This window comes from Hyperolius riggenbachi, chromosome 8 (genome assembly GCF_040937935.1).
Source record: "Hyperolius riggenbachi isolate aHypRig1 chromosome 8, aHypRig1.pri, whole genome shotgun sequence".
In the NCBI taxonomy this organism is placed as follows: Eukaryota; Metazoa; Chordata; class Amphibia; order Anura; family Hyperoliidae; genus Hyperolius; species Hyperolius riggenbachi.
This window is the reverse complement of record NC_090653.1, coordinates 157,512,610-157,800,967: the sequence shown is the minus strand read 5'-3', so window position 1 is coordinate 157,800,967 and position 288,358 is coordinate 157,512,610. Positions and strand designations below refer to the sequence as shown.

The 288,358-nt window shown below is 42.7% G+C and overlaps 2 protein-coding genes and 1 long non-coding RNA gene across 4 annotated transcripts in view; 2 read left to right on the top strand and 1 right to left on the bottom strand.

Moving 5' to 3' along the window:
• The window catches only part of MAGT1 (magnesium transporter 1), a 44,824-nt gene extending 32,543 nt beyond the window's left edge, over positions 1-12,281 (top strand). The window contains exons 6-10 of the mRNA XM_068247595.1: positions 2,084-2,173; positions 2,315-2,378; positions 2,925-2,999; positions 6,424-6,514; positions 9,631-12,281. Coding sequence (XP_068103696.1) covers positions 2,084-2,173; positions 2,315-2,378; positions 2,925-2,999; positions 6,424-6,514; positions 9,631-9,646 — 336 coding nt within the window. The 3' untranslated portion in view covers positions 9,647-12,281. The remainder of the gene's footprint in view (positions 1-2,083; positions 2,174-2,314; positions 2,379-2,924; positions 3,000-6,423; positions 6,515-9,630) is intronic.
• Positions 12,282-78,600: 66,319 nt separating this feature from the next.
• ATRX (ATRX chromatin remodeler) lies at positions 78,601-279,946 on the top strand. Of its 2 annotated transcripts, XM_068247594.1 has the most exons (36): positions 78,601-78,685; positions 78,922-79,009; positions 114,170-114,282; positions 119,280-119,332; positions 124,208-124,257; positions 125,761-125,873; positions 128,605-128,724; positions 131,763-131,872; positions 135,228-135,295; positions 135,394-137,753; positions 140,954-141,029; positions 168,146-168,282; positions 170,052-170,258; positions 170,606-170,699; positions 171,821-171,917; positions 174,086-174,274; positions 176,704-176,845; positions 183,221-183,330; positions 190,850-190,996; positions 191,819-191,996; positions 209,032-209,169; positions 210,996-211,171; positions 220,695-220,812; positions 225,354-225,493; positions 225,840-225,928; positions 226,522-226,697; positions 233,545-233,692; positions 237,362-237,507; positions 247,180-247,288; positions 247,378-247,555; positions 249,880-250,074; positions 262,692-262,841; positions 264,524-264,658; positions 265,971-266,066; positions 267,968-268,096; positions 274,987-279,946. In XM_068247594.1, the coding sequence occupies exons 2-36, from the start codon at positions 78,990-78,992 to the stop codon at positions 275,272-275,274; spliced, it is 6,795 nt and encodes a 2,264-aa protein (XP_068103695.1). In that variant the 5' UTR covers positions 78,601-78,685; positions 78,922-78,989; the 3' UTR covers positions 275,275-279,946. The 2 variants fall into 2 exon arrangements, with proteins under 2 accessions (XP_068103695.1, XP_068103694.1); XM_068247593.1 differs by lacking the exon at positions 78,601-78,685 and having other exon boundaries at positions 78,741-79,009.
• LOC137527149 (uncharacterized) lies at positions 114,137-115,668 on the bottom strand. The gene is made up of 2 exons (XR_011023142.1): positions 115,624-115,668; positions 114,137-114,408 (listed from the first exon to the last, which is right to left on the bottom strand). It is a non-coding gene; the product is annotated as an uncharacterized lncRNA (long non-coding RNA).
• Positions 279,947-288,358: the final 8,412 nt, after the last annotated feature.

The following is a 288,358-nucleotide window of genomic DNA, read 5'->3' as shown; positions in this document are numbered from 1 at the left end:
ACAATAGGCTTCTGCCTCCTGGAACGCAGTTGGCATCCAGGAAGTGCAGGTGCAGCATTTTGATGGTGTGCTGGGTCTGGCGTCCTCCCGCATCGATTTGCAAATAAGTGAGTACACGATTTAAGGGGTGACTACGGGGGGGCTCTTTTGTCCTGAGGAAGCACTCTACAGTTGAGTGCGAAACAGCTGTTGACATCTTCACATGTTTGTCCCTCTTTCTCCTGGTAGACTGGTGCCGTCACTTTGAAATTGATTTTAATCTGTTCTAATAAAGGCGTGTTTTTACTGGATGTGCCCAGCTGCTCTCATCTCTTCAAGTAACTCATCTGTTTTTGGACTCTTGTCCTTTAAATAACAAGCGACACCCATGCTAACCTAGAAATAAAAAACACATATATAAGTAGATAAATACTAGTTCTACTTGCATAACAGATGTATTGTGCTATCCATGTAATGATTCCTGTGAATTTTATAAAGGAAAAGCAGAAAATCCTACTCTGCCAAGCTAATGCTGACATCCTATCCTCCCTCACTCTTGTTTTCCTCCCTTCTCTTGCTTATTGTGTATTCATTAGCTGCCCTCCCAGAGTCTTCAGACACACCCACTAAGGTGTATACTAGGCACTGCAGTAACTTTTTTTTTTTTTATTTACACATCACCTCAGCCTCGCTTGTAAACACGAGTAATCAGAGGATGTTTCTCATAAGCAGCTACGCAAGGAAATAAATGGAAGAGGAGGAATATATAATAGATAAAAAGAACTCCCAGCATTAGGGCCAGTGCTCCTAAAGTATGTGAAAACTACAAACCATAACCGCAGAAAGTTTTTTTTTGAATGCAGGATTAGGATCTTTATCACTTAATACACTCAGACCAGTTGCTGTTGAAATTTGATTTTTATGGTGACATTACCGCTTTAAAGCAGACTTGCCTCGCCATCAGTACCTCTCAGAAGCTTACCATTTTTTTCTAACAGTTCCTTCCAGTTCTGACAAGATCTTGTCAGACTTGTCACTCCAGAAGCTGAAAACTTCAGGGCCCTTTTCCATTGTATCAGTTGCTGTCAGTTATAACTGAAAGGACAACTGATGTGCAGGGTAATGCCCATGTTTCCCTGTGGCCCAAGCAATATTACTGGTTAATGGTGTGCTGACCCAGAAGCTGTTATAACCGTATGGCATATAAATATGATAACCGTATGGCATATAAAAAGTAGGAAAACATGGTTTTTATTGAATATTATATCAGGGTTTTATACGGATAACATTATCTCTAGTTCAGATTTGTCCAGCTTTCTCCCTGCAGGGAACTTGTAAGCCCTGTGTTTAACCCTTTGAATGCTGTTCTAGTAAAAAAAAAAAAAAAACCCGGTGGTAGTATATAATATGCTGTAAATAATCTTTTTTAGCAAAGAAGAAATGCTGGGTTTCATTCTGCTTTAAAGTGCCCATACAATCTCTTTTCCTTGGCATCTTTTTACTGCGAATCTGTCAGCGATCAATGCCCCCACATTGTCACCCGACTGTAATTTTGATAAATTTCCATCTGAAATCGATTGTACCAGACAGACATTCTAGCTTGAATGAGGGCCAGCACCTCAGAGATTGTAAGTGGCCCCCTAGGTCTCCCCTCAATCTAATAGTGCTTCCCCGGGGCCTCTACAGGGTACTCACTGCAGCAGAGCAAACTTGCTTGTCTGGCCAGCATGCTTCCTCCAGTTTGTCGTTTTCGTCGTCATGCTCGCCAGCACACGTTCTCTGTGACCTGGCACCATGTAACTTAAGTACATACATGTTGCCAGCTCACGGAGAATGGGCGCCAGCGGCGATGACGGAACCGTGCACGATCGGGGTCAGCATTGTTTTGGAAATACAAAAGTGTTTCTTACTATAAAAGAGGGTGAAGTAGAAATGTTGAGTGTCCACATATACTGTATGTTCAGTGCTCTATCCAAAATGATGTTTAAATGACAGGAATTCTGTAGCTTCGGGATTGCTTTAATACATTTAGCAGCTTCTGCTTGACTTTTATTCAACAAAGCATTATCTGACTTTTCTACTCCTGTTGTGTTTTTCATGTCAGTGTTTTGTTTTGGCAATGACTTCTGGGCAAATGTGGAATCACATTCGGGGACCTCCGTATGCTCACAAGAACCCACATACAGGCCAAGTGGTAAATATGTACAGTTACTACCATTACTAATGGGTGGGCTCTATGCATTTATATTTACTAGGTGTGTTGTAGCATGCTTTCAACAGATGAATTACTATAATTTTGTGTTCTCACTTTTTTTCTTGTATGTGTTTACTGCAGAATTACATACATGGAAGCAGCCAAGCACAGTTTGTGGCAGAAACGCACATTGTACTCTTGTTCAGTATCCTTTTTTCTTTGGTTTAAACTTAAGCGTGTATGCATTTGTGTCAGGTAAGGCACCAAGTTTGCATTCCTGACAACTACCAAAAGCTCCTTGAAGGTTCATGTTCTATGGCCCTTCTACTCAGGTTTTGGATCACTGCACATTCAAGTGATGATCCAGTTTGTGTTCATGAGCACAATCGAGCTGGCTTCTTATTTATTCTGCCCTAGGAAAAATCCTCTCTCGCTCCTCATCTACGGGCTGATTCAGATGACTGCTGGCGTCCATCCTCGTCGTTTACCGCCGAGATCCACCATGTCCCACGTTGAGATGAATAGAAGTCTTCATCTCTATGCATTTAAAGTTGGCTGTGCAAGTGCCAGGGTCAATCAAACCTTCTGAGATGCATGTATCTTCTAGTGTCCCCTAGGGGCTTGAGCCCTTTTTACACAGTAGCTGGAAGTACCTTTCAGACTTTGCTGATCAGAACTTGCAACAGTGCCACTCTATCACTTGTATACATTTTCAGTAAAGCTTGTTTATGCCTTAAATGTTTGCATTTAGATGGTGGTGTAACTTTAGGTATGGTCCTTTTACATGAAGCTGCCACATCTGACATGGATATTGGAAAACGAAAAAGTAAGTGTTTAATCTTGAGGTAATTGGATTTTTTTTACAGAACTGCAGAAAATGTCCTTAAAGCAAACCTATCACCTCTTAAAATATGCATTTCATACAACCATGCATACTTATAATATTCTTTTGTCAAAGCCATCCAATTTCAGGAAATAAATTCATTTTAGTTTGATTCAGTTTTCAGATCTTCTGTGTCTGAAATCCATGAGGTTTTCCATCACTTCAATTTGATTTGACAATTTTTCAAGTTGCATAATTATGCATAAACTTGGAATACTTTGTATCTCATTTACCATCTTTATCTGCCTTTCCTCCTGTTGTTGTTATAACAACTTTTCATGGTCAACACCTATTCAATAGGGGCATGTGATCCCCCAACAATCCACTGGCCCACACATGCAACAATACGTGAGGTATGTATTGAAATGTCCCTGTGGTCTGTTTGATATGGGAACAAAGGAATCTAAGGATAAAGCAACTCTTGGTGTGATGCACTGGTACAGTGTGGCTTCATTGGTTAGAGGTGGTGATCATGAAACATCCATTTTACACTTGTATTTCCTCCAGGAGGGTCTTAGTCCCCTCAGTGCTACAGAGAACCCTTGCTACCAGTAATTGCCACAGGAAGTGCAAATACAAAATGCTGTTAACAGAAAGTGGATGTTTCTCCACTTGTCCTCCAGGATGGCCACAGGAGAGATTACTGAGAAACGCATACCTGCTTAGGTAGGACGATAGTCTGCAGGACCTTTGCTTATAATGGCCAAGTCCTGTCTCAAAAGGACTACCACTCTTTTGAGACAGGACAAGATAGCAGTTTGCCCATGTAGCAGCCCAACATTTTTGTTCCACAGAGGCTCTAGCTCTCTCCCTTGGCCCAGGATACAGACAATTAAAGTGTATTGTAGAATCGCAATAATTCAGTTTTAAGTGAACATTTGTGGTTACCCACAATGCATTGCTACTGAATATGCAAATTATCTCTTTATACCCCTGTAAGCCAGGCTAGCATCCAGAACCACTGGTGTATAGCAAGCCTATAGCTTTAAATTTTACACAGCCACATCAACCCCACGTGTAGCCAGCCTGTTTCTGAATTTTGGTCCTCCGTACATGGCAGGGTTTGATATGGCTGTATGGGATAGGGCTGGGAGCAGTAAAACAGAGTAACCAAGCAGCTCGGGGTGACCCAAACCACTAGGAATGTATAGGGGGATAACAGAGACCGAAAAGCCCTCCTACTAAAAAGCAATGCTTGGTGTGATTTACCTTCTGAAAATCCCACCAAGCTTTGCTTTTTTTTCTTAAGCAGGAGGGCCCCAGCGTCAACTGATTGTTTCCGTATTGTCATGATGTGGGTACGAGTGCGCGATTAGGTGAATGACTGTCACGATGTATTGGATCTTAAAGATCCATGAAGACTCCCACTCAGTGCTGCTATCATTTGAACTCTGGTTCACACTGGTCATGTAACGTCGCGTGTTCTTGTGGGCAGTAAGATGTATTAGGGAACACTTGTTGTTGGGTGATGTCCCTGTGATCCATCTTTCTGGTTTTTCAGGTAAGTATTCGGCTTAAGATCCTGTGCCTGCTGAGAAGGTTTGCCCTGGAGTTCAGGAAACCCTTTGTGACGTCTTCAGGGATTCTAAATCCAACTCTGTAGGAAAAAAAAAAAGCGTTGCAGGGCCAGCATTACTGCCATTAACTACCTGAAACTTGAGGTCTGCTGAGCTGAAAGAGGACCCCACTGATTTATGTCTTTGAATGGACAATACATTTGAGCCTCGGCAGCATGGTGGCGTAGTGGTTAGCACTCTCGTCTTGCAGCGCTGGGTCCCCGGTTCGAATCCCAGCCAGGGCACTATCTGCACAGAGTTTATATGTTCTTACCATGTCTGACTTGGTTTCCTCCAGGCACTCCGGTTTAAAATACTTATAGATAAGCTTGCCCCTAAAAAATTGGCCCTTGACTACATACATACATACATACATACATACATACATACATACATACATACATACATACATACATACATACATACATACATACATACACTATACGATACATAGACATATAACTATGGTAGGGATTAGATTGTGAGCCCCTCTGAGGGACAGTTAAGTGACCACAATATACTCTGTACATCACTGTGGATGATTCCTGTGCTACATAAATACATAATCATAATATAATGATAATAAAAGCCTCCTCATCCCCAAATGTTGGTGTCTTTGGTGTTGAGAGCGAGCTTTCTCTGAGACCAAAATGGATCTGGTTGAGTTGGAATGTGAGGTCCACCAAACATTGCACATGATTCACAAAGCTTTTTCACCTGTTTTCACCTTATTTATGTTACATTTTTAAGCTCTCAAGGAGCAAAAATCTAATATAATTAAGCAAAGAAAAGTAATATTGAAATGAATTTAATCAGCAAAACTAACTGAGTGATTGTTTATTTTTAGCAATTAGGTGATAAGTATTTTATGATGAGTGTCTCTGGGGCCATTGTACTGCTGAGGTGATAGAGGTAATCAGCACCTGGCAGGAAGAAATCTCTTAGAGGGCCACCGGATCAGAGGAAAGAATGTGAAACACCTGGTTCCTGAGTTTGGAAATCCTTCCCCAGGAAAAAAATATATTGACATGGTGGAGTCTATCTGGTAATCCAGGAAAGTGCTATTTCCGCAGGTACCAGATTAGACTTCATTTCACCAGCCACTCTAGGAGCGATGGTTAACAAAGACAATAGTCTGTCAGATAAGAGTTTAACTTTTTTTGAGGTTCAGGATCCTGCTGGATGCACCTGAAGTACAAAAAAGTGAGCATAAAATCCCAGGTTTCTGTGATCTGGAGGAACTTCATTTTGCTATTGTGGCTTGGGTCAACACCAACTTTCTGGTAAGATTAATTATGCAGTTGCCTTTGTCCCATTTGTGTACACGATTTGTTATAGTTGAACTTATTATTCTGTGGTGCTAAGCATAGTTGCCTGATGCAATCTTCAGGGTTGTTTTATACATGTGGAACGTGCTGTTTTTTGGCAAAAGAAAGTTACTAGTATACATGTGAAAGCAATGACAGTGGGTAGAGGTGTACAAATGATTAATTTGTGTTCCTGCAGTAACCGTGCATTCGATTCCCTAGTTTATATCATTAGATACATTTTCCAGCTTATGTGGATATGGAACTTATTTCGTCATAGAACCCGGTGCAAGGAAAAGGGATGTTCAATCAGTAAGATTTACCATACTTTAGGGCTTTACCTTTTATCCATTTCCCTTTATTTATTCTTTTCTCACCTTCTCTTCTACTAGGCTCCACATTAAAATGCCATTATGTGATCTAAATGTTAACTATTTTTTTCTTCAGCAAATGTTTATTACTTTCTTATCTCAAAACTTGTTTTTTTTTTTTGTTTTTTACTAGTAATGTGTATGGCTGGAATGGGACTGGTGGTGCTATTCTTCAGCTGGCTGCTGTCTGTGTTCAGATCCAAATACCATGGCTACCCATACAGGTAAAGATGTAGTTGTTGGCCTAGAACATTTAGAAACTCTGCAGTCAAATACCTTTGCTGTATTTTCTTTTGTATTATATGTATTTATTTTCTTTCGGAGTCCTGAAATATTTTTTTTATGTTCATACACCGGGACCGTCTGTGTCAGTAATCCCCAACCTCTGCCTATGGTTAAAAACCCCATTAGAATAAAAAAGTGTAATTTGGCTGTAAATTCACTGTCACATGATTGCTGCAGACAGCTATTTCCTGACCACTATCTCTGTGTATGGAGTGGTTTGGTGTCATAGGATGCTATGTCACTAGCTTGGGATGCAGCCCTAATTCTGCAGCGCTGGAAGACAACCAAGAGAATAGCAGGCAATACATTTCAAAAATGCATTTAGCAATGGTACTATCAAAATAAACTAGGTGCACTTTTTATTTCAGTAAGATGATAAATCTTATAAAAAAGCAGACACAAGAAACCTTCATTTACACATAGCTTAATCCTTTTTCTACCACTTATCTCAGATGGGATGAAGGTATGGGATTTTTGATTCCAACTCCTTGTCTAGCTTAAAGGATCCTCATTGTAATTACTACCTACTTTAATTGATTGTCTTCTAATATAAAGATATAACAACCTGTCAGGTCTCTTTCTTCCAAAACCTCCTAGAGCCCTGTGTCTGCTGGTGCTTAGCCCACACTCCCTTGTAGAAAAGGGCTGTAGCGCTATCTCAAGAAGAGGAAACACAAAGAACCTTTTCTGCAAGGGCGGCGCTAGTTGCCAGCAGACACGGGGCTCCGGGAGGGATTTGGAAGAAAATCAGTCGCATTCTTGATCGGAAGCCTTTTGGAGGTCTACACTTGATGCAACTTTCTATCAGATTACCCATCAATCTGGAAAATTGCATTGTGTGTACATCGCATAAAAAGTATGTCCTTTCCTGGGAACAAAAAATTAATTTCCTATAATTTTTTGAACATTTTGTTATATACCTAGTTTTTGTTGTGTGAAATCATGAAGAAATTGTTGTCCTGGTAGTTTGGTTGGGACTGTGCAGGAATTAATTGACTTATAAACGCTAAACTTACGAATTACCCGCCCATATGAATGGCCCCAAATGCTAGATTTTGATTCTGTGGTAACAAATCGAAAAAAATATTTACAAAAAGACCTTGCTGTTTTTGAGAAAATAGATTTTTAAAACAAAATTTAAAATGACATTTTGCTGTTGTACACTTATACTATATAGAGAGTTCTGTGTTCTGCATGCACACTTTAAAATGCACCTGTTATCCAGTGCTGGGACCCTTCTGGAATTTAGCGGACGCACTGCATAAGCGAAATTGGCACATTGTGATCATCACTAGGACAGGAGGGGGAGGTGGCACATAAGGGGATACTGAAGGAACAGAGGTGATACAGAGGGGGACACTGTAGGCACAGGGGTCAGAAATAGTGTTTCAACTTATGGACAGATTCAGGTTAAAAACGAGTCTACAGTCCCTATCTCATTCGTTAACCAGGGACTACCTGTATATCCTACTGGTGCTGCTGCTGTAGTATTCTGGTGTGATGTGGACAGTCTTAGGGCTGGTAGCCGCCTGCAGCAGCGTCTTGTTTCAAATGCTTTTTTCTGCTAGCGTGCAGAAAAGCATGTTTGCTTTCGGCGGCAATTTCCGGAAGGGTGGCGGTAAATGATCCTGAAAGCAAATTGCTTCCAGGATCTGCTAAGCACTCGGCAGACTATCTCAAAAATTGAGATCAAAGCACGGCGTTTGCACACATGCCGGTTAGCAATCGTACTGAAGACTGTCCCATCATCTGAAAGGACAGTGTTAAACGATGAGCACTGAGGCCGCCATTTTTACCTCCCTAGCGGTATGACTATTTCCGGATTTTAGGGTCTTTATAAAACTTTTCAGACTCTAAAATTGGGTAAAAAAAAAAAAATCATGGCGCCAGAGCCTCTGCAGCAGCCCCTGCTCTGACTCCCCTCCCTGAATTCTAGCGCTGCAATTTTACCTCTGTCCTCTTGGTGGCGCTGTAATTCTCTGGTGAGATCGTTGTCATGGAAAAGTTATTCAGAGCCTTCGTGGACAGGAAGGAGAACGGCTATAGACGTCTGTAGCCCAGGGGGGGAGGTGAGTAAAAGCTCCCGCTGCGAGCTATACTCTGCATAGAGCTCCCAGCAGCTAGCCTGAGTATAGCTCGGGATTACCGCCAGGGAAGTTAAGTGTACCAGAGACGTTATAAAAAGACTTGAGTTCCTTGCTGTCTCGGCATGCCTCCATTCAGCTGCAATCAGCCCCGGTAACTGGCTAAGTCGTGTCAGTCAGGGTCTTCTGTACATGACGCGACTTTGCCAGTTACCGGTGCTGATTGCGACTGAATGGAGGCATGCTGGAGGACAGCGAGGGTCTCAGTGGTGCTTATAGCGCTGGAGGAAGGCCCGGATAACTATCAAATCCTTTTTTTTTTTTTTTTTTTTTTTTTTTAGTCTCTGGTTTCCTTTAGGGCTCTTTCACTCTAAGACGTTGTGTTTGATGCGATGTTAAGGTCGCATAACGTGCCCCTAATGCAACGCATGTTAGCTTTGAAGTTGGACTTTACATTGCACTGCGTTATGCGTCTCTTGATGCGTATGATGCATACTTTTTGACGCATAGGGGTCGAACGAAAACGGCGCATGCGGCACATTTAAAAAAAACAAAACATTACTGAGCATGTGCAAACAGTCTAACGCAGCCAAGTACGAGTATAACACACAGCATGCTGCACTTTCATTTAACGTGCTGTGTTATACTCAAACGCAACGTGTGCACTGTGAACTAGTCCATTGATTTTTCATTGCAGTGAGCTGGGCTGCGTTACAGGCTGCTGTAACGTGGGACTTTAACGTCCTACTGTGAAAGCAGCCTTAACGTTGCAGAACCGTCTGTGTGAACAGCCCTTATTCCTACTGCTTATAACATGTCCCTGTGGGAGTAAGTTCAGCTTCCAATATAACCCTTTTACTTCACTAAGCAGTGTCTCTGGTTACTGTTGGTAAAAGCACGCATTACCTTGTGACCACATGTAATCTGTTCAACAGGAAACTTAAACCGTCTCTATTTTTTTTTCTCCTTAGTTTCCTCATGTCCTAGAAGAAACGGCAATCAATGCTGAATGGGTGACAGTGAAGACATTGGAGTGGTCCAGGCTACTTCTCTTAAATGCTTGCTGATAGAGATTTATGGTAGATGGTGCCATTGAGGACACTCTCTCCTACAAGATTTATTTTGAATGAGATTTTATTTTGTTGGTAACTGTGTACCAAAGACTTGATGCAGTGCCTTAGTCTAATGCAGTGAGGTCTACCTACTCTTTATTTCAGGCTACAGGTAAAGAAAACCTCTTCATACTTCCAACACCTTTCCAGTTATTGCCAAGACTGAAACACAACCAGTCAACTGCTTCAGGGTTGTGTTGTACACCGCTCCTCTGCCGAGTGCCAAAACACATACAGCACAGTTATCCTCACCAAACACTTGGTGTAGAATGTTTCATCTTTATATTCCTTGTATAATGGATTTGAAATGCTTGGGGAATTTTATTGTTCATATAGATGTGTTTTTGTAAAGAATAGAAATTTTACATTTGTCGAGTGATTTCTATCTCTGCATTTCCTCTTCAGCTACAGAACATTGTGCAGTGCTAGCTTTCGCTGAAAACAGTAACTGTTAGGCAAAAAATTGTATTAACTTTGTTGCCTTTCACTGAAAGATATAGCTTTTGAAGGCTTGCATTTTATAACTGTTAAGATTAAACCATTCCATCGTTTTCATTCATCTGGTTACATAAAGAACTATCCTTAAAAGTGAAATTTAGGCCTAATAAAGAGAATTCATAAGTCGGGGAGTGCTTTTTATGGGGCAAAATTCATTTTTAACCAGTGTTCCACATAATTAAAAGCACAAAACATGAAATGTTTGGATACATCTGTCGTTTGAACATATTATGTATGTAGAAAGACTACAAGCAGTTTATGATAAACCTCTTTTTGTATAAGTATGGCACAGTCATGAAAGGTACACTTCAGGGTTTGTTAAGTAGATATGTATCATTTCAGCATAGTTGCTTAGGGTGCTAGGTTTTGTCTATGTGGTTCACTTTTATTTAATCTCATGGCTATGTGGTGCTGATTTCTTCAGCGTGTTTGGTGTTCGTTCTGCCTTCCTTTTGCCTCTCTTTTACTGTTGCAGTCTTTCGACTCCTAACTCTCCTTCCTTTTTCCTAATGCCTAAAAGTACCTCTTATCGATGCCTAATACTTCTCATTATCTTTGTTTTGGCTTCAGCACTGGCACCGAATAAATTATCACTCTGATCAATGATCTGGCCTCAAGGAAGCCCAGTGCCAGTACCCAGTTCACTTTTGCTTACGTTCTGTGGCCTAGTACACATCACACTGTGATGGTCAGGCAGCAGAAGGTTAAAGGTGCTCCAACACTGGCAGGTGGCCAGCATTATTCGACCATCAGGTAGGTCCCTCTGTGATTGAACCTGATCAAAAAGGGATCTGTTGCTCCTAGTGTATTGCATACAGATTTCCAATAAATCTAGAGGTGCCTGCTGGCTCACAGGTCTCCCCCATGTATTGTTTGACACTCAGCCTCATGGTGAGTGTGGAAGCTTGGCCCTTCTCTCTGCTGGTGTACCTCCTCCTATCACTGCTGGGGTGCGCATGTATGGGTCCCTGCACATGCCATCAGGTAATGTGGTACAGGTGCCCAGCTGTGATGTACAGAAGATGCGGGACACTGCAGAAGTCACCAGTGGAGAGGTGAGCTAAGCACCACTTCCATTCTCGCCATGGCCTGGGGTGTTGCACATGGGAGGAGACCAGTCAGTCATTGGGAAATTGAATGCTGCTGCCAACTTTCCATTATGCCAGATTGATTTTATGCTGCAAATCGATTGAAATTACAACTGGTTGGCCACCTTACAGCATCAATCTCTAGCAGATTTGATGGAATCTGCTGGACATTGCTGTCACAAATAAAGTAATTTATGGTTCTCTTTTTTTAGTTTTCCTCATTCTGTGAATACCTGGGGAATGCCATCTGTGTCTGAACCATCTTCAGAAGCCTTTTGCCTTAAAGCTATTTATGTATTAGTAACAGTTCAGCACGACCTTCTTTGGATACCTCATCCAAGATAATGGCACCCAGTGCACTGGTCTTTCATGAGTGATGAGACATATAATGGTATGACAAGACCTTGCGTGGGAAGCTAGAAGCTCCACTCGTATATTTGTCAATATGAGCCGTGTCAACCCCCTCCCCCTTAGACTTTTGTGTGAGTTCAGTGCATTCTCTGTATGTTTCCAAGCTATGCAACATTTTAAATTATGTGCTTTCCAGAAAGTGATATGGCTCATTTTTTTTCACAATCTTTGTCATTGAATGTTTTCGGTTATGCAATTGACAACTTACACAAAGTGCCTGATGCGTGTATGGCTTCAAAGGTTGTACTTGTGCAACTGCCCTATTTTGGTACTGTTTTTAGATCTTCTTTAAACTCAAATTTAAAAACCAAACAAATGGTGGTATTTTGCAATCGTGCAAAGTGTAAGCGTGGCTGTCTAGTTATGCTGTGCTTTGAGTTTTGGTCCCATTTGGATTTAGTGTAAAATGTCATGTTTGAGTATAACTACTGTATTTTCACGTTTATCTCCTAAGCTTTTTGTACTTCATTTCAACCCTATAAATTAAAGTTCACGTAATATGAATGACTAACACTACAGTTGTACTTGGGCTTATTTTTTAAATCGATGCAAATTGAAAATGGTGATCTCACCAACAGCAATGTCTCATTTTGCAGTGAATGAAGTCAGAATATTACTTTATTAAGATGATATAAATATTTTGCAGGAGTAAATGAAAATGATTTACCTACAGGAATTAAAGAGGAACTTAAACAAAGGATTGAACTTTATTCAATTTCTGGAATAGATCAGGGGAGTCTGTATGGCTGATATTGTGGTGAAACCCCTCCCACAGTGTGATGTCATGACAAAGGTCCTGAGGCAGGGGTCACATTTGTCTTTCAGTTTCTACACTTTTCAGAAAACTGAAAGACAAGTGTGACCTCTACCTTACAACCGCTAATGTTATTTATAGAGAAAACTGACAAATTGCGCAAGATGTTAGTTTTTTTTTTTCTGCGTGCGAAATCTGCATTCAAGTGTGATCATTGATTAACATGAGTTCTCAGTTGAAAACCGTTTTTCTGTGCAGAAAACGCGCACGAAAGCTGACAAGTGTGACCGCTGCCTTAAAGTTTGCTTTCTGTGAACCTTATTGCGTTGTGGGAAATAACTGCTTTTTCCAACTGCTAAGCAAGCAATATCTCCCTCTGCATAGAACGCTCTGTAAATGACCCTTCCGTACAGATCACTGGGCAGAACTAAAGGTGTTGCTACTTGTGATAAATTTCAGAATGTAAATCAGGGAGAGGAGAGACTTTACAATGGGCAAACACTGACTAAATAATCTGTAAATGTATATTGTAAAAAAAAAAAAAGCAATTTTATTCATTGTTGTTTTAACTACAGTTCCTCTTTAAAGTGAAATTTTATTTTTGAAGGGAAATTTCACCAGTTTTCCATTGCACCTGAAAAACCTACTTGCCAGATTTCAGGATGTGCAGCTTCCGATGTGGACATCTAGCCGCTGTGCTCTTCCGGAAACAGTATCTGTACTGGATGTACTGCAGTACGTTGCCACTTCACTACAACTGTGCAGACAGATCCTGCCCCAAGAAGTGTGAACATATGTGCCACCCACTCTACTGCTGGAAGATTAATGTGGATGGATGCTTATTTGAGGGCATTGCCCATTACCAATGGGCTGTCCCTTTTTAATATTTCCCAATCTTGCGTTAGCCTAATCATATGGTACTTATCTAGCAAGTGGAAATCTTGCACCAAATGGCGATTTATAAGAAATAAATGAAAAATCATTATCTCTTAAGTGAAGCCAATAACTCATCCAAGTACCCAAGTGCAGCAATTATTCACTCCCCTTCCTGCAGCCCAGTATTCCCCCTCCCCCACCAATTTCCTTGTTAATTGTTGTGACCAGGGCTTTCAGACCTGTATTTTCTTGGCATTTCCTTTATCAAGAAAGTGACACTACTGGGTTAATTGCTGCAAATGTCAATGCCACTAATAGTACACACATTTCTCAATGTCCTCAGTGCTGCCCATGACTGGTTAATAAGTCGACCCCTATACTTTTTAGTGAGTTCTATGTAGAAGTGAGGAGGCAGCACACCACTGGCTTTGCTAATTAACCGTTTATGCCGCCCGGACGTGACGCTCACAGCTGGGCGGCTGCTCTGCTGCGGTGCCGCGCTTCGGCGCGCTCCCGTGCCCCCGTGGTATCCCCCGGTAGCCCTGGGATCAGTGAACGGGGCTTCAGTCTTTCTGCATGTAAAAATTTCTGCATCCCCCCTTGTGCTCCCACTTAGCGAGAAGCACAAGGAGGGAAAAACAATTCAAGGTGGCCAAATAGTAAATCTACATATTTTTTACATTACAATTTACACATAATCTAAAAATTAACTTTATTTCCCACACCAAAATATTACCCAAATAAAAAATTTTAATGGAAAAAAAAAATTACAACAAAAAAAAGACATAAATAGTTACCTAAGGGTCTGAACTTTTTAAATATGCATTTGAAGCGGGTATGTAACGGTCAGTCGACCGCACGTCACCGATGGCACCAACTCCTGCCCTGCTAGGCTGCGGAAGGGCAGGTGGTAGTCTAATACAAGCCGGGTCAGTGTAGGTCTCAGTAAGGTACAACAGGGCGAGACAGAGAATGGTCTAAAACAAGCCGGGTCAAACACTGGTATCAGATGGCTGCGGTACAAGGGACAAGACAGAGAGTGGTCTTTATACAAGCCGGGTCAAACACTGGTATCAGATGGCTGCGGTACAAGGGACAAGACAGAGAGTGGTCTTTATACAAGCCGGGTCAAACACTGGTATCAGATAAGTGGATCAGGCCTGGGACTGAGTCACAGCAGCCAGAGCCCAGGCTGAACTAGCCAAGAGTCACGCTGGGACTCAGCAACCAGAAGCTAGCTGGGTACACTAGTAACACTGGAGCAAGCTAAACACTAACCTACAAGCGGCAAAATACACGCTATAACAGGTGTGCAGCCGCGTTCCGGAAATCCTTATAAAGCCTCCGCAAGCGTCATTTCCGCTGCGTCAGACGCGTACGTTCCGTTGCGTCATTTCCGGAAGACCTGCCGCCTCCTCCCATAGGTCGGACGCGTACGTCCTGCGCGTCCTCCGGAACGCACGCCTCTGCCTGCAGCCGCAGGCTGAGACGGCGTGGAACGCAAGCCGGAAGAGCCCGGCTCGTCGCAGGCACGAAGGGCAGGTTGTATTGTTACACTACCCCCCCTCCGAGGAGTGCCCTCCGGGCACTCTACCCCTGGTTTGTTAGGGAAATTCGTATGAAATTCCCGAACCAAATCTTGGGCATGTACCTGCCTCGCCGGAATCCAGCACCTCTCTTCCGGCCCGTACCCCTTCCAGTCGATCAGGTACTGCAACGAGTTTCTAACCCTTCTTGAGTCCAGAATTCTCTCCACCTCGTACTCTGTCTCCCCTAACACTGACACGGGAGGTGGCGGGGACGTGGTGGTCTGAGACCCTTTAGCTGGCTTCAGTAAGGACACATGAAAAGAATTCCCGATTCTGAGGGAGTCAGGTAATTTAACCTTATATGCCACTTCATTCAATTTCCTGATGATAGGGAACGGTCCGATAAACCGTGGACCTAACTTGGGCGTAGGTTGCCGTAACGGGATGTACTTGGTGGACACCCAGACTAGATCTCCTGGAGACAAATCCGGTTCCCGTGACCGACGCTTGTCAAAGGCGCGCTTCTGTTTGTCTACCGCCTTGCCCAAGCTCACCCGAACCTGTTTCCATATTTTCGCCATATGGGTGACCCAATTCTCAACGGTGGGGAGATTCGAAGGAATCCCTGAAAGTGGAGAAAACTTGGGGCTCAGCCCGGTAACCACCTGAAATGGGGACATGCCTGTTGAAGAACCCACTTGGTTGTTCAGGGCAAACTCTGCGAACGGGAGGTACGCTGCCCATTCCTCCTGGTTGCTGGCTACATAGCACCGAAGGTACTGTTCTACCGACTGATTTATTCTCTCGGTCTGGCCATTGGTTTCGGGGTGGAATCCTGAAGAAAAGGACAAGGTAACCCCCAGCCGAGAGCAGAAGGCTCGCCAGAACCGAGAGACAAATTGGACTCCCCAGTCGGAGACAATTCTTTCAGGCACCCCATGAAGCCTGAACACATGAGAAATAAAAAGCTCAGCCAACTCTTTTGCTGAAGGTAATTTAATCAAAGGAACAAGATGGGTCATCTTGCTAAAACGGTCTACAATGACCCAAACAACGGTATACCCATTGGAGGCAGGAAGGTCCACAATAAAATCCATGGATATTTCAGACCAGGGTCGAGATGGAATAGGTAGAGGCTGTAAAAGCCCACTGGGCGCAGTCCGGGAGACTTTACTGCGGGCACAAGTGGCACACTCCCTCACATATGCCTTAGAATCCCGAGTCAGCGATGGCCATCAAACCCAACGTGACAGCAGCTCCCTGGTCTTGCTTTCTCCCGGGTGGCCTGCTGCTTTATCTTCATGGAACTGCTGTAGGACCTTGAGCCTCCACTGGGGTGGAACGTACATCCGCCCGGCAGGTTTTCCCAACGGAGCCTCACCTTGACAGGAAGAAAGAATGTTCATTAAGTCTGTGTCTGGCACTGAGGTGGACAAAGTAGCAACAACACATTGCGGGGGCACTATCGGTTCGGGAGCCCGGATTTCGGCTGAACCGGGCCTAAATGCTCGTGACAAGGTGTCTGCCTTCACATTCTTTGGGCCTGGCTTGTAAGTGATGGTGAAACGAAACCGGGAGAAAAACAGTGCCCACCTAGCCTGTCTGGGGGTCAACCTCTTGGCGGACTCGATGTACTCCAGATTCTTATGATCTGTGTACACGGTGACTGGGTGGGTAGCCCCCTCTAGCCATTGCCTCCACTCCTCGAATGCCCACTTAATTCCTAATAGCTCCCTGTTCCCGATATCGTAGTTCCGCTCCGCCGGGGAAAATCTCTTGGACAGATAGGCACAGGGATGTAATTTTTCAGGGTTCCCTGAGTACTGGGAGAGGACCGCTCCCACTCCAACCTCAGAGGCATCCACCTCCACAATGAAGGGATGAGTGACGTCTGGATGCGTGAGAATGGGTGCGGAGCAAAAGGCTTCCTTTAGGTTCTTGAAGGCCAACTGAGCTTGGAGTGACCACTGACTGGGATCGGCTCCCTTCTTAGTCAGATCGGTCAAAGGTGCTACCTTCAACGAGTATCCCTGGATAAACCTCCTATAGTAGTTGGCAAATCCCAAGAACCTCTGGAGGGCCTTGAGATTGCCGGGTTGTGGCCAGTTGAGGACCGCGGACACCTTTGCTGCATCCATGGTCAGCCCAGTGTCCGATACCACATACCCTAGGAATGGTACCTGGTTGGTCTCAAAAATACATTTCTCAAGCTTGGCGTACAAGCGATTTTCCCTCAGTTTCTGTAGGACCCTGCGGACATGGTGTCGATGTTCCGCGACGGTCGGGGAATAGATGAGAATATCATCTAAATAGACGATGACGAACTTCCCGAGGAAGTCTCGAAAAACGTCGTTCACAAACTCCTGGAAGACTGCGGGGGCGTTACAGAGCCCGAACGGCATCACCAAATACTCATAATGCCCGTCGTGAGTATTAAACGCAGTCTTCCATTCGTCCCCCTGCCGCATCCGAATGAGGTTGTACGCCCCTCTCAGATCTAATTTGGTGAACACCCGGGCCCCGGCCACCTGTCCAAAGAGATCCTCTATCAGCGGGAGTGGATAGCTGTTTTTTATGGTGATAGTGTTCAACCCCCTATAATCGATACAGGGTCTGAGCCTGCCATCTTTCTTCTCTACGAAGAAGAATCCCGCCCCTGCCGGAGAACTAGAGGGCCGGATGAACCCTTTCTCCAGGTTCTCCTGGATATACTCCCGCATCGCGGAGCGCTCAGGACCCGATAGACTGTACAAATGACCCCGAGGAGGCATGGTACCCGGCAAGAGATCTATCGGGCAGTCGTAGGGGCGGTGTGGTGGTAGCTTCTCCGCTGCCTGCGGTGAGAATACATCGGCAAATTCCCTGTAGGGCCCGGGCACCTGCGACGAAGTCACCCGGGTGCTGAGGACAGGCAGTGTTGCTAGGCAATTCTGGTGACAGAACCCCGACCAATTAGTGAGTTGCCCTGTACGCCAATCCAACACCGGATTGTGTTGTCTCAGCCACGGTAATCCGAGTACTAACGGCGTGGATGGCATGTTCAACAGGAAGAAAGTTATTTTCTCTACATGCAGAGCCCCGATTTGTAGGTGCAACTCTGGGGTCCTCGCCACGGGAGTAGTTAATTCTAGCGGTGAGTCATCGATGGCTGTGATTCGCAAGGGACTTTGGAGAGGCAGCGAGGGAATATTTAGCTGGGCGGCTACCGATATATCAAGGAAGTTCCCTGCGGCCCCGCTGTCAATGAAAGCCTGCCCGGTTATCCCTTTTCCCTTCCAGTCTAAACTAAAAGGTACAAGAAAACGCTGCTCTTTAAGAGGAATTACCTGCCCGCCTGGATGAACTTCCTCCAACTCATCTAGGCGCTGGCGTTTCCCGACTTCTTCTCGGGGCAGGCGCGAACCATGTGACCGGCACCCCCACAGTAAAGGCATAGTCCTTGGGCTCGCCTGCGTGTCTTCTCGGCAGTTGATAGCTTAGATGCCCCGATCTGCATGGGTTCCTCGGTAGGCATAGGTGGGCTGAGCAAGCCCGCCACCATGGGTGCAACACCTCCCGCGCCTGACCGCTCTGCGCGTCTCTGCCGTATCCGGCGATCTACCCTGATGGCAAGGGTGATTGCCTCATCCAGTGTCTCGGCCGGAGGATAGTTGACCAGGTGGTCTTTAACTGTCTCGGACAACCCAAAGTTAAACTGATCCACCAGTGCGGGATCGTTCCATTTAGAAGCAACCGACCACCTCCTGAACTCAGACGCGTACACTTCCGCTGAGTTTTTCCCTTGTTTGAGGGCCCTGATCTTGTGGGAAGCGGTGGTGGTAATATCTGGGTCAGAGTACAGCACACCCATGGCCTGGAAGAATTCCTCCACTGAAGAGAGGGCAGGATGCCCCTGAGGAAGGCTATAGGCCCACGCCTGTGGATCCCCTTGTAGCAATGAGATCACCAGGGCTACTCTCTGTGTTTCCGTCCCCGTGGCATGTGGCCTTACAGAAAAGTACATCATGCAAGAATTCATAAAGTTGCTAAATGTGCCCCGGTCCCCTGAAAACTTCTCTGGGAGTGGAAGTTTAGGTTCTGCAACAGGTGCAACTGGTACAATCGGTACGACAGGTAGGACGGGTGGTGGAGCCGGCGGGGCCACCGGGGGGGCAGCAACGTCCTCTGGTTCATCTCCCAGAGGGATGGCCGCGGCCTGTGCTAATGGGGCCACCATGTCAGCGAGGCCCTTGACCATTGCAGACAGCTGGTCTATCTGCCTTTGCAAATCCTCCATAGAGGTGTGTATGATATCCCCTAAGGGTATGGCCTGTTATAATGTAACGGTCAGTCGACCGCACGTCACCGATGGCACCAACTCCTGCCCTGCTAGGCTGCGGAAGGGCAGGTGGTAGTCTAATACAAGCCGGGTCAGTGTAGGTCTCAGTAGGCTAAGGTACAACAGGGCGAGACAGAGAATGGTCTAAAACAAGCCGGGTCAAACACTGGTATCAGATGGCTGCGGTACAAGGGACAAGACAGAGAGTGGTCTTTATACAAGCCGGGTCAAACACTGGTATCAGATGGCTGCGGTACAAGGGACAAGACAGAGAGTGGTCTTTATACAAGCCGGGTCAAACACTGGTATCAGATAAGTGGATCAGGCCTGGGACTGAGTCACAGCAGCCAGAGCCCAGGCTGAACTAGCCAAGAGTCACGCTGGGACTCAGCAACCAGAAGCTAGCTGGGTACACTAGTAACACTGGAGCAAGCTAAACACTAACCTACAAGCGGCAAAATACACGCTATAACAGGCGTGCAGCCACGTTCCGGAAATCCTTATAAAGCCTCCGCAAGCGTCATTTCCGCCGCGTCAGACGCGTACGTTCCGTTGCGTCATTTCCGGAAGACCTGCCGCCTCCTCCCATAGGTCGGATGCGTACGTCCTGCGCGTCCTCCGGAACGCACGCCTCTGCCTGCAGCCGCAGGCTGAGACGGCGTGGAACGCAAGCCGGAAGAGCCCGGCTCGTCGCAGGCACGAAGGGCAGGTTGTATTGTTACAGGGTATACTACGAACATTTTTAACTTATAAGCTTGTAAATAGTGATGGACACAAAACGGAAAAAATGCACCTTTATTTCCAAATAAAATATTGGCGCCATACATTGTGATAGGGACAACATTTAAATGGTGTCATAACCGAGACAAACGGGCAAATAAAATACATAGGTTTTAATTATGTTAGCGTGGATTATTTTAAAGCTATAATGGCCGAAAACTGAGAATTTTTTCTCAGTTTTCCATTTTTTTTTCTCATTAATCCTGTTAAAATACATTTATAAAAAAGTAATTTTAAGCAAAATGTACCACCCAAAGAAAGCTTAATTAGTGGCGGAAAAAACAAGATATAGATCAATAAATTGTGATAAGTAGTGATAAAGTTATTAGCGATTGAATGGGAGGTGAAAATTGCTCTGATGCATAAGATGAAAAATCCCAGTGGGCTGAAATATTGTAGCAGAACAGCACACTACATGTTACGAACCATCACGGTCCTTCATCAGGTGTACATATTTAGTGAGTTCTACCTACGTTTCTACACTTTTATAGCCGAGTATAACTGGTACCTCAAAAGCTCCAGCTGGTGAGACATAAGCTGTGTAAGCTGCTGCCTGATTACAGAGTGAATTGTCTGTCATCTGTAACTTGCTATACAATAGTATCATCCAGGCTGCACAGAAATGTGGGTGGGGAGAACACTAAGTACTTTACCTGAATTAACTGGTGAGAACTATGCAGGGGAGTAACTAGACATCACTGGGCCCCTCTGTGAAACTTTGGATGGGGCCCCTCCATCCCACCTTCCTCACTTTCTGCAGAGGAAAACTGAGGACCAATGTGTTTTCCCCCTGCAGATAAAAACACTTAGACGTAAAGGAAATGTCAGGCAATCTATGCTACCCCCAGATCTACTTACCCGGGGCTTCCTCCAGCCCCTTGCAGCCAACAAGTCCCTTGTCGCAGCTCTGCTCCCAGTACAATACATACACACACAGCCGTATTATTTTACTACATGAGAGCACATGCTACATGGAGGAACAATAATGACATGCTGAGCATAAAGAAAAAAGCGCTCTCAGCTATTATGTAAATATGGCGTAGGGCACTATCCAGGACAGGTCTCCCCTCCTTAAGATGTGGCTGTGCTTGGATAACAGCCTGTAGTAGCGTTTGTCCCACTTGGTAGCCGGGGACCAGGCTCTCAGGCTGCAGCGGTGGTGGTGGACGTCCTTCCCTCTGGTAGCAGTGGTGATGGTATCCCCAGCATGTATTCCAGGCTTGCAAGGAGGCCCCAATGGGGAGCAGTACTCAGTGGTCACAAGCACACAGAGTGTAGAAGTTGTAAAACCTCAGGGAGCGATAGATGCTGAATAAGAACGCTGCACAGCCGCTAGGTTGCTGGCAGCATACAGCATATGCTATGGACAACGCAGAATCATAGGTAAAGTAAATCGCTTTTATTCACAGACAACGTTTCACAGAGGTCCTCCCTCCATTTCATCAGGTCTTACAGAGAATTCCTGTGAATGCTCTGTGTCGGAGGCTTAAAACTGGGTGAGTAACAGCTGAACTGTTACCATGGTGATGTTGTGGAAGACAGTTTCATGTTATGGCAAGTCTGAGCACAGCAGGTAGTTACAGTATACTGCATCAGCAAGGTCTCTCCCTTACAAAGATTTCAAAGCTGGCTGGGGTTTCAAGATGTGCTTGCTGTTCAAGCTCTTTTGAAGAAACACAAATAAATGGGCAACGTTGAGAATCGTAGACGCAGCAGTCAGCCAAGGAAACTTAGTGCAGTAGATGAAAGACACATCAAGCTTATTACCCTTCAAAATCAGAAGATGTCCAGCAGTGCAGTGCCATCAGCTCCAAAGTATCAGAAACTAGTGGGACCCAGAACCACCCATCTACTGTCTGGAAAAGTCTGGCCAGAAGTGGTCAACATGGAAACAAGGCCAAGCGACTCAAGTATGCAGGAAAACATAGGAACTGGGGTGCAGAAAAATGGCAGCCGGTGCTCTGGACTGATGAGTCAAAATTTGAAATATTTGGCTGTAGCAGAAGGCAGTTTGTGCATCAAAGGTCTGCTGTCAACAGTGAAGCATGGTGGAGGTTCCTTGAACATTTGGGGCTGCATTTCTGTAAATTGAGTTTGAGATTTGATCAGGATTAATTGTGTTCTCAATGCTGAGAAATACAGGCAGATCATTTTCCATCAGGGAGGCGTACGATTGGCCCCAAATGTATTCTGCACCAGGAAAACGACCCCAAACATACATTGATCTCCCAAACAAACACTTGTTCAGATACTTACAGCTTCACCATGCTTATAGGTCACAGTTTGGCTCCCAACCACCCGACTTGCAAACGGATAAGTTGGAAGCACTTTTATTGACTAAAAATCTCTCTAAAACCCTCTCTGCCATCTATTCTGTATTGCTAAATTCCATTAACCCTAGATTAGAAAAATGCTATCGTAAATGGAAGGCAGATATCCCCTCCCTTAGTGATAAGGAATGGGATTCAATACTAGAAGAGTTCCCTTCAACAGTGATATCAGCAAATCATCACCTTATCCAAACAAAATTCCTCCACAGGATATATATCACCCCTACACGACTGAATAGAATGAATTCCACCCACTCGGATAGATGCTGGAGATGTGTTGTACACAGAGGGGACTTTATATACATATTCTGGTCCTGTCCGACAATTATTCCTTTCTGGGAAAACATACTCTCAATTATTAACACTCTATTAGAGACAGCCTTCCCCTTGGATATAGGCCTATTGCTCCTTGGCAAACTGGAAACGGTTAACATCTCGAAACACAAACAACTATTGCTCAAAATACTGTGCTTTCAAGCAAGGAAAGAGATTTTGAAATTCTGGAAAAAGGCCTCTGTCCCAACTGTAGAATAGGATCCAGTCAGCTGACTACTGTTTACCCTTGCAGAGGGCGTACTGAGAATGCGCCCTCCGCCTATCAGGAAGTGCGGCCTGCATTCCAGCCTTGAAGTTGAAGCTCGTGAGAGGCGAGCACAACGCGTAGGTGGGTGGGGCCTGACACCCGCATTGGCTTGTGGAGCGCTCCTGACGTCCTGGCTACTCGGGAGGTACTTTGTAAAAGCGTGCACGCTGGGAGTCTACCTGGAACCCTGACAGATCTCAAGACCGGATACACTGGGATGAGATAAGGGAGATCGGTGTGACATACCGGCAGAAAGCAACATTACGAAAGAAGGCGGTAAGATTCTGACTGGGTAAGTCATTGTGAAGACAGGTGAAGATTGCCTATGTTTTTCTGCTGCCCGAAGTTTGTTTTGATGTGGATTGTACCCTAAAATATGATATAGCCTTACAGGACGTACCAAGACCGCTGCGGATTACACAATTAACCCACTGACACCCATAGGAGTTGTATTGAGACTCTTGGTACCGGTACCTGTTATGAGTGGTGAAGAGGCTGTGTGGTGCTGCAGTGAGCTTGGGTGTGTGGGAGCGCTCCATTTCTAAGTGGTTTTAGATTGTTCCCCCAGCACTTTTTGTACCAATAAAGGATTTTTTCACTTTAGACCAGATGAGTGGGTGCACCTTCCTAATTTTTTTAGTTTCACGCTTTACGTGACGCCATTCCTGCCATCAGCAGTATTTTGGTCACACGATGAGGTTGAGTTAGTGCATATACAGATTGATTTACATAGTCATTGACCAGGCAAGCCTGACAAAGGGACTTTCAGCCACATGCAGAGGATGGGATGCACATTGAGTTGTATCAGCTTGTCATGATGGATGTTGGGGCTGATAGTATTAAAGGCGGAGCTGAAGTTGAGGAAAAGAATCCTAGCATAGGTATCCGGTTTGTCTAGGTTGGACAGGATGTACTCCTACTGATCTGTTTGTTCTGTAGGTGAACTGGAGAGGGTCAGTTCGGTCATCGGTGGAGTTTTTTGACATTTGAGGTGAGGGCGATTGGTCGGTAGTCATTGAACAAGGGACAACTGGGGAGCACAGGTCTTTAGGCATTGTGTTAACACACCATCTGGGTCTGGAGTTTTCCTTGGGCACATCGACTAATGTATGGACAAAGTAAATCCTAAATCTTTGTCAAACATGACTATTAAAAGAAAAAAAAAAATTTAGTTGACAATTTGTTGGCCCCTTAACAAAACTTTTTATAGTAGTTTCTATATGTGCAAACTGTAAGAGGGTTATGAGTTTACTGTACATGCACCTCAACAGTTAAAGGAACTCCAAGCACCTCTCATGGGCATGCCTTTAAGACTTCGACCAGTCCTGAAAAGTACTTAAAGATTCTTACCTTTCTGTAGCTTGTGCTCTCCTCTTTCATTTGATGTCTGAAATGAATCACCGTTCTACACCAATAAGTTTTCGTTCGATTTCAATTTAAAAATTGCGGTTGCCATCTTGGCTATGTTATAACTTACGGGTCATATACCTATCTAACCTATACTGGGGACATATACCTATCTAATCTATACTGGGGCATATACCTATCTAACCTATACTGGGGACATATACCTATCGAATCTATACTGGGGACATATACCTATCGAATCTATACTGGGGCATATACCTATCTAACCTATACTGGGGACATATACCTATCTAACCTATACTGGGGACATATACCTATCGAATCTATACTGGGGACATATACCTATCGAATCTATACTGGGGCATATACCTATCTAACCTATACTGGGGACATATACCTATCTAATCTATACTGGGGGCATATACCTATCTAATTTATACTGGGGGCATATACCTATCTAACCTATACTGGGGCATATACCTATCTAACCTATACTGGGGCATATACCTATCTAACCTATACTCTGGGCATACACCTATCTAATATATACTGGGGCATATACCTATCTAATCTATACTGGGGCATATACCCATCTAACCTATACTGGGGACATATACCTATATAACCTATGTTATAATTTAAGTAGGCCTCAGTTATTTGGACTGAATTTTAGGTAAAAGGCTTGTTCGCAGAGTATACCTTTTAAGAAGAGGTTTTCTCTAGAAGAAATGATTGCAGGCAATTACCAGGAATATGTTTCTGGTGTTCCTGGTGCAAGGTCTTAGGCCTAGGCCGCCCCAGACTGGGAGGCGGCAGAAAGGTAAACATAGGCCATATTTACCAAACATAACATTCTTTGTATGTAGGTTATAGACCGAGCGGAATATTAAGTAGGTGTGGGTCATGACATCACAAGAGATCTGAGCCAATCGTAGGCTTAGGGGGGTGGCTCAGATGTCACAAGTTAACTCTTTCTTGGTCAGTATTAAGGTCCCTGATGGTCCAACGGAGGGCACTCTTACTTCCATGCTCTCTATCTACTGACTGGAACCCTAATTACTTTCCTTTATTTATGTAAGCTGATATAATGTATGCTGTACATAGGTAGTCTAGATGTAACGTAGTATAGACAGAAGATAACCTGATTACCCTTCAACAGGAAGGTAATCAAGAAGCTGTAACGCAACGGACTTACTACAGAAGAATCTGCTTTGCTAAGATGTAATGAACTGTATCTGTATATCTGTTTACTGAATAAACACCTTGAAACTTGGAAGACGCCTAAAGAAGTTCTATCTCCTATGGTGTTTGCTGTGATGAGAGTCGTGTTTGCAACTCTAGCTAATGAGTTGCTGGTGCCGGAATAAAGGTGTAGTGTTGTTGCAAATAGCAACCAATGTATAGTTTCCAACGTATAGTTGGTATAGTTTCTTACAGTTGGTGCAGTTAAACCCAGCGCTGTCTAGCAGAGAAGGCAGAGAAAGGCCGGGCCATAGATAGTATTCAGTCTATCGAGAAATTCCACAGCGAAACAAGCGGTGAAGACGCGGACAGGCTTATCGAGAAGATAAGTGGTGTGCGGGAGGCTGCATGAGCCAGCACACGGGCTGCAGTTCGAGGTAATCAGCGGCGTATCTCTTGGACTTTGAATTTCAACTGCGCTGTACACGCAATTGGATGCCTAAACAGGATCCAAGTTTCGGAAGCTATACCAGGCACAGCCTAGCAAATGCCGCAGGGGAGTCGGTCCGCTGAGTGAGGATACTCAGCAGCTTCGAGGAGTGGGTCCAGAGGTCCGTGGGGAAATTTGCTACAGCTGATCGAACTGGCAGTTGACTGTAGGACGTCCGCTGACCAGGCGAGTATGATTTTTGTTTATTTGGTGTTATAATGTGTGGTGTTGTTGTGGGCTGCGAGTGCCAGTTTGCAGTTTCGGCGGGTGATGTTTCTTTCCCCGAAGGGGGAGAATGACATTTTTCATATGCTGTAAATTTTCTGTCTGTTCCCTCGCTGTCGTTTTTTTTGTTTTTTCTCTGGGCAGTACTGTGCTGGGATGGATGCCAGCTGTGTTTTGGTCCCCCGTCAGCGGAGACAGGGGGGTCTGCGGGCTACAGGTAGTAGATGGTGGGAGAGTTTGCCTAGAGAAAAGAAAGTTGGTTCCAGGTTAGTGCTATATGTTATTTTTCTGTAATCTCTGCATAGTTCAGTGCTATTTGTTATGTTATGTTTATGCTGTCCGAAGAGCTTAAGTTTCATCTGGCTGTATTATTAGTTGTATGGAGCAGTACAGCGCCCCCCTCTTTTCTAGTATTTTACAGAGTAGCATGTTGAGACAGGTTGGGCCAGCTGCGACTGATGTTAGTTTCTGCTATATTTGTGGAGAGATTCGCACGTCACTGGGTGATTCTAATGTATGAAGCAGTTAGGATTACAGCTGGGATGGGGTCTTTCTATGTTTTTCACGCAGGTATCCAAGAATGTATGTAGCGGAATGCTGATTTTCTGCAATGGGTAATTATGCTATGTGTAGGCATAAACTGTTTGTTCTGATTGATTTTTTTCTTTCCTAATGTGTATAGGATTGAGAGGTTGCTATGGGAGATTGCATAGCAGCCATCTTGGCTGGCATTCCAGGGCTCAATATGGAGGAATGGGGAAGGGGGAGGGCACCCCCACCTGTCATGGCAGGGGGGAGGAGGGTCTGGGAGATCCACGTCACGTCAGGCTGTGCTCACGGCACTGGGCATAGCAGCTGAGAGGAAGGGATGGTAGAGATAATGAGGCACTCTACTGAGTATCTCGGATCCCGGAGTATTTCCCCAGAGTCTAGGCCCAGGGAAAGGAATGTCAGAATACGAGAACCAAGCAGTTGCTATGTGAATAGCATGGTTACCGATAGGAAGTGGTTTTCCAGCAAGGGGCATGGAAACACATCGCAGTCAGAGATTTCCCAGGGAGTGATTTGCAAGAGACTAAAAAAACTAACTGAGCAAAGCATAATATTGCTATATTGCTAATGTTTTTCTTTCCCAAGGAGGTGATTTTATAATGAAGAGTACCGTGCTGATGGTGATCCTAGGCTGCCATTCCGTCCTAGGAGACCGAAGAGAGGACATTCTCATGAACAACAAGGGATTAATGAGAACCCCAGGCCCAAGCATGTTAATGTTTGGAAAAAAAGAGGCTGATCCTCTTCTACTTCCCTATGATTGGCACGTGGGGTCCAAGCAGGGAAGGAGGAATAGATCACTAGTGCCAGGTGCAAACAAATTTCATGGCACAATGTTGGTGAAAGGTCTGAAGGGTCAGGTGTGCTGGAAGTTTGAATTGAACGGCAGTGTAAGGCCCGGTTCACATTAGCGGTGGCTATCCGGAATCGCCGTGCCGGAGCCGCACCGCATGCGGAACGGACGAAACGGACGCACGGCATAGCAATGTAAGTCTATGCCACCGTTCACATGCGTCCGTTTCGTCCGGACCGGAGCCGGACCAGGTCCGGACTCCGGCGTCCGTTCCAACATGCGCTATTTTTTGGTCCGGCTCCTCCGGCAGCCGTATCCGGGGCGGAGCCGGACTGCACCATCCGGCCAATACAAATCAATGAGAACCGGATAGCGCACAACACACTGGCTAAAAATCCGGATGTTCTACCCCACTTCCTATGAGGATTGTTGCGGCGATATTGGATCGGGGACACATGGGCAAGCATTTTGGAGTGGAGCAGCACTAGCTGGAGATGTTGGCAGCATGTTGGAGGTGGAGGTGAGTGCTAAACAGCGGAGGGCCTGATTCCACAGGTCCCCCTTCTGCTGACCTCCCAGACCCCAACATTTTTTTTGTTTTTTACGTAACTTTTGCCAAACGGATCCGGATCGCATCCTGATGAACACCTGATGCAACCTGACCGGATCCGGATCGGATCCGGATCAGAACCGTACGGATCCGATCCGGATCCGGTCCGGATCCGGTCAGGTCATCCGGTCCGTTTGGCAGACAACCGCAAGTGTGAACGGGGCCTTAATCTGCTCTTGAATGTCACACTCCCAGAACCTACACACCGATCCAAAGTTTTGTTAAAAGGTACATTGCAGTACAATGGGTACATGCAAAAAGTGGAGTGTGTTGTTCAAGATTCCCGTGTCTTGGTTATCCAGAGTGAGATGGTTCTAGATTGGAGAGGAACGAGCAGTAAGCATCACTTCTCCTACAGGAGAGACGCAGGGGACAACATCACACTCTGGAGCTACCAACAGAGAGTGTCTCTGAGACAACTATACACACGTAAAGGCTGGAAAGCCAAGGGTTTGTGGTTCTCGAAACAAGAAGTAAAAATCGAGATCCAGTCACAGTTTCAGGTGACCAAGAGGGTGGGGAGAACAATCCCGAGCAAGGGAGTGTCCACACAGGTAACATCCCCACTACATGGGTCACAACACGAGACAATACCACACAGTCCATATTCAAGCACTTATCCTCATGCTAGATGGGTAAGTGAGGAGGTACTCTTAATTGAAAGATTGCAGAGAGTCTATTCTTCCCGACCTAAGGTACGCATTTTGCCCCAGGATATAAGGGGGGAAAAGGTCCAATCAGGACAGTTGGGAACATCTTTTGTCATTGATATGCTAATCAATTTCCCAGAAGAAAGAGTACCTACCGTATTCTTCTGGGGAGGGCCACAAGGGTTAGCATGGGACGTGAGTTTAATGGATCAGGGGACGTTTTAGCGTAGAGAGGTAGAATCCTGGGATACATCAGGTAGCACCCCAGGACTCTCTATGATGGAAGGGTGATGGGACTAAAACGGGGGAGTTTAAAAATAGCGCCCTTAGTCCGGGAGGATGAAGGACCATGGACATACGTTTTTTTTATCCCACAGTCCCTAGAGTTTAAAGGTCCAAATAGATCTTGCATGATGAGAAGGGGAACCGTGACAGTAAAAGTGGGGGTTCCCACAACTCCTAAAGCTCAGGTAGTCACCTTGCCAGTGACTACCCAGGAACCCCACCTACCGTCATGTTATACACATCAAGTTGTAAAAAGTGGCCCTTTTCAGTTAAATCAACTGAGGGCGACTCTAGTTATCATGGAGGCCCAGCTTCAATTGATCACTTGGCAGATTAACTTAGAAGAGTGGGTAATATCTACCCTAACTACAGCACTGTCACTGCCACCCTGGTACATGCTTCTATGTCATGGGCACATTCCACAGGGAATAGTGTAGCCAGAAGGAGGTCCCGGGACGTAGCAGATACCATCTTGGGAGGCATGAGTGATGTATAAAGCTGAAGGATTGGACACGCACCATCAACAGTGCTAACCAGCACTACATAACACAAGGCTAGTGAGTATATAAATCAATACATGTGTGCAGAAAGGCCAAACAGAAGAATCACATGACCAACCAGACAAGTGAGTGGCCCTACAGAAACCGCACCACAGGCAGTAAATCGTACAAATATAGCCTTTATTGAACCATACAAATAACAATAAAACCATAAAAACAGGCACAATGATAAATAATGCCCTCACATAAGCACTGAATTGCTAATGTTAACCACGAGGATACATGTGTAAGATGTAGCCTGAATCCAGCTGCATGCACCGGGAGCAGGACAGGGGGGGGGGAAGTGAATTGGCTCCCTGCACGCCCGCCCTCTGGTCCAGCTCCACACCGGTAAGCCTTCCACCCAGCACACACGGTTCCAGTTATCTGGACTTACTTTTTCACCAGGGCGCACACTACCCCTTTTGTACACATTAGTCGCCACCCTCCATTCAGCGGCCCCTTCACAAGGAATCATCCCCGGCTATCCCTCCACATATATACCTTGCTGCAGGCTACTCACTTGCACGCTCAGGCCTGGTTTCCCATTCCTCTTCCTTTTTCCCCCCTTCACTCCCCCCCCCCCCCTGTCCTGCTCCCGGTGCATGCAGCTGGATTTAGGCTACATCTTACACATGTATCCTCGTGGTTAATATTAGCAATTCAGTGCTCATGTGAGGGCATTATTTATCATTGTGCCTGTTTTTATGGTTTTATTGTTATTTGTATGGTTCAATAAAGGCTATATTTGTACGATTTACTGCCTGTGGTGCGGTTTCTGTAGGGCCACTCGCTTGTCTGGTTGGTCACACCATCTTGGGAGGCATGGGCGCTGGAATGGGGGTAGCAAACAGTGTAGACATAGAAGGGATGACAGAGGTCATTCAACAATTAGGCACATTGGGACAACAGAATGTGGGTACCCAACATCATCTGAACTTGGTTTTGGAACAGTTAACGCACAACACATATAGAGTTCAGGGGTACACTCAAATGCACATTCAAATGATTCTTTAGAAGATGATTGCACGTGCTAAGGGTACTGCATGGGAGACAGCATGCCTGTCAATGCAGACCGAGTTAACAGCAAATTTTAAGATAATGGCTCAAGCCTTTTCAGAAGGTAAAACTCCTTTACAGCTGAGAAAAGGAGCGATTTGTCGATTTTCCGGGGGAAGGATCTTTTGCATGGAGGCACCGAGAGGTGTGGATAAACAAATGGATAGGGTGCAACAATTTTTTATGCACTGCTACTTCCTTAGTTCCTACCGGTGGAGAAACCCAGGTAGTTTTTCCAGTAGTATCCCTGGGTACACCTGTTTCCTCAACACATGTCTTACACCATGACCTGAGATGTCAACGTTTTTTGGTGCTAGACGGGGAGGTGAAACAAGTAGATTTGTCATTATGCTGGCAATTCTCAGAGAGGTACCTGTGTTTGCCGGGGCAAGTCCGATTTAGTGAGGAAGCCTGCTGGCTCAATAACACAGAATGCGCAGCCGCCATCCAAAAGATCCCTCCTAAAGCCAAACCAATATCTCCAGTGGCGGAAGGAAAAGTTTGTTTTTTAAACATGAGGTCTAATGACACATTCATGGTACATTTTCATAATTGTTCCGATAAGGTTGATCTTTCAAGGGGAACATATTGTGTGAGCAGAGACCCCATATGGATCAAGTCATCAAGGTTTGACTACGTTATTCCTCAAATTGTTAGGAGAACTCAAAAGTTCAAAGCTCCACAGGAAGTGCCCATCCTGAGGGATAACACGCCATGGGACCAATGGGTACAGGTTTTGACACAAGATCACACTTTGTTAAAACGGTTAAACAAACAGAACACTAAACTAGAGATGATATTTCATCATGATCAAGGTGATCTTAAAGAGGTTGAACACAAATATAATCAGGTGAGTTCCAGTCTGACCTAGTGGAAAAGGTTTCCAGGGACCCTCGGACTGGGCCTCTACAATTAAAAATTTCTCCCTACATCCACTGGTCGTAGTGATGGGGGTGGCAATCTTGGGAATCATTATACAGGGAGTTTGTGTGTGAAATTACGCAAACAAATTAACACGGTTAAGAAATTGGTGCCTCATAAACAATCTCATGAACCAATATTTCCAAATTAAGGGATATACAGGGCTACGGGTATAAGTTTTAGCAGTACCTATGATGGAGCTGATTGTTTAAAGGCGCTCTTTTAGAAGGCACCTGGCACTGCTCTGTTAAACAGACAAACCACATTTCACTTTTCTGTGATCATGCAAGTTTGTAAGTGATACGCAAGTGACACAAAAGCTGAGAATGTGGTATAGAGGGACTTAGAAGTAGGGCATCCCCAGAAAGCCTGGTTACAAGAAGACCAAGAGGTCTTGCCCTCACTCCCAGGGATAACCTCCTAGAGCAGAGAAGGTGTGTGAGCACAAGCATCGAAAAGTGAAACATAAAGAAAATAAACCAGGTACTGCTGGGTTCAGAAGCAGGGATCTGCGGATCAAGCCATTTTAGGGGGGGTTGTTATAATTTAAAGCAGACCCAAACCAAACTTTTTTTTAATTAAAAATATTTAGTTGCACCACTCTGACACATATAAAGATAAATAAACACTCCTTCAAACCTATGAGCATTTCAGTGCATGCTTTTCACCCTTCTCTTTTCATAACTAGGGTTATACTGGGGGCAGCCATGAGCAATTCCTCCATTGCCGGGCACCATCTACTGCACCAGTTTGCCGGATTTTGTCCCGGCAATTTGAAAGGAAGGGAGGGGTTCCTCCAATAAATGTAAAATATTTTATATTTGTCATCATGCAGCTGAACAAAGACTGCTATTTATTATTATAACTTAGAAACTAGATTTTATTTCTGAAATCTTGTATTTTTAATTTGGGTCCACTTTAAGTAGGCCTCAGTTATTTGGACTGAGTTTTAGGTAAAAGGCTTGTTCGCAGAGTATACCTTTAAAGGGAACCTGTACTGAGTAAAATTATTTTAAATAAACACATGAGGTAACTTCAAATGAACATTACATAGTTACCTTGCCATCAGTTCCTCTCAGAAGCGCTCCATTTTCTTCTGACAATGATCCCTTCCAGTTCTGACAACATTTTGTCAGAACTGAAATATATCAGCTGCTGTCAGTTATTTATCAGTTGCTGTCAGCTATAGCTGAGAGGACAACTGATGTGCCAAGTAATGGCTATGTTTTCCTATGGCTCAAGTGGGCGATGTTACAGTTTAACAGTGTGCTGACCAGAAAGCTGTTATGGGGTAATGGCCATTTTCAAAATGGAGGACGGAGAATTCCCTTGATCACAGTGGACAAACAGGACGCGGGGCATGAGAAAGAGATTGAGGAGTAGGTAAGTATGCCTTGTGTATGTTTATTTTTACTTTTAATTTTCAGTTCAGGTTTTCTTTAACCCTCCTGGCGGTCTATTAAAAACCGCCAGGGGGCAGCACTGCCGTTTTTTGATTTTTTTTTTAAAATCATGTAGCGAGCCTCTCCGATCGCCTCCAGCGATAGGCGATCAGGAAATCCCGAGATTTCCTGGAGGGCTTCCACTGTCGCCATGGCGACGGGGCAGGATGACGTCACCGACGTCATGACGTCTAAGGGAGACCCGATCCACCCCTTAGCGCTGCCTGGCGCTGATAGGCCAGGCAGTGCAGGGGTCTAAGGGGAGGGGTTTTGCGGCGGCGCGGGGCGGCGGCGATCGGTGTACTGACGCAGCTAGCAAAGTGCTAGCTGCGTTCAGCAAAAAAAAAATTACGCAGATCGGCCCAGCAGGGCCTGAGAAAACCTCCTGCGCGGCTTACCCCGCCAGGAAGGTTAAGAAGAGGTTTTCTCTAGAAGAAATGATTGCAGGCAATTACCAGGAATATGTTTCTGGTGTTCCTGGTGCAAGGTCTTAGGCCTAGGCCGCCCCAGACTGGGAGGCGGCAGAAAGGTAAACATAGGCCATATTTAGCAAACATAACATTCTTTGTATGTAGGTTATAGACTGAGCGAAATATTAATTAAGTAGGTGTGGGTCATGACATCACAAAGGATCTGAGCCAATCGTAGGCTTAGGGGGGTGGCTCAGATGATGTCACAAGTTAACTCTTTCCTGGTCAGTATTAAGGTCCCTGATGGGCCAACGGAGGGCACTCTTACTTTCATGCTCTCTATCTACTGACTGGAACCCTAATTGCTTTCCTTTATTTATGTAAGCTGATATAATGTATGCTGTACATAGGTAGTCTAGATGTAACGTAGTATAGACAGAAGACAACCTGATTACCCTTCAACAGGAAGGTAATCAAGAAGCTGTAACGCAATGGACTTACTACAGAAGAATCTGCTTTGCTAAGATGTAACGAACTGTATTTGTATATCTGTTTACTGAATAAACACCTTTAAACTTGGAAGACGCCTAAAGAAGTTCTATCTCCTATGCTGTTTGCTGCAACTCTAGCTAATGCGTTGCTGGTGCCGGAATAAAGGTGTAGTGTTGTTGCAAATAGCAACCAATGTATAGTTTCCAACGTATAGTTGGTATAGTTTCTTACAACCTATACTGGGAAATATACCTATCTAACCTATACTGGGGGCATATACCTATCTAACCTATACTGGGGGAATATACCTTTCTAATCTATACTAGGACATATACCTATCTAACCTATAATGGGGGCATCTACCTATCTAACCTATACTGGGGGCAACTATACTAGCTAACCTATACTGGGGGGAACCTACCTATCTAACCTATACTGGGGGCAACTATACTGGCTTCCTATGTTGGAGGCACCTACCTATCTAACCTATACTGGAGGCACCTACCTATCTAACCTATATGGGGGCACCTACCTATCTAACCTATACTGGGGGCAACTATATGGGCTACCTATACTTGGGAGGGACCTATAGCTGGCTACCTATACTGCGGGCACCTATACCTGTCTCCACGTTCGGGGTGCATTTTACGCACTCGTCCTGGGTGCAATTTAGCCTAGAAACTGCTAGTATTTGGCTCCATCTACATCATGTTTTCACCACGACCATACTTCGCTGCGGCATGCTTTGCGCGCCACTTTGTTTTGAGGTGTGGCTATCCATTTTTTGCCTCGTCTTTCATTGATGGGGACACAACTAACATGTTAATACATGCTCTTATACGATCTCGTCTGGACTATTGCAACATACTTCTTTGTGGACTACCAACTGAAAACGGCTGCTCATCTCATTCTTCTTTCTTCCTGCTCTTCCTTTGCTGCTCCTCTCTGTCAAGCTCTTCATTGGCTACCAATTAACCAGAAGATCCAGTTCAAACTCTTAACTCTAACTTACAAAGCTCTCCAAAATCTCTCTCCTGAGTACATCTCCTCACTAGTTTCAAGATACCAACCCAACCGCAATCTCAGATCTGCATATGACCTTCTATTGCCCTCCTCTAGAATCACCTCCTCGCATTCACGTATACAAGATTTCGCACGTGCTTCATGTCACAGGGCCCCTAGTGGCCGGAACGCAAATTGCTTTTCAATTAGTTTCAGCACACAGACCATGCAAGCTGTGGTCGCGATCAGTGCGCAGAAACCGCTGGAATTTTGGCAGCAGACCGACTAGAAGGGAGCCTGTGAGTTACAGTAATTACAAATTACACACTATTTCAGGGTATAACTGACACCACCTCTGTTATCATGGGACAGAGGCACCCACTGACTGGCTGAGCCTAGACCTGTAAATAAAAACGGTTAAACACACTCTATTCTGTCTAGCTAGCGACAATAGTAGCATCTCTTCAGGGACCCAGGTTCAGTTTCTGTGTGTGGCTGAATAATTGGGTAGCTGGACAAACAACTGACGATAGCGTCGGTTTATTGAAATGCTATATAAATAATTAATATATACAGAAAATTATTAAAATCAACAATTATGGAAACATTAATAGCCAGTATGAAAAAATAAAAAGGGAGAAAATACTTTGTTCGTGGAAATATGTCCTTTCTGGGAAAATCTGAGCACATGGAAAATGTCCTTTGTTTCAGTCCAGGAAAATGGCCGCCAGCCACATGGTCCTCTGGCTGGCTTGATCAGGTGATGGTACACAGGGGAGGACTAATTCGCCCAGGCAGCTCATTTACTTTTAATGGAGCTGCGTTTAGAGGCAGGCTTCCAGAGTCGGCCCCCGGGCCGGACTATGGTAATCACATCTGGGCAGGGCCTTTTCACAGTCCCCATAACCCTGACATTTTCTCTAGGCCGACCTACGCGGCCGGCACACAAATAATAAATACATATTATTGATTCCCAGAACCTACCGATTAATATGATACCTTGGATGCGGGTGTTAGGGCGTATGGTTACCGAGGGGTCCATACTCCTTAACCGAACGAGCTATGATTATGATTTGTATACCGAGACGTTGGTCCAATTTTAACGAATCCGAATACACTACTCCCACCTCTGGGTGATACTCGGTTTTCCTTTAATAAGCAGAAATCATAAATCACATGCATCCTAACTTTAAACCATGGAGACACTTTGGCTGGGTAGTCTGATCTCCTGCTGTGATTAGCTTCCTTGGCTCTGAAAAGACTCCTGGTTTGTTAATTAACATCTGAGTGTGAGATCAGCTTGAACAAACTCTGAGTTTTACACCTCTGGCTTAATTAGCAAGTCACAGGGCCAGGTTTCCTGCCAGCTGGTAAAAGAGGGAAAAAAACCCGTCTTTTAAAAAACCAGGAATGTCAGTCTCTGATCGCTGCAATGACTGGCAAATCTAACCAAGAAAGCTATCAGGGAACTGACTTTCGAACTTCCGATTCGCCTGCGTTTCTCACGGCTGTTCCGTGACACTTCACACCTCCTCTGGAATCCCTTGCCACAACACATCCGTTACTCTCCAACCTTTGATATCTTTAAATGTGCCCTCAAAACTCACTTTTTCTGTCAAGCATATGCTTTGCCCAGGGCCGGTTCAAGGTCCAATGGGGCCCTGGGGCAAAGGTAACCTGGTGGCCCCCCTGAACTAGCTGCCGCCTCCCCGATCCCCCCCCCCCCCTTAACTCCTACGAGCACCCCAGGGTCCCTGCACAACCCCAGTATTGTAACTTAACTGTCCAGGTAGCCTGCGCGCTGCTCCCGTCTTCTTCCTGCTATCTGCCTCTTGTGACCAGCGCATGTTATGCGTAAGCGTAATGACATGCTCTGGTCACAAGAGGCAGGCAGCAGCAGGAAGAAGACCAGGCGCACAAAGGAACGGAACAGCGTGCTGGCCGCCAGGAAAGGTGAGATACCAATGCTGTTATTGTGCAGTGCCCTGGGGAGCACGATACAGTTAAAGTGGACCCAAATTAAAAATACAAGATTTCAGAAATAAAATCTAGTTTCTAAGTTATAATAATAAATAGCAGTCTTTGTTCAGCTGCATGATGACAAATATAAAATATTTTACATCTATTGGAGGAAACCCTCCCTTCCTTTCAAATTGCCGGGACAAAATCCGGCAAACTTGTGCAGTAGGTGGTGCCCGGCAATGGAGGAATTGCTAATGGCTGCCCCCAGTATAACCCTAGTTATGAAAAGAGAAGGGTGAAAAGCATGCACTGAAATGCTCATAGGTTTGAAGGAGTGTTTATTTATCTTTGTATGTGTCAGAGTGGTGCAACTAAATATTAATATTTTTAATTAAAAAAAAGTTTGGTTTGGGTCCGCTTTAAGGGGGAGGTCGGGAGCCCAGCAGCCCTTGTACGCAATTGCCTTCCTTTTTTTTAATGGAAGCACCATCACTGGGGCCTGGGGATATGCATGCAAGATTAACTTGAATCCTGTTATCTAAACCCTAAATTAAAGTGACCCTGTCGTTGGGGTGGTTATGCATGCAAAATGAGCTTGAGCTCTAAACCAAAGTTCATCTTACATGCATATCCCTTCCCCCCCCCCCACCTACAGGATCACTTTAATTTAGGATTAGATAGCATATTACAAGTTCACCTTTGTATGTGTATCCCCAGCACCCTGCCCCCCCCCCCTTTGCCCTGCAGCCTGCTTGACTCACCAACATAGCTGTCAGTTGAGGCAGGCACATCCGACGCGGCTAGGCAGCTGCAGCCACTCCCCAGTTCACCCCAACCAAACGGCATCAGGGCATGTCCATCCAAGCAGTGGCGGATCTAGGTAAGACAGCGTCCATGGCAAATACCAAAATTGCGCCTCCCCCCCCCCCCCCACGCACAGACACAGACACATACACACACCTACAATCAACAGCATCCTGTCTAACCTTTTTGGACAGGCTAACCTTTCAGATTTCTGTTATAACCACACTGAAACCCTGTCTTCTATATTATTTTTTTTGTTAACTATGATGATTCAAATAAGCCTGATATGTATGCATTTCAAGAATTATTGTCAGTTATATGCTAGATAGAGTTAATCCTTAAACAAGTGCAAATAGTAAAATCTTCAGAATATATTTGAAACCAGACTAAGGGAAATTGCTTTTACTTCTATGGAGGCTTAGATAGCAGTTCCAGACCGACCAAGGTTGCCATGTTTTTCTTTGTTTTGGGAACAATATCTTATGTTGAAATTAGTGACGACAGCAAACATCATGTTATGGTTATGGTAGTTCATTGTGACTTTTCTAAATTGTCAGATAGATAAAACATTTTTAATTATAAGCTTAATACATAATATCACACTGCCATCTGGTGTTTTTTTGTAATCTTTTATAAGTTTATAAAATGAATGATTTCTTCATAAAAAAATTATAGAATTAAATTATTTAGATAGCTGATCAGTATATACAATATTTGATTACTCTTTAAGGATAGTATAGTGTTTAAATAAGTATTAATGTACTGTAAGTCTGAATACTGTTGGTTACAGGCCTATGTATTTTGGTGGGTCAAGATGGCCGACAGCATTTCAGAAAGAAATGGGCATACCTCAGGCCAATTAAGACACAGATGTCATAATAAGCAAATACAGCATGGAACATAGATATGGGAGATGTTTTTAATTCTGGAGACCCAGTGTCTCATGACATTTCTCTTATCGGGAGGTCATAACGTAGTCAAGATGTCTACCTGCGTGTGTACCCAAATAATTACGATATCGCTCTCATTAGTTAAATGTCAGACTTTGTAAATAAGATACGTTGATAGACGCACAAAACATTTCAAGATATGGAAAATACGTCAGTGGGAAATTCCGATTCTTCAGCCATTTTTGAAAATTGGGTATAAAAAGGGAGGTAGGATGGGCAGGTTTTATACATCTCTACAACAGCTACCTTGGGGTGAGACCTTCTACATAATTGAGGAGAGGTATGCCTTATTGATATTATATTCTGGTGATTCTTAGCATTCTTAGCATTGAATATTTAGCTAAGCCTATTAAGCATTTAAAGTTAGCATTTTTTATTAGCATTATTTTTGAATATTTTTTCTGTCAGCAACTACTAGAGATACTCAGAAATAGGCAACATTAACCAACCTTAGAGCTAAAAATTCAATATCTGCAAGATAAAGTTTATTTCATGGAACTGTGAACTTTGAACATCTTGAAGATTCATATTTTTCTGCTGTAAATATATTGCTTTTGAAAAATATAAATTTATATAAAAATCCAAACTAAGTGCTTTGAGATTATTCCAAGAGAAACCATCATCTATAACTTTTACTGTTGTAGAGGGAAGGAACTCCACTATACCCAATATTTTTTATCGCAACGCTGTAAAAGTTATACCTTTTACTGAGTTAGTGATCTTACAGAGGTAGATACCGTAAGGTTTTCCAACAGTTGGTGCCCAACGTTAGATGGTTATCTTTTGAAATTGAAAAAAATATACTTTCTGTAAGTGGAATCATAGACTACAGTTTACTTGTCGATAAGGGGATAAAAAAGTATACAGCCATACAAAATGGGGATATTGCTCCTCGAATACATTAAACAAAGTACAGAAGTAACAGTTCCTTATGAATTAAAAGCTGAAGCAACAGAGCTATTAAGGAAAGCACTCAAGCTACAATCTATACACGACTTAGAGGGAAAAAATGGATATATTAAAGTACGCTACCCAGATGAAGATAGCTATATATATATATATATATATATATATATATATATATATATATATATACCGCTGACAATAATAAAAAATGAGGACACTATGCTGATCATGCCACTGCCACCGAAAGATCCAGGTTTTGCATTAGACATGGAAATGTCAGAAGTTGATAAACTTTTTGATGAAGATATTTTTGAGAAATTGCCAATGCCTTTTTTTTACTAGACCTTTGCTATATGCAACTGCACCTTTTACTCCACAAGAGATCCCTCTAATAAGAGAATTATTTCTTCTGGAGCAGGAACACCTGAATGACCTTATTTATGATGTTAGAAATGCTTACATAGAACTCATAAATTTGTGTTTGAAGATGTATAACCTCTTAGATGTAAAGGGAATAAGAAGCCAAGGAAAGTAGAGAAGAAACTGATAGTCAGGAAAACAACTCTTTACGGTGCTCCACCGAAAAAAATCTCCAAAGAAAAAGTTACAGTTTTTATCACCATCAGACAGTGATCATGAAGCTCTGACTCATAACTTGGAGTGGAACTTGCTACTGTATGGAACGCGAACAGCTGGGAGCGTGAGTATACTACAAACTACACGCACAGCGTAACATCATACCACGGAGGTAATTAACCACCGCAAGTGAACTGCAATTGACTATCATAAAGGAACTGTATACAACTATCAGTGATACTTACATGAGGAGCTGTGAACTTGAATATACCATAAATCCTACACTGATCATACAGTATATAGGGTCCATAACCACTAAGGGATTCTTGATCTCTATTCAGTCAATATAACCAAACCGGAACTGCATCCAATTAGGAGGTTATTGCAGGGTATTACCTATAACCTATCGTTTTTATTGACTTTTTATTTTTTCATTTTTTATTGACATTTTTTACCCCTATATATATATATTTATTTTTTTTTTAAGGCACACATTGGGTAGTCTATGTATGTCTGAGGGTCATGCATGAGTGATTTTTTACTGTGAAATATTTATATGAATTTGGAAGCGATATCAAGTTGGTGCCGATTGTTTCAGTAATATATTAATTGATTTTACATTAGAAACTTTCTCATTCAATCATTCAATTGTTGATGTTTATGTATATAAAAAATAAAACTTTACTTGATTCTATGCACATTTGGCATTCATCAAAATATTATTGCTATATATGAATATATTTGCCCAGCGCAACCTGGTTTTGCCTTTTAAGATTTAATCTCTATGTGTGGGTGAGTGGGTCACAGGTTAGCTGCGGGTTAAATAAATACAACAAGGGATTCCCATAATAAGCGCCCTCCACCCGTCTGAGCGATGAAGACAGAATCGTCAACTGACAGTGATAACGGTAAAGAACTGTGAGAGAACGCGGAAAAGCCGCCGCGTGTGCTGCTAAGGAGGCGGCTGATTCTGCGTCCAATGAGGCGCTTTGCATGCGGAAGCGTGCGTCTGGTAACAGGGCAGAACGTGGAAAAATCCGCCGCATGTAACAACAGTAAGGCTGCTGGTTCCACGTCCAGCGCGGCGGTTTGCACGCGGCAGCGTGTGTCTGGTGTGGCTGAGTCAGTTAGTGCACACAGGCTTAGGAATATGCGCGCGCGCGCTGAGAGGCAGAACTCTTATACTGGGCAAGGAGAGATCAGCTGATCACGCCGATCAGCTGACTCCAGAGCAGCTTACTATTGGTTGATCAATTAGGGGTGGTGCCGGAGAGCACTACTCCATATATAGTTACTGCTGGCCAGTCTCAAGTTGTCTGCCATTGCGAACACTACGTGGAAGCACTCAGACCTTAGTCAGATCCAACAGTGTGTTTGAACCAGGTGGACCTGGGAATTCACACTGAGCCAGATTACTTGTACTGTTATTCTGTTTATGCTTAGACTAGTTCCAGGGTGTAGAGACCACGGACCTCACACCCAGACTAGGGAACTTGTGTTATCCATCTGTTATACTCCAGACTAGTTCCAGGGTGTAAAGACCACGGACCTCACACCCAGACTAGGGAACTTGCGTTATCTATCTGTTATTCATCAGACTAGTTCCAGGGTGTAGAGACCAAGGACCTCACACCCAGACTAGGCATTGTTGATATCTGTTATGACTTACTGCTTTCCTGACTATCCCTTTGATCTCTGATTCGGTACCTTGCATATCTGATATTCCGTTGCCAGACCCTGCTTGCCTTGGATACCGAATCAGCCTTCTGTCTTTGTACTTTATCTGTCTGTGTGTTGCCGACCAGGCGTGCCCGATCTCGAGAGCTATCTCTCCTCTTAAGAGATAGTCTCCAGATCAGATAGTGACATCCACCTTCAGGTGTCACTCACTCTCTGGTCCTTCCTATCTCCAGCCTGACTCCACCCCTTGGAGAGTCTCAGGCTGCTGGAAGGTTCCTGTGCCCTCAAGAGCAGTATTCCTTTACTGCCTATGATCACCTGCATTACTCAAAGTACTACTGTTACACCAAACACTCACATACCCATAGGTGTCCAGAGGTTAGCAATATATCTGTATTATCGGTAATTCTGCAGATCATCAATAATCAGGTATATATCTGCATTCTTGGTGATACTGCAGATCACCAATAATCAGATTCTCTCTGCGTGCTGACACCAATCGTTACAGAACGGCAGACCAAACCCAAATGGACGCACTGTATAGTCATGTTGTAGTCCTGACCGCCGCAGTAAACAATCTTTCCGGGGCAGTTTTGAACCAACAGACTCAGATCAACCAGCTATTTGGGGCTATTCAGGAACTTCAATCAGCTATAAACTCAGTGCGATCTCCTCCTAGCACAGATATACGTATGCCTGTACCTGAAAAGTTTTCTGGCCATAGATCTGACTTTCAGAATTTTAGAAATAGAGTGTTATCATACTTTGAGTTAAGGCCTAATTCGTCAGGAACCATGGCCCAGAGAGTAACCTTTATTAAGACTTTGCTCCAGGGCCCCATAGCATTTGCTATGGCTATTGCTATGCCTCTGCCACTTTTGACACCCCAGTCATTAGAGTGCTGCTCCACTCTGTTTGATAGCTTTACCACAGAGATCGTATAAAGTTTCCAGAATCCTCAAACTAGAGTTATGATTTTCTTTAAACTTCCAAGTGAGAGGCATCAGGCATAGTGCTGATATTCAGGTCGAATGGATCTGTTGACAAAAAAAATCATGCAATCTGTGGATTCCATAATTTTAACTTTAAAGAGAACCTGAACTGAAAATAAAAAGTCAAAATAACCATACACAGGACATACTTACCTCCCGTGTTGGCCACTCCTCAATCGCTTTCTCCTCTCCTGCGTTCCATTTGTCCAATGTGATCAATGGAATTCTCCATGGGTAACTAGCCAAGAGGCTAGTTACCCATAAGGGGGAGGCGTTTGTGTCAGTGTTGTTTCCTCTTGTCTGTTGTGAGTGACATGCAAAATAAGACACAGAGCAGTCATCACATTCCGTTATTCAGGTGCAATCAGAGTCAACTTGGTTAATATTGTGAGGCAGGACATGGGCAGATACTGTCTAAGCACACCGCAAAAAGAAATGCATTATTTTGCATAGTCACATACGCCATGTAAAGGCTCCCCTGAATTGGTATGTGCCGCAACTGTGGCCCTAATAAATGCATAATGCCACATGCAAGCATATGATACACTGTATGCTTGCATGTTGCATTATGCATGTTATAGGTCAGAGTAGGGTACATACAAATACAGGGGAGCCCGTGCTGTTTTTGACCGAAGTCTGACTGGATTTGCTTCATGCATGTTTCAGGTGTGTGAATCAGACACTACCACAGCCAGAAAGATCAGCAGGATTGCCAGGCAACTAGTAATGCTTAAAAGGAAATAAAAATGGCTACCTCCATATTTTTCTCACTTCAAGTGTCCTTTAATAGTATAATATATAATCATGTTTATCTTATCACACTAGAGTAAATGTCCCGTCACAAACTTTTTTTTTATTATAATATTTTTTTTTCAACAATAACATTTTATTGGGAAAATAATAGCATAAAAAATTAACAAATACATACAATACTGTCCAAGCTAAGGCCCGGTTCACATTAGCGGTGGCCGTCCGGAATCGCCGTGCCGGAGCCGCACCGCTTGCAGAACGGACGGAACGGACACACGGCATAGCAATGAAAGCCTATGCGTCCGTTCACATGCGTCCGTTCTGCCGGACCGGAGCCGGACCGGATCCGGGCCGGATCCGGACTCCGGCCTCCGTTCCAACATGCGCTATTTTTTGATCCGGCTCCTCCGGCAGCCGTATCCGGGGCGGAGCCGGACTGCACCATCCGGCCAATACAAACCAATGGGAACCGGAGAGCGCACAACACACTGGCTGAGAAATCCGGATGTTCTACCCCACTTCCTATGCGGATTGTTGCGGCGATATTGGATGGGGACACGTGGGCAAGCATTTTGGAGTGGAGCAGCACAGCTGGATCCGGATCCGGAGATGTTGGCAGCATGTCGCAGGTGGAGGTGAGTGCTAAACAGCAGAGGGCCTGATTCCACAGGTCCCCCTTCTGCTGACCTCCCAGACCCCAACATTTTTTTTGTTTTTTACGTTACTTTTGCCAAACGGATCCGGATCGCATCCTGATGAACACCTGATGCAACCTGACCGGATCCGGATCGGATCCGGATCAGAACCGTACGGTTCCGATCCGGATCCGGTCCGGATCCGGTCAGGTCATCCGGTCCGTTTGGCAAACAACCGCAAGTGTGAACGGGGCCTAAGGGACAAGCATGTCATAACGGTGCAATGCTAATAAAAAGTGCTTCAGCAGAGAAAAAATACCAGTGCATACAACGCCTACGGTAGAAGGCACATTAACAAGAAAGATCATCACAGGATTCAAGCCAGTCAGACCAATAGGACCAAATTTTATCAAACTAGGCTATTCTATTAGATAAAGAAAATGTAAGTCTTTCTAAAGCTGGCCACTAACGGTCCAATTCACTAACGCTCCAATTTCTAGTGAAAAATCATTTGAGCGATCAGAAATTCTGATCGGATTGGATGTAAATAATCTCCATTGGTGGACACAATCGATTATGCACGAGTGAAAAAAATGTCGCCCGAATGAATTTTCGTCGAACGAAAATTTGGATTTTCTTAGTGGTCGTGATAGATAGGAAGCAATGATTGGTTAGTTGATGGTGTAGTGAACGATTTTTCGTCCGATCATAATTTCTGATCGCTCAAACGATTTTTCGCTAGAAATTGGACCGCTTGTGGCCAGCCTAACGGGTACATTTCTTGGATCTTGTGGGATAATGCTTGAGGGGAGAAAGGGAGATTTCCACTCCTTAGCTATGAAGGCTTGAGCAGCATTACATATCTGGATTAGGAGGGCATTTTGGTGTTTGGTAAGAGAGGGAGATTTGGGATGAAATAAAGCTACCCAAAGGCAAAGGGAGACCTCGAATTTCAGGACAGAGGAGGCCAAACGAAAACAGAAATCCCAAAAATGTGCCACTACTGGGCATGGCTACCAGCAGTGAAATTGGTCAGCGGGCTGGCCACATCCTCTAAAACAGGTATCTGAAGGTAACATGCCACGTGAGTGGAGCAAGGAGGGAGTTCTATACCAATCGTAGAGGATTCTATAACCTCGCTCCTTGATATTGCAATTAATAGAGAACTTAGCTAAGCTTTAAAAAAATCATCCCAATCTTCACTAGAAAGGACCGTAACCACCCTATCCTCCCCTTTTGGCCATAGCTGGGGTATCTGGGCTTAGCTTATTGTACCACACCTCATAGTAAATGATGGAAATTAGTCCAGGTCTGTGAGTATAAGTGAAACTCTTTTATAACAGTGGATGGCTGCAGGTCTAGCCCTTGTTTGAGTCTGGTGGCTAGGAAATGCCTTATTTGACAGAAGCAGAATATTTGAGAGGTTGGCAGATGAAATTTATCCCTAGTCTCGTCCCAGGTCAGGGGAGCCGAGTTGTCAAGAAGGTTCCTGAGCCGGAGGGGGCCATGGACAAGCCAAGCACGCCAAAATTCAAGATCTACACCTGGAGGAAAATCCTCATTAAATAGGATTGATTAATTCATTGAACCAAGCTTCAATTATGATAAGCGTTTAGCCAGGCCGTTGCAGATATATAAAGATTCATGTATACTAGTTAGGGGAATTCTGAGCATAAAACAGGGTGTTTGGTCCACATAAGACTGCTAAGAGAAAAGGGGGCAACCAGCGCTGCCTCTAAGTCCACCCACCTTGTGATACCCGGCCGAGATGACCATTGGGTGTGCTGAGCTAATCTAGAAGCTTAATAGTAATGTAATAGTTTGGGGGCTCCCAGGCCCGCCCTGGCCCTGTCCAGAGCAAGATATTGGTAACCAATCCCTGGGTGCTTGCCAGCCCAAACAAACAAAACAAAATGAGACTGAAGTTTTTTTATGTCAGGAAGAGAAATTCTTATAGTCAACGAGCAAAACACATAACGGATTTTTGGGAGAGTGGTCATTTTGAGGGCATTAATTCTACCAAGCAGGGTGAGGTTATAGGATTGCCATTTTTTCGCAGAAGACTATGTAGCATGTTTATCATGGGGGTATACCGTAGTTCGCTGCATAAAGGCGATCCATTGAATGGGTGATTAAAAACGCCTAAGTATTTCATCCCATTCTATTGAAGTCTGAACCCGAAGGCAGCAGCCAAGGATTGTTGTTGAAGAGGGGACATGCAAAAGGTTATAGCCTCAGACTTATTTACTTTAAATCCAGATTTGGCACAAAAATTATCCATTATAAGGGAGGAAGACATGAGGAGCAGATAAGGTGAAAACCGTATCGTCGGGGAACATAGCCACCTTAAATACCTTCCTGCCCAATCTAATGCCCAAGACGTCTGGAGAGACCCACACCAACAGAGCCAATGGTTCTATGCACATAGCAAATAAAAGGGGGGAGAGGGGGCACCCCTGCTGAGTACCATTCTTTATTGAAAAAGGCTCAGAAGTTAGACCCATATTGCAAATGGAAGCGCAGGGTCCAGTTTACAGACTTCTCACACCATTCAAAAACTCAAAATGACTCCAAATTTTTCAAAACAAGCCTCAGGTACCTCCAGTCTACTCTATCGAAGACATTCTCTGCATCCAGTGAAAGGAGCAGAGAAGGCCCTCGGGAGGAGTGCATGATCTCTACCAAGCCAACCAGCCTCCGAACATTATCAGTGGTCTGTATGCCCATAATAAATCCCATTTGGTCTGGGTGAGTTACCCCCAGGAGAAGCGAGTTCAAACGATCAGCTAAACTTTTAGAAAATATTTTAATGTCTCAGTTGATAAGAGAGATGGGTCTGTAGTTAGGTACATGTGCCAGGTCGTGGCCCGGCTTAGGAGTGACTACAATAGAAGCTTGTAAGAGCTCAGGGAGGAAATCTTCCTTGCCGATAAACATTTTGTTAAAAAGAGCAGACAGTTCAGAGGCCAGCTGGTTGGCAAAGGTCATGTAGAATAAGGCCAACATCATGTCAGGCTTGTTTGCTTTCTCGTAGTATTTCTGATTAGTAAGCCTCAGGGATTGATCAGCCTGACCAAATAAAATCATTTTAAGTTCCTGTCTAAGAGTCTGGAGGTGTTTAAACAAAGCGGCACCACCCGTCTCCGCGTGGGAGAGTTTTTAGTCTCTTAATCATTGTCTGAAGTCAGTGGCGTACCTAAGGAGTTGTGGGTCCCAATGCAAGTTTTACAATGGGGCCCCTCAAGCACTCTATACGTAGCAATTGATAAGGCGCACCAAAACCTGCCAATGGCAACTACAGTGTCTGAGGTGCAAGAAGGGGATGAGGAATCAGAATCAGAATCAGTTTTATTTCGCCAAGTACAGCAAGAGCCATAATCGGAATTATTTGTGGTACACATGGCATAGACAGATACAACAACACATACAATTTGAAATGCAGTAATCAGATATACAGAGGAGGCAGCGACGGGGACCAGCTGTCGACCCGGCAACTATGAGTGCAGGCCGGACCGGGGAAAGTCAGAGTTCAGTGACCGAACGGCCTGGGGAAAGAAGGTGTTCTTCCGCCTGGTGGTTTTACATGGTATAGTCCTGAAGCGGTGGCCCAACGGCAGGAGGCTGAAGTAGTGGCTGCCAGGGTGAGAGGGGTCGCGGGAGATTATGGTGGCCCTCTTACTCAATCTAGCGGAGTGGAGGAGATCAAGAGGTGGAAGAGGAGACCCGATGATTCTCTCTGCATCAGCTATGACCCTCTGCAGTTTATGTTTATCACTGGCCGTTGCGCCCGCGTACCAAACAATGACTGAGGAGCAGAGGATGGATTCTATGGTGGCGGTATAGAAGCTGGCCAGCAGCTCCCGTGGCATGCCAAATCTCTTCAGTTGGCGCAGGAAGAACAGCCTCTGTTGGGATTTCTTTTGAATTTTAGTGGTGTTCTGCCCCCATTTCAGATTATTGGTGAGAGTCGTGCCGAGGAACCGAACCGATGACACCATAGAAACTTCTGTTCCTCCAATGAGGACAGGCGAGGGGGGGGGGGAGGGTTTCTCCTGAAGTCTACAACTAGTTCAACAGTCTTTGCTGTGTTGAGAACTAGGTTGTTCTCCCTGCACCAATTGCATATTCTCTCGACCTCGCTCCGGTATTCATGCTCTCCGTTGTTTCCAATTAGGCCAATAATGGTGGTGTCATCCGCAAATTTGATGACCTTCACAGAGTCAGCGGATGAGATACAGTCGTTGGTATAAAGGGAGAACAGTAGAGGTGACAGAACACAGCCTTGTGGAGCCCCAGTATTGATGGTTCGAATGCTGGAGTAATAGTTGCCGAGCTTCACCTGTTGTGTTCTATTTGTCAGGAAGTCCTTGATCCATGCTCGGAGAGTGGGATCAACTCCGAGCTGTGTCAGATTGGTGATCAGGATGTCAGGGCAGATCGTGTTGAACGCTGAGCTAAAGTCTAGGAACAGGATCCTGGCATAGGAGGCCGGCCTGTCTAAGTGCTCAGTGATGTGTGCCACGCTGACATTGATGGCATCCTCCACGGATCTGTTTGCCCTATATGCAAATTGGAGCGGGTCTAAAAGGGCGTCCGTGGACCTCTTCAGGTGGGCAAGGACCAGCCGCTCGAGGAGCTTCATGATGTTAGAGGTTAGGGCCACTGGGCGGAAGTTATTGTGCTCGGAACTGCCTGGTTTTTTTGGGACTGGTACAATTATGGACCTCTTGAAACAGGAGGGGACTGTACCATCAGATAATGACTGCTTAAACAAGGAGGTGAGCACAGGGGCTAGCTGATCGGCGCAGGTTCGCAGGCAGACAGACGACACTCCGTCCGGGCCGGAAGATTTCCTGGGATTCAGCTTCCGGAGGTGCCGGAGTACCTCGGATTCCCGAACAGCGCTAGGAGCCAGGGCGCCGAGTACGTCAGAGGTCGATGTGCATTTGCCTACAGGCTGGTTGGAATGTTGCTCGAACCTGCAGTAGAACTCATTGAGCTCCTCCGCCAGTCGAGGGCTCGGGGTCGCCGTTTGGGATGTTGGTTTGAAGTTTGTGGCTGCTCTCAGGCCCTTCCATACTTCCCGTGTGTTGGTGGACTGGAGGCAGAGCCCCAGCTTCTCAGCGTAGGCCCTCTTTGCCGATCGCAGTTCTCTTTTCAGGGCGAGCCTAGCTTCTCTGAATTCCTCTAAGGAGCCAGACCTGTGCGCCTCCTCTTTGCGTTTCCGAAGTCGGCGAAGCCTGTCGTTGAACCAGGGCTTGTTGTTGGGGTAGACCCTGAAGGACTTGGACGGGATACACGCTTCTTCGCAGAAGGTGATGTAGGAGGAGATGTTCTCGGCCCATTCATCAAGAGTAGGTGCCTCCAGAGCCGTCCAGTCGGTGGTTTCAAAGCAAGCTTGGAGCTGCAGTTTGGCGTCTGCAGTCCATTTTTTGACGGTTTTGGTGATGGGCTTTGAAGTCTCTAGGAGCCTCCTGTAGGAGGGGATCAGGTGTACTGTGTTGTGGTCAGAGTTTCCCAGGGGGGCTCCTTGGGTGGCTTTGTAGCTCCCGCTCCTGGTAGGGCAGGTGATGTGCTGCTTGTAGAGGAGCCTCACGTGCCGAAGGTTCGCCTTATTGAAGTCGCCCAAGATGATGAACAGGGCCTCTGGGAGGGCTGTTTCCCACCGCGAGATACAGTCACTGAGTACATGCAGGGCAGACTTGGAGCATGCATCGGGTGGAATCTAGACCCCAACGAGGACAAGGGAAGAGAATTCCCTCGGAGAGTACCGGGGCCTGCAGTTTATGGCAAGGAGCTCAACGTCTGGGGTGCAGGCCTTGTGGAGAGTGGTGGTGTTGGAACACCAGGAGGTGTTTATGTAAAAGCAGATTCCGCCGCCTCTCGTTTTCCCAGAGAGGGCTGCATCACGGTCTGCTCTTAGGAGGTTGTAGCCTGGTACCTGTAGGGAGTCATCGGGGATGCTTTCGCACAGCCAGGTCTCGGTAAAACAGAGAACAGGGGTGTTCTTGCTGATCTGGGGTTTGCTGTCGAGAAGGAGAAGCAGCTCGTCCAGTTTGTTGGGGAGCGAGCAGACGTTTGCTAGTAGGATGGCAGGGACAGGCGAGCGTAGGCCTTTCCTTTTCAGTCGGACCTGGGCCCCCGCCCTCCTTCCTCTGTGGCGGCGCTTGTTTGGTGCTCGCTTGGTGGAGAGGTATTCGATGTGTGCAGTGACAGCATCCCACAGGGGAGAGCCCGGTGTTGGGTTGGGGCTGTCCGGGGGTTCCCATTCAAGAAGGGCTTCTCTGGAGAGGGTGGCGGTCCGTTTCGCGCTCATGGTCTAATTTCCTCAGTAGGTGGCACAGTGTGTGGCCCCGGTAGGTGGGATAAGCAGGCAGCACAGTGAAGGGGCGACCAGAAGATGGAGGTAGGAAAGAGGCAGCGGCCTGGCACAGTGCGTGGCACGAGTCAGAGGGCGTGGGGTGGGCCGTACAGCGCAGACTATGGCACAGATATGGTGCAAGTGGTATGGAGCAGGCAGCGCAACAGTCTGTGGTATGGAGCAGGCAGCTCAACAGTCTGTGGTATGGAGCAGGCAGCACAACAGTCTGTGGTATGGAGCAGGCAGCACAACAGTCTGTCACAGTTGGATGGTATGGGGCGGGCAGCACGTCCCGGTGTGGGGCACAAATAGGTGGACTGGAGCAGACGGCACAGCCCGGTGCGTGGCACGGTAGATGGTCTGGTGCGCGTAGCCCGGTAAGTAAGTAGCCCAAGATGTCTAGAAGGTGTGGAGTGGGCAGTACGTGGTTTAGGCAGCGTAGCACAGGCACTGGCACAGTATCGATGGTGTGGGGCAGGGAGCAAAACACAGTCCAGGGCCCACTTAGATGGAGTGGAGCAGTCAGGCAGCACAGCGTAGACTGTGGCATGGATAGATAATATGGGGCCGAGGCACCTGTGTGACTGCACATTGTATTAGTCAAGTCAGCGCATACCTTTCACTTCATCCCCCCCAATATGGACAAAACAAAAGGCAGAGGCAGGACACCTGGCAGGTCTGTTCGAGGTCACGCTGTCGTGATTTCATGCGGCCCTCGACCAAAGTACAGTGTTCAGAAGAAGGCACGTGCCATCAACCCCCAATATTGTCAGGACGTAGTTGACTATTTAACACAGAACACCTCATCTTTCTCAGCTTCCGCACGGAAGCGTGACATATCTTCCTCCTCCTGCTCTGATTCTGGCACCCCACTTAACACTCAGTCGGCCGCCACCACCAAAGTGCCATCACCCCAGGGCTCAGCGATGTGCAAAACATTTGTGTGTGTCTGCCTCAGATGAGAGCAATGCCATCTGTACTCTCTGCCACCGAAAATTGAGCCGTGGAAAGACAAAGACACGCGTAGGGACAACTACCTTACGAAGGCACATGATTACAAAGCACAAACTGCAATGGGATGACCACCTGAGGAAAAGCAGCACACAAAAGCAAAGCCACATACCGCAGTGGAAGATACCAAGCCACAATTTTTTCTCAAAAAAGGCGATACCTTAACTGTACCATGATGTTGAAAGGCAAGTGGTGACATCTCTGGCACACAGTGTTGGGTCAAGGGTCCATCTGACCACGGATGCCTGGTCTGCAAAGCACGGTCAGGCCTGCCCGAAGACTAAGTCAGTCCCCACAAACATCATCTCTGCCTGCACGCCGTGTGACTGCCTGCTCCAAGACTAAGTCGGTCCTCACACAGCATCTCTGTCTGCAGGCCGCTTGACTGCCTTCTCCGCCACCACCAACAGGGTCAAGGACTCCAGGTGGATTCCTGAATTTTTAAGGCCACTGCTACCAGCGGCCGCTATTATAATTTTTCTGGTGCGTGTACATGCCTGCCTAATTTTTCTGGCTGCACTGCAGCTGCAACAACAAACCAAAAGTCTGATCAGAAGTTTTTTATTTTTACTTAAGGGCCATTCCTCTATCAGACCTAGTAAACACAATTTGTAGGAGGACACCACAGAAAGATCTAGATCAGAAATCATAAAAGCTAGGATTTTGTTCCAGAAAGATTGAATTAAGGAACAATCCCACGTCATATGCCGGAAGGTTCCTGGGCTAACACCACATCTCCAACAGACATCACTTACACCAGTAGAGAATTTAGATATTTTGACAGGGGTATAATAGACTTGGTGAAACCAACGTAATTGGATCAACTTATCTCTAGAACAGATTACTATCTTCATGTAGGTGTCCTAAAATTCAGAACACTCCTCCCGATTAGATGTCCTCTAACGATAAGTACTCTATAAAGTTCATGGTTGGGCTGCAATCGATAGCGTAGTTCGCCTAAACTTAGTGAAGAGAAGGCCAAGCCAAGCTTGCATGTACTGTAGAAAAGAGAGAAATCGAGAGCCCAATATGGTGTAGTATGTCAGAGTTACGAAAGGGAAATGAATAAGTGAGATGGTTATACTCACAAACATGGGTTACCGCTCAGGCAACCACTGTATAGGCAGGTGAGGAGATTAGACTTGTCCTCACTCAGGATTAAGAAGTCGCTCTCTGTAGATCAGAAAAAATGGGGTAGGGTCCAGGGGTGTTTCTAGGGTCCTTGGAGATCGGGGGCACTTGTGGGCACCAGGTGGGGAGGTATATGCGGGCACAAAATGGGCGTAGCCATGAGGTGAGTGGGCGTGGCCATGGGTGGGGCCAAATGTACATGAACTTAGCAGCGGTGTACGCTACAGATAACGGGCCTGCCCATCGAAATATTGGATGGAGCCCCGTGTCCTTTATTTAGATAATTTACAATCAGTATAGGCATAGATCAAAGATGTATACGCACATACAATTTTGATTGGTCAATCACTGACCCCCAATTTTACCACCCCCGTGCAGTAAGTAGGCCAACAGACAATAAATTTTATGAACAGAGCTAAAATTGGCTAATCAAAATTGTATGTGTGTACCAGGCTTTACAGCTAATACTGTACATACTGAAAGTAGCAGGGATCAGCATACAATACAGCTGGTTTACAATCAGTAAAGGCACAGAGTAACACCTTACACTGTACACACTGGAGGTAAATCAACACACAGTGCAGGCACTAGAGAACCGCGTATACTGTACATACTGTAGGCAGCAGAATTCAGCACACTGCAGCTAGCGTGCCAAAAATATGAGGATCACGTTGTGCGGCGTGCTTATCGCGCCGCACCGAAAAATGGGTGGGCCATGGACCAGAATATAGGTGTGGTAACGGGTGGAGACAAATTTACATGAACCTAGCAATGGTGGGATATTAGATTATGACAGTGGTGGCGAACCTTTTGGAGGCCGAGTGCCCAAACTGCAACCCAAAAGTCACTTATCTATCGCAAAGTGGCAACAGCAATTTAAACTAAATACTGTACAAACGTTTTAACTCATACATGAACATTATGGAAAATCCAAGTTGAAAATAAACTGTGAAGATAAACAATTTCATCTATCCTACTCCTGAAAAATGTATTCAATTTTTTAGAACCTCCCAGTTTTATTTTCTGTTTTAAAAAGCTAAAAAATTAGGTTTAATGCTATTGTCTCATATGATAATAATTCAGCTTTAGTCTCGCAGTTAGCAATCATGTGACCTCCAACAAGACAAATTCAGCAATCATGAGGCCCCCGACATGACAATTTCAGCAATCGTGAGGCCCCCGACATGACTAATTCAACAATCTTGAGGCCCCCAACATGACAAATTCAGCAATCGTGAGGCCCCCAACATGACAAATTCAGCAATCATGAGGCCCCCAACAAATCATGAGGCCCCCAACAAGACAAATTCAGCAATCATGAGGCCTCCAACAAATCATGAGGCCCCCAACAAGACAAATTCAGCAATCTTGAGGCCCCCAACAAATCATAAGGCTCCCAACAAGACAAATTCAGCAGTCATGAGGCACATAAATAGACAGCATTTCACATAAATAGGCAGAATGCCCCCTTAATATTGTAGCCCCCCAAGTTAGGTAGTGAGTGACAGGGACCCCCAGGTTAGCTAGTGAGTGACAGGCGCCTCCAGTTAGGTAGTGAGTGACAGGGACCCCGATAGTGAGTGACAGGGAGCCCCTTTAGGTAGTGAGTGAGTGCCAGGGAGCCCCTTTAGGTAGTGAGTGAGTGCCAGAGAGCCCCTTTAGGTAGTGAGCGAGTGCCAGGGAGCCCCTTTAGGTAGTGAGTGACAGGGAGCCCCTTTAGGTAGTGAGTGAGTGAGTGACAGGGAGCCCCTTTAGGTAGTGAGTGAGTGACAGGGAGCCCCTTTAGGCAGTGAGTGAGTGCCAGGGAGCCCCTTTAGGTAGTGAGTGAGTGCCAGGGAGCCCCTTTAGGCAGTGAGTGAGTGCCAGGAAGCCCCTTTAGGTAGTGAGTGAGTGCCAGGGAGCCCCTTTAGGCAGTGAGTGAGTGACAGGGAGGCCCTTTAGGTAGTGAGTGAGTGACAGGGAGGCCCTTTAGGTAGTGAGTGAGTGACAGGGAGGCCCTTTAGGTAGTGAGTGAGCGACAGGGAGCCCCTTTAGGCAGTGAGTGAGTGCCAGGGAGCCCCTTTAGGCAGTGAGTGAGTGCCAGGGAGCCCCTTTAGGTAGTGAGTGAGTGCCAGGGAGCCCCCGCCGCCGCCGCTCCCCCCTTACCTCGCACTCACAGACCTCTGGATCAGCGGCGACCCGACCAATACGAGCAGGCGCCGGACGCACCCGCTCTATATGCGGAAGTGATGTCACTTCCGCATATCAGTGCGGGCGCTGGGACAACAAACACAGCAATCTCTGTGAGGCGCTAAATTCACTGCACATTGATTGCTGTGTTTGTTATCCCCGTTTTATTGCCTGAAGAAGTGGGTCTGTTCCCACGAAACGCGTTGCAGATTTTGAGGTACTATTGAATAAATGTATTCGTTTGATTTGATTACAGACCTTGGTGTCTAATTATTGAGGGGAAGTCCACCACTTTCCCTCCCGGCAATTTTTAACAATTTTATATTAATTTTATTCTGCTGGCGCCTCTGATCACCTACCAGTCTAACGATAAGTACATTTATATGAAGAGAGATTGGAATAGAATTTAGAGATCAAGCTGTCCTCTTCCCTGTGTAATAACCAGCCTTCCACCTTACCCGGGACCAGTTCAACAGTAAGACTTTTAAACTGCCATGACTGCGTGCCTAATTTAGAAGTACAGAAATGTAGAACATCTAGGCAGGTGAAACTCCGCTACCATCTGGGACCATGTTTTAAATACATTGTTTTGGAATAGTTGGTAAAGATATTTTACCCCTCTTTGGGACCAGAACCTCACATCACTAATGGTAAGAAATTCTGGTAGATTAGGATTATACCATAAAGGGGAGCTTGGGGAACCCCGAGAACGGCTGTCCCCAACAATTTTCATAGACTTACAATAAATTTGCAGTATATGAAAATTTCAACTCTGCCCAGGAAAGCAGAGCCTCCTCTATAAATATTCTTACAGTGTTTCATAGGACGTGGCTTTATCAGCTTCGGTATCAAGGGAGGCATAATTTCTGATAGAATGCACCCATCTTCTAATGTATGTGAGCTGCGCAGCAAGATAGTATAGTTGAAAGCGTGGAAGGCATGCGTAAAACATCAAGTGCGAGCCTAGGAGCCCCACCTGCCCAGAGGAAGTTCTGTACCATAGAATTAATTTTGCAGAAATAAGAGTCAGTAATCCAACAGGGCGACATGAACAAAATATATAAAAGTTTGGGTGCTATAATCATTTTAATTATGTTCACTCTACCGAGTAGGTCAATAGGGAGTGTCAGCCACCGATTCAATCTATCTTGTACACTATGAATTACTGGTACTAGGTTAAAATCAATAAAGGATTTATTCTGTCTAGAGACAATATACTTTATACTGGTTGAACTCGATGGACGTATGTCTTTTTTTAACCAAAATAACTATGTGACTATGTAACAATTCCTAGGTATTTAAAGGTGGATGCAATCTGTAAAGGGAAATCCTCAGGTAACACATCAGGCGGCAATGGATCAACTGGAAACAGGACTGACTTGGACCAATTAACCTTTAGTCCGGACACTGCACCAAAGAGGTCATAAACCGCCGCAAAGATGTAATAGGGTTATCTATACAAAGTAGTACATCATCCACGTAAAGGGAAATTTTTTCATGAACTTTATTTATAATCCAGCCTCCTATAGTGGGGTCTTCTCGAATAAACGCTGCTAAGGGTTCCATCACAAGAGCAAATAAAAGAGGTGAAAGAGGACAGCCTTGGCATATACCGCTGTTTATCGGAAAGGAATCAAACAGATGGCCATTTACTCTAACTCGTGCTACAGGGTCGGTATATAGTCATTGAACCCATTTCTTGAAATTATCTCCAAATTTGAAAGCATCTAGTACAGCCCATAGGTATTGCCAGGAAACTCTATCAAACGCTTTGTTTGTATCGAGCACTAGAAGAATTCTAGAACCAGAATTGCAGTGTGAGTGCTGGAGGTTTACAAACAAACTGCAGAGATTAATCTTAGTTGAGCGAGAGGGGATAAAACCAGTCTGGTCCTGATAAACAATTTTCTCAATAATTAGTTTTAAACGGTTGGCCAAAACTTTTTCTAGGATTTTAACATCCGAGTTTAATAATAAAACAGGACGATAGGAGTCACAAAAGTCTGAGCTTCCTGGTTTCAGAAGAAGGGTGATATGTGCCTCTCTAATTGACATGGGTAAGGATCTAGAGTTAAATGCTTTATTGAAAGTCTGAAGCAGTATTGGAGCTGTAGTTTTCCTACTTTTTATATACCACTCAGAGGGGATTCCGTCTGGACCAGGAGATTTACCTGTTTTAAGACTTTTAATGGCCATCAGCATTAATCTATCTGTTTCCTCTAGAGACGGTAGTAGACAACTCTCAAGAAAATCAGAAGCACAGGTTTGGTTTGGCAGAGGGGTGATGCTGTATAATTTGCTATAGAAGATTCTGAATTCTGAAGTGAGAAGGATATGGAGACTGCCATATTTTTTTCTTTAGTCATAGACTAAAACTAGTCCTTGGTAAGAGTACTTGTAAAAGGTACAGACCGGAACAAAGAACATCTATCAGGCCCTAGGCAATGTAACTCTGGGGACATGTAAGAGCGATGTGCTGGTACTCTGCAGGGGAATAAGGAGATTCTTCCTCTATTACACATTCTTCATGCACAATCTGAACCAGGTTTATGGGTGATAGACAACACCTCTGTGTTCAATGTGCGCAAAATTCTCAGTGGATTCCCTGCAGCTCTGTGGAGAGTGCATATGTAGAGTATAGTACTACTGAGTAACAAAGTAAACCTGAGACAGATGAAATTAAAGTTTTATACATACCTGGTGCTTCCTCCAGCCCCCTTCAGGCTAATCAGTCCCTCGCTGTCCTCCTCCACCACCTGGATCTTCTGCTATGAGTCCAGGTACTTGAGCCAGTCTGGCGTAGTGCGCATGCACACACTCCGCCGCCGGGAGCGTACTACACCTGTTCAGCACTATTGCGCAGGTGCAGAACGCTCCTGGCTGTGGAAGCGGCATACGGCCGGACTGCGCTGACTGGCTGAATTACCAGGACTCATAGCAGAAGATCCAGGTGGTGGAGGGTGGAGGTGGACAGCGAGGGACTGATTAGCCTGAAGGGGGCTGGAAGAAGCACCAGGTATGAATAAAACTTTTCTTTTCATCCTTCTCAGGTACCATTTAATTCGTAGTCACCAAACCAAATTTTAACAACATATCAAATTATTTGATTTCATGAGCAAAGAGTTTGTACATTTGCATAAGTCAGAATCAACGCAGAATTATTTCCATCTCATTGACCATCTCTATTAGAGACACGGCTACACATCAGGCTTTATACTTACAGCATAGACGTTATTTAGTATATATAAGAGATTCCTGTGTACACATCATATATATGTGTACACAGGAATATGTGTATTATCTTTTGGGAGACATCTATGTCATTGCCCGTCACAAAATTACTTGCTGGTTGAATAAAAGTAACTTTTAGTCAAAATTTGCCAGGGTTATGAATAATTATTGGCAGCACTGTAGTTGTTGGTATTAATGTCATACCCAGAGTCCACTTGGAAACTTTTGGTCCCAGAGCTTTTTGTCATGCTGCTCATACATTTTGGAACTCCTTACCTCTACAGAGCAGGACAGCTCCATCCCTGGACGTGTTTAAATCGAGACTGAAAACCCACTTGTTCAGTTTGGCATTTGCAGAAATATAACTTTTGTTGTGTGAATACTTCATCCTACTACCAACTACTGAATCTGAGACAGCCTAAGCGCTTTGAGTCCTATGGGAGAAAAGCGCTATAGAAATGTTATTGTATTGTATTAATGTGTAATCGAACTCCTAACTTTCAACTCCATAACCGGATTCCTCCATACCATTGATAAAAGATGAGACACTGATAATCTAGCCGCTGACTTCCAATTTGTGGTAATCAGGGTTAGAGTGACTGATCAACGTATGGTACTCCCTAGGAGTATACTCAAATCCCACCAGTAATAAGGCCAAACTAGGAGATATCTGAAATTCTAAGCGTGGCCTATATGGACAAAGAAGGAGATGGTGGAAGTTTTGGTCCTAAAAAGATGCCTAGAAAAACATTTTTAAGATGATGACCCAATATATTCAGCTACATAAGATTCAATACTGGGAGGGCACATTCCTGTTTTGTTTTTTTTTGGCATCACCATAACATGAAAGGGCACTCTTGCTTTTTTCCATTCCAAATAAAATTATGAAGGCATTTCTTTATATCTAACAGATATGATTTAGAATAAGGAATTATCAAGGTTCTAAGCGTATGTAAAATTTTTAGAAGCAAAAACATCGGGAATGCCGTAATACAGCCAGACCATGAGAGCCAGAATTTAGCCATTTGACTACATTCCTTTGTAAGACAGTTGAGCAGAGGTATACTGTGACATACCATACTTTTTAAAGCCCACCTGTAACGATTGTGGAATTCTCTCCGTGATCAGCGCACAAGACGTGCGCTGACACTGCAGAAATCCTCCACAAGCGTGTAATTTGAGGGAACCCAGCAAAAGGTGCAATGCACCTGTAGAGGGAAATTCCTGTCGGCAGAGGGAGCTGTGGAGTGCAGAGGAACAGCTCCTCTACCCTGCCACACATGCCAGACAGGAATTGTACGAAAGGGAAGAAATGCAGGGGAAAATAGCCCTGAAAGAGAGAGATCAAAGCGACAGAGGGTATGTGTGTCCACCAAACTAGTCGCCACCCTGCGACGATGAACACACAACCATGAAGACAAAGTGAGAAGGCAATCGCCAGAGATGGCGATTGCTAACAGCGACACAAGACCGAATAAGCACAGATGAGGAATGCATGTATGTCCACCAATCTAGCCGCCAACCTGCGACGGTGGACACACAACAGAAGAAACCAAGTGAGAACGCAATCGCAAGAGAAGCGATTGCAGAAGGGAATGAGCACAGGGACAGATTGTATGTGTGTGCACCAAACTAGTCGCCAACCCGCGACGGTGCATACACAACAGCAGATATGAAGCAGGAACTCAATCGCGAGAGAGGCGATTGCCAGAGGTGACACAAGGCTACAGCAAGGCAGAGCACGAGAGTAGCAAAGGCACAGCAAATCATACAATGAGAAGATAAGGAAAATAACAAACGCCAGCTAAACGCGAACACCTCACTCATTCGCAACAGTGCACGCGTTTATGCGCGGTCTCCGCGTGATAAGCACAACAGAGACAAGCACGCCTAACTAACCACGGACAGACAAACATGAAACAGAGGACGCGAGCGCTTGCTTAACGGTTACCTCACCGAGCCTCCAGCAAGTGTTCGTAGCAGACAAGACAGATACACGAAAACAGGAATAAGCGAGAGATAGGATCCACAGCACTAGCGCAAGAGGCTAGTGCGATCCAGGAAGACAGAACAGAAGGATCCACAGCACTAGCGCAAGAGGCTAGTGCGATCCAAGTATAGAAAGAGGGATGGAGATCAGACGGATCCACAGCACTAGCGCAAGGCGAGTGCGATCCTGGCAAGACAGATCAGATGAGATAGCTGGTAGCAACCGCTGCTCCAGCTATACTCCAAGAACAAAGATCAGAACGACTTCCTGTCGACCACCGCTGGGACAGGACAATCGCAACAGACAAACAAAACAGATATGCAATCCTAACTGCACTAGGGAATCTGCCTAGTGCAGTTCCAGGAATTACTCTAAACTAATATTCAAACAGTGAGCAAGGCTGACACTCCAAGAGTGTTCCACAGGACTAACCCTTATGACCAGCAAAGGACTCTGGGAAACATAGCTCTTTATACTGCCAGTCATCAAAGGAGGCAGGTAGGGGATTTGCATAACGAGTGTATGCAAATTCCTCAGCAGCAGAACAGACCAGAAACTTGTAATGGAAAGACAGGTCTCTCTTGCAGAGACCTGCAGCCCACAGACTAGAGGAATGGTCAAACAGCTGTCTGCCAGTGCATCCAGCTGAGCGGATCATTACAGTACCCCCTCCTCTAGGGTCGGATTCCAGACGAGCCTCTAAACTAATATTTGCAAAAGACTCTAACTGAAGACTCATGAAGGTCGGGGCAGCCCCACAAGGCCCAATTCCAGAGTCAGCCCACCCGAAACCGACCTCATCGGAAGGAGAAGCCACCAAAACATGCCGATCAGTACCACAAGTCTCAGTGTAACACCCATCAGGACTGTGAATGCCAGAGAAGAAGCCATCGACACCCACCGAGCCATGCCCACCACCTTCCAGGGACCGTTCAAAAATACCAAACCTGCCACAATACCCATTCGAAGTGTCCCTTTCCACAAAGCACCCACTGCTGATCTCATCCAAGGTACCAGGAAATATTTCTCCTAGGATCTCCCAGAACACTTTGAAGCTCCGCAGAGATCCCAGGAGGGCAGAACGATCACCAGGCTCACACGGAGAACTATCAAGAACCCCTATGGAACCAATGACAATTCTGGATTCAGAATTACCAGGACAAGCATCAAGACCAGGGCCTTCAGGGACCACCCCTGGGCATGCAGGCAGGCAGGCAACATCAGAATAGGTTTCCACCGAGGAAGCATCTGAGCAGGCTGGCAACCGAGACACACTTGGGTCCTCTGGGTCACAGAACACATCAGGGTACACTAGCCCAAGGGGAACCTCAGGACACGTCGAGGAACTGCCAACCTCAGAGTCCGTTACGAAAAGACCAAAACCAGAACCGGGCAGAGAATAATCACGAGCAGTGGTCTCAAGCACTGGACTTTCAAAAGAAGGCTTGGACTCAAACCTAAAAATCTCTGTGACAATAATATCATCATTGACTACATATGAGTGAAGCTCCACCAGAGCTGCAAAGGTAGTCAGCACAACAGCAATGCCTACTGAAGTGGGCAACACCTCAGAAGGACTTGGGGGGCAGGAGACATCTCCTACAAGTTCTGCACCCTTTGGGAGGAACTCGGAGGTCTCCAGGACATCAGACAAGACCTCAGGAACATCATTTTCCAAGTTTTCTGAGAAGGATTCTGAACTATCCATGTTACAGGGCAAAACTGGAACTTTATTTTGTGGACAGGGCAGATGTCCCAGGGAAGGTTCCACCATAAACTGAGACTGAATTTCATCATCATGAGCTGAATGTACAGGAATATTTACTGGAACACACACTGACTCCCTAACTTTAATCTCACTGCACCCAGAATTCTGCGTAGCAGTCAAACTAGCTTGCAACTCCAAAACTGCAGAAAAACAGGTGAGTATAGTAGCAATACCTAGACGAGCCTCTAGGGACACTGCAGGAGACTCTAAACAAGGCCATATTAACTTATCCAGAGTACAGGGTGCAGAATCAGCATTTTCCTCAGAACAAGAAAGGGACTCACAAATGTCAGTGTGAGTGGAGATCATGTTTTCATTCATGGTACAGGGCAGATTCAGAGAAAGCTTCTCCGGGCAAAGCAAAGAGGCTTCAGCATCAGATTCGCAAAACCGAAGAGCTTTCTCACTCTTAGATAGTTAGATTCGGCTAACAATGTCAAATCCGAGGAGCCAGAAAGCAAAACTTGCGAATCAAAAATCGCTTTAGGTTGTGAAACTGACGCTTCCATAGCGCAAACCTCCGCGATCTGCGGGGCAGACTGTAAGGCGTTCAGGACAGAAACACTGGAGCAACTGTCACCAAGCAACGAGCCCTTACAGGTGTGAACAGGGTGAGACAAAGATGCATTTGCAGTAGAAATAGCGACAACATCAGGAAAAACTTTATTAGACATATTAATTTTACTTTTGATGCTGCATAATTTAGGAATTTTGCCCATAGCAGGATCACAGTTGGAAGATCTTAAAGATCTGTCTCTAAATGACAAGGGGTCCCACACATCCTTGAGAAAACTGGCACATTCATGCTGATCACAATCTGCAGGAACATCAGAGAAACAGGCATCAGATCGCACAGATTCAAACTGCACGCAGTCAGGAGAGAATCCTCCAGGATTCGCACAGGAATCAACCACAGTGGCACACCCACTCATTTCAGATCGCACAATGTCATGACTCACATGCTTTACCCCAGAAAGGCAGGAACAAACTCATAGAAATAACCTGGCAGGGGAATTCTAAGCTTACGAGAAAATACATGACTCAGAAATCTGCGAGGGTTATGGCTCAGATTCTCGTGTCTGACATATTCATCAGCCCACACAAACGGATCCCCTTGGAAAAGATTGTAAGCAATCTGACCACTCCAAGTGGAAATATTGGTGGCCTGAAATTCAGGATTTGCCAAGAATCTGGAACATTCTGATATAAACTCATCTCTGGTTTCAGAGTCCAGTATCTTAAACCTCTTAAAGATACAGGACCCATATTTGACCAAATCGTACAAATCGGAAATTCCCTCTACACTGGGAATTTCGGTTTGGCTGGTCATACTGTAACGATTGTGGAATTCTCTCCGTGATCAGCGCACAAGACGTGCGCTGACACTGCAGAAATCCTCCACAAGCGTGTAATTTGAGGGAACCCAGCAAAAGGTGCAAAGCACCTGTAGAGGGAAATTCCTGTCGGCAGAGGGAGCTGTGGAGTGCAGAGGAACAGCTCCTCTACCCTGCGACAAACGCCAGACAGGTATTGTACGAAGGGAAGAAACGCAGGGCAAGATAGCCCTAAAAGGGAGAGATCAAAGCGACAGAGGGTATGTGTGTCCACCAAACTAGTCGCCACCCTGCGACGATGAACACACAACCATGAAAACAAAGTGAGAAGGCAATCGCCAGAGATGGCGATTGCTAACAGCGACACAAGACAGAATAAAGATAATAGGATAACAGAGGCGCCAATAGGATAAAAAACACTAAAAGAACTTAAAAACCCATCTTGGTAATAGAGGAGGCAGTGGTGGACTCACCCCCTCCAAGCAGAACACACGACTGTGGATTTTCAGTCAAAACAATTTTATTGGATACTCCAAATAAAGCGCAACGCGTTTCACGGGATACAGAGGTGCTCAGTGTTGATGATACTGGCAGATGCTGTTTACTCCTATCTGTTATTGCCTGATGAAGCGGGTTTGTATCCCGTGAAACGCGTTGCGCTTTATTTGGAGTATCCAATAAAATTGTTTTGACTGAAAATCCACTTTCGTGTGTTCTGCTTGGAGGGGGTGAGTCCACCACTGCCTCCTCTATTACCAAGATGGGTTTTTAAGTTCTTTTAGTGTTTTTTATCCTATTGGCGCCTCTGTTATCCTATTATCTACATCGCGTCCACCCTTGGTGGAGGGTTGTACCCTTCCTTCTTCAACTACAGAGAGCGACTTTTTAATCCTGAGTGGGGTCAGGACAATCTCCCCACCTGCTTTGACAGTGGTTGCCTACTTGGTAACCCTGGTTTGTGAGTATTAAATTAATATTATTACTCTATCAATTATACCTTACCAGTACATACTACACTATATTGGGCTCTTGGTGTTCTCTCTTTTTCACAAGACAGAATAAGCACAGATGAGGAATGTATGTATGTCCACCAATCTAGCCGCCAACCTGCGACGGTGGACACACAACAGAAGAAACCAAGTGAGAATGCCATCGCAAGAGAAGCGATTGCGGAAGGGAATGAGCACAGGGACAGATTGTATGTGTGTGCACCAAACTAGTCGCCAACCCGCGATGGTGCATACACAACAGCAGATATGAAGCAGGAACGCAATCGCAAGAGAGGCGATTGCCAGAGGTGACACAAGGCTACAGCAAGGCAGAGCACGAGAGTAGCAAATGCACAGCAAATCATACAATGAGAAGATAAGGAAAATAACAAACGCTAGCTAAACGCGAACACCTCACTCATTCGCAACAGTGCACGCGTTTATGGCCGGTCTCCGCGTGATAAGCACAACAGAGACAAGCACGCCTAACTAACCACGGACAGACAAACATGAAACAGAGGACGCGAGCGCTTGCCTAACGGTTACCTCACCGAGCCTCCAGCAAGTGTTCGTAGCAGACAAGACAGATACACGAAAACAGGAATAAGCGAGAGATAGGATCCACAGCACTAGCGCAAGAGGCTAGTGCGATCCAGGAAGACAGAACAGAAGGATCCACAGCACTAGCGCAAGAGGCTAGTGCGATCCAAGTATAGAAAGAGAGATGGAGATCAGACGGATCCACAGCACTAGCGCAAGGCGAGTGCGATCCTGGCAAGACAGATCAGATGAGATAGCTGGTAGCAACCGCTGCTCCAGCTATACTCCAAGAACAAAGATCAGAACGACTTCCTGTCGACCACCGCTGGGACAGGACAATCGCAACAGACAAACAAAACAGATATGCAATCCTAACTGCACTAGGGAATCTGCCTAGTGCAGTTCCAGGAATTACTCTAAACTAATATTCAAACAGTGAGCAAGGCTGACACTCCAAGAGTGTTCCACAGGACTAACCCTTATGACCAGCAAAGGACACTGGGAAACATAGCTCTTTATACTGCCAGTCATCAAAGGAGGCAGGTAGGGGATTTGCATAACGAGTGTATGCAAATTCCTCAGCAGCAGAACAGACCAGAAACTTGTAATGGAAAGACAGGTCTCTCTTGCAGAGACCTGCAGCCCACAGACTAGAGGAATGGTCAAACAGCTGTCTGCCAGTGCATCCAGCTGAGCGGATCATTACACCACCTCTAGGAAAAAATATTTTTAGGTGGTGTGGAAAACAGGTGTAATATGTTTGGGTTTTTACTGTTGTCTACTCTGTGTTGTGTCTAGTAATTTCATGGCTGTAATATGAACCCATTGAGAAGAAACAAAGAACATGTTACCAGTTATTCCCTACTATACACAAATTTATTTGTCTGTATTGAAGCACTGAAGGATACTGACTTCCTGCATGGACAGGAAATGGGATTCCTCTAAAATGTGTAATTAAAAGGTATGTACTTTTTTGCAAAACTTGAAAGGAAATTACTTACGGTGCCTATTTATAGATCCTTACCTATTTGTCAGTGACCAACAGCTGCCTGCTCAGTTCCAGTCAATCTGAATCCCTCTTACATTACTAATATGGGTGTGCGAGGGATGGGAGAACCAGTGAAGTGATTGCTATTAGTGAAGTGATTGCTATTTTAGATTAAATAGTTATTCCCTGCTGACAGATTAGGCTGCGGCCTTGGGCAGCTGCTGCCTAAAGAGGCAGTTGGACTTGAAGTTGATGCATATGGAAGAGAAAGCTGCAAATAGGAATCAACGCATGGAAAAGGGAGTCATCACCTAAGGGAGAAGTACATGAGAGATCGGCTGCTGTGCAGGGATGTTACACATATAAGAAGGGGCTGCAAATGGAACGGCAACCGCACATGAATCAGTTACATTGGTATACTATGCATAATAGTCCTGCCAACTCCTTCATAGAAGGTAACAAATACCAACCTCAGAGATCAAATATACTGTCAGTACCTGCATTATTTTTACTATCTTTTTACTACTTTTTTACTCTTTTGACTAAATTTAAATGTACCACCCACCTTCCTTTGTCGATACACTGTAGACAAGGGAGTTGGGGAGTGACTGACGCATTGTCACTATCAGTACTTCTAGGGTCAGGTCCTAACGGACAAAGTGCTTGGTTATTTTTTACCCGTACTATACTCGGTTAGTGTGTATAACACTGGAACACCCCAGATGGATTGTTCTTGGAGATTTCAATACATGGGTGGATGACCCCTTTTCGCAATTAGGAATAGAGCTACCTTGTGCCATAAATGAAATGGGCTTCTCCCAAGCAATCAGCTCTGCCGCTCACAAGAAAGGTCACACTCTGGACCTTATATTCCATACTGGGCTTTCAATAGCCAGTGTGAAAATTAATCCTGTTGCCTGGTCAGACCATCACACTGTCCACTTCTCCCTCTCAATACCAGCTGTCAAACACCAGTTCAAGAATCAAATAAAATATTGCCGCTTAAAAGGGCTAACACCACAACATATCCGAGATTACTTCAGCTTTGATGAATTGACTGACTCCAGCTTGGACCCTGATACTCTGGTGTTTAAATACAACAAATGTGTGTCCTCCACCTTTGAGACCATTGCTCCTCTGTGTACCAAATATCTTACTCCACACCATCATACACAGTGGTTTGATAGCTCTATAAAAGAGCTGAATAGACAAGGCCGAAAACTTGAAAGACTGTGGCGTAAATCTCAGTCCCCAGAAGACAAACATGCCTTAATCCTCCACTCGAAGAACTACCAAAAGGTAATCACCAGGAAAAAGTCATCCTTTCTATCACATGAGATTGCAAATTCAGTTAACAAACCAGCCCAACTGTTCCGAACAGTGGAAAAACTCTGCAACCCAGCATGTCACAAACTTAATATCCATTCTTCAAAGGACCTCTGTGACCAATTTGCCCATTTCTTCTCAGACAAAGTCTCCGCTATAAGGTCCGCCATGCAACTTACAGCATCTGAGCCTAATATAGCCCCGAAGACCATTAACAAAGACAACGTAACACCTTGGTCAAACTTCAAAGAAATTGATAAAGAAGTCACATCAAGCATCCTCCTTCACCTCCACCAAACTACCTGTGACCTGGATCCTGGCCCAACACAGTTCATGTTGAACTGCCCGACCTGTTTGTACTGATATTCCTCAAAATTGTAAACTGTTCCTTACAATCAGGGATATTTCCTGCTTTACTGAAGGAAGCAATCATCAGGCCTCTCCTCAAAAAACCCTCCCTGGACCCAGATGCAATGACCAGCTTCAGACCTGTCACTAACCTTCCCTTTCTGGTTAAGCTAATTGAAAAAGCTGTATACCTCCAGCTAGAAGCCAAAATCCTACAAAACAACAGTTATGACCCATTCCAGTCTGGCTTCAGGAAACATCACAGCACTGAAACTGCCCTCATCCAAATATGCAACCACCTGCTCATGGCAAGAGACAGAGGAGAGTGCTCCATCCTCGTACTGCTAGACCGGGGGTCAGGAACCTTTTTGGCTGAGAGAGCCATAAACTCCACATATTTTAAAATGTAATTCTGTGAGAGCCATACAACTGGGGCAGTAGGGCTCACGTCCCTGTTGCCATGGTGATGTGTATACAGGTGATCCGCCGGGCAGTGGAAGTGTCAGACATGTCTTCAGCTTCGCTTGGGTTTTAGCAACATCAGCAATTTCCCCGAGAGCCAGACAGGAGAAATAATGACTAACAGCTTGTACAACTAGCTAGATGACTCAAGTGACAGGCAGCCTATTGGGCCAATCAATGTGCGGGGATCTCGTCCTACAAAGTCACTGGACTTGACAGGGTCCAGAGTGGGACAATTGGAGCAGCCATCCATTTTGGGGTAGCGTGAGTAAGTTAGTAGTGTGTGTTGGGGCGTGGCCGGCAATGTGAACAGACGTGTCTCGCACAGCTCCCGCTTTGATCCTGCACTATAGATCCTGTGTGACGGCTGATTTCCCTCGGTTCTGCTTTTGACTGCCCCCATCGTGGAGGAGACTATTTGGGGATCCTGTAGCCCTGTTTTGGAGTCTGTTATGGCCAGAGTTCGCAAAACTAGGCTCCGTGAGGAGAAAGGCCTACTCGACACGCCGAGAAAACAAGATGGCGCGGTCTCGCAACAGACCCACTCACAAAAGGCTGGAGTTAAGGCTGAGGAAGTGGCAGCACGCCTGGAAAAGTTCGCCCATAAAGAAAACAGGTCAGTGGAAGATTCTACGCAGTCTAACTTTACTCGTCAGAAAGAGGATTGGGGTGAGATAGACGGGAGTCAGCCGGAGGCAGAAGGCCCTATACAAGATGGCGCAGATCTGGAGAGGGAAATTGACATGGCGTCAGAAGTACCTGCTGCGGTCCAAACACAGGCAGACTCACCACATAATTCCGACCACACTGACCAGAAAGAGCCATCATTAAGTGACATCCTGGCGGCAGTGACTATGTGCAATGAAGCCATAACCTCACTTTCTCAGCAAACTGGGGGCATAAAGGAGGAACTAACTTTGATAAGACAGGATATGTCTAACTTACGTGGTAGAACATCAGCATTGGAAAGCCGTGTTAGTGATATTGAAGATGCTATGGCACCTGCTGTAAGGGATCTGCGCAGAGTTATTAGTCACGCAATCGCCAATACGGATAAATCCGATGACTTGGAGAATAGACTGCGCAGGAACAATGTTCGTATTGTAGGTTTTCCGTAAAAAGCAGCAGGATCTAACACTACGGACTTTATTGAAAATTGGTTACTAGATGTGTTTGGACAGGACTCCTTCTCCAAGCTGTATGCTATAGAACGGGCACACCGTGTCCCTACGCGCTCTCCTAAACCAGGCGCACCTTCCAGGTCGATCTTGGCAAAACTTCTTCATTTTCAAGACCGTGAGGCAATCCTTAGGCAAGCGTGCCTAAAAGGCAATGTAATGTATGGTGATCATAAGATATCTTTTTATCCCGACTTTTCTGCGGAGGTGCAAAAGCAGAGAGCCAAGTTCTTTGATGTCAAAGAAAGGCCGCAAAAATTAAAGTTAGAGTATGCCATGTTATATCCATCTAAGCTTAAAGTCATAGCACAAAATGAAGCTCATTTCTTCCTTTCGCCCTAAGAGGCTATGATCTGGCTGCACCAAAACGAGCAGCACTTGTCTTTCAAGCCACAAGAAGAGCAAGATGAACCTACATAAGTTATGAACCTATCTTCTATGATATGGAACATGCAGGGTGTATAATACACCACTATTATTGCTGACTCTTGCACTAAGGCCTTCTTAAATAGGCCTATATATATACATATATGCATAGTAAATCAGTCTGCTCTAACTCTCCTTCCTTTTTCAGTGATTATGGCTGTACATGCTTATTATGTTTCCTTTTCTTTTTTTTCTTCTCTCTTTTAAAAACGCAGCCAGTGAGTGTGGGTGGGCATTTAAATAATTAATACTAGGGGGGGGGGGGGTGGGGGGTAAAAGGTTGTTCACGCAGGTCTATAACTCGAGTTAATTACTTGTTTCTAAGGGAAGTGGGGATAGAAGCGTGTTTTCTCTCTCTTCCTCATCTGTTAAGTAAAGTTCTCATATTTTCTAAGAGGTATTATACACCTTGTGTACACTGGTCTGCGAAGCAACCAGGCGGCTAGTCTGGGCTTTGTATCTGATTAGTCAGTGTACTGCCTTTTAGTCTTGCCTACGCAATGACTGTATTGGCTTATTGGGGTAGGGGGGGGGGGGTAGTTTATTCTGTTTTAATTTTGTGTATTCTGCATTTAATCTTCTTCCACACAGCAACACAGGTTATCTTTCAGGGCTAGTTTGTCAGTTGGCTCATTCCTTTGTTTTTAACAGACAGGGTTATGGCTAATTTTGCTGTACTTCGCTGGAACGTGAGAGGTTTGGCGGATCCTATTAAAAGACAAGCAATTTGGTCTTTCTTACAAAAACAGGGGCCGGCGGCGTACTGCCTACAAGAGACGCACCTAACGTCACAGTCCTTGAAATGGCTTAACAAGAAATGGGCTCCAATAGCCTTCCATTCAATTCATACCTCTTATTCAAGAGGAGTCTCAATTCTAATCCACTCAAAAATTCAATTTAAGCAAATTGTATCTCATATAGATCCGGAGGGCCGGTTTGTGATAATTCATGGTACTTTTAACTCATTTGAATGTATTCTAGTGGCATTATACTGTCCGCCTCCCTTCTCACCTTCCAGTATTCAACCAATAGTGGAATTGCTACAAGACAAATTTTATCTGCCTATGCTATGGATAGGGGACTATAATATGTTTTTAGACTCAAAACTTAATAGACTTAGAACAAGGAATCAGGAAAGCCAGCCCTCGGTATTAGCCACAATGTTGTTAGAATTAAATATGTTAGATCTTTGAAGGAGCACCCATCCTCAGGAATTTAAATATTCATGTTTTAGTAGGACACATATGTCTCTCTCCAGAATAGACCTAGCAGTGGGCAATGTACCTATGGCCTCCATAATTGATACAGTAGCTTATTTACCTCGATCACTATCCGATCATTCTCCTCTATTACTTAAACTTAAAGCACCCCCAACGAATAATAAATTTAAAACCCCCTGGAAACTTAATCCATACTGGTTGACATTGATTGACTCACATGCTAATATAGAACAGGATATTAGAATGTTCTTTATGCACAATAAAAACCCTTTGAAATGTGGGCTAGTGTGGGAAGCTTTCAAGGCATATCTAAGGGGGATATTTATAAGGGAAATTAACAAAATTAGGTCTGGAACTAGAGAGAGACATGAGTCTTTATTACGTAAGGTGGAGGAATCCGAAGCTGCATATATATTGAATTCACAAGAGGATAAGTTGAAAGCGGTGTGGGTACAAGCACAAGACCTCTTAAATAAATTCTTGTTAACTAAAGCTAATCATAAGCGTTTTTTTCTCAAACAGGCCTTTTTTGAGCAAGGGGATCGAACAGGCCACTTGCTCTCAGTTATCACTAAGGCCCAGGATCCTACCAGTTATATTAGCTCCCTTCAAACTGTATCAGGGGATTTGGTTACTGACACGCCAAGTATCCTTGAGGAGTTAGTAGGGTTTTATATGGGAATCTATACCTCTAAGGTTCAGTATGGGGATGATGAGTTGGAGGCTTATTTGAATTCCATTCCACTGTTAAAGGTATCGGATGAGGATAGAGCCATGTTGGATGCTCCAATAGTGCTGGACGAATTGGAGATTGCAATAGCATCGTTTCCAGGTAATAAAGCCCCGGGATGTGATGGCTTGCCGATAGAGGTGTATAAAAGATATTCTGAAACACTCCTTCCTATATTATTAGATGTCTATAATGAGTCCTTTAAAACAGGGACATTGCCTCCGTCTATGACTGAAGCCACTATAATTCTTCTCCCAAAGCCAGGAAAAGACATCTTAAAACCCGAGTCTTATAGGCCCATCTCCCTCTTAACAGTCGATATTAAAATACTAGCGAAAATTCTCTCCAATCGTTTGGCTAAGATAATATCCTCTATAATTAAACCAGACCAGTCAGGATTTATACCCTCTAAATCTACTGCCATAAATATTAGACGTACCTTTTTAAACTTACAACTTACCCCAGATAATATAGGTGACAGAGCAATACTCTCACTAGATATAGCTAAAGCTTTTGACAGTGTAGAATGGAAATATCTGTATGCAGTTTTGCAGACAATGCAGTTTGGACCATCCTTTTGTAAATGGGGTCAGGTTCTTTATAAGGCCCCATTAGCACGTCTACGAGTCAATGGAACTGTTTCACAATCCTTCCATTTACAGAGAGGCACTAGGCAGGGGTGTCCCTTGTCACCCCTGCTCTTTGCTATAGCTATAGAGCCTTTGGCAGAATTAATTAGAGCTAACAAGTCAATTCAAGGGTTTAATTATGGGCCAATTCAAGAAAAGGTAGCATTATATGCCGACGATACCCTCCTTTTTATACAAGATACTAATATCTCATTAGTTAACGTTATGTCCACTTTAAAAATATTTGGGGAATATTCTGGGTTAGTGGTGAATTGGGACAAATCCTCTATTTTGTGTTTGGATAATCCAGACAGTCTCCTGCCTAGCGCCTGCTCCCAGTTGCAAAAAGTTTCCTCATTTAGATATTTGGGTATTATAATATCCCCAGACCTCACAGCATTTGAATCTCTTAATATTACTCCAATTATAACTAAAATTAGGCAAAAACTGAAAGTATGGTCCAAACTGCCTCTCTCACCAGTAGCACGAATAAACTTATTAAAAATGGTATCGATGCCTCAACTTCTTTACGTTTTGCATAACGCTCCAACATGGCTCCATCTAAAACTATTCAAACCAATAGACAGAATTTTTAGAGACTTCATTTGGGGCCAGGGAAGGGTTAAGATAAAGTTACAATTTCTTCAAAATTCCAAGGAGGAGGGTGGTCTGGCGGTCCCCAATCCGTGGGTTTATTTTCTAGCCTCTCAGGCACAGCACCTGTTAGGCTGGGAAAACAAGGAATTACTGGATCCTTGTAGATTGGTATTAAATCAACTTCTGGACTCTCAGTCAATATATCTTGCTTTGGAGGCTGGTGTATGTAGCAGTAAATGGATGGGGAAAGGTTGTCCTACACTCCAACTAATGCAAAAACTGTGGAATAGAGTACGGTATATGCAAGGTATTGAGGGAATTACTAGCTTCACCCCGCTCAATAGCATAATCCGTTTCCCCGAGCTGGCAAATTTGAATTTCCTTAATCATTGGCTGAGATTGGGAATTTCTTGATTTACACAAATATTGAAAGGCCAATCCCTGAAACCCCTGCCGGTGTTACTGAGCGATTTGCATAAACCCAAAACAGTATTATTGGAATATCAATATATGCAGCTCTCCCATGCTATTAATAAACAACGTTCTACCCACTCCTTAAATCACTTCCCTTCTCCAGTTTTTAACTTTATCAGTCAACAAAACACTCGAAGTGGGTTCATATCAATGTGTTATGCTTTACTACTTGGAATATATATGAAGAAATTTCCTCTCAAATGCTATGATAAATTAGATTAGTGAGAATGACGAGCAGGCCTACCGCCAGGAGGTTGACAGAGTCTGCAATTGGTGTAGAGAGAATAGGCTGGTTCTCAACACAGCCAAAACCGTGGAGATGGTCATTGATTTCAGGAAGTATGCCAGTAATCCCCCCCCCCCTATGTACATCGAGGGCACCGAAGTCGCTAGGGTTCCCAGCGTCCGCCTTCTGGGTACAACCATCTCTCACGATCTGACCTGGAGGGCAAATACCACCGCAACTCAGAAGAAGGCTCAGCAAAGACTCTTCTTCCTTCGCCAACTAAAGAAGTTTGGTATGGTCCAAGAACTTCTGAGGTCCTTCTACTCTGCGACGATCGAGTCAGTCCTCTGCTCATCTATCCTGGTCTGGTTCGCTGGCTGCACCACCAGTGACAGATACAAACTTCAGAGGGTCATCAGCTCAGCGGAGAGGATTATTGGGAAACCTCTTCCCCCTCTTGATCACATCTACAACACCAGACTGCGTAACAGAGCAATGAAAATTGTGGGTGACCACTCGCACCCTGGTCACGTTTTTTTCAGGCGACTCAAACTAGGCCGGAGGTTCCGGTCCATCCCTGCAAAAACCACTAGGCGTATGAACACTTTTTTCCCCACTGCCATCAGACTCTTGAACTCTGCCCGTTCTACTGACCCCCCCTGTAGCCGTCTCCAGTCCAACATCTGACCTTGACTGCGGCTGCGTTGTTATCTGCCTTGCTTAGGTCATGCTAGAGTTATCTGCTGCCACACACCGCTGCCCCTGCTAGACCCGAAATGCTCTACGTCAAACGATAATGTGTATAAAATGACAATGTGTATTCTCATGTCCTGTTGTGTTACTCTTGCTCTGTGTACTACTCTTTTCTGTTGTATAACTCTTTCTGCGCCTATCAATGTGCCAAATCCAATTCCGGGCACGGCCCAACCGTGCTTGGCGAAATAAACGAATTCTGATTCTGATTCTGAAATGGGCCCAAGACATAGATAATCTTTCTACTGAGGACTGGGTAGAGATTCTACATGCAGTACCACTGGTATCTACAAATGCAACACATAAATTGTCTCAATTAAATATCCTTTACATAAATTTACTTACTCCAAAAAAACCGCTTTGATATGCATCTTCGGGATGACCCAATATGCCCTAGATGCTCCAAGGATCATGGAGATCTTCTTCATATGATGTGGCGCTGCCCAAAACTTCATAGGTATTGGGCTGAAATTTTAGATATAATTGACTTGGTCTCAAAGCAGAAAGCTTCAAGGGACCCAAGGTATTGTATTTTGGGATTAATTTCCAATACTAAAGATCAGCTACGTACGCATATTATGGTTCAGCGATTATTGTTTCACGCAAGAAAGCTTATTCTAGTGAACTGAAAAGCTCAGATTCACCTACAGTCCCTCTTTGGATTAAGCAAGTGAATGCATATTTAAAGTTAGAAAAATTAATATATATGCATAGGGGGGCCCCAAATAAATTTGAAAAGATTTGGGGAGGTTGGCTAGATACTCCAGGGTTACCTGATTCGGCACTAATACAAGATAGGATACTTATGGGAAATCTTGGCACATAGGGTTACTTTTCTTTGTGATCTTGTTGTCTGTTATGTTTTTGTTGTTGATATTGATGCTAACTGGACTGCTTTGAGTAATCTTGATAGAAGAATTTCTGCTGCTGCTGCTTTGTGTGTTGATGTTAAAGATATTCAACTGAAATGTTTGTATTTTTTATACTGTATATAATCTTTTATGAAACGCTGATTTAAAAAAAAAAAAGTTAGTAGTGTGTGCTAAAGCAGTAGGGTGCCTATTTTGAAAATTTTTCTTGTGCTGTCACACTAAGGGCCATTTTACACTCAATGCATTGGTATGCTTTTTTTCCATAGCAGTGCTTTGTGAAAAAGCCTTCAGTTAAAACACGCATAGAGGGAACTGTGCCATAGGAAAACATGGGTATTACTTTGACAATCAGTTTTGTTTCAGTTTTAACTGAGAGCAACTGATTAAGTGTAAAAGAGGCCTAAGCTGCGCTGCTTGAGCAGTGTAGCTTAGTGAATCAACCCCTACTGATTTGTATGTGAGCCAGATGTAGCCATCAAAAGAGCCACATCTGGCTCCCGAGCCATAGGTTCCCTACCCCTGTGCTAGACCTTTCTGCAGCTTTTGATACAGTTGACCATGACATCTTGATAAACAGGCTACAGGAATACTGCAGCATTGATGGCATAGTTCTTCAGTGGTTCCAATCCTTCTTGTTGTTATCTCTATGCAAACAAGCCATTAAGCTCTCCGACTAAGTAAAGGTGCGTACACACGCCGGACTGGAGGCAACGACGGGTCCGTTGTTACCTCCCGCTGGGTGGGCGTGCCAACGACAGTCCGGCGTGTGTACGCACTGTCGGCGGACTGATACGGCTGTTTCTGAGCGATCCGCCGGGCGGATCGCTCAGAAACAGCCGTATCAGTCCGCCGACAGTGCGTACACACGCCGGACTGTCGTTGGCACGCCCACCCAGCGGGAGGTAACGACCGACCCGTCGTTGCTTCCAGTCCGGCGTGTGTACGCACCTTTAGTCGTGGAGAGGGCTGTTATCTGACTTTTATTATCTCAACTGTTCCTGGACTATTTACTTTTCCTCTGCTAGAGGAGAGGTCATTACTTCACAGACTGCTCTGAAAGACTCATTTTGAATGCTGAGTGTTGTGTAATGTGCACATATTATAGAATGATGCAATGTTAGAAAAAACACTATATACCTGAAAATAAAAGTATGAGAATATTTTCTTTGCTGCTAATCTTCTAGTAATTATTCATAGTACACAACCAATTCACTATATCATATTTTTTTTTCCGCTTCAGTGTCTCTTTAAGTATGGAGTACCCCAGGGCTCAATCCTTTCTCCCCTGCTTTTTACGATTTACATGTTACCGCTTAAAAAATGAATCCAAAAACATAGGCTGACATACCACTGCTATGCCAAATACACCTAACTATATCGTTCCTTCAAGCCTGGTGTGACAGGCCCAACTTCAACTATAAACGCCTGCTTACGCGCACTACAGCAATGGATGAGTGACAACTGGCTGAAACTAAATGCAGACAAAACTGAAGTCCTTCTGATTGATGACAACAAAACAACTTAACTTGCAGTCTTCACCACTGGGAATAGGAGGCACGGATCTACGCAGCTCTGATCATGTGCGTAGCCTCGGAGTTCTAATTGATGGGGATCTAAACTTCAGAACTCACATCTCTGCTGTGGTGAAATCATCCTATTTTCACCTGCAGAACATCGCAAAAATCAAGCACCTCATCTCCCCAGAAGATCTACCAACCTTAGTTCATGTCTTCATTACCTCCCGACTGGACTACTGCAATGCGCTCTACACTGGCCTTCCAAAAAAGGACTTGTACCGCCTACAGCCGATACAGAATACTGCTGCCAGACTGCTAACCAACCAACCCCGTCACTGCCACATAACGCCAGTCCTGCACTCCCTTTACTGGCTACCTATAGAATGGAGGGTCCTAGTCAAGATCGGCCTACTGACATTTAAATAACTAAATAAGCTGGGCCCTGGATACATGAAAAAAATGTTGAAGCTGCGTAGCAATACCCGCAATTTAAGATCCACAGGTTCTAATAATCTAGTCATACCCAGATAAAAACAAGGAACACCAAGAGCCCCAATAGTGTAATATGTACTGGTAAATGGTTACTAGATAGAGTAAATATTAATACTCACAAACCAGGGTTACTATTAGGCAACCACTGTAAAGGCAGGTGGGGAGATTTTCCTGACCCCACGCAGGAATAAGAAGTTGCTCTCTGTAGATGAGAAAAATGGGGTCCAACCCTCCACCCAGGGTGGACTCAATATTATGCAGAACAGAGGCGCCAAAAGGATAAAAGGAAGCTAAATGAGCTTAAAAACCAAATTCTTGGTAAATAGAGGAGGCAGTTGTGGACTTACCTCCTCCAAGTAGACACACAACAACTGTAGTAAAGACAGTCAATATATTTTATTTATGAACTCCAAATATGCAACGCGTTTCGCAGGTTTGATCCCGCTTCATCAGGCAATAACAACGGAGCAATAGCATATGTGGTCAGTAGAAGAGTCAGGCACCTCTGTGATCATACCCAAAGTTCACTTGGAAACTTTTGGTCCCAGAACCTTCTGTCATGCTGCTCCTACGTTTTGGAACTCTTTGCCTCAACAGATCAGGACAGCTGCATCCCTGGACGTGTTTAAATCCAGACTGAAAACCCACCTGTTAAGTTTGGCATTTGCAGAAATATAACTTTTGTTGTGTGAATACTTCACCCTACTACCAACTACTGAATCTGAGAGAGCCTAAGCTCTTTGAGTCCTATGGGAGAAAAGCGCTATAGAAATGTTATTGTATATTATTGTAATGCTGAGGCACACCCTGGGAGGTGCTGGATGCGACACCCAGTTTGAGAACCCCTGGGATAGAGGGTTAATGAAAGCGCATTCAGACCCATTCTCACAAATGTCTTGGCTGAAAACATCAAGGTCGGGACAGATCAGCAGAAGTCATGTGACATATAATCATAAGAAGACCAGGGTTCAAATCTTGGCTTTTCCTTTTCAGTGAGCCAGCACCTATTTATTAAGGAGACCTTGGGCAAGACTTCCTAACACTGCTACTGCCCTAGTGGCCACAGCTTTGCTGCTCTGAGTCCACCAGGAGAAAAGCATATGTGTTCAGTGTCTTGTCATTTCCACCCGCTTTTCATTAGCCCACAAGAAAACATGTTTAGCCTGTAGATAGTAAAATTCTATTTACATGAAATTAATCATCAGAAAAAGAAAAATCAACTTGAGTTTGTTATTCTTTTAAAAATGATGCCCCTCCTTATGCAATTTACAGAAGGAAATTTCCCCTCAACTCAGAGTTGGGTTTCAACCATGAAAACAAACTCTAAGCCCTGCAGCTGTGTCTGGAAACCCCTGTACAGTGTGTCTGATGTGAAGCAAAACAATGCAGAACAATGGCCAGTGCAATCTGGGGTGCTACAGCCAAACATACACCGCTCAGCCCACCACCACCAGGTACAGGTATATGGAAGTACAGTGCATCGTTCTTTGTGAAGCAGGGGAAGAAGGGGAAGGGCTTCCACAACACCAATCAGACCGTGAGCCGCTGGTGACGTTAATTAACCAGGCAACAGCATCCCTGTTCCGCACTACGAGCCATTCAGAAATTCTCTTCGGGTTCGTGAGCGGCCAATAGGGGAGCAGCAGTGCGGGTGGGGGACAAAGCGCCAATTCAATGCGTCTCTCTGCTCCCTCCCCCGACAAGATGGCGGTAACTGCTTTGTTTCTGGTTGTTCGCCGAGTAATGGATGTGTGACCCGGGGAGGCGGGGGAGGAGCGGGCAAGCCGGGCAAGGAGAGAAGCCGTGGGATAGGGTTGGGGGAGGGGTGTGCTGTAGCTGAGGCGTTACGCCGCTGCTAGCCGGCTCACACTATCCTTGCCTCGCAGGCCGCGCCGCTGTGTGGAGGAGTCTCACTTTTCTGTCTTCATCCTCCCTCCCTGCTGCAGGCTCCAAAGGGAATGGACGGACGCCGCTGAGAGAAGAACCGAGCAGCGAGCCGGGCTCCAGGAGCGACATGACGGCAGAGCCCATTAGGTAGGCCGCAAAGCCGGGTATTTCCACCTTCCCCTGAATGTCGTATTACGGCAGCAGACGTCACCGGGCCTGGCTAGCCGGGGCTGTGCGCGCGTGTGTACATACCGGCGTGTGCAGGAGCAGCATCCACACATGTGCCACTACATCTGTTCTCTAGGGCTTCCAGCACTCGCCAACAGCTGTGTAACGGCATAGTAGTACTTTTCTACTAACATCCGGGATGAGTACATCATTTGACACATCTGCAGACTTCTGAAATATAGAAACCGGAATTGGCAAGGTTTGAACCTGCCTCTAAGAGTACTTTTACATTGGCACTGTAGCGGTGCAATTGTGAACAATTGCCCCGCAGCTGAAGAGTTGCACCGCACGGTTTAGCCATGCTGCTACCTTAGAGAAAAAAAGAAACAATATGCGGCTCCTGGGAGTCGCAGGTTAACACACTGTGCGTTACTTCTGCGGTCGCCCAGAGCAATTGCGTCGCACCGCAGGCATTGTCATGTCTCAATCAAAATCGCCACTGCAACCAGCTGTGGTGAGGGAGAGCGATGTGGCGTAATAAGGCTACATACACATTTGAGATAAGTCTTTGGAAAAGGAAAGATCACAGACCAATTTTACCCGGTACTTATCCGTTAGCCGGGCGCATCCGGCAGGTGGCGACAAAACTCCACCAGAGTTACATCTTTCCCTACTATCCATGTCGGCCTGGAGAGGGAATAGTAATTAGCGCCACCTGCCGGATGCGCCCGGCTAACAGATAAGTACCTTTTACCCCATTCCATGTAGTATGAAAGCCATACTCTACACCAGGGGTCCCCAAACGGTTTAGGTTGAGGGCCGGGTCAACATACTTCAGACTGCTGGGGGGCCGGAGTATACATAAAATGATGTAGAAGTCTTTGCGGGCCAGACAGTGAAGCATACCCAGGTGGCTACCTGAAGTCCAATTGGACAGCAGGGTCACGTGATGTGGAGTTTTATTGGAAACCAGCAAATGACTGCTTTCTGGCTTCCATGTGGATGAGTGGTGCCAGCACTGATATTCTATATGCGGACCACCAATATTTAAAGATGTAGCTGACCGCATGTATAAGTAATACATTTTGTGTCTGGGGGCCCAGAAAGAAAGCCTCAGGGGGCCGCATTTGGCCTTTGGGCCTTAGTTTGAGGACCACTGCTCTACACAGTCTATTCTATTGAGCTAAACTCCCCATCAGATAAAGATCTTTGCAAGATGCTGGACACAGATGCTGTACACATGCAAAAGATCTGTTCCTGCAAAATGTATTCATAGTAGGCCTGAACGATTTTAGGAAAAAATTGAATTGAGCGATTTCTGTCCAAAATTACGATTTCGATTCACGATTTCCTTCAAATCAAGCTTTGTTCCCCCCCTATGTGCCTGTTTGTTCCCCCTCTGTCCCCCTGTCTCTCCTTGTGCCCCCTTTGCCTCTTCATGGCTCCTCTGGGTCTCTCTCTTGCCTCCTTTGTGTCTCTGTGCCCACTCTGTCTCTCTGTGCCCCCTCTGTGTCTCTCTTTGTGCCCACTCTGTGTCTCCTGTCTCTCTCTTTGTGCTCACACTGTCTCTCTCTGTGCCTCCTCTGTCCCCCAAGTTGCATCAGTTCTGGACATAGCTTCAAGCACGAGTCCAGCGATGCCAGTCTATTCACTTCCCCTCCTGCAGGCTCTAATGCACGGCATACTTCCTGTATATCATGTGACATACAGAAACCCGAAGTTTTGCCAAGCACAAGAGGCGGCAGAGCGCGATAGAGGATGGAAGGTATGTCCAACGCTGCGGGCCGCACGTACTGGGACTTTGGGAAAGTTTGAAGGCGCTTCTTCAACGTTCCACATGTCAAAATGACGTGATCGCGATATTCGCCGCTTTAACGATTCTGAAATTGTGATCTTGGTGATCACGATTTCGATTTAAATTCGATTTATCTTTCAGGCCTAATTCATAGTATATATCTGCAGAGCCTCATAAGGGTACAATGGTTAATTTGCATATATTCAGCAGTGATGCCCTGGGAGACATCTCACACTCACTCCAACCTGAATTATCGCAAATTCTTTCTGTTTTAAGAAAGCAAACTTTGGTTTTTCTTAACATCTTAGTAAGGGTTTTTTTTAGGACCATTGTAGTCCCTTACACACTCCAATGAGTTCTGGGTCACTATGAGCTTGCTGGTTAGTCTGTACCTCTCGGTGTTACAAGCCCTACTGCATAGAGCCAAATTAATCCATGCCATGCACTGATGAGGATCAAACAATCCAAAACAGTCTGTATGCATGTTGGATTATTATGGCTCTGTACAAATTAACAAGCTGACACATTGCATTCCAGCGGTTCTGGAGGTGTGTTTAGCTTCTAAGGGTACAATGGTTAATTTGCATATATTCAGCAGTGATGCCCTGGGAGACATCTCAAGCTCACTCCAACCTGAATTATCACAAATTCTTTCTGTTTTAAGAAAGCAAACTTTTGTTTTTCAGATCCTCATACACACCTTGTTTAAAGCCTCATCTACACGCGTAGATGAGGCGGCGATGTGGCTTATCAATCGAGCCGCTGATGCGGCTCGTTTGATAAGATCTAATAGGTCGGATCTTGCTACCGCCGATTCCCTGCTCGTTCCTCGCAAGGAGACAATGGCAGGGAATCGAGCGAAAGATAAGCGGAGACGAGCCGGTATCGAATCCGACGCGGAAAAGGCGGTCCGGCGGCTAATCGAGCCGCCGGATTGCCGCCTCATCTACGCGTGTAGATGAGGCTTAACAGACATTCATCTGCATATCTGACAATCATCTGCAGATCTGAAGATCCATCCTAGTGGATCTGATCTGCAGATCAATGTCTGTTAAACCAGGTGTGTATGAAGATCTGCAGATATCCTAGACTATGAATGCATTTTGCAGGAATGGATCTTTTTCAGGAACTGATCTTTTGCAGATACTAATCTGTTGAATGTGTACAGCATCTTTGTGTCCAGCATCTTGCAAAGATTATTATCTGATGGGGAGTTCAGCTCAATAGAATTGACTGTGTAGAGTATGGCTCTCATACTACATGGAATGGGGCAAAATTGGTCTGTAATTTTTGCCTTTTCCAAAGACTTTTATCTCAAGTGTGTATGTAGCCTAAATGTAAAAGGGGCCGCTAACAAAGTACCTTGTCAGATTTAGGGCCCATTTTTCCACTGAGTGCGAATTTGCGTGAATTGCCCTTAGGACTGGGACCCGCATACATTTGAAATTGGCGCCGGTAGACTTGGGCGCAGGATACAGCCGGTATATGGCTGATCCTGCTTCTGCACAAGTCTGGGCTGTGTTAATTACTATTTCCCCCTCCAAGCGCCATGGATAGCGGCGAATTATATAATTCGGCTTCCAGCGATTGCTGAAGGCCGAATTATTGTGTTTTAAAAGCAACTTCGGCTCCGTCTTCTGACAGCGCCGAGGTTACTCACTGAGCACCGCTATAGATGTTATTCCTATTACTGTCTATGGTGGCGCCGGCTGTGCCCAAATGTAGCAGCGCTGAAAAGCACTGCTCCGCTGGGAACCCACCCCCACCCCAGCAGTGCTTTCCATAAGCTTGTTGATTGGCATAGTGCTAGGACTATGGGACTCTTCTCTTTTTTTTTTTTTTTTTTTTTTTTCAATTTGCAAAGAAAAATTCCTTAAATGTTTAACAGCTCGCTTATTGGTTGGTGATTGTTAGTGGGTCACTTACAGTGGGTTAAAAGTATGCTTCATTGTCACTGTAAGTGCACACATTGTCCAGTAAATGAACCGCAAGCTGTAAGTTATTGGTGATTCAGGGCTTTAACCCACTAGCAGCCTTTTCTATGCGCTAGTGATTTGAAAAAGCTCTTGTTAATGCAGTGTTATGGGGGATTTTTATTAAAACACTGCTCTAGGGGGATCACACCCATAGCATTACATTAGCAAGAGCTTTTCAAATCCTAAAGCACTCCTAGTTGGTTCCAGGCCTCACACTACAAGAGCTTTTTAAGCCTTAGTGATTTGAAAAGCTCTTGCTAATGCAATGCTATGGGATCACTGTGCTCCAGTGAGAACACACACATAGGATTACATCAGCAAGAGCTTTTAAAATCACAAACGCTTAGAAAATGACTTGCAGTGTGAACCAGCCCTTAGGCGCCTCTGCCACCAGCACCACCACCTGTCAGCTGCTTCCATCCACAGTGGGCTTTACTGTATATCCAGTGCTCTCCCCAGAAATTTTTTTTCAACCGGGTGCCATGAAAAAGTAGCTGGGTGGCATGAAAAAGTAGCCAGGTGCCAGATGAGAGAATGCAGGGCCGGTGCTTTTCTGCACAACTCTGCTTACAGCAGAGGAGGAGGTGAGCCAATGACAGCCGGGTGCTCAACAAAACTTGCCGAGCGAAGCACCCGGCTGAAAGAGCCTGGGGAGAACAATTATCTATTAAAAAAGCAACCTTTTTGCCTATTGCATTGTTAGTGGGTGTGGTTATAGATAATGGCAGTTGGTGCTGTCTGTTATTTTTCATGTCTGCCAGTAGTAAAGATAATTACATGCAGGCTGATTCTGGATCAAACAATATGAACAAATTATATGGTGAATATCAATCATTTCCTGATCTCTCTTCTATTAACTTCTCACTTTGCAATGCATTATTTTTTCCCCCCTCCCATTTCACTATAGTCCCTCTTTAAAGTGAATCTGTAAGAAAAAGAAAGTGTAAACAATGGGGTACTTGCCTTGCTTGTGCAGTAGAGCGGACGCGATTGGGCTCAGCTATTTCCGCATGAGCCCAATCGGAAAGCTGATACTCCAGTTGCACAGGAGCGCAGATTGTAAATATTGCCACATGTGGTGTTTGTGAGCTGCCATCACTGGTTCCCGGTGGATGAGAGAATCCTCATTAGGATCTAGAAGCTTCCCCCTCCTGAGTTAAGTACCCCCCCAGGGGCTGTCTGCTGTTTCCATACATGCATTGCGACTCGCCACTGAATCGCAGTGCAATGGTGTCTGCATTTTGAGGTGATTGCGCCCACGCGTTCAGTATAATGAATCAGATGGCAATCGTTGCCTCCTGGGGAGTTGCATGTAACATTGCATATCGAAACGAGCCCGTATGCTGTTAGGCGATGCATTCAGGGCTCTTAAAGCGGGATTGCCACCAGGGCTGTGGAGTCGGAGTCGTGGAGTCGGGCAATTTTGGGTGCCTGGAGTCGGAGTCGAGAAAAAATGCACAGACTCCGACTCCTAATGAATTTGTAACTGTAATTAAAATAGAAAATATGATAAAATGTTCTATTTCTCAGATAGTCATTAAAAATAATGTATATATACAGTAATAGCTGTGCTTAGTCCACAAAAATGAAATAAACCAATCAAAATTAGTTACTTGTGCTGCTTCAATAAAGCAGTCCCCGTATTTTTAAGGTCAGATATACATATCTGATTGTGACTGTATATATGATGTGTACACAGGAATCTCTTATATATACTAAATAACATCTATGCTGTAAGAATAAAGCCTGATGTGTAGCTGTGTCACTAATAGAGATGGTCAATGAGATGGAAATAATTCTGCACTGATGCTGATTTATTCAAATGTATGCACTCCCTTTGCTGATGAAATCAAATAATTTGATATGTTGTTAAAATTTGGTTTGGCGACTACAAATTAAAGGGTACCTGAGACGGATGAAAAGTAAAGTTTTATACATACCTGGGGCTTCCTTCAGCCCCCTTCAGGTTAATCAGTCACTCGCTGTCCTCCACCACCCGGATCTTCTGCTATGAGTCCTGGTAATTCAGCCAGTCAGCGCTGTCTGGCCGCATGCCGCTCCCACAGCCAGGAACATTCTGCACCTGCGCAATAGTGCTGCACAGGTGTAGTATGCTCCTGGCGGCGGAGTGTGTGCATGCGCATTACGCCCGACTGGCTCAAGTACCTGGACTCATAGCAGAAGATCCAGGTGGTGGAGAAGGACAACGAGGGACTGATTATCCTGAAGGCGGCAGTAGGAATCCCCAGGTATGTATAAAACTTTAATTTCATCTGTCTCAGGTTTACTTTGTTACACAGTAGTACTATAATCTACATATGCACTCCCCACAGAGCTGCAGGGAATCCACTGAGAATGCTGTGCACATTGAACACAGAGGTGTTGTCTATCACCCATAAACCTTGTTCAGATTGTGCATGAAGAATGTGTAATAGAGGAAGAATCTCCTCATTCCCCTGCAGAGTACCTGCACATCATTCTTACATGTACCCACACTTACATTTCCTAGGGCCTGATAGATGTTCTTTGTTCCGGTTTGTACATTTTACAAGTACTCTTACCAAGGACTAGTTTTAGTCTAAAGGGAATAAATATAGTAGTCTACATATCCTTCTCACTTCAGTTGTCTTGTAAAATTCCTAAGCGTTGGCAGTTAAGAGACGAATTTCATGTTACATACTTTTAATCAACAAAATTGTAATATGCAAATTAGAGGAGTCGGAGTCGGTGGAATCCTAAACTGAGGAGTCGGAGTCGGTGGATTTTTGGACCGACTCCACAGCCCTGATTGCCACCATAAAAATCTGATTTCAACAGCAACTGGTCTGAGTGCATTAAGAGATAAAGATGCTAATCCTGCATTCAAAACTTTCAAAACTTTTTCTGCTGTTATGGGTTGGAGTTATCACATACCTTAGATCAGGATTCAATTTGATTCAATTCGATTTGCCATTGTTTTGCAATGGCGAATTGCATTGAATCGAATCGAATCCTGATCGGACGTGTCGGATTTAATCGGATCGTAACTAGAATCGTAATCGAATCGTATCGTGTAGATGGGGCTTTAGAGTTGAGGGCTATGCCTTGTGTATAATTTTTAGTCACAAACTGAATCAAAAGCAATACAAATTTGGTATATTCAGTACCAATACCAAGAATTGTAAAATGAAAACAAAGTGACAGAATATAAAAGAAAATAACTATATTGTAACCTTAGGAATTTGGCTTTTTAAATCTGTATGCCATGAGGGTATATTACTGTTATTTTTGCAAATAAGGTTTTGTAATCCTTGATGGCGTACAATGCGAAAACAAAAAACTTTTCCAAATACAATATTGGCACCATACATTGTACTAGGAACATAATCTAAATGTTGTAATAACCAGGATGGATAAGCAAATAAAATTTGTGGGTGTATAGTTATAGTTAGCACTCTTTATTGTAAAGCTATAATACATTTTTTTTTGCCATTTTTCCCTTTAAAATGCATAGAAAATAAGGTAATTCCTAAACAAAAATATCACTCACTGAAAGTCTAATTTGTCCTGAAAAAAACAATACAACAATACATAGATCATTTAGCTGTGATAAGTAGTAATAAAGTTATTGGCGAATGAATGTAAGCAGCAATGATATGTGAAAATTGCTCTCATCCTGAAATGGTTAAAGTCAGATGTACATATCTGATGGTGACTGCATATCTGTGTATATATAACATCTCTGCTGTAAGAATAAAGCCTGGTGTATAGTTGTCACTAATAGGGATAGTCAGTAAGATGCAGATCTACGTTGATGCAAATTTGTGCATTCCCTTTGCTCTTTAAATCAATTAATTTGATATGTTGATAACATTTGGGTTTGGTGACTACAAATTAAGTTACACATTAGTACATATGCACTCCCTGCAGATCCACTTGAATGTTGTGCACACTGATCGCAGAGTTGTTGTCTATCACATGTAAACCTGGTTCAGATTGTACATGAAGAATGTGTAATTGCAGAAGAATGAGGGGATTCTTCCTCTGAGTGCCTGTAGATAACTCTTAGGGCCCTTTTCCACGGGTGGCTGAACTGCGCTCTCAGCATGCAGTTACCAGATGGCAGCAGCAAGCAGCTGTGAGAGACAGTCTTTTCACTGCCTACCAACTGCTTTTGGAAAAAGGCCCTTAGATGTACCCACAGTTACATTGGCTAGGGCCTGATGGATGTTCTTAGTTTTGATTTCTATTTAACAGCTACTCTACAGCAATATCCTAAGTTTTTAGTTAAAATGCACCCTAGGTGTACATGCAATAACACAGAGGTAAGTCCCCATTCACACCTAGAATCGCAAAACACTAGCGATTACCACTAGCTGTGTGCGGGAGTTATTTTTCTGCGATTAACGCGGAAAAATCACTGGACGCTGCAGCGTTATGGGAGTGATCACGATTAGCAGTGCTATGCATGCTAATTGCGAATCGCTGGCAAAACTCTACATGTTACGCGTTTGTGGTTTAACGTTAACGTGAGAACACTGCCATAGGCTTACATGGGCTAGCGATTTTTAAAAGACGCTAGCGTTTTGCACTGAGCGGGAATTGCGTGATTCCCGCTCAAGTGGGAACGAGCCCTAACTTATGCTTAAAAGTTAGTGTGCCAACAAGTTGTCTATTTAATAAGAGTCACTGGAACACCATATCTGCTAAGTTTCGGTGCATAGATCTACCCCCTTGCAGAGAATGGCACTGGCCTTTTCTATATCAGACATAGAAAAGGTATTGGCCTTTTTCTGCATGGTGGCAGAGCTACACATAGGAAACTATGCGTCTCGGGTGAATTTTATTATACAAACATACTGGGGCATTCACGTTGACCGGCTAGGATGTCTGACAGGGTAAATTGTCAGCTTCCTGGCCAGGAGCTTCTTGTTCCCAAAAGCAGATGCCATCTTAATATAGCATGCCTTTTATGTTACATACTTTCAATCAACAAGAATGTAATATGCAAATTGGAGATGTTGAGGTGTAGGAGTTGATGGAATCAGGGCTGTGGAGTCAGTCGAGGAGTCTGAGCAATTTTGGTACCGGGACTCAGTGGTTTCAATTAACTGAGGAGTCTGAAGATTTTTTTAACCAGATCATAGCATTTGTAAAAATTACACTAAGGCAGTGATGGCTAACCTTGGCACTCCAGCTGTGGTGGAACTACAAGTCCCATGAGGTATTGCAATACACTGACAGCTCTAAGCATAACTCGGGGAGGCAGAGGCATGATGGGATCTTGCATGATGGGTTTTTTAGTTTCGTCACAACTGGAGTGCCAAGGTTAGCCATCACTGGACTAAAGGTGCGTACACACATGCGACTATAGTCGTTTGAAACGATCGTTCCCCGATCGTTTCAAACGACGATCGTTTAAAAAAAAAAGCAACCAACGATCATTAAGTCTAACGACGGACGAGCTAGATCGTTAAAAACGAACTATCTAGCTTGGCGGATTTTTACCAACGACGTTCGTTTGCAACAGTAGTACATCGTTGGAAACGGTCGTTCGTTCTAGGCTTGACATGCGCATTTCGCTATTTCTCCATGAATTTTCTCGTTTTTATGCGCAAACGCAATAGTTGCTTTACGTGATGTAGCGTTCGTTCTAACGATCAGATCGTTACACACAATTTAAAACTAACTTTACTTAGGTCGTTCTTTCATCAATTAAAAGTTCATTCGTCGTTCTCAACGAACGATCGTTGTCGCATGTGTGTACGTAGCATTAGGAGTTGGAGCAATTTTGGGTACCTGGAGTCGGATGATTTTTGTACCGACTCTACTGCCCTATGTGGAAGTCTAAACTAAGGATTCAGAGGATTTTTGTACAAACTCCAAAGCCCTGGATTTTACTACCTCCATGTAGTATGAGGGTTTACCCACACAATCTGCTGATAGTATTTAATAATCTGGTGACTCTCATACTACATAAAGGTGGTAAAATTAGTCTGTGGTTGGCCAATTATAATTATGTACCAGGTTTTACTTCTGATCAGCGGTTAATCTGGTCATTTGTGAAATCATTTGTTGAGTGGGATTGATAATTGGTTGGTTGGTAGTGTAGACCCATGACCAATAGTAAAAACTCCCTGGAGTATCCTGAATTAAAAAAAAAAAAAAAAAAAACTTTGGTCATCATGGTTGGTACATTTTTTGTGTACAGTGCCCAAACATGGCAATCCGAATAGTTTTTCCAGTCCTTTCAGTACATATTGATGTTAACGTTTTAAGACACATTTTTTTTGATCACTTCTGATTTGAATAATCGGGTTTGTGGGCTCTCTTGATGCAACTATGATTATGTGGAATTATTGAATATTAGTAGATTTTGCATGAAAAAGTCTTGTGTATGTGCATGGGCACAACTAGCAAGCCTAGATACCTTGGCCCATATGCAATTATCTTTTTCTTCTAAGTTTTCTCCTAGAAAATTTTTCAACTTCTTTTTAAAATACTTTTTAGACCTTCGAAAAAGTACCAAAAAAAAAGTAAATGAAAAGGGGTTATCAAGATATTTTTTTGAGTATTTTGTTGCTTTCTGGTAGTTTAAAAGGCATTTTATTGACAAGGTTGGAAAATCTAGGAGAAAACGGGAGAAAAATGTAATTGCACGTGGGTTCTTCTCTTATGCATAATGAATGTTAGCAGCTTTTTATGTCTCTTAGCTAATTTTTATCATGTGTAATAAGATGGATTATATTTTATGTTGCAATAAAGGGAAGGTCCATGGAGTTGGTTAAAAAAAATAAAAATACTAATCCACCTACCTGGGGCTTCCTCCAGCCCGTGACAGGCAGGACGTGCCATCGACGCCACTCTGGAGGTTTCCTGACTTCTCCGGTGGCTCACCCGACCTGGCCAGGCCGGCTTCCTGGTCGGGCTTCTCCTTGCGCTCCACTGTGCGCCTCACACGGTCGCGCTGACGTCATCGGGCGTCCTACGGACTACTGCGCCTGCGCAGTACAACCTGGAGGACGTCCGATGACGTCAGCGCGACCGCGGGAAACGCACGAGCGCACAAGATCCCGATCTGGAAGCCGGCCAGGTCGGGTGAGCCACCGGAGAAGATCGGGAGCCTCAAACGGCGTCGAGGGCATGTCCTGCCTGCCACGGACTGGAGGAAGCCCCAGGTAAGTGGATTAGCCACTTAAGCCCTGAGTGTATTTTTACCTTATGGACCAGAGCAATTTTCACATTTCAGCGCTCCTCCCAATCATTTGCCAATAACATTACCACTACTTATCACAACAAAATGATCTGTATCTTGTTTTTTCTGCCACTAATTAGGCTTTCTTTGGGTGGTACCTTTTGCTAAGAATTATTTTTTTCTAATGCATTTTAATGGGAATATAAAGAAAAAAAATTAAAAAATATCATTATTTCTCAGTTTTCAGCCATTACAGTTTTAAAATACATGCTTCCATAATTAAAACCCACGTATTTTATTTGCCCATTTGTCCTGGTTATTACACCATTTAAACTATCTTGCTATAACAATGTATGGCGCCAATATTTTATTTGGAAATAAAGGTGCAGGTTTTCATTTTTGCGTCTGTCACTATTTACAAGCCCATAATTTAAAAAAATAACAGTAATATACCCTCCTGACATACATGTAAAAAAAAGTTCAGTCCCTAAGGTAAGTATTTGTCGTTTTGTTTTTTTTTTACTTTATTTTATAATTTTTTTTTCTAAATGCAAAAGTTTTATTTGGGCATTTATGGGAGAGAGTGGGAGGTAAGGGGTTAATTTTAAATTATGTGCAGGTCTCTTTATTAAAGTAAATGATTGTAGGTGTAATTTTACTTTTTGGCCACAAGATGTCCTCAATTAGCTTCCTGCGCATGCTTTTAGTGCCCAAACAGGAACTAATGCGTGTAAGTGTAAGTTACAGTGTTTACAAATGACCGCAGGCATCTAATTGATGTGCGATCATGGACACGGGGAACTAGAAAAATGAATGGGAACTACATTCCCATTCATTGATCTCTGGGCTAACATGTTAGCAATAAGAACTAGTGCGTGAGCAGTGAGCACGTGAGAGCATGCACAGCGGCGATTGTAGCAGAGTTACGAATATCTACTCCCCTGAGGCTTAGATGAAGTTTTTAGGGAAGTAGATATACTGTACTGTAAACATTAAGTGGTTAGTATTTTTATTTTTTTAACCAACTCCGTGAACCCTCCCTTTAACTAAAGCTTATTTAGGGGATAAATGAGAAGAAAAATACTTATGAAAAACTGCTCTAAATTGTCCTAGTGGAGTTTTGTTCTTTTTAGATGGGCTCTAAGTTAGGATTCTTTGCTTTGAATGCATTCCTTATTGATATGTATACATGTTTGCATTACAGTGTAATCTCGTTCTAGTAAACTGATATAGTAAATATTTTGGAATAGTAAACATGTCCAAGTCCCAGCCAACCACCATTATAAGTATATGGGAGTAATGCCTGGTAAAGTAAACCCTGATATAATAGAACTTCTGTTACAGTAAACCTGATTTTTCAGCCCCTGCAGTAGCCATGGACAAATTATGGCGCAGGATAAAGCCAAAAGATGGCTCCTCATGCGTCTGCTGAAAATCCGGGGTGACTACCGTGCGGTGCTCATCCGTCTTCGGAATCCCCCACAGGTTGAATTCAATACAGTAGAATCCTTTTATAGTAAACCCCAAGGGACCAGGAAAGGTAGTTTACTATATCAGAAGTTTACTATATCAGTGTTGGTCATACATTGTATATTTATACAGGTACATTTGCAGGGACTTAAGGACGGAGTTTACTATATCAGAGTTTACTATGAGATCGTGCTGTACAATACAAAAAAACATAGTTTGCCACCAGATTTCGAGGATGCTGCGTGACCCTGGTGTCATAAACACCGATCGCCGGGGGAACATGTCCCTATTGGAGGTGCGCAATGAGGTATCAGCACGCCAGTGGTGAGTATAAGCTCCCCGTGTGCGTGATGCAAAGTGCGCATTGGAAGCTAAGCTTCAGATTCCAATCAGGGCAGTTTCTAGACTGCATTGCTCGCAGAGCTAGGGTGTAACTTTTAGTTTTTCACCTTTTCAGTGATTGTGTGGTACATCAAAAAACGTCTTTAAAAATAACTGAATAACAAAGGGAGTCAATGATATACTATGTCAAGCTGAAGCAAATATTCTGCAATAAGCTGAATCTTGGCTTCCAATTCACACTCTGCATCACACACATGGGGGAGCAAAGTCACAGCTTCAAACTTCTTTTCATTTAATGTAGAACAGTGACAATTGAGTGGGGTGGAACTTAAAGCGGATCCGAGATGAAAAACTAACTTTAACAAGTAACTTGTCTATATATGTTACCTAAAGTTTAGTTTATGCAGCAAATCTAGCTGCAAACAGCTTTAACAGAATATGATTGATTATTCCTGTGATACAATGACAGTAGCCATGTTGTTTGTAAACATTACACAGAGGCAGGCTTATCTGTATCTTGAGCAAAAAAAAAAAAAAACCTAATCCCCCTCTCTCCTCCGCCCCCCCCCCCCCTGCCTCTGAAATCTTTGGCTAGTAACACCTCCCCCTCCTCCTGCCCAGACTGAGCTCCCATGAGCCCTTGCTACTGTCTGAGGGTGCCTTGGCTCTCTGAAAACCTGTGGGCGTGGCTTGTGTAGTTTATAGGGAATTAGAGTATTAAAACAAAAACAAAGTATTTGGCTTGAGGAATGCCCTATACCTATAAACAATAGGAAAGGAACACAATTATGCAATGAGTAAAAGTTAATCTCGGATCCACTTTAAAGATCAACTAAGTGTAAAGCATTAAACACTGAATAAAACAAGTTTTAACTTCTAGCTCTTGCAAGCCTTAAAGGGAAGGTCTGATCAGCTGAAAAAAATGACATTTACTTACCCCGGGCTTCCTCCAGCCCCTAGCAGCCGCTATGTCCCTCACCGCAGCTCCGCACTCGGACGCTGGCGCCTGGTCTCCTCTACTGTGTTCTCTCCAGCTCTTTAAGCCGGGTGCTCCACCCGGCTAGTTTTGGTGAGCACCCGTCTGCCATCAACTCACCTCCTTCTATGCTGTAAGCAGGCTTGTGCAGAGAGGCACTTGCCCTGCATTCTCTCATCTTGCCCCACCCCTCTACTTTTTCATGGCAACCGGCTGGAAAAGATTTCTGGGGAGAACACTGCTCTATTACTCCTGCGTGAGTGCCTCTGTCAATCATTTGCACGTGCCTGCACAGTATATTCCACACCATGTGCGAGTGATTGACAGCGGCGCAGTAGAAGACGACCTGGCGAGGTCATCCTCTGCAGCGGAGGGGACCAGGAGCCAGCGGCTGAGTGTGGAGCTGCGGTGAGGGACATAACGGCTGCTAGGAGTAGGAGGAAGCCCAGAGTAAATATTTTTTTTTTCAGCTCCTAGAACCTTCCCTTTAACCCTTCTGGCTGACCTTCGGTGCTTGGGGGACCTGATCTAATTGATTACTGTTTATAATGATCAGATTGTGGTGAGCTGTTATTTGCTGTATAAACAATGCTGAAAAGTTGCTGCTGCATCCAGGAGGAAAGCAGAGAAATTTATCTTGTTTATTTGCTCAGCAATTAGGTGCAAATATGCCCTTTAGTGACAGCATATCAGGCTAGCCTGTTTCCAGTTTATACAGATTTGTAGTGTTTCTCTGCATGTAAAGGTGCCCATAGACCTGACAATTATGGGCAGATTCGACAGAGAAATTTTAGCTCTAATCGAATCTGAATAGAGGTAAATATCTCTCAAAACTGCCCGTATACATACTATATTCCTGTCTGATCTCAACCGAGTGTGTGCATTCATACATTACCTGTCCTGTAGCAGCCTCTGTGCGGTGTCCATCAATTTCTCCGGGTTCTAGGAGCCGTGTAAACGCTAGCGGCGCATAGTTTTTGATGTCAGACTCTATGCGCCACTATCTTGTATGCAGAACCCGGCGAGATGGCTGCACACCACGTGGAGGCTGACACCGGACAGGCAATATATAAATGCACACGGGGGGGCACATTTATACATTGTGGCGGCAATGTATAAATGTGGCAGAACTGTCTGCCGTACCGCCGCGCACCCGACAACCAACTTTTGCCCGACATCTTGCAGCATGCGCGATCCGTCCCGAAAATTGGTCGCTTTGTCGGTCGCATATGCACTTGGCGGCACCAGTTTTCATCCAATTCGATTATAATAATTGAATTGGATGGTAGATCCGCCGCCAAGTCGCCTGATGTATGGCCACCTTAAAGGGGCACTACAGCGGAAAACTGTAAAATTTAAAATGTGCAAGCATATACAAATAAGAAGTACGTTTTTTTTTTTCAGAGTAAAATGAGCCATAAATTACTTTTCTCCTATGTGTCTGTCACTTACAGTGGGTAGTAGAAATCTGACAGAAGTGACAGGTTTTGGACTAGTCCATCTCTTCATAGGGGATTCCCAGCAAGGCTTTTATTCATTTATAAAGATATTCCTGAAAAAGGATTTAAATAATGATACTGGCCAGCTTCCCTGCTCGCTACAAATTTTTTTGGGCGGTTGGACAGAGCAACTGCCATTCACTAAGTGCTTTTGAAAATAAATATAACCCTGAGAATCCCCTATAAAGAGATGGACTAGTCCAAAACCTGTCACTTCTGTCAGATTTCTACTACCTACTGTAAGTGACAGCAATATAGGAGATAAGTAATTTATGGCTCATTTTACTCTGGAAAAAATGTACTTCTTATCAGGGCTGTGGAGTCGGGCAATTTTGGGTGCCTGGAGTCGGGGAAAAAATGCTCTGACTCCGACTCCTAATGAATTTGTAACTGTAATTAAAATAGAAAATATGATAAAATTTTCTATTTCTCAGATAATAGTCATTAAAAATAATGTGTATATATACAGTAATAGCTGTGCTTAGTCCACAAAAATGAAATAAACCAATCAAAATTAGTTACTTGTGCTGCTTCAATAAAGCAGTCCCCGTATTTTTAAGGTCAGATATACATATCTGATTGTGACTGTATATATGATGTGTGCACAGGAATCTTATATATACTAAATAACATCTATACTGTAAGAATAAAGCCTGATGTGTAGCTGTGTCACTAATAGAGATGGTCAATGAGATGGAAATAATTCTGCACTGATGCTGATTTATGCAAATGTATGCACTCCCTTTGCTGATGAAATCAAATAATTTGATATGTTGTTAAAATTTGGTTTGGCGACTACAAATTAAAGGGTACCTGAGACGGATGAAAAGTAAAGTTTTATACATACCTGGGGCTTCCTCCAGCCCCCTTCAGGCTAATCAGTCCCTCGCTGTCCTCCACCACCCGGATCTTCTGCTATGAGTCCTGGTAATTCAGCCAGTCAGCACTGTCCGGCCGCATGCCGCTCCCACAGCCAGGAACATTCTGCACCTGCGCAATAGTGCTGCACAGGTGTAGTATGCTCCTGGCGGCGGAGTGTGTGCATGCGCACTACGCCCGACTGGCTCAAGTACCTGGACTCATAGCAGAAGATCCAGGTGGTGGAGGAGGACAACGAGGGACTGATTATCCTGAAGGCGGCTGGAGGAAGCCCCAGGTATGTATAAAACTTTAATTTCATCTGTCTCAGGTTTACTTTGTTACACAGTAGTACTATACTCTACATATGCACTCCCCACAGAGCTGCAGGGAATCCACTGAGAATGCTGTGCACATTGATCACAGAGGTGTTGTCTGTCACCCATAAACCTTGTTCAGATTGTGCATGGAGAATGTGTAAGGGCCTGTTCAGACTATCTGCGTATGAAGAATGCGTTTAAAATCAAAGAAACGCAAGTTGAAAAACGCATGCGTTTTTCTTGCGTTCTAATGCGTATTCTATTGCGTTTTGCACACACGTGACCCAGGGGAAAAAAAAGAAGTATGGGAACCGCAGAGGAAAACGGACGCTAAAAACGCAATAGTACGCGTTTTTGATACGCGTCCATAGACTTTCATTGCGTCCGTTTCTATGCGTGACGCACAGAACTGCGTGCAGCAATGCGGATGAGAAACGTATGCGTCTCATACGCATACATGTGAACTAGCCCATTCAAAAGCATTAGGAGCCGTTTCTATGCGTTTTTGGTACCCAGACACGTTCCCTGAAAACGTCTAGGAACGCGCATAGTCTGAACAGGCCCTCATAGAGGAAGAATCTCCTCATACCCCTGCAGAGTACCTGCACATCATTCTTACATGTACCCACACTTACATTGCCTAGGGCCTGATAGCTGTTCTTTGTTCCGGTTTGTACATTTTACAAGTACTCTTACCAAGGACTAGTTTTAGTCTAAAGGGAATAAATATAGTAGTCTACATATCCTTCTCACTTCAGTTGTCTTGTAAAATTCCTAAGCGTTGGCAGTTAAGAGACGAATTTCATGTTACATACTTTTAATCAACAAAATTGTAATATGCAAATTGTCGGAGTCGGTGGAATCCTAAACTGAGGAGTCTGAGTCGGTGGATTTTTGGACCGACTCCACAGCCCTGCTTCTTATTTGCATATGTTTGCACATATTTTACATTTCAGTTTTTCGCTGTAGTGCCCCTTTGAGGGGCTGCCTATCGGTTAAATGGCTTCTAGATCGCACTGTCGCGTGAAACTGGATGGCTCCTAGTGGAAACTAGTTTACTAGGCTTTTTTTTTTTTTTGTCCTTTCTTTGGAGAGGGGGGAGTTTGCTGTGTTTAATGTCTTAGGCCACATATACACATCAGACCATAGTCTTTTGAAAATGAAAGATCACAGACCAATCTTACCACCCTTCAAGTAGTATGAGAGCCATACTCTACACAGTCTTTTCTATGGAGCTGAACTCCACACCAGAAAAAAATCTTTGCAAGATGCTGCACACACAGATGCTGTACAGACACAAAAGATCAGTATCTGCAAAAGATCTGTTCCTGCCAAAAATCCATTCCTGCAAATTGCAATGATAGTCTGAGATCTGCAGATCATCATACACACACATGATTTAACTGACATTCATCTGCAGATCAGATCCACCAGGATGGATTTTCAGATCTGCAGATGATTGCTTGATCTGCAGATGAATGTCAGTTAAATCATGTATGTATGATAATCTGCAGATCTCATAGACTATCATTGCAATTTGCAGGAATGGATTTTTGGCAGGAACAGATCTTTTGCAGATACTGATCTTTTGTGTCTGTACAGCATCTGTGTGTGCAGCATCTTGCAAAGATTTCTGTCTGATGGGGAGTTCAGCTGCATAGAAAAGACTGTGTAGAGTATGGCTCTCATACTACATGAAGGGTGGTAAGATTGGTCTGTGATCTTTCATTTTCCAAAGACTATGGTCTGATGTGTCTATGAGCTTTTAGGGCTCAACTAAAGCTACGTACACACATGCGACAACGATCGTTCGTTGTGAACGACGAGCAAACTTTTAATTGACGAAAGAACGACCTAAGTAAAGTTAGTTTTTAAATGTGTGTAACGATCTGATCGTTAGAACGGACGTTACATCACATAAAGCAACTATTGCGCTTGCGCATAAAAATGAAAAGTTCCATGGAGAAATAGCGACATGCGCATGTCAAGCCTAGTACGAACGAACATTTCCAACGATGTGCTACTTTTGCAAACGATCGTCGTTGGAAAAAATCCGCCAAGCTAGATTGTTTGTTTTTAACGATCTAGCTCGTCCGACGTTAAGACTTAATGGTCGTTGGCTGCTTTTTTTTTTTTTAAAACGATCGTCGTTTGAAACGATCGGGGAACGATCGTGTGTATGCACCTCAAGAGCTGAAGCCCTTTCTGATTTGGCTGTGGCTCCTGTTTTGCTCCATAAATCTGCAGCATGCCATCTAAATTTGCTCCGCAGTGGGATTTCGACAGCAACTCATTTGTTAGGCAGCGTTTCATTGCCTCACTCGCATGCAGGACAGGGCTTCGGAGTCGGGGCAATTTTGGGTGCCTGGAGTCGGGGGAAAAATGTACCGACGCCTAATGAATTTAAACTGTAATTAAAATAGAAAATATGATAAATTGTTCTATTTCTCAGATAATAGCCATCATAAATTATACATACAGTAATAGCTGTGCTAAGTCCACAAAAATGAAATAAACCAATCAAAATTAGTTACTTGTGCTGCTTCAATAAAGCAGTCCCCGTATTTTTAGTCAGATATACACATCTGATTGTGACTGTATATATGATGTGTACACAGGAATCTCTTATATATACGAAATAACATCAATGCTGTAAGTATAAAGCCTGATGTGTAGCCGTGTCACTAATAGAGATGGTCAATGAGATGGAAATAATTCTGCGTTGATTCTGATTTATGCAAATGTACACACTCTTTGCTGATGAAATCAAATAATTTGATATGTTGTTAAAATTTGGTTTGGTGACTACAAATTAATTGGTACCTGAGAAGGATGAAAAGAAAAAAAGTTTTATACATACCTGGGGCTTCTTCCAGCCCCCTTCAGGCTAATCAGTCCCTCGCTGTCCACCTCCACCACCTGGATCTTCTGCTATGAGTCCTGGTAATTCAGCCAGTCAGCGCAATCCGGCCACATGCCGCTTCCACAACCAGGAGTGTTCTGCGCCTGCGCAATAGTGCTGCGCAGGTGTAGTACGCCCCCGGCGGCGGAGTGTGTGCATGCGCTCCACGCCAGACTGGCTCAAGTACCTGGACTCATAGCAGAAGATGCAGGTGGCGGAGGAGGACAGCGAGGGACCGATTAGCCTGAAGGGGGCTGGAGGAAGCCCCAGGTATGTATAAAACTGTAATTTCATCTGTCTCGGGTTTACTTTGTTACACAGTTGTACTATACTCTACATATGCACTCCCCACAGAGCTGCAGGGAATCCACTGAGAATGTTGTGCACATTGAACACAGAGGTGTTGTCTGTCACCCATAAACCTGGTTCAGATTGTGCATGAAGAATGTGTAATGAAGGAAGGAAGAATCTCCTTATCACTCTTACATGTACCCACAGTTACATTGCCTAGGGCCTGATAGATGTTCTTTGTTCCGGCCTATACTTTTTACAAGTACTCTTACCAAGGACTAGTTTTAGTCTATTGACTAAAGGGAATAAATATGGCAGTCTCCATATCCTTCTCACTTCAGTTGTCTTTTAAAATTACTAAGCGTTGGCAGTTAAGAGACGAATTTCATGTTACATACTTTCAATCAACAAGATTGTAATATGCAAATTAGGAGTCGGAGGAATCCTAAACTGAGGAGTCGTAGTCGGTGGATTTTTGTACCGACTCCAAAGCCCTGATGCAGGATAATGCAGATTCGCCCTTGATTCAGGCATAGTGGGAAATAGGCCCTTAGACTTGGTTCACAGTGGTCAGTTGCATAACGCACATTTTTATTGGACATAGAGTTTGATATAAAGCCTGCATGCAGCGAGATAGAATGAAATTCGTTAAAACGCAGTACTGTGAACAGGCCCATAGAATTGTATGGGCAGTGAGTTGGTTTGTACAAGTATTCTGCAACACAACTGAGCACTGGGAACTAGCCCTTGGAGCGACAATGTTATTTTGAGTTTTATACCACTTAAATTGCATTTCTATCAATGATCAAATTATAAAAGTGTGAATTCTGCCAGTCCCCCTTGCCAGAAATGAGAAATATTGATCTGTATTGATCTGCGGAGCTGCACGTAAAAGAAGTGGTCTATCTTGCTGTAAACACATGGTTTGTTTTAAAGAGGAGCTGTCAGCCATACTATCTCAGGAAAAAAAACATGCATATATAAGTAGATAAATACTTTTTCTACTTACATAACATATGTATTGCTCTGTCCACGTGTTGATTTTAGTGATTTTTCTACAGTAAAAAAGATAAAATCCTTCTTAGCATTTCCTATTAAGTGTGGCTATTTTGAAGCCAATCCTGATGTCATTTCCTCCCTTACTCTCCTCTGCGTGATTGTGTATGCATTGCTCGCCTTCCACTATAGAAAATGCATTTTCTCAGCATGAGAAATACTGACCAATTAGAGAGGAACAGAGGTGTGGGAGGGGAAAACAGGAGGGAAAGAGGCTTCAGCCAATTGGGCTGCATTAGTTAAGTCTGAGGGGAAGTAAAGAAGCAAAAAAGGACAACACAGAATGCCCTGCAACTTCCTTTTTGCTTATCACATTTTTTGTGTACCAAATAAGTCAGGTAAACTGGGGAATGATCATTTATCAACAAGAAAAGTAATAGTGATTTTTAACTTTTAGATTGCCTGGTTAGCATCCTTATTACTTGTTTGCCAGATAAAAATAATTGATCTTTGATTTTATGCCCGACAGTTACACTTTAAAGGGAACCTGAGGTGAGACATTTGGAGGCTGACAAATTTGTTTCCTTTTAAACAATGCACATTCCCTGGCTCTCCAGCTCAGCGGCGGCTTCTAAATGTGGGTACACACATCAGATAAGTCTTTGGAAAATGAAAGATCACAGACCAATTTTACCCCCTTCCATGTAGTATGAGAGCCATACCTCCAGTCTATTCTATTGAACTGAACTCCCCATCAGATAAAAATCTTTGCAAGATGCTGCACACAAAGATGCTGTACACGTGCAAAAGATCCGTTTCTGCAAAAGATCCGTTTCTGCAAAATGCATTCATAGTCTGATATCTGCAGGTCTCATACACACCTTGTTTAAAGGGGCACTATGGTTAAATTCTTCTATTTTAGTCACTTTAACATAAATATTTGTTTTTGCAGCAATGTTATTGACATTTAATGTGGCTGATTGTTTTTTTTTGTTTTTTTTTTTACAATGGCAATATCTATTTATTGCAAATGAGTCACGTCAGAAGATTTACCTTACTGACGCCACTTCAGCATAATCCATCTCGTTGTAGGAGGCAGCTGACCTGTGTTTGCTTTGCCGTTTGCTTCCCCCCCTGTGGTCCGCTCAGTGAGGATTATTCCAACTGTAACTGCACACTTTGCGCAGTTACTGAGCTCTGTGCAGCCGCCGTACAGCACAGAGTGGCGCTGTACGGCTCTATACTTTCACGCCGAGGACCCCTTATTTGAAGCTGGCACAGCGACAGACACCTATTGTTGTCCGTTGCTGTGGTAACCAAGTGCGCGCTCTGCACAGACAGCCAGCCGCTGCGTAATATTGCAGACACAAGCGCTATTGCTGTGTTCTGCGCTGTACGGCGGCTGCACTGATCTCAGTAACTGCACAAAGTGTGCAGTCGTTGGAATAATCCTCACTGAGCGGACCAGAGGGGGGGAAGCAAACGGCAAAGCAAACACAGGTCAGATGCCTCCTACAACGAAATGGATTATGCTGAAGTGGCGTCAGTAAGGTAAATCTTCTGTCGTGACTCATTTGCAATAAATAGATATTGCCAGTGTAAAAAAAAAAACAATCAGCCACATTAAATGTCAATAACATTGCTGCAAAAACAAATATTTATGTTAGTGACTAAAATAGAAGAATTTAGCCATAGTGCCCCTTAAACAGACATCCATCTGCAGATCAAATCCACCAGGATGGATCTTTGGATCTGCAGATGATTGTCTGTTGTGCTGATGAATGTCTGTTAAACAAGGTGTGTATGAGATCTGCAGATATCATAGACTATAAATGCATTTTTCAGGAACGGATCTTTTGCAGGAACTGATCTTTTGCATGTGTACAGCATCTTTGTGTGCAGCATCTTGCAAATATTTGTATCTGGGGAGTTCAAGGGACTCCGAGCAGTGCAGAAACTATGGAAAGATGCATATCATTTTAAAGCTCTCTTTCTCCTCTTTCCAATGATATATAAACCGCCGCCCTACGCCTTTTAGTTTTCGCTATTTTCGCGATTGAAATTGCCGCGGCTGCGATTTCAATGGCGAAAATAGAGAAAACTAAAAGGCGTAGGGCGACGACTTAGGTGTCGCCAGAAAGAGGAGAAAGAGAGCTTTAAAATGATATCCATCTTTCCATAGTTACTTGTATTACACAGGACGACACTTTCCCCAGTGTCAGCAGCTCCATTCAGCAGAATGGAGCTGCTGACTTTAGGAAAAAGTCGCCCTGTGTAATACAATGTAACTGAAAAGATGGGTATCATTTTAAAGCTCTCTTTCTCCTCTTTCTGGCGACACCTAAGTCGTCGCCCTACGCCTTTTAGTTTTATCTATTTTCGTCATTGAAATCGCAGCCGCGGCAATTTCAATCGCGAAAATAGCGAAAACTAAAAGGCGTAGGGCGGCGGTTTATATATCATTGGAAAGAGGAGAAAGAGAGCTTTAAAATGACATCTTTCCATAGTTTCTTCACTGCTCGGAGTCCCTTTCGGCTCAATAGAATAGACTGTGTGTATATATGGTACTCCTACTACATGAAAGGGGGTAAAATTGTTCTGTGATCTTTCATTTTCCAAAGACTTTTATCTGATGTGTGTACCCACCTTAATACTTTAAGGCAGGGGTCCCCAACCTTTTTCGGCCCGAGGACCAATTCGCAGTCTAAAAATTTTTTTCGGGGACCGGTGGGGGGTTGGGTGGGCACGGGTTTTTGGGGGGGGTGGGGGGGTGAGCGTGGTTTTGCCGGGGGGGTGTTTGGATTGGGGAGAAGGTGTTGCTGGGCAAGTGGAAAGCTACTGGACATCCTAAACCTCACACTAGCACATTTTAAGTGGGACAGTGTCTCCCCCAAATGTGCACACCTTCCAACGCAATGTGTCCTGTACTTCTTTAACACCTGTCCCCCATAGCAAACTGAGGCCTGATTCAACCAGCCTTTCAACCCCACCCAGCAAGGTGTGACCAGTTAACCATCCCCCGCACTCACAGGGAGAACATACCACAAAAATAGGTAATATACAACCAATGTAGAAGCAGTTGTCAAACCTAATCAAGCTAGAATAATCTCTGTGTAGTACCCCTAGGTAAAACAGCAATAATTACGTGCATGGTGCCTGTTTAGAAGTATTTTCTTCTGTAGAAAAAAGCATTGAGTGCATGAAAGAAAAACTGTGAAAATCCTAACAAGAGAAAAGTGCATCCATGCAATAAACCAGACGCCATCAACCATAGGATAATACACACAAATAGGCTAAGCAGAAAACTGGGGTAACGCAATAGTGTGTGTAGCAGTAATGATGTTAACACCTACCCAGACAGCAGTATCTGTTTATTATCAGGCTGAGAAATCAGTGCAGCAGTGAATAGGTGAACAGCTGCCAGGAAGGGAGACGCCTTAGTGAGTGAGAAGAAGAACGGAAGAGAGCAGTGCAAGTCGGTAGCTAACCAGAAACGGCTACAAGACAGTGCCACCTAGTGACACTCTGCTGCCGGCCGCTCTGCATCAGTGAAATACAGTACAGTGAGGAAGAGTGGCCAGGCCCGCGGACCGGCTCAAAACGTTCCGCGGAACGTGGGTTGGGGAACCCTGCTTTAAGGCATAGACCCTGAACAAGCAGGCAGATCAGATGTGTTTGACAATCTGTCAAGATTAGCTGCGTGTTTGTTTCAAGTGTGTGATTCAGACACTGCAGTCTAAAAAGATCAGCAGGACTGCCAGGCAACTGGTATTGAAAAGGAAATAAAAATGACAGCCTCCATATGTCTCTGACCTCTGGTTCCTTTTTATCCCCGACAGACCCACTTGGGACAACAGGAGACCCTAATAGTGTAGTATATCAAAGCTATGAGCTGCCAAATGGCAATACGAATTATATTCACAAGTGTAGGTTGCAAAAACTCTCATCCACAGTGTAAATGCCAGTGAGGAAAACCTGTCATCACTCAAGCTCTTGCGGTAGGTCACACTCCAGAAAAAACAGGGTCTGGGGGTATGGGACCTCTCGACACTAACCTTCTTCCCAAGCAGCTGGATCTGGTTCTTAGTGGGAGGAGGTGCCCCCCCCCCCCCAAAAAAAAATACATTATTTACCTCGAAAGGAAAAGCCACAATAAGAAAGTTTATTAAACGGTGGACAATCAGACACTGGGGCGATAATGCATTTTGTGGATCACAGTTCACTTTTTCAGATCAGGGGAAAAAATTGTCTTAAAACAAGCTTGTATCCTGTTTGGAGCGCCTCTAATGAGCTGCGGGATGCACTTCTTTTTTTTTTTTTTTTTTTTTCTGATCTGAGGAAGCGGACTGTGATCCACAAAATGCGTTATCTACTGAGTTTCCATTCAATAAACATGTTTGCCTATTGTGGCTCGTCTCTTAGCTTTAGAAGTAACCCAGTTTTATTTCATCGTATTTTTTAAAATATGTATATCATTATTTTTTGGGGCGCCTCCTCCCTCCCAAGTATAGAACTGAATTGATCATTTTTACTTTGGTAATCCTGTACTCCTTCCGCATAAAAGAAAAAAAATATAATTTGTTTCCTATAACAATTTTTCCTGACGTTTAATGTGGAGCTGCAGACATCCTGCCAAGTTCTGAGAGCCTTCCCAATGGGATTCCTTCCAGCTGAGGAAGGAATACACTGATTACTTTAAACCAGGGCTGTGGAGCAATTTTGGGTGCCTGGAGTTGGGGTAAAATGCACTGACTCCGACTCCTAATGAATTTAAACTGTAATTAAAATAGAAAATATGATAAAATGTTCTATTTCTCAGATAATAGTCATCATCAGGGCTGTGGAGTCAGGACAAAAATCTTCCAACTCCGGCTCCGACTCCTCAGTTTATGAAACCACAACTCCGGGTACCCAAAATGGCTCAGACTCCTCGACTCCCGACTCCTTAGTCTAATACTTAACAGGGCTGTGGATTTTGTACAAAACCATACAACTCCGACTCCCGACTCCTCAGTTTATGAAATCAACGACTCCGACTCCACAGCCCTGGTCATCATAAATAATTTATATATACAGTAATAGCTGTGCTTAGTCCACCTAAATGAAATAAACCAATCAAAATTAGTTACTTGTGCTGCTTCAATAAAGCAGTCCCCGTATTTTTAAAGTCAGATATACACATCTGATTGTGACTATACATAGGGTTGCCAGGTCGGCTGATGGAGAAAACCGGACAGGGGGTGGAGTTAGGGGTGGAGTCAGAAGCGCACTTTTATGTAGAGTGGGGCTAAGCAATGGGCTTTTTAAAAAATGTTTTTTACAGTATTTATATCGCACTGACCTCTTCTGCAGCACATTACAGAGTACATAGCCATGTCACTAACTGTCCTCACCAGTACATGCACATAAGAGACCGCTTTTCACCAGTAAATGCACAAGCATTACACGTAGCAACGTCGGGAAGCTCGGGGGCGGTACTTAAGCTGGCGTAACTTACGCCGCGTAAGCTGGCTGGCTGTGCCTTTTACTGACAGCCAGGCAGCGAATCAGCGGTCGTGCAGCGCTGGCAGACGGGTGGCGGGCCTGTTACCCAAAACGGGCTACACTGACTTCATAATCAAACTGTATTTCAATTGCTGTAATCGTGTTGAAAGACAGCAGTAACATAAGGTTTGACAAGCATGATGTGTGACAGCGTGCTGCTTCTATACAACACCCCCCGAGCTTTGTGTCCCCATCTCTCACTATCTTCCTACCTGGGTTAGTGCTGGCCCCTGTAGCAGATCCGAAGTTGAACGCCATACTGCTGGTGACGAGTCCTGCACAGTTTTGCCGAATTACAAACTGCAGGAAAACCCCGCTCCCACCATCAGGAGACAGCCTCACTACAGACACTGCGCATGCGCACACAAGTTAGCGCGGCATGTCGTACATCACCATGTCGCAACTTCGGAGCCGTACAGGCCGCCATGTTGGAGGCGGATCTCAGTATTGTGATGTGATGACAAACAGGGGCGGTGCCATATCCACAGTAGTGCTTCCCGAATCCCTATTGCTAATCGGGCAGAATGATCTCTGTGACTCCGAAACGGCTGATGAACGGATGTTTCGGAGTTACTGGCGGCAAGTGGCAAAAGGCATAAAACCGGACATCTTAATTGTCCGGTTTAACATGCCTTTTTGGACAGGACACAGCGGCCAAAAACCGGACTGTCCGGTCTAAAACCGGACACCTGGCAACCCTATGTATACAGTGAGTTGCAAAAGTATTCGGCCCCATTGAAGTTTTCCACATTTTGTCATATTACTGCCACAAACATGAATCAATTTTATTGGAATTCCACATGAAAGACCAACACAAAGTGGTGTACACATGAGAAGTGGAACGAAAATCATACATGATTCCAAACATTTTTTACAAATAAATAACTGCAAAGTGGTGTGTGCATAATTATTCGGCCCCCTTTGATCTGAGTGCAGTCAGTTGCCTATAGACATTGCCTGATGAGTGCTAATGACTAAATAGAGTGCACCTGTGTGTAATATAATGTCAGTACAAATACAGCTGCTCTGTGAGGGCCTCAGAGGTTGTCTAAGAGAAAATTGGGAGCAACAACACAGTGAAGGCCAAGAACACACCAGACAGGTCAGGGATCAAGTTATTGAGAAATGTAAAGCAGGCTTGGGCTACAAAAAGATTTCCAAAGCCTTGAACATCCCACGGAGCACTGTTCAAGCGATCATTCAGAAATGGAAGGAGTATGGCACAACTGTAAACCTACCAAGACAAGGCCATCCACCTAAACTCACAGGCCAAACAAAGAGAGCGCTGATCAGAAATGCAGTCAAGAGGCCAATGGTGACTCTGGACGAGCTGCAGAGATCTACAGGTCAGGTGGGAGACTCTTTCCATAGGACAACTATTAGTCATGCACTGTACAAAGTTGGCCTTTATGGAAGAGTGGCAAGAAGAAAGGCATTGTTAACAGAAAGCATAAGAAGTCCCGTTTGCAGTTTGCCACAAGCCATGTGGGGACACAGTAACCATATGGAAGAAGGTGCTCTGGTCAGCTGAGACCAAAATGGAACTTTTTGGCCAAAATGCAAAACGCTATGTGTGGCGGAAAACTAACACTTGTAGAAATCTAAGCACCTAGCAGCTCGGTTTCTAACCAAGTACTTGTACATTCTGTGCACAGCAATATCATTGACGTTTCTCATTGACGGAAAACTAACACTGCACATCACTCTGAACACACCATCCCCACTGTCAAATATGGTGGTGGCAGCATCCTGCTCGGGGGGGCATCTCTTCAGCAGGGACAGGGAAGTTAATGGGAAGATGGATGGAGCCAAATGCAGAGTAAACTTGGAAGAAAACCTCTTGGAGACTGCAAAAGACTTGGGACTGGGGCGGAGGTTCACCTTCCAGCAGGACAATGACCCTAAACATAAAGCCAGGACAACAATGGAATGGTTTAAAACAAAACATATACATGTGTTAGAATAGCCCAGTCAAAGTCCAGATCTAAATCCAATCGAGAATCTGTGGCAAGATCTGAAAACTGAAAATTGTGCAAAAGGTGGATCAGCGCATCACCAGGCCACCTCCGAATGGCCTACAATCAGGTGTGCTGGGCCCCCTCAAAAACTGTAAACGCACCTTGAACCTCAACAGAAGCTTTGCATATACACCAAAAGCAAGGCTGCTAAGTGGGAGCAGCTGACCAAAAATGAATTAAATTAATACATAGCAAAGAAATGAACAGCGCTACTTAAACAGATAAGTGCCTACCTGCAAGAGAGTGCAAGCCCCAATTGTGGGATAAAATACACACCTAGCATACACATAACCTGTCTACCACTGGAGGATGTTGGTTTCCTGTAACAGCTTGCATGCAACTTAAGTACTTGTCCCTCCCACTGCGGAGAAGTCGCACACCCCCCTATGGGAGGGGACCTAACACTAACTAAATCCTAACCAATGCATATGCATAACCTGGGTGTGCTACCAAGTAAAATAGAAAATTGAAAATTGTGCAAAAGGTGGACCAGCGCATCACCAGGCCGCCTCCAAATGGCCTACAATCTACACCTTTTGCACAATTTTCAATTTTCGATTTTACTTGGTAGCGCACCCAGGCTTGCATGCAAGCTGTTACAGGAAACCAACATCCTCCAGTGGTAGACAGGTTATGTGTATGCTAGGTGTGTATTTTATCCCACAAGTGGGGCTTGCACTCTCTTGCAGGTAGGCACTTATCTGTTTTTAAGTAGCGCTGTTCATTTCTTTGCTAAGATCTGAAAACTGCTGTACACAAACGCTGTCCATCTAATCTGACTGAGCTGGAGCTGTTTTGCAAAGTAGAATGGGCAAGGATTTCAGTCTCTAGATGTGGAAAGCTGGTAGAGACTGGCAGCTGTAATTGCAGCAAAAGGTGGTTCTACAAAGTATTGACTCGGGGCCAAATAATTACGCACACCCCACTTTGCAGTTATTTATTTGTAAATAATGTTTGGAATGATGTATGATTTTTGATCCACTTCTCACGTGTACACCACTTTGTATTGGTCTTTCACGTGGAATTCCAATAAAATTGATGCATGTTTGTGGCAGTAATGTGACAAAATGTGGAAAACTTCAAGGCGGCTGAATACTTTTGCAACCCACTGTATATGATGTGTACACAGGAATCTCTTATATATACTAAATAACATCTATACTGTAAGAATACAGGGAGTGCAGAATTATTAGGCAAGTTGTATTTTTGAGGAATAATTTTATTATTGAACAACCATGTTCTCAATTAACCCCAAAAACTCATTAATATCAAAGCTGAATATTTTTGAAAGTAGTTTTTAGTTTGTTTTTAGTTTTTGCTATTTTAGGGGGATATCTGTGTGTGCAGGTGACTATTACTGTGCATAATTATTAGGCAACTTAACAAAAACAAATATATACCCATTTCAATTATTTATTTTTTACCAGTGAAACCAATTTAACATCTCCACATTCACAAATATACATTTCTGACATTCAAAAACAAATCAGTGACCAATATAGCCACCTTTCTTTGCAAGGACACTCAAAAGCCTGACATCCATGGATTCTGTCAGTGTTTTGATCTGTTCACCATCAACATTGCGTGCAGCAGCAACCACAACCTCCCAGACACTGTTCAGAGAGGTGTACTGTTTTCCCTCCTTGTAAATATCACATTTTATGATGGGCCACAGGTTCTCAATGGGCTTCAGATCTGGTGAACAAGGAGGCCATGTCATTACTTTTTCTTCTTTTATACCCTTTCTTGCCAGCCATGCTGTGGAGTACTTGGACGTGTGTGATGGAGCATTGTCCTGCATGAAAATCATGTTTTTCTTGAAGGATGCAGACTTCTTCCTGTACCACTGCTTGAAGAAGGTGTCTTCCAGAAACTGGCAGTAGGACTGGGAGTTGAGCTTGACTCCATTCTCAACCTGAAAAGGCCCCACAAGCTCATCTTTGATACCAGCCCAAACCAGTACTCCACCTCCACCTTGCTGGCGTCTGAGTCGGACTGGAGCTCTCTGCCCTTTACCAATCCAGTCAACTGGCCCATCAAGACTTACTCTCATTTCATCAGTCCATAAAACCTTAGAAAAATCAGTCTTGAGATATTTCTTGGCCCAGTCTTGACGTTTTAGCTTGTGTGTCTTGTTTAGTGGTGGTCGTCTTTCAGCCTTTCTTACCTTGGCCATGTCTCTGAGTATTGCACACCTTGTGCTTTTGGGCACTCCAGTGATGTTGCAGCTCTGAAATATGGCCAAATTGGTGGCAAGTGGCATTTTGGCAGCTGCAATCTTGACTTTTCTCAGTTCATGGGCAGTTATTTTGCGCCTTGGTTTTTCCACACGCTTCTTGCGACCCTGTTGACTATTTTGAATGAAACGCTTGATTGTTCGAGGATCACGCTTCAGAATCTTTGCAATTTTAAGAGTGCTGCATCCCTCTTCAAGATATCTCACTATTTTTGACTTTTCTGAGCCTGTAAAGTCCTTCTTTTGACCCATTTTGCCAAAGGAAAGGAAGTTGCCTAATAATTATGCACACCTGATATAGGGTGTTGTCATTAGACCACACCCCTTCTCATTACAGAGATGCACATCACCTAATATGCTTAATTGGTAGTAGGCTTTCAAGCCTATACAGCTTGGAGTAAGACAACATGCATAAAGAGGATGATGTGGTCAAAATACTCATTTGCCTAATAATTCTGCACTCACTGTAAAGCCTGATGTGTAGCGGTGTCACTAATAGAGATGGTCATTGAGATGGAAATCTGTGTTGATGCTCATGTATGCAAATGTATGCAATCTCTTTGCTCATGTAATCAAAAAATTTGATGTTAAAATTTGGTTTGGTGACTACGAATTAAAGGGTACCTGAGACGGATGAAAAGAAAAGTTTTATACATACCTGGGACTTCCTCCAGCCCCCTTCAGGCTAATCAGTTCCTCGCTGTCCTTCTCCACCACCTGGATCTTCTGCTATGAGTCCTGGTAATTCAGCCAATCAGCGCAGTCTGGCCGCGTGCCGCTCCTACAGTCAGGAGCATTCTGTACCTGCACAATAGTGCTGCGCAGCTGTAGTACACTCCCGGTAGCGGAGTGTGTGCATGCGCACTACGCCAGACTGGCTCAAGTACCTGGACTCATAGCAGAAGATGCAGGTGGCGGTGGAGGACAGCGAGGGACTGATTAGTCTGAAGGGGACTGGAGGAAGCCCCAGGTATGTATAAAACTTTAAATTTCATCTGTCTCAGGTTTACTTTGTTACACAGTAGTACTATACTCTACATATGCACTCCCCACAGAGCTGCAGGGAATCCACTGAGAATGTTGTGCACATTGAACACAGAGGTGTTGTCTATCACCCCTAAACCTGGTTGATTGTGCATAAAGAATGTGTAATAGAGGAAGAATCTCCTCATTCCCCTGCAGAGTACCTGCACATCACTTTTACATGTACCCACAGTCACGTTGCCTTGGGACTGATAGATGCTCTTTGTTCTGGTCTGTACTCTTTTCAAGTACTTCAAGGACTAGTTTTAGTCTGACTAAAGGGAATAAATATGGCAGTCTACATATCCTTCCTACTTCAGTTGTCTTTTAAAATTCCTAAGCGTTGGCAGTTAAGAGAAGAAGAATTTCATGTTACAAACTTTCAATCAACAAGATTTTAATATGCAAATTAGAGGAGTCAGTCGGTGGAATCCTAAACTGAGGAGTCTGAGTCGGTGGATTTTTGTACAGACTCCACAGCCCTGCTTTAAACCCCTATTTTAAATACTCAAAATTGTTTTTCTTCACCTATTTACTTGGAATGGAGAAAATAATTAAGGTCCCTTTTATTAAAGGCACAAGGATGTGGTTAGCAGTGCGTGGTACTAAAATCCTATATAATAAAACCCCTGTTTTCAACTGCCAAACATCTCACTGTGTGCATATACTTCGGACAGCGGTTGGGGGACAGGCGAGTGGGATGCGTCTGTGCACGCCATGCAGGGGATAGCGCCCGTGGCCTAGCACCATTTAACGATCACGCTTTTTTTATTAGTTTATCCATACATGGCATGTTTTTTCTTAATTTTGGTATTTAGTTGGTAACAGTTGTTAAAGCGGTATTGTCACCATAAAAATCAAATTTCAACAGCAACTGGTCTGGAGGTATTAAGTGATAAAGATGCTAATCCTGCATTCAAAACTTGCTAAACTTTTTCTGCTGTTATGGTTTGGAGTTATCACATACTTTATTAGCATTGGCTCTAGTGCCAAACAGTGCCAAAGAGTTGAATGCTGGGAGTTATTTTTATCTATAATCTATTTCTCCTCTTCCATTTATTTCCCTGCCTAGCGTTCTTATCTGAAACACCTCTGCTTACTTGTGTTTACAAGCAAGGCTGAGGTGACTCAGTGATTGGAGGATGCACAGTGTAGTTCCTAGTATACACCTCAGTGGGTGTGTCTGAAGACTCTGGGAGGAGGGCAGCTAATGAATACACAATGAGCAAGAGAAGGGAGGGGGAAAACAAGAGTCAGGGAGGATATGATGTCAGTATTAGCTTGGCAAGATGGCCACTGCCTAGAATAGGATTTTCTGCTTTTCCTTTATAAAATTCACAGGAATCATTACATGGATAGCACAATACATCTGTTATGTAAGTAGAACTGGTATTTATCTACTTATATATGTGTGTGTTTTATTTCTAGGTTAGCATGGGTGTCGTTAGTTCTTTATACTAATTTCCTGTACATATATCTATATAAAGCCAGTGTATCCAAATTAGGAAAAGTTATTTCTTTAGTTTCTCTTACTGTGTGTGGTCTTTGAAGAAAATAATTAAATCAATGGTCAACTTAGTGTGCATATAATAGTGGCACAGGTGCGTGACAAATCCTAGGAGTCAGGTACAATTGACCATTTTGTTTAAATTCAGTACTTTCCTAATTTTCTCTCGATTATACGGTGCTGTACTTATTGTATCAAAAAACCTAGCACAAGTTAAATTTCATCTGAAACTTTTTTTTAAATCTCCACACCTCATTTTACCCCTATAGGCATCTGTGCTGCTAGTGGACCTAAGGCCTCACTGTTGGGGGGGTGTTCCTTTTTTCTTCAGAATGTTAAACAAAAATATGCCTTTTTAAAACAGAAGGTATTTGCGATAATTCAAGTTGGAGTGAGTACAGTCTTGGCCAAAAGTTTTGAGTCTGTCAAAAATATTGGAAATTAGAAAAGCTGGTGCTTCCGTTTTTATAATAGCAATTTGCATATACCCCAGAATGTTATGAAGAGTGTTCAGATGAATTGCATAGTCCTTCTTTGCCATGAAAATTAACTGGATCCCAAAAAAACTTTCCACTGCATTTCATTGCTGTCATTAATGGACCTGCTGAGATCATTTCAGTAATCGTCTTGTTAACTCAGGTGAGAATGTTGACAAGCACAAGGCTGGAGATCATTATGCCCGATTGTTTGGGGCATCTGGAAAAAGCCTTGTCGGGAGAAGAAAAGGTGAGCGCTACCATCAGTCCTGTGTCATGCAGTAAAGCATCCTGAGACTATTCATGTGTGGGGTTGTTTCTCAACCAAGGGAGTGGGCTCACTCACAATTTTGCCAAAAACACAGCCATGAGTAAAGAATGGTACCAAAACACACTCCAATAGCAACTTCTTCCAACAATCCAACAACAGTTTGGTGAAGAACAATGCATTTTCCAGCACAATGGAGCACCGTGTCCTATGGCAAAAGTGATAACTAAGTGGCTCGGGGAACAAAACTTTGAAATTTTGGGTCCATGGCCTGGAAACTCCCCAGATCTTAATCCCATTGAGAACTTGTGGTCATTCCTCAAGAGGTGGGCGAACAAACAAAAAAAACTAATTCTGAGAAACTCAAAGAAGTGATTATGAAAGAATGGGTTGCTATCAGTCAGGATTTGGCCCAGAAGTTGATTGAGAGCATGCCCAGTCGAATTGCAGAAGTCCTGAAAAAGAATGGCCAACACTGCAAATACTGACTCTTTGCATAAATCGCATGTAATTGTCAATAAAAGCCTTTGAAATGTGTAAAGTGCTTATTATTATATTTCAGTATATCACATAAACAACTGAAACAAAGATCTAAAAGCAGTTTAGCAGCAAGCTGTGTGAAAACTAATATTTTTGAGTCTCTCAAAACTTTTGGCCAGGACTGTATATTTATTTGTATTGTACCAGCACTTTCCAAATGTGAATATCGCTTATTTGTTGTATTGTCTGTTGCACATAAATCGTTTTGCACAAAATGTTGTTGTATTATCAACCATAGTAGTTTGTCTCTTTGGGAACCATGTTCCACCACTGGGATTCTAATTTAGAATTCCAGGTGGGATTGCATTATTAAATTAGGCACGGTCACTTCAATTTCTAGGTTTGCTGAATTTATTGCTGGGTTCAGGAATACTGATATGCAGGCATAGAGTATGGTTGCTGAATTGGATACAGTACTTATGTTTTACTGAATTTGGAATATAATATCCTACAACCCTGTGGCCCTGTCCAGTAGCTTCCAGTGCAGTGTTTGGCATAATTCTGGTTTCCAAATGTAGGATATGTTACAACACAGCAATAAACATGCACCTACAGTTGTGCATTCAAATGTGGTGTAACACATTATGCGCTTGTACAATGCGCATAGTATGAAATCGCCCTTAGAGGTGGCTTACACTAAAAGCACAAGCATTTTAACTGATCAGATGTTCTGAGCTTTCTCTTTTGGATGCTATACCTTTTCATGTGTCTTTGTTTGTATTGGATCCCCAACGCACAAGGAAAATGCATCCAACAGTGTATTATGAAAAAGCGCATACATCTAAACAGACAGCTTTGTGTCTCTCCAGTGCAATTGTACATTATTTCTTTATTCTTCACTTATTTGTATAAAATGAAAAAAAAATGTTTTTCTTTTATAATGGAATACTTTCAGTTTTTGTATGATTGTTTGTTTATTTTCTTCTAGTGAAAGCAAGTTGAATACATTGGTGCAGAAGCTTCACGAATATTTAGCTCATTCCTCAGAAGAGTCCGAGGATACAACTTCTCCTACAAGACAATCAGCAGACAAGAATACATGTGAGTTAACTGAAATTGCTTAGCTTTATGCTGGAAAACACTGCTCGATTCTGAGCTGATAAGATGGTTGTGCAGATGATTTCCGACATGTCCGATCACCGTTCAATCGTTTTGCCGCTCGATTTCCTATTGAAGTGAATTGAAAAAAGGGTAAGTAAAATGAGTGGAAGATAAGAGAATCGAGCAGGCAAAACGATTGGGCGCAGAATCGAGCACCAGATTTCACCCGTGTACTCCCAGCATAAGTGTTCTTTTACCCCCAGTTAAAAGGCATGAATGTGTGGTCCTAAACTGTCCCAAAGGGATATAGAATACCAGGGCTGTGGAGTCGGAGCAATTTTGGGTGCCTGGAGTCGGAGTCAGGAAAAAATGCACAGACTCCGACTCCTAATGAATTTGTAACTGTAATTAAAATAGAAAATGTGATAATGTTCTATTTCTCAGATAAGTCATTAAAATAATGTATATATACAGTAATAGCTGTGTTCAGTCCACACAAATGAAATAAACCAATCAAAATTAATTACTTGTGCTGCTTCAATAAAGCAGTCCCCGTATTTTTAAAGTCAGATATACATATCTGATTGTGACTGTACAGTATATATGATGTGTACACAGGAATCTCTTATATATACGAAATAACATCTATGCTGTAAGTATAAAGCCTGATGTGTAGCCGTGTCACTAATAAAGATGGTCAATGAGATGAAAATAATTTTCAATGGTAGATGATTGAACTTGACTCCTTGGGACTCGATCCCTGCGGGAGAGTCGGTGCCGGTGCAACTCCTCCAGGCAGGTACACCACCCCTGCTCCACACCGTGATACAAATTCTAGTAGAAGGAGGCACTCCACAGGCAGGAACTTTCGTTCAACTTTATTGCATGTCAATACACACTACATGTTACGGGCTCCGCCCTTCATCAGGTGTAACCTCCCACCACCTCCACGTTCAATTTATACTTCTGACCCCACCCTCACAGGGCGGGTCAGTCACCACCTAAATGTGCTAGTGTTCTATGTGAACCAAAACATATGTTCTATCTCCATAGTTCACAGCTATCTCTTACATCTGTTATTTCACAGGTGATACATAGCTGTCATCAACATCAAGTCATCCAAATTTTCAGAAATATAGAATAATCAATTAACGTAACATAAAATTAAAATTGAAAAAATAGAAAAATTAGAAAAAATTAAAAGAAAAAATTATTAAAAATTAAAAGAACAGTCTCTAAACCAGGGCACTACCCAAGGTCTACCCTGGACAAGCAGATGAAGAGCTGCGCTCGCAGCATAACAGTTCCATTGTTCCAATTAATGTAATAAATGTTACATACAATTGCTTGTCAATTTCATGTAGTACGGCAGCACAGTTCATCTCCTGTAAGGAAAAAATCACAAAAAGCATCTTAAATTCACCTGCTCATTCAGGCCTCTAGGGGCTACAGAGTCTAGTCTCCTAATCCATCTTATTTCCTTCTGGAGTAACAACCGCTCTCTATCCCCTCCTCTCGGTAAAGGACCCACTTGGTCAAGTACTAGCCATCTTAGCTGTATGGAATTATGACCACATTCCACAAAATGTCTGGATACCGCTGTCTCGTGTCGTGTTTCACCTCTGGCATATCCCTTTATATTATTCTTATGTTCTTGTATTCGTGTTTTGACCCCCCTAGTGGTTTTTCCCACGTAATACAATCCACAGGGGCATTTAATGGCGTACACCACGTCTTCACTCTCACATGTGTAGTACCCAGTACAATTAACCCTTTCACCTGTTCGGGGATGTGGGAACCAATCTCCTTTAAGTACAGCGTTGCAACAGTTACATGAAAGACAAGGAAAAGTCCCTTTTCTTATTGTTCCCTGGAACCTAGATTTTTTCTTTGTAGCTAGATCTTTATTGCTCACGAACTCACCAATAGTTCTGCCTCGCTTATATGCAAATACTGGATAATCTTTAAAGAGGTGCCCATGGTCCTTATCGTTCTGCAGTATAGACCAGTATCTCCTCACTGCCTTACGAATGGTGCCTGACAAGTTATTGTACTGTAACACAAAGGGAATCCTCTGCTGTCTCTTCTTCAAATGTCTGCTTTGAAACACCAATAAATTCCTGTCCAATGCCCCTATTTGTTCTTTAAGTTTCTCTAAAACATCCTGATCATAACCTTTGACCTTGAACCTCTCAATTAGCTTGTCAGCTGCTCTGATGTAGTCTTCCTCATTGGAGGAGATCCGCCTTGCCCTCAAGAATTGGCTTCTTGGTATAGCTTTTTTACAGTTGGGCTCATGATAACTGTCTGTCCGTAACAGACTGTTCCTGTCGGTGGCTTTACTGTACAAACTAGTGGTCAGACTCCCCTCTGTTTTACTTATCACTACATCAAGGTAGTTAATCAATTTCTCTGACGTTTCAGCCGTAAACTTAATAGTATTATGGGAGGAGTTGACCTCAGTGAGAAGTTCTAGGAACAATTCCCTGGAGCCTTCCCATAGCAGCAGAACATCGTCCACAAATCTATAGTAACCAATAATGTGGTCCTTGTATTTCTTGTTATTCAAAAACATGTCCTTTTCCAGACTATTCACAAAAATATTGGCAAAAGACGGGGCTACCGGACTTCCCATGCTTGTTCCCTGTTTTTGTATGTAAAAAGAATCCTCGAACTTGAGGGTAGACCTTGGGTAGTGCCCTGGTTTAGAGACTGTTCTTTTAATTTTTAATAATTTTTTCTTTTAATTTTTTCTAATTTTTCTATTTTTTCAATTTTAATTTTATGTTACGTTAATTGATTATTGTATATTTCTGAAAATTTGGATGACTTGATGTTGATGACAGCTATGTATCACCTGTGAAATAACAGATGTAAGAGATAGCTGTGAACTATGGAGATAGAACATATGTTTTGGTTCACATAAGAATGAAAATAATTTTGTATTGATGCTGGTTTATGCAAATGTATGTACTCTCTTTGCTCATGAAAACAAATAATTTGATATTATGTTAAAATTTGGTTTGGTGACTATGAATTAAAGGGTACCTGAGGCGAATTAAAAGAAAAGCTTTATACATACCTGGGGCTTCATCCAGCCCCCTTAAGGCCATTCAGTCCCTCGCTGTCCTCCTCCGCCACCTGGATCTTCTACTATGAGTCCAGGTAATTCAGTCAGTCAGAGCAGTCTGGCTACGTGCCGCTTCCACAGCCAGGAGCAACCTGCACAATAGTGCTGCGCAGGTGTAGTACGCTCCCGGCGGCGGAGTGTGTGCATGCGCACTACACCAGACTGGCTCAATTACCTGGACTCATAGCAGAAGATCCAGGTGGCGGAAGAGGACAGCGAAGGACTGATTAGCCTGAAGGGGGCTGGAGGAAGCCCCAGGTATGTATAAAACTTTAATTTTATCTGTCTCAGGTTTACTTTGTTACACAGTAGTACTACACTCTACATATGCACTCTCCACAGAGCTGCAGGAAATCCACTGAGAATGTTGTGCACATTGAACACAGAGGTGTTGTCTATCACCCATACACCTGGTTCAGATTGTGCATGAAGAATGTGTAATAGAGGAAGAATCTCCTCATTCCCCTGCAGAGTACCTGCACATCATTCTTACATGTACCCACAGTTACATTGCCTAGGGCCTGATAGATGTTCTTTGTTCTGGTTTGTACCTTTTTACAAGTACTCTTACCAAGGACTAGTTTTAGTCTAAAGGGAATAAATATAGTAGTCTACATATCCTTCTCACTTCAGTTGTCTTGTCAAATTCCTAAGCGTTGGCAGTTAAGAGACGAATTTCACGTTACATACTGTTTATCAACAAAATTGTAATATGCAAATTAGAGGAGTCGGAGTCGGTGGAATCCTAAACTGAGTCTGAGTCGGTGGATTTTTGGACCGACTCCACAGCCCTGTAGAATACACAGGGGATGGACATAAAACACCTGGCAAAATAATGGCCTTCATTTCCATATGTTCTGGAGCAGAGTTTGTAGGTGACGCCCTGTCCTTTGTTGCATAATGCAGCTACTGTTGTAAGCTTGTCTACACGTCGCAAGCATCATTTGTTGTCAATATGACAGTCAGTGCAGTTGTAAGTGAATGTCAGCTGACAGGATTCCAATGGGTCAATTCACAAAACTTCTCATCAATGACTTATTTTTCTTCTGATTAAAAAAAATACCTTCCAGCACATCAACAGGCAAAATAATCATTTAAACGAAAGTTGTTCCCGATTTACTTCATTTCAATATTACTTTTCTTACCTTAACTATATATTTTTTTCTCTTTGGGAGCTTAAAAATGTAACATGGATAAAGGTGAAAACGGGAGAAAAAGCTTTGTGAATCATGCCCAATGTGGCCACATTGTTGGGGCTCGATTGGTGGTTGCTCTTGTGACCAAGTTTTTTGCCCCAAAACATAGGGTTTTGAAACCATGCTACAAAGCGCACACTACTTATAGTAGGTTAAAAAGAAATCTAGGCAAAACTGAATAATTCAAAAAATAGAATTTGTTCTATAATTCTAAGTATAAATGTATCTTAAAAAAGGTATTTGCAGAATCATAGTTTAAGAGTTAGCAATTATGAGTAAGCATCAACATTCTCACCAGTTGTAGCATCACCCGAGGAAGAGGGGTCTCCGTCCATCCTCCATAGGGGAAGACGCCTGGCGACACAATCCAACACATCTGTTGGTCTCAGCAAAGTCCCTGGGTCGGGCGTTTTCCCAACCCAATTTCGATTTAAAATAGATACTGTTCAGGCCTAGATTGCATGCCAGTGTAAAACCGAAAATGTCACTGAAGTGTTCAGTGTAGAACAATTTCAAATGTCTAATAAATGCTGTAAAACGTGTTAAAATGAAAGTTGAAAAAGAATAATGTATTTACAGATTTCCTATAGTTTACAAAATGGGGTAGAACCGGTTTGCTGCTTGAATAGACTTCTGAGTTCTTAGTGACTTTTTTCCGTTATCTCTTTTAGCTAAATCAAAGTCTTCGCATAGACTGCATCCAATGGAGAACAACGTGGAAGAGGTACTTTGTGTTTTCTCTTGCATTAAGTACACAGCATCTATGGTCTAATAATATGCTGGCATGGACATGTGCATGAAAACATATAAAGTGCCTGTGCAATGCAATTCATGAGAGGAAATAATTCCATACATTAAGGTGCCATATCCTATAATATAGAAGGTGCTAGTGCAAAAAAACAAGTGTCCAAGTTGAGAACTATATCCAATCTGATATAGATAAGAAAAGGATATACACCCGTGCAGCAAGAAGACAGGAGAGAGATTGGAACTAGAAATCAAACAACCAGAGTTGAAACCAAAGTGTAGTAGACCATAGCCAGAGCATAGCCAGAAAATAAGAAAGCCTGTAAAGGCAACCAACTGCGCAGAGCTTACCCCTGTATAAGAAGGATGGGGCCGTGGGGATCCAGGTCCTACCGGTTACGCCAAAAGCTACCTCAGGGATACTAACTGTCTTCCTGATCGCTGCTTAAATATTGTATTTCCGCCCAAAACACGGCCGCGGCATCGGCGTGACTAGGTGCGCCGTCACCATAGCTACGGCGCTGCCGTGTCTGCCCCTGAGACTACGGTAGCTGCTGAGTTCAAATTTCCTATAGAGACATTGGAATTAGGTAACGGTCTCACTAGAGACCTCTTGTGGCCAATACTGATAAGGATTAGCAGAAAGTAAAGAGACAAGGTAAGAAAAAAGGGAGGACATCTGGTGGTGATTTTAAGAATAACATCCAATGATAGATTATAGCAATGTTTCCACATCAGTAACAACAAATCAGAGACAGACATCGCAGGCTAGACATACAGGAGTCTCAAAAGTGAAACATGTCCCAATACTTTTTTAAAAAAATGCTGGACAACAAGAATAAATCTAAGGTTCGTTATCAAAAATATTAGATACTTTCTGATATGGAGAAAATTTTCAAATGTTCATAATCCATTTTCCTCCTAAATATTAAGTCCAAGTATTTCCCAAAGACAGCAAAAAAAACCCATAGATCTTGCACATCCGACTCCTCATCCCACAATGCAGAGCAATCTGGAACTTCAAGCTAGCTCGATAAGTAGTACCCTATAAATCAAATCAAAAAGACAACATTAGTGTTACTGACCAGCCTCTGAAAATCATCTCCAAGTCAGCCAAAACTCCCAGGTGTATAAAGTCAGACCGTCTTACCTCACGGTCTTAAGTGAGATAAAGGAGAGGCTTTTCGAATAGGGACATGAGACATTTCAACAAATAACATTTAGGAACAATTTTATTAAGATAAATGAGTCAGACCCTCTCACCTTAGGATCTTAGAAATAGTCACAGTCATAGCCATAACAGTCAGATCTCCTCACCTTGAGATCTTAGAGTGGGAAGATAACATAAGGAAACATATTTAACAAATTATGTGGAAGTGTGTTCACCTTTGGTATTTTGTGGGCACCACATTTTTCCTGAGCTTTCTTATTTCCTAATAATGTTGGGGGGGGGGGCGCATTATTATGAAATAAGAAAGCTCAGGAAAAATGTGGTGCCCACAAAATACCAAAGGTGAATACACTTCCACATACCATAATTTGTGCAACCAGATCCTTATGATAGTGGTAGGTAGCACCCGAACCCAAACTCCTCATTCAGACCCATAGGACATCTTGTACCTAATCCTATAGATCCACCGTAGCTCCAGCTGCAATAATCTCATCACATGGTTGCCCCCTCTGTTGTTAAGATAATTTTTTCACTCCATGGACTCCATTTGTCCATGCTACCAGGTGTACATAGTAGAGAATGTGCAGCTACTGTAGTAAGAACCTTTCCCTCCAGGCTATCTCTGGGGGCCAATTTAATTGTGGATCGATGTTTTTGTATTCTTAGTTTTAGAGCATTTTTAGTTTGTCCTATATATCTCTTCCCACAAATGCATTCAAGCATGTAAATTACCCAGGTCGTAAACTGCCACCTGGGGGCTCCTGATCACCCCCACACCCTCAGATCCTCCCCAGACCCCTCCCCCATGTACTGTATACATCTATTCTCCCCTGTAATCACCCACTGATCACCCATCAATCACCCTCTGTCACCACCCACCTGTCACCCATCAGATCAGACCCTAATCTGCCCCTTGTGGGCACCCAAACACCCACCCACACCCTCAGACCCCCCCCCCTTATCACCTCCCCAGTGGATTATTTACATCTGTTCTCCCCTCGAATCACCCACTGATCACCCATCAATCACCCTCTGTCACTGCTACCCATCATACCAGACCCTCATCTGCCCCTTGCGGGCACCCAATCACCCGCCCCCACACCCTCAGATTGCCCTCAGACACCCAACCCCCCCCCCCCCCCGATCACCTCCCCAGTGCATTGCTTGCATCTATTTTCTCCCCTCTAATCACACCCTGAGACACCCATCAATCACCTCCTGTCACCCCCTAGCACTCCTATCCATCAGATCAGGCCCTAATCTGCCCCCTGCAGGCTTTTGATCACCCGGCCAAACCCTCACCCACCCCACTGCAGTGACAGAAATTTTTTTTTCTGATCGCTGCTAGTCTCTACGACTTAAATGTGGCCGAGACCAACGGTTATGCCACACAATATGCAACCGCCAATCCAAGAAGCTAACATGTCCAGCCTTTTTGGTGGAAACCACTCCAAGTTTCCGAACGTAACATTTTTTGGGGCCTTCTCCTTAACATAGGTCTATTCAAAAAGAATGTATTGCGGTCTTATTGACCTACGCACCCAATACATCACATGCCTATGTTCTCTGCTACCATGTACAGGTCACGATTTGAGAACATCCTGAGCTTCCTGCACTTCAGTGCCAATACAACCTGTCCTCTTAGAGGCCACCCTGCTTATGACCGGTTGCGCAAAATTCAGCCCCTCATAGACCACCTGTCATCAAAATTTGCAGATGCTTATACCCCTGAAGAGTCATTTTGAGGCATTTGGTTTCCAGACTACTCCTCACGGTTTTGGGCCCTTTAAAATGTCAGGGCCGTATAGGAACCCCACAAGTGACCCCATTTTAGAAAGAAGACACCCCAAGGTATTCCGTTAGTATGATGAGTTCATAGAATTTATTTTTAGTTACAAGTTAGTGGAAAATGACACTTTGTGAGAGAAAAAAAACAATAAAAATCAATTTCCACTAACTTGTGACAAAATAAAATCTTCTATGAACGCACCATACTCCTAACGGAATACCTAGGGGTGTCTTCTTTCTAAGATTGGGTCACTTTTGGGGTTCCTAAACTGCCCTGGCATTTTAGGGGCCCTAAACTGTGAGGAGCAGTCTGGAAACCAAATGCCAGCAAAATTACCTGTGAAATACTAAAGGTACTCATAGGACTTTGGGACCCTTAGCGCACCTAGGCTGCAATAAAGTGTCACACATGTGGTATTGCCGTACTCCGGAGAAGTAGTATAATGTGTTTTGGGGTGTATTTTTACACATACCCATGCTGGGTGGGAGAAAAAGCTCTGTAAATGGACAATTGTGTGTTAAAAAATCAAAAAAATTGTCATTTACAGAGCTATTTCTCCCACCCAGCATGGGTATGTGTAAAAATAGACCCCAAAACACATTATACTACTTCTCCTGAGTACGGCGATACCACGTGACACTTTTTTGCAGCCTAGGTGCGCTACGGTGCCCAAACTCCTATGAGCACCTTTAGGCTTTACAGGGGTGCTTACAATTTAGCACCCCCAAAATGCCAGGACAGTAAATACACCCCACAAATGACCCCATTTTGGAAAGTAGACACCCCAAAGTATTCAGGGAGGGGCATGGTAAGTCCGTGGCAGATTTCTTTTTTTTTTTTTTTTTTTTTTTTTTGTCACAAGTTAGCAGAAATGGAAACTTTTTTTTTTTTTTTGGTCAGTGTCATTTTCCGCTAACTTGTGACAAAATATAAAATCTTCTATGAACTCACCATGCCTCGTAGTGAATACTTTGGGATGTCTTCTTTCCAAAATTGGGTCATTTGGGGGGTATTAATACTATCCTGGAATTCTAGCACCTCATGTAACCTTACAGGTGCTCAGACAAGTCAGAGATGCTTCAAAATGGGAAAATTCACTTTTGGCACCATAGTTTGTAAACGCTATAACTTTTACCCAAACCAATAAATATACACTTATTGGTTTTTTGTTTTTTTTAATCAAAGACATGTAGCACTAAATTTGGACAAAAATGTATGTAGACATTTTACTTTATTTGAAAAATGTCAGCACAGAAAGATAACATTTTTTGACAAAATTCATGTCTTTTTTGATGAATATAATAACTAAAAATCACAGCAGCAATCAAATAGCACCAAAAGAAAGCTGTATTAGTGGCAAGAAAAGGAGGTAAAATTCATTTAGGTGGTAGGTTGTATGACCGAGCAGTAAACCGTTAAAGCTGCAGTGGTCTGAATGGAAAACAAGTGTCTGGTCTTTAAGAAGTTTTAAGACTGCAGTCCTTAAGTGGTTAAAAAAAAATAAAAATTACATTTCCTGTGTGTGTTTTGTGTTCCTTTCTTTGCGATTTTTAAGCACAGCGGAAAAAAATGCAAATGAAACATGGACGAATGCAAAAACATTTCCATTTGACGTCCGTAATGAGTGCGGCGGTGTATTTTGTTACACTGGCCTACATATACTTTTAATTTTAGTAGAACATCAATTTATGTTCTAGCTGTACTAGTTTAAGACAGACTGATCAGCTGTAAAGTTGCTATGAATACAGTTGAGCACTAGAAACTCTGCATATAAAATACATTAGAGTTCTCTTCCTATTCTTTAGCATGATTTAATTATTCAGACATTTATATTTTACTTGATAAATGATAGTTCTGGATCATTTAATTATTTTTTTTCTCCATTTCACCAGGAAAGTTCCTCTGAAAAGGCTAAGTGCTCATCAACACCTCGCTCTAAAAGGTAGCTGCTTTTTGTTTTGTTTTCTCTCTCCCTCTTTCTCTTTCTTTCAACGTATAAACCATGCCATGATAGGAATGGCAACACCCATACAAAAATATAAATTAGGAGTCTAGTCGGACAATCGGTCATTCAACGTTTTGTAGCCTGTTGTCTTTCCCATAATATTTGTAGCTTGGCAGTGACTCCCTAAAATACTTCTTACAATTGTATGCAAAGTGATTAAGGATAAGTTTTGTCTACTATCATATTCTAAGGACAATTTTATGGCTAAAAAATTCTTTGTTTTTGCAATGTGAGAGGAAACCAAAGTGTCTGACGCAAGCACACACAAATAGGCATATACAAACCTCATGCAGTATTACCCTTGCTGAGATTCCAGCCAGCTGCTAGAGGGCCCCAGCTCTTACTCAAGTATGTAGATCAATTCTTGTTTGTGGGTTCTGAGTATCAATTAGGGCTGGTTCACACATGCACTCACAGAGGATATCACAATGGTCTAGCAACTGCAGTTTAAATATGCGATTTATTTTTTTCTTTGGGCGATTAGGCTTTGCTCCCAAAATGCTGCATGCAATGCATATGCAATTACAGTATAGACAAATTGCAACGCTGCAGTGAGAATGCATAGGTAGGCAGTGCGCAAGCACTTTGCTGATTGCTGGCAGCGCACTAGCCCCCAGTGTAAAACCAGCTCTTAGACATTTGACCGTGGACTCCAATGGGCAATCAACCAAATGGATGCACTTGACAGTGTAAACCACACAGGTGCAGTTTCTTCCAGGAAGTAGTTTGCGTGAATGCTAACAAGGTACTGTGTGTATGAGAAACCGCTCCAACCATTGCACCAAATGGTTGTGAGTGTGCTTTAACCACTTCCTGTCCACCCATAGACATGTCCACATGCACATCATTTGTGGATGTTTGATGAGGTGTAACATTTCTGAAAGCGCTACATTGCCCTGCTGTAGCTTTCTGGATAGCTCTAAAATAGTTATTCAGTAATTCCGTTTTTAAAGTTTTTTTTTTTTTTTTTTTTTTTTTATAAGGGTTCCTTCCCGCTGGACTTGTTTGCCTGCATTTAAAAAAATGTAAGCATTTTTTGCATTCCACAAATATTTGCACAAAGACTTGCATACTGCTAGTCTTTACTATAACAGAAGTTTTTTATATTAGAGTTTACTATACAAGGCACTGCTCCTGTGGACTTATAATGGAGATTGGCCAGGACCTGGAAAGGTAGTTTACTATTACCAAATGTTTACTATACCAGAGTTTATTATAACGAGATTATACTGTAGTAAACTTCTGATATAGTGAACTACTTTTCCTGGTCCCTTGAATTTTACTATAAAGGGATGCTAGATTGTGAGTACCTTTTGAGGGACAGTTAGTGACAATACCATATACTCTGTACAGCGCTGCGTAATATGTTGGCGCTATATAAATACTTAAACTACTGTAGTAAGATGACGTGAATACTGACTGATTTAATTTGGATTGTAGGAAGCCTTCGTTTGTAACAAAATATGTAGAGTCGGATGAAGAGCCAAAGGAAGAAATTGTAATTGCGGACACAAACTCGGATCCTGAAGTTGATATGGAAAGCTTACCCAAAGGTATGGGAGATATATATATGGAACTTAACTCAGAATTTTCCCAGTGGCCTAAACTTTTGGCTTCATCCTAACAACTTCTAGGAACAAACTGCCGAAATGGGTTAATCTTCTTTAGCCACTAGAGGGCACAAAGTGTAAGAAATTAGTACAGAGAGACTTCTCTGGTTATTATAAAGTCATGCAAAGCCTGCGTGTATGTTTGAGACTCCTTTCACACTGTCTGTTGCATTGCGGTGCATTGGACAATATAATTGCATCTAAACGCAATACTATTTGTTTCAATGGCTTTCACACTGGCAAGTTTGTGGTTCAAAGCATTCCCGTGAGATGCAGGTGCGTTACCAGGCGAGGCATGTGGTTGGTGTAGTGGTGAAAATGTAAGTCTATGGGCTGCATGTATTGCATAAAGAATGAGCTATGCGACCCTTGAGCATCCTATTTTTCGGAATAGGAAACAGATATAGGGGTTGATTTACACATCTTACTTATTTTTCACCTTAACTGTAAGGAGAGATAATGCGTGAGATAAACCTATAAGGAAAGAGAATTCATGAGTTCAATAAGTAAAAGAGGAATTTTAACACTATTGAACTTTATCCCAATAAGTAGCTAATACCTCCTTTGCCATTAGAAATCTTTACTTTTTCTCAAATCGATTATCGGGGACGTTTTTATATAGCTGATATTATGGGGAAACCCCCCCCCCCCCCCCACAGTGGGATGTCAGGACCATGGTACCGACAGTTACCAGTCTATGAATCTTGTTGCATTGTGGGAAGTAATGGCTGTTTCCAACTGCCAAGCAAGCAGTATCTCCCTCTGTGCATAGAATGCTTAGTAAATTGTGAGATAATTCAACAGAAAAGCTTTGTGAATCAGCCCCATAGATTGAAAGTAGCCTCACACTCTCTTGAACAGGCATGGGCAAAATTGGCCCTCCAGCTGTTAAGGAACTACAAGTCCCACAATATATTGCAGGAGTCTGATAGCCACAGCCATGACTCATAAAGGCAAATGCATTGTGGGGCTTGTAGTTCCGTAACAGCTGGAGAGCAGTGTTTGCCCATGCCTGCTCTAGAAGCTTGGAGTTAAAGATTCTGATAGTGAATCAAGCCCATTGGCTGGAATCTTTCATTAAGATATAGTTCACAGTGCTCAGTTGTGTTGTAGAATAATTCTGCATGACCACTCACTGCCCTTACAATTCTATGGGCCTGTTCACAGTACTGTTTTGTAGAAGATCGTGTTGTTCTCACATTTAAGTTCATACTCTATTGCAGTTCACACACATTTTAATGCATGCACTATGCAACTGGCCATTGTGAATTCCGCCTAGTACCTATTAGGCAAAAATTTAATGTCAGGTAAAATTACCTTATGCAGTAAAACAAACATTTTTTGAGTATTCAATAAGATTTTTACACATGCCGTAATTGTTTGGGAAATTATCAACTACGTGACGCATAACAAGGGAGGGGGGGGGGGGGGGGGTTGGGTGACCTCTTGTAAGATCATATGCTGGTGTGATTGGCCCTGGGTTCCTCCTAATGCAAGACAATGCTAGATCTCATGTGGCTGTAGTGTCAGCAGTTCCTGCAAGAGGAACCTGCAAGATGAAGGCATTGATGCTGTGGACTAGCCCGTTCCTCAGACCTGAATCCAATTCAGCACATCTGGGACATCATATCTCGCTCCATCCAACAGCGCTACATTGCACCACAGACTTCCAGGAGTTGGTGGATGCTTTAGTCCAGGTCTGGGAGGTGATCCATTAGAAGACCATCTGCAACCTCATCAGGAGCATGCCCAAGCATTGTACAGAGCTCATACAGACAAGTGGAGGCCACACACACTACTGAGCCTCGTTTTGTCTTGTTCTAAAGTGTATCTGAGATGGGGCCACAGGAATAAAATATACATACTTGTGGCTTCCTCTAGCACCCTCCGGCCTGATTGCTCCCACGCCATCCTCTTTTGACTGCCCATTTGCCTGCTACTAGCACAGAAAATCTGTCAGTCGGGGCCAGTCTGCGCATGACCAGTAGTGCTCCCGTCTCGTTCTGCGCCTGCGTAGTAGTACTGCGCAGGCTCAGAGTGCTCCCGGCTACATGAACTTTGCGGGAGCACGCACGCGGCCAAGCTGCACATGCGCAGTTGGCCCTGCACCAGAGGACTATCCAGGGCCAATAACAGGCGAATGGGAAGACAGAAGAGGACGGCTTGGGAGCGATCAGGCCAGAGGGCCAGTAAGGGGTTCTTTGGGCAAGACTCCCTAACACTGCTACTGCCTACTGAGTGCGCTCTAGTGGCTGCCTCACAAGCGCTTTGAGTCCGACAGGAGAAAAGCGCTATACAAAAAAAGGAATTATTAAACTACGAAACCGAGCAGAGCTAATTTTATCTGAAGTTGTCTCCCACTGTTTCTTTGATGTATAAGTGCTTCAGAAAATAGCACTGTAGCTAACTAAGTTTGGCCAGAGAGCTCAGATAAGCTCTTCTGCATAGATAACAAGTGACCTTTCTTAAAGAGAATCTACTCTCAAATTCTTACAATAAAAAGCATACCATTCATATTCACTGTTCTCCTGGGCCCCTCTTTGCCATTTCTGCCACTCTCCACTGCGATCCTTACTTTTAATCACCAGTTTTAGGCAGTTTTTATTTTCAGACTCCCTGGGTTGTCTGACTGATACATAGAATGGCATAAATTGTATTTTCTTGTCATTTTCAGGTACTGTTGTAGTGCAGCCAGAGCCTGTTCTGAATGAAGATAAAGATGATTTCAAAGGACCAGAATTTAGAAGCCGAAGTAAAGTTAAAACTGATTCGTCTTTGCCTAAGAAACGTCCAGGTAAGTTGACTAGGAAAATAAAACGAAAAAAAAAAATTATCAGGAAGTATTTTAGTAGGCAGAGAGGTGCATATCGACAAGGTGGCTTTTGCAATGTTGTCGACAACAAAAATTACCAATGGTGCACCATAACTCGTTTGGAAGCTGAATGTTGCCAACAAGTAGTCTTTGTATTTGTCTATCCTGAGAATGGGATTTTTATAGCATTCTAGTTCACAGGGAAATGAGGGATTGTAGCTTGTAGCGATTAACACATTGGTCCCGCCGACAACTCCTAGCAACTTTCAATCTGAACTTTCAGTTTCTGTATTGTAAAATGTGTCTTTTTAAAACATTACTTTTACTAGTGATGTGCTTGTTTAATAATCAAAAGCAAGTTTGTGAACAGCACTAATAAGAGGAAAATGTGTGCCAAAGCTTGTAGCAACTGCACCGCTAAGGTGATCCAGATAAAGTTCACTTTTAAGAACAATAGGTCTGCACACCTGTATACAATAGTAAGCAAGCTATTAGACTAACGGGTGCTTATGCCGGGCATACACGGCTGCGATTATGTGCCGGATCGAGCCGCTGGCTCGATGCCGGTGCATCCCCGCTCGTGCGCGCAGATCGGTCCCCGCGGGCGGCTGCTAATCAGCCGCTCGTTTATTCTATTGTACTCCCTGCCGGTATCGAGCAAAGTATCGATCCGGCGGGGTATCGGACACGTCTGATATTATTAATCGAGCCATTAGGCTCGATTGATAATCCTCCTCAGCAGCCGTGTATGCCCAGCATTAGTCTGTAAACCAGGCCAGTAGGCCCTACACAATTATATACAAATTCTTGCACACTGGCATAGAATGCAAATAATTTTGTATTGAAAATGTCAGAGTGAAGTCACAAGTCTGTGACTGCTGTGAACAGCAGCCAGAAAGAGCCACTTGTATACCCTCTGACAAAGGGTCCCCCCGAAACAGCGCTGTCAGGGAATACTTTGTGGCTGGGGTTACGCTTTGCATAATGCTATGTTTGTATGCTCAGGACTGTATTGTTGTTTATTGCATTATATGCTGTTATGCTATATGATTGTATCATGTTACTTGTTACTCCCCCCCTCCCCTCCCTTGTTCTAAACCTGCTGTCAGTATACTGTATGCCCATTTGATTTCACATGACTTGTGACTTTACTCTGACTTTTTCAATACAAAATTATTTGCATTCTATTCTGGTGTGCGAGTCAATTTGTATATAATTGATCCATATAAAGTTGGCACCGCCTGGTGTAAAATTAAACTCTTGTACTTTATTGCACACAATAAAAAACAGCTTTAAGTGGGACAGCCACTGTTTGTCTTTTCCCAAGCTGGAAAGCTGTAAGTAACGAGTGAAGTGGTAGATTGCCACCTTTTTATGTATACAGAAGTTCTATAATAAACCAATCGGCTTCAAGAATGCAACGATAAATAGAAACAGCGCTGACAAGAAGCGCACCTGGTGGGAGACTGAAGCTTTCCATTGGTACCGCCCACCAAATGTATGCAAATCTGTAATTGGAGGTGATACTGTTCTTAATATGTTGTCTTTTAAAGTTAACCTGATTCTATACTTGGCTTCCTTAAGCCTCCTTGAGGCTGCTCGGTCCCTCATAATCTCCCTGGGAGGCACCTGCCCGGTGCGGGCCAGTAACCTGACCGATTCGCTCGTCTTCGCATTTTATTGGCTGTGTGCGCTCCTGTCGCGGGGAGCATTCTGCGCCTGTGCGGTACCCTTCAGTCCATGGGAGCGCAGCCAGGCCACGCATGTGGGACAAAGTGCTGTTATAATTTAAGTAGGCCTCAGTTATTTGGACTGAGTTAGTCAAAAAGGCTTGGAGTGCAGATCGGCCCTTTAAGGGGATTTTCTCTGAGAGAGAGAAAATCTGCAGTTCTGTCAGCAGAACTAGAACATACCAAGAAGCTGTTCTAGTACAAGGCCGCAGGTCTCCCTGACCTGGGCATGTACCACCACTAGAACAATAAACATCAGCCATGTTTTGGTAAACATCCACATTCCTGCATGTAGGTCAAATGCCTCATTGATTATTAATCGAGTAGGTGTGTATGGTGACACCACAAGTGGGTCCACCAATAGACTGATATAGGGGATGGCGAAGATGATGTCATATTTAACTCTTTCCTAGTCGGTATTAAACCTGGGGTGAGCGATGGAGAGGTCATTCTGCTCTTTACTTTCGCAATAGCTCGCAAGTCTGACTGGGACTTCTAAGTATGTTCTTCCTTTCTGTAATCTGATATAATGTATGCTGTACATAGGTAGTCTAGATGTAACATAGAGTAGATACAAGAAGACCTGGGTACTTTCAGCAGGAAGGTACTCACGCAGCTGTAACGCAACATGGAAGTCTGCTTTGCCAGGAGATGATAAACTGTATCTATCTGTATTTCTGTTACTTGGATAAATAACGTAAACATTGAAGAAGCCTGAGAAAGTCTATCTCCTGCTTGCTGTGTGATCGTGTTTGCAAACTCTTGAGGAGGAGGTTGCTGGTGCCGGAAAAAAGGTGAATTAGAACAGTTTATAACAAGTGCGACTTGGCCAGGCTTTTGGGCTGTATTGGGGGGGCATAAGCTACCCGGAGAGACAGCGAGGGACTGAGTGGCCTCAAGGGGGCTTAATTAAGGAAGCCCCAGGTTAGTATGGTGCCTGAGATGTTTTTCATTTCAGGTACACTATTCATATAAATTTCATTTTGGTTGTTTTGAAATGTCTAGTACTTATGAGTTTGCAGCTAGCCCTGTTGGTTCTAAAGCAGCTCTGATTTTTTTTTTTTATTCATGTTTCAGTTATGGGTTAAGGCTTCTGACCCATGCAAGGGTTGGGGCCCGGTCTGCATTTCTAAAAATAAAAATGGAGACAGAAAAACAGGACGTTGAAATTAAATTGGGATGTTAGAATGTGCTTGGACCTGTCTTTATTATTCCACACATGAATTTCTTATTAAAAATGTGAATTGGCGCCAAGGTTTTTTTTTTTTTTCCTGTTCTGTAACTTTGCAGAGGATGGTCTTCAAGGAATTGTTAGCTGCACAGCATGTGGTCAGCAAGTTAATCACTTCCAGAAGGACTCTGTTTACAGACATCCTGCTCTTCAGGTCCTCCTTTGCAAGGTAAGATCACAAGTTTTTTATAAAGTATATGAGCCGAAGCTCGTGTACAAAATCACATACTTGCCTAAGAAGAGGTAAGCCTCTGGATCCTATTGAAGCTTTGCTTAAACCAGCTCACCCCCAAGTGGTTTTTACCCTAACGGACCAGAGCAAATTTCACCTGTCAGTGCTCCTCCCTTTTATTCCCTAATAACTTTTACTACTTATCACAACAAAATGATCTATACTTGTTTTTTTTTCGACACCAAATAGGCTTTCTGTGGGTAGTACATTTTGCTAAGAATTTTTTTTATTCAAAATGCTTTTAAACGGGAAAATAACGGAAAAAATTCATTATTTCTCAGTTTTCGTCCATTATAGTTTTAAAATTAAACATTCTCCTGTGGTAAAACACATTTTTGTTTGTCCACTTGTCCCGATTATTAAAAGACCGCTTTCGCGAATAAGGAAAAAACTAAAAAGTGGTTTAACTATTAAACATCCTTCTAAAATAGTGTAAATTTTTTTTTTTCATTTTTTAATGAATGGCTTCATCAAAGCAACATGTAATCCTCAGTGTATGTAAACACTGACGGATGATGGACTGGGAGGCTAATCTATTTGTTAGGCGTGTTTTTTTTTAACTTTCATTTCACAAACATAACTCCTGCCTACCTAGTTTTCAGTGGTGTAATCCATTGCTGTCAGGAATCACAGTTACAGCATAATGGCTGAGCTCCTCCGTATGTGTTTACATTGTTGCCTGGCAACCATACTCCCGGTCTGTGCAGAGAGTCATCTGTTATCAGCTGCTGGGAGAATCAGCCAGAATCCGCCCCATCTACACCATACGATTCTTTGTCCGATTCATTGATTCGATTTGATTCAATCTGACATGTCAGATTCATGATTTGATTCAATTTGAATCAAATCATGAATTGGACAGGTCAGTTTGAATCGAATCAGACAAAGAATCGTATGATGTAGATGGGGCTGATTCTGGCCGATTCTCCCAGCAGCTGATTAGAGGACTCTGCACATACCGGGAGTCTGGTTGTAAACACACAGAGGGAGCTTAGTGGAGCTCAGCCATTATTATAAGAGCTGGAACGGTGATTCCTGACAGCAATGGATCACACCACTGAAAACTGGTAGGCAGGAGTTATGTTTGTGAAGTAAAAAAAAAAAAACACCCCTAACAAATGGAGAAATGGATTAGCCCCCCAGTCTGTCATCCGTCAGTGTTTACATATACTGAGGATTACATGTTGCTTTGATGAAACCATTTAAAAAAAAAACCCTTTTCACACTATTTTAGAAGGATGTTTAATAGTTCATGCATAAACCACTTTTTATTTTTTTCTTTATTTGCGAAAGAGGTCCTCTAAACCGTTTAAATTATGTCCCTATAACAACGTATGGCGACAATATATTATGTGGAAATATAGGTGGTGGGTTTTTTTTTTTTTTTTTCAGTCCATAATTTCAACCCCATATGTAGTAAAGTTATAGTAATATTCCCTTTATAAAATATAAAAGCGGAGCCCCTAAAGCAACTATTTATGTATTTTCTTTTAAACTGATTATTTTATTGGGGAAGGGGAGGGCTTTGGAAGGGTAAGTTATTAATTTTATTAATATTGTTTTTAAGTATATGTATGTGCCTGTACGTATAACTTTTCTTTTTGGCCACCAGATGGCTCTCCTGTTTAGGAAGTGTTCACTTTTTTTTTTTTTTTACATTTTGCTGAACTGTGACGGCTTTCTGTTTTATGAATGGATGCGGCCGCTGACAGCGGTAACGTGCATTCAGTCCAGGCATTGCGTTTGGGTAGAAGACCGCTCGGTCCTCTTCCCCAATCACGGAACACGGAGACCCGACGGGGAAGGGCGGCGGGAGCGGCGCGCACCTGTGCGAAGCAGGAGCGAGCAACTTATTAAAACGTCCTGTTGCCGTTAACAGGCTCAAACAGGACGTTTTCAATAAGTCAGTTTGCCATTAATGGGTAAATACATTAACACGCTTCTGTAATGTATTTAAAATATTTCAAATACTTTTAACCTGTGAAAGGTGGCATATGCTGAGCAGTTTTATAAGCTATTTGACCTGTATTCTAGTAAGCTGATTGGTGATGTTGTTTGAGTTCTACTTTACCAATGAGGAGACTATTTTGCTTAATCTTCCTGTCTGTACAGGATATTACAGCACACAACCATAGATTTATTCTACACGCTGGTTCTATGTTTTTTCCATAGAATGGTGGTATATAATTTTTTTTTTCTTTTTATGTAGCTGACAATCCACTGTACAAATTGTTCTGTAAAACTCTTGATTGTTAATATACTGTAGAAAGAAAAAGTATGTTAACTCTTTGGAATTATATGGATTTCAGAGACCTGACCTCAACCCGATTGAGGTGCTGTGGCATGAACTCAAGAGATTTAAACCAGACAACCCAAAAGTATTGCTGAACTGAAACAGTTCTGTAAAGAGGACTGGTCAAGAATTACTCCCTATTGTTGTGCACATCTGAGCTGCAACTACAGGAACCGTTTGGTTGAAGTTATTGCTGCCAAACGAAGTTCAACCAGTTATTAACCTCCCTGGCGTTCTATTGAGATCGCCAGGGCGGCTGCGGGAGGGTTTTTTTTAAATTAAAAAAAAACTATTTCATGCAGCCAACTGAAAGTTGGCTGCATGAAAGCCCACTAGAGGGCGCTCCTGTAGCGTATTTCCGATCGCCTCCGGCGATCAGAATTAACAAGGAAGGCCGCAATGAGCAGTCCCTTGTTTCGCTTACCTCGTCGCCATAGCGACGAGCGGAGTGACGTCATGGACGTCAGCCGCCTCCGATCCAGCCCTTAGCGCTGGCCGGAACTGATTGGTCCGGCTGCGCAGGGCTGGGGGGACCCTCTTTCGCCGCTGCTCGCGGCGGATCGCCGCAGAGTGGCGGCGATCGGGTAGCACACGCGGCTGGCAAAATGCCGGCTGCGTGTGCTGCTTTTTACTTGATAAAAATCAGCCCAGCAGGGCCTGAGCGGCGACCTCCGGCGGTAATGGACGTAACAATGCGTCCATACCGCTAAGGAGGTTAAATCCAAGGGTTTACTTACCTTTTCTACCTGCCCTGTGAATGTTTACATGGTGTGTTCAATTAAAACATGGAAACCGTTAATGATTTATGTGGTATTAGTATAAACAGACTGTGATGGTCTATTATTGTGACTTTGATGAAGGTCAGATCACATTTTATGGCCAGTTTGTGTAGAAATCCATATAATTCCAAAGGGTTCACACACGTTTTCTTGCTACTGTAAATTGCGCTTGTTGAATTCAGTCTCTAACCAATGCTTTTGCCTAATGTCTAATCTTTAGACGTGCTATAAGTATTACATGAGTGACGACATAAATCGTGATGCTGATGGGATGGATGAACAGTGCAGGTTAGTGGAGTGATATTTTAATGTTTTGTTAAATGTGGGAAAAGTTTAATTTAGAGGCACCATGTACTACTAAAACTATATTTTGACCTCCTTTGCAGGTGGTGCGCTGAAGGAGGAAATCTGTTGTGCTGTGATTTCTGCCACAATGCCTTCTGTAAAAAATGCATCCTGCGAAATCTAGGGCGAAAGGAGCTTTCTTCTATTCTGGATGAAGAGACTAAATGGGAATGTTACATTTGCCGGCCTGAACCATTGATAGACCTAGTTTCTTCTTGCAACAGTGTTTTTGACAACCTAGAGCAGCTGTTACAGCAAAATAAAAAGAAAATAAAAGTAGAAAATGACAAGAGCAAAGTTTATGACCAAAATCAAAAAACACCTAGTTGCAATGGACAAGATAAAAAACTTGGCAGTTCTTTCTCTGGTGCAATAACTTATTCTTACAAAGCACTTATGGTGCCTAAAGAATTGCTAAAAAAAACTAAAAGAATAGTTGAGACAACAACAAGTTTGAACTCAAGCTTTATTAAGTTCCTAAAACAGGAGTCTGAAAATGAGGATGTTAACCGGAATACTAAAATACGACAGCTAAAAGCTTTCAAATCCATTCTGGGAGACTTGAAAAAGGCGCATCATGCTTTGGAGGAGCGTTTGGCTCTAGAGCTTGCATCTGCTTTGGGGAAATCTTCTTCAAAGAAAAACAAAACAGTGACTGGTGAGCTTAAGCAGTCGAAAGAGAAAAAAGACGACCATCATAATGCACACCATAAAGCATCAAGTAATGTGCATGAAAAGGTTACAGACAGTGACAGTGGGAAGAACAAAAGGTTACAGAGTTTGAAGAATGATCAGAGTGATGTGTTGGAGCATAATGGAAAGCAAGTAGAAATGATAGATGATGTGGAGTGTATGGATAGCAATGATTTAGAGGTCTTAGAGGATTCATCTAGCACAGAAAGGATAGAAAATACAGCAATGGAAGTAGAGGATGAAGATGTGCAGTCAGTGGAAGACTCTGTGCAAACTAAGACCAAATCCCGTTCACAAAAAGAGAAGGTATTACCTGTTGAGCATATCAGTGATGATGACAGTCCTGGTAGTGAAGAGAAGAGTCATAAATCGGGTCAAGAAAAAGTGAAAAAGTCAAATGAAAAGCCTAAGATCCTAGGTGAAAGTACAAGAAAGACTGCTGGAAAGAGTAAGAAGGAACAGTCATCCAGTGCTGAATCTGAGAATGATGCTGAAAAGTCCGTTGCTTCCCCAAAAGAAAGTAGGTTACGGTCCTCTCAGAGAAAGACTAAAAGTGATCCGTCATATGAGCCCAACACTGGAGAAGCTCTTGATCAGGACATTGTATCTGTCCCCTCTTCGGTACCTGAAGATATTTTTGACAGCTTGGATTCTACAGTAGAGGCTCAAAAAACTTCAAGTGAGCCAGGCTTAAAAACGCCTACCAAAAAAGATGAAGAAGAAAAAAAAGCTAAGTCACCAATCAAAAAGGAACTTATTTTAAAAATAACTCCTTTATCTTTCTCTGGATCACCGAAGTCTCCAAAAACTTCGGAGGACTCAGTCACAAGGAGAACCAAATCTCCTGGAAGCGGAAGTGATGCTGATAATGATGCAAAGAATTCCAACCATGAGCATTCGTCTGAGAACGAAGAATGTAAGCAGAGGAAGTCTCCCCGTTTTAAAACCACACCTAAGAGACGCCAGACCGATGCAGCAGCGTCATCTAATACTGAAGAAGAAAGTAATAATTCTGTTAAGGAGAAAGAGAAGAAAAAGTCCTCTAGTAAAAAATGTGCTAAAGAAAAGCATGGAACTTCTGACAGTAATTCAAGTCCAAAGAGTAGAAAAACTAAAAAACTGGATGAGAAAAATCTTAGAAGTAGCTCTGATTCAGATGAGATGCCAGAAGTCCTTAAAAAGGCAGCAATGATGGAAAATTCATCTTCCTCTGAACCCGACACTTGTCACAAGGCCAAGAAAGGTAAAGGAAAAGATAACCAAAAAATGGATGGAAAGCGGAAAAGAAAGGGTTCCAGCTCTGATACTGAAATGGCAAAAAGAACTACCAGGAATTCAACAGCTGCTAAAAAACAGCGTCAAAATAATTCTGATTCTTCTAACTATGACTCTGAACTTGAGAAGAAAATTAAAAAATTAGAAAAAATTAAGGACGCCAAGAATGTTACAAAAAAGAAAGTAAAAAGCTATGAAGAAAGTGGCTCTTCTGTAGAAGGGGGGCACAAAAAAAGCAAGAAGAGCAAATCCAGTGAGGAACGTAAAACAACGCTCAAAACCAAAAAGAAAACCACCTCCTCTTCAGACTTGTCTGAAGATAACCACAGTAACTTAAGCCATAATTCAGAGGAGGGCAGTGAGGATGAGCAAAAGATCAAGCCTCTGGTTGAAAATGAAGTTTTAATGGCTGCAGAGTTCTGCCAATCATCAGGTACATTTTTACTACATTAAAACTCTGCTTAGCAATGGTTTTAATCATGTGAAAAATATATTTTTAGCTTTCTTTATGCTGTTAATTAACCCACTTATATGGCACTGATGCTTTTTCGCACAATTCTTAAGACATTAAACAATTCACATTTACATATCTTACAACAAAGCTCGCAGTGTAGTTTACTTACAGTTTATGGCCAATTTCAGAGTAGCCAGTTAACCTGCCGGCAAACAGAATTTGTTACTGGACACTATAGAAGGTCAATGAGATGTTTGTAATGCTGGTTTGCGTTTAAATTTAATAGAAATTGTATGCAGCTTGGAAAGTGACTATTCATCAGAAATTGGTTGTGAATAGCCCAGTTCCAGTTAGCATGTCATTGACTGTCTCTACTAGCTACATGGATTAGTGCAGTATTAACAAGAACTGCAGTGTTCTCTCTATGCTCTTTTAGCTGGGTGCTTCACCCAGGTAATTTTGGTGACCACCTGGCTATCATTGGCTTGCCTCCTATGCTGTAGACAGAGAAGCGCCGGCCCTGCATTCTCCCATCGTGCCCCACCCGGCTACTTTTTCATGCCACCCATCTGGAAAAAAATTGTAGTATGAGGTTGGAAAAACAAGAGTACATTTAGCCAAACAGATTAACATTGAAGGAAACACCCCCCCTTAACAGAGAATAAGGGGACAAAAGTTTACTTTTTTTTTTTTTAACAAATATGTTTTAATGAGTTTTTTTTTTTTTTTTTTAAACTTGAACAACATACAAATACAAGTACATGTACATAACATTCCCCTAAAGGATCAGAGTGTAACTCCCTCCCACCCTCAATCCCAGCCCTGCCCGGTCACATGATACCAGCACACTTTCAATATAAGCTATTAGTTTTGTCATAATCAATACCTTGTTTGTTAAGGTGTTTAATCCATGGAATCCAAATACTGTCAAACTTGAGAGGACAATTTCTCTGCAAATATGTTAGCTTGTAAAATGGCAAAGCAGTGTTTATCATCGTTATCCATTCTGGAACCGTTGGAGGTCCCTGTCGATTCCAGTGAAATATAAATATAATAGTTTTCCTGGCATAGAAACACAAAAGGTCCCACAGTACTGTCAATCTAGGGGCTATATCTAGAGGCTATATCTCCTGCAACTCCCAGAAGGTGTGTTTGGGGATTAACAGTAATTGGTCTTTCAAAGATTTTTGGGAGAAAGGCGTTTGAGTCCAATAGGTCTGCAGATAAGGGCATGCCCATATTATATGGATAAAGTTTGCTGAACTTTGATCACATCTGGGGCATTTGTCAGCTCTCCCTGGATACATACGTGCCAGTCGCATGGGAGTAGAATATATCCTGAATATAAAGAATGTTTACTTAATTAATGAGTAACAAGGTACTTTAATTACCCATCAAAACACACACGCTCCAACTGCAACACACAGACACATTTGATCCCCATACACACTCCTGATACTGGCCTGTATATGCCAACACTGACTACTAGACCCTTAAATAGTCCATGTGTGGGATCATTCCAAGGGTACATGAACCAATCCTCTTCAAAAAGTTCAAGTATTTATATCCACCACAAGCATATTATAGAAAGAATGTGGCCACTCACATGTGATATGCATATAGTAAGCTTGCAAAAGGTATTGCAGTCACTGCTCAATCTTTAATAATTAGTCCATATATGCCAGTACTGCCTCCAAACCAGGACTCACAGATCAAAAACTGTAGCATAGATTACATGTTTCCTTACAGCACCCTCTCTGTCCTTACCAGCATGAGTCTCATATGGACAGAGCATGTGCAAATACACTGATAACATAAACTTCTAAAAATTACTTTAGTATCCCATAGTTTATTTTTAGTTTAGTTTACTTCTTTTATATTTAAACATTTACAAAGTAAATTGAATGTTTTATTGTCTAATCAGTTGCAGCCTATTAAGTATCCCACAGTTAAAATACATGAAGTATTGACTTTCCTATCTCTCCCCTTACCTCAGAAGTTGTATTCTGTCAGGAAAACTTTTATGGCTGCAGTCAGTGATGTTTAGTATATTCTGACAAAGTACTGACAAGACAGAAGCTGTCACTTCCATCCCTGCAAATTAACTTTCAGGCAGCAAAACAAATCAAGTAAAGCAGCCTTGTTATGTTTTGTACCGTACACACGTTTATCTTATGTGGAATATCGCCTCAGGTACACTTAAAACAATAACCTTGGTCTGTGTAAGTGCTCGTAACCCAAGCATTCTCCCAAGCTTTAGTGGTGTGTGCTTGTTCATAGGGGACTTCAAAAGGGACTAGATACTGACCATATGGAGCAACACTTAGTTTGGGTGGTGCATTATGCATCATTCACATTTTATTTGGCCATTTTAAGTTATATAATTTTATACATTTAGTTAAAGCACAGGTGTCAAAATCCAGACCTGCCGCACCCTTTTTATGTGGCCCTCAAGAGCTTCAAATGTGTATGTTTGTAAGCAGTAAAAGGTGGAAATGGAGAGCACCAACCTGTGCTGGGTTTGTATTGCCGGTATCTGACATTTCCATAGACAGAAGTTCGTAGCAGATTTATGTACACATAATTTTTTTTATTATTCTTCCTTTGGCATGCACTCTTCCCATCTCCCGTTGTGAGTTGCCATATAGGTCTACAGTTGGCGCACATTTGTGACATGCGATTAACGGCACAGCATCTTTGCCCCATTGTTTGCACTGCCAAAAGCTGTCAACAAGCATTCATTTTAAGTGGGACATCTGATAACTATTTGAAGTTGCCACCCTATAATCCACTTGCCTAGGGTCACCTCCATCAGCCACACCTGCCTTGGTATCCTACTATACAAATGCAACTTCTTGTTGGCTGTAAGCACATTTGTGGAATAGAGTATACAGCACAGGTTGAAGCTTTCCATTCCTTCTTCTCCTTCACTGTAGATGACACACTGCACACAGTCACACTGCCTTCCTATCCAGAGGAGCAAACCAGTGTAGTGGCCATATTCAGGCATTGTGCCTGACATTTTTAGGGTGCTCACTGGATACTCCACCCTGTTTAAATCTTGATAAACAACTTGGCCCACAATGAAGACTTTCAGATTTTGGCCTCTTATGTCTTTGACATACCCGAGTTAAAGCCATTTTATTTAATCCTTGTGTTTGATGTTTCCAACATTATAGGCGATGAAGCAGGGACAAAATCTGGAGCCTTTGCTGCTGAGGATGAAAAAGACGATGACGATGATCCTGAGAATAGGTATGATTCCAGTCATACGGACTTAAAAAAGATTATAACACACCCTAGGCGTGGGTACAAAGCAAAGAAATGGAAGAGCAAGCAGGTTGTACGAACCCGGACTTCCTGCCTTGTAAAGACTCGATCCCAGGCTACTCGCAAGCTTGAACGAGTGGTCAGAAAACCAAGGCCAAAAGCCAGAAACGCAAAGAAAAAATGAATTTATAAGAGTATTCACACACCTTGCATAGGGTGTGTTATAAATACAGTACAGCAGTATGTTGTACATTATCATCTTTTCCCTTGGAAAACTGTTTTGTTGAAAGCTGTGACTTGAAAAATTGACTCAGTGTTCGAGGTCATACCATTATTAAATATCCATTATTCAGAAATGGAGATTATGCTTTAAAAAGTGTGTGGCAACATGAATGACTTGGTCTTGTGTGGTAACGTCATTAGTGTGGTGGCAAATTGTAAACCTACTTGTGCTGACGTGTAGACTGGAACACTGGCAGTTTAGCTGTGGCTCAATAACCAGTCCTGTTTAATATTCAAATCTGCACTGCAAAATAAACTTTTATGCAGTCAGCTCCCTAAATCGTGATAGGTTTAGTTTTTTTTTGCACTAGTTTTCATCAAGTGTCAATGAAGGCTTTTTGTATTGTCCCAAGCAGGCAGCCTTTCTCATATGTAACTTTTGATAATTATACATATTTTATCACATTTTAAAAGGGATAGGGTTTTTTCCTTGGTGATTCTTGTAAGGGCCAAGAATACCTAGGTGAGAAGTAGAGACCGGGAGCCCAATGGTGCAGCATCGTCAGATATAGGAGGATAAAATTATATAGATATATAATCACAAAGGTGGGTTGCAGTTCCTGCAACCACCGGATAAGACTGCAGGGAATTAACCGTCCCTGCTTGGTACTCCAGGTCCTGCTGGATACTGGATGGTCGCTCTCCTGTAGTACGATGGACTTTCCAGAAAAACTACAAAGCTATTAAATCCAAAGTGCAATACGCCCAATGTATGTTCTATTTTAGTTTAAAATACAAATAAAAAATTATGTAATAAAAAGAAAGGTAATTGCTTACCTCTTCAGAAGATATAGACACCCGTTGAACTAGAAACATTTTTTTTCAAAAAGCAATCTGACGACGCGTTTCATGGGTCACGGCCCGCTTCCTCAGGTCAACACAAAATGCCTCGATAGCATAGGGGATAGTGTAGATGCCTACACTCTATCCCCTATGCTATCAAGGCCTTTAGTATTGACCTGAGGAAGCGGGCCATGGCCCGTGAAACGCGTTGTCAGATTGCTTTTTGTATAAAAACTTTTTTCCAGTTGAACTGGTGTCTATATCGTCTGGAGAAGTAAGCAATAACGTCTTTTTTTTTTATTTATTTTTTTATTTTATAATTTTGTATTTGTATTTTAAAGTACTTAAATAGACCACACATTGGGTGCCTCCATCCTACCCACTACCATTTTTAAAAGGGATAATGCAGTGTATTCAGTGAATTTTGTGTGTTTTTTCTTTTTCTTTCTTTCTTTCTTTCTTTCTTTCTTTCTTTCTTTCTTTCTTTCTTTCTTTCTTTCTTTCTTTCTTTCTTTCACCTGAATTACACTTTTGATTGACTTTCATATTTTAACTTGCCAGGTCGTATTTACATTAGATACAGATCTCATGAATTTTTCTGTGTATATCCTATGTCAGTAAGTGCTAAGAGCTTGTTGTCAGTCTAATAGTATATCTGAATGGAAAATTGCAAGTAAAAGAATAAGTAACAGTGTAGTACTTTTTAACCTCCCTGGCGGTACGCAGTTTAAGTGGCTGCGTCCGCGGGAGAGGTTTTTAAATTTTTTTTTTTTGTATGTTAGCTAGCACTAGGCTAGCTAACTATGCTGCCCAAGCCCCCCATCACCGGTCTGACGAACCCGCCCCACCGGCAACACTCACCCGTCCACTATCCTGCGAGAGCCGCAGCTTCTTAATCTGCATCACTCGTCGCTACGGAGACGATCGGACATGACTTCATGCGCAGTTCCGATCCTCCCCATAGCGAAGCCGGGTGCTGATTAGGAGGCTGCGCCATCGCGGAATCCCTGGGGGGTATGTATACCGGCGATGATCAGAGGGGACAGGAGGCACTTGGGGGGCATAGTTGGCTAGCGAAAGTGCTAGCTGAAGATTATGCAACAGATTTTATTAAAAAAAAAATCCTCCCGTGGCCTTGCAATACCCTGCGGCAGCTAGGGAGGTTAAGAAGAAATCAGTTATTGATTTAGCATACTTTTATGCACAATGAGGGAATTTACTTTTGGTATTCTCTTTCCTTATAGAGAATTGTAGGCTGCCATCTTAAACTCACAAAAAACTGAAACTCTCCAACGCCTATAAGGGCAATACACTTGCTGGGTGGGATCTGCAGAGTGGAAGTAGACCGGAAGCATGGTTAAAGTGGAACTCTGTAATTCTACTTTACTCTGAAGGATTAACCACAGTACAAAACCTTTATGAGAAAAAAGTAATAACAATTTATGGAAATGGCCCCCCCCCCCCCCTCCAAAAAAACAACTTGAATCTTTAACCTGGACTCACTTCACTTTGCAGGGGGCACTGAAAAGGTTAATGTGTACCAGAGGTGGCATGTGACATCAGATAAACGAGTATGTACATTGGAAATCATAAAACCAGTCCTTTTTGTTTAATTTTGCTGTCTGAAAGAGTTAATTTTCAGGCACGCAAGTGGCAGCTTCTGTGGTATCTATAGTAATCCTCACTAATAAGCAAATTACAGCAATAAGTTTTCCTGGCAGAATGCAACTTGTGAGGACAGGGAAGGGATAGAAAAATGTGAATAGTTCATAGATTTTAACTCTGTGACTCTTAACCCTCTGGGGGATAATCCCGAGCTGAGCTCGGGGTAAGCCGCCACAGAGGATTTCTCAGGCCCTGGTGGGCCGATATGCATAATTTTTTTTTTTGTTGCACGCAGCTAGCACTTTGCTAGCTGCGTGTATATACCGATCGCCGCCGCTTTGCGCTGATTTGCCGCTACCTGCCGTGCCGCGCCGCTCCCCCCTCCCCCCCAAGACCCCGTGCGCAGCCTGGCCAATCAGTGCCAGGCAACGCTGAGGGGTGGATCGGGACTCCCTCTGACGTCACGACGTCGATGACGTCATCCCGATCGTCGCCATGGCGACGGGGGAAGCCAAACAGGAAAGCCCGTTTTGCACGGGATTTCCTGTTTGCTTTGATTGCCGGAGGCGATCGGAGGGGGTGGGGGGATGCCGCTGCACAGCGGCTATCATGTAGCGAGCCCTGGGCTCGCTACATGATTTAAAAAATACAAAAATTTTAAAAATAGTGCTGCGCCACCTCCTGGGCGATATAATTGTATCCCCCAGGAGGTTAATAGACTACTATTGTGCAGATACAATAAAACATTCAATCCACTTTGTAAACATTTATATAGAAAATAAAACGGGATATCTTAGTCATTTTTGTTAGGAGGATAAATACATTTTGTTTCTCATCGGTTCATTTTCACCTGGGGTTCACTTTTAAGCCTCAGTGCTTATGTTTGAGACGACAGCCTGCAGAGATCCTGGCAGTGTTCTTGCAGTCTCTACTCACAACTACTGATCTGCACAAACAATACAGCAGCAGTGAATATTAAGCAGCTACTGTGTATGTGCAATGAAAACTTTTCATTCTGTGCTGTGCAAGAGTTTGGATCCACTTTAAAGTGAAGGTCCAGGGAAACCTTAAAAAAAATAAAAATCCCTATCCACTTACCTGGGGCTTCCTCCAGCCCGTGGCAGGCAGGAGGTGCCCTCGCCGCCGCTCCAGAGGCTTCCGGTCGTCTTCTGTGGCCGACCCGACCTGGCCAGGCCGGCTGCCAGGTCGGGCTCTTCTGCGCTCCATGGCCGGGCTCTTCTGCGTCCCACGCGGGCGCGCTGACGTCATCGGACGTCCTCCGGGCTGTACTGCGCAGGCGCAGAACTACTGCGCCTGCGCAGTACAGCCCGGAGGACGTCCGATGACGTCAGCGCGCCCGCGTGGGACACAGAAGAGCCCGGCCATGGAGCGCAGAAGAGCCCGACCTGGCAGCCGGCCTGGCCAGGTCGGGTCGGCCACCGAAGAGGACCGGAAGCCTCTGGAGCGGCGGCGAGGGCACCTCCTGCCTGCCACGGGCTGGAGGAAGCCCCAGGTAAGTGGATAGGGATTTTTATTTTTTTCAAGAGTTCCCTGAACCTTCCCTTTAAGGCAAATTTAATCTCCTGTACACTAATCTAATGAATTAAATCAGCAGCTTCCTCAGCATTGAGACAGGGGAGATGGAATTTGTCTACGTATTTTATGATCCTAGTGCTTCTTGCCAGTTTTGCAGAGAGAGTTTTATTTTCATTAACATATAGTACAATAAATAAGTGAAATGGCAATTCTTTTGCTGTGTCTCGATCAATGTAAGCCAGCATTCTATCCTTCCTTTTAATGTGGGGTACATAATTTGTCTGCTTGCACTTCTTCAGGGCACTGGCCAAAATCCTCCCACATTTTTTGCCCCATTCATAATCTGAAAAACCATCATTTTTAAGTCATGAACAGAACATTGCAATTTATTAACAGGCTGCACCACTAGTTAAAGGGACCCTGAACAGTGAAAAAAATCTGGACTTGCATGGGGCTTCTTCCAGCCCCCCATAGCCCGCAAGGTCCCTCGGCATCCTCTGGGTCCCCTCTGTGGTCCCACTGGCGGCTCCGGTAGGTGCACGACTTTGGCCAAAGTCACGCATGCCAGTCCTGGGCATGTGATTCAGTCTTTTATCAATGATTGTGTGCTTTAAATTTTAAACAGTATTTTTATTGAAAAGGGTATACAGTTTATATGTATATCCTTTGAAAATTCTCAATGAAAAGGGTACTAGGTAAATTACCATAGTGTAAGTTTAGGTCCGCTTGAGCATGTGAAGATTGCAGTCACCACAGCTCTTTGATGACTGGATTACTTTTAAAAGTAAATGTGTAGAAACAGTGTATACAGTAAGACAGCCTAAAGATATCCTCTGCTCGCATGTTTTGAGAACAGACTTCTAGGGCTGGTACACAAGAGAATATTTACTTTTGATCAGTGATTGGATTGACCATTGATTCAGGAGTGAATTATTTTACAGACCAATCGGAAACGAGGAACAGCTGATTCGCTGCTTGAATGTTAAATGGTCCTACATGTGCTTACTTTGGTTGAGCCTTCTTGTCTAATTGTATACCTTTTGAGAACTTCATCAGAAAGGTTAATTGGCTGAAAGGTTGGCTGCCAGGCTGCTTGTGTATACCAGGCTTCTTCCACTGCTAGTTTGCCTGACTGGCACAAGGAAAGCAGTTTAGTGAGCATGCGGACATGTTGGATCTTCATTATCTCACTGCGTTAGCTCCACACAGTCTCTATGATGCTCTACTGATCATCTAAGATCACTCTAAACCAGTTTAAAGAAATGTAGATTTGACTTTCAGTCCAGACAACCATGTTACAGTGTGTAAGCCAGCACTTTTATGCCATTTTATACTATATTTGTCAGTGGAAAGTATGCCATAATGTTTACGTTCTTTCAATATTCTGGTTTCTAGAATGTATCTTTTGAACTCTGTACTCCAGTAGCTATTAAAGAGGAACTTCAGCCTAAACAAACATACTGTCATTAAGTTACATTAGTTATGTTACTTAAAATAGATAGGTAATATAATCTCTTACCCACCCTGTTTTAAAAGAACAGGCAAATGTTTGCTTTCATGAGGGCAGCCATCTTTTTGGTTAAAAGGAGGTGACCGGGAGCATGAGACACAGTTCCAACTGTCCTGTGTGCTAATCACCCCTCCCAGTTGCTAGGCAACGTGAATAACATAGGAAATCCCATCATGCTTTGCACAGCATCAGGGAAAAACAGCCTGGGCAGTTTTCTTTGATGGGTGGAGCTTAGCTAAAAATGCAGCTAAAAATGATGCTTTGGTAAGAAAAACAAAGTTCTGATGCTGTGAAACTGTTAAAGAAACACCAAGCCTTTTCAGTTCTGCTGAGTAGATTTTTAGTCTGGAGGTTCACTTTAAGCATTTTTCATGGATGGGGAATGACCAAGATCATTTTTGTTGCCCAGCTTTTTCATTAGCTAGATTGCTGTCATATAATGGTGTGTCAAGTGTTTACAAATAAGAAAAGGCTGAGACGCACTACAGATTGCTTTTGATCAGTCAGCGCATGCATTTACGGTATTACAAACCACCCCCCCCCCTCCCCTTTATCTTACATTAGGGGAGCACAATTGTTTGAAAAATCACTAATGCTACAATTTTACTATGGTTTTAACGCAAGTCAATGGGAGTGTTTTGTTTTTTGTTTTCTTTTTGAAAACGCAAATGCAGTGCTGATGTTTTAAAAGCACTCTGCAGTGTGGCACAGCCTTTCAAGAGATAACTGGAAAATAATGTAAAACCTTTTTTAAAGTGTCTGACCTGTCCTATACAATATCTGACAAAGAAAACAATGTTTAGATTGTTATTATTGCTAACACAGAGTAATGCATTTTCATTGTAGGCTATTGTATAATTAGCCATGATTGTAAAATTGAGTTTGAACCTACTCTTGAATGCTTTAAACTGGTCAGGCAATTTTTAGTCTTGTAAACCTTTACCCACCATCCACTGCTGAATACATGCGGTTTCATTGATTTACGTGCATCAAATATGGTGCCGTGAAATTTAATATACAATGATGCAAAGGGAGGTGACCTGACCTATCCAGTGCAATCCATTTGCTGCTTTCCTGTGTTTAAATGTTTATATGGATATTTATTATTCAGTTATCCAGTTTTCAGTTAAATGTAGGGTAAATTTACATTTAATACGTAATTTTCCAGGAGCACGTTGCTTCTGTGAAATTACATGTCTGCTGCTACCTTTTACTAAATTTAGTACTTATAAAGATTCTGTAAAAAAAATAAATAAATAAATAAAAAAAAAATGTATTTAAAAAATAATCTTCAACTCTCTTCAGCAGCTTTCTTGCATTTTCTTTTTGAAAGTTTTTAGTTTCCCTTCTTGCAGGACTGCTAAAGATGCTGACTTACAAATATAGTGTTATTGTCTTACTTAGCTTTGTTTTATTGGACGACAGGGAAACCTAGCACTGCTGCCTCCCTTTGAATTTCGTGTATTTTAATGGTTCCTAGTATGGCCCTGTTTATTCACAGCTATACACCAATTAATATGAGCTGCATAGTACAGACAGACATCTCTACAGTTCCCTTACTAGTGAATTAGAAATCTACAAAGAGACACTGAAGCGAAAAAAATTATATTTGTATGTGTAGTACAGCTAAGAAATAACATTAAGATCAGATACATCAGTCTAATTGCTTCCAATACTGGAAGAGTTAAACTCCAGTTATCTCTATGCAAAAAAAAGCCATTACGCTCTAAAGTTGCAGAGAGGGCTGTCTTCTGACTTATCTCAACTGTTAGTGAAGAATTCTCTTTTTCTCTGCCAGAGGAGAGGTCAATAGTTCAGACTGCTCTGAAAAAATCGTTTTGAATGCAGAGTGTTGTGTAATCTGCACATATTAGAGAATGATGCAATGTTAGAAAAAACACTATGGGCTCAATTCTGGTAGCGTTTAGTAAATAATTACCTCATGGAATTGGGTTTACCTCATGAGGGAAATCAATTTTTGAATTCTGGTAGTTTAAGTAAAGTTTTACCTCATGTAATTTCATGAGGTAATTCATGCGGTAATTTTCTACTAAAAATGTGTGGTATTTAGTAGTGAAATACCTCACACTTGAATTCTGAAGTGAAATAAGGTGCGTGTTTGCATGTCTTTTACCTCCCATAATTAGACCTACCTCTACCACATAAGTGCAGTGCTGTGACAGAATTGTGATATCAGTCACACAACATGGAGCCTTTTCAGCTTGTTCTGTGTTCAGGGCCCCCATATTTTGCTGAAATAAGTAAAAGTGATCTGACCAACAATCCCCCCCAGCCCCAGCTTCCATTTTGTTTTAAAAAAAGAAAAAGTGCTCCAAGCCCCGTACAATCCTTCACCTGCCACCCCCCACCCCCCACCCCCACCCCTCAACATTGCCATTCCCCAACCTATGGTTGGAAAAAAAAAAAGTAAAAATGCTCCGACCCACAGCCTCTATTTTTTAAAAAAATTAAGTAAAACTGCGGCAAACACCGATTTCTCCCCCCCCCTCCTCCTCTGGTTAAAAGTGCTCCGAGGCCCTGCCCCCAGCAGCCTCTAAAAGTAAAAGTGCTGTAACCCCCACTCTAGACCCCCAGACTCTAAAAGTAAAAGTACTCGCACCCCCAGTCTCTAAAAGTGCTGACCCCTCCCACAGCCTCTAAAAGTGCTCCAACCCCCCCCCCCCCCCCCCCCCAGCCTCTAAAAGTGCTCCTACCAACCCCGCCCCCCCCCTCCCCTCCCCCCAGCCTCTAAAGGTAAATGAGCTGGATTTGTGTTTTGTTTTTTTCTTGTAATGGATGCCTATAAATTTACTTTTAATAGGTTGCTACATAATCAAATACACCTTCCCTCCTCAAAAATAAAAAAAACATCTTCCAAAGACCATCCTAACTTATGGAAGACAATTAAAGACTATTACTTATTTGCTGCAGGCTTACCACTGAAATACCTCATGTTTTACCTCACTCTATGCATTTACCTCATGTTTTACCACATGTTTTACCACATATTTTACCTCATGTTCTGAAATGGAGAAAAATCTTTCAGAATTGATAAAAGAAGAGGAAAATACCTCATGAGGTATTTTACCTACCAAAAAATATTTATCTCACAGAGCTACCAGAATTGAGCCCTATATATCTAAAAATAAAAATGAGAATATTTTCTTTGCTGCTAATCTGCTAGTAATTATTCATAGTACACAACCAGCTTCAGTGTCTCTTTAAGAATTGCTCTACAGTAGAATCCTGGTTAACCCGGAACTCACACGGCCGTCTCAACTAGCAGGCATGCTGGTGGGAAGGGGGGCGGGGGGATGACGACTTTAACTTTTTGCAGAGCTTTCCACAGCAGCAACAACTTGCCACCATTCTGGATGCCGTCTTCTACACTTTCTGCAGCTCCCAGCAAATTTCCTGTGTGCATGTATGGCTCTCGGGTGTCACCCGACCCGCATTGGGTCCTATGCATAATTCAGGAGTTGTACACGGAGGATGCAGGAAAGCCGCTGGGAGAAGATGGTGCTCAAACATTTGGTAAGTTGCAGTGTTCTCCCCAGGCTATTTTAGCCGGGTGCTCCACCCGGCTAGTTTTGGTCAACACCCGGCTGTCATCGGCTCACCTCCTCCTATGCTGTAAGCAGAGTTGTGCACAGAACCACCGGCCCTGCATGCTCTCATCTCGCTCCGCCCGGCTACTATTTCATGCCACTCGGCTGCTTTTTCATGCCACCCGGCTGGAAAAAAATTCTGGGGAGAACACTGAGTTGCTTCTGCTGTGCAAGACTCTGCAAGGGTGGAGGTTAGTGTTATTTTAGGGTTGGTTGCTTCACTTCTCAATCAACCGGCAGGATCCCATCAGGCAATCCTTGTCAGTACCGGATAATAGGAATTCTACTGTATCATGCATATTGAATTTAATACATAAACCCAAGGTTATGCTGGAAAACCTAATACCATTATTATGTAGTTTATATATTTATTGTAATAACCCTCTTTAACTATCCTCTAAACCTTTTAACAGGTCTTATTTTAGCCTTTTGGCGAAGTCTAAAATGGTATGATTTTGCTGGTCACTGCTAGGGCAGTTTCTTAGCTCTGATTATAACTTGCCAACATTTTTTTTTTTTATATATATCCTGTTCATGTAATTAGGTCACACCTGCACTTGATCGGTTTCTGTTCCCACAACAGTATTTTGTTGTTGCTTGCTGCCTTGTGCCCTTCAACTTTGAATTTTTAAGGCACCTGTAAAGGTACAATTATCAGTGCAAATGTATGTATTTTCATACAACTGAACGTACAGTGAAAGCTGTAATGATGGGTGTCTTCACTTTTCTTTTACATGCAAAAGATGATCTTTTATAGCAGCTTATCTGCGCTGTAAAGAGCTACACTCTCAAACTAGAAGTGTACTACACATAATGGCAATGGCACCATCGTCTTTTTGTCCCACTAGCATGCACTGGCCAAATAACAATCCTGAAAGTGTCTAGTCGCGTAACCACGCACTCAGGGAGCTGTTTGACTCCTTTTGGACTGAAGGCTATGGCTGCCCTCTATTTTAATACTCTGCTTGCTAAATTTAGCACTACATTTGAGTAACTGCGTTTGGTCCATGATAACACTTTATGCTTAAGAAAATTACATTGAATGCAAAGAGGATATTGTAAACATTGCTTTAATATTTCTTATTAAAAGTCACTTAAAATATGTCCTGGTTGTGAGTGTCAAGGCAGTTGTGCATAGATGCACTATGCAGCTGTAAACTTGAAAAAGCCATAGATGCCTATGCGTTGACTAGACTGACTTCTTAAACGCTCTAAATACCAATATATTTTAAGCCGATGATGCAGTGCTGTGTATGTTCAAAATATTTGTAATTCATATTTAATTCTGCTTCCGTTATCTGGCAATGCTTAAACTGACTGAGGCTATCTGTATTGAATGCATTTTAATTTTTATAGCTGCAATAAATTTTTTGAAACATTTTCTTGTCCATGCATTTAATTTACTTTTTCATAAAGAGCTTGTAAAAGGGTCAGTTAAAGTTACATTTGGGTGGCTGCTTGATTTCAGAGACCTGAAGTAGTATTTTATTAAAGCCCCTGTTCAGGTACATTTTTTTTTATGTTTTTAACTAGGACTTTAATAAATAACTGACACTTTTTAGCAGCTATAACTGCTTCAGTTTGAGATGGGCTACAGCCAGTTGTGATCAGTTATTGGCACTCCACCCCTGCTGCCTTTACCCGTTTACACTCCTGCTTTTGAAAAGGTTTCTGTATGAATTGGTATGTTCTAAAACAACCGTTTAAAGGACCACAATAGCGAAAAAAGTAAACAGTTTAAAGGATCGCTACAGTGGGGAAAAAAAGTTAAAATCTGACAGAACCAACAGGTTTTGGACTGCCGTTTAGGAAATGCTTTTGAAAACCCTGAGATCCCCCATGAGGAGATGGACTAGTCCAAAACCTGTCAGTTCTGCCAGATTTTAACTATTTTTCTCTGTACTATTACTTTTCTCCTATGCTGCTGTCACTTACTGTAAGCAGTAAAAAACTTGACAATCTCCTCATGGGGGATTCTCAGTATTTCCTTTATTCTTTATGAAAGCACACCCTGGAAAGGATCTATGCAAAGATGCCAACTAGCCTCCAAACTCGTTTACTCACTCTCTTCCTCCTAGGGAATTTGGACTGAGCAAGTAAGTTCTTTTGAAAACCCTGAGAAAAGGAGATGGACTAGTCTAAAATCTGTCACATCTGTCATGTTGTTACTTCCTACTGAAAGCAACAGAGACATAGGAAAAAATAAACTTCTAGTGCATTTTAATCTGGAACAAGTGCACCTTTTATACAAATGCTTTTTAAAATGTACTAAATGTACTATTGTTTTGCGTTAGTGGTCCTTTTATATACAGTGGAGGAAATAATTATTTGACCCCTCACTGATTTTGTAAGTTTGTCCAATGACAAAGAAATGAAGTCTCAGAACAGTATCATTTCAATGGTAGGTTTATTTTAACAGTGGCAGATAGCACATCAAAAGGAAAATCGAAAAAATAACCTTAAAGAGACTCCGTAACAAAAATTGCATCCTGTTTTTTATCATCCTACAAGTTCCAAAAGCTATTCTAATGTGTTCTGGCTTACTGCAGCACTTTGTACTATCACAGTCTCTGGAATAAATCAACTTATCTATCTCTTGTCAGACTTGTCAGCCTGTGTCTGGAAGGCTGCCAAGTTCTTCAGTGTTGTGGTTCTGCTATGAACTCCCCCTTCCAGGCCCCTCTATGCACACTGCCTGTGTGTTATTTAGATTAGAGCAGCTTCTCTCTTCTCTCTTATCTTTTACGAGCTGGATAAATCGTCCTCTGAGCTGGCTGGGCTTTCACATAGTGAGGAATTACAGACAATGGCAAAGCTGTTTGCAGGAAGAAAAGAGCAGCCTGAAACTTCAGTGCATGAGAGATGCAGGGGGAAAGAAACACACAAATGATCTCTTGAGATTCAAAAGGAAGGCTGTATACAGCCTTCTTGTGTATGGATGTATTTTCTATGTGTGGACATACTGTACATCAACCTACTTCCTGTTTTGGTGGCCATTTTGTTTGTTTATAAACCAACTTTTTAAAACTGTTTTTAACCACTTTTAATGCGGCGAGGAGCGGCGAAATTGTGACAGAGGGTAATAGGAGATGTCCCCTAACGCACTGGTATGTTTACTTTTGTGTGATTTTTAACAATACAGATTCTCTTTAAATAAAAGATAGCAACTGATTTGTATTTCATTGAGTGAAATAAGTTTTTGAACCCTCTAACAATAAAAGACTTAATACTTAGTGGAAAAACCCTTGTTTGCAAGCACAGAGGTCAAACGTTTCTTGTAATTGATGACCAAGTTTGCACACATTTTAGGAGGAATGTTGGTCCACTCCTCTTTGCAGATCATCTCTAAATCCCTAAGGTTTCAAGGCTGTATCTGTGCAACTCTGAGCTTGAGCACCCTCCATAGGTTTTCTATTGGATTAAGGTCCGGAGACTGACTAGGCCACTCCATGACCTTAATGTGCTTCTTCTTGAGCCACTCCTTTGTTGCCTTTGCTGTATGTTTTTTGTCATTGTCGTGCTGGAACACCCATCCACGACCCATTTTCAGTTTCCTGGCAGAGGGAAGGAGGTTGTCGTTCAGGATTTCACGATACATGGCTCCGTCCATTTTCCCGTGAATGCGATTAAGTTGTCCTGTGCCCTTAGCAGAAACCCCCCCCCCCCAAAGCAAAATGTTTCCACCCCCATGCTTGACGGTGGGGGCGGTGTTTTGGGGGTCATGGGCAGCATTTTTCTTCCTCCAAACTCAGCGAGTTGAGTTAATGGCAAAGAGCTCTATTTTTGTCTCATCAGACCACAGCACCTTCTCCCAGTCACTCACAGAATCATTCAGGTGTTCATTGGCAAACTTCAGATGGGCCTGCACATGTGCCTTCTTGAGCAGGGGGACCTTGCGAGCCCTGCAGGATTTTAATCCATTGCGGTGTAATGTGTTTCCAATGGTTTTCTTGGTAACTGTGGTCCCTGCTAATTTGAGGTCATTCACTAACTCCTCCCGTGTAGTTCTAGGATGCTTTTTCACCTTTCTCAGAACCATTGACACCCCACGAGGTGAGATCTTGCGTGGAGCCCCAGAGCGAGGTCGATTGATGGTCATTTTGTGCTCCTTCCATTTTTGAACAATCGCACCAACAGTTGTCAACTTCTCTCCCAGCTTCTTGCTAATGGTTTTGTAGCCCATTCCAGCCTTGTGCTGGTCTACAATTTTGTCTCTGACATCCTTGGACAGCTCTTTGGTCTTTCCCATGTTGGAGAGTTTGGAGTCTGCTTGATTGATTGATTCTGTGGACAGGTGTCTTTTATACAGGTGACTAGTTAAGACAGGTGTCCTTAATGAAGGTGACTAATTGAGTAGAAGTGTCTAACCACTCTGTGGGAGCCAGAACTCTTAATGGTTGGTAGGGGTTCAAAAACTTATTTCACTCAATGAAATGCAAATCAGTTGCTATCTTTTATTTAAGGTTATTTTTTCGATTTTCCTTTTGATGTGCTATCTGCCACTGTTAAAATAAACCTACCATTGAAATGATACTGTTCTGAGACTTCATTTCTTTGTCACTGGACAAACTTACAAAATCAGTGAGGGGTCAAATAATTATTTCCTCCACTGTACATAAACTGTTGGTTGAGAAAATTACCTGTGGTAGACTTTAAAACATAATACTAGAATTGCGTGTATAGGGTTATGTTTGATAAACCATGATGTCACATTGGTGGTCGTCCCTGTGACATCATGCCAAGACATGTCTCTAAAAGCTTTGATAGTTCTTCTGTTTGCATAGTATTTTCAGCCAGACTCTCTCAGCAACTGTAGATTGACAGACTTTTTGAGGAGCGATGCAGTCACCAACATTACTGTATTTTTGGCCTTATAAGACTCAATTTTTCGCCTCCAAAACTGGGTGGGTGGGAGGTAAAGTCACTGAGATTTTTGGATCGATTGCAAAAAAACCCCAAAAACATACACGTTTATGCAATCGCAACGCGAAAATGCATTGAAAAGGGGTGTTTTGGTGCGTCTTATAAGGCAAAAAATATGGTAGTTAGTCTCCAATTCAAACATCATTGGCTTCATGTCACAACTTCTAGTGACCTGCTACAGCTAACCCTAACACTCCTAGGGATGGAATGTGCTGTGAATTGACATGGCTTTTGCTCAGTTTTAAAGCTGTACTTGCCCTTTGGTAGCCAAACTGGTAGAAGAATGTCAGCAGTCTTGAAAGCTGCATTGATTCTAGATTTTTGTGGAATGGATAACTTGTTTCTGTCTTTTATATCACCGAGCAGCAGGCTATTGTACTTTGTTAGTCATTGAATAAGACACTATTTTTGGGTTTAGTCTGACAGTTTGACTTGCTGTATGCACACTTAAAGTACAAACTTTCACAACTCCACAGCGTTTTACTCAAATGTTGCCATATTTACCACTTTCTGCCCCATGATGATGAAAATAAGTCTCTGCACTCACCTCCCTACAAAATCTTAGATAACACTGCTTATTTCTGATCTGATAACAATGCTACACAGTTGTAAAGGAATGACCACAAACCCCTCTCTTCCTCCTAGGGAATTGAATGGCAGGCTTAATGCGTAAAACAATCCAGGAGCAGACAAATGTAACGAGAGAGTAGGGTATACACAATGTGTTACTAATACATATTAAAACAAATGAACTGTTTAAACAGGAGAGATAGACGGATAAAATGTGTGGGTTTAATGTACAATTGAAGCTTTTTACATTAAAGCTATAATGTATAAAAGTGGATAAATTGTGTATTTTATCTTTTTTTCCTTATTTTCCTTTTAAAATACTTAGAAAATAAGGTCATTGATAAAAAAAAATAGCCACAAAAAGCCTAATTTGTCCTGAATAAAACAATATATAGATTATTTAGTTGCGATAATTATTTATGAAGTTATTACCAAAGTAATCAGAGCTGAACTGTGAAAATGGGCAGGTTAGGGAAGTGGTTAACAACTGTGGAAGAAAGTGTGCCATTTCAAAGCTTGAGATTTTTTAACTTTTTTATAAATCGTCCAATAAATGGTGTTACCATAAAACCCAAACTCCCTGCCAAATATCTTACTCGAAAGCTCATTAAACATGGACTACATATAGTAAAGTTAAAGTAGACCTGAACCCTTGCACAGGACAGAAGGAAAACCGAGAATGCAGCCTGTATGTATTTTGAGAGTTTAGCCTGTTTAATTCCCCCTAATTTGTCTAATCACAAGTTGTAATTTGATCTCTCCCGTGTCACATGACTGTAACGGCAGAAATGGCAGATAAGCTAATTTGAAAGCACAGGGTGTTAACAATCTGTCTGCTTTCATTCATCAGGAAGTAGAAACCAGAGCTGTGGAGTCGGTACAAAAATTTTCCGTCTCAGACTCCTCAGTTTCTGAAACCACAACTCCAACTCCGACTCCGGGTACCCAAAATTGCTCAGACTTCGACTCCCGACTCCTTAGTCTAATACTTAACAGGGCTGTGGATTTTGTACAAAAATCATGCGACTCCCGACTCGGGTGCCCAAAATTACTCCGACTCCTCGACTCCGACTCCACAGCCCTGGTAGAAACAGCAGACTTATTTTAGGGTTTGAATCAGCTGTAGCAAATAATTTTTTTTGTTTAAAGGTCGTTATACTGTTGCGTATATTTTAAAGCAGAGGAAACTTCTGGTTTGAGGTCCGCTTTAAAGCTATTATGTAGACTAGGACCTTGGGCATGTTTGTGCCGTATAAAAAAATCTCTGTTCCATTTGAAATCCTGACACATGGCCGTTTGAGACTAAAGCTGGCCATACATGAATTGATGTTTACTGTCCGATTCTATCACTCTGATCGAATTTGATGGTTCTCTACAAAACAAGCCAAATCGCTTTATGGCAAAATTCAATCACAATTCTGATCAGACTGGACAATTTTAATAGATCGGTCATAGTGGTAGATCGATGGCCACCACTGCAGTTTGATAGATTTCAAAGTGAAATCTATTGAAAATCTGTGTGCAATTGGGGGAAGGGGGCTGTAGTAGATTGAGATCTGTTTCATTAGGTGACAATTTAAACATGTATGACTACCTTTACTATTCCTTTGTAATTATTTCAGGGTAATTGTATAAATGAGGTTCAGCTTTTTTCCAGGTTTCCCCTATCTCTTTTACTCGCTGTGGAGTATTAACACCCTCTCCAGCCCCAGTACAAATTTCTGTGAAATGCATGAATAAGTCCTTCTGTGAATTCATGAATAAGTCTTCAGTGCTTTCTTTGCACTGAAGCACATGAAAACATTGGCCTCAATTCACTAAGATCATGCTGGAGATGAGGCAAGAGAAAACTTACCACCACACATCACTCTTGCCTTATTAAGGTGTAGAGCTAAGTTTTCACAGTGAAAGAGTTATCTTATCTATTCATTCCTTAAGTTACCTCCTCTGTAGTTATTTTTACACGCAGTTAATTAACAGCCTGTCTTTAACTTTATATTTCTGGAGTTATTTTAAGGATTGAAGAGTTAACTTTAGAGATCTCACCTTAACTTAAAGAGAGAAGAGTTAACTTTAGGTTTGCCTGAGGTAAAATGTTTCCTGAATACTACATGCCTCATCACCATGGTCATAACTCTAGAAACGTTATTAAAGACAGGAGATAAGCTTAGTCAATTGAGGCCTTTGTGGAAAGGTTTACCTTACATTTTTGCAATACTGACAAAGGAATCAAGAATTATATTCTGCATTTAATACCTATGGGATAAGAGATGGCTGTACCATAAAACCTATGCAGAATTGCTACAAAAAGGGAGATATCATATAGCCTAATATTTGCTGTGGTTCCATTGCCAAGTGGTTACAGGTATTCACCATTTACTGTTCCCATCTGTTACCAAGCCGTATGCATGCATGTTCTGCCAAAAAAACTACTGGACCAGTTTTATAAATGTGAATTCCCCACCTCCAGTGTGCAATTGGCCAAAGTTTGATGTGATTTACAGATGTTGCTCATTGCTTAGCATGCATATAAACCCTGCTCAGTGTGACACCCAATCAAGCACCCGAATCAACCTAACAAGCCCCAGGATGCTCCCAGCTGGCCGCAACAATCTGTGTCGGTCAAGGATGCTAGTGGTAGGACTATTGGTTACACAGGAGGCTTGTAATGCCTCCACGCCTTAGGCCCGGTTCACATTAGCGTTCGCTATCCGGATTTTCCTGATCTGATCCGGACCGCATACTGTACAAACGGAACGTACGTTCCGCATAGCAATGTAAAGGCTATGCGGACGTTCACATACGTACGTTCCGTACAATACGGAGCCGGACCGGATCCGGACTCTTTTCCAACATGCGCTATTTTTTGTGTCCGGATCTCTGGCCCACGCATCCTGACCGGAGCCTGACCTGAGCCTGACAGCACCATCAGGAACACAGAAACCAATGGGAAACGGAAGGCACAGAACACACTGCCTACAAAAACCTGACGTTCTACCCCACTTCCTATGCGTATCCAAGCGGCCATTTCGGATGGGGACACATGGGCCAAGCATATCTGGAGTGGAGCAGCAGTGACAGACGTGCTGGAGCTGTCTGGCAGAATATCGGAGGTGGAGGTGATGCCTACAGCGGAGGAACCTGATTGTACATGTGCACCAGGTGCACCTTCTGCTGAACGAACAATTTTTTATTTATATTTAACTATTTTTTGCCCACGGATCCGGATGGCAGCCTGATGCATGCCTGATACAAACGGACCGGATCCGGATCGGAACCGTACGGTTCTGATCAGGATCATCAGGTCAGGATCCGGTCTGTTTACTTGCCAAAACGCAAGTGTGAACGGGGCCTTAGACATACTATTGTAATTTCATGTGATTTACACCAGTGTTTTTAAAAAGAACCCAAGGTAAGAGGGATAAGGAGGCTGCCATATGTATTTCCTTTTAAATCCTTCTCCCTGGGTTCCCTTTATTGGTAATTATAGATGGGGATGGTTTGTCAGATAAAGGCATCCTGGTATGTCTGGTTGATTCTGGTGCTTGATCTGGTTGTCTCCCTCAGCCTGGTTCCTATGCCTGCTCAGGAATTTGCAGTGTTGATAATGTACGTTTGGCTTCTGCAGCCGGCTGTGGCAAGGCTGGCTTTCCACTCTTCAAAATCATACGTGCAGTTGCCTCCAAGTGTACATCAGTGTCTATGGAAAGGAAGAAAAAGAACAGAAGACCAGCTGACTGCAGGTGACTACTGAGATCATCGGTTGACGTGCGGCTTAATGTGAATCCTCCTCACAAGGTTGGCTTTGATTAAAGGACAACTGAAGAGAGAGGTATATGGAGGCTGCCATGTTTATTTCCTTTTAAGCAATACCAGTTGCCTGGCAGCCATTCTGACTCTCTGCCTCTAATACTTTCAGCCATAGACCCAGAACAAGCATGCAGCAGATCAGGTGTTTCTGACGTTATTGTCAGATCTGACAGATTGGCTGCATGCTTGTTTCTGATGTTATTCAGACAGTTCTGCAGACCAGCAGGGCTGCCAGGCAACTGGTATTATTTAAAAGGAAATAAACATGGCAGCCTCCATAGTCTTCTCACTTCAGTTGTCCTTTAACGGGAACCTGAAGTGCGAGGTACACGGATCCTGCCATCTTAATTCTCTAATAAACAATGCTAGTTGCCTAAATTCTGTGCTGATGCTCTTCTTCTAACATTTTTAGTCACTGGCCCAGAATGAGCATGCAGGTCAGATGGTGTGACTCTGCTTTGGTTCAACTGGCTGCATTTTTGCTGCAGGTATTACTCGGACAGCTAAAGCCAAAAGCTTATAAGTAATGCCAGTTGCCTGACTGTCATGCTGAGAAAATTAAGTTGGCAGTGTTTGTATTTCCCTCACTTCATGTTCTCATTAAGGCTAGACTCACACTCTCCTCCAAATCAGACCGTTTTCTGCAATGGACTTGTCAATGAATCATATGGTAACTAAGAACCATTCACACGTCAGTTGTGGTAACTAAATGGAAAGTCCTGATGGTGCTCAGCTGTTCTGTATCGAAACAGCGCAAAACAGCTTAGGGAAATTAGGGCTTTCCATAGATCGTAATGTGAATTAAGGCTGTACCGGCACCGTCAAGACGATGCCAAAATTGCTTTTAAAAAAACAGCGTATTGTCATCTTCTAAGTCCATGGTGACCTGGAGGGGAATAATTACCGCCACTGGGACTTTTGCAGGAGCTGGGTGAGCCAATGTTTTGCCTTCATCCTTTGCCCAAATTTCCCGGCACCCTTTTTACATGAATGCATTCTGGATACCGTAGAGAATGCAGACATGTCATAGATAGGAATGCTATCTATGACACTTGTGTCTACACTGTTGTAACAGACACAGCAGATCGTCCGTGTCAGGAACACTAGCAAGTATGAACCCAGCCTGGGACTGCCTAAATTATCCATTCAATATTTTCACTCTAGTTACCTTGAAGTTGGCCACTAATGAACCAGTTGTTTTCAATTTTACCAAATATATCTAGTATAAGGGTAAACTGAATGTATATATTGAATGGATAATTTAGGCAGTCCCTTATAGTACATAGAAATGGAAAGATTGGATGGAAAAGTGACCAACATTATACGACATGGATTTTGGTAAAATTGGATGAAAAAGATTGGATCATTAGTGGCCACCTTAAAAAGATGCTCGTACAGACAATTTTTTCCCAGTCCAGCCATGAACAATCAGATCAGATGGCAGTCCTCTAATATCTGTGTGGCACTATAATGTCCTTAAATGTTGGTGTGTGCGCAGTTTTCTAACAAAAATTGTCAAACGAACCTCCCCCTAGGGAGATTTGTAAACTGTGCACGCTGTGGGGCATAAAACCAGCATTTACTTAGGAGGCAGCTCCATAGCCCCCCGTGCCTGTATAAAAGCCTCCATCTTCTCTCCTCTCATCAATGGGGACCACATCTCCCAGCATGCATTGCACAGACAGTAACGTACAATAACCAGCTGGAACCTGCAGGTTGTGTGTCGGGAGGGAGAAGATGGAGATTAATTATGTAGAGGCACAGAGAGGGCTAAGAAGCGGCCCCCCAGGTAAGCAAATCATTGTTTTATCCCCCACAGCATGTAGAGGGGGAGGATTGTTTGACAGTGTTTTTTTTTTTTTTTTATAATTCTGTCGATTTGGATCATCATTTTAGAATTTCATGGAAGTTTAAAGGAGGCCATACACATTGATTTTTCTGATTCAGTTCCTTGCAGGTTCGATTTATCTGATGGGAATTGATTTCCAAAAAGTCAGAGCGATCTATTTTTTATCAATGTTAAACAAAATTTGATTAAAAGAATTGATTGGACAGGATGGAAAATTTTAAAACAATCGGGCGTGGTGCAAGTGCATTAGCAAATCGATGGCCTGTAGCTTTGCACGTCATCGAACAGTGCAACTGTGAAATTTGATCGAGTTTTGTTTTGTTTTGTTTTGTTTTGTTTTTTTTGTTTGTTTGTTATATAGATTTCCTGCTGGAATCTGTTGGAATTTAATGTGCAGTGTATAGTAGGAATCCATTCCTTTTGAATCTATTCTTTTCAGAAAATAATTGATCATTTGGAACATTGAATGTGAAATCTAAGTGTATGGCCAGCTTATTACAATTGGAGACCGACTGCCTTTAGTAAACACTCATGTGTTGAAACAAGAATGCACTATTTGTGAGAGGACACTAGATGATGAAACCCCCTAATGCACAGTTCCCCAACCCTGTAAAGCCCACCAACAGTACATGTTTTACAGGAAACCACAAACATGCACAGGTAGGGTAGTCCGTGACTCGTAACAACCTCTGCAGATTTCCACAAACTATGTACTGTTGGTGGCCTTGAGGACAGGGTTGGGGAACACTGGATGACTCTTTAGTGTATTTGCAACCTTATAGTTAAGGTTGTAAGAAGCTGATTAGCCCTTTGTGTTTATGGCATGAGTATGCACAGTTTTGCAGTGAATATACAGTGGTGGGGTATACATGAGGAATCACTCTGGACCTTTTACAGGTTTATCCAGAATGTATTTTGGTATTGGACATATTTATTTATTTTTTTTACATTATCCACTGATACGAATGATGTGGATTCTGTGGGAACAAAAATAAATTCTAATAGGACTTAAAACTAACCTATAGTCCCTATCTCGTTTGTTAACCGGGAACTACCTATACTTAAAGTGAACCTCCGGACTAAAAATCTACTCAGCAGAACTGAAAAGGCTTGGTGTTTATCAGTTTCACAGCATCAGAACTTTGTTTTTCTTACCAAAGCATCATTTTTAGCTGCATTTTTAGCTTAGCTCCACCCATCAAAGAATCCCCTGATGCTGTGCAGAGCATGATGGAATTTCCTATGTTCACGTTGCCTAGCAACTGGGAGAGGCGCTCAGGACACACAGGACAGTTGGTACTGTGTCTCATGCTCCCTGTCACCTCCTTTCAAAAAGATGGCTGCCCCCATGAAATCAAACATTTGCCTGTTCTTTTAAAACAGGGTGGGTAAGAGATTATATTACCTATCTATTTTAATTAACATAACTAATGTAACTTAATGACAGTATTTTTGTTTAGGCTGGAGTTCCTCTTTAAGGCAAAAGATTTCATGAATCAAGACAAACGATTTCACATTTGTATCCCAACAGGTTCATTTTAAGAGTTGCGGTGCATACACACATATCCAATTTTGATTGCTCAATAACTGGCCAATATTACCACCTCAATGCAGTATGAGAGCTTTTCTACACAATCTCTTCATAGCATTCAAAATCCAATGGCCCTCATACTACATGGATATAGTAAAATTGGCCAATTGACCAGTTAAAAGTGGATGTATGTAGGCACCCTTAAGCTGACAGAAAGGTCTGATCGACTAATCCTTCTAACGATGTTGCACTCATGCAAGCAATCTGTTCAATCAAAAGACACAAGAAAGGCTTTTTGTACTCCATTTACTACTTGTAAACACAGCTGTAAGGAAATATCGGGTGATCTCAAACACAATCTGTTCAAAAATTTGTTGGCTCTAATACTACATGGAGGTGGTAAAATTGGCCAATCAGAATTGGAGATGTGTACCAGGCTTAACAGCTTGCTAGCAATTAGACGATCTGGAAACCCTTGCCTGATCACTATTCGTTTTCCACCATAGGTGTTTGCAGCTAATACAAAACAGGTTGCTCATCTGAAAGCTTGAACAGCATGTTCTGTATGACCACTCTTTCACTTGACGCGGGTTTAAAGCGTGCATTATTAAGACCAGCAGATGGACCATTTTCATTTGTTATAGTCAGTATTTTCCTAATTAAAAAAAAATTCAAAACATTTACAGAAAACTTTTTTAAGCACTGAGCTTCTATAAGGCCCCGTTCACATCTGAGCGTTTTGCCAGCAATTTCGGCAAAACGCTCAAGCGCTAGCACAATAATAACCTAGGGGCCAGTTCTCACTTGGGCGATTTGCGTTAATCGCCAAACGCTAATTTGTATTCTGCACCATTTTCAGGTGATTTCCCGGCGATCACGTTTAGTGCTATAGAAGCGCTAATCGTGATTGCTGAAAATCACCCCAAGTGTGAATGGCTATTTTTTTTTTTTTCGCTTTAATCACCAAAAATCGCCGGAGCAAAATTGCGCTTTGCAGGTGTGAATGGGCCCTAAAACTCCAATGAGTGGAAACTATCACTTCTGTTCATCTGCTTGGAGCAGCCTAGTCTGAGTTGACCCCTTCCACAGATGTATGGTTATCTGTATATAAAAGTTGTTAACCTACAACTAATGGGAACATAAAGATCAACATTCTTATCGAGCACAAAAAATTGTGTGCAGAAAAAATAGGCATTTAGTTTGGCTCTATTTATTTTGCAAGGATTAACAGAAAATATTATTTCTGCTTTTTCACGCTGTTCTAATATTAATATAAAATACACCCACTCCACTTGTTTTTTTGTCAGAAACTGCCAGATTGGAGTTTGGTTGCTGCCAGTCAGTGGTTTAGAGAAAGTGTTGAAAATCAGTCCAATTGCTCATACTGTGGACAGCTATTGCTGCAGCAGGATGGAGTTTATGGCCATTCTTTACTCAAAGCACTGGGTCCATGGTTGCAAATAAGTGCATTTTGACTCTACTGTCAGTTATGGAAGCTCAGGAAGCAAACTAAAGTGGAATTCCCTTTTAACTCTTCATTTTACATTGCCAGGACAGATTAAATGCTCACTTTACTAAACCTGAAGACACTGAATTGTGCAGAAGTCTGGAAGGTGCAGTTTGGTACATTATTGGAAGGGAGGTCCGCTCAATTGTGAGGTATAAAGCGTCCGATCTTTATTGGTAAATGGTTCTAGACAGACTCCTATCAGCTCATGCATATTGAAGCTCACACTTGCTCCTTAGTCATAGCTCATACACAATGGCCTCAATTCACTACGCTTTATCAAACACTTTATCAAACGTTTGATAATTTACCTCATGGGTAAACTCTAATTTTGAATTCACTAAGGTGTTATATATTTATTGAACTGCTTATTGATAAAACATTCTATAAATATTTAACACCTTAGTGAATGCAAAATTAGATTTTACCCATGATTTAAATTATCAAACGTTTGATAAAATGTTTGATAAAGCTTAGTGAATTGAGGCCAATGTGCAAGTTGTAAAGGTTCATACACATCTCCCATCTTGGCCAATTTTACCTCTTCCGTGTAATATGAAGGGTCAACTGGACAGTGTACTGCTAAGGCTGTTGCCTTTTTAATGCAGGATTTAAGTCCTTGACCAGGTTTTAAATCCTGGCTCAAGACAGTATGTAAAATGGTAAGGAGTCTTTGGGCAAGGCTCCTTAATGATCCTGGTCACCCGTAGAGTTTTCCCTAAGTGGCTGTAGCTCTGGCACTTTGAATCCACCAGGAGAAAAGCGCAATATAAATATTCTGTGTCTTATCTTGAAGGCCAACATATTTTGAATACTTTGAACAGGTTATGTTGGTAATAAATATGAGTGCAGGGTAAGATGAGAACAAATGCAGAGTCCAGGTCTTTGATTTTGATACCGAGCTTTGGCTTGGGATCGCTTTAGATACTCACTTTGAGAGTGAAGCCTCAGGACCCTATTGAGGCTTCCCTCGCTACTGTCGCTGAGCAGCTCCTCTTAAGGTTGGGGCTGTGCAGTAGACACCTGAGCACTGCCGCGCATGTGCAGTAGCACAGAACCCATGGCCTCCGGCTTTCTGCACATGGGCTGGCTCGTGCAGTCACGATACAGAGAGAAGAGCTGCGCTCAGCGACGGGGGACATTAGAATACAGAGGAAGTCCTAAATAGGATCCTAAGGCTTCCCTCTCTAATTTTGTATCCATGCTTCTGCTCGGGTACACTTTAACAGCGTTGACCAGTAATAAGCTGTCTGACAGAGGTGAGGGGAAGAGGGAACTTATAAGAGGGAACTTAGCAGAGCTGATATTGTGTGTATGAAAACTCAGTTCAATTCTCTACTGTACAACCCCTGACACTTCTCAACGCAGCTTGTTTGTCTTCTACTCATCATACAGCGGACAGGTTTATCAGGTGACAGCATTTGCTGTCTGTCATCACACACCAGAAAGTAAGGGAGATGCAGCAGGGCAGCTGCGGACCAGGAGAGTTAATTTACTTTAACATGTGACCTCTTATCTCTCAAGTCCTGCCACCCTCCTGATTTCACCAACCAAGGCCATGGTTTTTGTGGCCTTCTTATAAATCCGGCCCTAGGGAAACTTAGTGTGCCCTGTTGCCTTGATTGCAGATGTGAAAACGTTCTTTAGTTTCTCTAGACAACATTCCACTTGTGCTCCACATGATTTTTTGCACTTTATATCTTAAAGCATCAATTCCTGAGGTTGCTTCCAAGTATCCAGTTGTGAAAAATAATTTTGTGTTTTTTCTGTGAGGTGTTTTAGTATGTTCAATAGAATAATTCTTTAATCATTTTCTGTGTTTTTATATTTGCGTTCTTAAGCAAAGAGAAAATGTTTCTGTAAGGCTCTGGTTGCTTAAAGTGACTTGAGCACCTTTTGTGTAAAAATATTGAAAACAAACCTGCCCCTAAGGGAAGTTCATAAATGTCTGTGTGTGTGTGTGTGTTTAAATTACCTATGGCGGCTGCTCTGTAGCTCCTGTCTCTATTAGGGCATCCATCTTGCAGATGTCAATGCTGCTGTCCATAGTGCCTGCATTGTCCAGCGTGTCCCCGGCTGCTGGTGCATTTCAGGAGTTGATGCATCTCCTGTCTGTGTGTGGTGGGAGATGTAGTCATTAATGTATTTACATCTCCTAGTAGGAAGATGTCTTGATTTAATCTCCCAGCATGCACCAGGTGTCATGGATTCTTCATCTCCTGGCATGCACCAGTAGCTGGGGACCCTGCACCTTCCGACATGCTAGACGTTGTGGGCACTTTAAACCACAGCATTGACAGCTGCAAATAGGTGCCCTGGTAAAGACGGGCTACAGAGCAGCCCGCTTGGTAAGTTAATTTAACAATGCCCCTCACAAATCACGCATCCTTTACAAGCCTCTCTTAAAGGATACCCGAGGTGACATGTGACATTGAGATGGGCATGGGTATGTACAGTGCCTAGCACACAAATAACTATGCTGTGTTCCTTTTTTTTTCTTTCTCTGCCTGAAAGAGTTAAATATCATCAGGTATGTAAGTGGCTGACTGAGTCCTTACTCAGACAGGAAGTGACTACAGTGTGACCCTCACTGATAAGAAATTCTAACTATAAAACCCTTTTCTAGCAGAAAATGGCTTCTGAGAGCAAGAAAGAGATAAAAAGGGGAATTTCTTATCAGTGAGAGTCACACTGTAGTCACTTCCTGTCTGAGTCAGGACTGAGTCAGCCACTTGCATACCTGATATTTAACTTTCAGGCAGAAAAAGGAACACCGCATAGTTATTTGTGTGCTAGGCACTGTACATACCCATGTCTATCTCATCATGCCACATGTCACTTCGGGTATCCTTTAAGAGGAAGTTTGTTTTCAATATTTTTATATTTAAGGTGTTCAGGTGGCTTTAGGTTTATCGAAGCTTGGGATGTAAGACCAGTACTTGTAAGTGTACTAAAGTGACTCCATACATATGAAGTTCATGAAGCCTGTACTCTGCAATGGTCAATATTCCCTGGGAAGGTTTCTGCATTGTATGGGCAGCAGTAAATTCTGCAGGAAAATACAGTTCCTTGTTCCCTGTGTCATCACCTTTCCTCACTGGATGTGTTTATTGAAACCTGCAGTATGATATTCCACAACCAGCCTTCATGCCAAGAGGATGCTGTTGTACTTTTTGAAGTGAAAATAAACTGATGAGATAAAATGTATTTTCGGGCAGCTGATAAGGAGCGCCGGCAGGGATGAGCGGTAATTGATCCGCACGGAGGAGCGGGGACATGGCGGGGGTGACCCGTGTATGCCCAGCATAAGAGAGCTCTTTCCTTGCCATCTTATAATCTAAAGGAATGGAAGAGTGAAGGTCTGTGAAAGTGATGCACTATCAGCATTGCTGAATGGGAGACTGTCCAGAACAATATTGTGCCACTTGTAGATCTAGAACAGAATAAGTATTCATTCCTTTCTCTGTTATCAAATGGTATTTACCATGTTAATCTGTGAAAATACTGACCAACTCAGTTGAGGGATTCTCCTGTATTTCTTTAGTGAATAGAGTTGCATAAATACATTTTTTCTTATTTTTTCTCAGAATTGCTAAGAAGATGCTTCTGGAGGAAATAAAAGCTAATTTGTCATCTGATGATGAAGCATCCTCTGATGAAGAGCATGAAGAAGACAAGAAAGGGAAACGAAAAGTAAAATCTGAGAAAGTGGATGATGATGATGGTGAGATTCATGTTTAGTTTTGTTGGTGGTTGGCTTAAAACCAAAGTTGTTCTACGCTGAGGATGTTTATAGTGTAGCAATAGTATGTTATTGTTCTAGCCATGAGTACTAACAGAATGTGGGTTAGTTGTTACAATTGAGGCTATTAATTGGATCAAACCCACGACCAGAAAAAGATAATTTGCTTGTGTCCTGGAATGGGGAGAGAGGTTTGTAACTGACCCTTAGGGCTGGAACCCACTAGAGTGATTTTCTGATCATTTAGGGAGCGATTCAAACCACTAGTGATTTCCCTAAACGCACAGCTAATGTTAATGGATGGGCCAAATTTCACTGGAGCGATTACCAAATTGCAAAACGCAGGACATGCAGCATTTTTAGAGTTAGCGCTTGTGCAATGTAAAGTATATAACCGCTGGCATAATCCATCATCAAAACCTACACAGAGCGATTTTGCCAGCATTTTGAAGTTACTGCACACTGTAAAAAAATTAAAATTGAAAGGACCAATCGGAATTAAAAACGCTAATCGCTACACAATCGCTGGCAAAAACCTTACACTTTCGCTACCACAAAAGCTACCAAAAATGCTCATGAAGTAGTTTACAAAACGCTCATACAAAATGCTAGCGATTGCGATAGCGTTTTGTAGTGGGTTCCAGGCCTTAAGCAGGCCATATACGCATCGATTCTCCCTGCAGATTCAATCACTCTGAACGTACTTGAGGGAAATCTGTAGTCCAACATGTTGCATCAATTGTAAGCCTCTATTTGCGGCAAGAAATCAATTGAAATTACGATCCTATTGAAATTTTCAATCTATTGGACTAGTGAAGCCACAGTCCATCGATTGCCCATAGGTTTCACTGCATCGAACATTCTGTTTAATAGATTTTCATTAGATTTCAGGAGGAACTCTATTGCAAATGTGTGTCCAGTTTATGTATGGATTTGATCCTTCTCTGATCTAATTCAGATCAGCGAGGGATTGATCTGCTTGCCACACTGGGCAGAAATCTGTGTATGGTAGTGAAATCTGTCATAAAACAAGAGTAGCTGGTAGCATCTGAGATACTAGACATAGTTAAAGTGTACCTGAGATGGGCAAATAAAGATTTTATACTTACCCTGGGCTCCCTCCAGTCCCATAAGAACCAGTGCATCCGTCACTAACCTCCCGAGTGCCTCTGTTCACGTGGTGTCTGTCCCTGTAATCTGGCGCGACTGAGCCAGATTACCGGGACCGATACCACGTGAACAGGGGCACGTGGGAGGACGGCGATGGACGCATCAGTGATCTTGGCGCTGGAGGAGGCCACGGGTAAGTATAAAATCTTTTATTTGGTCATCTCAGATTTAGTTTAATGAGATGCTAATAATTTTGGATATAAACTATGCAGTTTGGAAGTAGGCCAATCAAAGCCAGCAGGAAAAGCATTTGACCCAATTACAAGCTGCATAGAAATGCATTGCCTGATAAGTTGGAATTATTAGCATCTCAATGACCATCTCTATAAGAGACACTGTAAACATCATGGTGCAGAAATGGGGAAAAAAGCCTTTAAAGATACCATTATACTCGCTCATATGGAAACCTGCAGATGCACAGACTGTAGATTTTGTTCAGCTGCCACCACTAGACTGGTAAGTAGCATTTACATTTGCTGGAATGCTGTTATGTCACGTCACCGCTGCCTGTCACTCACAGCTGGAGATTGTGTGTATGTACAGAGTTTGTATTGGAATGCTAATTCTCATTATTTCAACAGATCAGGGAAATGACAGTTCCGACTCGGACTCAGACTCTGATTCTGACTCTGATTCTGAAGCTGCAAAGAAGCCTCGGTACAGACACCGTTTGCTGCGGCACAAGCTCTCCCTGAGCGAAGCGGATTCTGATGGGGGAAAATCTAAGGAAGACAAGAAAGATAAATCAAAAAATTCCAAGGATTCCAAACGTCGAAACCGTAGAAAAGGTATCCTCCACTATGCCTGTTACATGTGAAATACGTGTCCCATAGTGTTGTCATTGAAATGTAGAAAACTTAATTGAGAGAGATAATCTCTTTATAACATTAGAAAGTATGCCATTAATCCTGATTTTTGAAGTCCTGCTTTTGCAGTCTGATTTTGCATAGCAAAGGCTGTATTACACTACATTTATACTTTGCATTTGAAATAACTGAGAATAATTCATTTTTCCTCCATGTTTATGTAAATCCAATTATTATTCTGTGCTTTGGGACTATATAGGGGACGCTATTGGAAATTACTGTACTGCCTTCTTACCACAGAACTGAGTTGAGATTTTGTTGTCTTGTAGTGACCAGTGATGAATCTGCATCTGACAGTAAGGCCTCTGGTGTAAGTGAGGAAGTCACTGACAGTGATTCTGATGACCAGCGCCCAAGAACAAGGTATGTAGATGTAAATTGAAAATAATTTATATCATCTTAAAGTAATCGGTCAGTGTTCTCAAAGTTCGTGTGAAGGGCACTATTAATTAATGTCAGCATAGAGAATTCAGTACACCTGGATACTCCCAATTACTGCTGTTCAGCACTGAACAAGCAGACAAGGTCAGGAGGAGTTTACGGACTTGCCTGTAATGTTGCATTTCATGTGACTCTGATACTTCCTCCTTCCTGCCAGCACTAAAGCTGCTGATCTGCAGGCTTATGGAGGATCAAACGATATAAATGATGAGTATCAATCATGTGTTGATTTATCTTCTATTTTTGAACTTCTCACTGTGCTACGCTGTGATTTGCTTTTTCCCCTTCTACTATCTTTCAATAAAATTGCTCTTTATAGCAGATATTTAGTGTAAAACACATATTCAATGTTAAGTTATGATTACCTGCTGGGTCTTCCTCTGAATCAGTCCCGGGGCTTTGTGTTCACTGACGCATAGCCCAGCCTGAGACAGCACAGGGAAATTTGGGCGCATCATGCGCCGCCATAGGCCTTAATATGAATTACGACTTGCTGAGAATCCCCTATGAAGAGATGGACTAGTCCAAAACCTGTCACTTCTGTCAAATTTCTACTGCCTACTGTAAGTGACAGCATTATAGGAGAAAAGTAATTTATGGCTCATTTTACTCTGGAAAAAATGTACTTCTTATTTGTATATGTTTGCACATATAATAAATTTTACAGTTTTTTTTGCTGTAGTGCCCCTTTAAATTCAGAGTTCATCGTGGTATGTATATAGAGTGGGGTATATAGTACTGTATCAGCTAGGTCTGTTTTTAACACTGAGTCTCAATCAACCACAAAGCACAGTTATCCAGCATCCCCGTCAGTGCCAGATAACCGAGACTCTACTGTAATTGGTGTACTGTACCATGTTACTTCCTTTGGAAATTGCCTGCAAATATACCTATTACTTTTACAAACACTTATTTGAAAATATGCCTTTAACGTTTTTGATAGGCACAACAATACCAAACACATTGACACTATGAATAATAACTGAGAAGAACAAATAGAAGTTTGTGCATAAATAACTCTCGCATATTATGCTGTATTATAGGGCAGCAAAGAAAGAGGCAGAAGAGAACCAGAGAAGCTACAAGCAGAAGAAGAAGAGGAGGCGGATAAAAGTGCAAGAGGACTCCAGTGATTCAAAGGTTATCATACACTCAATATTGTTATTATTGTGTACTTATATAGTACTGACCTCTTTAACTGCGATTTAGAGTGTATTGTCATGTCACTAACTGTTCCCCGGGAATTCACAATCTAATCCTTGCCATAGTCCTAGTTTTATGTCCCTATTGTAGATTAGGACCAATTTTGGGTGGGCACTAATTAGGGCTGGTGAACCAGTCGCCTGCAGTGGCCCAGCGTCTCATTGCAAATGCTTTTCCAAAAGAATTGCACTCAAATGACCCCCAAAAGGCTTGAAACAATAAGTGATGGCAAATGCCAAACACTCGTAAATTGATGTATATTGGGGGAAAAAACGGAGTCACAATAAATTAATTATGGAATTCAGGGTCTGGAGAATGTGATGACATGAGTACATTTGAATAAATCGAGTAAAGAGACCAATGGACTCCAGCACTCCAAAGAAGTAGTCTTTTTATTTAAAGTGTTCATGAGTGGGTAGAAAAACTCATACTTGCCTAAGAAGAGAGAAGCCTCTGAATCCTATAGAGTCTTCCAACGCCGTGCTCCCGGTCCCCTGTTGTTTAGCCGGGACCCCCTGAAGAATTCCGACAAGGGCTTGTCCCAATAACATCGGAGCCACTCTCCTCTTCAGACACGAGCGTGGCTGCACTGCGATTATGTAACGCCACACCAGCACAGTACGCCTGAACCACTCGATCATGAGCAGCTCAGTGCTACTGCACACGTGTGGACGTGCTCCCGTGAATTCAGCACAGCCACGCTTATGCCAGAGGAGGAGTGTGGCCTTGATGTGCAGGAGGGTTCTGGGGACTGGAGGGCAGCGTGGGAAGCCTCTGGAGGCTTCCCTCTCCTTGGGATAAGTATGCGTTTTCACAAGAGGTTCGCCTCAGGGTTGCTTTAAACACGGTGCAAAGAATTAAACCAAATGTTAAATTTTTTTGTTAAAGAACAAACTATTGTTAAAGAGAACCTGAGGTGGTGATATGGGGGGCAGATGGGACACAGAGCCATGTTCTCTGCCTAATGACATGCCTCTGTGTCCCCACACTTATAGCCCCCCGAGTTTAGCGCGAACTCTGAGGTAAACGGGAGAGGAATTCCCGGTTTAAACACCAGGAGTGTTCCTACAGGGTTACCTGAGCTACGCAAGTGAAAATGGGCTATTGCAGCCCATGGGAGCGGCGTTTTTTTGGCTACCTGATTAGCTCAGCCCTGCGGATCAGGTAGCCTACTTTTTATTTATTTTTTTTATCCCACCTCGGGCACTCTTTAATGATAAATAAGACATCGCCTGAAAATAACGCCCTTGCACATCTTTTGGAGGAAAAAAATATAAGAGCACTGTAGCAATGCTTTTATTTATGCACTGTAGGTGCAAATACTGAGCCTGCGTGTCTGTAGCGATCGGATACCATACTGCTGTACAAATGCACTCATGAGCAACGGATACATCTGTAAAGCATTGGGGCCCCAAACTTATGCCCTAACCTACGCATCCAATCACTACAAGCAGCAGTCATTAAAAGTTTATAAACCGGTATAGGTATTGCAGGGGTTAACAATGAGTTAAAACTTAGACACTGAAGTGGAAAAAGTGATATAATTTGTATGTGTACCGGTAGTACAGGTAAGAAATAAAACCTTATGATTACTAGCAGCAATCATTCACTTTTAACATAGGACCGTGCACGCTGTTCAAAGAAAGTCACAGAACTGCGTTCCACGTCACTGGAGGAGGAAGCACCGAACTGGCGTGAAGTGAGACATGGAACTCAGCTCCGTGACTCTCCCCTCAAGCAGTGGTCCTGAAGTGCTTGTGGACGGCATTATCCAGGTTTCCAAATTAGAAAACCTGGATTCGAACAGCAACACTACTTGTCATAGAGTGTTTTGTGAATTGGCATTTTAGGATAACCTTGCAATGACAACCTTTGTGAATTGGCATCTGAGTAAATATTCAATCAAATATTTTTAATGGTTATGAGATTTAAGCTGTTCTATTTGAATCTCAGTATGAGTTTGTGCCAGTTGGTATTCTAGAATAAGCTCCTTTTTACTATTGTTTCACATCACGATTTTCATTACCATGTCTTACCTTGCTTTCAGCTAAAACCCAGATAAACTACGGTATCTTAAACTTACATTTCTCTTCGGTTACTTTTAGGGTAATTCGGAAGATGGTGATCATGACGACGACTCAGACTCTAAATCTCCAGGAAAGGGACGAAAAAAAATCAGGAGAATTTTAAAAGATGATAAATTAAGAACAGAGACTCAGAATGCATTAAAAATGGAAGAGGAGAGGAGGAGGAGAATTGCAGAGAGAGAACGTGAACGTGAAAAGCTAAGGGAGGTAAGAATGCACAGCTGCAATATGTATTTTCTGCTCTTTTAGTGGTTTCTATGTAGAGAGAAAGCACAAAGATTTATAAGTGGAAGTGTTTTCTATTTGTAACCCCTCCCCCCACATTCTCAAAAGAATTGTACACCACACTAAGCTGCCACCCACAGGTTTGTCCTTGCATACATAAATATACACGTGCAAACCACAAACGCTACACTAATGCCTCTTTTACACTATATGCTGAAAAACTGAGTTTTAACTTTCCATAACTGTGCACTGTGAAAAAGCTTTCAGTGTTTCAGTGTACAGTGTGAAAGAAGTCATAGGGAAACATGGACATTACCTTGCTCATCAGTTGTCCTTTAGTTCTAAGGCTCAGTTCAAATCTGCAGTATGCATTTCGGCCTGGTCAGATCAGAGTGGACCCATTCGGTCTCTGCTTCGTTTTCATGCTGCGCTGTAGTCCTGGTGGATGGGTTTCCCATAGGTGGCTATGGGCAATGCATCCGCTCATCTGGATCCTATTTATTTATTTATTTTTTTAGTAGAAGAGGATCCTATTTTTAACATTAGGTCCACTTTCTGGGTTGAATGGATGTGTAGAAAATGTACCAAACGGGTATGTTTTTCTATGCTAGTTGGAGACAAGCCAACCCACAACTGATTTTATACTTACAACCTTCGGCTAGTATGTAGGATCTGACATACTTTTCTCCATTATAGACACTTTTTCTCCCCTCCTGGGAAAAGCGGGTAGTACTGGAAGCAGACCTCTTGCGTAATGATTGTAATATACACAATTTAAGGAGGAAACTCTGCTCACCACACCACCGTGCCAAAATGGGAGCAGGCCCAGGCGTAGCCTTCGTCACAGAAGTCATTTTTTAAGCTATGACTAAGGAGTGAGTTTTTGCTCCGATACACGTGAGCTCATATGTGTGTCCAGAACGATTTGCCAATAAAGAGTGGACTTTAATGCCATTTAGTTGAGCAGATTTCCCTTCTACCTGATTGTAATATACACCATAGCTCAATTTGTAAGCACCACACGGGATTTTCCTCAATGTTCATGTTTCTTTCATGCACACAGAACCTCCCTGCTATAAGTGCACAATGGCCTCAATTCACTAAGCTTATCTCCTGTCTTTAATAACTCTTCTAGAGTTGTTACCATGGTAATAAGGCATGAAGTATTCAGGAAACATTTTACCTCAGGCAAACCTAAAGTTAACTTTTCTGTCTTTAAGTGAACTCTTTAATCCTTAAAATAACTCTAGAGTTAAAGACAGGCTGTTCATTAACTGGGTGTGAAAATAACTACAGAGGAGGTAACTTAACTACAGAGGAGGTAACGTAAGGAATGAAGAGATAAGATAACTCTTACTGTGTGGAGGTAAGTTTTCTCTTGCCTTATCTCCAGCATGATCTTAGTGAATTGAGGCCATTGTCTTGGTAGCCCACGCAGTGTTCCACACACTGATCAGGATCTGATAGGAAAATGAAAATAAACCTATTAGGTTTCAGCCAATTTAAAAACAAAGGTTTTGTTCTATCGGTCTGTTGGCTATTGATGGCTCTTAATTATACAATTAAAACCTTCATCCTCCACTGCCAGCACAAGTCTCCCAACTCTTTTGGCTCATCCAGACTTATCTCACTAAATGTGTAGTACAGGCAGCTGTGCTGCTTTACTGTTTTTCTGCATTACTGAACCCTCTCTCTAGTCCCAATATATTATTGTGACGGGCATATCCTATAATTAAAACACCTTGTGTATATGAGGCAACCAGAAAAATAAAATATAGCTACATAAGTAACAGCAACATTGCATTAAATTTATCCTCATTTGATAAAAATCTACATTTGTACAGAACATGTCTACCTACTTCCTCCTAGCCATTTACAAGGGTCATTTGCAGCACATAATTGTACATTTCTTACCCCCTGTCTGAGTTATTTTGCTGGTTCTTAGGGGTGCTGTAGCAGGGTGAAGAGTATATGAATGGTCTGCCTGCATTTGGCATCTTTATGTGGGCAGGACTTCCTTTTGCACAAAGATTGCATGACTGAACTTTGCATTATAAGTCCAGATTCCATTATCTTTCAAATCCCAAGCAGTAAATGAATTTGTACACACAGTAATATTATTTTCTTCATTATTTTAATCCACACTAGTAAAATGAGCTGGAAACTATAGATTTCCCTGGAATGTGCCAGGAATGTTTTCCTTTGTCTGTTTAATCAATAAATCTAACATGCTTTGTGTAGGGAAATGCTGTATTTTGCAAACCTATCTATAATGGAAACACATTTACTGCTTTTAACAAGAACTGAATTAAGAGATACCTGCTCTGTAGTACTGTTCCTGAGAACAGACCATATTTAATGTTCTTATGGTGTTTTATAAATAAATAATAATAATAATAATGGTGTTCTAGGTCATTATAGTTGAAGATGCCTCGCCAATGAAGTGTCCTATTACCACAAAACTGGTTTTGGATGAGGATGAAGAAACCAAGGAACCTTTGGTTCAGGTTCACAAAAACATGGTTACAAAGCTGAAACCTCATCAGGTAGATGGTAAGTAATTAGTTTCATGTAGGAGTTACACATTACCCTAATAAATGGCAAGTCTTTTTTTTTTTTTTTTACCTTATTTTCTTATAAAGTCCTCTTCAGCATTGAATTCTAAGTGGATTTGCCGCATTCCCACCGCAGAATGAGTGATTTATTGCCCAGAAATAGACCTGCAAACGTCCACAACTTTGCCGGTCGTCGATTTTGCTGACCGGGTGAGGCAGAGCTTTGCGCAGTAACTCTGCCTCCTATCCAGTCGATCTCTGCCTCTTCTCCCCCCCCTCCCCCCCCCTCTCAGTGAAAGACTGAGAGGTGGAGGGAGAGGCGGAGATTGACTCGAGAGGAGGCAGAGCTACTGTGCAAAGCTCTGCCTCTCCCAGGAAGGAAGATCTGCGACCCCAGGAACTTCTGGGCAACAAATCACTCGTTCTGCTGTGGGAATGCAGCGAATCAGTTTAGAATTTAATGCTGAAGAGGACTTTTGAAGAAAATAAGGTAAAAAAAAAAAAAAAAACTTAGGTGTCTCTTTAAGCTAATACAACTTTATAGCTTGTCAGCTTTTGGACTATGAAGAATTTGTCATCTTCAGATTCTAACAATGTAAAACTGCTTTGATTTCAGTGTTTTCCTGTCTGCATTTCCTCTCTAGTTTTTTCTGGAACATTTTGTTGCTCTGTGCAGAGAATATGACTTCCATTTTTTTTTTCACTTAACACATCAGGTTTATTGGTAGAAAAGGCATGTAATCTTAATATTGCCACACTGCAGGAAAGAACCTGCAGACTATGCAAACAAAATGTGAGTAATGTAACATAAGGTATTAAAGCAAAGTAAAGAAACAAAATTAGAGAAAAAAAAAAAACAATGGTAGTATCACATAGTTATCCACCAGAAATGAATGGTCAGTATAAAAGAAAATAAACCCAACATGTTATCAGAATAACTTTTGGTAAAGTTTCAGGAAAAAGCCACCCCCTAACTTAAGGTGTCTGTCTTTAATTAGTAGCAGTAGGGTATTGTACCGTGTTAGCCATCAGTAAAAGCAGGAAGTTTTAAATCAGGATGATACCATTTATTGGCTAACTAAAAATGAATAAAAATAAGCAAGCTTTCGGCCTTTCAGCCTTCGTCGGGCTTATATCCTGTTAGTTTGCAGGCTGGTGGTACAGACAGCGTATATACATGCAACATCAAAAGGGAAAACAGATATTTTTTTCAAGCATAAATACATGTCATTAAGATGCCTTAATTCAAACAGACCATCTAAATGGGGTTAAAGGTTGTTAGCTAAGATAAGCATCCTTGTTTACGCCATGCTCACAGACCTGGTTTAGGATTGACCCAGAGGTATCGTAAATTCTTAGTTCACAAGTTCAGCTAGAATGGCTGAGAAAGTTTAAATATCATCCGCCTCATACCAATATAAGAAGTTGTTGTCCTTATTCAAATCGTTCTGCACAGCTTTGAACCAATTTATAAATTTTGTTTCTGCTATTAATCGATCATTTGACGTTTTGAAGCCACCCTTCAGGGCAGTGACACGAAGATCATCCATGCTGTGTCCATTGGATTGAAAGTGTGTAGCAACTGGGAGTCCAGATTTGGTATCATTAATAGTGTGCCTGTGTCCATTCATACGTTTGCGCAGAGTTTGTCCAGTTTCTCCCACGTTTAGATGGTCTGTTTGAATTAAGGCATCTTAAAGGAATACTTAAGTCAAAAAAAAAAAAAATGACATTTACTCACCTGGGGCATCACTCAGCACCCCGAAGCTGGATGGTGCCCTCGCAGCCCCGCTCCGATCGTCCTGTCCCCGCCGGCGGCTACTTCCGGTTCGGCGACAGCCGCCGACAGGCTGGGAACGCTATAGCAGCATAGAGGGTGATAGCAGCGGCTGGGAACGCGGAAAATCAGCCGCGTTCCCAGCCTGTCGGCGGCTGTCGCCGAACCGGAAGTAGCCGCCGGCGGGGACAGGACGATCGGAGCGGGGCTGCGAGGGCACCATCCAGCTTCGGGGTGCTGAGTGATGCCCCAGGTGAGTAAATGTCATTTTTTTTTTTTTGACTTAAGTATTCCTTTAATGACATGTATTTATGCTTGAAAAAAATATCTGTTTTCCCTTTTGATGTTGCATGTATATAAGCTGTCTGTACCACCAGCCTGCAAACTAACAGGACACAAGCCCGACGAAGGCTGAAAGGCCGAAAGCTTGCTTATTTTTATTCATTTTTAGTTAGCCAATAAATGGTATCATCCTGATTTAAAACTTCGTGCTTTTACTGATGGCTAACATGGTACAATACCCTACTGCTTCTACTATGCTTGAAGATACCGCAATGTACCGCACTTTCCTGGAACTAAAGAAAGACCTGAAGAAACTTGCACAACTGGACAGCGACATCTTTTTCTTGACTACATGCAAAAAGGAAAAACTTATACCTCAAGGACTAAGGATACAGAATCCCACCCTGCATACATACAATAGCAGGTTTGCAGAAGAAATCTGCAGAAGGAGCTCGGAGAGAATACGGAATAACCTTATGAGAGTGTGCTATAACCGTAAGAGCATTACAAAGGATGAGATACAGAGCCTGAAACGGTCTCTGAATGATGACCACACTGGAGCATGGGATAAACTACAGACCTTCTATAGGAAACTACAGAGATTCCTAATTAACAACAAAAAGAAGAAACTTCAGAGACTTAGAATTAAGAGTGGACTCCTGCATGCACAAGCAGCAGAAAAAGAGCAACCCACAGGTGTAATGAATCTTTCCACTTATCAGGTTACTGAAGCTGAAATGTCAGTACTCTCCAAAGGCCTGTCTTTCTGCCCTGCGAGACCCATAGACAGGATTGCACTCTGTGGAGATATGGAGGAATTTTTCAGAAAGCTGCGACTCAAGGAACACTACCATGATAAGGAAGCCTGTGATACAATGGATAATGGACCAAAACGCACCAGATCTAAAAAGAAGAAAAAAAGATGGACCCTCAAAGAAGGAGAAAACCCGGCCCTGGATAAATACATCAACCGATTCAGACGCAGAATCTCTGACAGGATCCTGAGTAAAAGAAAGACCCTGGCCCAGAACGTAACACCACAGGAGTGACAGGCCATCAGATCCCTTAAGGAGAATAAGGACATTATTATTAAACCAGCGGATAAAGGTGGTGCCATAGTCATAATGAACACCAGTGACTACATCCAGGAGGCACAAAGACAATTATCCAATACCACTCACTATGCCAAATTACAGGGGGACCCCACAAAAGGCTACAGGATGGCACTCAATAGGATGGTTAACAGATTGCCTGCAAACATCAGACACCATGTAAGGACCCTTATCCCTGAAGAGCCTAGAACAGCCTGCTTTAACATGCTTCCCAAGATCCACAAAGAGGGAAACCCAGGCAGGCCTATAATCTCAGGGAGTGGAACTTTTACAGAGAACATCTCAGGGTGGCTGGAAAACATCTTGAAACCTCTTGTCTGTAAAAGACCCAGCTACATACAGGATACCACCCACCTCCTGAACAAACTGACAGCCATCGGCCCAGTACCTGAGGGAACCATACTGGCCACGATGGACGTGGAGTTCCTGTACACGAACATTCCCCATGATAATGGTATTGCAGCCTGCCGTAAATATCTTCAGGGTCAGGGCATACCTGTAAAGCCTATTGCTGGACTGATCAAATTCATTCTTACTCATAATTATTTTACTTTGGGACAGGACCTCTATTTACAGCAGATGGGAGCGGCAATGGGTTCGCGATTCGCACCACAGTATGCAAATCTCTTCATGGCCAGAATCGAAGAGGAATACCTCAATGCATGTGGCATAAAACCCATGGCCTACTTCCGCTTCATTGATGATATTTTAATCATCTGGTCCGCAAGTGAGGATGATCTTCAGTTCCACAGGAACTTCAATGCCTTCCATCCTACAATTAAATTGAAACTTACCTACTCTCACACAGAGATTAACTTTCTGGACACCACCATATACATCAAGGGTAACAACATACACACCTCTGTGTATCGCAAACCTACAGACTGTCCCACATACCTAAGATATGACAGTTTTCATCCCAAGCACATTAAGAACTCTATAATTTACAGCCAAGCAATAAGGTACAACCGGATTTGTTCTGACAGGATGGACAGAGACAAGCACCTGGATCGCCTTAAGAACACTTTCATTAAACAAGGTTACAGTCCTCCTTTGGCTGAGGCCCAAATCAGGAAATCCAGCAACATCCCCAGGACTGAACTCCTGAAATATAAGCAAAACCAGAAAGAGGACCGTGTCCCATTGGTTGTCACCTACAACCCACACCTGGTAATTTTAAGGAGGATTGCTAAGGAACTTCATCCCATTTTAACCAGGGATCAAAGACTGAGAAAGATATTCCCTAAACCTCCACTCTTGTCATATCGGCAACCACACAATCTAAAACAGATGATTGTCAGGAGTTCTTTGAATAGGCCTCAACAAAACGGAACATCACCCTGCTGACAAAAAATATGTGGAACCTGCAGACACATTTACTCCACGGACAGGTTAACGATACCAAGTTCACAACAGGAGTACAGAGTACAAGGTACATTTTCCTGTGGTTCCACCAATCTGATATATCTGATCATGTGTGCTAACTGCCCCAATGTGATGTACGTGGGAGAAACTGGACAAACTCTGCTTAATGATACCAAATCTGGCCTCCCAGTTGCTACACACTTTCGATCCAACGGACACAGCATGGATGATCTTCGTGTCACTGCCCTGAAGGGTGGCTTCAAATTGTCAAATGATCGATTTAATAGCAGAAACAAAATTTATAAATTCGTTGAAAGCTGTGCAGAACGGTTTGAATAAGGACAACAATTTCTTATATTGGTATGAGGCGGATGATATTTAAACTTTCTCAGCCATTCTAGCTGAACTTGTGAACTAAGAATTTACGATACCTCTGGGTCAATCCTAAACCAGGTCTGTGAGCATGGCGTAAACAAGGATGCTTATCTTAGCGAACAACCTTTAACCCCATTTAGATGGTCTGTTTGAATTAAGGCATCTTAATGACGTGTATTTATGCTTAAAAAAAAAATATCTGTTTTCCCTTTTGATGTTGCATGTATGTAAGCTGTCTGTACCACCAGCCTGCAAACTAACAGGATATAAGCCCGACAAAGGCTGAAAGGCCGAAAGCTTGCTTATTTTTATTCATTTTTAGTTAGCCAATAAATGGTATCATCCTGATTTAAAACTTCTTGTCTTTAATTAAACTCTGTCTGAAGAATGAGCAATGGACCATGAGCCATTCTATATTGAAAATGTGTAGGCTATGCTTCAGTGTACAGGGACTGCTGCCATTCAGACCAAATCTTGTTGAATCTATAATGAACGCCTCTAGACTGGTATATTGCCACGTGGTATGGGAGAGTCTTTTTCACTAGTCTGATCCAATCTTCCATTGAAGGAACCAAACGCTGGATCCAGAATTTAGCATAATATTTACTAGCAAGATTTAAGGACACATTCAGAAGAGTCTTGGTAGATTTACTAGTAATAGACTCAGGGAGAATGTTTAACAGACATAACTGGGGGTCTAACGACACAGGGCATCCCATCCGATCATATAGAAAATGAATGATATGCGTCCAGTATAGATTGGCTTAAGAGCACAGCCACATCATATGAAAAAAGGTGCCCTACTTTAGGCCACATTTAGGACATAAATCGGAGTACCCTGGTCTATATTTAGCAAGCACTATAGGTGTAAGATGTGCCCTATGAAGAACATATAAAGTAGTCAGTCTATCAGGGAGATGCGGTGATACATGGCCTACTGCAGAGAGGGTACCACCTTCCCATTCATCATAATCAAGCGGACCAACGTCTCTCTCCCAAGAGGCTTTTCTGAAGGTATGCTCTGTGTGTAGCTCCTGGAAGTATGATTGATTGAATATAGCATAGAAATTAGCTTTTTAGCAGAAGGGCCTGTAAGGATATTATGTGTATCTGAGTCCACAACCGCAGGAGGAAGCATAGGGAATTGGGATTTGAGAGCATGCGTTAAGTGAAGGTATGGAAAGTACATGGCATGAGGGGGGTCATATTCCGCCACCAAACTATCAAATTATTTTAAAGCACCAGACTCCAGGACCTGGTATAAAAATAAGAGACCTTTGTTGATCCATAGAGGCACACTGCAAACTACAGAGTTCAGACATACCCAAACTTTCCCAGAGGGGGATATACTTCATCGGTTGACTTTGTATTTTTTAAAAGGCCTATGCAAACTTGATATCTGTAAAGGTCTTTACTGTTAAAAAATTATACATTTCAGAAAAAAAAACACTTTTATTTCTAGGTGTCCAGTTTATGTGGGATTGCTGTTGTGAGTCTGTCAAGAAAGTGAAGAAAGACCGTGGCTCAGGTTGCATTTTGGCTCATTGTATGGGACTTGGAAAGACATTGCAGGTAACTTTTTTTTCCTACTGCTCTTTGATTTGGTACTAAAACTGTAAAAGTTCCTCATTGTGTCAGATATGAAACTCATTCTAGATTAAACATGTTCATGGGTTTCTTTTCCTATGTTTGCCACGCAGGCACCTAGGGGTACTTGTGTGCACTGTTGCATACCTGGCACCCTGAATCACATTTAACCCTTCCATTCTTATCTCCCAGGCCTTACAATTGCATAATGATGTAGGCCATCTAAGTGGTAGTCCTACTTTCTCCCTTCCTAGCCCCACAATGGAACCAACTATAGAAATGCTAACTGTGACTGCCAAGAGCTATTGCTTTTAATTATGCCCCAGGTTTCAGAATGTGCAAGGTATTTTAAGGTATAGGCTAACACCTGGGAAAACTTTTATAGCAAACTAGATATGTGGCCAAACTGCAGGTAACATTTATCTGTGTTGTTACTATGGATTTATTTTCACTAAGAGGCTTCTCATATTCATTATTTTATTCTATTTAAAGAGAATCTGTACTGTCTGATTTGTACAATAAAAAACATACCAATCGAGTAACTGTGATCTCCTGGATCCCTCTTTGCCTTTTCCGCTGCTTTCTGCCACAGTCCTGACTTTTAATCGCCAGTTTTAGGCAGTGTTTACAAACCAGAAACATGGCCACCAACCAGGAAGTGATTGTGTGTGTGTGTCTGTGTGTCTGTGTGTGTGTGTGTGTGTGTCTGTCTGTGTGTCTGTGTGTGTGTGTGTGTGTGTGTGTGTCATGTTACAGTATACTACACGTTTTTAGTGAATTATCTGCTTTCCAGTCTGGAATTCTCACAGTTTCTCAGCATGTGACAGGCAGCTCACCACCGCCTCAGCCTCACAAACATAAACAAAGCACACAGAGCCTGCAGGGGGCGTGCATAATTTGTATTCATTACAACAGAGGCAGCCCATTTCTCCCTGGTCGACAAAGCTTGACAAAAAAAAGATTAGATATATTACAGAGACAGTGCAACAAGAAAAGGCTGCAGTAATCCAGACCACATTAGAACAGGCATAGGAACTTATAGGATAGAAGAAATTAGGCTGAACATTTTGTTAGTCTCTTTAAGATCACCTTGATTTTCCTACATTTTTTACTTGATCAATCCATTCTGGCACTTAACTCTGCCGCAACAAGTAACAGTCCATTGTTATTTTCTCACCACTGAGGCTTTGAGTTTGGCAGTGGACTGTTAAATAGTTGGCATTTCCTTGGGACCTATTTATAAAGAAACCAAGCAATACTAACATTTGCTTAGTTTCTTTTTGCTGTATTTGGAAATGTTCATCATATCTTTTTCTCCATATTTATAAATTATACTTTTTTCCTTTTTTTTTTTTTTTGTCCAGTGAATAGTCCTAAAAATTGTAGAATCAGGATACTGTATTTACTGTAATTGATTTGCCAATTGGGCTTTGTAACAATGTTTAGTGAATCGACCACAAGGGCAAAAACGGAAAGGACTGTTTAAACCTTGAATTCCTTATATGGGAGTTGGGAGGAAAAAGGTAGTTGTAACCCCATGCAGAGTAACAGTGGTAATTACCTAATCTGGCACGGAATCCATGGTTTGATTGGCCAATGTTTGGCCAGTTTTACCTTTCCCATATAGTATGCGAGCCAACAGATTTTGAATACTGTGAACAGATTGGCGTCAATTCATAAAAGGCTGTGCGGTAAAATAAAATAAAAAATCTGGTCGGGAAAATACCGCATTCTATATTTTAGACTTTTGTGTGCTAATTCATAAACCTTTTCACAGCTGTGATAGAAATGCAGGAATTTACTGAACTAAACTGTCGGTAACATGAGAAGAGTAGCTGGCTGAGTTGTTACATTTGCGGTTCTCTGTGCAGAGACAGCATTACAATAAAAGAGGCATCCCAACTTCAATTTAATGTGCATGTTTTGTTATACTGCCTCTGCTTGCCCTGAATCTGCTCTGAATCGGTCTATTAGTTTTTCTAAACAATCTATTTAATAGCCACAGCTTAGAAGAACTTCAAGAAACTTTACTCATGCCATGCTTTATGATGTGAAATGCACATCTTAAAAGCAGGAACCCAAGAGATTAAACACACAACCTAAGGTAGTTAGGAGAAGCCTTGCTTGTTCCGCTGCTGCCGCCTGGGGGAAATCTCACTGCTTCTGCTTGTGAGTCTCCATTAATTTGCTCTTATCACCTCTTCAAAGCAGGCGGTATTTTTCGTGCCATCACCGCCTGCTCTAATCTTTATGATCTGACATTTACTGACATGTTGCGGTAATTGCCGCACAGTGAGGTAATTTACCTCACTGTAATTTACCTCACTGCTCGGGAATTTCAGCTTTTCTTGCGGTAACTGCTTTTATGAATTGACATTTTTTCAAGAGCTCGGTAAAGTCAGCGGTTTTCTGCATTACCGAATGTGGTAATGCTTTATGAATCGACCCCAATTGTGTAAATAAGCTCTCTACATGGAAGTGGTGAAATTGGCCAGTCACTGGTCAATCAAAATTGGTTGTCCCTAACTCTATGCACTTAGCAATGTAAACCGGATTACATTACTTGTTTCTAAATGGTTTGAATGACAGTGGTTTTATGAGCATGTGCCCCTACTAATCTCTTTATAGCGAACCTTAGCTGATATCTCACTCTTGGAAGCCATATGCTGGTGAAACAATGTGTTCTTAGGTTTGTTTCATTTGTATATTTTAGTCTGTAAGGCCCCGTTCACATCACAAACGCGGATGGCCATGCGTGCGGAACGCAACGCGTACGAATGCATGCCATCCGCGTTTGTGTGCGTTGCGTGGCTGATCCCATCACTGAAAAGTGAATGGGACAGCCACGCGTTTTTACAAAAAATGCGTGCAGCATGCGTTCCCGGACCGCACAGGTCCGGAACGCATGCAGTGTGAACATCAGACATTGCACTCTATGCAATGTCTGATGTCGTGCGTGTCGGCCACCTGCACGCGTTTCCAAAACGCGGCTGGAAACGCGTGCAGTGTGAACGGGGCCAGTGTTGAGATCTTAAGCTTTTAGGGCCCTTTTCCACTAGGGCGTTTGCGACTGCTTAATCGCAAAACCGCAAACCGCTAGTGATTTTAAAATCGCTACGGTTTGCTTTTTAACATAGGAATCGCGGTAGGTAATTTCCACTACCGCGATTCGTTTTTTACTTGATCGCGATCGCGCCACGGAGCGACTTTTGCCGCGATTTTGCTATGCAGTGCATAGCATAGCAAAATCGCGGCCGCAAACGTCGGGAAATCGCCAGTAAATTTTTAGCTTTTTCGATTCAGCAATCGCTAGCGTTCAGCGTGAACGCTAGCGATTGCTAGTGGAAAAGGGCCCTTATTGTAAATTGTTCTTCCCCACAGGGTGTCTTTACAGACACTGCTAGTCATAACATAAAAATAGTTGCTTCCTTGCTCTCTCTTTATTTTTATTTTTATTTTCAGATTTTCATTTTCAGATTGCGTTGTCAAGTTAGTTGATCCACTTAATTTGTCCACAGTCTGAGTAACATTAATGGAATTTGGTCTCTTTTCAGACTTGCCAGAATATTTTTTTTTCCTAATTCAGCCATAGACTTAAAGGGACTCCGAGCAGTGCAGAAACTATGGGAAGATGCATATCATTTTAAAGCTCTCTTTCTCCTCTTTCCAATGATATATAAACCGCCGCACTACGCCTTTTAGTTTTCGCTATTTTCGCGATTGAAATTGCCATGGCCGAGATTTCGATTGCGAAAATAGAGAAAACTAAAAGGCGTAGGGCGATGATTTAGGGGTCGTCAGAAAAAGGAGAAAGAGCTTTAAAATGATATCCATCTTTCCATAGTTACATTGTATTACACAGGGCGACTTTTTCTGCTGAATGGAGCTGCTGACTTTGAGAAAAAGTCGCCCTGTGTAATACAATGTAACTATGGAAAGATGGATATCATTTTAAAGCTCTATTTATCCTTTTTCTGATGACACCTAAATCGTCGCCCTACGCCTTTTAGTTTTCTCTATTTTCGCGATCAAAATCGCTGCCGCAGCAATTTTAATCGTGAAAATAGCGAAAACTAAAAGGCGTAGGGCGGCGGTTTATATATCATTGGAGAGAGGAGAAAGAGAGCTTTAAAATGATGTGCATCTTTCCATAGTTTCTGCACTGCTCGCAGTCCCTTTAAAAGAAAACTGTAATCAAATGAGGTACTTTCATTTTAACTTTTAGACTAGTGAAACTGCAGGCTGGAGATCAGTGAAGTCAACTTAAACTTCAGCTGCCAGATAAACAGCCCAAGCTAACAAGTTAACCATCGCAGCCAAAAGATTTACAATATATTTGCTATGTAACCTAACAGGATGTTCTGCAGACTGGCTCACAGTACTTTACAGATCTTCTGTGTGTTTTCTCCTTTGTTTCACTTTGAGTATTCTTTAACGCCTCATACAGTGGAGGAAATAATTATTTGACCCCTCACTGATTTTGTAAGTTTGTCCAATGACAAAGAAATAAAATAAACCTACCATTGAAATGATACTGTTCTGAGACTTTTAAACAGTGGAAGATAGCACATCAAAAGGAAAATCGAAAAAATAACCTTAAATAAAAGATAGCAACTGATTTGCATTTCATTGAGTGAAATAAGTTTTTGAACCCTCTAACAATAAAAGACTTAATACTTAGTGGAAAAACCCTTGTTTGCAAGCACAGAGGTCAAACGTTTCTTGTAATTGATGACCAGGTTTGCACACATTTTAGGAGGAATGTTGGTCCACTCCTCTTTGCAGATCATCTCTAAATCCCTAATGTTTCGCGGCTGTCTCTGTGCAACTCTGAGCTTGAGCTCCCTCCATGGGTTTTCTATTGGATTAAGGTCCGGAGACTGACTAGGCCACTCCATGACCTTAATGTGCTTCTTCTTGAGCCACTCCTTTGTTGCCTGTGCTGTATGTTTTGGGTCATTGTCGTGCTGGAACACCCATCCACGACCCATTTTCAGTTTCCTGGCAGAGGGAAGGAGGTTGTCGTTCAGGATTTCACGATACATGGCTCCGTCCATTTTCCCGTTAATGCGATTAAGTTGTCCTGTGCCCTTAGCAGAAAAACACCCCTAAAGCAAAATGTTTCCAACCCCATGCTTGACGGTGGGGACGGTGTTTTGGGGGTCATAGGCAGCATTTTTCTTCCTCCAAACACAGAGAGTTGAGTTAATGCCAAAGAGCTCTATTTTGGTCTCATCAGACCACAGCACCTTCTCCCAGTCACTCACAGAATCATTCAGGTGTTCATTGGCAAACTTCAGACGGGCCTGCACATGTGCCTTCTTGAGCAGGGGGACCTTGCGAGCCCTGCAGGATTTTAATCCATTGCGGTGTAATGTGTTTTCAATGGTTTTCTTGGTGACTGTGGTCCCTGCTAATTTGAGGTCATTCACTAACTCCTCCCGTGTAGTTTTAGGATGCTTTTTCACCTTTCTCAGAACCATTGACACCCCACGAGGTGAGATCTTGCGTGGAGCCCCAGAGCGAGGTCGATTGATGGTCATTTTGTGCTCCTTCCATTTTCGAACAATCGCACCAACAGTTGTCACCTTCTCTCCCAGCTTCTTGCTAATGGTTTTGTAGCCCATTCCAGCCTTGTGCAGGTCTACAATTTTGTCTCTGACATCCTTGGACAGCTCTTTGGTCTTTCCCATGTTGGAGGGTTTGGAGTCTGCTTGATTGATTGATTCTGTGGACAGGTGTCTTTTATACAGGTGACTAGTTAAGACAGGTGTCCTTAATGAGGGTGACTAATTGAGTAGAAGTGTCTAACCACTCTGTGGGAGCCAGAACTCTTAATGGTTGGTAGGGGTTCAAAAACTTATTTCACTCAATGAAATGCAAATCAGTTGCTATCTTTTATTTCAGGTTATTTTTTCGATTTTCCTTTTGATGTGCTATCTGCCACTGTTAAAATAAACCTACCATTGAAATGATACTGTTCTGAGACTTCATTTCTTTGTCATTGGACAAACTTACAAAATCAGTGAGGGGGTCAAATAATTATTTCCTCCACTGTATAGATGCGCTAGACCCAATGCTTAGGGTACCATTGCAGTGCAGTGGCAGTATTGATGTGTCGATAGCATGTAGGCTAGTGACGTGTTCTGTTGATATGGGGCGGAGGGGCAGAAGGCTGACTGAGTCTTCATCTCCTGAGAAGACACACTGCTGCCGATCGCCTGAATTAGCAGAGGTATCTGATGCAGCGTCTGACGTCTCGGTAGAACTAAAGGATACCTGCTTAACCCCCACAGGGTGACGTGGATGTTTACGTCTAAGAATGTATCTGTCAGTACACCTAGCCTTGGTGGTCCGCCTCCCTCAGTCTTAGTTCTTTAGTCCTCCAGGTCTCTCTGGTACTTGATTTTTTTTTATTTTAGTCTCCATAATGGTCTGTTCCAATTACTAATATACTTCACCCTGTGTCCATTCTTTGGGTCCCCCTGTGTCCATCTGCTGCCGCAAAGCACAATACATACAGCGTTACTGGTGCCCTGCACAAGGCTTTAGGAAGGGATCCAACAGTCAGGTGGGGTATGCTGCCCCAGGCCTGCCAATCACGGCTGCACACTGCTCTTGTCCCTTTTTTTAAGTGGCGCAGATAGTCTCGGAGGCAGGACCATGCAAATAATTAGTCCCAGTGACAGAGGAGAGGCAAGACTATCTGCGCCACTTAGAAAGAGGAAAAGAGCAGTGTGCAGCTGTGATTGGCAGGCCTGGGGCCAATATGGTCCACTCTGTTGTTTTTAATTGCTTATATGGTTGTAATGTCTCCTTCGTGGCTAAGTTATAAAGAAAAGTCCGCTTATTTGATACATTAAATACTTGTGTATGCTTGGGTTTGTTCAGGCATCAACACATGATAATGGCGCTGTTACAGGTAAATTCTCTTCTTATCTTAGCGGCAGGCCTCTGTTCCTGCATAGGCTCCTCCCACCTATGCATTTCACCCACACAAGTGCAATGAAAGTAAGTTTGCCTCAACTTCCTCAATACATTGTGCCTGACCAACATGAATAAGGTTTGATGTTGCATTTACATCAATATATCGGGCCCTACAGCCATTGTGGCATTTATTGCGTTGACTCTATGATGCAGTTCAACTCTATCCACACATTTACCTGGATGTCAGATCTCTGTTGGCATCGATCTAATCCAATATCTTAATGTAATATCCGGTTAGGTTAGGTGGTAGATATTGGTCTCTATATCTACCATCTGCTTCGGCATAACCACTTCTTACCCTGTTGAGGACTAAAGAATAGATTTTAAAAAATAAAGTATATGTATTTTTTCAATCACTTAGTCATTCCCATACATTTTAATATAAATAGTTCATATTTATTGTAAGTCAGCAGTTGGCAAGTCTATAATTAGTCAGTAGATCTCAAAGCTAAAGTAACAGCTGTGGATCTGATGTGTTTGGTGAAAATACTGAAAATGCTCTTTTATTCCCTCTTAGGTGGTGTCTTTTCTTCACGCAGTAATTCTGAATGACAAATTGGGCTTCAGTACAGCACTTGTGGTCTGTCCACTGAATACAGTTTTAAATTGGACCAATGAATTTGACAAGTGGCAAGATGGCCTAGATGACGAAGATAAGTTGGAGGTTTGTAAAGCATGCTTGCTACGTACAGTGGTAGCATAATGCTGGCCATACATCATACATAATGCTTGGATTGTCCATTAGGTGGCCTGGTAAATTTGCCATTTGGCACAGGCTGGCCACGTGTGGTCTCCCGTCATGCATCCATGGCCAGGAGCAGAACTCTCCCGGCAACAGGAGTGCAATGGGGCACGCTGCCAGGCAGCACTTAGGCCCAGTGCACACCAAAAACCTCTAGCAGATCCGCAAAACGCTAGAGGTTTTTGAAGCCGATTTCAGAGCGATTCTAGGCATGTTTAGAGAGGTTTTCTAAACATGCCTAGTGCTTTTTTGGAGCGTTTTTGTGTAGCAGATTTCAAATGTTAAAGTAAAGCTACTGTAACAAAAACGCCTGGCAAACCGCTCTGATCTAGCGTTTTTCAGAGCGGTTTTCCACTTTCCTATACTTTAACATTGAGGCAGAAATCTAAAAAATGCTGCAGCACCAAGTTTGCGTTTTGTGGAAAAAACGAACTGCTATGGTGTGCACCATCCCATTCACTTTCATTGACCAAGCGGGTTTCCCCCTGCAAAAGCGTTTTAAAAAACACTCCAGAACCGCTCTGGTGTGCACCAGCCCATACACAGTACGCCCTGACTGTTGGCTTTACTAGGCCGCCTAATATACAATTTTTTCCCTGTTTAAGGTTTCCTTAAAAGGGAATGGATAAAATTGTTGGCATCCCTCATATTCCACTCTGATTTCCTTAAAGAATCAAGTGCTTAAGTTACAATTGTACAATGCAGTAGATATTTCTGTTTATTGAGAACTCCTCTTTCCACCAGGTTATTGAACTCGCTACTGTAAAACGACCTCAAGAACGAGGATACATGCTGCAGCGCTGGCACGATGATGGCGGGGTTGTGATTATTGGCTATGAAATGTATAGAAACCTTACACAAGGCAGAAATGTGAAGAGCAAGAAGCTGAAGGAAATGTACCACAAAACCTTAGTGGATCCTGGTAATGTATTTTTATTTATGCACACCTGAAAAAAAAAAGTTGCACCAATGTATAGAGCCCCATCAGGCATAGTCAATGCAGTGCAATTCATGTTGATACAGGACTAGACAAATTTTGTGTGTGTGTGTATATGTATATACAGTGGAGGAAATAATTATTTGACCCCTCACTGATTTTGTAAATTTGTCCAATGACAAAGAAATGAAGTCTCAGAACAGTATCATTTCAATGGTAGGTTTATTTTAACAGTGGCAGATAGCACATCAAAAGGAAAATCGAAAAATAACCTTAAATAAAAGATAGCAACTGATTTGCATTTCATTGAGTGAAATAAGTTTTTGAACCCCTACCAACCATTAAGAGTTCTGGCTCCCACAGAGTGGTTAGACACTTCTACTCAATTAGTCACCCTCATTAAGGACACCTGTCTTAACTAGTCACCTGTATAAAAGACACCTGTCCACAGAATCAATCAAGCAGACTCCAAACCCTCCAACATGGGAAAGACCAAAGTGCTGTCCAAGGATGTCAGAGACAAAATTGTAGACCTGCACAAAGCTGGAATGGGCTACAAAACCATTAGCAAGAAGCTGGGAGAGAAGGTGACAACTGTTAGTGCGATTGTTCGAAAATGGAAGGAGCACAAAATGACCATCAATCGACCTCACTCTGGGGCTCCACGCAAGATCTCACCTCGTGGGGTGTCAATGGTTCTGAGAAAGGTGAAAAAGCATCCTAAAACTGCACGGGAGGAGTTAGTGAATGACCTCAAATTAGCAGGGACCACAGTCACCAAGAACACCATTGGAAACACATTACACCGCAATGGATTAAAATCCTGCAGGGCTCGCAAGGTCCCCCTGCTCAAGAAGGCACATGTGCAGGCCCGTCTGAAGTTTGCCAATGAACACCTGAATGATTCTGTGAGTGACTGGGAGAAGGTGCTGTGGTCTGATGAGACCAAAATAGAGCTCTTTGGCATTAACTCAACTCTCTGTGTTTGGAGGAAGAAAAATGCTGCCTATGACCCCCAAAACACCGTCCCCACCGTCAAGCATGGGGGTGGAAACATTTTGCTTTAGGGGTGTTTTTCTGCTAAGGGCACAGGACAACTTAATCGCATTAACGGGAAAATGGACGGAGCCATGTATCATGAAATCCTGAACGACAACCTCCTTCCCTCTGCCAGGAAACTGAAAATGGGTCGTGGATGGGTGTTCCAGCACGACAATGACCCAAAACATACAGCAAAGGCAACAAAGGAGTGGCTCAAGAAGAAGCACAGTAAGGTCATGGAGTGGCCTAGTCAGTCTCCGGACCTTAATCCAATAGAAAACCTAAGGAGGGAGCTCAAGCTCAGAGTTGCACAGAGACAGCCTCGAAACCTTAGGGATTTAGAGATGATCTGCAAAGAGGAGTGGACCAACATTCCTCCTAAAATGTGTGCAAACTTGGTCATCAATTACAAAAAACGTTTGACCTCTGTGCTTGCAAACAAGGGTTTTTCCACTAAGTATTAAGTCTTTTATTGTTAGAGGGTTCAAAAACTTATTTCACTCAATGAAATGCAAATCAGTTGCTATCTTTTATTTAAGGTTATTTTTTCGATTTTCCTTTTGATGTGCTCTCTGCCACTGTTAAAATAAACCTACCATTGAAATGATACTGTTCTGAGACTTTTCATTTCTTTGTCATTGGACAAACTTACAAAATCAGCGAGGGGTCAAATAATTATTGCCTCCACTGTATATGTGTGTATGTGTGTATATATATATATATATATATATATATATATATATATATATATATATATATTTATTATTATAGCTTGAAAATGTACAATCACATCCTACCAAGGAGGAATTTAATTGGTCCATTTTTCAGCTCAAAACATAATCCAAACAATGAGGGTTTCAATTGCGCTCAATTGGTATTTGTATAAAGCGTGACCTTTAATAGAACCTTTAAAACAGTTTATCCTCGCTGGTTGCGTCCTATAGCTCAATTTCCTGCTGAGAACATTGCATTTTTACTAGACAGAATGCGGACATCGTTCACAAGAGGTAGTCAGGAAAGAACCTAGGGATACATTGTGGAGTAATCAGGGAAGATCCCCCTGATGCCTGATCCCTTTTGCTGTGCCAGACAATTAATACGTCATCATGGTTTAAAAGTTTGGAATTTTAATGTGGTGGTTATCCTAACTTCAAAACACATCACTAACTCTGGTCCTTTTTTTTACTCATTTCATTTCCACTTCAGGTGGTTTTAGAGTCCTTCAAAAAAAATTTGAGGGCTAGTTCAGTGGTCAGTAGCGTTGTAGAATAATTCTGCATGTAAACTCGCTGCCCATATAATTCTATGGATCTGTTCACAGTACTGCATTGTAACAGATCGCTTTATTCTAACTCGCTGCATACAAGCTTTGTTTTAAGGTGGCCACACACGATACAATAAAATGATCCGATTTTACAGCAATTCAAAAAAAAAAGATTGTATCTCCCGAAAAAACAAAAGCTTTTTTTTCATTCGACTGAAAAATCCGATCGGATTTCCCGTTTTCTTCGATTTTTTTTATCGATCCGGAATGCCAGATATTTTTCTTCAATCTTTCTAAAGATTGTATGGTGTGTGTTAGTCAATTTATTAATTTTTTTTATCATAATTGGGGAAAAATTGAACATACGTGTGTGGTACATTGGTCATATTTTTTAAATGTTATAATCGGTCAGAAAAATAGATTGCAATTCTTAAATTGAACAGATATTTAAAAAAAAATAAATAAATTATATTGCGCTTTTCTCCTTGCGGACTCAAAGTGCCAGAGCAGCTGCCACTAGGGCGCGCTCTATAGGCAGTAGCAGTGTTAGGGAGACTGGCCCAAGGTCTCCTACTGAATAGGTGCTGGCTTACTGAACAGGCAGAGCCAAGATTCGAACCCTGGTCGCCTGTGTCAGAGGCAGAGCCCTTAACCATTATACCATGGTAGAAGACTATTTAAAAAATTGTATGGTGTGTGGCCACCTTTAGTCTACTGTATGTCTGTAACGATTGGTGTCAGCAACACAGATTTTTCTGATTATTGGTGATCTGCAGTATCACCAACAATACAGATGCTATACCTGATTATATGGTGATCTGCAGAATCACCAATAATACCAGTATACTTAGACACAGGACACCCAATGTAGTATTGTGTTTGGTGCAACAGTACTCTGAGGAGTTATCTCCCGAGAAGCGGGAGATATAGACACCACTGCAGTCAGGGATTCCCTGAGAGACAGGGAATCGGACTGTACTGCAGCCAGTGGACACCTGAGGGGCAGGGACCACTGTTTTGAAAGATATAGTGAAGATTGGTCTGCAGTTAGAGATTCCTTGATGAGCAAGGAATCAGACTGTACTGCAGCAAAGGATTCCCTGAGAAGCAGGGAATCAGACTGTACTGCAGCCAGTGGACCTAGAGAGGTAGGGATCCACTGACTATGCTGCCTGATGGCCACCAGAGGAGCTGGTGTCCATAGGACTGAGATAGCAGCAAGTAACCACCTGAAGAGCAGGTGTCACAGGTGTACAGTAAGGCTGTTCACCCAAGAGCTAGGTGACAGCCAGGAAGGTCAGACAAGCCAGGTCGGCAACACACGGACAGACAAAGTACAGAAGTGGAAGACTGATTCGGTATCCAGGTACAGGCAATGTTGGCAACAGATAATCAGATGGGCAGAAGTACCGAATCAGTGGACAGGAGAATAGTAAGGAAAGCCAAAGGTCATAACAGGTAACAATAATGTGTAACAGTTCTAGACTTAGGTGTGAGTTCCTTGGTCTCAACATCCTGGAACTAGTCTAACACATAAACAGTAACAGAGCAGTGATCTCCTAGTCTTAGGTGTGAGGTCCTTGGTCACAACACCCTGGAACTAGTCTAACACATAAACAGTAACAGAGCAATAGTACTTTAGCTATCAAAGGAATCTGACTCAGTGTGAATTCCCAGCTCCAGCTGGTTCTAACACACTGTGGGATCTGACTCTGGTCTGAACGCTAACACGTAACTGTTCGCAACAGCAGACAGCTTGCAAGCGACAGGCAAGCCCTATATATACTAACAGCGCTCCACAGCGCCGCCCCAGTCACCCAGCCAATCCAGAGCATAGCTGGAGTCAGCTGATCAGCCTGATCAGCTGACTCCCCTTCTAGCAGCATAAAGATCCTGTCGCACGCGCGTAGCACTCCATCTGTGTGAACTAGAAGGACCAGGCAAAGCAACACCACGCTGCCGCCATGCCGCTTGCTTCTGCGGCGGCATCTCCGCTATTCATTATAATGTCCAGTTTCCATTGCAGTTCACATTTATTATAACTCGTGTGTTATGCAACTGACCACCGTGAACCTAGCCATAATATTTTTTCATTCCCATAATGTATTTATGCAATCCTATCTATCTCTATCTATCTATCTATCTATCTATCTATCTATCTATCTCTCACCTGGTGTACACATCCATTTTTACCACTTGCATATGATCAATTTCAATCCTGGCAGTTTGGTGCCTTTGATCAAATCTGCAAGATATCGATGGGAAAAATTGACAATGTTATGCCCACCTGTACGTTTTTTAATATGCTTGATCATTCATGGGTTGGTAGAAGACTAATTATTATTATTTCTCAGTAGGGGATAGCAAACTGCCTTTCAAGCAGTCAAATACACTACTACTCTCCTAGTTTACAGTACAAAACAATGGGACCACTGATTAAAGCGTATCCGAGATGAAAAACTAACTAGAACAAGTAACTTGTCTATATATCTTATCTAAAGTTTAGATAGTTTAAACAACAAATCTAGCTGCAAACATATTCTTTCTTCCTGTGATCCAATGACAACAGCCATGTTGTTTGTAAACATTACACAGAGGCAGGCTTATCTGTATTTTGAGCAAAAAAAAACCTAATCCTCCCTCCTCCCCTCTGCCTCTGAAATCTCTGGCTAGTTATACCTCCCCCTCCTCCTGCCCAGACTGAGCTCCTATGAGCCCTTGCTACTGTCTGAAAGTGCCTTGGCTCTCTGAAAAACTGTGGGCGTGTCTTGTGTAGTTTATAGGGAGAGTATTAAAACAAAAAAGTATTTGGCTTGAGGAATGCCCTATAAACAATAGGAAAGGAACCCAATAATGCAATGTGTAAAAGTTCATCTCGGATCCACTTTAAGGTTTCATTCACATTAGGCAACGCAGATGACCATGCAATCGGAAGAAAGTGCGCCCATTCGCACTGCCATCTGCGTTGCCCTGCGCTGCTGATACCATTCATTGTAGTATAATGGGACTGGCACTGACCTTTGTCGAAAATGCGTGCAGCAGTGTGTCAGCGAATCATACTGCTGAGCAGCACACATAATGTGAAGGTCAGAAGTGATGTCTAAGCACTTCTGACGTTCTTGCGTGTCACGCACACCATACGTGCTGACGAAATGAAGACGGCAACGCGTATAGTGTGAACGAGGCCTAACCGACTTCCTGGTCAGTAAATATTTTCCACTGCTCACAACTATATTTGTAATTGATTAACTATCTGCAATGGATCACACGTTTATCAGTTGACAGTGTATAGGTTGCTGATAGATTTGAAGTGTGACAATTATTTTTCTACTTTCAGAAATCCTAGTTTTGTAAAATTATTTGGCAAAACATTTCTCTTTACTAGAAGAAACCTTTCAAATTTCTTGTTTGTAAACTTCATGTCCCAGATGGTTTAATCCATCAGTATAGCTCTAGTGAGCATGTTTCTATGCTCTCTAATTGACTCAAGCATTTTATTGCTGGTTTGTGTTAGCAGGAAATAATTTATCCCTTTTCAGGCTAAGAAAATTACTCAAAGCTTGATTGCACTTTACTTTGAGTTCTATTTGAATAACTCATGCATTATTTTTGCTTACTTGAGTTAACACAGGCTTGAATGCTTTGATTTTTATGCTTCCACTGAGGGCATGCCTCAGAAATGTGGACTTCTGTCATCATCCACAACCCAAAATATATATTTTTTACAACTTTGCACGTAATAAAACAGGAGAAAGCTTCCCTTCTCCGGAACATTTGCTTTTGGTACTGTGTGAAGGTATAAATGGCACAGCTTGATCCTTCCTATTAACTCTATCCCTGCAAAGAAAACGTGCATACACAATTGGTTATCAGTATGTGGTTAGCCACTATCCGGTGCTAATGTTAAAAAGATAATTTTGCATTAACAATGGCAGCTGGTATACAGGAGCTTTAAATGAAAGTACAATGACTCCATGATGCTTAAATATTAGGGGCAGATGTAACATTATCTGAATTTACAGTTTTCATGGTTTCTTGAATGAAGTAATTATCATTCGTATTGACGTAAGTGGAGTACAGGCAGCCTATATACCCTCATATTGAACTACCTTTCTTCTAGCACTACAGTTCATAGTAATTAAGTTGGGTATTCTGGTATGGCACAAATTGTGCAGGTTAATCTGAGACAACACGCGGTCCGGTTAATGACTGATCATATTGGATGACTGTCTATGCAGTTGTGGGGGGTTTTGTTGTTTTTGTTTTGGTTTTTTTTAGTTGACATCTTCCTGAGTTGCATTGTGGGTGATAACGTGCTGTTACCCAACAGTAGTTCGTCCCTCTGTGCATAAAAAGAGGCAGTTTATACTTTTGCTATTTTTACATGACTGCCAGCGCTAAAGATGCTGGCTTAGGCCTGGAACCCACTAGCAGTATGTTACTAAGCCCTTTCTCAGTGCTTGTGATTTGAAAAGATCTTGCTAATGTTATGCTATGGGTGTGATCCCACTTGAGCGATGTGATTTTATAAAAATCACCCGTAGCATTGTATTAGCAAGAGCTTTTCAAATAACTAGCGCTTAGAAAATGCTGCTAGTGGGTTTGAGCCCTTACAGACTCACAAAGGATTAAACAACATGAATTAATGGTGAGTGTCCCTAATTTGTTGATCTATCTTCTACTTCTCACTTTGTCATGTTTTGGTTTTTTTTGTCCCAACTACCATCTTTCGGTAAAGTTTCTTTTTAAATAAGGGATAAACAGGTGCTAAAGGATGTGGTCAATTTACGTGCAAAGAGACATTAACCCTCTGCATTCAAAACATGTTTACAACAAGCTGGAGCACAGATGGCAAGAAAAGCAGCTGATGATTTTATTGCTATCAGTGTTCCAGCTTGTTGTGAACCTGTTTTGAGCGCAGAGGCTTAATGATTGTTGGAATGTAATTTGACCATATCCCTCAGCACTTGTTTTCCCTTATTTAACTACCTTGCGTCCGCTCCACGCCCATGGGCCTGGCCGTGGCGGCAGCCCCAGGACCGCCTAACGCCGATTGGCGTCAAGTCCTGGGGCTGCAGTTTGCAGGAGATCGCGCGCAGGATGCGCACGCATCTCCTGCTCGGGGGGCGAGGCTCCGCCCCCTCTTCAGTCACATCGGCGCTCAGAAGACTGTTAGACGGCGTAATTGCCGTCTTTTTACATGTACAGCGCTGCGATTGGCAGCAACGCTGTACTGGGGATAGCTGTGTGACACGGCGGCAGTCCCCCTGGGGGACAAGAGAGTGATCGGCTCTCCTAGGCAGAAGCCTATGACAGCCGATCGCCAGGATTGGCTGGCTGGGGGGTGGAAGGGTTTAAAAAAAATAACAAATATTGATAAAAAAAATAAACACTGGGGGCGATCAGACCCCCCACCAACAGAGAGCTCTGTTGGGGGAAAGTGGGGGGAGGGTGGCGGAGGGAATCACTCCTCTGCTCTGTTGTGCGGCCCTGCAGCTTGGCCTTAAAGCTGCAGTGGCCAATTACATAAAAAACAGCCTGGTCTTTAGGGGGGTTTAGCACTGTTGTCCTCAAGTGGTTAAGTCTCAGCAAGGTGATCATAGCCACTCTTCTTTGCAGCCCTGTACAGTTCACATTCTTCTGTTACAGAACACACACTGCATTATCTTTTTGTTTTATATTTTGCATTATCATTTTGTTTGCTAAAAGAAAGCCTTTGTTGTGTAGATTTGAGTACTCAAAAGCTTTCTTATATTCTCATATTCTGATGAACCGAACCAGTTGTGTACATAAGAAGGCTGCAGTTTATGGTTATCACAAGTGTCCTCCAGATGGCAACATACTCTTCCTTAGCAGGTCCATTGTGGCTTGTAAGGTTATGGGATGCTTCTGCATAAATCATAACACAACGTTCTGTACACAGAGATGCTGTGTCCCAGCAGATTGCATAATGGCTATACATGGCAGTATCACACAGGATTTACAGACAAGTATATACATTAGAAGAAAGAGTGCATCAAGTGACTGTATAGCAGATCACAATATATGGCTGTATACAGTTATACCAAGAAAAAGTATATTCCATACAGCTATAAAGCGATCATCCAATCCTTTGCACCTGACGAAGAATAAATAGCGCCGCCTGCTCACTAATTATTCATCTGAACACCTTACCACGTACTCCAAATGCCTTGACATTTTTTTAACCACTTCCGGGCCAGCGCGGTTGAAATCTACGTCCTGCTTGCACTGCTCTGACAGGATGTAGATTTCAACAATCGTTGCCACGCGGTCCTGCCGATCGCGCCACTCTTTCCCCGCCGCAACCCACTCGCCCTTCCGTCAGTATGGTGGCAGAGCTACGAGCCACTCAGGAGCAGATTTCATTGGCTCCTGACCCTGTCATTACTGTAAGCCAATCCCACTGGCTTACATTGAACAGTGTCAGGAGCCAATGAAAGTGGCTCCTGACCGGTGCACAGAGTGCTGCAGTCATAGAGATGGCAGAGAGAAGGACCTGCGATAATGGAAGTGCGGTGAGAGCGGCGGGTATGTGCAGTGATTCGTCAGGAGGGTCCTTAAAGGGCCAGAGACTGCCGGTACGGAAGTAGTTAATACATCCTCTAATTTATAGAAGGATAAAACCTTGGTCACTGGGTCCTTCTAATGCATCAAGAATAGTTGTTTTTGAATCCATCCTATAGCAGTGGCTCTAGTGACTTCCAGGTCCCCAAATAGCAACTCTTGTTGGAATACAGTATTTGGAAAATCCTATTGAGCATTCGTATAAGGATAGCTTTCCAGAGATTTTGACATCCACCTTGCATTTTGGACACAGATCATCTTCTACCCCAGTGCTGTCCAACGTCAAGGACATTCTCCCTGGTTGTCTTGGTCTGGAGGGGGTGGAGCAGCAATGTCCTGGCTAAAGGTGGGCATGGCAGATGTAGTGAGATGAAGTTGAGTGACTCGGCAAACAGACTGGTCACAACAAGAGCTCTTGAGGGCTGGGTGCAAGCCTGCGGGCCGACATTTGAACAGCCCTGTTTTACGCATTTTATAGGTTTTGGAAACCCCCCCCCCTCCCATTCATGTGCTAATAGAATTCCCAAGTATAACATTTCTTGCAAGGATTTATTGCACTGCATTGCCTTGCTTCATAATTAGTATTTTTGCCATGAAATTGTCGGTGTATACTGGAGTGAGATTAAACGAGCTTTCTGAAGCTTTTTTTTTTTCCCCTTGCCCCATGCTTGTTAACTGTGACGAGCAGCTTCAGCCAGTCATTGCGTTTTTTAAAGATAAAACATATTTATCCTTTAACCACTTAGTGACACGCAGACGTATTAAAACGTCCTGCTGGAGCCTCTTAATGGCTCCAGGACGTTTTAAAAAGTCATGCGCTCCCGCACGAGCATTCCTATGCATGTGAAAATTAGTGAAAAAACCCACCCAAAAAAAATGCACCTTTATTTCCAAATACTATATTGTCACCATACTTTGTACTAGGGACATAATTAAAATCTTGTTATAACCAGAACAAATGGGCAGATAAAATGTGTGGGTTTTGTGTACAGTAGCAGTGTTTATATTACAAATATAGGGGACGAGATTGGAGAAATTGTGTATTTTCATTTTTTCCTTGTTTACCCCTTTAAAATGCATAGAAAATAATTACTGAAAACAAATATCAATCCCAAAAAGCCCAATTGGTGGTGAAAAAAACAAGATATAGATCATTTCATTGTGATTAGTAGTGATTAAGCTATTGGCAAATGAAAAGGATGAGCACTGAAAGATGAAAATCGCTCTTGTCAGTTAGGGTAAAAACCTCCTTGGGGTGATGTGGTTAAACCTTGTAAATGCTATATTTTATGACTGATATTAGATAATTATAAGCATTACTGAACACTGTGTTCCACTTGCCGTGGGACTTTTTTTTTGGTTTGTTTTTTTTGTCCCCAAGCCCGTGATTGATATTTATTCTAGGATTCTAATAATATTGCTGTAACAGATGGCTTCCTACCATATTTTTGTCCATCCCACAGCACACCATTATACATGGTTTCATGTGAGTTTGGGAAACATGAGACATGTGTCAAACTGTTCATGGCAGCTGCCAGTCTTATTGGTAACCTTTTGGATTTGTAATAAAGATTAGATTCTTTAGTAGTACAGTTATTCAGATATACCGTAAATATCTATTTAATAACTTGTCTGATACCTGGTGCAAACTAATTCGCCATGCAGTCCCACTGTTTATTCATTATTCAGGATCTGAGGAGAGTCGGTGGGGCATGCTGACATGAGTAACAGATGTCTTAACACTTTTCCACACTACTAAAACATCTTATTAGATTTTTCTTCATCTGTATTAACCACCACCGGGGGAGGAAGGTAGGGCAAATTTTCTGTTCTGGAGCATAGGCAACACTATGAACTGTGTAGAGTTGTTACCCCTACCATTAATCAATGAAACTTGAAGATGTATTATTTAGAAGTCTACTTAAAGGAGTTGTCAAGGCAAATCTAGTAAAATGAGTGGTACTTACCGGGGGCTTCCTCCAGCCCCAAGCTCCCAGGACCTCCCTCGCCGCAGCTCTGCCCACAGCCGCTCGCCGGAGCTCCGACCCGGTCGCCGACGATGACGTCAGAGCGACCTGGAGGTCGCTCTGTACTGCGCTGGCGCGATTGGTGCTTTCAATCACCGCCACGTGGTGCGCAGTCTGCTCCGGCCCACGTGGCGGTGATTGACAGCGCCGATCGCGCAGGCGCAGTACAGAGCAACCACCAGGTCGCTCTGACGTCATCGCCGGGGACCGGGCCGGAGCTCCGGCGAACGGCTGCGGGCAGAGCTGCGGCGAGGGAGGTCCTGGGAGCTTGGAGATGGAAGCCCCCGGTAAGTACCACTCATTTTACTAGATTTGCCCTGACAACTCCTTTAAAGGTTAAAGGGGAACTTCAGCCTAAACAAACATACTGTCATTATTATTATTATTATTATTATTATTATTTATTGTATTTATAAAGCGCCAACATATTACGCAGCGCTGAACAATAAATATATACAATGATACAAGGATGACATACATAGGGTTATACACATAGAACAAAGTTATACATACAAATTGTACAAAATACATGATCATGCAATATGGGCTGGTTAGGTAGGCCCAGTAATACAAGTACAGGCTGTCATAGGACAGGAGCACATGATCCTGTAGATTACACTAGGGAGTGGAGGACCCTGCCAGAGGCTTACAATCTAAAGGGAGGGGTGGAAACACTAGGGGGGGCTGTTAAATATTCCTTAGAGAGTTACTGTGTGGTAGGAGGTGGGTAGGCCATCAAAAAGAGGTGGGTTTTGAGGGCTTGCTTGAATGTGTTGAAAGAGGGAGCAAGTCTGATGGGTGGTGGAAGGGCATTCCAGAGGGTGGGGGCAGCTCTTGAGAAATCCTGCAGGCGGGCATGGGAGTGTGAAATGCGCGGGGTGGTGAGGCGAAGGTCGTTGGAGGAACGGAGGGGGCGACCTGGTGTATACTTGTGAACAAGCTCCGAGATGTAGGTAGGGCATGTTTTGTGCACAGATTTATACGCCAGGCATAGAATCTTGAAACTTATCCTGAGCCGGATAGGGAGCCAGTGCAGGGATTCACAAAGGGGAGATGTGGATGCAGAGCGGTGCGAAGAATGGATGAGTCTTGCAGCCGCGTTCATCACTGATTGAAGGGGGGCAGTGCGTTTCAGGGGGAGGCCAGAAAGGAGTGAGTTACAGTAATCAAGGCGGGAGATGATGAGGGCATGGATGAGCAGTTTGGTCGTGTCCGGGGTTAAGAATGGGCGGATCTTGGAGATATTACGGAGGTGGAAATTGCAGGCTCTTGTGATGTTTTGGATGTGTGGGATGAAGGAGAGGTCAGAGTCCAAGGTGACACCCAGGCAGCGGGCCTGGGAGGTAGGGAGAATGGTTGTGTTGTCGATTGTGAGGTGGAAACCTGGGATGGGTGCAGCAGCATGGGGTGGAAAGATCAGGAGCTCAGTTTTGTCTAGGTTAAGCTTTAGGAACCTAGCTGACATCCAGGAGGAAATTGCTGAGAGACACGAGGAGACCTTGTTTATGGTGGTGGCTGAGAGATCGGGGGTATGGAGGTAAATCTGAGTGTCATCTGCATAAAGGTGGTAATTGAAGCCCAGGGAGGAGATAAGCTTGCCAATTGAGGAAGTGTATATGGAGAAAAGAAGGGGGCCTAGAACAGAGCCCTGGGGGACCCCAACTGAAAGGGGGCAGGAGTTGAGGAGGAGCCATTGAAGGAAGTGGTGAAGGAGCGATTGGATAGGTAGGAGGAGATCCAGGCCAAGGCAAGCCCATAGATGCCCATGGACTGTAGTGATTGGAGGAGGAGGGAGTGGTCAACAGTGTCAAATGCTGCAGAGAGGTCAAGGAGGAGCAGGATGGAATAACTGCCTTTGGCCTTGGCAAGGGTAAGGTCGTTGACCACCTTGGCGAGGGCTGTTTCAGTTGAGTGCGCAGGTCGGAATCCAGACTGTAGGGGGTCAAGTAGGGTATTGGTGTTGATGTATTGGGTAATGCGCTGGTGGACTAGGCGTTCGAGGAGTTTAGAAGCATAGGGAAGGAGGGAGATTGGGCGGTAATTTGAGGGTAGGGATGGGTCGAGTGAGGGTTTTTTCAGCAGGGGAAGCACAGTGGCCTGTTTGAATGCTTTGGGGAAGATGCCTGTGGAAAGGGAGAGATTGAACAAGGAGGTGAGGACTGGGGCCAGGTCAGGGAAGTGGGGACGAAGAGTATTCGCGGGTACCGGATCACAGGGAGAGGATGTGGGGGGGGGGGAAGCCACTAGCAGCAGGCTGACTTCATCAATGGTGGCAGGAGCAAAAGAGGCGAGGGGTGGATGAGACAAGGGAGCCGCTGGGAGGGAAGGCAAGGGGACAACCTGAGACGCATTGGTAAGGGAGGGATGGAGGAGGGAAATTTCATTGCGTATTGTTGCAATTTTAATGGTGAAGTGGTTGGCAAGGTCATTGGCTGAGAGGGAGGAGCTGGGAGGGGGAGGAGTGGGGTTGAGGAGGGAATTGAAGGTAGCAAAAAGCTGTCGAGGGTTGGAAGCTTGGGTTACAATCAGTGCTGCAAAGTACCTTTGTTTAGCCTCAGAGAGGGCAGTGTGGAAGAGTAACAGTTTGGCCTTGTAATCTAGGAAGTCAGCATTGAGATGTTATTTAGAATAGATAGGTAATATAATTTTTTACCCACCCTGTTTTAAAAGAACAGGCAAATGTTTGTGATTCATGGGGGCTGCCATCTTTGTCATGGGGGCAGCCATCTTTTTGGTTGAAAGCAGGTGACAAGGAGCAGGAAACACAGTTCCAAATGTCCTGTGTCCTGATAACCCCTCCCAGCTGCACACGCTAGGCTTTAAATGTCAAATTCAAAATGTAAAAAAAGAAAAATTTGCACCAAAACAGCAGAACGAGAACAACAACATCAGAAATCCCATCATGCTTTGCACAGCATCAGGGGAAAAAAGCCCGGGCAGTTTTCTTCTATGCAGCTAAAAATGAGGCTTGGATAAGAGAAACAAAGTTCTGATGCTGTGAAACTGTTAAAGAAACACCAGGCCTTTTCAGTGCTGCTGAGTCGATTTTTAGTCCGGACGTTCACTTTAATACTATTTTCCGACTTTAGCTTCAGTACTGGTGCTGAAAAGGTATATAGTAGATGGTAAAAGGGAGGTTAGGTGATTCTCAAGAATTTAAAATAATTAAATGCACCAGGGACCATTAAAATGTATTGCCAGGAGGTTCTTCCTTGTGATTTCCTAGGACACCAATTTCTGAATTCCTCACAATGCTCAATGATGATGTCACTCAGCATTTTACAGCCGGGCTGTGGGTATTCTCTAGGAGCCTGCATCTATCTTAATAATTTACTACTTTCTGTAAGGAGGGGTTGGTGTGTGTTGTCAGTCGCCCACTCTCTCATTTTTAACTATGGAAAAGATAAGCTATTTGAGGCACTCTCCTGCTCCTCCCATACAGTCCTATAGAAGGTGTGACTTCAGTCTCTTTGAGTTATGGGAGGGGCAGTAGCAGCCAATCATTCGAGAGGGAGTTCTGACCTAATGTTCAGGGTTGAACAGTCCAAACGATGCTAGTTCAGGGAATTAAAGTACCATCTACCCCAGAATGGCATCACACTTAAAGAGAACTTGTAACATAAAAAAGTGCTCCTGGGGGTGCTTGCCTCTGTAAGGGGAAGCCTTTGGATCCTATCGAGGCTTCCCCCGTCATCCTCCATCCCATCATGGCAGCGCTAGATGTCCCCAAACGATATGCATGTAAATATTTACCTTCGCGGCTCCTGCACCTTCGCGGCTCAGGCTAATGTGGAAATAGTCGATCCCAATCTGGTCCACTTTACTGCGCAGGCACAAGTTGCCTGCGCAGTACAGCGGAGCTGATTGGGACCAACTATTTTCACCTTAGCCCATCGGGGAGTCGCTACTGCAGCATAACAGATTGTCGGCTGTGGTTTTGGGGGGGGGGGGGGGGGGTCAGCGAGACCACCGTGGGACAGGGGAAGCCTCAATAGGATCCAGAGGCTTCCCCTGCCCAAGATGAGTACCTCCCAGGGGCACTTTTTTGTTACTGAGTCTCTTTAAAATTAAAATCCTTTTTTGATTTGGTAGTTTGAGGGCCATAATTCTTTTAAAGAGTACCTAAGGTATAAATTACAGTTTGCTTTAAACCTAATAAATTGCCAAGATCTATAAAATCACACATAATAAAGTGATTTTTTTTTTCACCCTCAGGGTCCATATTCCACATATGGTCTTGAAATCTCTGCCTCCAGTGTGAAATTGGGCCCTGACAATTTTTTTTTTCTTTCCAAAAAAAAAAAAAGATGCAAAGGGTGCTGGGGGATTAATGTCATAATTTCACCCTTCATGTTCATGTGATCTAACCTAGGCAGACATCTGAAATAAGAATTTTAGCAAACCGACATGATAATACTGGCTACAGCAGTTTCCTGTCTCTTCTCTCTCACACACACTGTGGCCTCTATTCACTAAGCTTTTTCAAACACTTTATCAATCGTTAGATAATTTACTTCATGGGTAAAATCTAATTTTGAATTCACTAAGGTGTTATATATTTATCGAATGTTTCATCGATAAAACGTTCAATAAATCTATAACACCTTAGTGAAATTTGAGTTTACCTATGAGGTAAATTATCAAATATTTGATAAAGTGTTTGATAAAGCTTAGTGAATTGAGGCCTGTGAAAAGAGAAGTAATTTGATCCAGGCAGGCAGTGAACGGGAGGGAGGGGCAGAGGAGGGAACCTGCCTGGAAGGGGGGACACCATACTGAGGGTGTACTTCAGAAATAAGGAAGTGCTTCTACAGATATGGATGTGAGTCCGTTCTATCCACTGCGATGTACAAGATGTAAACTTTATTTGTTCATCTAGCTGTACACAGCATAGACTGTGTGTGTATGCCCTCATTATTTCCTGCCTCGACTACTGCAATGCCCTTCTGTCTGGTCTCCCTATGACCCAAATAGCCCCACTGCAGTCCATCATGAATGCGACAGCCAGAATTATCCACTCCTCCCATCGCTCCACCAGGGCTGCGCCCCTCCGTGAATCCCTCCACTGGCTTCCTATCCAGTCCAGAATCAGATACAAGATATTGTCTGACCTACAAATCCATCCACAAAACCTGTCCAACCTACATTTCTGATCTTACTCAGAGATGCACACCAAGCCGCTCACTCCGCTCCTCCAATGAACTTCGCCTGACCGTCCCCCGTATCACCCAGTCCCATGCACGCCGCCAGGACTTCTCAAAAGCTGCTCCAACACTATGGAACTCCCTACCTCCACCCATTAGGGCAGCCCCCTCCTTCAACACCTTCAAGAAGGCCCTCAAAACTCACCTTTTCACTCAGGCCTACCACCCCTTACAATTGCTCTAAACCCACAGCTGAACTCTGGTCCCCTACCTCTCGTGTCCCTACCGCTTCCTCTAGATTGTAAGCCTTTGGGCAGGGTCCTCCTCCTTTTGTGTCCTACCTGCTCATGCACCTCCATTACTGTAAACCCATGCTATGCATCTGAGTGAACCTAACTTGCCTAATCTCCATGCTCCCATCCAGTGACTGACTAAGCATTACCTTGTACTCATACTGTGCTGTGTGATCTGGTTTTCTTGTATTCCTGTATTGTCATATTGCTGTATGTCACCCCTAAATATTGTCTGTAACCTAAATTAATGTCCAGCGCTGCGTAATATGTTGAATGACCCGCCGATACGAACGGCATGGATTCTCTGTTTCCATAGGAACAAGTCAAAAAAATTTTTTAAATTGGACTTAGATTTTTTTTTTTTAAATCGATTCTCTCAAAAACTACAAGAAAAAATGGTAAATGGTATAAACAGGTACAAAGGGCAGAGGTGGCACAGAGGAGGTACAGGGGACAGAGAAGGCACAATGTTCCTACTTAAAAACAGATTCAGGTTAAGAACAAACCTACAGTCCCCATCTCGTTCGTTAACTGGGGACTACCTGTATTGCCATTCAGACCTCTTTTTGGCTGGAGGTGGTCTTTAATTAAGGGAGGTTGAAATGATGGGAAAAAAAAGTGGAGTTGGATGTTGAGCATTATTTAACTTTTTCATGTCGTCTCTAGGTCCCGACTTTGTAGTATGTGATGAAGGACATGTACTGAAAAATGAGGCATCTGCTATCTCCAAGGCTCTAAATTCTGTAAAGACAAAGAGAAGGATAATCCTGACCGGAACACCCCTTCAGAATAACTTGGTGGAATGTAAGCAGTTTGTTCCTATTCTTTCCCTGCATGCTAAGCACTCATAAGACTGTATCCGTCTTCTAATAGTGACTTCCTTTTTACTGGTGAATGGCCAGAAAACGTGTTAAGCGTATTTCAGTTAGATACGTCTTGTGTGCTTTTCTGATGGCACCATGAAACTGGCTCATGTCTGGATGAAGATCTGTTAAAAAATTAGAGAAGAATTACGGTACTACATCAGCCAAGCAGTTAATGTATCTGTGCTTCCATTAGCGTTTTAGTCCTCACTTTGTTCCTAGTGGTGATCACCAGAAGAGGTGTTTGAACGACAGTTCATTATAACAATTCATGATTTTGCAATAAATTGATATGTAAAATATTTATTTAACATCATTTTAATTTAGATACACTATCTTCTGATTCACATGATAACTTTTATTTAAAGAGACTCTGTAACATTAAAAACGTCCCCTTGGGGGTACTCACCTCGGGTGGGGAAGCCTCAGGAACCTAATGAGGCTTCCCACGCCGTCCTCTGTCCCACGGAGGTCTCGCTGCAGCCCTCCGAACAGCCGGCGACAGGCCCGACTGTTCAATTCAATATTTACCTTTGCAGGCTCCAGCGGGGGCGCTGTGGCTGCTTTCGCTTCGAAAGAGGCGGAAATACCCGATCTCAGTCGGGTCCGCTCTACTGCGCAGGCGCCGGAAACTTGCGCCTGCGCAGTAGAGCGGACCCGACCGCGATCGGGTATTTCCGCCTCCTTCGGAGCGAAAGCAGCCAGAGCGCCTGCTTAGGAGCCAGGAAGGTAAATATTACGTCACCGCTGTACGGAGGGCTACAGCGAGACCCCCGAGGGACGGCAGACGGCGTGGGAAGCCTCATTAGGATCCTGAGGCTTCCCCCATCCGAGGTGAGTACCCCCCAGGGGACGTTTTGTCGTTACAGATCCTCTTTAAGCTTTTAATATATCTTTTTACAAAGTGTTAAATTTCTTTGTTGTAGCATGTAGGACAATTTGTTGGGGGGGAAATCTGTTAATGCTGCTGAACAAACCATTACCAACATTGTGCAGTCGTGACAAGCAGTGCAGGGAGTGAAAAGGTTAAGCTGACAAACGCACGTGAAATTACACAGAAAGAATACTTGGGCCTCAATTCACTAAGCTTATCTCCTGTCTTTAATAACTCTTCTGAGCGGTTTCTACAGTTATCGCCATAGTGATAACTGTAGAAACAGCTCAGAAGAGTTATTAAAGACAGGAGATAAGCTTAGTGAATTGAGGCCTTTGTGGGACAGAGAAAAACAAACTGCTTTCTGGATGGCCCTCGTATATAGGTTTATGGCAGGTTTGCTTTTACTGGAAGCTATTTTGGAATCTTGACATGCTCGAACTTCTGCTTGGAGTGGGCTACTTTTTTTCCTTTCTGTTGGGGTGAAAACCGATGGATTTGCTTCAAAAAGCCACCTCAAACCATGGATTTTAATAACAAGATGAGGTGGGCTTTATCTGCATTTGAATAAAGGTGACACATATCAAATGTTTTGCTGCCATTCCAGTTCTCAGTTTTGACGGTATGCTTTCGCCTTGGAAGAGTGATTTCCCCACTATTACAATGAATGCTACAGATTGGCTGGATTGTTTTATCTTCTAGAATTCCAATTTAAATTCTACTTGATATTTCACTACATGTAACTTTAATTAAAACAGATTTCAATGTTGAAAACTAGGATACTGCCGTATTATGTGAGGTTTAGATTGTCTTTTTTTTTTTTTTTTTAATTGTTTTACACCAAATGTCTCTGGAGTCATATCAACCTTTCCCTTTTGGTGTATTCCCAACAGATCACTGCATGGTAAATTTCATCAAAGAAAACTTGCTTGGTTCCATTAAGGAATTCCGCAACCGATTTATAAATCCTATACAGAATGGCCAGTGCGCGGATTCCACAATGGTTGATGTCAGGGTGATGAAGAAACGCGCTCACATTTTGTATGAAATGTTAGCAGGATGTGTGCAGGTATGGAATTCAGGCTATTTTGAATTATGCTATACTAAATCCTGTTGTACTGTCTGTGGAGTGTCTTAATTGGAGCTTGCTAGCATATTACAGGAGAATGGGATGCATTTCTGTGCTCCACAGCTTTTAATATTTCAACAGAAGTAAAGTAAGGTTGTGCGTACTATTTGAGATTACAACATGCTCTTAGGGTTTACTGGGTTTGTTTTGCACTTCAGGAAGGCGAGAGACTGGCGCTCCCCACTGCTTTCTTTCCAGATAGTTCCTGGACTGGATTATCAACACCTCAAGTATCCACGTCAAAGCAAGAACTGCATGGCATGCATCTGTTGCAGTGGTGCAACATGCTCAGAGTGGAGCACTCAGACTGTTGAAGGGGTTTTTGGAGGGAAATGTATGCTCAGCATACATCCACCCCTCTTATTGCCCAGTCACGTCTTTGCACACTGCAGTGCTATGTTCACAAATTCCCAGCACTCGGTCAATAACATTGGGGCAAGGTTCACAATGGTGTAAAACTAGTGCTCAGTTCTCCAGTCACCACCCTCTGCCGTATGTTTCCTCGCGCTTAAGCCTGGTAAACACTTTAAATTATGATTGGCCGATCACTGGACCAATCTTACCCTTTTCCATGTAGTATGAGAGCTTATCTATGCAAAATCAGTTTATAGTATTTAATATCCATTGACTCTTTCTACGTGGAGGTGGTAAAATTGTTCAATGATTGGCGGATCATAATTGAAAGTGTGTAGCAGGCTTAACATCCCGATATCCTGCACACAGTCATGTGTGTCTCCAGAAGCTCTGCCCTACTTTACTGGTTTTGTCATGTAGGACACGTGCTTGAGGAGGGGTGTCCATATGGGATGCTTTAATATGTATAAAGGGGGATCTGGCGCTCCTGTTATATGCACCAAAAGCGACTTCCCTGGTTTTACAATCTGCATTCAAGTTACCTGGTGTTCACATTGGAGCTTGAGTGCAGAGATCTCACAGTTAGAGCACTTATGGGAGAGTAACTTATCTATGTATATGGATTTAGATATATGGAGAGCAGGAACAATGTGCCACTCCTATTGCAGCTGTACATTTTAAAACGGGATAGCCGTTACATAAAGGATAACGTTTTGCCATTGGAGTTAGCCGAGATAGCGTAGGCTGGCAATTGAAATACTAGTATTGGGAACATTTATTTCTTAATACTACTTTTTATCACACATGGAAGTTCATCGCTATAGCCAGTTTTTCAGGTGGCTCTTCCAAATCTTATGTTTATTTCTTAGAAAACAAATTGTGTTTGAGCACTTAGAGTACTTTTTGCATGTTATTAAAAACAAGCAATATTTTTGCTATTACTTCAAAAACATTGGCAAAATGGTAATGTGTTGCACATGTTCCTAGTGTGAAAATAATTTAGTGATGGAAAAAGTGTTGCATTACCTGATTACTGTAGAGCTAAAGGTTTTTAAGGCCATACAATGTATGCAGAAGAAGTTTTACAGATCAAAGTTGTCTGCTCATCTTAAGACTCAACTTCGTTTAGCTATTTTACCTCTATCTGCAAGACTTAACCTTCGTACACACGCGAGATGGTTTTTTAGCTAAGACAGCTCTAGAAAGTACAGCAGCTCCTGGTGAAGCATTTTCACCAAGCACAGACATAGACTACTGCTCGCCTTCTTACTCCATCGTGAACCGCGTCGCTGTCCCTCCATTATCCTCCACAGCAACAGGATGCAATGCTAGCCTGTAGGGTAGTGACATTTTGCATAATTCAAGTTTGTATGCTAATTTTTGCATGTTCTGGGAATCTGCATGCACATTTTTGCATGCAAAAAAACCACACACATGCGAAAAACATCACATTTTCTGCTAGAAAGTTGAAGAATTGGTAAATTGTGGCCTGGCAGAAAGGGAAAATTAACGTAACTACTTCAGGTTCCGGAGATTTTACCCCTAAAGGTTCCTGACAATTTTGGCGTGTTGCTTTTGATACAGCAATAACTTTTTATTACCTATGCCATCAAAGTGATACATGTATTGTTTTTTTTCTAGACTTTCTTAGGATAATATTTTTTTCAAGGATTTCATTTCAACGGGCAATTTATCGAAACAAATTGGGCGTAAACGCAAAATTTACAATTTTTTTCAGGTTTCCCCCATCCTAACTTTTACATGACAAGTGCCACAGTTTTAAAACGCCTCAAAATAGATTTGGTTGGTCCAAGTTAAAACTATGCCATACATGCCGTATTTCATCACTAGTTGGACATGTAGCGTACCATTATCGCCCGCCTGTGCGTTTGTAGCGATTGCATCCAATCGTTAGAGCGCACAGTTTGGGGACCCCAGTGCTGTATAGATGGATTTCTAGGCATCAACATTTCGATGCATCTATACAATTTTAGTACCCCGAGCTGTCGCCATAGTGATTGCATTCGAACGCTATGGGAGGTAGCCATTACAATCTTAACCTCAGCGGTAATCCTGAGACAGGCTCAGGACAGAAATCCGCATTTCAAAGTGGTAATCCCGTGCCTGAGTAAGTTATATGCTGGAGCTGCTGCGGATCTCTCTGTGGTATGGGGTTTTTTTGTTTTGTCTTTTGGTCTAAAATCTTGCGAAAAATTGCTTGGTTTTAGACCCTAAATCTGGAAACGTAACGCCAAGGAAGTTAAGGCCAAGTATAGGCGACACAAGGGGTTAATTACTTTGGTAGGGGTTAAAACTTCACACAAAATAGAAAAACAGTCTGCGTCTGCCACCGCAATTGCCCACGTGGGCGCTCCTGTGTGCATTCTCGTTGCAGCCTATTAGTACACAGATCAGTGAATAGGAACACAGTTCCCATTCACCAGTCTTCAGTGCTTTTGATGAATGACCACAGGCATTAATGAGATACCATAATCATTGATGAAAGTGAAAGCACACACATTATTTCCTCTGTACAGCACACAGGAATAAACTGGAACATGTGGGGGACATCTAGTGGCCAAATAGTAAAAATACACCCTAATCCATTAAATGGAAATACAAATCCATAAATTCCCTATTAAAATTAGCCCCTTATCTCCCACAATCACATAGTGTACACACACACACACACACACACACCCCGCTCCCGCCCTAGTTACTGCCGCAAGACGGAAGATTAATGAATGGAACACACTTCCCATTCATTGATCTAAATCCTGGTACACACCATGCAATTTCCCGTCTAATAGATAATTTCCGACAGATCAAATCTGTTTGAAATTATCGACCCACCTATCTGATGGGTAATTGCATGGTGTGTACCAGGCATACACGGCTCGTTTTTTATTATCAATGGCCGCTGATTGATAATATCCGACGTGTCCGATCACCGCGCCGGATCGATACTGCGCTCGATCCCCGCGGGCAGACAATGGAAGAAACGAAGCAAAGATGAGGAACTTCCGCAGGGACGAGTGGGAATCGAGCCGCGCCGATGCGCCGGCATCAAGCCAACGACTCTATTCCAGCGCACAATTGCATCGTGTATGCCCAGCAGAGGTCCCCGGGTGAATGACCGCAGCCATCAATCAGAGGGCGCCGTTATTCACAAAAAACGATACTTACACGTCCACGCATTACTTCCTGTTTGCGTAATACTACGCATAGGAGAGTTAGTGCGAGGACTAATAGTAATATTTATTTTATTTAAAATTCACCCCTTACCTCCCACACTCCCCAATAGTTACCCCCAAAAAATGTTTGTAAACATTTATAAAAATATGCAATTTAAAAAAATACATACAGTGGTTTGCAAAAGTATTCAGCCCCCTTGAAGTTTTCACCATTTTGTCATATTACTGCCACAAACATGAATCAATTTTATTGGAATTCCACGTGAAAGACCAACACAAAGTTGTGTACGTGAGAAGTGGAACGAAAATCATACATGATTCCAAACCTTTTTTACAAATAACTGCAAAGTGGAGTGTGCATAATTATTCAGCCCCCTTTGGTCTGAGTGCAGTCAGTTTCCCATAGACATTGCCTCATGAGTGCTAATGACTAAATAGAGTGCACCTGTGTGTAATCTAATGTCAGTACAAATACAGCTGCTCTGTGACGGCCTCGGAGGTTGTCTAAGAGGATATTGGGAGCAACAACACCATGAAGTCGAAAGAACACACCAGACAGGTCAGGGATAAAGTTATTAAAAAATTTAATGCAGGATTAGGCTACAAAAATATTTCCAAAGCCTTGAACATCCCACGGAGAACTGTTCAAGCGATCATTCAGAAAGGGAAGGAGTATGGCACAACTGTAAACCTACCAAGACAAGGCCGTCCACCTAAACTCACAGGCCGAACAAAGAGAGCGCTGATCAGAAATGCAGTCAAGAGGCCCATGGTGACTCTGGACGAGCTGCAGATAGCTACAGCTCAGGTGGGGGAATCTGTCCATAGAACAACTATTAGTCGTGCACTGCACAAAGTTGGCCTTTATGGAAGAGTGGCAAGAAGAAAGCCATTGTTAACAGAAAAGCATAAGTCCCGTTTGCAGTTTACCACACGCCATGTGGGGGACACAGCAAACATGTGGAAGAAGGTGCTCTGGTCAGATGAGACCAAAATGGAACTTTTTGGCCAAAATGCAAAATGCTATGTGTGGCAGAAAACTAACACTGCACATCACTCTGAACACACCATCCCCACTGTCAAATATGGTGGTGGCAGCATCATGCTCTGGGGTCGCTTCTCTTCAGCAGGGACAGGGAAGCTGGTCAGAGTTGATGGGAAGATGGATGGAGCCAAATACAGGGCAATCTTGGAAGAAAACCTCTTGGAGTCTGCAAAAGACTTGAGACTGGGGTGGAGGTTCACCTTCCAGCAGGACAATGACCCTAAACATAAAGCCAGGGCAACAATGGAATGGTTTAAAACAAAACATATCCATGTGTTAGAATGGCCCAGTCAAAGTCCAGATCTAAATCCAATCGAGAATCTGTGGCAAGATCTGAAAACTGCTGTTCACAAACTATGTCCATCTTATCTGAGCTGGAGCTGTTTTCCAAAGAGGGAGCAAGGATTTCAGTCTCTAGATGTGCAAAGCTCGTCGAGACTTACCCTAAAAGACTGGCAGCTGTAATTGAAGCAAAAGGTGGTTCTACAAAGTATTGACTCATGGGGCTGAATAATTACGCACACCCCACTTTGCAGTTAATTTTTTTTTTTTTTTTAATGTTTGGAATTATGTATGATTTTCGTTCCACTTCTCACATGTACACCACTTTGTATTGGTCTGTCACATGGAATTCCAATAAAATTGATTCATGTTTGTGGCAGTAATGTGACAAAATGTGGAAAACTTCAAGGGGGCCGAATACTTTTGCAAACCACTGTAAATATTAATGGGCTTGAAAAGGCACTTTCGCCCAAAACATTGTGCTGGTTATATTATGCCAGTGATGGCTAACCTTGGCACTCCAGCTGTGGTGGAACTACAAGTCCCATGAGGCATTGCAATACTCTGACCGCTCTAAGCATAACTCGGGGAGGCAGAGGCATGATGGGATTTGTAGTTTTGTCACAGCTGGAGTGCCAAGGTTAGCCATCACTGTATTATGCTGTATTACTGCCATATGACTTAAATAAAAGTGTATCATTGGACATCCACTGAGGGTCGAGTTCCTTATGGGATGTTTATGGATTTGACTGGAGTGGAGATTTGATGACCCTCTTTGCCATTGGAACTCCCTGCACTACATTCGCTATACCTGAGACACGGCGCGCACACACACACACCCCAGCTTTTACCTGAAAAAAAAAAAAATGGAAAACATGATTGACTCAAATATAAGCTGAGGGTAGAAATGCAGGCATGGTACAGGTGGTATTTCAGGGGAAATTTTAGTGATGGCTGTGTGTCTTTTAATAGTGAGAACAGTCTAATTTATAGATTAACCTCCCTGGCGGTGCATTTCCATCTGGATCTATGTGGTACATTTTTATGTTTTAGGTCTCCAATTCTTAAGTCATAACTCACCAAAATATATCAGAATAAAAGCCTGGTAGACATTCTGCATATAAATAAGACTGGAACACACAATTGTTGGATTAAATTTATAAATATATTTGAAAATGGTGAAACTGTACAAATAAGGCACCAGACTATACAGTATGTACATATATACCTAATACACCTCCTGCGTGTAGTATATTTTGAAACCGGAAATGGCACAGAGGGCGACATTACAATCGGTGCAGTAGAAGCGTGATTCCTTTCTGACTTTATTCCCTTTGTTAGCGGTCTTAAGGCGCGTACACACGCTGTATTGTTACAAACGACGGGTCAGTCAGACCCGTAACAATATGGCGTGTGTATGTGCCTTTAAGCGGCAGGCAGAGAGTAGTCAAAGTCCAGGCAGAGGTCGGTGCAGGCTGCATGCTGGCAGAGAGTAGTCAAAATCCAGGCAAAAATTGGTAACAGTAAGGCAGAAGCACTTGGGTGAGAAGCAGTTGGGAACCAAATGGCTTTATTAACCTCCTGCGCTTTCAAATGCGCTTATCTGCCATCTCTGCCATGGCAGACAGGTGACAGAGGGGAGAGATCAAATTACATTGTGATTAGACAGGCTAAAGTTTCTCCACATACATACAGGCTGCATTTCTCCGTGTTTACCTGCTGTGCAGTGTAATGCTAGGCATACACGGCTCGAGTTTGCTGCTCGATTCTTCTGCCCGATCAATTCCCCGCTCGATTCCTCGGGCGATTCTCCTCTTCCCGTCTTTCTTACCTTTTTCCATTGTCCTCATTGCGGAATCGAGTGCGGAAATGATCGGGCGGGAGATCGGACATGTCGGAAATGATCTATCAAGCCATCTAAATGGCTCAGAATCGAGCAGTGTATTCCAAGCATTGCCTAATTTAACTACTTCGCCGCCAGGGTACAGTATATCTACGCTCCTTTGGACTTCACTTCCCCGCCCGGAGCGTAGATATACGCACGCCGCTGTCCGCGCTCCCGCTCGGACTCCCGCGATCGTGCACGCCGCTGCCCGCTCGCCCGGAGATCAATGAACGGGAAAATCCATTCCCGTTCGTTGATCTCTGCCCCCGCAATGATCGGCATGCTTCTACTAGAAGCAGCCGATCATTGTGAAAAAAACTCAGTTTCCCAGCCTCCCTTCCTGCAAGCGTCCTTCCGACGCTTGCAGGACGCCTAAAAAAGAAAATGTGGCCATCTTGTGGCCAAAAAGTAATACTACACCCAAACATTTTTTTCACATACAAATAAATTATTTTTACTATTAATTTTAACTAATTAACTCCCACACTCCCCAATTGTTATCAATATTTTATTTTTAAAATATTAAAATAAATTAAAAAATTACAAAAAAAAAAAAAATTAAATAGTTACCTTAGAGATTGAAATCTTTAAATATTTATATCAAGAGGGTATAACACTGTTACTTTATAAATTATGGGCTTGTAATTAGGGATAGATGCAAAACTGAAAAAAATGCACCTTTATTTGCAAATAAAATATTGGCGCCAAACATTGTGATAGGGACATAATTTAAATGGTGTAATAACTGGGACAAATGGGCATATAAGTTACATGGATTTTAATTATAGTAGCATGCATTATTTAAAAACTATAATGGCGGAAAACTGAAAAATAATGTTTTTTCTTCCAAATGTTTTCCTATTTTCCCATTAAACACATTTAGAATAAAATAATTCTTGGCATAATGTCCCACCTAAAGAAAGCCTAATTGGTGGTGAAAAAAACAAGATATAGTTCATTTCATTGTGATAAGTAATGATAAAGTTATAGGCGAATGAATGGATGGAGCGCTGAAAGGAGAAAATTGCTCTGGTGGTCAGGGGGTAAAACCCCTCAGTTGTGAAGTGGTTAAGGAACTGCTGGCAAGATTGGTAATTGGAGATGGCCTGTGTGGTTTCTCATTGACAATATTTAGCTACTAGGAAGAACGCAGACGGACATACCTAATGTCCGAAAATTGTGAATAACCCCTTATTCTTTTTCTGCACTCCCCTCTTTGGAGATCTTAAAGAGGAACTCCAGTAAAAATAATGTAGTAAAAAAAAGTGCTTAATTTTTTACCATAATTATGTATAAATGATTTAGTCAGCGTTTGCTCATTGTAAAATCTTTCCTCCCCCCGATTTACATTCTGACATTTATTACATGGTGACATTTTTACTGTGGGCAGGTTATGTAGCTGCTCCTAGCTGTTTTGGCTGTTAGAGACCGCTGTAAACAGCTCATTCCTGTCTGTGAACATTGTTACTTTGGCCTCGATTCATAAAAGTGCTGTCGGTAAGGTAACGTCGAGCGGGGAAACACCGCTGTCGGTATTTCCGCCTTCAGGGTGGTAATTCATAAAAATTTTGCTAGATGAGACAGGCGCGCGGAGATATTCCGCTGTAGGCAGGCGTAAGGCTGTCGGGAGACATGCGGAAACAGAAGCAGGCGGAGTCCCTCCGTGCGGTGTTCTCTCTGCAGCTGCTTGGGAGGTCTGTCCCATTCACTGCACTGTATTCCGCACGCTTCTCGCCACATCAGAGGTAGCGGTAATACCCGTCCGCATACCGCTACCTCTAATCTTTATGAATTGACTACTTGTTACTTTTGCTATGATAATCACCGCGCAAGGCGGTGATTCATCACTCTGCTCGCGAATGTCGGCTTTTCATGTGGAAAAAGCCTTTATGAATACAGATTTTGCTGTGTGGTCGGTAAAGTGAGCCGTTTTCAGCATTTACGAATGCGGGAATGCTTTATGAATCGAGGCCATTGTGGCAGTTTGCCCAGAGTACCGCGGTACTCAGAGCTTCTTGTGGGAGGGGTTTCAGCACAAAATCAGTCATACAGCGCCCCCTGATGGTCTGTTTGTGAAAAGCATTATATTTATCATGTAAAAGGGGGTATCAGCTACTGATTGGGATAAAGTTCAATTCTAGGTTGGAGTTTCTCTTTAACAGCACTTCAGAAAACATTGAATATTTAGGAACATAGCTACTGACTTATGTTTTAATGTTATGAAAGGCAGTAACATGTTTGCATTTTAAAATAGTTAAAACGGGTACTGCCAGCACATTGCATTATTGGTCAGTTCCTAATCCTCTATAATAAAACCTAACTGTCCCTGCGTCATCCTCTTTCCCTGTCTGTGTGTCCCTGGCTTTTTTGTACTGAGCATGTGCTCAGCCAGGGCAGTTAGGATAGCGGCAGGGGACACAGGGCTGGACCTGACAGATTGCTATGTGTGGTTCACAGAGGTTCTAACTGCATTGTGGGAAATAACAGCTTTTTCCTCCTGCCAAGCAAGCAGCTCTCTGTGTGCATATACTTGAGATAGTGGCGGGTAACGAGCAAGCGGGTCGCGTATTTGCGCGCATTGCAGGGGGTAGCGGCTGTGACCTAGCGCCCATTTTTTAACGGATGGGCCTTTTTACTAGTACTTTATAATTGTAAGTACACTAACACATAAAGTATGACACTGTGTGTTTTGTTATGTTTCAGAGAAGAGATTACACAGCACTTACGAAGTTCTTGCCACCGAAGCACGAATATGTTCTATCAGTTCGAATGACTGGGATCCAATGTAAACTCTACCAATATTATTTGGATAATATAGCAGGTTTGTATTCTACCGATGCCTAACCCCAGCCAACACCCCCTCCTAGTACGATGTCTACCCCTAACCACCAGTGCCACCCCCCATTCTGCTGCAAAATCTGCCTATATTTAGCACAACCTAGCCTCTTTCTCACAGAAGGCCCCCCTCTGTATCCTGCCAAAGCAGGATCATGATGCATTCTGGGACAACTACTACACAGGCTCTCAGAAACCCAAATTCATGTAATTCATGTTTTTAAAGATGGTAGGCTGGATTTGATTTAGAAACATACTTATCAAAAATGTAAAGTATTGGTAGCCATGTAACTAGGTAGTAATGTGTTTTAAATGTATAATGCTGTGGGTGCAATATTTTTTTTTCTTCTGCTTCTTTCCAGTTTGGCTTCACTTTAAGTGCATTTATTTTACAATTACAGTAATGTGATATTGATTTATATAAAAAAATATAAGTCTAGTGTTAGTAGTACAACCCTGTTTTTGGACCAATGGACTGTGAGTGCAAGAAGCAACAGGAGGAGTTTAGTATATGAGGGCTTTTCTGTTTGCTTATTGTACAATGCCCGTTGGGGGGGTGGCGGTGTTAGAAAAAAGCTTGCTTATTTTTTTCTTTGACAAGCTTTGAAATCTTTTTTCTGTAGGCTGCGTGTACCTGCTTAAGGCACCTGAACCTGCAGATCAAATTCGTTCTTTAATCTTTCTTTCATCGTGTTGAATCTGAGCTAATTTCTTTAAAGAATTTTTTCCTCCTCTGTTTTTCATATGCCTTTCCACCCTTGTGGGAATTGTCCTCTGAAGATTTTTTTTTTAACAACTTTAATTTGAAAACAGAATGATATCATAAGTCTAATTACAGCCTGTACCAACTCATGATGGGCAGCAGATGTTAGATCTGGGTACAAAAAGTCTACCATTGTCTTAATTGTTTTGATTGTGCTTTTGTGCAGTTAAAAACGCCTCAGATAGCTTGCCAACTGGCTTTTTTTGTCTTGAATTTTTGGACAGACTATTATCATTAGGCTGGATTTGATGGTAATAAGATACCGATTCAGAAATATTAATAAATCATGTGCATTAGTAATGCTGCTTTACCCTGAGGGAGCAAAGTAAGTAATAAATGCTGAACTTTGCATGTAAGAGGTTTAAACACTGCTAGAATAGAATCGTGTCCGCTTACTTTTTTTTTCCCCTTAACAGCTTAAGTGACTAAAGCAGCATTCAGTTTGCAGTAGCACTAATTAGAAATTAGGGTTATGCAGCTCTTCTTTTGTATAAAGATTATGGTTTCTCAACATGTCATTACTGCTGGGTTCAGTACGCTATTTACTGTAATTGTTTTGTTAATTATTTCCTTTTAGTTTAATTTATAGTATTGGTCTTACTGTTCACAACCTGAGCAATTAAGGGCCTGGCTAAAGATCCATAGGTCCTATCTATCGTTTGTAGCCCCTGAGCGCCAGCTGAGTTCATCATGTGCTGTGCATCATCCCTCCACCCCCTCTATTGCAGCAGGACACTTCACTCCATTCATGTAAAAAAGCCGCCTGGTGGATTTCCGCTAGTAGAATATCCGTAAAATTACAGATCTCCCTACTTAATTCCAATAGTATCATATTGGTAATCTTTCAAATATTTTACTCTATTTGAATCTAACTCTACCCTCACACAGATCCCTCCCTTTACTGATGCCTAACCCTAAGACCTTCCTCAACAGAAGCTTAACCCTAAGACTTCCCTCTACCAATACCTAACCCTAAGACCTCCCTCTACCGATGCCTAACTCTCGCACACACTCCCCACCCCCAGGTGGTGCCTAACACTTCCTATCAAACAATAGAAAATCGAAGGGGCCCTTCTATGGCATACATTCAAAAGTGGTAGAGCTAAAGTCGTTGATCACCACTGTAGCTGTAAGTCCCATTACTGCCTATGGAATGCATGAGTGAGTTGGGTGTTGGTGCACTAGTGTTTTGTAGCGCCGTTATGTAACAAACTAAATAACCAGTATATTAAATAATTACACAATTTAAATTCTTTTAAAGCAAATCTGTTGTGAAAAGTTGCATACCTTTTGAGAGGGAAGGCTCTGAATCCTATAGAGCCTTCTCTGTCCTCTCTTGGTGTCCTGTGTCCAGCACTGTCCCCCGTTTTGATTCTCTGTCTCCAGGAGCCCTCAGAAGGCATGAGGAGCTCTTGCTGTCCCAGAGTGCTATCGAGAAGCTTTGCACAAGAGCGAGCAGGCGCAGTACAGAGCCTGGCCGTCTTTATAAGCATTCAAAAATGTAAGTGCTTCCGAAGATCTCCAAAGGCGTATTCAACCATTTGGTCGAATACACACAACGGGGCTGAAACTGCTGGAGTGCTTCTCCCCTATAAAGTTCCCTAGTGTCCTATGGCTCCCCTCCCTCCATTATACAGGTCTGTGGTGTTCCCTCCCCTTTACAATTCCCTGGTGTTTAGTCCCCCCCCCCCGGACCCATACAGTTCCCTTGATGTCTAATTGACCCCTTCCCACCTATGTACAGTTCCCCTGGAGTCTAGCGTATGTTCTCTTGTAACTTGCTCTTTCTGTCATATGTTTAAAGTGTACAACAGAGGAAAATACAAGAAGCACAGCTTCACTGTAATGTCCAAAGTGCTCCTATAGTCAAACCTCAGGATTGTCAGCAGCTAAACACTCTCCTCTTTGCAGACAAAGGACGATTCAGTATCTGCAGTACAGAGTTTTGATTGTAATTTCTATAGTTATGACATATTGCGCAACACTTTTATAAACTAAACCATTCTGTCGTAGTCTCCCAAGGAGCTCACAAGACACACAACCTTCATATTGCATGTTTCTCCTGGCGGACTCAAAGCACCAGATCTGCAGCCACTAGGGTGCACTCTATAGGTAGCAGGGTTAGGGAGTCTTGCCCAAGGACTCCTTACTGAATAGATGCTGGCTTACTGAACAGTAAGAGCTGAGAATCGAACCCTGGTTTCCTTTGTCAGAGGCAGAACCCTTAAAGGATACCCGAGGTGACGTGTGATAAACATGGGTATGTACAGTACCTAGCACACAAATCATCATCCTGTGTTCCTTTTTTTTTTTTTTTTCTCTGCCTGAAAGAGTTAAATATCAGGTATGTAAGTGGCTGACTCGTTCCAGACTCGGACAGGAATTGACACCCATGTGACCCTCACTGATAAGAAATTCCCACTATAGAACACTTTCCTAGCAGAAAATGGCTTCTGAGAGCAGGAAAGCATTAAAAAGGGGCAGTACATTTTAGCTCTGGCATACTTCAATTAATGTGTCATTGTACAAAAACAATAAAACAGTAAAAACAAGTAAATTTAAACATAAAATAAAACTGTGGAATATCTCAAAAAGTCTTTTTTTTTTTTTTAGGAGGAGGATAGATACAATCGTTCATTTCATTAGTTTTTCACCTCGGGTTTCCTTTAACCAGTAGACTGCTCAATCTAATATCACAGTAAGGCACACAATGGGTCACTTTGATAATGAGCCAGATGAACCTGTTATGTTTTTTTTATTTGGTAGCAGTGTGAAACCTCTTTAGAAAATCTGCACGAATGCAGGGACAACATATAAACTGTTAAGAGGGTGTCCATTGCTGGATTTGAGTACAGGTACTGCAGAGCAGACTGTGACAATAAGGACTGAACCTTTTAAATGGTGCTTAAAGCATATAATGTCATCTTACATGCTGGTACTACTTACATATTCGCCTTACCATTTCAGTTAGATTTGGCATACACTATTCAATTATCACTCAAGTTTTTTTCGATCTTATTACAGATGATATTATCACCAATTATTTTACATCCAATTAAAAACCTCCCCAGCGTTCAATTTCCCCAGGATTTCTGTGCAAACAGTGATAAAATTTATTTTTAAAACTTTTTTTTTTCTGTAACTTGCCAAAATGTGTCAAGCAAGGGTCTAGTATACAGTGCAGGAGAGTATTGATGTGTATGCATGTTTATACTGTTCACAGCATGTTTTTTTTTTTTTGAACTGACATTTCTGTCCATACCGCTAGGGAGGTTAAAAACCAACTTTGTGGATCTATCATTCGATCAAGCTCTTAATAGCACTCAAAAACAAAACTTTTTATTTATATAGTTTAATATTTACACTCAAAAACAAAACTTTTTATTTATATAGTTTAATATTTACTGTATTTCTACCGCATGTGCGTTCACATCCTGCTTGCAGACCTTTAAATGGGGGGGGGGGGGGGGAGGGAATTCTTGCCTGTTATAACTTTTTTTTGCCATAGCGGCATTTGCACTTTGTATACTATTGTTAAATGATGTTGTGCGTGAAAATACAGCAGGCTATAATGCTGGGTAGGTAAATTCAGCCTTGTTTGTAAAGCCTGTGGTTTTCTTTTCTTGTGATTTTCGATAGATCCCTTGCTTCTAAACTTGAAGCCAGGTGTTAGTGTTGAGAGCTTTAAATGTGAAATGGAAACATCTGCTGGGCTCTTGTAAAATCTTGCCGAAGTCCATTGTGTAATCCTTTTACCTTGACAGGTACTAGCGTTGCTAGTGGTGGTGAAGGAGGAGGGAGAGGTAGATCTGGAATGAAGCTTTTCCAAGACTTTCAGATTTTAAGCAGAATCTGGACTCACCCTTGGTGCTTGCAGCTGGACTATATTAATAAAGAAAATAAGGTACTGTGGCTATCACACTGCATATTTCTTTCTCTGTTAAATGTTTCCCCAATAAACTATGCCAAATAGTGGGTAGAATTTCGGTGAAATAATGGAAATGTGTTCCCTTTTCCCCTTTTTCTTTTTTTTTTTTTTTCGTCTGCAGTGCTATAGATTTGCCTGATTTTCTTTCATCTGTGATCATGTTCCTTTATATTTCAAGATATATGCCCATTATTAGAGCTTTGTTTGAAATGATGTAAGCCAGACTTTTTCCAAGTGACTAAACAGATGTGTTTGAATTTAACACGACAGTGTCTGCCACAAAGAAATCCATTCCAGTGACGTCATGCATATGTTTTTATAGGGTTACTTTGATGAAGACAGCAACGAGGAGTTCATAGTTTCAGATTCTGAAGAATCCACCCCAAGTCCAAGTTCTGAAGATGTACCTCAGTAAGCACTTGTCCGTCTAGCCTTGAAAGGGTTACAGACCTACAGACATTTTTTTCCCCTCTTCCCTCAATGGGTATAGCAGTACTACAAATGTGATTTAAATTGGCTTCTACAGCAAAGTGTTCTACCTACACGAATAATTATTTTCTGTTTATCATCTACTGCCAGAAAATCACTTAACAATAACGTCATGTGAAAGATCATCAGACTTTAGTCAAACAATCAAAGATAAATGCCAACTGATTTTTCTTGTGGCTTTGCCCTGGTGTGCCAAAATGTGAATTAAATATGATTCTAGCCACTATACACATTTCTTACTTTGCACAGTTTTATAAATAGTATATTTACACTGCACCCAGGCTGTCAGCAGTTTAATTAGATTCAGATTATTTTGTTTTCCATAGAGCTAGCTGATACTGATTGGTTGTCTTTTTGGGGCTGCTAATTGTAAACTAGGGCAGGCAACCTGTGGCTGGCCTGTCCAGGTGCTGAACAGTGTTTTAGCCAGCAGCTTGGAGCAATGAGGGTTTTTTTCTCCTGCAGAGGTTTTACAATTCAGATTAATAACCTTCAGACTATAATTGTTTTTAAAGGAAGAAGAAAGGAAAAGGAAAATCCAAGAACGATAGCAGTTCCAGCGATGAAGAAAGTGATAACGACGTTGAAGTAATTAAGGTTTGGAACTCACGGTCTCGTGGAGGTAGCGGGAAGGATGTCAAAGAGGAGGTGCCCAAAGCTGCTCCACCCAAAGTAGAAAAAGTAGAAGAAGGTGAGATAGTCTCATTCATTAGGAGTTTGGAGAAATTGGAGAACATTTTTCATTAAAAGTACAACAAAATATACCTGCTTTAAGAGGAGGAGGTGTAACGGCTGGATTCACACTTGTCTGTTTTTCTGTATACAAATTGGGAACTAATGTTAACCTCCCTGGCGGTAAGCCCGTGCTGAGCACGGGCTATGCCGCTGGAAGGCACCGCTCAGGCCCCGCTGGGCCGATTTGCATAATTTTTTTTTTTGCTACACGCAGCTAGCACTGTGCTAGCTGCGTGTGCAATGCGATCGCCGCCGCTATTCGTCGCGCTGCGGCCCCCCCAGACCCCGTGCGCTGCCTGGCCAATCAGTGCCAGGCAGCGCTGTGGGGTGGATCGGAGTCCCCTTTGACGTCACGATGTCAGTGACGTTATCCTGCCAGTCGCCATGCCGACGGGGGAAGCCCTCCAGGAGATCCCGTTCTTTGAACGGGATCTCCGATTGCCGGAGGCGATCGGTGGGGCTGGGGGGATGCCGCTGAGCAGCGGCTATCATGTAGTGAGACCTTGTCTCGCTACATGAAAAAGAAAATATAAAAAAAAAAGGATTTGCTGCCCCCTGGCGGATTTTTAGCAAACCGCCAGGAGGGTTAAGCATTGGGCTGCTTCACCCTTCAATGCGTTTTTTACATGCAGAGAAACAACTGATAGCCATTGGTGCAGCACTGTCAGAAAACTCATGCAAAAAAGCATGCTAAAAACTGGAAGTGTGAATCCAGCCTAAGGCCTCGTTCACATGGTCACACGCAGATGGCTGTGCGATCGGAATGCAATGCGTATGATCACATGCCAACTGCGTTTGTATGCATTGCGTGGCTAATCCCATTCACTGCAGTGAATAGGTCAGCCACGCATTTTGCTAAGAAATGCAAGCAGCATACGTTCGTGCACCGCACTGGTAAGGAAAGCATGCAGTGTGCACATCACAGTGCAGTCTATGCACTTCTGATGTGCGTGCGATTGCTTCCTGCACCCGTTGCCATGCAACGCGTGTAATGTGAACGAGGCCTTAAAGTGATTGAGTTTAAATAACTATTTTCCTACTTTCTTGAATGTAAGAGAAAGAGTATGCAGCTGCTGACCTGCCTTCCCATTTCATTTTGTGTAATAAGGATAAACCTCCAAACTGTCCTCTAATATATTTACATTTGCAGAGATCTGGGTATCCCCCCGCCACCTGTATACAAACATTTTCATACCTCTAGCAATCTATACACTTTCAGAGATACAGAAAAGATATAGAAAAGGAGCCGCTCTCCGTAGTGCAATGTCGCTTTAAAGAGGAGCTGTTAGGTATAAGGTCTCAAAGAAAAAAAACACATATATCAGTAGCTAAATATTGGCTGTACTTACATTACATATGCATTTCACTGTCCACGTTTGGATGTCACAGAATATTTATATAGTATTTGCAGAGAATGATGCTCCTGACAGCTCATGGCAGGTTCCATGTTTGTCTGTCTTGTATGAAGCCAAATGTGATGTAATATCCTCCCTTACCCTGCTTCCTGATGATTCGACTCACAAAAAAGATCAGGATCAAAGATCCTAATGGTTCATGATCCGGACAAACACTACTGTGCAGGGAATATTAATTAGCCATGTGGCTGGGAACAATAGCGGACTCCTGCAGTATACTCTAACGGAACATGTGCCCTGTGAACAGCACATTGATTTTTAAGTGCTGTGAGTTTAGGCTGCTGTTACAAGCTTCTGTAACGTGAGCCTGTAACTTCTTACTGTGAAAGCAGCCTTAAGGCGGGATAGGGAAATGAAGGGGAGGACCAAGGGAGTGCAGTGGGGAGAAGCAGCCCCAGAATGCTTTGCAGTATCTGTTATGCGGCCTGCCGGCCTCCTTAGGAGCTTGGGAATAAAGAGCCTTGCTGTTCAGCAAACATCAAAGTAAGAGAGATTTTTAACTTCAGTATTGCCTTTTTGGCTTCCTTCTAAACTGTTTAACACAACAGAATAGAGGTTTAAATTAACTTTTGCAGCCTGACAGTTACTCTTTTTAATATTAAAATTTCGCAATACAAATTGCACTTACTGAATCACAAAAGGTAGAACGCCTGTAGTTGGGCAAAAGTACTGAACGTATCCGTGGGGGGGAAGGCTCCCTACCACTCTAGGGAGGCTGCCCCCCAGGGATACATTCAGGGCTTTTGCCCAACTACAGGCGGTCTACCTTTTTTGATTCAGTAAGTGCAATTAGTATTGCGTGATTTTAATAAAGCGATATTACACTACAGAGCACTCCTCCTTTTTTGTTTCGTTAAAGTTTGCCATTCAGCTGGGCACTGAGGAGCTGCCAGTGTGTTCTATTGGTCCCGTGATGACACCACTGAGTATTTAGCGCAGGATTTCCCATCTTTTTGTCTGCGCTTTCAGAGATAGTCGCTTACGTGCATATTTAATACATATTTCATGCAGCATAGGGTTTGGGACAAGTACCATATTTTTTTTGTAATATAAGATGCTCCGGACTATACGACACACCTAGGATTAGAGGGCGAAAATCAGGGGAAAAAATATATGCTAAACCTGGTGCGTCCATGGGCATCTTGTAGATCTTCACCCCTCAATTGTTGTCGTCCTCCACTCCCCCGTGTATAGATAAAAGCAGCGGCAATGCGTCTCTCTCCTCATCCACCAGAGCTTGCGGCAATCAGAGACCTCTCCTGCTCCCCTAGTGCTGGCTTCTGCTGATTGCATCATTACATGCTACCAGCACTAGGGGAACATTGCCGGATCGGCCTCTGATCGCCAAGGGCTCTGATGGATGAGGTGAGGAATGCTCAGCCACTTTTTTTTTTCTTCTATACACTGGGGAGTGGAGGGGACAATACAGGGAGTCCCCAACATTGCAGTGGTTTGTATCAGTAGGTGTTCATAATTTTGGGACTCCGTCTGTATTTGGAATATATAATGCAGTGACCTTTCCTCTCCATTTTTGGGAGAGAAAAAATGGTCTTCTATCCTGAAAAATACTGTAAATGTACTTCTTGCCAATTTCTATTTGTCAGTTTCATGCTTCATACAGTTTGCAATAGCATTTTCATAAAAAGCTACATGGCTTCATAATACTGCTAATTGGGAGGCTGGGGGCACATCTCACTACTGAATGCTAATACCTGGGGTATAGATCTACTTCTTTTTTTTTTTTTATGTGTGGATACATAGTTTACTTCTTGCATCTATTTAGATGCACATAGCAAGCCTTGCTTTTTTGCTGGGTAAACCTACTGGTTTAAGGCCCAGGCCCAGCAGTTTGATCTTCAGTTCACACTGCAAGTAAAAATGGACCGTTTAGCAGACCACAATAGACAATTTCGGATCTGGTCTATTGTGGTCTGCTAAATGGTCCGTTTTTACTTGCAGTGTGAACTGAAGATCAAACTGCTGGGCCTCTCTTCCCAGCCTTGGCGCTGTGGCTGTGATGAAACATCAGTTGCTGATGGGCATCCTTGCCTAATTTTTGAAATGTATGCTGCAGATTGACAAATCCGCAACAAGGGCAGCAAGGTGGAAGTGAAGATGTCCTAGAGTGCTTGGCAGACTGAATCTTAAAACAGATGACGACTATAGGAGCCATGCTAGTCTATCTGGATGCGTATACACGTCCAGTATTGCTATGCCTGGTGCATGCACAGGCGGGCGCTTCTGCCGCTCGTTCAAGGCGGGGTTTATGTGGTGGTGATTGGTGAAGGGGAACCAACTGCAATGCCTCTGAATGAATAAACATGCATCAGCATGGTGGCGTAGAGGTTAACACTCTTGCCTTGCCAGGGCACTATCTGCACAGAGTTTGTATGTTATCCCTGTGTCTGCGTGGGTTTCCTTCGGGCACTCTAGTTTTCTTCCACATACAGATAAGTTAATTGGCTTCCCCCTAAATTAGCCCTAAATTATTATTTATAAACTACACAAAACATACATAGTCCTATAACTATAGTAGTGATTAGATTGTGAGCCCCTCTGAGGGACAGTTAAAGAGACTCTGAAGCTAGAATAAATCTCGCTTCAGAGCTCATAGTTAGCAGGGGCACGTGTGCCCCTGCTAAACCGCCGCTAAAAAGGTGTCCCTTCATCCCAAACCCCCCACTGCGACACTTGGTCGCAGACTTGGTCGCTCCTGGAGGCAGGGCTTACGGCTGCAGCCCTGCCTCCAGTCGCGTCTATCAGCGGCGCATCGCCGCCTCTCCCCCGCCCCTCTCAGTGAAGGAAGACTGAGAGGGGCAGGGGAAAGGCGGAGATATGCACTGACAGACGCGCGTGGGGCAGGGCTGCGGCGGTTAGCCTTGCCCCAACCAGGAAGCGCTCCCCCGCTGAAACGAGGTGATTTGGGGGTGAAGGGACCCCCGTTAAGCCGCCGGATAGCAGCGGTTTAGCAGGGGCACATGTGCCCCTGCTATCTATGAGGTCTGAAGCGAGATTTATTCTTGCTTCAGACTCTCTTTAAAGGAACACTATTGATCTACATATTTATTTCAATTGAGATAGGAATTGTTTGGGAAGTGCTGCTAAGTACTGGTGTATACATTTCACTGGCAACCTCTTTGTTTACTGTTATCAAAATACTTTCAAACTTTACTGACGCCAAAACTGACGGCAGAATGAGCCATGAGGGGAGGGGAAATTCCCCTCACACTTGATCAGTTAAACCTGTGTGTAACTCTGAGAGAGAAAGCTCACAGCTTTTGCCACAGCTTTTCATACAGTTTTTGCTTTCTCTGTGGTCTGATATGCAACACTGGCTGTGCATTGAAGCAGACACCTCTTCTGCAATTGATTTGTCCCAATATAGCTAAATCCTACTCTCAATAAATTAAAGCTTTTGCCTCTGATATTTAACATGAAAAGTAGGAAAATGTTTACACAGCTACTTAGACATTATTTGTACATTGTCATTTTAGAACACTTGGGCATTGATAGTATTCCTTTAAAGAGAAACTTTGACCAAGAATTGAACTTTATCCCAATTAGTAGCTGATACCCCCTTTTACATGAGAAATCTACTCCTTTTCACAAACAGACCGTCAGGGGGCGCTGTATGGCTGATATTGTGGTGAAACCCCTCCCACAAAGAAATTCTGAGTATGTACTCTTGGCAGTTTCCTGTCTTTGAACCTTGCTGCATTGTGGGAAATAGCTGTTTACAGCTGTGTCCAACTGCCAAAAAAATCATGCAGCAGCTACATCACCTGCCCACAGTAAAAATGTCACCATGTAGTAAATGTCAGAATGTAAATCGGGGATTTAAATTTTTTTACAATATGCAAACACTGACTAAATCATTTATGTATAATTATTGTAAAAATGAAGCACTTTTTTTTTTATTACATTATTTTCACTGGAGTTCCTCTTTATGTGACAAGACAATATAGTCTGTACAGCGCTGCAGAAAATGACGGGGCTATATAAATACTACTACTACTAATAATAATAATAATGATGCCTGCAATCATAAGGCATGTTGATTCATAAAAGTGAAAGTTGAATGTGTAGTGTAAGAAAAAAAAGAAAGACTGAACACTTCCTAGTAGCTTTCAGGATAGTGTATAGTATAGTGCAATGTAGTGGACAAAAAGTAACCTCGGTGTTCTCCCCAGAAATTTTTTTCCAGCCAGGTGGCATGAAAAAGTAGCGAGGCGAGATGAGAATGCATGGCCGGTGCTTCTGTGCGCATGTCTGCTTACAGCATAGGAGGAGGTGAACTGATAACAGCCGGGTGCTCACCAAGAGCCTGAGGAGAACACTGCACATTAAAGCAAAATAAAAATATATTTATTAAAACCATATTAACCCCTCCCCTGTAACTACCAAACATAAACGCCACTTAAAAACAAACAAATAGTTACCTTAAGGTCCAAGTTCTTTAGATGTGTATGTCATAAGGGTATATTTTTTTTTAATTATTATTTTTTTTTTAGCAAATAAGGACTTATCGATGGGGTACAAACACAATAAAAGACATGTTGATTTTCAGATATGTTGTCGCCATACATTGTAGTAGATACATATTTGTAATGTTGTGGTAGCTGCGACAAATGGGCAAATAAAATGTGTGGGTTTTTTCTATACTAGCATTGTTCATTTTAAAACTATAGGGGGTGGAATTGGAGAAAATGAGTGTTGTATTTTTTTCCCTTGTATTTCCCTATAAAATGCATAGAAAATAAAGTAATTACTGAAGAACATGTATCACCTCCAAAAAGCCTAATTTGGGGTGAAATAAGCAAGATATAGACCATTTGGGTGTGATAAGTAGTGATAAAGTTATTGGCAAATTACTGGGAGGCGCGCTGACAGAGATGAAAATAACCTGCCGGCTGAAGTGGTTAATTGATGGATATCCTTAAATTTACTGAAGATTATTTATGCTTGTTCTCAGGATAGATCTTTTTCTTTTTTTGCATGGATTTGTTTATACCCTGCCCCATAGGCAACATTAGATTTATTAACTGCAGATTCCCTATCTCCTACACCTTTGCTTTAGGTTAGGAGGGGGAGACAGCTTGGGGGAGACATACCGCAAAGATGCCCCTACACCATAGACGTGCCAGGTTAAGAATATTTTTTTCCTTGGTTTATGTCCTCTAAACGTAGGTTCGTTTTATGGTCTGGTGTGTCTAATGGTCCGAAAAATATGGTACTTCCCAATGAGATTGGCTAAAAAAAAAATAACCAACTGGCGCTTTGATTTTATTGGTCATATACCACATAGTGTGGTTTGAGTGTAAATGTTTACTGCACATTTTTTTTTTATGTTTTGTCTGATCCTCCTGTCTTCTTCTACTTTTGGCCAAGGCGCATCATCATCCAGGCCAAATAGCCCAGCACCTGATTGGTACAAAGACTTTGTCACAGAAAAAGACGCAGGTTTGGTGGCACATTCTGGAAAAATATCACTTCTGTTTGAGATCCTTCGCATGGCAGAGGAGCTGGGTGAAAAAGTGTGAGTTTCGGCTGTAGATGTTTTTCTGTTTACTCTATATCTATCTACTGTATGGGTATATGTCCAAAGATGCCACTGAATGAAATCGAACAATGATACAAGATTTGTAAAGATGGGCTTGTGCTTTCAGATTATTATTGATGTCAGGTTGTTGGCACAGCCATCTGTATTATTATTATTATTACGATTATTGTTATCCTTATGATTTATATTCAAAGTTACCACATATTTTAAGTGGCTATATATCAAAGTGGTATGAAAAGCTCAAGTGAGCTCAACAATCGAGAACAAGCTATGAAAGAACAGAAGTCTTTTTAAATTACCGGTATATTTCCAGTGAAAGACCATGACAGCTGCCTGCTTTATTCCTGTTTACAGAATGTTACTTTCATGACTGTTGTGAAAAACCTCTGCCTCTGTGAGTCACTGACCCAAAACAAGTATGCATATTGTGTTGCAACTTTTCTCTTGGCTCCTGGTTGTATGGTTATTCCACTTGTAATGCAGGAGCCAAAATGTCAGCACAAAAGTCAAGCAACTGGTATTTTTTTTTTTATTAAAATAGTAAAGCTGGTAGTGTTCATATTTGGCTCTCTTTGGATGTGTAGTGATTTTTCTTCTTTTTTAGGTACTGCAAAATAGTTTTGTAGGTTTTTTTTGTATTTTTTAAATCTTTTTTTGAAGATTTCAGATCTGTTTTCTATTTTAAAATATGTTATGCTGTATTCAGTTGTATTCAGAAATAAATATAACATGCAATATTTTATTTTATATTTTTTCTTAGTAATTCACCCCTTTGGTTTGTAATTTCATGAAAAGGTTAGATTTCGTACAGTGTAGTAAAGATAGTTTTGTAGAGAAGGGGGAAGGCAGAACTACCTGTTGCTAATTCTAGGGACTGTTAGAAACCTGAGCCGGTGGAATAAAGAAATTCAAAGTCAACCTTTGCAAATGCACACCTTTTCTTTTTTACAAACTGTCCCTAAACTGCAGGGAAAATGTTACCTGTAGTGGTACTTTGTATATGTAAAATCATTCATGAATCAGTTTTGATTTTTTTTTTTTTTTTAATAGGGGAAAGAATGTATTTGTAGAATTGGAATTTTATTTTAGATATTGAGTAAGCAATAGATGTGTAGAATTTGCAAAGGCATTTGACACTGTTCCCCATAATATCCTGTGCAGAAGCTAAGGATACATGGACTAGCTGAAAATGTGTGCATGTGGACAGATAGCTGGTTAAAAGAAAACCTTAATTGACAAAAAAAATGTAACTTACCTAGGATTTCTACCAGCCTCCTGCAGACATCCTGTGCGTGCGTGCGTTGGTACTAACTGATCCTCCGATCCCTCACAGTCAGCCAGTTTCGTTTTACCGACTCACCAGTAGGTGGGCCACTGCATCTGCACAGCCCTGGCCGTGTGTGTCCTCGCTCACATTGCCGTCATGCGCATGGTCAGTACAAACTGACTCGCTGCAGAGGACCAGATGGTCACTTTGTCCCAGCGTGTGCACAGGACATCTGCAGGGATTAGGTTGAAGCCCCAGGTAATTTAAAGGAAACCTGAAAGTGTTTCACTTACCTAGGGATTGTGCCTGCCCCCTGCAGCCGCCCCGTCGCGCAATGATCCTTCGGTCCCCCGTCGCGGGTAGGTTTCGGTATTGTCAACTTGGAAATCGATGACCACTGCGCCTGCACGTCCTCGTTCGCGCTCCAGTTGCTGGGAGCATCCGGCGTAGTACAAGAAAACCGCCTGCACAGAACGCTCCCAGGGACAGGAACGTGAACGAAGACATACGTGGCCAGGGCCGCACAGGCGCAGTGGCCATTTACTTACAAGTTGGGGATACTGAAACCTGCTGTAACGGGGGACTAGCGGAAAACAGGGGGCTGGCAAAAGCCCCAGGTAAGGGACATTTTTTCTTTTTGGGGGGAGGGTCAATTAAGGATCCCTTTAAAGGAGTTATCAGGCAAAATGAGTAAAATGAGGTTTACTCACCCGGGGCTTTCTCCAGCCCCTTGCAGCAGACTGTCCCACGCCAACCGCTTTGCTCCCCGCTGCTGTCCCGGTCTCGCTGCACGGTGCACAGGCCTTACTGCGCCTGCGCAAGCCGCTGCTGTCAATCATCGCCACGTGGTCCACGGCACACTGCGCAGGCCCAGTAGTTCTGCGCCTGCGCTGAACTACTAATTTTGCCTGATAACTCTAAGAGACAAAAGGAAAAGTGTGATGGTAAACAAATCATACTAAATTGGACCCGCAAGGGTCAGTGCTTTTCAATGTGAAGAATAAAGAGTAAGGTTGCAATCTTCACAGATACATAATTATGCAGACTTCTCAAGGCTAAGCAGGGTAATGACTTAAGGATAGTGACATATGGCAGATGAAGTTTAATGTTGATAAATAGTAGTCCTGCACGTTAGACGTATCAATAGTAGAATATCCTTTACAGGGCATCCCAGACTTATGAACACCTGACGTGCGAATGCTCGCCGGTGATGTCATGCAGTCATGGACTCCCTGTGCTGCATTCGTATTCCTTTAGCAGAGTATGCGAAGCAAAATCAACAACATGCGTCTCGCCTGCTTTGGGGATGCCTCCACGATGAGCAACATTCTCTCACCCACACTGCTTCCCCTAGTGTATGCTTCTCTTGTAGTAACACAGTTAGGAGAAGCCGGCACTAGGGGAAGCAGTAAGGGAGAGAGGACATAGTTTATCACTGGAGCATGTGAGAGAACTGCTGCTGCTTCCGCTGCACATACTCTGCTAAAAGATCAAGGCTGGGGAGAGCAGGAAACATGGGTGCATAAGAGGCACAAGGGAGACAAAAAAAGACTGACGTGACCTGATTAACATATATAAATTAGAGGGTAATACAAAAGCTTAGCAGATGAGCTTGTTCTAGATTTGTAACCAGGTCAAGGGGACATGATCTGCATATGGAGGAAAAAAGTTTTTGTCATGTATTCAGACAGGGTTCTTTTACAGTAAGTGTTTAAAATCTGGAATATTTTAGCGCAGGAAGTAGAAAGATGCAGTTCAATACTGGGTTAAAGTTCCTCTTTAAAAGCCTTTTGCTGGATTAGTCTAGCAGTTGAAATTAGTAAACCGTGCTTCTCTTGCTCAGTGTAGTGAATTACAAGTTGCCAAATTCTAGGCAGGCAAATTTGAGGTTGCAGTCTTTTGGGATATTCATAATGAAATGGGAACAGATTTGTTGAATCATGTTAGTTACAAATATGTTCGTATAATACTAATATGATTACAGCAGCAGTTTTTTTATCCTCCTTTTGTTGTTAAAGTGAATTTTTACTTCCAAGTTTCCACTGTTATGCTGGGTACAAACTATGAGATTTTCTGGACGATTTCCTGTCAGATCGATTATCTCCAACATGTCCGATTAGCTTTCTGATCGATTTCCGAGCATTTTCCAATCAATTTCCATTATTAATAGGAAATCGATCGGAAAATGCTTGGAAATCGATCAGAAAGCAAATCGAACATGTTGAAAATAATCGATCTGACAGGAAATCGGCCAGAAAAACTCAGTGTGTATTCATCATTAAAGATGTCTTGTGAAACAATTTTTAGCTATAATGTACAAAAATGAATTCCTATTTCAATGCTTTGGCCTGTATCTGAAAATGGTTTTCTCCCTTTAGTTTAGTTTTCAGTCAGTCTCTGATATCTTTAGACCTGATTGAAGACTTTCTCGAAATGGCAAGCATGGATAAACCTGAAGAAGGAGGAGGAGGAGAAGGAGAAGGAGAAGAAGAAGTAGAAGAACCCAGGCCAGTTATCTACAAAGGTATGCAATGAACACATAAGGTGCATGCCTAGCTGTGGTGGAAATGTTATAGTTTAAAATGTCTCCAGAAATACTCCATAGTAGAAGTTAATATGTTGCCGTGTTGGCTGATGTGGGTGGACTTCACAACATTCAACCGCTCCGCTGCCCTGCACTACCGGGTAGTTCAGTGAGCTACTCCACCTGAAGCTGGATCTATACACAACTCCTGCATGAATGGCTTGAGCGAGTGGAGTGTGGCTGTAAATTATTACCCACACTGATGCAAGAAGTATGGAATAGCTGTACAGGTGTCGCTATGCTGGGTAGACCACACACAGTCATTATAATCTCAGCAGAAGATGTGGCATATTTTCTGCCATTTTAAGTTTTAAAAATGTAATTAATAAGTCAGTAGTGTCAAATTATCCGATAGACAATATGATGCATAATTTTATTTTGGGAAGCCAATAACAATAACAGACACTGGCCGCTTGTGTTCTGATGTAACTTTCTCAGTGTTTAAATAAAATATTTGTTTTGATGTTATTAGAGGATACTTGAGAATGGATCTTCTAGTTTGCAGAGTGAGGCGTAATAAAGAAACTGACTTTGGCCTGGTGCACACCAGAGTTTTTCTGAGCGTTTTGAGTTTTTAAATCTGCTGCTAATGTTATCCTATGTGTCTGTGCACACTGGAGCAATGAGATTTTGTAAAAAACCCCATAGCATTACATTGGGAAGAGCTTTTAGAGGTTTCAAAAGCTCTTCCCAATGTAATGCTATGGGGGTTTTTACAAAACCTCATTGCTCCAGTGTGCACAGACACATAGGATAACATTAGCAGCAGATTTAAAAACTCAAAATGCTCAGAAAAACTCCTCTGGTGAGCACCAGGCCTTTTTGTACGTTCATTTTGTAGGGTATATTAAAGTGTGGGCAGAAGTGATGTGGAGGAAGGCCAGAAATAAAGGCAGTATTGCTGAGTGAAAAATAATTAATATTTATAAATACAGGAGTGCGACTGTGTGGTCGCATAGGTAATGAACGTAAATAAAAAAAATTTGGGAAGAATTTTTTTAAAAAATAGCAGTATTACTGAGCGAAAAACAATTAATATCTATAAATAAAGGGATGAGACTGTGTGGTCACATAGATAATGGATGTAAAAAAAAAAGAAACGGCCACTAGAAGTAGTGGGGGGTCATGGAGATGCAAGGTGCTGATGTGCGAAGTGCAGAGGGTGTAGTACGCAGAAAAGGGACTTTAAGGTTGCAAGTATATCAAAATATAATGAAAGGAAGGCAAATAGCGTGTGAATTATAAATACTGTATTTTTCTCCTTATAAGATGCAGTTTTTTGTCCCCCACCTTCCCATATGGCTTCCCTGGTGTGGTGGTCTAGAGTGGGCCAAACATAATGCAAAGTGGGGAAACCACTTGAGGGCCAAATTGCATGGGTCTGATGACCAGATTTGGCGCAGGGGCCGCAGTTTGACATGTATGTCTTAAAGGATACCCAAGTTGTAATGAAAGTGTTCCCTTTTACTTACCTGGGGCTTCTTCCAGCCTCCTGGAGCCATGTAGGTCAATTGCAGTCCTCCTGGTCTTTTCCCTTGATTCGATGTACAGCCCGGTAAAGTCTGCAAAGTAAGGGGGCGCGTTCTTACAGCAGATGTGGTGTGACGGCAGATTACGTGCTTTTTCTAAATGTAATGGCAGGGCCTCTGCTTTGTGCTAAAAATGCATGCAGCAATGCATTTTGCGCTGCAATGGATGCATTGCCAATACATTGTGTTGGCAACACATCTGGCTGATGCTTGATGCACTAACACAGCCTCTTTACTGTAACCCTATCTTATTGGAAATAACACATGTATAGCAAGCAAAGCCACCAACTCTAATGTCCAAAAGATAAACCAGTGTTTGACTACTTGACACAAAAAAAACACACCACATAAGCTTTCTTGAGGTCGATGTACCATGGACACTAGTGTAATACTGCCTGTATAAATATACCATAAGGATTGGTAAGTGCTGCCTCCTCTCTGCCTGGACACCCCTCTGGTATATTTATACAGGTACTATTCTGCTATAAGGTCAGTGGTGTATGGACTGTTAAAGAGTTTATGTTCTTTTTGTTTGTTTTTTTTGTCTGTGTCAAATTTATGCTGGTTTAGTGGATCACTCGTTGCGTTTTTCCTTTTCATACATATGTCACTTCCATTGCGGTGTTTAGAAATGGTAAATGAGATGCTATTCTGGCTTGCAATTGTATGCAGGTTGGAATTGGACCAGTCAAAATTGGTAAAAAATGCATTTTATTGGCTTGAATACAAGTTGCATGCAATTTCCATTAAATTTGTCTCATGGATTATATCTAATAGTATTGTGAGGGAAATGGCTATTAGAACACACTGCAGGTCTGGAACGGATTTAATCCTGGCATCTGGTAGTTCTTATAATATTGGTCCATCATTGGCTGGTAAACCTTTGATATTTGCTATGGTGTTCTTAACACTTTGGCTCATTATTAAAGCTTGCACTAGTTAGTGAAAAATGCAATGCATCAGTGTTCTCCCAGGCTCTAATTTTGTTGCGCACCCAGCTGTCATTGGCTCACCACCTCATCCTCATCCTATGCTGTAAGCAGAGTTGTGACAGCTCTACATTCCCCCATCGTTCCCCACCCAACTACTTTTTTATGCCACCGGGCTGGAAAAAAATTGTGGGGAGAACAATGTACATGTTGCATTAGTTATATATTAACTCAATGAGGGACACTAATAATAAATTCAAACAATCTAATAAAAGAACATCTCAGAATGAATATGCTAAATTCATATAGTTTCGATTCTAAAAATGTTTGCACAAGGTCTACAATTATTTTGGATTATAAAGAATAACAATTCACACAATACCTAAATAATAATCTAAAGTTTCATGTTTAAAGAGGAGCTGTTAGGTATAAGGTCTCAGAGAAAAAAAACACATATATCAGTAGCTAAAGATTGGCTGTACTTACATTACATATGCATTTCACTGTCCACGTTTGGATTTCACAGAATTTTTATATAGTATTTGCAGAGAATGATGCTCCTGACAGCTCATGGCAGGTTCCATGTTTGTCTCCTATGAAGCCAAATGTGTCGTCATGTCCTGCCTGCTTCCTGATGATTCCACTCAGAAAAAATACAACACTACTGTGCAGTGAATATTAATTAGCCATGTGGCTAGGAACAATTGCGGACTCGTGCAGTATATACTCTGCCTGGAGATTTTTCAGTGCTGGCTGTTGTAACATGAGACTGTAACTTCTCACTAGCAGCCGAGGGGAGGACCCAAGCAGCCCCAGAATGCTTTGCAGTATGGTATGCGGCCTGTCGTCCTTTTAAGAGCTTGGGTCTAACATCCTTGCTGTTCAGCACACATCAAAAGTAAGAGAGATTTTTAACTTCAGTATTGCCTTTTTGGCTTCCTTCTAAACTGTTTAACACAGGAGAATAGAGGTTTAAATTAGCTTTTGCAGCCTGACAGTTACTCTTTAATATCATATACAGAGAGTGTAATAGAACACAGTTTACTGTGACTACGCATTTCGCAGGTCTTTCCCTACTACTTTAGGTCTACTTTAGGCTTTACCTAATTATTTGGCTGAACTAATATAAACTGCGCTTGTTGTTTTTTCACAGGTTGTTTTCTGTCCACAACTTTATCATAATGTTCATGCCATTTGCAGGTGATAATTATTGTGCAGCCTTTTAATATCTGCGTACATAATAGTATCTGGTTCTAGCATTTCCCAATATAGTCACATGATGTGTGGGAGAGTTGTAACTACCGGTATGCAGGTAGTCTCCTGTTAACGAACGAAATAGGGACTGTCGTTTTTTTCTTAACCTGGATCTGTTCTTAAAGGGAACCTTAACTGAGAGGGATATGGATGTTTCCTTTTAAACAATACCAGTTGCTTGTCAGTCCTGCTGATCTGTGTCTGCAGTAGTGGCTGAATCACACACCTGGAACAAGCATGCAGCTAATCCAGTCTGACTTCAGTCAGAGCACCTGATCTGCATGCTTGTTCAGGGGCTGTGGCTAAAAGTATTAGAGACACAGGATCAGCAGGAGAGTCAGGCAATTATGGCTGGTATTATTTTAAAAGTAAAAATCCATATCCTTCTCAGTTTAGCTCTCCTTTAAGTTGGAACACTGTGCTATCTCTGTCCCTTGTTTCGCCTCTATGCCACATGTGCCTCCAGTGTCCCCCACTGTGCCACTACTGTGCCCCTCTGTACCACCTCTGCCCCATTTGTGCCTCCTTCTGTGCCCTTTTGACTTCCTTCTGTCCTAGTGATGATTATATTGTGCTAATTTTGCTTTTGCAAAATGTCACATCAAATTTTGCAATTACGATTTTGAAATTGAATTTATTTCAAGTAATCCATGCAGACTTCCAGAGGGTCCCAGTGCTGGATCACAGGTTTGCTTTGTGAGTCTCCACCAATGATTTAACCAGTTCCGGATACCTGCTACATTACCGCGCTAGTTACTGCTGCTGATTGCTACACGGGAGATTAATGAATGGAGCACGGTTCCCATTAATTGATCTAAGTCCCCGGGTGAATGACCGCAGCCATCAATGAGAGGGCGCCGTTATTCACAAAAAAAGATACTTGTACGTCCTTGCATTACTTGCTATTTGTGTAATACTACGCATAGGAGAGTTAGTGCGAGGACATCTTGTGGCCAAATAGTAATATTTTTTTTATCAAGACTTTTTTTTATTTAAAATTAACCCCTTACCTCCCACACTCCCCAATAGTTACCCCCAAAAAATTTTGTAAAAAAAAAAAAATACAATTAATAAAAAATACATAAATATTAACCCATTTTACCCCCGCGCGTACGTATTTCTCCGCCCCTTTTCCCATCCTTTAACAACCAGGGACGGAGAAACACGTACTTTCCGCGTTCCCGACGCTGCCCGCTCGTAAACACGCCGCCCGCCGCTAGTAAACACGCCGCCGCCCGCTCGCCCAGAGATCAATGAACGGGAAAATCCATTCCCGTTCGTTGATCTAAGCCCCGCAATGATCAGCTGCTCTCCTATGGGCAGCGCGATCATTGTGAGAAAAAACTCACGTGTCCAGCCTCCTTATACTTCCTCCAAGCTTCCGGAAGGAAGCTTGGAGGTCGCATTAAAACAAAAAGTTACTGTGGCCATCTTGTGGCCAAATAGTAAACCACACCCTACACATTTTTCACATACAAATAAATGACTTTTACACATAAAATTAACTCATTACCTCCCACACTCCCCAATTTTTTTTTTTTGTAATTAAATTTTTTTTTTAAAATTTACAATTAAAAAAAATACATAAATAGTTACCTTAGGGACTGAACTTTTTAAATATTTATGTCAAGAGGGTATAACACTGTTACTTTATAAACTATGGGCTTGTAATTAGGGATGGACGCAAAAATGAAAAAAATGCACCTTTATTTCCAAATAAAATATTGGCGCCAAACATTGTGATAGGGACATAATTTAAATGGTTTTATAACCGGGACAAAAGGGCAAATACGTTTCATGGGTTTTAATTACAGTAGCATGCATTATTTAAAAACTATAATGGCCGAAAACTGAAAAATTATTTTTTTCCCCACATTTTTCCTATTTTCCCATTAAAACACATTTAGAAAAAAATAATTCTTGGCATAATGTCCCACCTAAAGAAAGCCTAATTGGTGGCGGAAAAAACAAGATATAGTTCATTTCACTGCGATAAGTAGTGATAAAGTTATAGACGAATGAATGGAAGGAGCGCTGAAAGGTGAAAATTGCTCTGGTGCTCAGGGGGTAAAACCGCTCAGTGGTGAAGTGGTTAAAGGGCTTGAAAAGGGCACTTTCGCCCGAAACGTTGTGCTGGTTATATTATGTTGTATTACCGCCATATTACTTCAATAAAATTGTATTATTGAATAAGAATCCACTGAGGGTCGAGTTCCTTATGGGATGTTTATGGATTTGACTGGAGTGGAGGTTTGATGACCCTCTTTGCCATTGGAACTCCCTGCACTACATACACTATACCTGAGGCCTGCACACTATTTTGCGTTGCAGGTTTTAATTACGGTAGCATGTATTATTTGAAAACTATAATGGGCGAAAACTGAAAAATGATTTTTTTTCCTTTTTCCTGTTAAAACACAAGTTAGAATAAAATAATTCTTAGCAAAAAGTGAAAATTACTCTGTTTTTTTTTTTAAGGGGAAAACCCTTAGAGGTGAAGTGGTTAAACTAATGCACTAAAGCAGCGCTGTCCAACTGGCGGGCCGCATCCGGCCCGCCAGGCCACCTGATGCGGCCCGCTCGTCTCCCTGGGATGCAGGCATGGCTTGCGCTATGGGCGCCATGCCTGCTCCCTCTTATTATGGCCTCTCCTGTGTCCCCGCTGCCACTGCCCCTGCCCCACAGCTCAGATCTCACAGATCGCGGCGACTGACGTAAACAAGAGTGTACATGGTACCCGCACGGAGTACGTCACATGCGGAAGTGACATCATTAGTCACTTCTGCATGTGACATTCTGCCGCGCGGGTGTCATGCGCGCGCTCTGCTTGCTTCAGTCGCCGCGATCTGTGAGGTCTGAGCTGTGGGGCAGGGGCAGCGGGGACACAGGAGAGAGAGAGAGGTAACAGGCTCGCTATCTAACTGGTGGGGGCACCTGTCACTATCTAAGTGGGGGGCAACTGTCACTATCTAGCTGGGGGGACACCTGTCACTATATAACTGGGGGGGACACCTGTCACTATCTTACTGGGGGGACACCTGTCACTATCTAGCTGGAGGGACACCTGTCACTATCTAGCAGGGGGGGGGGGGGACTCCTGTCACTATCTAGCTGGGGGGACACCTGTCACTATCTAGCTGGGGTGGCACCTGTCACTATCTAGCTGGGGTGGCACCTGTCACTATCTAGCTGGGGTGGCACCTGTCACTATCTAGCTGGGGGGGCACCTGTCACTATCTAGCTGGGGGAGCACCTGTCACTATCTAGCTGGGGGGGGGAACACCTGTCACTATCTAGCTGGGGGGGCACCTGTCACTATCTAGCTGGAGGAGCACCTGTCACTACCTAGCTGGGGGGGGGGGCACCTGTCACTACCTAGCTGGGGGGGGGGGGGCACCTGTCACTACCTAGCTGGGGGGGGGGGGGGGGCACCTGTCACTACCTAGCTGGGGGGACACCTGTCACTACCTCAACTGGGGGGACACCTGTCACCACCTCAACTGGGCGGGCACGTGTCACTATCTAACTGGGGAGGCACCTGTCACTAACTCATCCGGCCACACCACAGCATCACCGCCAGCCCGGCCACAGCAGCACCGCAAGGCATTTCAGCCCACACATCATCCCCAATCTGGCCCAAAACACTATTGCCAGGCACAGCAGCCAGTAGGGGAGAATTTAGAAGCCAGGTGAGAGGTGTCTACCATATTAAAGGGGCATTCTGCTTATTTATGTGAAATGCTGTCTATTTATGTGCCTCATGACTGCTGAATTTGTCGTGTTGGGGGCCTCATGATTGCTGAATTTGTCTTGTTGGGGGCCTCATGATTTGTTGGGGGCATCACGATTGCTGAATTTGTCTTGTTGGGGGCCTCAAGATTGCTGAATGTGTCTTGTTGGGGGCCTCATGATTTTTTGGGGGCCTCATGATTGCTAAATTTGTCTTGTTGGGGGCATCATGATTGCTGAATTTGTCTTGTTGGGGGCCTCGTGATTGCTGAATTTGTCTTGTTGGGGGCCTCATGATTGCTGAATTTGTCTTGTTGGGGGTCACATGATTGCGAACTGTGAGACTATGGAAAAGCTGAATCGTCATCATGAGACAATAGCAATAAACCTACTTTTTTAGCTTTTTAAAACGGAAAATAAAACTGGGAGGTTGTAAAAAAAAACAAAAACACATTTTTCAGGAGTAGGATGGATGAAATTGTTTATCTTCACAGTTTATTTTCAACTTGGATTTTCCATAATGTTCATGTATGAGTTAAAACGTTTGTATGTAGTTTAAATTGAACTTAACCGAAATTTTAAATTGCATTTTGTGGAAAGTGCTGCCAATCTAATTGTCCTTTAATTGCATTTTTTCCGGGGGGGGGGGGGGGGGGGGGGAATGGGGGTCTGTGGCTCTAGCAAGAACCTTCGGCCCTCCACTATGGGGTCTGAAAAAAAAATGGCCTCCATGCCCATGAAGTTGGACAGCACTGCTCTAAAGAATGCGCAGAATTTTGTTTAGTGGCTCAAAAGTTTATATTTTTTGTTGGGAAAATTTTCAATGTTACATGATTATATCTTAACTTGAGCTTGGCATGGAACTGACAGATATAATACTCTATATATACTTCAATAAACTGAGCCACCCATTTTCCCCTGAGAAAATTATAGGTACTAATTTGAGTTATTCTGCCACCTACTCTTCCAGTGACTATTGATGCTAAGCATTTGAAGTAAGCATTCTCCACTATGGGAACCTAAGCAGCATTTAAACTTGAGGATGTTTTAACGGTTCTTTCAATAATACAGAAAACACTGTTACTTCTGGGGGAAAAGTAGAAGTTTCTAGGAGTGCCCCAAGAAATGTGTCATAGTTGATCTTCAATCTTTTAATATATAAACGTAGCTTGAGTTTTTTTTTTCCCAGTAACTTATTCTTTCTTTTGCAAAATGTTTCTAGGGTTTTTGTGTCCAACATCTGGTAGAAAAAGAGGCCATAATTATTAGACTAATTAAACACAAGCAGCTGTTCTGCATTTTAGTGCAAAAATAATTAGACCTTGAAGGCAATTGCATTTACTACAGTTAGCAAATTGTGGGGAGGAAACAGTATCTCTTCCTAATTGGAAGCATATCGTTTACTGGAGTACATTCAGTTTCATTAGTACAATGTCCACATAACAGTGATATATTGGTTGAGAAGTGAAGCATCCCCAGACTGACACACTGCAAAGCACCACCTGTGCAAAGTTTACAGTGCAGCCAGTGTCTTGCTGGACCCCTGGCTGTTTTTCCCAAAAGTGTAATATGCGTCCACCCCTACCTTTACCCCCCCCCCCCCCCCCTTTACCCCCCGGTGCCGTGTAAACTCTCACCTGTCCTGCTGCCGTGACTCGTGTGATAATGCACCTGCACCAAGGATGAATAATGTGATCAGAGAGAGATCTGTCTCTTGGTTGATCTGCCCATGCATAGTATTTATTTGAGGTTGTTTGCCAGGTCACAAATTCCACGTGTTAACTTTTTCATAGCATATAAACTCAATGGCACCAGTCACAAGTATGATATTTGATCTTGAAACCCAAACGTATGTTGATGCAATCTGACATCAAGGTTAGCCTTTGATTGCTGCAATGTCAATCTACCTATGTGGGCAGTTTTGACAGGCAAGACCTCTCAGGGTTAATCTTCTTTACAAGGGTAAAGTGCAGTTGCAAGATTTTTAAGTCAATTAATTTTCAGGTTAAAATGGACTTTTTTTAAAAATGGATTTCAGGTTTGCATAATATCCACATTAGTAACTTCTACAGATATACATTGTGGCTATATAAATACATAATAATGTTAATAGCTTACTTTTAGCATTTATCCTTTTGCATAATAATCATTGGAGCTCAATATACTTTTAGGTGAAGGCAAATGGTTCAGAAATATTGACTACTACCGATTAGACGGCTCAACAACTGCTAATACACGGAAGAAATGGGCTGAAGAGTTTAATGATGTAACCAATGTGAGGTAAGACATTGCACACTGCAAATACACAAGCTGTGTTTCTTGTGATTCACTTGCCTGGAATAATCTGTTTATTTTTTAAATGATCCCAGGGGTCGTCTGTTCCTCATTTCTACAAGGGCAGGATGCCTTGGCATAAATCTTGTTGCTGCTAATCGTGTGATTATCTTTGACGCTTCATGGAATCCATCATATGATATTCAGAGTATCTTCAGGGTATATCGATTTGGGCAGATCAAGACAGTCTTTGTGTACAGGTTTTTGGCACAGGTTTGTAGCAGATTTGATTCATAATGAAAACTATACTTTGTGTGTTTAAACCAAACAAGACAGTGGGTGGAAGAAAACAAGATAACTGTGAGTGGCAGTTGTGCCACACAGTGATTGTCATTTAACCACTTGAGGACCACGGTTTCGCCATCTAACAGTCTCCTTCTGGCGATCGCCGTTGGGAGACTTATGGCGGAGCAGAGCTCCATCATTCCAGCGGGTATGTGTGCACGATCCCCTGCTATCTCCGCCCACAGCAATTCACACCAATTGGCGTGGAGTGGTCCTGGGGCTGCCGATCTGCTCACGCCAATCGGAATGGAGAAGTCGCAAAGTAGTTAGAGGAACCCCAGTGACCTATACAGCAGTAGAATGTAGTAACCTATTCAGTATACCCACTTTTACTTGAATTATCTTGGTTTCAGCATCAGAAACACTTCCTATTGCTGTATGTTGCTGCAGTATATAGCCCCACCCTCCCAGTAATGTTTAACCTAGGCTGTTTATTACACAGACTTCTTCTCCAATCCGTAAGACCAGTTGTTTCTAATCACTTTGGGAAAACACACAACATAAATTCCACAGTAGTGCACCTGCCATAGCTGTAGCCACCTGAGATACATTTCTTAATGTAAATAAAGGCGAATGAGGAACGATTTTGCAGTGGGCAAACACCATGTAGATTGCAAAATAAAAATTATGTTCCCACGTTTTATGGCAGAAAAGCAGAAAATATCCCTTAAATGCTAAGCTGCGTAAAGATCAAGTGTAGCATTTGGGTTCAGTAAATATGATCTGCATAAAATTAGCATATTTAGAGTAAGAAAATGTAGTTGACACTATTAGAAACCATTCCAGGTGTGCACAGCCTGATGGTGTTTATTTTTTCTGACACTCTCTGCCTTAGATAAACCTGACTTGGGGCTTTAGTCACTAACGGCTGCCAATATTGCCGTGCGCAGACAACACTTACTGTTTCAATCACTTGGATGCATACTGAAGATTTTAGATTTTGGTTTAGTATGAACAGATTGGCTGTTCATGATGGGTTCATAATCATAGTGGTGATTTGGGGGGGGGGGGGGGGGGGGGGATTAAGACTTTTCTAGCTCCAGCTTATCATGGGGAAAAATGTAGCTATTCAAGAAAGGAAGCCAAAGTTGTGAGTTTTCCCTTAGCAGAGACTACATGGGGTTAGGGCAATATGGACATGCATGCTATAGGTTGGTTTGGCTGACGGCCACGTGTGGGTCTGTAGATACTTGAACAATTACATGAAATCTGTGATAAGAGAAGTGGTAATTCTGCCGTCACAGACCACTTTTAAAAAGGTAATTCATAAGCCCCTCGCTATAATGTGAACCCTTAGGCTTGTAAATATTGTAAACAAGTGTGCAGCCCATGAACTCAGACCACATGATCTGTTCAATTTTTCTATTTTAATGACTTAAATTTTAAAATCTAGAAGTTTGCAGGACAGGTAGGGAACATTTACTGTATGAGCAGTTTAACAATAGCAATTTCTATATCGAAGGTTCACTCCAACTGATCCTTAAACATATTTGATCATGCTGGGAATAGCTCACTGATACACTCAAGGGGTAGGTTAAGAGTGGCAAATCTTTCCAACAGGTGAGGTGCAGAACCAGGGTGCTGAACAACATCCCCTATCCATACAAGCAAAAGTCCAAAGTAGGTTAGCACACCATGGCCCGTATGCAATGCAATTAACTTTTTCTCCCGAGTTTTCTCCTAGGTGATATTTTTAAACTTGTTAATAAAATGCCTTTTAAGTCGCCAGCAAGCAAGAAAATAGAATAATTTTGACAGTACTTTTTCACCCACTTTTTGTTACTTTTTTACTAGCAAAATACTGAAAATGCATTTTAAATACAAGAAGAAATCTCATCTACTAGGAGAAAACTTAGGAGAAAAGGGTGAATCGCATATGGCCCCATTTCTTAAACGCTGAAGTAGGTTTATTCTTCAAAGCAAACACAGAATTGACAATAGTTTCAGTGCCTCTTCTTAAGAATGAGTGCGGAATAAGTGCAGACCTATAGCTTGTCTGTACTTATTCTGAAGAAGGGCAACCTCCATGGCCCCAAAACAATTGTAAAGTTGGTATTGACTTTTGGACTTTTGTCTACATAAACTGGTAAGTATAAGGATTATTCGGCTCCTTTTTATTTAAATTTTAAGCTTTTATAAGAAAATAGTTTAGTGATTTCAATTACAATGGTAGAATGTGCCTAAGAAGGATTTAGATAAGCTAATGGGAAATGTATACACTGAATAGGTATATACTTATTGTGTGTTTCCAGGGTACCATGGAAGAGAAGATCTATGATCGACAGGTCACTAAACAGTCCTTGGCATATAGAGTAATTGACCAGCAGCAGATAGAGCGTCATTTCACCATGAATGAGCTCACAGAGCTATATACATTTGAGCCAGATCTATTGGATGACACCAATCCGGAGAAAAAGAAAAAGCGAGAAACCCCCAAACTGCCAAAGGTAAAAGGACCATTGATAAAATAGCACTGTACAAAGGGTAATTTATTGCTGCGTTTTCGCTCACGCCAATAACTTAACCTAATGTTTGTGTGTATTATGTAATAGGAACCAGCTTTTTGCTTCTACCAAACCAGAGTGCTACACTGTTTATAATTCTTAGACATGAGATGACACTGCAATCTCACAACTCCAGATACACCAGCACTGTCATAGTGCTGTATAGTGAAGTTGGGTGGGGAGGGGGTGGAGAGAGTTAACTGGTGAGATGGGTAGTAAACCTGGCTTATTTTGTTGAACAGCACTATTTGCGTCTTTTTGCCACTTCTTTCTCCTCACCATAGAGCAGATAGTAGCCATTTAACTGAGACAACTGGTTGTATTTATGGAGCGGTTGGTGTATGTCAAAATGCCTGGACAGCAATGGCAACATGGCAAGAAATCCAACCACTGTCGCTTGTCTATAGCCAGCTTAAACTGTACCACATATGAAAACAATGGATCTCCTGGTAGTGTGTGATAGCCATGGCTAGCTTGCCGTCAGCACTGGCATGTAGAAATAGAGGAATCCAGACAAAAGGCAATTTTATGCAGTCAGACAGAAAATTTTGGCTTACAAACTGTATGTTGGCATTGCTGACGAGACAACACTAATGCAGATCTGATGACAGGTGTGCTTTGCAAATGCTAAAATGATCCAGTAGAGCCATAGATTATACTGTAATTAATATATACGCTGGAGTATTTTCAGGTCTCGTGATTTGTCTGTAATGACCTTATATTCAAAATGATAGTTTTAGCACTGTACAGAAACTGAAGGGATAATGTGCAGTGCACACTATTGCAGTTTTCGATTTGACAAAGCAGAAAGTCAATCACATGCTCTCCTGTCTAATGCTGTAATGTTCTGCTGGGCACAGCACTGTATTTGTTGGCATGTAGAATGTTGTCCACATAAAAGAATCTTGATGTAACTTGACTTTTTGGCATACAACCAAAGTACAGGGATGGGCAGTTTTGTTGTGACCCTCACAGCTCTTTCACCCCTGTTTGGAGCGAGACTAGTGCAGACTTGTTTTGGCGTAGCTTTGGTAACTTTTATTAGAACAGCATCTCCTTCAAACGTGACTTTTAGGGACTCCCGCACGAAAATAAATACCACAAGCTTTTCATGTGCGTCCAATGAATACGAAGAATATGAAAACCTGCAGAAAAACAGCCTACTGCAAGAGTAGCACAAACTAGTAGATGGCTGCTGAGTTTATTCCAAGCGTAATTCTTTCCTTTTTACTTCGGCGGTTCTTTGAAAGGTAACCTGCTACCCTGTGCTATTACCCCTCCTCCCCTTCCTTCAAGCACACACTTATCCAGCATAGATCTTTCCCACAGACAAAGAATGCCAGAGAACCTAGTGTGAACTGAAGCTTGACTTGAATATTAGATGACTAGAACAGCAGAATAATGGCCTTTGCCTCAAAGTAGAAACACGTCCCTTTTCAAGGGGAGATTGATGGGACGTCTTACCTTAGAGATCATATTTAGCCTGGTAGGATAAAGTTTAGCGAAGTAAACAATAGGGTGTGTTTCCCCCTTCCTCAACCCTCTTAACTGGTAATGTTGCTGGAACTTTTCCCCTCTCTCCTGATATATTAATGAAATGGCTGAGGTGCAGACCACCAACAGTGACCTTACAGCTCTTGTCAGACGTTTAGTGACGACTTGGTGCTTTTCGCATGTTAGATAAAATGCTGCTTCTACAGATGCCCTGAATTCCACAAGTCAGCCCATCATTGCCAGACATAGATTAGTTGCTATATTATTGTGGTGTGCCTTAAATTATATAAATTGTTTTGTAGTACTTGTTCAGCATTTCATATTTTTCTCCGAATATTATTCTCTTTTTGACTGTAGTTTAAGTGGCATGTTTTTTGTCCTCATTTGTTCTGAATATCTCTCTTGTGATCCTGGATAGGACTTCTGTAACTTGCAAAATATCACACTATTGAATGCTCACAGTAGCAGAATTATCAGTACTGTTCTTTACATGAAGCAGTGGTGACCTGTCCACTTCTGCTTACAAAACTTTGAGTGACAGTAAAAAGGCAATGAGTTAAAGAATATCTGTAATGAAAAAACCTCCCCTGGGGGGTACTCACCTGGTGGGGGAAGCCTCCGGATTCTATTGAGGCTTCCCCCGTCCTCGGGCCTGCGGCGGCGAAGATCCTCCCAGAGCGGCGGCAATGTAAATATTTACCTCTTGGCTCCAGCGCAGGCGCAGTATCCACTCTTCCCACGGAGATCGGCGAAAATAGCCGATCTCCGTCGGGCCGCTCTACTGCGCAGGCGCAAGTCGCCTGCGCAGTAGAGTGGACCCGACGGAGATCGGCTATTTTCGCCTATCTCTGTGGGAAGAGCCGCAACAGCGCCCCCGCTGGAGCCAGAAAAGGTAAATATTGCACAGCCCGACAATTGTCGCCTGTGCGTTCCGTGGGCTGCAGCAAGACCGCCGTGGAACACAGGAGGATGGGGGAAGCCTCATTAGGGTATAGAGGCTTCCCCCACCCAAGGTGAGAGGTGAGTACCCCCCAGGGGAACTTTTTTTTCAGTACAAATTTTCTTTAAAGGTGTCTTGTGTTCATTGCACATGGGTACAAACTTGTTTTAACACTTGTGCACAGCCCTTTCAGCATTATGGAGTCTTGCAGACTTATTACTGCCACGCCATGATGAATAAAGTTTGTGTTAGTGTGAAGGTTTTTACAATGCTGGTCAAGTTTTTGGCCTCCACAGTGGGGTGAGTGAAAATTCTTTTAGCTTTCATATTAGCTGCACCTTGGACGGAAAGTTGGAGCTAGCAAATCACTGAGTGTGGCAATTAACACAGGTTCTATTGTTATGGTTTAGCAACTGGGTCTAATTAAGTATATTAGAATTGTTTTCTAATCACTACCCTACAGATAAAGAATGTTTAAATTTGTGTGTAGATTTGTACACTGGCAATTGAAATTTTCATACATATTGCTACAGCAGTGCTAGCCCCCTCTTCAGCACTGTGTGCTGGGTGGGATGGTATTCATTTTGTCCTGTTGCCGGGTGAAGTGTAACTACAGATTCCTGTGCCCCATTGCATATGTTATACTGCACCCCCAAGCACTGTATGTCTAACAATCTCATGATACAGCATAGTTCTCCCTCGAAATTTTTCACAACTGGGTGGCATAAAAAAGTGGTCGGGTGGGGCATGATTGGGGAATGCCGGGGCGGTGGATTTCTGTGCAACTCTGCTTAGAGCATAGGAGGAGGTTGAGGAGTTGAACCTATAACAGCCGGGTGCTTACCAAAATTAGCTGGGTGGAGGACCTGGCTAAAAGAGCCTGGGGAGAACTCTGTACAGACCACTAAAGCCAGTTATTCAAGGACAGCCACTGTGTGAAAAGTGGAAGCAGATGGTTTAGTGATTGCCAGTATCCAAAGCACATATAGAGCTACTTATTACCACTACAGCACCAATAAAGAGCTTATGCAGCCACTGGAGGAGGGTCCCTCAGGCACATGGGGCCCTGGTACGTTTGCAAGCTCTTTATCCTCTTTTGCTACTCCACTAGGTATTGACATTTTCTTCATACACTTTCAAGATTTTTGAGGTACTCATTAATCATGCAATCTTGATTGTACAATCTTACCACGTCTATGTAATATATGGGACTATCTAAAGTATCCTTTAAAAGTATATTCACTCAGTTTATCCTTCTGCTACATAATGTGTTAATAGTGTACAATCAAAATTGTACCATTGATAGACACGTCTTATAGTGTAGGAAAGTGAACAGAGCATTTTTTTATAACTCTGTGGCCTCAATTCACCAAGGGCAGTTCAGTAAAATAATTTAGGTCAGTAAAATACTGCATTAGGTATTTCACACTTTTTTCCCCGAATTCAAAGGGCTACAGAAAAGCCTTTTTAAATGTCTATCTCCTGCTCTGCCATTTGGAAGTCCTCCCTCCAGAGTATGGGATCAAATGGGGTAAGAAGCAGGGCTGTGTGGCTCTCCCAATGGACTGTCTGCTACATCAGACAGGGTTACCGCATGGAGAGTGTGAGTTACCAGCTGGTCAGAGCTGGAAGTAAATACCGAACACTTCTACTTGACTTACCAAATGCTTTAATCTTTGTGAATTGCATTTTTTTTTACATTTCTTGAGGTATTTACCACAAAAGTCGTTAATTTACTTCACTAATTGGTAATTTTACTTTTCTGTGCGGTAATAGGTTTACAGTGTTCTCCCCAGGATCTTTTAGCCGGGTGCTTCACCCGGCTAATTGTGGTGAGCACCCGGCTGTCATCAGCTCATCTCCTCATCTTCCTCCGATGCTGTTAGCAGAGTTGTGCTGACCCTGTATTCCCCTCGTCGCGCCCCAACTGGGCTACTTTTTCATGCCACTTGACTGAATTGAACTGAAGTGAATTGAGGTTTGGCAAGTTGATTGGTAAAATCAGCTGTTTTCTGTATTACCAAATGTGGTAATGCTTCGTGAGTTGAGGCATGTATATGGTAATGGAGAGCTCTTTCTCAAGGGAGTTTCAGTGTTTTGCTAGCTGAGCACTGCACCAATTATAACTGTGGATGTAATTTGGTGTCTAAAGCTTGCTGTTATATTGCCCTATCCCTGTGACTTTTCCTATGAGAGTATTTCATTAGCCTAGAAAGACATGGAGATCTTCTGGCCCACTGCCTGACTGTTAGGACTGTGGGAATGGAGGTCAGTGATTTGGTGGTGGTCTTTACATGTGGAAATGGAAGTATGGAAAGAACTCTACACTGTACAGAATATTAGAATTCCACTATCCCAATTATGAAGTTAATTAATATGACTTTGGAAATACCTTTGTAGGAAAGGAGCATATTAAATGTTTAGGCATGGGGCTAATGGGGATTTTGTAGCAGGTTTCATAGTCTTGGGATTTTTTTCATTTGTGAGAGTATTGCTCGCACAGCTGCTATCATTCAGATTGCAGAAGCTTGATACTTGGCTTCAGAAGTTTTAAACTGGTTGGAAAATTCCAACTGCTGCCTTTTCGGTTATTAGACTTGAGCTGTGGGTTTCCCAGTGCCACTTAATCATATAACTTCATGTTCCCAACTTTATCACTCTGTCTGTGTAAAATTAGCTGGCAAAATAATGTTACAGCTCCAACATTCTCCATTCAGTATTTTTTTTTTTTTCAGAAAGCGCGTTAAAAGCCTGTTAAATGAGTTGACAGCGAGAAAACCATGTTGTGTTAGAGTCCACTTTTAAATGGAACTGTTAGTGACTAAAAGGGATAAGATTTAATGCGTGATTATAGTATTCGTGCATCTGAAGTGGATGGCGGTGGCTTAGTTGTTAGCACTCCTGCCATCAGTGCTAGAGTCCATGTTAATGTTAGTCAGGACACCTTCTGCGTGGAGAGTGCATGTTTCCCCCATGATTGTGGGTCTTCTCCCATCTCTCACATAAACACTGGAAAGCACTTTGTGGTGGGAAGCCAAAGTCAGTAGGGCATTGTAGGGGTTAATTGAAGTCTTTTTTATGAAATATGCTAAACCACAGGAAACCAAAGCAATGTAAAAGATGGCATGGCAATGGCATAGGCAAGTGTGGTATAGGGAATAGGGATCTGTTCACTTTGCACCCCTGTAGTAGTAGTGACTGCAATGATTGTCAGGTCTTGTAATACAGAAAAGAAAGTGTATTATTGAAACTGTAAATGGATAATTGTATGCAGGATTTATTTCTTGGAAGTATTCGGTTGTGTTGGGAGTAGATACTTTATGTATGGAACTTGTAGTGGTTGTTTGATACTTTTGTTATACTCAGTGCTGTGAATAGATTTAGGGCCCATTTATACTAGAGCTGTTGGTACCCGATTTCACATACACAAATACCTAATCGCAACCTATTGAAATCAATAGGCTGCTTCCGAATTTGTATGCATGAAAACATTCTGAAGCAGTGCTTCAGAAGTCTGGACAATGCGTCCGAATCCACATAGCTGAGCATGCGTAATCGGCATCTCAGAGACAGACGGCGCTAGTGGAAAACCACTATTAGGGCCTGAGCACACTGTCGTGTTGTTGTGCAGCGCAGGTGACCATGGGGGTTGCACAAAAACATGGCACCTGCATTGCTCTCCGATGCTGTGCTGACCCCATTCAACTAAACTGAATGGGATAGCGCCACAGTCTGTACAAAATGCATACAGCAATGTATTGCCAGAAGTCACTGCTACACAATGCGCAAGTGTGCCCATCAGACAGAGCTCTCTATGTAATGCAGTGTTCTCCCCAGAATATTTTTCCAGCCGGGTGGCATGAAAAAGTAGCCGGGTGGGGAGGGTCACACTGGGGGGTTGACTCAAAATTGTGAAACACGCGGGCCGCTCGCGCGCAAACCTTCCTTTATCATGCGGAGTAATGGTGTATGCGCGTAAACCTCGGCGTGCCGAGGTCAGGTACTACTGGATGGGTTGGGACAACGCAGGATCTCACACACACACACACACACACACACACACACACACACACACACACACACACACACACACACACACACACACACACACACACACACACACACACACACACACACACACACACACACACGAAGTTACTGTGCTATGAATATCAAAAGAAGGAGGCTGCTGAATAAAGTGCTCTGAAGTTTAGACAGCAATAACCACAAGTATTTTCCAAGTTTAGCTAAGATTACAGCTAACTTGCTTTTTTTTTTTTTTTCTAGAAGGTCAGTAATGTCCCGTTTTATAATCAGCAGAAATCTTCTGCAAGGTTACAGCTCTCCTCTCCACATTACTCATTAGTGAGGGTAGTACAAGTGTGTGACGCTAAACTAATTCTGTCTGCACATAAAAGGCATTTGCCACACAGCAACGGCTGCAAGACAGCCCCCCTCCCCCGTTGTGACAAGACACTTGCCGGAATGAATAGAGCCTGGCGTCCCGCGGTGCAAGTTTATCTGTCCTGTGTGTAACTACTTCACAGGAGCTTTCCCCGCCCCTCTACACTACGAAGGGAGCTGGGGAAGAGGGCGGAGATAGCAACCCTGAATAACAGCGAGCTGGCTGCACAGACACAGCCGCTGCTGCTGTAATGATTCAAGGAGGAGGAAGTAACTCTGCTACAGACCAGGGGAACCGGCAGCCGGGCGGGAGGGCAGGGTCAGGTGGGCGCTCCGCCCTGCTGAAAGGCTCTGGGGAGAACACTGAAATGTATGATGTGCCTGCATATTGCACAGTATGTGTTGCTGAAATCTGATCAGCATCACAACAGTGTGCCCAGACACCTTGTAAAATTTCTGTAATGGCAAAAATTGTGCCATTACAATTCAAGAACTTGTGTTCAAAACGGTTCACAGGTTTTAAGAAATCGGCTTAGAGAATAATCCGCATCCTAAAGGTTATCATAAAGATAGGTACACACTTTTGTGGTCATAATTTTGTGCAGGGGTAATCTGACTGCCTGTGGGGTACAACTAGTGAATGCTATAAACATGCAGAGTGTGTCGGGCTGAGTGAGCATGTGACTTCAGGCTTCTGGAGTGTGAAGGGTTACAAGCCTGTTTAAGGCGCAAACCGAAATGATTTACAAACCCATTCATGAGTTTTTATTCATGCATTTATTACATTTCAACTTACTAACTACTGTGAGTCAGCCCTAAATGCAAGGAGTTTTGAATCAGGATGATACCATTTATTGGCTATCCAGAGATGGATAAATAGTGAGCTTTCAGCTTATAAAAAGCCTTCGTCGGACTTGTTCCTGACAAACACTGAAAAACACAGCCAGCACATGAAAGCAAATAAAATGAATAGTGACAATAAACACCATCCTACACAGCATATGGCACAAAAATGAATGAAAAGATAGAAAAAAATAAAAGAATTATGGCATTTAAAACCAGGGCTGTGGAGTCTGAGTCGAGGAGTCGGAGTCTGAGCAATTTTGGGTACCCGGAGTCGGAGTCGTGGTTTCAGAAACTGAGGAGTTGGAGTCTGAAGATTTTTGTACCGACTCCACAGCCCTGTTTAAAACCCATCGTACCACGCCGTCTGCTGTTCAGCTGTGATCAGCCCCAGTAAGAGTAGGTTCACACTTGCTCTAAAAACGTATCTGTGGCTCTGGTTTTCAGCCCTAAATGAAAAGGCACAGACCCAGGAAGCTTCTTCACCCTCCCAACTTGACCAATCCAGGGAATCCATTGGCCTTTCAGTTCAGTTCTCTATATAGGCTACGTTCACAGTGATACGTTGCAGTGTGGTGTAACAGCTGCTTTTAACATGGCTGTGCGTCGTATGTGTTGGCCTGCAGCATCATAACGCACTGCATGCAATGCGTTACTTCAAAACACGCACGTTAAACAGTTAAAATGAAGCATACTTTTAATGGACTGTATGCTTCACCATATCTGAAGTAACACACATTGCCACTTTCCCAATCCGTTGCTGTCACAGGGAATGCAACAGACACTGAGAACGTAACCTAAATTGCTTATGAGAAACTGAATTATTTTTGATATATAACGTGACTGTCTTGGGTTGCATAGCTAATTAAATTACCTGATGGGAACAGTCACTAGTCTTTCCTCCACAGAGCACCAGGCATATTTGTGGGGTAGGACAGTTGTTTTGAACATCAAATGCATATGGGAATGTCCGATTAATCTGTAAATAATGAAGATGAACTGTTATGGAATGACAAAATTGTGAATATAGATATTTGCTGGGTGATGAAACGTCTGTTGTATGTTTCACACAGTTTAAGTGGTGACAAGTGAATAAAGCTATGCTTTTTACCTTTCATCATATCAATTTTGTTCTAGTGTGAGCATTTCTTTTGTGATTCCATCCTGCCCTTTGATACTGAGTTTTCTTTTATTTTAAGATGCGCACCTGGATTTTGTTTTTGATATATTTTTAAGCTGTAGGCACAAATGTGGAAAGGCTTGAATCTAATGAAATTGCTGCACTCTTTCTTAGAAACTGGTAATTTACAGCCTGAGGTTATGTATTTTGTAGCCACTGTATTGCCAGAAAGAATGCGCTATGTATCTTTTAAGGTAAATAATGTAGATCAGTTTCATTGTAATGCCAGACGCCTCATAAATGTAATTTCTGAAACAAACTTTGTGTTGAGAAGTATCGTTGCTTCTCCCAAAGTCATTACTATTTCAGCGTCTTATGTTGCAAGGCTTTCTTCTTCTTAATTTTTTTTTTTCCAAACTAGGCACTTCTTCACATTGCCCTCAAATTTTATTTTAGTAGTAGCAATCATTTATTTATAAAGCTCCAAAATGTACAGCAGCTGCAAAGTCACAAAAGGGTAAGAGAGCCCTGCTCATCCAAGCTTACCCCCTGAAACCCCCTTCGTATGTTGCAAACAGTCATATTTTTAAAAAATGTGTGTAACGTCTGTGTGCAGTAACAGTAGAGCCACAGATGGCTTACATGGCTGTGCCTGCAGTGGCCAGGAAAATTAATAAATGGTTCCACGGAGGTGGATTGTGACATTGTTACATAGTTACATAAATTTGGGTTGAAAAAAGACATTTCCATCCATCCATTTCAACCAGAAAGTAAAGCACAACACCAGACTGCTCCCTCACATATCCCTGTTGATCCAGAGGAAGGTGTAAAACCCTTACAAGGCATGGTCCAATTAGCCCCAAAAGGGAAAAAAATCCTTCCCGACTCCAGATGGCAAACAGATAAAATCCCTGGATCAAAAGATAATGCGTAAGGTGAAGTCCTTCACAATCGGTGGTCCTTAACAATAGCATTATACAACTTCAGAGCTGCACTGTGGACTCTTCAGTGGAAATGAAAAGGCTTGGTTCAAAAAAACAGTGGACCAAGCTGAAGAGGGCATGGTACCCCCTCTGTGATCCATTGATGTGCTCTGTCTGTGGAACAGAAGTGCACCATATATCTGATAAATGGAACTGTATCCACTGTCCTTAGAAATCATGCAAGCTAGAAATATCTGTTGCAGTATTGCTACGGACAAATTCAGATGTGACAGAGGGACTTTGGAAACCCAAGGGAAGGCATGGGGTGCATTCTGCTTGTCTGTTAGCCTGTTTCTGTCCAGCCTGGAAAACGGTGTGGAAGAGGTCCTAGTGTGAACCAGCCATCACTCTGTCACCAGGTTCTCTTTTTCTCTTGTGGAGAGTGTGCTCTATTTATGTATGTATTGAGGGAGAGGGTTCTAAGCATTTTAAATTCAAATTAGAAAAGAACAAAAACTGGCACTAAATGCGGCAGGGATGGATGCCAGGTCACACTGGGCTTACCTGCAGCGTGCTCCCAAGCAGTGCAAAGTCCAAGTCAATCAAGGAGGAGAGAAGGGCACTGCTGCATGAAAATACCCTTTATTGTGACCGGGTCGACACACAGGTTACAGCAGTGGGGGGAGGAAAGTTGTCTTAGACAACTTTCCTCCCCCCACTGCTGTAACCTGTGTGTCGACCCGGTCACAATAAAGGGTATTTTCATGCAGCAGTGCCCTTCTCTCCTCCTTGATTGACTTGTTCTAAGCATTTTACAAGTTTAGAGGAAAATTATGGCTGGTAGTTTTCTTGAACTGGAAGAGATGTTGGATCACCCTCGCAGTGTGAGCACATTTGTTCTGAGTGGAGAGAATGTAAATTTGTACACAATCACACAGCCTGCTGCTACAGCCACGCTGGGGTTAAAAGATACGAGTGCAAAGCCTGGCTCCCCTCCCTAGCGCTGGCAGATTATATATGACAGGTTTTATAATTGCAAGTTGGCAGCTTATCGCCAATTCCAGAATGTAATAAAAATTCAGCTTTGAAATATTAGCTTTCTATATTTTTTCCTAAAGGTTATTCCGCCAAGACAGTGTTGTGTAATGCAGATCAGAGGAGCTGATAGTGTTACCACAGTTTTTAATTTGGGCTTATTCTTACTAAGCAGCGTGATATAGTCTTCCTGTGCTTTCTGGACAGGAAGCCACTCCAGCTGCCATCTCCCTACAAGCGCTAACTGCAGCATCACATCATCAATGCTTTTCTGTCCCATTGACACCAAAGGACACTTAAGCAGCCCTGAGTTATGTTTTTCTTTCCTCCTGAGACAGCTGCACGCACCTTTTACCTGACATGAACCTGTACATACTTTCATCTTTTTTTTTAATACTTTTAGGGATGTGGTTTTAAGGATATGAAGTGCAGCAGTAAGGAAAGAGAATTCCATGTTGCAACATTTAAAGATAGACTATAAAGTGATCAATACAGTGTTTGGACCCATTCCAGGAAAGTGTCGCAACAGTCACAGTACTGACAAGTCTCTGGCAAGAGTCCTGCCCCGCATGATATGGATTGCTCTGGGCTGGGTCACTGGATACATGACTCTACTGTATTTCACATTTTGGCTCTGTTTGTCTGAAGTGTTTTGGTGGGAGGTCCACAAATTGCTGACATATGAAAAGTATCATTGAAAGGGAAATGTGTACCTGTCTGCCTTTCACAGTCTGTGTACACAGCACAGTCGTGATTTCCACCAGTATCCACTATTTAAGATGTCTTGGTAGTTAAAGCAGAACTCCAGACAGGCAGAAAAATATCCTCTTTAGGTAAATGTATAAGTATGTTACGGTTCTCATACTTCTAACGATGATGGGCAGAGCGACCATGACACATCTCTCTCTGATCAAATCTGATCTAGAGAGTGTTGGCTGCCCATACACCACAGGCCGATTCCCAATAAATTTCAGCATGAGATCTATTAGGAATTGGCCTAGTGAGTCCGCCACCTGACCTGCTTTGCAAATAACTGCTTCTAGTCCATATGTATAAGGTGGACTGGATTGTTTGATTCTCAGGATATACATACAGCACTGGATGTAACTGGGCTAGTGAACAGTGCAGCAGTTGAGGTCACAATTAGATTTGCATTTTGTGGCTTGCTTTGAACTAACACCAGGTATGTCAAACCGGTCCTACGAGGGCCGAGATCCTCACACATTTTTTATACAGCTCAAATGATTTGATGGGTCTGAATCAGGAAAGGTGTGGTCAATCAGGTAGAACACATTCCTCTCTTTCTCAGTCCATCCTAAACACTGGCATGGACCTAGCCCTCCAGGCCTGGAGTTCGACACATGTGACTAACACTATTGTTGCCCTTGATGTTTATTGCAGCTACTGCAATCTATACTTAATCTGTGCATCTATTCAGCCTACCTTGCATAACGTGTTTATAGTGTACAGTAGAACCCCTTTATAGTAAACGTCATGAGTCAGACCTACAGTGATGCCCCATGACATCAGATTACCTAAATGACTGTCAGATGTGACATCTCATCATGCTTTATTCTGGCAGCCACATTTTTTTTTTTTCACTGCAGAGTTTCTTTAAAGAAAGGGACATTCAAGTATACACCAGTAATGTTGAAACCAGCAGTTACTAACATACATACTAATGTAGTAATGATTATTAGGCTATCGGTGAGTAATGCATTTGCTAAATGTTTTTCTGTTCCATGTGATAGTATATGTTACATCTATAGCTTCTGACCCTCCCGTCTGCCATTTACCTTAGGACACTGTACTCGCTGAGCTGCTACAGATCTCTAAGGAGAATATAGTCACCTACCATGAGCATGACTCTCTTCTGGACCACAAGGAGGCAGAAGAATTAACTGAGGAAGAGAGAAAGGCAGCATGGGATGAATATGAAGCTGAAAAGAAGGTCGGTGTCAATCCTTAAATTTGCAGTCAAACCATTTGCATTAAAAATGTTCCCAAATCCTAAAGGGGTTATATGAGAAAGATGTGCAGACATTTCTGCAACATGGACAAATCCCAGGAGAAAGGACTGATTAAATATTAGAGCTGATCCCCCAACTTTTCCCATCAACAGTAAGAAAAGTGGAGTCTGGCTTTGAAGTGCACCAGAGCGGTCGTGAAAAAATTTGATACTCAACCGCGGGTTCCTCCAGCAACATAAACACTTCTGAGTCCCACGCCATCTGCTGTTCAGCTGCAATCAGCCCCAGTAAGAGTAGGTTCACACTTGCTCTAAAAACGTATCTGTGGCTCTGGTTTTTAGCCCAGATCAAAACCAAAGCCACGGATACCATTGTTAAAAATAGCAGCCACCTTGACTTTACACGATCCGTCTGCGTTCGGGGGATCTGTTTTAAAAACCTGAATGGAAGGTCCGGATTTGAAACATTTTCTCGGACCCAGGATACACGAAGGGGTATACAGAATCGATAAGAAAACTGAACCCCCCCGTTTCTGTGTCCCAACCTGTGGGTGGGGAGGGGGCTGCCATGCTGGAAGGGGTAGCAACCAGGACGGGGGTGACAGCGGGCGTCGGGGAGGGGGGTCATCCGCCCTACCTGGGTCCCCCATCCCTGCTCCCCCTCTAGCTATTTGTGCAAAAAGTTGTTAAAATGTTAAGGCAGCGAGCGGGGAAGTGTACCTTCTCTTCTTACTTCCTCTGCTCGCCGTGTGACTTCCTGCAATGCCGCCCTTCAAAGTATTAAGGCCGGCATTGCAGGAACTCAAGCGGCGAGAGGTGGATTGCAAGGAGGAAGGTAAGCTTCCCTGCTCACTGCCTTAACATTTTAATAACTTTTTACATATGCCCATCCATTATTTTGAGTTTTTCTTTTCAGTCCAGGTTCTCATTAAGCCAAAATGTATTTTCATGGATGCATGCCAAACTAGTAATAAAATATGGCATATATGGACCAAATAATTTATTTTTATATAACTGTGGGACTTGTCATGTGAAAAATGCGTATTTTCTCCGTCTAATTTTTTTCCTGAGTGTATGAAATAATTGTTTTTGAAAAAAAAATATTACTCAGAAAAAGCCTAGATTGTACTGAAAAAATAGATAAAATATCTATCTCAAGATGGTATAAGTAATTAAAAAAGTTACTGCTGTGTCATAGCGACACAGTGAAAGTGTAAAAAATGTCAGGAGCCTCAAGGGATAAAAATTTTGGACCGCGAACCAGTTAAAATCCCTTTATGGCTGGAAATACCAAATCTAAGAGCAGGGACTCAATAAAAAGTCCAGTAGTTCAAGATTTGTCTCTATGGGAACTGAGTAACATTGAAAAACTATCCTACATTAAACTTTAAACGTACACGTTTAACCGACAAAATAAGACTGCGATATGAGAAAGACCTATTTAGATTCGGACTCTAGACACATTTTATCTCACCAGTTTTTCTCTTCATGTTCATTTAAATAATTTTATTGTTCTGCCTAAAACTAATAACTTTATTTTTTGCTAATAAATGTAACTGAAAAGTATGCAGATTTGTTTATTCATTTTGATGCTCAATACTGCTTCTGCTTTTATTGTTGTAAAATGAAAAACTTTACTTTTCTGTATAATTTTTCTTTTATAGGGGTTGACAAATCGCTTCAACATGGGAGCTGTCCCTGGGGTTAATTTTGCCCAAATTAATTTTACCTCAGCTCAATCTCCATATTTGCCTCTAAACTTAGGAGCATTGTCTTCACTGACCAATCAGCAACTTGAAGTAAGTAATTAAAACTCAGTAACTCAATGCATGTGGAGCTGAAGTTACAACATGTAAAGTCACTCTGAAAGTTAACATTTAAAACTGTAAAGCATAGCAGTGCCTCTGTGCTGTAAGTGATATACCTTAGGGCTGGTTCACACGGACCTTCGCCCGGCTTCCAGCAGCATCTCAGCGGCAGCACGTTCGGGCTTTCGCCGGCTTTCCGCCGCAATTGGCATTTTCGCCCTCACAGGTGGACACTAGCCACAGCGGTTAACCAACCCAGGACATGTAGCGCCCAGGGTCGCCTCAAATGACAGAGCGAATCAGGATCGGAACGCCACGTTCGCGCAAACACAGGTAAAAACCCAGCACGAACTATCCCATTCACTTAAATGGGAGCGTTTGACAAGTCCCGAATAGTCAACGCGGTCCGGACGGCCGTGTGATCCAGCCCTAAAGGTGCATAGTGACTGCACAACGCTGTGGCCGATTATTTCTGATTGCCTTGGTAATTGATTGGTTGTGCCCCAGTGGGCCAAATTCACACTACATCAGAATAGATCAATCAGTGTTTCAGATTGATCCCATCAATCGGATTTGGTAGTGGGAATTCTGCTTTTAATGGGCACGACAGTTCGGAAACGATCAATCGGCTGCGTTATTGTACCATTAATAGGCACCTTTACATCTTGCTATCAGACAGTTTATGGTACCTTTTTTTTAACATGCATGTCACCAAACTAATTATCTAGTAGATGCAAGCACTGTGAGGTTGCTGTATACTGATAATATACTGGTGTATGTGCATGCTTTAAGGGAATAATAGGCTGGAGCTAAATTAGTGTTTGTTTTTTTTCCTTTAAAGCTTACCCTTATGCAGGTTTACTGTCTGATCGATTATTTCCAACATGTCCGATTTGATTTCCGACTGTTTTCCATTCACTTCTATCGGAAAACGATCGTAAATCAAATCTGACATGTTGGAAATAATCGATCTGACAGTAAATCTGCCAGAAAATCTCAGTGTGTACCTAGCATAAAAAGATCGTTAGGGCAACAGTTCTGTGAACGAGTGCTGTGTACGATATAGCTGACCAGTATGTGCTGTGCTGTTCTATTAAGATAGGTGGAAAGATGAGCAGGTATGGTGCAGGAGTCAAAAGAGCACAATCTTGTCAGTTAGCAGATTAGTAAAAAGTGTGTGTGTGTGACCATTCTCACACCCAAGGTTTATCCAGTGTGCATGAGGCTTCACATTTTTCCCAATATATTGTGCTTTGGCAGTCAACTTAATGCCTTACACCATTTAAATGTGTTCTCTTTCAAGGATCTTATAAATCAAGGCCGAGAGAAGGTGGTTGAAGCTACAAATAGCATTGCATCTGCAAGAATTCACCCTGTGGAAGAACTTTCTGCAGCACTGGTAAGTGTCCAAGGATTCTATACTCTCTATTACAGTATAAGACTACAAACCTGACAGTGTTGGCTCTGCCTTCATTTACAGGACCACTGCATATGTATGTATGGGTTCTATTAACGTCCGTTTTAAAGCGGACCTGAACTCTTACACTGGGACGCAAGGAGAACACAGAGAAATCCACCCTGTGTCTGTTTTTTGAGAACAGCCTGTCTAATTCTGCCTTCTCAGCAAGTAATGAGCTAGTGTAATTTGACCTTTCAGCTCTCTGCCTAATTCTGTGCTAATATATAATTACAAGTGTTTAACCCTTTCTGTACTCCCAGCAAACCAGGAAGTCACTTCACTGCAGAATTTCAGTAGGAGTTCTGTAAGCTGTGACAAGGAATGTTTTTCTTTAAAGGTAAAAAGTGAAGGTGTAGTGGGTATGGGGGCATAATCAAATACCGCACCTCTCGTTCCCCCTCCGTCACTTGCCGTTCTCATCCGCTCAGTCCTGTTCAACTCAGCGACTTAGGCGACTCCAAACTCGGGCATATTGCGCAGGATGTCCGTTCTGTTCCCCTGTGGCCAAGCAGTGATATCACAGGACAGGAGCGCATCCTGGAGTGCACACTGATTGGAGATGCATGGGAGTGAGCGCCCTCCTTTCCTGTGACATCATTGCACAGCAACAGGGGAGCAGAACGGACATACTGCACATGCTCAGTTTGTTTGGGTTTGAAGTCGCCAATGATAACGGGACTGAGCGGAGGAAAACGGCGAGTGTCTGAGGGGAACGGGAGGCGAGGTAAGTATTTGATTATGCCCCCCTACCCACTACACCTTCACTCTTTACCAGAGCCTTTTGGCTCTGGTATCCTGTAAAGATTATTATGCTGTTACTTATCTTTTACAGCCGAGAGGAAGTTCTGAGTTCAGGACTGCTTTAAGTGTTTTATGTTGAAAAAAATAAAAGTGAGATGTTCTCTTTGGAAAAACTAGTAGTGTTTCTTTAGCATTTAATCTTTTTATTTGGATTTTAAACGATTGTTAGTCCAGGAGCTTTGTGGACGAGATTTGTACTTGGTAACATTGCAAGTCCGTTCCACTTAAAGGGAACCCGAGGTGAGGAGGATATGGTGGTTGACATGTTTACTTCCTTTTAAATAATGTGCATTGCATGGCTATCCTGCTGATTCTCTACCTCTAATACCTGAAAGGACATCTCTAGCGAGAGGGATATGGAGGCTGCCATATTTACTTCCTTTTAAGCAACACCAGTTGCCTGGCAGTCCTGCTGATCCTCTGCCTCTAATACTTTTTAGCCATAGACCCTGAACAAGCATGTGAAGATCGGATATTTCTGACATTGTCAGATCTGACAAGATTATCTGCATGCTTGTTTCTGGTGTTATTCAGACACTACTGCAGCCGAATAGATCAGCAGGACTGACAGGCAATTGGTACTGCTTAAAAGGAAATAAATGGGGCAGCCTCCATATACCTCTCACTATAGTTGTCTTTTCAGCCATAGACCCTGAACAAGCATGTAGATCAGATGTCTATGACAAACCTGACAAGATTAGCTGCATGCTTGTTTAGGGTTTGTGATTTAGACCGTACTGACCAGAAAGATCAGCAGGACTACCAGGCAACTGGTATTGTTACAAGGAAATGTATATGGCAGCTTCCATAGGTTTCAGACCTTGGGTTCCTTTTAAATGACTGCTAGTGTGATATAGATGTTAGCAACTACATTGGCAGCAGAACTTGCTGCTAAATATTAGTAGCTCCTACAAAACCGCATGCATCCTGATTAGCCTGTTTCCAATCTGCATAGAGTTTGCATTAACTGTAATTTTGTAATCTAGACACTTTTTTTAAAATATTATGCTTTATTGATCATCTTAATTTCTACTTCTCAGAAGAAGGAATTTCCAAGCTTGACAGAATCCCAAGTTCAAACGTTGGCACTTAGTAAGCAGTCAAGCCAAGAGCTGGAAATCAAGAGACGTGAGGCCGTTTATAATGATGTTCTGGCCAAGCAACAGATGGTAATTCTTGTTTCTGTATATCAAATGTAGATAACATTGACATGAGCTTGCCTGGTGTTCATGTAAGGATAGCAAAACAATCCCATATTTATAATTGCTTATTACCTTTCTTTTTGGCACAGTTGACATGTTTGGTATGGCAGATGTACACTTATTAATGCATTCTAGTTATACTGATTATTACAATGAGTCCGCAGTAAAGCTACGCATGATCAAAATTGGCTGAGGCAGCCGTTAACAGCTGCCTCAGCTGATAATCTGGCATGTGTACAGTAACCTTTGACTAGTGCTCCACAACGATCCGTAGGGTGGACTAATTAAGCGACGGCCAACTTCACTGTGCACGGCGCTCCCCCACACGCTGCGTGACTTCACGTACGTGCTGCTCTGTCGTCCCTCTGTCCCCCACATAGCAACAGACTGCATTGTTTGCTATACAGCTGACTTTGGGTCTGTACCGGTTTGCCAACTGATGTCTCACAAGGAGATCGGGTCCAGATCCAGACGGGCGACCTCTCTCAGGTGTATACGCACCTTAATAGGTAGCTTATCCCAGCCATCCTTTCCCTTTGTATTCAAGGGCTGTAGGCACTTTCAAACCCTTTTCCACTTAAAGTGACACTGAAGCGGAAAAAAACCCCTCATGTTATAATGAATTGGTTGTGTAGTACGGATAATTCGTGGAAAATAAGTAGCAAAGATAATAGTGTCTTTTTTTATTTCCAGGTATATAGCATTTTTATAACATTGCATCATTCTCTAATAATTGCAGTTTCCACAATGCACTCAGCATTTTAAATGATTTCACAGAGCAGGCTACTGACCCTTTGAACTTTTCTCTGCAGAAAAAAAACATAAATAAAGAAGAAACCATGAGAGACAGTTGAGATAAGTGCTTCAAAAGACAGTGATGTCCACGACTTAAGACTATAAAGTCGCAGAGCTCACAGAAGCTCTTTTGCATAGATAACTGAAGTAAAACTCTTCCTGTACTGGAAACAATATGAGACTCACATCTGTGCTAATGATGGTTTATTTCTTAGCAGTACTACACATACAAATCATTATATCATAAGTTTATTTTCACTTCAGATTCCCTTTATTGATAATCAGAGGATTTAAAAACATTTTCCAATACCCCTCTCACTGCTGGTGTATGCTTGGTTGTGCTTAACATACAGGGAGTCCTGCAGATTTTTTGGCTCCAGTGCAGTCCCATCATTTGTACACATCTGGCCTCTCTCTAAAGTCTACAGCCCAATGATTTGTTAATCATGTGCGTAAGTGCACAGTAGAAAGCAGATATTCAGACCTAGTGGGAATTAGCCCAAAAGGTAGAAATCTAAGTGTACCCCCTATTCCACACTGGGAAAGTGGAAATATATTTGATATTGAGGAGCAACAGGGTTTCTAGTGCATCTAAGAAGCCAGTGTTGGGTAGAAACCACAAGGACAGCCCATACCAGAAATATCCAACATTGGAATTGGGATGGTTTAGACCTAATAATGGCCAAACACACATTTAATCTTTACTCTTCTAGGTTTTGCTTTGCTTGAGAATGTGTTGTCTTCATATGTACAGGGCTTGCATTTCAAGGGCACTTGCCACATGAGCTGTTAAATGTCCGTACCAAAAAATACATTACCCTTCCTGCGGAATCCCTTTGAATTCTTCATGTGAGTGTTTCCCTGCAGAGTTATTTCCAGCAACAGGCTTCACACAATTAAAAATCATTCCAGTCACTGGGATTGAAGTTATTTGGGGGCACGCATTTCTCAGGAATGTTCTGGCCTCGCAAGTTTCTGATACTCAGCCGCATTCCTGCCTAAAATTGTTTTCCACCATTAAGCTTTTTCTGGCCACTGCCATTTGTTGGCGGTTCTGAATGCCGTGTGCGGTGTTACCCTGTACTGACCACATACAAAAAAAAAAAAAATCCATTTAGTAGCAACACTGTGACCAATGAGAGCTTTCTTTTCCTTTTGCTGTGAAGATCAGCCAGCTTTCGTTTGTCTTGCGTTACAACAGTTAAATCTTGGACACGACAGAACAGCATGGCCCTGTCAACTGAGGCTGTGCGCTTACAGTAATTGTCCATTGGATACCAGCCTATTAGGGATGGTGATAAGTTTAATGGTTTTCCCATCTGGTGGGCTGTCCCTTACTAATTGATTTCATAGCAGAAAGTATTTTCCCTTCCGCTGGTCACTTGAGACAAAAACACCATGTTCTCTGTTTCACTATGGTCCTTAATGTCTCTTTTGGTTATGCTTTATTCTGTTCTTTTTTGTAGTCCAAGTTTAGTTTACCCAAAGTTTTTTTTTTTTTTCTGGATCATATTCAACTCTGTTAAAGAGGAACTGTAACGACAAAACGGCCCCTGGGGGGTACTCACCTCGGGTGGGGGAAGCCTCCGGATCCTAATGAGGCTTCCCACGCCGTCCTCCATCCGTCAGGGGTCTCGCTGCAGCCCTCCGTGCAGCGGTGATGTAATGTTTACCTTCCTGGCTCCTGCGCAGGCGCTCTGACGGCTGTCGGCGACGAAGTAGGAGGAAATACCCGAACGCCGTCGGGTCTGCTCTACTGCGCAGGCGCAAGTTTCCGGCGCCTGCGCAGTAGAGCGGACCCGACGGAGATCGGGTATTTCCGTCTATTTCCGTGCCGAAAGTCACCACAGCGCCCCCGCTGGAGCCAGCAAAGGTAAATATAGAACTGACAGTCGGCACAGTCGCCGGCTGTTCGGAGGGCTGCGGCGAGACCCCCGTGGGACAGAGGACGGCGTGGGAAGCCTCATTAGGATCCGGAGGCTTCCCCCACCCGAGGTGAGTACCCCCCAGGGGATCTTTTTGATGTTACAGTGTCTCTTTAAGTTATTGTATGTTTCAAACATGTTCTTTAAACTGTTCTCCGGTTTGAGATTTAAGCAAAGTGCATCCTTCTGTTGAGAAAGCAGCACTTGTCCCGGCAAGCCCTGCCGGCTGAATATTTCTGACTGCTCAAGCATGTTATGGGCAAAAGGTTGATCAGCCATGCTTTTAAAACAGGACCGTAAAATTGTGACAATGACATGCAAATAATTCCAGCTTGCATGCAAATTATATGCAGCTTTGAACTGGGCCAGACACATGCACGGTTTTCTGATTTGGATTGGCCACCTGCATGCAAGCTAGAATTAATAGCATCTCATCGACCATCTCTTTTGTCTTATGCAATATAGTTATGATGCTTTGTCTTTCTAAATGTTTTTCATTGAAATTGTGGTTTGTTTAGTTGAAATGTTTAATGAAGTGTAATTTCTCAGTGCAACAGTTGGAGTATAACATGATACAGCATATATTTAATTTTTGGTGGTACTTGAGGACAGGGTTGGGAAGCCCTGTCCTAAGGTGTTCTTGTATCATCCCTCCCCACCCTGCTCTTTACTCAGTAAGCATCTGATATTGCATATACCAAAACCTCTCAATTGGTATTTGCACTTGACACCAATTTACAGCGCATCATCATAGCAATTGGGCAATCGGGCGCTGAATGTAATTGCCCAGAGAGAAGTTTCTGCTAGATCAGGCAATAAAATGGGCAAGTAGGTTTTAAAGCTGGCTCTTGTTAGGAGTAGGAACAGCTATATGTATATATTTAATAGGGTACTGTCCTTTTTAAAGTGAAGGATCGAAAAAACACAGTTCTCTTGAATGGTAATCCACCTTGCCCACATAGACCTTAATAGCTTTACGGAAAAGGACTTAGGTACAAAAAGACGAGGAACTAGAATACTGTAGTATCAAAATTTTGTAAAAAAACTTTAACACATGTTGCAAAAACATTAAAAAGAGTTTCTTCAATTCCACTTCACTGGTTTCCATGCAATAAATGGTACATCAAAATACATCCAGAGAGCTGAATCTGATGGAACTGATAAGAATTGTATTCTAGCTTCCCTTAGTTATAACCTTAAATGAGCATTGTGTCCTTAGAGGCTCTTGTCAGGAGTAGGTACAGGACTAGTTTCTGGGATGTTTTTGTTTCTTTATTTATTATTTCTTCCAAGTTGCTTTAAATTCCGTGTCACTTTTAGGCACATGCAGACCATTTGGTTGTGTGAAATGTCACTTATGGGACATAACCTACAGTATAAACATGAGGTTCTGGCTTCTTTCTACACTGTCCAAGCTGAAAGGCAACTTTCCCTGAAGTCCGACTTCAAAGAACACATGAAGCTAATGTAGAAAAAAAAACAGGCCACTGGGTGTTATGGTGCAAGCAGTATCTCTGTCCTTCCATAACCACACTAATGGCTTGTGATTGGACAAATATCATCCAGGGGGGAGGAGGCAGACTATAGCACACAACCAGACATTTGACAGCAACCGTGCCTCTTCTTTCTTTCTCCTTAGGTTTAATATCCCTTTAAAATGATCCTATGATGATTTTCATTAGTAGTATTTGTTTACTTCGCTATCTGTACTTATATTAATATGCAAGAGCCAGTTTTTATCCAGTCGGGACCTGGGGACTTTAGTGTACCTTCACTAATAAAGAATTACAGCCATAAAACACTTTCCTTGCAGAAAATGGCTTCTGAGAGCAGGAACAAGCTAAAAAAGGGCCAGTAGTTCATATATTTTAGCTCTGGCATAATTCAATGAATGTGTCATTGAGCAGAGACGATGAAACTGTCAAAACTCAAAAAGTACATTTAATAATAAAATAAAACTGTGGGATATCTACAAAAAAGGAATTTTTTTTTTTTTTACAATTGTTAATCTCATCATCTCTCTTATTTTCTCCTTGGTATTCCTTTAAAGCAGAATGCATTGAATTGAACACTGAAGGTAGAGCTCTTCCTTTCCTATTGACTTTAGTTTATTCTGTCAAATTCTACTGCCCATCCCTATTAGCCAACAGTTTTGGCAAACCATTTTGCACTAGGATGAAACCATTCAATGGCAAACTTAGAAAAGAAAATGAAAGCATAATCTTTCAGTATACCGTTATAGCTTCTTCAGACCTGCATCATGTGTACAAGGCTTGAAGTGGGTATTACTTTGTACTAAAATCTTACTCTTTGTATCATTCAAAGGTGGCCAAGAAATTATATCGTAATTCAAACTTTCTGCATTTGGTAGTAGTCTCATGATAGTAAATCAGTACCATCAATCACTATTTATGTCCCTTACTCTTTCCAAATACTTTGTTTTATGAATTTGAGTATTTAGTTACAGTCTGCAAACTATACCTTGATCCCGGTTAACACCAGTCTGATGCAATGTGGTCTCTAAACACTTTTGGACAGCTATTGGCTGTCATTAGCAGAAGTGCAGTGGCTGGGGAATTTAATTTTATTTTTTTTTTTAAAAAAAACCTCTAGTCACACGATACATGCAGGATGCTGAAAACCGTTACACATGATATAAAAATGTTCAGTGCTTCAGCTTAATATGTGTTTGCAATGATTCTCACATCCTGCTCAGTCCACTGTGTACAGAGCACCACGGATTCCCAGGACTCTCTGCACATAAATAGCTTCAATCAACTCCATTGATGTGAATGGGGATTTATGTACATTCATTTCCGTTTGTCATAGGGCTTGCCACTTTTATTAACCACTGTGCGACCGCCTAAAGCAGCATGGCGGCCACAGAGTGGCTCTCTCATTACTCCAATTGCAGGGAGCTTGCGCCCATTCTAGCGCGAGCTCCCGTAAATAAACATTGCAGGGATCCGTGATGAGTGCCAGCCCGTGATCAGTGTAAAGAAGTGTAAAAAAACAAACATGGAGTACATAATACAGTAGAATCTCATTATAATAAACTCTGATTTAGTAAACTTCTGGCTATAGTAAACTCTGACCCCAGGTCCCAATAATGCACCTGTATGAATATACAATGCATGACAAATCCTGATATAGTAAACTTCTGGTACAGTAAACTACTTGGCCTGGTCCCTAGGAGTTTACTACAAAGGGATTCTACTGTACAGACAATGGCATACAAAAAATATAGATATTGGTACTTAAAGAGGAACTCCAGTGAAAATAATTGAATAAAAAAAGTGCTTCATTTTCACAATAATTATGTATAAATGATTTAGTCAGTGTTTGCTCATTGTAAAATCTTTCCTCTCCCAGATTCACATTCTGACATGTATTACATGGTGACATTGTTACTGTGGGCAAGTTATGTAGCTGTTTCTAGCTGCTCTGGCTGTTACAGACAGCTTTAAACAGCCATTTCCTGTCTGTGAACATTGTTACATTGTGGCAGTTTGCCCAGAGTACCGCGGTATTCAGAGCCTCTTGTGGGAGGGGTTTCAGCACAATATTAGTCACACAGCACCCCCTGATGGTCTGTTTGTGAAAATCATTCTATTTCTCATGTAAAAGGGGGTATCAGCTACTGATTGGGATAAAGTTCAATTCTTGGTTGGAGTTTCTCTTTAATACAGGATTGGTAGACATAGTAATTACAGTGACAAATGGCACATGATCATCAAAATACACAGCAGATTCCAAGACACAAAAGGGGCAGAGAACCCTGCTGTTGCGATCTTCTAATGTAAAGGAATAGAGGGCAGACAAGAAGTGGGGTGGGGCTTGAACAGTGTAAGTGGGAATATTCCGCATTGCACTAGATTTCTGCTCACCACAGTTTTTGCAAATTCAGCCCATTGTATTAGGCAGTCATTACTTTGCAGAGTAACCTTATTTAATTTGCATTCTAGTGTTGGTTTTTTAGACTTATCGTCCTAGACCAGGGACTATATATGTGTGATGTACATTCTGTTTCAGACCAGGGCTTGGAGTAAAACATAAAGCAATAAGATATTGATGCAAACAAACTTTTACTGTATCTGATGTGTGGAAGACCTTTCATTCTTTATTCTTTCTCCTCAGTTAATTACCTGTGTGCAGCGAATATTGATGGGCAGAAGATTACAACAACAATACAACCAGCAGCAGCAGCAACAGCAGTTAGTTTTTCAGCAGCAAGCAGCACAGCAAGCCGCTCTCAACCGCCTGATAATGCAGAAGCCCCCCAACCTTATTGTTAACCCATCTAACTTTCAACAAATTGATATGCGAGGAATGTACCAAGCCAATATGCAGGGCCTTTCCATGCAAAGACCACCACCTCCCATTAGAGCAAAACCACCTGGACCCTCCCAAGCAAAAAAAATGTGATATTGCACTAGGAGCTTTTTAATTGAAGAACTTTTTTTTTTCTCCTTTTTGTCTATGTATCAGAGGCTTCACATAATGTAAGAAGCCCCAACAGGAAACTGTTTGGGATTGTTCACTATCGAATGCCAAACTGTACCCTCTGTAAGAATTACAGTATGATTGTTTTTTGTTTTAAGTTGAAGAATCTGGAGGGCCATGTGGAACTCCTCTATCACAAGATGCAGAAGAAGCTGTCTTTCAGTGAAAGTGCCCCTTCTGTAACCCTACTCAACCTGTCATCTAGCCACTTAAGAAAACAGCACTGCCACAGCAGATCTTATTCAAAATGTGTACGGTCTTCAGCAGCCAGTGGATTACATCTCTGCTGCACTTGACTTCACATTACTGTATACAATCTAAGGCTAAATCCTGGCTACCAGAAACAATATACTGCTATACCATTGAAGAGTAGTTGTCGGTCTGGGTGCTGTTTTAAAGGGAGTTTCTGTTTTCAGCAAACATATTGGAATCGATTTTTACTTAGGAGTCTTCGTCAGTTGCTCAAAGACCATCTACCAATGAGCTTTTGGGAGTGGAATTTGGAATCGCAGGGTTTCTAAGGTCATAGTTCTCTCTTGCTGCCCTTGAGCCACTCTCAAATAGCTACGGTAATTGTTGAGGGTCACAGAGGAGGGACATTAGTGCTCAATTCCCTCTTGGAAAAGGTTAGTAGGAAACCCCCTTTAACTACAGCTTCGGATAACATTAGATTGTGAGCCCCAGTGAGGGACAGTTAACTTAGTAAATGGTTCTATGTACTTTATAAAGCGCTGCAGATAATATGTGAGCGCTAAAAATATATTATAGCAGCAGTAATTTGCATTTCAAAATGGCGAGGAGGAAAATAGTTGCCCATTACTTATAAGAGAACTGCTGACAGTGGATCTGCTAAAGACATGTAATGTAGGACTGCTTTATATTATAAAGCAAGCACATTGTCTGATTTAAACTTTTCTTCTTTAAATCTGTGCATTAACAAAATTCCTAACTTTAGCCTTTGTTCAGTAATGAATCTGTTTCACAACCTTTTGTATTTAAGATTAGAAACCTACATAAAAGCTAAATAAATATAGTTACTTGCCGCTTTATTTCCATGGCCAGTGTAGTTATCTTGTCATCTATCATTCTATGTTTTTAATGTTGCATCCACATCCCTGTGCCTTTGTAAATATTGTTTTCAGCTAATTTTTTTCATAGTGAATAGTTCATTTTTAGGTGTTTACATCATTTTTCTTTGTCTGCCCTTGTACTGGTTTGTGTGTTCCTAAGATTTATTTCAATTTGCACAAAGGTTAATTCCATAATGTGTGACTCCTATATTCCATGACTGCTTTCAGATTGCAACACATGCATCACCACCTGTGGGAATGTTGGGAAATATTTTCATGGCTTTTGATTTGTTTTTGTTTTTGAAATACAGACATGTAAAAAAGACAGACATTTTTGATTTGCCTTGAAATGAGGACCATCATTTTAGTGAAATAATAGTTTGTGAATGTTGACCCTTCTGCTGCTAGTTAAACATTAAAATCTTTTCAGCGTTTGACTAATAGAGCATACAATAACTTTTTTTTTTTTTATATATATCTAGTCTGTGTGAGCATGGGGACCGTTGTGAGATTTTTTTTCTTGGTATTTTTGCAAGTGTAGCATTCAGATTATGATGTGACTACTTTGCACATCATTCATTTTATACCTCACAGAACTCAGCTTGAGTTTGGAGGAAAGAAATAAAAGATCTCAAACACAACTGCATTGCCATTGAAACTCGTTTGTTTGTGTAAGGTACACAGTCAACCATGTGAATCAAGAGTTGTAAAAAAACATGAAGAAATCAAATTAAATGTTCGTGGAAATAAATAGCTCATATGGTTGGCTGTAAACTTTAAGCGGAACCCCCATTTTTTCCTAAATTGTGCTTTAAATTATAGTGGAATTCTCCAGTTCCAATGACAAAACCGCTGCATGGGAAGCCATTCACCCCACTATCTTTCCTAGGGATGAAGCGGTCAGGATCTTCTAAAGCTATGTGTAGTCCTGTCCCATTGGACCAATGTAATACTATGATTGGAAAATACTTCAGAAAAGAACAGAAGATTCCCTTAGCGTAATCCGAACCACCTGGTCATGCATGAGGACAGAGTCTAGGCTTGGGGTGGTGTGGGGGAGGGTGAGGGCACCTTGCCAGATGCCATAAATCCGCACTGGGAGTCCATCTAGCAATGAGATATTCTGTCCTTAGGTGTTTTTCGTAGTTTTTCCCTTTTTCCAGCTTTTTCCTTTGATTGGTTAAATCATGGGATTGAATGACTGTCCATCGTAATGGTTGAAGTGGTGTTGAAACTGAAGTATCTTTTTTATTATTTAGAGCACTGTTTTAAGAGGTTTTTGATGTAAGCACAGTGAAACACAGTAAAAAAAATGGTAGTGCTGTTTAAAATGCAACTTTACCACTAATTTCAGTTGAAGTACAATTCAGTTGTATTTGAAGTAATTCCTTCAAAATATCAATTGGCTCTAACAGTTGTGGTCTGCAGAACAGCTGTGATGACACACACGATTTTTGTAGTTAGAATGTAAATGAATGCCCGTTTTACACAGCTAAGGGTATCAGTTCATTCATATTGCTAAGGCATTTACATTCAAGCATGAAATTAACAACATTACTCTGATTATTACATTTGATATTCATATACAGCACATGTACCACCTCAATGCATCTCACAAGATAATTACATGCTTTGTCTTTGCAAATGTCACAGGGAACGTCATCTGACACCTTTAAAGTGACTCTGTCATACTTAAAGCAAATCTGAACTGAAAATAAGTCTATTAAGCTTTACCAATCTCCTTATAGTGTGTGTTTTTAAGAAATAAGTCCTATGAAGAGCTGAGACAGCCATTTTACAGTCGGATTTTCCTTGTAATGGAGATGGACCTTGAAAAAAAGATACACCTAGTGATCACCCACTCACATCAGCATATCCGGCTCTGCATTGAAGAAAAGATTGGCTTATAGCCATGTGACTGGAAATAAGGCGTGGTCACTAAGACCCACCATCCTTGTTCTGGAGAGGGTGGTTTTAAATCTGGTAAATGGGCAGACACAGTGTTTCATGGGCCATGCCTAATTTCCACCCACCTGGCTATAAGCTAGTTTTAGCATCAATACAGAGCTGGTGAGTGGGGATCTGGCTACATCTCTGTACCACGAAGTAGAGGAGGAAAATATAAAGTGGCAGAACAGAATGCTACAGCCTCATTTTTTCAAAAGAAGCACTGTAGAGAAGATGATGTTACAATATACAATAGAGCTTTTACCCTTAATGACATTGTGTACGGTTTGACTTGATTGCAACCTACAAGCAAGTAAGGGGGAAGCTGCTTAGTGTGAAGTGCGGAAACTGTAGTCTCCCTGTTCTCCCACATGCTGTATAATCATTTGTGGTAAAATCTGGATTTGAATAAAGACCATGAGGACAACTCTTTCTTGTAAGGAGATTTACAAGGCTACTGTATGTTCCCCTTATAAAGCTCATTTTGTTTAAATTTTATCTTGCCCTATATCGTCTGTAGTCTAAGGAATTGAGTCTATCTGTCCAGATCCTTAGAAGACCCTAAGAAGGAGAGTACATGAACTTGACTGTCACCCACACCTGAGCAGTCTTTTTTTGTTTTGTTTTTTCTTCAGGGTGAATCTACCCTTTAAATGTTTTGGTTGATTTTGTATTCTAGGCTAGTCCCTGTACATTCAGAACTTCATTCATGGATTAGGGAAATAATGAAAACTATTCCCTATACTTGCTTGGTTTCTACATTGTCTTTTAAAGAAAAGTTTGATATTCTTTTCTGTAATTGATTAAAAAGAAGATATACTTGCTCCTTGATAGAGGAGCTATTTGCCTTTTCAAAAGTAAGTTTTACTTTAGTCCCAAGATCACTGTTGGACAGACGAGAAGTAAACGGGACTTCTTACTAACAGGACTTTAATTATTACAAGAACTATAGCAAGTTTTGTAAAGAAGATATTCAACTTGGACCAGTCTCAAAAGGTCATCATTAGGCTTTTTAGCTGCACATACTGTTTTCTGTGCATTTATATAGAGCAGAAAGCTTTAACCGAAACAGACTTTCTTTAACGTTAGAAATAAGCGAAAAGGCTCATATTTTATGTTTTAGATGGTTTAATGGGCCACAGCAGCTTAAAGCACAGTTAAAACAAAGTTGCTTGTATTACAGTTTTGCCTGCTAACTTCTTCACATTTTGATGCTGTTACTTTGGATGTAAAGCATTTTTCGGCTTGGTATTTGTGATATTGTACATGTACGTCTCAATTGTATAGTAGTTTCAGACCATTTAATCAGCTTTGGCTGCTGAAATCATACAGCTGTGAAAAGCTTACCTTTTCCTGCTCTTTGATTTCATTATTTAGTATCTGAAGTACTATACAAGTTACTTCTTACATTTTTTTTTCCTTTGTAATATACTGAAGGACTGAAATTGTGTTTTTAATGAGCAAGCATTCAAATCTGGAAATATACTCTTGTGTTTTCACCATTGAAAGTGCTGTTTAGTAGTTGAAACTTAAAAAATATATTTAATATCTCATTTAATAAAGTGACCAAAACTGTTTCCAGCCTTTGAGTTTATATGTGCAAACTAACTTCTCTCCATGTAACTTGATATTGATAGCAGCATTTCTGGTAATGTCTGCCTTTCCAGTGTGGATTTGATGAGTCAACCATTTGCAGAAAGTTGATTTAATTTCTGGCATCTATTACATGTTGTGATGTATCAGCACTTTCAACAATAAGTTACTGCAGTGAACTTAGTAGTGTTGTTTTCTTTAATATAACCACAGATCTGTATCTCGACTCAGTCTAGAAACTCCTACAACAACCTCTTGGAGATCCCTTTCCATTAAAACTGAATGGTTTAGGTCCACATTTCTGAAAATGGTAATGTTGGGCTCATTTCACACCAGGACCCCTGGCCATGATTTCCGATGAGCCCATTCTCACATTTTATGTTCACGTGTTGCTGAAATGGAAAACCCCAAAAGGGGGGTACACTTACACGTAAGCATGAAACAGTGATGCAATGCATCCATAAAATAGACACGGTATTCCTCCCCTAAGGTTTGCCTTGCTGCGAGTCATATTTAGAGTACACACCATGTAAATTTGAAGAAAAGCCAAACTGGGAGAAGTGTATGTGTGGGGGCAGGTGGGTTAAGTGGAGATATATTTGGCTTGTGTGTGTGTTACCCATCTCAACCTCACCAATGCTTGCTTGCAATGTGTGCTACAGAGTACACATTTGAAGCATTTCCATATATGTATAGCTACCTCCAGCAGCAGTCCTTGCATCTCCCTTACAGCTTAAAAAAGTCATCACTAGAGTATTGTATAACTCCAGTGAAGCTCTGGAGCTGACTGCTGCCCAAGGCAGGAGAGATGTGTGTTTTTTTTGTTTTTTTTTAGGGCATAAGTTGGAGGGTTGGCTTCTCCCCAGATGGGCATATTCATGTGTATGTACAGTACTCAGTACAGCAGTGTGCTTTCTCTGTGGAGAGTTCCCTATGCAACAAGTTACAAGCTACTTTAATATTCAGGTGGTGTGATATTCACTGCCGGTGCTTTTGAGGGAATCTCTGCAGGCCCAGAATAGCTTGCAGATAGCTAGCAGGCTACTATGAACACTTAAGGCATCCAAACTATGAATTAACACACGTGGAAGTGTAGTACATAACCAAATAGTGTGAAACAACTGAAAATATGTCATATTCTAGGTTCTTCAAAGTAGCCACCTTTTGCTTCGATTACTGCTTTGCACACTCTTGGCATTCTCTTGATGAGCTTCAAGAGTTAGTCACTGAGATGCTTAGCACTTGTTGGCCCTTTTGCCTTCACTCTGCGGTCCAGCTCACCCCAAACCATCTCGATTGGGTTCAGGCCTGGTGACTGTGGAGGCCATGTCATCTGGCACCCCATCACTCTCCTTCCTGGTCAAATAGCCCTTACACAGCCTGGAGGTGTGTTTGGGGTCATTGTCCTGTTCAAAATAAATGATTGTCCCACTAAACGCAAACCGAATGGAATAGCATGCCGCTGCAAAATGCTGTGGTAGCCATGCTGGTTCATTATGCCTTCAATTTTGAATAAATCCCCAACAGTGTCACCAGCAAAGCATCCCCACACCTCCTCCATGCTTCACGGTGGGAACCAGGCATGTAGAGACCGTCCGTTCACCTTTTCTGCGTCACACAGACACAGTGGTTGGAACCAAAAATCTCAAATTTACTCATTAGACCAAAGCACAGATTTCCACTGGTCTAATGTCCATACCTTGTGTTCTTTAGCCCAAACAAGTCTCGTCTGCTTGTTGCCTGTCCTTAGCAGTGGTTTCCTAGCAGATATTCTACCATGAAGGCCTGATTCACACAGTCTCCTAACAGTTGTTCTAGAGATGTGTCTGCTGCTAGAACTCTGTGAGGCATTGACCTGGTCTGTAATCTGAGCTGCTGTTAACCTACGATTTCTGCGGCTGGTGACTCGGATGAACTTATCCTCTGCAGCAGAGGTGACTCATGGTCTTCCTTTCCTGGGGTGGTCCGCATGTGAGCCAGTTACTTTGTAGCGTTTCATGGTTTTTGAGACTGCACTTGGGGACACTTTCAAAGTTTTCCCAATTTTTCAGGACCGATTAACCTTCATTTCTTATGATGGCCACTTGTTTCTCTTTACTTAGCTGCTTTTTTCTTGCCATAATACGAATTCTAACGGTCTATTCAGTAGGACTATCAGCTGTGTATCCACCTGACTTCTCCACAACGCAACTGATGGTCCCAACCCCATTTATAAGGCAAGAAATCCCACTTATTAAACCTGGCAGGGCACACCTGTGAAGTGAAAACCATTTCAGGTGACTACCTCTTGAAGCTCATCAAGAGAATGCCAAGTAGAGAGCCATAAAAAGAAGGCCAAGACACAAAAGCAACTCCAGCTAGAAAGCAAACTTGCCCGTCTCAAAATGACACGCTCACCACCCATCCCTTTACACTCTAAAACAAATAGAAGACACCACTAAACAAATTAATATACTCCTTTCTAATAGGACAGAAAAAGCCATTCGTTGGACCAAATCAAAATGCTACACGCAACACAATAAACCCAACTCCTGGCTAGCAAGAAAACTACGTGACATACAAAACACCAACAAAATATTCCAAATTAAAACGCAGCAAGGAACAACCACCTCCGACCCCTCAAAATCCATCAAGCCTTTGCTGAATATTACAAATCCCTCTATTCTGCAACCCAACACAATAAGGCCCTCCCGGCTATAGGCGATTTCTTACGCACAGTGCGCACCCCATGCCTCAGACCAGAAAAATCGGCAGCCTTAAAGTGGATCCGAGACGAACTTTTGCCTTCTTCATTTATGAGCCCCTTGCATCCAGTTAATTGTGCATTCTTCGTTCTGATGTTTTTTTTAATTATTAATTATGCCTAATTTCACTTTAAAGTAGTAAGCCACGCCCCCCTTCTCCCAACGCCGCGGCGTTAGTTCCCATGCAGCTTTGAATCATGGGAACAAACTGTGGCGAGGAGGAGGCTTTTTGTGAAGGGGGCGGCTTAGGAGGAGGCATGGGCGTTCCAGGCAGGGGCTGCTGTAGCATGAGCAGCACAGTGGCGTATACGAGAAGTGACACCCGGGCTGAAATGACAGTAGTGAGGACGCACTCACCATGGCCCCCCTCCTGTGCCTGTGTCAGCGCAGCGTGTAATAGTCTATCAGCTCTGCTACTCCTAGATGTTTCCTCCGTGTTGAATCAGCGCGCAGGCAGAAATGATAGTACACTATCCATCCAGCAGCAGGGAGAGAAGGCAGAGAGCAGCCGGCTGCTGGATGGATAGTGTACTATTATTTCTGCCTGCGCGCTGATCCAACACGGAGGAAATATCCAGGAGTAGCAGAGCTGATAGACTATTACACGCTGCGCTGACACAGGCACAGGAGGGGGGCCATGGGGAGGGAGGGATGGGGAAGAACATCTATAGCAGCGTCGCTGTAGGATCGGATGTCAGGTACTTTAGCTGCAGCCCCTTGACTATCCCTTCAGCGTTTATTGCTCCCCATCCTGACTTCTCACCCCCCCCCCTCTCTGACTGATCCTTTCCTCACCCTCATGCTGCAACCTGTCACACGGGATTTCAGAGGCAAGGAGAGGAGGGGGGAGTGGAGTTATCACAGGCTGAGGCGTGGAGATGCAAATAAGCTTGGCTGTGTAATGATGACAATCATAACATGGCCGCTCTCATTGTATCACAGGCAGAAATAACCATAAACTGTTAAGGCTGTGTGCAGCTAGATATGCTGTGTAAACGATCTAAACTTTAGATTAGATATAAAGACGTGTTACTTGTTATAGTTTGTTTTTCACCTCGGATCCACTTTAAGCCTCCCTGTCACCGAGCTTGAAGTGACCACAGCCATCAAAAAGTTAAAAAACGAAAAGTCTCCAGGCCCTGACGGCTTTACAGCCATATACTATAAAAAATTTAAAGGACCCCTCACGCCCTACCTCCTCAGGTTTTATAACTCCATACTACAAGGTAAAACCCCAGCCCCAGAGTTCCTCCAATCTATAATTACAGTAATCCCCAAACCAAACAGAGACCACTTAGATGTACGCAACTTCAGGCCTATATCATTATTAAATTTAGATTACAAAATCCTCACCTCCATCCTAGTAGCTAGGCTTAACACAGTACTAGGTCCCCTAATCCACAAAGACCAAGTGGGATTCATCCCCCTACGCCAAGCACCAGACAATTTAAGGAAAGTAATAAACCTTATCCAGATAGCTAAAAGACATAAAACACCCGCAATCCTAGCTCCCTTGACATGGAAAAGGCCTTCGATACCATCAACTGGCCCTTCATGATGGAAGCACTACAGAAGGCAGGAATCCAAGGCCCTTTTCTTCAGGCTATAACTGCCTCTATTCCTCCCCGAACACCACCTTAAAATTGCCCACAGACTCCCCTTCCCTAATTCCTATCAGACGTGGAACATGGCAGGGGTGCTCTCTGTCCCCGGCACTCTTCGCCCTAATAATTGAGCCCCTAGCGGAAGCAATTCGCACCTCCCCTGATATCCAAGGCATCAAAGTAGCAGACCATGAATATAAAGCCAATCTTTTTGCCGATGATTTGTTAATCACCCTCACCTCTCCACACACATCCCTGCCAAACCTCCTCTCTCTAGTTAAGCATTTTGGAAAACTGTCTGGGCTCCAGCTCAATATCAATAAAACAGAGATCCTCCTTATAAATCTTCAGCCTGCAGCGGCCTCATCCCTAACATCCTCCCAAGGAGTTAAGCTACAGACTAGATACCTTACATACCTGGGCATCAAAATTTCAGGCAACCCCTCCGAACTCTATGATCTAAACATTAAACCTATGCTCGCCAAATTAAAGTCAGATCTATTAAAGTGATCCTCCCCGTCCATATCCTGGACTGGACGTATTCACGCTATTCGTATGACACTCCTGCCACGCATCTTCTACCTATTCCGCTCTCTACCTATCCCAATCCCTGAAAGACCTCCAAACACATTTTTACATTTATCTGGAACAACAAAAAAGGCAAAATTTCTCGCAAAATAATGTACTGGAACAGGTCGAGAGGAGGGCTGGGAGTTCCAGACCTCTTTAGCTACTAAAAAGCATCCCAGATTGCACAATTATCTCAACTCTACTCCCTCCATAATCCACCGTTGTGGACCCAGATAGAAAATAGCCTCTTAGAACCATACTCCCTGCAAGGACTAATGTGGGCAACTAAAAAATTACCTCCTGCACACAGATCCCTATCCCCAATTTCAGCTCATTCCCTGACACTTTGGAATAAACTTAAAACTACCAAACGGTTGAAGTCTACTCTCCCACAACTAACCTCACTATTTTGAAATCCAGATTTCATCCCCGGATTGGGACACAGATCATTCCGCTGGTGGAAAGACAATGGCTACTGCCTGGTCAAACATGTCCTGATAGACGACAAATGCCCCTCATGGACTCAATTTAAAGAGAAAACCTCATTTCCCCAATCGGAATACTTCTCAGCTCTTCAAATCTTCCACTACTTAAAATCACTCCCCACACCGCTACCTGGGTCCTCTCCCAGGACCCCATTTGAACTATGGTGCCTAAATACCCCATTAGAGGGAGGTCTTATTTCCTATCTGTATTCAATATTCTCGCAGCCATTAGAACCCGCCAAGTTAAACACCATGACACAGTGGGAATCAGACCTGGGCGTTAGCCTACCGCTAGAACAATGGTCAAAATCTTGCCTAACCCTCACTAAAGGAAGTAGCTACTACTCTCACATCGAGACCAACATGAAAATACTCCATCGTACCTACCAAACCCCTAATAAGATTCATAACTTTGATCCATCTAGATCTAAACACTGCTTCCGAAACTGTGGATGAACGGGCTCTATGGCCCACATCTGGTGGTTCTGCCCATTTGCCCGCGAGTACTGGGATCAGATATCGGCCCTTATTAACTCGGCACTGGAAAAAGCTCAACCAACCGACCCGCTCATACTCTTACTGGGCTACAAACCGAAAGGTTGGAAATACCCTCACCACGGACTTGCCCAGCATATAGCCAGGGATGCCAGAATCCACATCGCCAGACAATGGCTCCAACCATCCCTATCCCTACCTCACACTAGAGAAATTATAAAGAACATTTTCATCAACGAGCGTCTCCTGGCAATCGTTAATGACACTACTCTATCTTTAATCAGAACCTGGCAGCCCTGGCTATCCCTTACTGAATCACAACAATTAAGAACCACAGCGCTAACCGTATAAAGATCCATTTTGTTTACCCAACTTTGCATAATATTGTACTTATCTCTGCTGATTCTGTCTCAGACATCCCCTCTCCTCCTCTGTCAACCCCACTTTACTTTCATTTTTATTTTATGTTCACTTCGTCCTAACCCCTGAGCATATCATTGTAACTCTGGCCCTAACAGGGCAACATTATTGCATAGCCTGTTTTGTTACAAAAATCTCAATAAATACTTTTGAAATTAAGAGAATGCCAAGAGTGTGCAAAGCAGTAATCACAGCAAAAGGTGGCTACCTTGAAGAACCTAGAATATGACATTTTCAGTGGTTTCACACTTTTTGGTTATGTGCTATACTTCCACATGTTTTAATTGATAGTTTGGATGCCTTCAGTGTGAATCTACAATGTTCATAGTCAGGAAAATAAAGAAAACTCTTTGAATGAGAAGGTGTGTCCAAACTTTTGGTCTGTACTGTGTGTGTGTATGTATGTGTGTATATATGTGTGTATATATATATATATGTGTGTGTGTGTGTGTGTGTGTGTGTGTGTGTGTATATGTATGTATATATATATATATATATATATATATATACACACATACACACAATATGGCAGGAGTCAAGTTAACAGGTTAACTATAACCAAAATTCTGTTATATCTTGGTCTACTATGCCACTTGTTAATCCCATACACTTATAATGGTGCTTGGCCAGGACCTGGACATTTAGTTTACTATACCCGAAGTTCTAATACATCAGAGTTTGCTATGATGAGATTACACTGTATTTTTTAACATTGTGCCTGCTTCCTTGCTGTGATCTTTAGTCTATGCTATTCCTGCTTACTATGTGCTGAATTGCACCTTGAATGAACCTTGATATATAATGCAGTAATAGTAATAATCCTAACATTTGTATAGCGCTTTTCTCCTGTTGGACTCAGTGCTCAAGAGCTGCAGCCACTTATGGCATGCTCAAGGGGCCACCCTGCAGTGTTAGGAAGTCTTACCCAAGGACTACGGTACATACTGAATAGGTACTGACCCTAGCCAGGATTCAAACCCTGGTTTCCCATGTCAAAGGCAGAGCCCTTAACCAGTACACTATCCAGCCACAGGAAAGTGCTGCCTATATGGATCTAGTACTTAGTTACCTGTTGTTCTGGTGCAAAGATCAGTACTGTCTTTAACTCCAGAAACTTTAAGCAATTAGCAGGATTTCTTAGGGTCAGCCATCTTATCTGTCAATGGTGTACCATTAGTATTACCTTGGCACTTCCGTCTTTGCTTGGTTTTCTTTCTGTGTGTACTGCTTTCCTTTAAACACTCAACCTACCCCCCCTGGGCAGTATGATTATTTCTGGTTTGTTTGTTTTTTACAGTTTCGGACCCTAAAATCAGGAAAACATCATGCCACCAGAATCTCTGCAGCAGGCCCTGCTCTCACTCACCTCCCTGGGCTCCAGAGCTGCAATTTTACCTCCGTCCTCCGGGTTCTGCTGTAACTCTGTGGTGAGATCGATGATGGCGATCTCACCAGAGTGATTCAGAGCCTCGGGGGACAGGAAGGAGAAAGGCTACGAATGTCTGGATCCCCCGGGAGGTTAGAAAAACTGCCCACTGTGCGCTATACTCTGCATAGAGCTCCCGGCGACTAGCTCGGGATTACCTCCAGGGACGTTAAGCATGCTGATATACTCATGAACACTCTGAGTTCCATCTAGTTGTGTGGTAGACTTCTCCTGCCCTTTTTCTGCACTGCAATGATATGGTTTGTTGCAACGCAACGGACTTAAGGTGTGTACACACATCCAGTTATACTACCATGTAGTATGTGAGCTCTGTTCATAATATTCAAAATCTATTGGCGCTCCTATTCCATGGAGGTGGTGAAATTGGCCAGTGATTGGCCTATCAAAATTGATTGTGCCCGCACCCTTAGAGGCAGATGTTCAGCAGGACACCCAGACAATTTGCATTGTTTAAAAGGAATCGGAAGTGGGAAATTTCTGTTTTTATACAAAGCTATGTAGAGTGAAGGCTTTAGGTACCATAGACCTTCCCGGTCCTCACACCATACCTGGTGGAAGCTGTTTGGCCTGCTAGGTCACTTTGCCACCTCTCGTGCAGCCTTTGAAAGTACTCATGTCTTAGAGCATTTCC

What these genes read in the sequence shown, in the direction of transcription:
- ATRX (XM_068247594.1), top strand. Translation starts at nt 78,990, where the DNA reads ATGACGGCAGAGCCCATTAG. An exon ending in TGTTAGCAGGATGTGTGCAG is followed by an intron (nt 211,172 to 220,694) that starts GTATGGAATTCA and finishes GTTATGTTTCAG; the next exon opens with AGAAGAGATTACACAGCACT. An exon ending in AGTTCTGAAGATGTACCTCA is followed by an intron (nt 225,929 to 226,521) that starts GTAAGCACTTGT and finishes TTGTTTTTAAAG; the next exon opens with GAAGAAGAAAGGAAAAGGAA.